This window comes from Ornithorhynchus anatinus, chromosome 10 (assembly GCF_004115215.2).
Source record: "Ornithorhynchus anatinus isolate Pmale09 chromosome 10, mOrnAna1.pri.v4, whole genome shotgun sequence".
In the NCBI taxonomy this organism is placed as follows: domain Eukaryota; kingdom Metazoa; phylum Chordata; class Mammalia; order Monotremata; family Ornithorhynchidae; genus Ornithorhynchus; species Ornithorhynchus anatinus.
Window position 1 is genome coordinate 50486060 of NC_041737.1, and position 284394 is coordinate 50770453.

At 50.6% G+C, this 284394-nt stretch overlaps 5 protein-coding genes, 1 long non-coding RNA gene and 1 pseudogene across 9 annotated transcripts; 4 read left to right on the forward strand and 3 right to left on the reverse strand.

The window, feature by feature from the left end:
• The first annotated feature begins 8583 nt into the window (after positions 1-8583).
• NUP205 (nucleoporin 205) lies at positions 8584-72834 on the forward strand. Of its 2 annotated transcripts, none has more exons than XM_029074259.1 (43): positions 8584-8689; positions 14564-14706; positions 16537-16708; positions 17721-17865; positions 19768-19927; positions 21238-21466; positions 22922-23086; positions 25060-25235; positions 26182-26298; positions 27066-27203; positions 28424-28574; positions 30193-30398; positions 31333-31515; positions 33023-33073; positions 34343-34552; positions 37149-37248; positions 37786-37923; positions 39584-39773; positions 40906-41026; positions 41554-41635; positions 42676-42840; positions 43890-44014; positions 45600-45714; positions 46203-46352; positions 47117-47188; positions 48263-48420; positions 49434-49514; positions 49850-50041; positions 51013-51280; positions 51386-51484; positions 55609-55757; positions 56487-56678; positions 57873-57994; positions 61433-61571; positions 62268-62394; positions 63189-63265; positions 65554-65682; positions 65869-65995; positions 66754-66920; positions 68640-68763; positions 69362-69490; positions 71260-71333; positions 72480-72834. In XM_029074259.1, exons 1-43 carry the CDS (start codon positions 8662-8664, stop codon positions 72630-72632), a joined length of 6039 nt encoding a protein of 2012 aa, XP_028930092.1. In that variant the 5' UTR covers positions 8584-8661; the 3' UTR covers positions 72633-72834. The 2 variants fall into 2 exon arrangements, with proteins under 2 accessions (XP_028930092.1, XP_028930093.1); XM_029074260.1 differs by having other exon boundaries at positions 25069-25235.
• Positions 72835-76332: 3498 nt separating this feature from the next.
• STMP1 (short transmembrane mitochondrial protein 1) lies at positions 76333-89834 on the forward strand. Its single transcript, XM_029074261.1, has 3 exons — positions 76333-76393; positions 87088-87141; positions 89284-89834. The coding sequence occupies exons 1-3, from the start codon at positions 76379-76381 to the stop codon at positions 89356-89358; spliced, it is 144 nt and encodes a 47-aa protein (XP_028930094.1). The 5' UTR covers positions 76333-76378; the 3' UTR covers positions 89359-89834.
• Positions 89835-96124: 6290 nt separating this feature from the next.
• Positions 96125-121000, reverse strand: SLC13A4 (solute carrier family 13 member 4). 3 transcript variants are annotated; one of them, XM_029072861.2, is made up of 15 exons: positions 120151-121000; positions 115918-116046; positions 115062-115198; positions 113083-113264; positions 112187-112241; positions 110504-110543; positions 109260-109426; positions 107410-107529; positions 106287-106388; positions 104725-104826; positions 103678-103772; positions 103365-103498; positions 101885-102046; positions 100516-100653; positions 96125-96838 (listed from the first exon to the last, which is right to left on the reverse strand). In XM_029072861.2, exons 1-15 carry the CDS (start codon positions 120247-120249, stop codon positions 96701-96703), a joined length of 1800 nt encoding a protein of 599 aa, XP_028928694.1. In that variant the 5' UTR covers positions 120250-121000; the 3' UTR covers positions 96125-96700. The 3 variants fall into 3 exon arrangements, with proteins under 3 accessions (XP_028928694.1, XP_028928693.1, XP_028928695.1); XM_029072860.2 differs by having other exon boundaries at positions 103678-103775; XM_029072862.1 differs by lacking the exon at positions 120151-121000 and having other exon boundaries at positions 103678-103775; positions 115062-115512; positions 115918-115996.
• Positions 121001-122439: 1439 nt separating this feature from the next.
• On the forward strand, positions 122440-122570 carry LOC114814944 (annotated as a pseudogene).
• Positions 122571-124310: 1740 nt separating this feature from the next.
• Positions 124311-132391, reverse strand: FAM180A (family with sequence similarity 180 member A). Its single transcript, XM_001512593.4, has 3 exons — positions 132044-132391; positions 125960-126060; positions 124311-124956 (listed from the first exon to the last, which is right to left on the reverse strand). The coding sequence occupies exons 1-3, from the start codon at positions 132117-132119 to the stop codon at positions 124612-124614; spliced, it is 522 nt and encodes a 173-aa protein (XP_001512643.1). The 5' UTR covers positions 132120-132391; the 3' UTR covers positions 124311-124611.
• Positions 132392-187603: 55212 nt separating this feature from the next.
• Positions 187604-241969, reverse strand: MTPN (myotrophin). The gene is made up of 4 exons (XM_029073016.2): positions 241772-241969; positions 209364-209477; positions 207595-207678; positions 187604-191244 (listed from the first exon to the last, which is right to left on the reverse strand). The coding sequence occupies exons 1-4, from the start codon at positions 241841-241843 to the stop codon at positions 191158-191160; spliced, it is 357 nt and encodes a 118-aa protein (XP_028928849.1). The 5' UTR covers positions 241844-241969; the 3' UTR covers positions 187604-191157.
• LOC114814589 lies at positions 229808-233587 on the forward strand. Its single transcript, XR_003762358.1, has 2 exons — positions 229808-230025; positions 233340-233587. It is a non-coding gene; the product is annotated as an uncharacterized LOC114814589 (long non-coding RNA).
• Positions 241970-284394: the final 42425 nt, after the last annotated feature.

Here is a 284394-nt window from a genome sequence, read left to right on the forward strand (position 1 = left end):
TGAATCCCTGCCCACAAGAAGCTCAAAGTTTGGGGGAGGTGAGGGAGAAAGATGTTAAAATAAACAATAGATAGGTGAAATGACAATAGCAGAAGGCTATGTATTCATTCATTCAATCGTATTTATTGAGCGCTTATTTTGTGAAGAGCACTGTTCCAAGCGCTTGGAATGTAAATGCTGTGGTTGGGACGGTGGGATGGGATGAGTATTAAATGGTTAAGGGGTACAGATCCAAGGGCATTGGTGATGCTGAAGGGAGGGCACCTCCAAAACATTATTACGGTCACCTTTTCCCCTAGAGACCTTCCCCCATTAAACTCTTTTCCCTGGTTCGCTCTCCCTTCTGCGTCATCTACGCACTTCTATCTGTGACTTTTGGACATTTCAACATCACCCCACCCCCAACCCCACAGACATGTACGTATCTTTAAAGTATATATTATAAATTACTTATTCATATTAACGTCTGCCTCCGCCTCTGGACTGTAAGCAGCGAACCCGTCTGTGAATTCTTTTGTTGTATACTCTCCCGAGTGCTCAGTGCTGGGATCTCTACACGGTAAGCACTCAATAAAAACCACTGACTGACTGACCGATTGACCGAGGGCCTAAATCGTTTAGGGAGGAGGGTGGTTTATTCTTTTTTTTACATTCCCTGCCCACCACGGGCTTAGGGTCTAGTGTCTAACATTTCTTCATAGACTTTATCACCAGTGAGTATGTTTTCTCGCTCTTCTCTGAACCTTTTCTCTGCATCCTTTCATAAAGCAATAACCCTGATGTTTTTTTATTTCCCAAGCGGAACGCACTCATACCTTGTTCCGGAATTTTTGGGTCCCGGCTCGGCTTTAGGGAAGGAAAACCTCCTTTCTTTCCTCTTTGAACCCCACGCATGTGCAAGGCACTGGAAATCCTCGGCTCTCACCGGCAGCTGGGTGGGTCAGGGGGCATTTCTCTCCTGGGGCGCCACTCGCCCATCCCCAGCTCTGCCCTCATGGTAAGGGTAGAGAGAGAGAGTCCTGGAGCCCGGATTGCGTTCCAGAGGTCTTCGGTCGGAGAATAAGCGCGGAGAAAACTGGATTCAGTTCTCCAAGATGGGTGTGACCAACACGGAGTATAATGGCCACGTTGTATTGCTTCCTTAGCTCTTGCGTGTCATGTTCCTATGAATGCAGCTCAGTGCTTTTCTTGGCTTTTTAAGGAACGGCACCATGTTGCTGACTCACTTTCGGCTTGTGTTCCACTCTGATCTAGGAAGAGCAGAATGGAGAAGCAGTGGCTTCGTGGACAGAGCACAGGCCTGGGAGTCAGAAGGACCTGGGTTCTAATCCCGGCCCCACCACATGTCTGCTGTGTGGCCTAGGGCAAATATCATAATAATGGTACTTGTTAAGTGCTTACTATGCGCCGACCACCGTTTTAAGCACTGGGATAGATAAAAGTTTATCAGGTTGGACACAGCCCATGTCCCGCACGGAGCGGACAGTCTTAATCACCATTTTACAGATGAGGTAACTTGAGCCCCAGGGAAGTGAAGTGACTTGCGCAAGGTCACACAGCAGACGAGTGGCGGAGCCGGGATTAAACCCAGGTCCTCTGGCTCTCAGGTCTGCGCTCTATCCACTAGACCACACTGCTTTTCAGGTGGATATTTGTCCAAGTTGGTCTAGTCATTTATTTACAAGGAGGCAAAAAGCTGTTCCAGATGCTCTTCTAAGGTCCCTTCCAACTCTCTGACTCTGTGATTTTATCAAAATCCGTGGTTCAGTCATCCAGAAGAACCTGTGTGTTGCCCGTTCTCTAGAAGCTCAGGCATGTAATCACAAAAAAACACTCAAATGATCACAGAGTGCTTTTAGAATTAACCCGAGCAAAGCTAATATCATTTACCTTTTGCCCAGCCCAACATTTTTCTCCGATGACTCGGAACGAAATACTGAGTTCTGCTACCTAGGCAGATGCATCGATAACAAAATCACATCAAGAAATCCAACAGAATTTTTTGATAGCGATGTGATGCCAGTATTCCTGCTAACCAAACTGAAGTTCTAGAGAACCGGAGGTCCAAGTTGGCTGTAAGACCTGGACCTCCCAGAGATGCTGCATCTAATTTCTGAAGTGGTTTCATCATCAAGGTCTCCGTGCCGTCCTTCACTTCAAATGGCAAGACGGGACCACAGACGATAAGGCTCTGGAATGTGGTCGGCCTACCTCCGTGTTCGTGGCAACTCACTTTGATTGGGTGGGTCAAATGAATGAACCTCAAATGAATGGACCAGATGTCCCCTGGTCATATGTTGGGCTGAAGTGGGGTGACTTGCAAGCAGGAAGGACAGAAAAAACATTTTAAAGACCGTGTCCCACAGTGAGACACCGCTGTGGATGTGGAACACGACGACACAACGCAAGGAGAAGCAGCGTGTCCTACAGGATAGAGCCAGGTCCTGAGAGTCGGAAGGACTTGGGTTCTAATTCCGTCTCCTCCACTTGTTTGCTGTGCCACCCTGGGCAAGTCACTCATGGCACTGGGCCTCAGTTACCTCATCTGAAAAATGACAATTAAGACTGTGAGCCCCATGTCGGGCAGGGGCTGTGTCCAACCCAATTTCCTGGTATCCATCCCAGCACTTGGTATAGTGTCTCATACACAGTAAGCACTTAACAAATACCAAAGTTATTATTATTAGCTGGGAACTAACTCAGTGCTTAGTACAGAGGCTGGCACATAGTAAGCACTTAATACCATTAAAACAAACGAACAAAAAAACTAACAACAGCAGACAATCCTATCTGGTATGATGATCAGAAATGGTCGGCCCTTCCTATCAGGGACTTTGGAAAGATCACGACACTAAGGGGTAGAATTGCAAAGCTCAGTGGAGAAAGGGCAATCAATCACGCACTGATTTCATCTGCTCACCTGATTAAGTTTAATTTTCAGTGCCATGTCTGCTATTTTTATCGTATGTTGCCAGGAGCCTATTAGAGTGCTCCGTGCAGGCAACAGGCACTCAATAAATGCTCGTTCGGCTACAGATGCTGCTGCTGCTGCTGATAATAAGAGTCAGGGATTATTATAGCTTTTCCAGGAAGCTGTCCATGTTACGAACTGGTCTATAATTTAAAGATGATCTAGTCATAAGTATGCTTGTCTAGCTACTATTGTCCCCATTGTCCCATTGTGAATCTCACATCACCAACGCTGAATCCTGGATCACCTCCATGGTACTTTTTTTATTTCTGGCACTTGTACTGCAGAGCTCTGTTGACCAAAAATCCAGTCCACTGCCGACATGTGCCATTACAATTTCGTCTTCACTTGCTCAGTCCTTTCTTCCTCTCAGGAACATTATCACTCAGTGGATCAAGTGCATTCATTATTGCTCTCTCCCTTATCACCCAGCACACCCCCACTCTTCATTCCTCCCTAACACATCTTCTTACCGTACCTCATTCTTGATTTTTTTCCATCTCCAACCTTTTTCTCGCACCCTCTTTTCATCCGTGGACTGCCCTCTCTCTTTAAACCAGTCAGAGCCCGGGTTTGAAATTCCACCTCCATCAGGAAGTCTTCCCAGGTTAATTATTTTTCTGCCCAGACTGTACCGCAGAGAAGCAGTGTGGCTTAGGGGAAAGAGCCCGGGTTTGGGAGTCAGAGGTTGTGGGTTCTAATCCTGACCCCGCCACTTGTCTGCTGTGTGATCTTGGGCAAGTCTCTTAACTTCTCTGTGCCTCAGTTACCTCATCTGAAAATGGTGATGAAGACTGTGAGCCCCTCGTGGGACAACCTGATTACCCTGTATCTACCCCAGCGCTTAGAACAGTGTTCTGCACATAGAAAGTGCTTACCGAATACTATAATTATTATTATTACCACTTTTACTACATTATACAATTATATCAATTTAAGCACTTAATGCAGTATTCGGGCCACAGTAAGTGCTCTGTAAATGCTACTGATTGATTGATTGGATGGGGTTGTCTTAAAAATCTGGATATTTCAAGATAATGTGTACTTTCAGGCCTGGATTATCCAGACACTTTTTTCTGAAGCTCTCATCTGAATCTGGCATTTATTGAGTGCTTGAAAAGCAGCATGGCCTAGTGGGTAGATCACGGGCCTGGGAGTCAGGAGGTCATGGGTTAATAATAATAATAATGTTGGTATTTGTTAAGCGCTTACTATGTGCAGAGCACTGTTCTAAGCGCTGGGGTGGACCCAGGGGAATCAGGTTGTCCCACGTGGGGCTCACAGTCTTAATCCCCATTTTGCAGATGAGGAAACTGAGGCCCAGAGAAGTTAAGTGACTTGCCCACAGTCACACAGCTGACAAGTGGCAGAGCTGGGATTCGAACTCATGACCTCTGACTCCAAAGCCCGTGCTCTTTCCACTGAGCCACGCTGCTTCTAATCCCAGCTCTAGCACATGTCTGCTGTGTGGCCCTGGGCAAGTCACTTCACCTTTATGTGCTTCGGTTACCTCATCCGTAAAATGCGGTTTGAGACTGTGAACACCACATGGGCCAGGGACCGTGTCCAACCCGATTTCCTTGTATACACCCCAGTGCTTAGTACAGTGCCTGGAACAGAGTAAGCATTTAATAATAATGTTGGTATTTAACAAATACCACAATAATTATTATTATTATTAGAGCACTGTACTAAGCACTTGGGAGAATACAACAGAGTTAGAAGTCATTTCTGAACAGTATACATTATTTATATTAATGCCTGTCTCCCTCTCTAGAGTGTAAGCTCATTGTGGACAGGGAATGTACCTGTTTATTGTTATATTGTACGGTCCAAGCACTTAGTACAGTGCTCTGCACACAGTAAGTGCTCAATAAATGCAATTAACTGACAATGTAAATTCTCTTGTACTGTACTCTCCCAAGTGCTTAGTACAGTGCTCTGCGTATAGTAAGCACTCAGTTAATACCATTGATTGATTTTTTTAAAAAAAGTGTATTTGTTAAGTGTATGTGTCTGTTCTAAGCGCTGGGGTAGGTAAAAGTTACTTAAGTTGGACACAGTCCCTGTTTCATATGGGGCTCACAGCCTAAGTAATAGTAACAATAGTATTTGTTAAGCGCTTACTATGTGTCAGGCACTGTACTGAGCACTGGGGTGGATACAGGCAAATGGTTGGACATAGTCACTGTCCCAGGTGGGACTCACAGTCTCGCTCCCCATTTTCCATATGAGCTACCTGAGGCCCCCAAGAAATTAATTGACTTGCCCAAGGTCACATAGTAGACAAGTGGCGGAGTCTGGATTAGAACCCATGACCTCCTGACTCCCAGGTCCTGACTCTGTCCAATATGCCTTGAGGAGGGAGAACTCCACTACACTGTAAGCTCGTTATGGCAAGGGACCGTGTCTGCTAATTCTGCTGTATTGTTCTCTCCCAATAATAATAATGATGATGATGATATTTGTTAAGCGCTTACTATGTGCCAAGCACTGTCCTAAGTGCTGGGGTAGAAACAAGGTAATCAGGTTGTCCCACGTGGGCTCACAGTCTTCATCCCCATTTTAGAGATGAGGGAACTGAGGCACAGAGAAGTGAAGTCACTTGCCCAAAGTCACACAGCTGTTAAGTGGCAGAGCTGGGATTAGAACCCACGACTTGTGACTCCCAAGCCTGTGCTCTTTCCACTGAGCCACGCTGCTTCCCAAGTGCCTACTCCATCTGTTCTCTCCTAAGTGCTTAGTACAGTGTTCTGCACCATTAATGGAGAACAGGTATTGAATTCCCATTTCACAGATGAGGAAACTGAGGCACGGAGAAGCTAAGTGACTTGCCCATGGTCACACAATAAGCAAGTGCCAGATCCGAATTAGAACCCGGGCCCTCTGACTCCCAGTCCCGTGCTCTTTCCACGAATAATAATATTTAAGGAATTAATTAAGCAGCAGTCACCGCTCCAAGAGCTGGAGTAGATACAGGGGGAATCAGACTGGCCACGGTCCAGGTCCCACATGGGGCTCATAGTTTTAATCCTCCTTTTACAGGTAAGGGAACTGAGGCACAGAGGAAGTGACACAACTCACCTAAGGTCACAAAGTAGACAAGTGGCAATGGAGGGATTAGAACCCAGGTCCTCTGACTCCCAGGCCCGTGCCCATTCCACTAATAATCATATTTGCGGGATTGATTTAGCACCAGTCACGGTTCCAAAAGCTGGAGTAAAGTAGAGGGGAGTCAGACTGGACACGATCCCTGTCCCACATGGGGCTCATAAATTTTAATCCTCATTTTACAGGTCAGGGAACTGAGGCACAGAAGAAGTGAGACAACTCGCCCCAGGCCACAGAGCAGACAAGTGGCAACGGAGGGATTAGAAGCCAGGTCCTCTGACTCCCAGGCCTGTGCTCTTTCCACGAATAATAATATTTAAGGAATTGATTAAGCAGCAGTCACTGCTCCAAGTGCTGGAGTAGACAGAGGGGGAATGAGAGTGGCCACAGTCCAGGTCCCACAGGGGACTCATATGTTTGAATCCTCCTTTTACAAGGTGAGGGAACTGAGGCAAGGAGGAAGTGAGATGACTCGTCCCAGGCCACAGGGCAGACAAATGGCAATGGAGGGATTAGAATCCAGGTCCTCTGACTCCCAGGCCCGAGCCCTTTCCACTAATATTTATGGGATTGATTAAGCAGCAGTCACTGCTCCATGCGCTGGAATAGACGCAGGGGGAATCAGACTGGCCACAGTCCAGGTCCCGTACAGGGCTCATATGTTTTAATCCTCTTTTTACAGATGAGGTTCCTGAGGCCCAGAGGACGTGACGCGACTCGCCCAAGGTCACACAACAGACAAGTGGCAGAGGCAAGTTTGGAACCCAGGTCCTCTGACTCCCAGGCCCATGCCCTTTCCACCAGTGTGGCTCAGTGGCAAGAGCCCGGGCTTGGGAGTCAGAGGTCATGGGTTCGAATCCCTGCTCTGCCACTTGTCAGCTGTGTGACTGTGGGCCAGTCACTTCACTCCTCTGTGCCTCAGTTCCCTCATCTGTAAAATGGGTATGAAGACTGTGAGCCTCACGTGGGACGACCTGATGACCCTGTATCTCTCCCAGTGCTTAGAACAGTGCTCTGCACATAGTAAGCACTTAACAAATACCAACATTATTATTATTATTAATATTTAAGGGATTGATTAAGCAGCAGTCACTGGTCCCAGCGCTGGAGTAGACACAGGGGGAATGGGACTGGCCACAGTCCAGGTCCCACAGGGGACTCATATGTTTTAATCCTCCTTTTACAGGTGAGGGAACTGAGGCACAGAGGAAGTTGACACGACTCGCCCCAGGCCACAGGGCAGACAAGTGGCAATGGAGGGATTAGAACCCAGGTCCTCTGACTCCCAGGCCCGAGCCCTTTCCACTAATATTTATGGGATTGATTAAGCAGCGGTCACTGCTCCCGGCGCTGGAGTAGACAGAGGGGGAATGAGAGTGGCCACAGTCCAGGTCCCACAGGGGGCTCATATGTTTGAATCCTCCTTTTACAGGTGAGGAAACTGAGGCACGGAGGAAGTGACGCGACTCGCCCAAGGCGACAAAGTAGACAAGTGGCAATGGAGGGATTAGAACCCAGGTCTTCTGACTCCCAGGCCCGTGCCCTTTCCACTAATATTTAAGGGATTGATTAAGCAGCAGTCACTGCTCCAAGCGTTGGACTAGAGGGGGAATGACACTGGCCACGGTCTAGGTCCCCCAGGGGGCTCAGGGTTTGAATCTTCCTTTTACAGATGAGGTTGGTGAGGCCCAGAGGGCAAGGGGGGCCAACGGTGGGGTCTCCTCAGAGGGCGAGGGGGGCACAATGGCGGGGTCTCCTAAGCAGAGGGCGAGGGGGGCACAATGGCGGGGTCTCCTAAGCAGAGGGCGAGGGGGGCACAATGGCGGGGTCTCCTAATCAGAGGGCGAGGGGGGCACAATGGCGGGGTCTCCTAAGCAGAGGGCGAGGGGGGCCAATGGCCGGGTCTCCTAATCAGAGGGAGAGGGGGGCCAGTGGCGGGGTGTCCTTCTCAGAGGGCGAGGGGGGCCAATGGCGGGGTCTCCTAATCAGAGGGCGAGGGGGGCACAATGGCGGGGTCTCCTAAGCAGAGGGCGAGGGGGGCCAATGGCGGGGTCTCCTAATCAGAGGGCGAGGGGGGGGCACAATGGCGGGGTCTCCTAAGCAGAGGGAGAGGGGGGCCAATGGCGGGGTGTCCTCAGAGGGCGAGGGGGGCCAATGGCGGGGTCTCCTAATCAGAGGGCGAGGGGGGGGCACAATGGCGGGGTCTCCTAAGCAGAGGGAGAGGGGGGCCAATGGCGGGGTGTCCTCAGAGGGCGAGGGGGGCCAATGGCGGGGTCTCCTCCTCAGAGGGCGGGGGACGGACAATGGCGGCGCCTGGTCCTCAGAGGGCGAGGACTCCATTTCCCAGCATGCAGCAGCACGGGGGGGGGGCGGTCCTGGCCTCCTTTCCGGCTTGGGCCTGGCCCTCTCTCTGGGCGCTCCGCCGCCCGCCTCTGATCGCCCCGACTTGGAAGAAGCGTTTGGGGTGTGGGGCCAGGGCGCGGGGAGGTTTTGGGGGGCGGGCGAGGAGGGCGAGGAAGGCGAGGAGGCGGCCCGAGGCCCCGCGGCCTCCCCTTCCGGTGCGGGCCCGGCCCGCCAACATGGCCACGCCGTTGGCGGTCAATTCAGGTAGGTTTGGGGCGGGCCGGTCCTCGGGGCTCCAGAGTCGCTGCCTCCCCCCCTTCGCTCCTCCGAGAAGCCCGCCTTCCCCGTCAGCCCTGCCGATGGAGCGGCCACCTCTCGCGGGGCGCCGGACCAAGCGGTCGGACGGGATCGTCCCAGACGATGGCGTTTGTCAAGCGCCCGCGGGTGCCAAGCCCCGGCCTAAGCGCTCGAGAGGATCCGGGGTCGTCAGCTTGGCCCACGTGGGACTCCGGTCTTCATCCCCTGTTTATCCGTTGCCGATGTGTCCATTCCAAGCGCTTAGGACAGTGCTCTGCACAAAGCAGCGTGGCTCAGTGGAAAGAGCATGGGCTTGGGAGTCAGAGGTCATGAGTTCGAATCCCAGCTCTGCCCCTTGTCAGCTGTGTGACTGCGGGCGAGTCACTTCACTTCTCCGGGCCTCAGTTACCTCATCTGTAAAAGGGGGATTAAGATTGTGAGCCCCACGTGGGACAACCTGATTCCCCCGTGTCTCCCCCAGCGCTTAGAACGGTGCTCGGCACATAGTAAGCGCTTAACAAATACCAACATTATTATTATTATTAAATACTATTGAATGAATCCCCATTTTCCTGATGAGGGAAGTGGCTTGTCACCCAGCAGGGGATGCGGGATTCGAACCCGCGATCTCTGACTCCCAAGCGCGGGCTCCTGCCACTGAGCCACGTGTGCAGAGCGCTGGACTAAGCGCTTGGATAGGTCAGTTCGGCCACAGATAAGAATGATGGCATTTGTGAAGCGCTCACTGTGTGCCAAGCACTGTTCTAAGCGCTGGAGTAGATACAGGGTCATCAAGTTGTCCTACGTGGGGCTCCCAGTCTTCATCCCCATTTTCCAGATGAGGGAATTGAGGCCCAGGGAAGTGACTTGCCCCACGTCACCCGGCTGACAAGTGGCGGGGTCGGGATTCGAACCCACGACCTCCGACTCCCAAGCCCGGGCTCTTGCCACTGAGCCACGTGTGCAGAGCGCTGGACTAAGCGCTTGGAAAGGACAATTCGGTCGCAGATAATGATCGCATTTGTGAAGCGCTCACTGTGTGCCAAGCACTGTTCGAAGCGCTGGACTAGATACAGGGTCGTCAAGTTGTCCCACGTGGGGGGCCCAGGCTTCATCCCCATTTTCCAGATGAGGGAACTAAAGCATAGAGAAGTGAAATGACTTGCCCCAGGTCACCCAGCTGACAAGTGGAGGGCTCGGGATTAGAACCCATGACCTCTGACTCCCAAGCCCGGGCTCTGTCCACTGAGTCCCGCTGCTTCTCTAGAGATAATCCTTACCCAACAACGGGTTCGCAGTCTAGAAGGGGGGAGACAGACAAAAAAACAAGTAGACAGGCGTCAACAGCATCAAAATACATTCATTCAGTCTTACTGAGCTCTTACTGTGTGCAGAGCACTGTATTAAACGCTTGGAAAGTACAATTCAGCCACAGATAGAGACCACCCCTGCCCAACGACGGGCTACCGGTCTAGATCCGACTAGAGAAGGGTGGAAACAGACAACAGAACAAGTAGGCATCAATAGCATCAAAATAAATTCATTCAATCGTATTTATTGAGCGCTTACTGTATGCAGAGCACTGTACTAAGCGCTTGGAAAGTACAATTCGGCAACAGAGACAATCCTACCCAACAATGAGCTCAAGGTCTAAAAGGAGGGAGACAGACAACAAAACAAACTCTTCTCTCTCTCCTGTACCGCTGATATTTGCTCCTTTATTCAGCCCCACAGCACATCTGTATTTATCTGTAATTAATGTATTTTTATCTATTTCTACTGATGTCTGTCTCTGCCTCTAGACTGCAAGCTCTCTGTGGGCGGTCATGGTATTATTATCCATCAGGTTGAGCGCTTACTGTGTGCAGCGCACCGTACAACGCGCCTGGTAAAGTTCAATGTAACAACACTTTCCCTGTCCACAACGAGCTCACGGGAATGTGTCTGTTGTTATATTGTCCTCTCCTAAGCGCTTAGTATGGTGCTTTGCACACAGTAAGCACTCAGTAAATAGCGATTGAATGAATGAGTGAATGAAAGAGGTCCAGCACTGGCGTCCGGATCCCGCCCCTCAGCCGAGTTTGAATGCGGCCGCCTATTTAGGGTATTTGTTAAGCGCTTACTATGTGCCGGTCTCTGTACTGAGCGCCCGGGTAGATTCAGGATAGAGTGAACACAGTCCCCGTCCCACGTGGGGCTCACGGGCTTAATCCCCGTTTTACATGGGGATGAGGGCGCGTGGGGCTTAGAGACGTGAAGTGACTTGCTTCCGGTGGCATTTGGTAGGCACCGTGTGCCAAACGCTGGGGGAGATACCACATAAGTCTCGCCTCTAGACTGTAAGCGCATCCTTGGCCGGTAACCTATCTGCCAACCGTGCTGTTTTATACTCTCCCAAGCGGTCTGCACAGTGCTCCGTACACAGTAAGCGCTCAGTAAATACCATTGAAGGTGACGATGGAAAGTCTCTGGCCCATCACAGTCCAAGAGGGAGGGAGAACTGTGTTTAATGTCCGTTTTACGAATTCATTCAGTCGGTCGTATTTATTGAGCACTTATTATGTGAAAAACACTGTACTAAGTCGTTGGGAGAGTACAATATAACAATAAACAGATACAGTCGCTGCCCACAATGAGCTTAGTGAGGAAGCTGAGGCGCAGAGAACCTGTGTTGTGCCCAAGGCCGCAGAGCAGCGATGAGAACGCAAGTCCCCCGACTCCCAGGCCCACACTTTTTCCACCGGGCTTTCCTTTCCCTCTGCTGGGCGGGTCTGATCTTTTCAAAAAGACAGGTTGGCGTGGGGTTTTGCGTGGATCCCGTATAATTTGTTAAGCCCCTACTATGTGCTTATTTGTATATATTATTTATGACCCTAGCGAAGCAGCGTGGCTCAGTGGAAAGAGCCCGGATTTGGAAGTCAGAGGTCATGGGTTCTAATCCCGGCTCTGCCGCTTGCCAGCTGTGTGACTGTGGGCAAGTCACTTAACTTCTCTGTGCCTCAGTTACCTCAACTGTAAAATGGGGATTAAAACTGTGAGCCCCACGTGGGGCAATCTGATCAGCTTGTATCTCCCCAGCGCTTAGAACGGTGCTTTCCACATAGCGCTTAAATACCACCATTATTATTTATTTTGTTAATGAGACGTATGACTCCGCGATTCTGTTTATCTTGATGATGTCTTGTTTTTGTTTCGTTCTGTTTCGCTTTGCTGTCTCCCCGGCTTAGTCTGCGAGCCCGTCATTGGGCAGGGATTGTCTCTATCTGTTGCCGAATTGTCCATTCCAAGTGCTTAGTACAGTGCTTTGCACATAGGAAGCGCTCAGCAAATTGAGAAGCAGTATGGCTCAGTGGAAGGAGCATGGGCTTGAGAGTCAGAGGTCGTGGGTTCGAATCCCGGAACTGCCACTTGTCAGCTGTGTGACTGTGGGCAAGTCACTTCACTTCTCTGTGCCTCAGTTACCTCATCTATAAAATGGGGTTTAGGACTGCAAGCCTAATGTGGGACAACCTGATTACCCAGTGTCTACTCCAGCGCTTAGAACAGTGCTCTGCACATAGTAAGCGCTTAACAAATGCCAACATTATTGTTATTATCAAATACTATTGAATGAATGTGCCAAACACTGTGCTAAATTCCAGGGTAGGTACAATTCCTTCCCTGACTAATCCCCACCTTTCTTCTTGTCCCACTCCCTTCTGTGTCACCCTGACTTCCTACTTTTGTTCTTTCCCCCTCTCAGCCCCTCAGCACTAAATGTACAGATCTGTAATACATTTATTTATGTTAACGTCTCCCTCCCTCCCTCCCTCCCTCAAACTAGTTGTGGGCAGAGAATGTGTCTGTTTATTGTTGTGTCGTACTCTTTCAAGCACTTAGTAGAGTGCTCTGCACCTAGCAAGCGCCCAGTAAATACGATTGAGTGAATTCGGTCAGATGAGACACGGTCCCCGGCCCCCATGGGGCTCCCAGTCCAAAGGAGAGGGACATCGGGTATTCGGTGCCCGTTTTACAGCTGAGGAAGCAGGCACGGAGACGTCGAGTCCTAAAACATTGGAACGGACTAACGGGGAAAGGGCAGATGGGAGAAGGGAGCTCTTAGGGTCATCGTCTTCGATGCTGCAGCCGTGTGCTTTGCAGGATCGGGCCATCAGGAGAAGGCAGGAATGATTAGCATTACCCAGGTGATATCTGGGTTATTTCGAACCCAAATCCAGCCCGTAGACTGTCTCCACCTGGACGCGGAGACTATATTGGTCTTACTGTTCACACTGTCTGCAGACACTCAGGGGAGAAAGACCATTCCCTAATTCCACCACTGCTGCTTAATCAAAACATGTGAAAACTGCGTTCTGGCAGAGCCCGATGGATTTGTACAGGGTGCTAATGAGGTGCCGACCCTGTTGTATTTTACTCTCAAGCTCTTAGTACGGGGCTCTGAAAATGGTAAGCACTCGATAAACGCCACTTGGCTTGACCTGAGCCCCCCAGAATAGGAACAGAGTGGATTTGAAGGTATCTTAGAGTATGACGAAAATTAAAGTCGAAGCGGTGAAGTGAAGTTAGGTCTGGTTGGTTCTTGTAGTCTATAAAATATATCAGAAGGAAAAATGGGGATTGTGTGAAGAAATATGTCTAAAGAATGGAGTCACAGCTAAACTCACACAGAGTAAAATTCATTCAGTAGTATTTATTGAGCGCTTACTATGTGCAGAGCACTGTACTAAGCACTTGGAATGTACAAATCGGTAACAGATAGAGACAGTCCCTGCCCTTTGACGGGCTTACAGTCTAATCTAATAATAATCTAATCTAATCTTACGTTAGGGTCGTACCCTCTGATACCCGTCCAAATGCTAATCCTCCCCACTGATCCTAATTTACCTGGTTACCAGATAGTTATTCTCCAGATGTTAAATATACAGGTTAGAGGACAAAAAGTGATTCTTAGCTATTGATAAAGCATTTTCCTTTACCTTCTGGCCAAGATCCTGGAAGTAGATGAAATCTGCTGTGCTTTCTTCACCCTCTGCAATACCAAATCACCCATTTTGTGAGCTCTCCCACTTTGCCAAGGTTGGGTCAGGTGGGCAGTGGCTGTCAGGCCCATGGCGAGGGGAGAGAAGGATGAATGGATCCAAAGTTGTTGAGGATGCCTCTCCCTTCACATCGCCTGCTTTTCCTCTGCTGATCTTATTAGTAGTAATGATAATAACTGTAGCATTTGTTAAGCGCTTACTGTGTGCCAGGCCGGAGTGGATCCGAGCAAATCGGGTTGGACACGGTCCCTGTCCCACGTGGGGCTCACAGTCTCGAACCCCATTTTATCGATGAGGTAACTGAAGCACAGGGAAGTCAAGTGACTTGCCCGAGGCCACACAGCAGATAAATGGTGGAGCCGGGATTAGAACCCATGACCTTCTGATTCCCAGACCCGAGCTCCATCCACTACGCCGTCATGCTTCTCACAAGCATTCTGGGAGAGCTGACATAACCTGGAGTTTTTGGCAAGTTCCAGCCCCGGGCAAATCTTGGGATTTCGGGATAGGTGGTTGAGATGGTATTTATTGACTATCCAAAGGCTGCGATAGATGGGGCTTGTATCTGTAGGGTTCGGGCCCTTTAGGTGCTGTGAAGAAATTGTAGAGTAGTGGTGTCAGAGGAAAAATAAAGCGGCTGGTATATTTCCATATCAACACTCATTGGCCTAAATATTTGCTTTTAATCGGCAGTAGAGCCCTCCGTCCCCAGTACAAACAGCTGTTTAGTAGTACCGAATACCGAGAAGGAACCGTGTTACGATAAGTGGAGATTTCAAACTTGATTTGATTTCTCTTTTAGCTGCTAGCCTGTGGGGGCCATACAAAGACATCTGGCAGTCGGTGGGAAACGCCATTTGGAAGCGGCAACCTGAAGCCGTCCACCTTGTTGATTTGATTTTGAAGAAACACAAGCCCGACTTTATCTCGTTGTTCAGAAATCCGGTAAGCCAGTCCTTTACTTTGTTGAATTTTGTTTTCGTCTGGAGAGAATTGATGGCTGGGTCCGCGTGTGGGCCGAGCGCGGGGCGATTTTGAGGGTGGGGGAAGAGTGGGGAGCGGGTGGGGAGGTGGAGGCTGGGCCCTGGGGTGGCGAGGGGAGGGAAGGAGAAGAAAAGAGAAGAAGAGGGGAGGGAAGGGAGGCCGTATGACCTGATGGGAAGAGCGTGGAACCGGGACTCAGGACATCTGGAACCTAGTACCAGTTTTGCCGTAGGCCTGTTGGGACTCAAGAGCCACATCTGTAAAATGGGGGTAGGATATCAGTTGTTCCTGCCTCTTCGGATGTGAGCCTCGTGTGGGATAGGGCCCGGATCCACTCTGATTATCCTCTACGTATGCCAGGGTTTAGCACATAGTAAACACGTAATTAAGTGCCGTGAATAATAAGAGGAGAGAGGAAGGAGGAGGGAAAGCCACTCCTGGTTACTTTCTATTCCTCCCTGCTGCTTCGGGATCCTCCCAGGATGCAGAGGATGTCCCGGGAAAGAGGCACGACTGTTGATCTGTTGTGCTGCTCTTCGGACGTGGGCTTTCCGTGGTGCCGGCCTCTGCCGTGTCGCCCTTGTCCCTGTTGGACTTCCTGCCCCTCTCATTCATTCAGTAGTATTTATTGAGCGTTTACTATGTGCAGAACACTGTACTAAGCGCTTGGAATGTACAACTGGGCAACAGATGGAGACATTCCCTGCCCAGTGACAGGCCCACAGTCTAACTGGGGGAGTCAGGCGGACAAAAACAAGACAACATAATCACGATAAATCCAATCAAGGGGCTTTCTTTCCCCTCTGCCCCTGCCCTGTCAGTCAGTTGTGTTTATTGAGTACTTACTCTGTGCAGAGCACTGTACTAAGTACTTGGGAGAGGACAGTAAAACAATATGACACATTCCCTGCCCACAATGAGCTTACAGTCTAGGGGGCACAAGGTGATGCCAAGGCGGAGCGCAAGGCGGTGACGCTCTCCAATTGATCTCCACCCCAGAGGCAGAGGGGGCAAGCTGCGTTTGGCTGCCAGTTGCCCCATCAGTCCTTTAAAGTTGATGCCGATGCCTATGTTGATTCTCAGATGATGCTCCAGGTTTTCATCTTTTACAAGAGAAAGTCTTCAGAGGAAAGGAAATTTGGCTAGTTTTACTGATGGAGACCAAGCTGATTACTTAACCAGCAGGCATTTCTTCATTTCTCTGTGAGATCCCTCTAGACTGTACGCTCATGGGCTGGGAACAGGTCTGCTAGTGCTGTTGTACTTTACTCTTCCAAGTGCTTAGTACAGTGCTCTAATCCCAGCAGATGCTCAATAAATATCACTGATCGATTTTACAGAGAAGTGAACGGACATGGCCACTTCCCTAAAGTAAATACCACCGATTGATTGATTTTGGCGTTTGAAAAGCAGCTAGAGACGGCGTAGGAATTCTTCATGGGTTTCAAGAACTTCTCTGCTGTTAACCATCAACAGTAAGGCTTTAAGAGCAATGTCAAAAGTACATAGGTGACCACATTTATCATGTCATTTCGTGAGTGTCCTCTCTGCTTTCAGTTTCCTTTTGCAGCTAACAACGTGTAGTAGCATAAGGATATTCTGAAAGCCATTTCAGTATAGAGTATATACTATATTCAGTATAGAGTATATATAAAGTATAGAGTTGCCATTTTTTACCATTCATAAACATTGAGACTTCAGGAGCGGTGTCAGAAGTATATAGGTGGCTGCATTGGTGGTGCCTTTTTATGAGCGCTCACTCTGATTTTTATTTTCAATTTCCTTTCGCAGCCGAAAAACGTTCAGCAGCATGAGAAGATTCAGAAAGCCAGCACGGAGGGAGTCGCCATCCAGGGACAGCAGGGAACGCGCCTTCTTCCAGAGCAGCTCATCAGAGAGGCTTTTATTCTCAGCGACCTCTTCGATATCGGGGAGCTGGCGGCAGTCGAACTGCTCTTGGCCGGTAGGTTGGCACCGAGCCCAAGTAAATCCAGCTTCTTCGGACCGTCGACGCACGTAGTCGGAATCCGAACTGGTCAAAGGACTCGGTCGCCATTTCAGCCGCGTCAGTTCTTCAGAGCGTTCTTGAGAGGCAGCGTGGTCCAGGGGATCAAGCGCAGCCTGGGAGTCAGGGAGACCTGGGTTCTAATCCTCGACTCCTCCACGTGTCTGCTGTGTGACTTTGGGGAAGTCGCTTCGCTCCTCTGGACCCCCGATACTTCATCGGGCATTGAGACCGTGGTTCCCGTGCGTGACGGATTGGATCCAACCCAATTAGCTTGGATCTATCCCAGTGCTTAGAACAGTGCCAGACGCACAGGAAGCCCTTAATATTATCGTAAAAACAACCAAAAAATCAAGTATAATTTGAAAGAATTGCCGGGCTTGAAGCTGCACAAATTGCAGCCTTGTGCCCTCGAGCCAACAGGTCTAAGGAAGACCCCTCGCTCTCCTTCCCATCCCCAGCCATTCCGATTTCTCGTTTTGATCCAGGTTTATTCCTGGATCTGGCAGAACATTCATTCAATCGGTCGTCTTTATTGAGCGCTCACTGTGTGCAAAGCGCTGTACTAAGCGCTCGGGACAGTACCGTATTATAGCAGACAGACACATTCTTGCCCACCGTGAGCTCATAGTCTAGAGGAGTTCAGCTTTGGCTCAAGCTTCGGGGGCCCCCAGCCACGCACCTGGTAGAAGTGATAGTTTTTATTGCGTGCTTCTCTGCGCAGACTCTACTAAGTGCGTGGGAGAGTCCAGTATAGTACACAGCAATACTCTCCCCCACTTCAGGTGCTCCCACAGGCATCCGACCACCGCGTGACACCATATCCGTCCAGGCGGAGGAGCGTCGTCAGTTCCCCAGGACCGCTGGTTTAGTCTCTCAGAATGCAGTGAAAACTCCTGTTGTGGCAGAACGGAGTGTATTTTGGAAGCAGGCATTTTGTTGCTCACTCTGTGTTTGCTTCCTCCCCCAGGAGAGCACCAGCAGCCACACTTCCCTGGGCTAACCAGGGGCTTAGTAGCTGTCCTTTTGTATTGGGATGGAAAGCGATGCGTCGCCAATTCCCTGAAAGCCCTGATTCAGTCTCGGCGGGGCAAGACGTGGACACTGGAACTCAGGTCAGTTTCTCGCTCTGAACCCCCTTATGTCTTAGAGTCCCTGAACCTCTTCTTTCTTTCTTTCTTTCTTTCTTTCTTTCTTTCTTTCTTTCTTTCTTTCTTTCTTTCTTTCTTTCTCTCTTTCTCTCTTCTCTCTTTCTCTCTTTCTCTTCTCTCTTTCTCTCTTTCTCTCTTTCTCTCTTTCTCTCTTTCTCTCTTTCTCTCTTTCTCTCTTTCTCTCTTCTCTCTTTCTCTCTTTCTCTCTTTCTCTCTTTCTCTTCTCTCTTTCTCTCTTTCTCTCTTTCTCTCTTTCTCTCTTCTCTCTTTCTCTCTTTCTCTCTCTCTCTCTCTTTCTTTCTCTCTCTCTCTCTCTCTCTCTCTTTCTCTCTCTTTCTCTCTCTCTCTCTTTCTCTCTCTCTTTCTCTCTTTCTCTCTCTTTCTCTCTTTCTCTCTTTCTCTCTCTTTCTCTCTTTCTCTCTCTTTCTCTCTCTCTCCTCTCCCCTCTCTCTTTGTCTCTCTTTGTCTCTCTTTCTCTCTTTCTCCTCTCCCTCTCCTTCCTTCCTTTTCTATTGAGCGCTTACTGTGGGCTTGGGAGAGTATAATACAACTCTAAACCGTCACATTCCCTGCCCACAATGAGCTTATAGTCTTCTCAGATACCGGGGAGGAACAAGATTTTTGGTAGTGTTCCCTTTTGCAGATAAGGGTTTCAGGAAAACTCACCACCCTCTCTCCAGTCAGTCTGTTTATTCCATTGTATCGTACTCCCCATTGTCCTAAGGGACAATGTTCTCCACATAGCAGGTGCTCGATAAATGCCATCGATGGAACGCTCACTGTGGGCAGAGCACTGTCCTGAGCACTTAGTGCTGAACTTGAGAGGCAGCACGGCCCAGTGGATGGAGCCCGGGCTGAGAGTCAGAAGGTCTTGGGTTCTAATCTCAGTTCCGCCACTTGTCTGCTCTGTGACCTTAGGCAAGTCACTTCACTTCTCTGTGCCTCAGTTACCTCATCTGTAAAACTGGGGATTGAGACTGTGAGCCCCACGTGGGGCAGGGACTGTTTCCAACCCGATTTGCTTATATCCACCCCAGTGCTTAGTACAGTGCCTGGCACACAGTAAGTGCTTAAAAAATGCCATTTTAGTATTAATATTATTGCTCCCTAGCTTCTGCTTGAGACGCAAGCGTGTGGCACAGAGGCATTGTAAGGAAAACGTGAATGTTCTAATAATTCAGCCGTGGTTTCTCCTAGGGTGCTAAAACTAGTAGCTTTTTGTTTTCAGTGTGTACTGTATTAATCCCTATTCTGAAATAATTAGATTGACCCGGGCAGCGGTTCTTTGACAGTGCGATGTCCCTGATGCGTTTTCCTCAGGGGCAGCTTCACCTTCAGTTTAGATCTGGATGAAAAGGGGTCTGATCGTTGCAGTGTGTTTTAAAAGCCGGGCTCTTCAAGGTGAAGTGTTCTGTTAATTGAGCTGTTGAGTTTCCAGCTTGTCCGTGAGGCCCAATGACTCTGAGTGGGCAGTGTTTTTTGAAATGGAGGGAACCTTTTTCAGAAAAGAACGTGGCGTTCCATTGTCTTGTCGTTCTCCATATTCAACGTGTTTTTTTGCGGCATCAGCTCTCACGTGTTGTTGATGATTCTGTCATTGTGGTCCTAGTATATCATCTGGCTAATTGGAAATTCAAGGGCCGATGAGGAACGGACCAAATTCACCGGTTTTAGTTCAGGCGGTACGGTTACTGAAGAAGAAAAGGAATCTCTTTCTCCGGGGAATAGGGTTGCTTCCACCTCTCCGGGATTTGAATAAACTGATAACAGTTAATCAATTTCAGCGCGTCTTTCTCCGTGATGAACAAGTCGGAAGCGGCATTATTTCCCGTTATAAAACTTCATTTGGTTTCTTTGTCATTACAGCCCTGAGCTGGTGTCCATGACAACCCGCTTTACAGATGAGCTGATGGAGCAGGGATTGACTCATAAGATCCTGACTCTCGTGTCACAGATTGATGTGAACAACGAGTTCGAGAAACTACAGCGGGAGCGAGGTTTGGGCAGTGAGAAGCATCGCAAAGAGGCAAGAGTCCTAACGTGATTTCAGAAATTTTTTCTTTTCTTTTTTTCCCCCCCTTTTTTTTTTTAAAGCTAGTCTAAAATGCATTCAAAGGCATTTTGGTTTAGTGGTAAGAGCCCGGGTTTGGGAGTCAGAGGTTGAGGGAAGCAGCTTGGCTTAGTGGAAAGTGCACGGGCTTGGGGAAGTCAGAGGACGTGGGTTCTAATCCCGGCTCCGCCACTTGTCTGCTGGGTGACCTTGGGCAAGCCACTTAACGTCTATGTGCCTCAGTTACCTCATCTGTAAAATGGGGATTAAGTCTGAGAGCCCCATGTGGGACAACCCGATGACCTTGTATCCACCCCAGCTCTCAGACAGTGTCTGGCACATAGTAAGCGCTTAACAACCATTATTATTTAAACTTGTACCTCTTCACAATAAGTAAAGTAGTATTGAGCGCTAACCGCGTGCAGAGCACTGGGCTAAGCACTTGGGAAAGAACAATGCGGCGAAGTCGGTAGACACTCCAAAAGGAGTTTACGGCTTACAGGGGATGGTAGACTGCTGAATGTTTAATCGGTCAGTAGTACTTGACTGTTTACTGAGCGCAGAGGAAAAACACAATACAAGGGAGTTGGTAGATGCGTGCTTTCCTTGCTCACAAGAGGCTTAGAGTCTGTTCCCAAGGAGTTTACAGACTACAGGGATTTGCCTGGAGTCGACTTGAGTGTATTCCAGCCTCACCCGGACGCATCGATTCTCCTCCGTTGCTGCCGTGTCCTTCTGAGTGAAGCTGAGACACGTGTACTATGAGTTGGGATTTTCAAGTATATATTCTCAGTTATCCGCAGTAAAGCAGAGAAAACAGAAACTGCTAGTAGCCTGGATGCACACATCCCCACAAACGCACATACAACACACAGCTGTTTAGTGTACCCCAGAATATAGGTGGGGATGAGAAGAAGAAGCACTCAAGTTTAATTAAAAAAAAAAAAAGGCTTGCTATTTCATGGCAAGTTGGAAGGAGATTGGGGGAAAATTCTTCCATACCAATTTGTGCTTCCCGAACACAGATAATACTGAGTTTACTCTCTAGACCATAAGCTCATTGTGGACAGGGAACGGGTCTCCCCGCACTGTTGTATTTATCTTTCCAAGCGCTTAGAACGGCCTCCTGCCCACAGCAGGCGTTCGGTAAGTAGCACTGATGTTACTCTCGGGAAAATGAAAAAGCGACTCTTGGGATCAAAGTGAAATTGAGACATTTTGGAATAATGAAAGGAAAGATTCCAACGTCCCGGGTTCTCGATGATAACCGCGCATTCGTTTCCTAGGTTTCGGATCTCATCAAGGAATGCCGGCAGTCTCTGGCAGAAAGCCTTTTTGCCTGGGCCTGCCAGTCCCCTTTGAGCAAAGATGACACCCTGCTTCTTATTGGCCACTTGGAAAGGGTGACCGTTGAAGCCGACGGCTCTTTGGACAGCGTGAACCTGGCTCTCGTCATGGCTCTCCTCTACTGCTTCGATATCAGTTTTATCGAGCAGGGTACTGAGGATCGAGAAGGTACTGATATCACCTCTCTACTAGAAATGCATTTTATAAAAGATGGATTGCAAATGAAGAGGTTAACACTTTGGAGGGGTAAATGATGGTAAAAGATTTTTTTTTTCATTTAAACTTCATTTAAACGCAGATAAAATGGGACACGTATTTACGAGGTTAACGTTGGAATTATCTGATTTGAATGTGTACAATTCATAATGTAGAAGTAGCTTCCCGTTGTTGATTTTTCTTTCCCAAATGAGAAATTTGGAGAGCTACATTTTATTCCCTCGCAGTTGGAGAATACTTAGGGATGAAGACTGGAATGATTTAGCAGCAGGCGGAGAATTCCCTACCTGGACCTATGTTCCATCTGCAAATCCATCTTCCAGTTTGTTGGCTTTCCTATTTAGAACCCGGAGCCCTGGTGACTTCCAAAAAAGATAAGGATTCTCTGGCGACTGTAAAGTTATTTGGCTGAAGTCTTTTTCATTTTCTGTCCTTCCCCTCTTGAGCCACAAGTACCTTGGTTTAATTTCAACAGTCCATCGTGGCTCACCAGGTCTCACCAAACTAGAAGTAGTTCTTATTTCTGAGATTCTGGGTTCAGGTTTAGCACTTGTCTCTAAGGGACTTCGGACAAGTCCCTTGACTTCTCAGAATATCCCTGTAACCGACTTGATAACATTACTGGGAGGAGAAGTAATCATGACTGTAAGTCGTTTTCCAAATTCAGGCTACTAAATTAATTCTGATCTGGGTCACTGGTAATAAACGGCTAATTTGGGATGGAATACAATTGATTATGAGTTTCGGGGCCGTGTAGTCAGAAACGTAACTTGTTTGTGTAGTTCTGGTCTGTCCTTGTCTCTTCTCTTTGGCTTGGACCCAACGAGAGACTGTTAAGTTTAGGATGATTTTAATTTCAAAAACGTTCCGTTTAATACACTAAACATCCAGAATCAGTCAATCAGTAGCATTTATTGAGCACTTACTGTGTGCAAAGCACTGGACTAAGGGCTTGTGAGAGAGCAGTACAACCGAGTTGGAAATCACGTTCCCTATCGGGAACCTATTGAATGTCCCTAGAGAGATATTAATATAAATAACAGATGTATACATAAGTGCCATGGAGAAAAAATTGAAGAAACTGACATGAATATGAGGGGAAAATGAACGGTTGATATGCGACATGTATTTGCAAAATCCCTGGAAACAGTGAATGAAAACCTTAAAAGGAAACCAAATTCTCAGTAGTCATTTCAATGTCACTCATAGTTGTGCAGTGAAAATATCAGTAATACGGTGAAGCAGGGAATGTAAATACTGAACATTCACTTTTTGTAAACTCTCTGACCCAAGAGAGCTAAGTTAACCCGTTTGACTTCCCCCTGTATTGTACTGTATCATACCTGAGAAATAAGGAGTCCATATTTCGGCATTTGTTTTTGATCCACTTTTTTTTTTCACCCCCAGATCTAATTCATCAGCTCCCCCTGTTAACAGAGAGACAGTACATTGGGTCAATCCATGCTCGCCTTCAAGACTCTCAACCTTGGAAACTCCCTGGTTTGCAGGCCACTGTTAGACTTGCCTGGGCCCTGGCACTGCGAGGGATCTCCCAGCTCTCGGAAGTGACCGGTAAATTTGCGGGAGGACCCAGTTCCTCCCGTCTCAGAGGTTTGCAGAAACAGCGTGGCCGATCGCAGCCTTCCAGCCGCTTGTCGGCCTCCGCCAAGCGGAGCGAGAGAGTTGAGAGATTCTCAATTAAATCTGGATCGGAACTTGGGAGTGTGTCTCGTAGGAGTGGGTTTACGGGGGGAAGGTGCAACATCAAATCTTACCTGGGTTCTCATCCCTGCTCTGCCCTTTGTCTGCCGGATGACCTTGGACAAGTCACTTCACTTCTCTGGGCCCAAGTTACCTCACCTGTAAAATGGGGATTAAGGCTGTGAGCCCTATGTGGGACAGGGACAGTTTTAACTTGATTTGCTTGTGTCTACTCCAGTGCTTGGTACTTAATAAGCACTTAAGTACCACAATTACCACCAGAAAGAAGCTTTTATGCGTAATTGGAGATTGTTCATTTTGTTTGCTGCGGACCTGCGGGTTCCTTTTTGAAACCGTCAAATGAGCTGCCCAGTTGTGATTGTTAGAGGGGTCGTCTTTCTCCTCATAGCACTTATCTCTCTTTTTTTAGTAATGGTATTTACTACTAATAATGGCATTTTGTTAAGCGCTTACTATGTGCACAGCACCGTTCTAAGCGCCGGGGAGGATACAAGGTGCTCGGGTTGCCCCACGTAGGGCTCACGGTCTTAATGCCCATTTTACAGATGAGGTAACTGAGGCACAGAGAAGTGAAGTGACTTGCCCAAAGTCACACAGCTGACAAGCGGCGGAACTCGAGTTAGAATCCGAGTCTTTCTGACTCCCAGGCCCGTGCTCTACCCACTAGGCCACGCTGCTTCCCTACATCCGGTAAAACAGCCACGCAGGCTCCTCAGAAAGCAAAACCTAGCCATTTGTTGATGATTGTTGAAATGAGGGAGGTCCTGTATATAATGATTGCATTCTACCTGATGGTCCTCCCCGCTGGTGAGCAGGTGTTCTTTATCGGCAACCTCGGATGTGGCAATTTTGTATTTAAGTGAGGCAGATAATATCTTGGGCTAGGTATTTGGGGAAATCATTTAAAATCTAGTCTCATGGATCTAAACCTAATGGCAGTCATGTTAACAACTCAGCCAAGACTGTCTGAGGATATTTCAATTCTGCATTGGTTGTATTAATAATAATAATGTTGGTATTTGTTAAGCGCTTACTATGTGCAGGGCACTGTTCTAAGCGCTGGGGGAGATACAAGGTAATCAGATTGTCCCACGTGAGGCTCACAGTTAATCCGCATTTTACAGATGAGGTAACTGAGGCACAGAGAAGTTAAGTGACTTGCCCACAGTCGCACAGCTGACAAGTGGCAGAGCTGGGATACGAACCCACGACCTCTGACTCCCAAGCCCGGCCTCTTCCCACTGAGCCACGCTGCTGTTGTATTTGTTAAGCTCTTACTACATGTCAAACACTGTTTGAAAGTGCTGCTGGGGTAGGTACAAGATAATCAGATGGACACAGTTCCGGCCTATCCGGGGATCACAGTGTAAGTAGGAGAGAGGACAGGCATTGAATCCCCATTTTGCGGATGAGGTAACTGAGGCACAGAGAAACGAAGCGACTTGCCCGAGGTCACCCAGCAGGCAAATGGTGGAACTGGAAATAGAACCCAGGTCTTCTGATTCCCAGGCCCGTGCTCTTTCCACTAGGCTACGCTGCTCATCACATGTGCTTTGTTGCGTGGAGAGAGAAGGGCTAACCAGAGGCAAGGGGAAGAGGGGGCGGGGCTCACAATCTAAGAACAGTCTCTCTACTATGAGCCTGAATAGTTCCATTTTTGCCAGAACAAGTTTAGGATGTTATCCAATTGGCCTCTCTCATTAGGAATCTTGAGCAGTGCAGACATTTTACGTGCGAGCTGAGGTAATTATTTTTCCCCTTCCTTTTCTCTTCCCATTTCCTCTCTCTCCCTCTCGGGCCCCCCCCCCCCCCATTTTCTTAAGCTCTTGCAGAATTCACGGAAGCGGATGAAGCAATAGCAGAGCTTGCAATTGCCGACAACGTCTTCCTTTTCCTCACGGAGTCCATAGTGGGATCAGAAAACTTCTACCAGGAGGAATTCTACATCCGGAAAATCCATAACCTCATCACCAACTTCCTTGCCCTTATGCCAATGAAGGTAAATTAGATGCATTAGGCGCATGGATTAGGAAGCGATGGATCCAGTACGTTTATCCGGCGGGAACGACTCTGCTATTTTGGAAACAGAACGACCCCTTTGATGTAGCCTGGGGTCTGGAGCCTTGTGTTTGTGTGCACTTTTTGACGAGATTAGGAAAAATGAGCTTTTTGGTGGGTAGGTTGGGGCCTCAAAATGGCATGAATACAGTTGGCCCTTTTTGTAGTGAGGAGAAGCTTTTTGAAAGAATGTATTTTTTGAAGGGAATGTATTCAGAAATCCAACTATCAGAAGTTTGAGAAACAAAGGGCATAGTGGAAGGATGCTTGCTCAAAGGACGATTAAGTCATCTCTGCTATAAAAAAATCTCTTTAGAACAAAAATTGTGCAAGAGAAGGGTGTTTTTAAAAAATCGTATTTATAAATTTTGATGCCATATTCAAACCTGGGTTTCTTCTTGTCTATAGATCAGGAAACATTAGTGTCCAACCCAATTTGTTTGTATCCACCCCACCGCTTAGTATAGTGCCTGGCGCATAGTAAGCGCTTAGCAAATACCATCATCATTATTAATTCGTACCTTTGGAGTCATTTCTAGAGATGGTTAATGGTCGGTTACGGATTAGCTCTGATTATTCTGTGGCACGTATGGCCAAGCGCATGGTGGACAACAGCTGTCGGGCTGATCTTGGGACCAAACCGTGAGTGCAGAAAATGAAATACTGGCCAGAATTTTTCACTTGCCTTGATCCCTCTGGGAAATGGTCTGACCTCATCAATAGGTGAGGGCACGTGCTTGGTTAACGCTGGGGTAGGTAGGGAGCATTTTAACCTGAAAATACAACATGAGTAGAAGGCACAGATTGAGAGAGGAAGCATTCCCCCTTTGGAAGTGCACCAGATCGGTAATTTTGCAGTCCCGTCCACCTTTGCTGAATTTTTAAAGGTGAAACAGCTGCGAAACCGAGCAGACGAAGATGCCCGTATGATTCACGTGAGCCTGCAGATGGGTAACGAGCCTCCTGTCACGCTGCGGAGGGACCTGGAACATCTCATGCTACTGGTGAGCCAGACTAGTTCATGTTTTCACATGTCAAGGGGTTTGGGTTTTTTTTTTTCCCTTCTGGTGATCTTTTCTCTGTCATCGTCTCCATCGTGATCATCTTTATTTATTGAGGACATGCTGTTTGCCGAGATACCTGAAATAATGCAGTCGAGGAATTAAGTGGAGAGGTGCTTACGTACGAGAGCTACTTATTTGGTGCCTTCTTCAGCCTCGTGTAAGGACCTACTCCTCAGTGCCTTGAGGAGAAATGCTTTGAAGATTGAAGAGATTTCAGGGCCGGTTAGGGGGAGGAGGGCAGAAAGAAGATGAGGGAAAGGAGGGCTTGTGTTGGGGACGAGAGGCGTGCTTTCCCAGACTTAGGCTCAGAAAGCGGTGGAGTCTGGGGTTCTTTATTTTTATATGATCTTTAAATTATATATTATGAACTATATTAATGTCCGTCTCCCCCTCTAGACTGTAAGTTCATTGCGGGCAGGGAACGTGCCTGTCAACTCTGTTGTATTCTCCCAAACGCTTAGTACAGCGTCCTGTACGTAGTAAGCGTTGGATAAATACCACTGGTGATTTTATGTCAGGAATAGGGTTGGTTGTGGAAGTAGCAGACAGGTTCCCTTGTGTGGATGCCTTCGCCACCGATAACTTTTATTAAATACCCAGAATTGTCTTTGCCCTCTTGACAAGTTTTTGAAAAAGAGGGGCCCTGTGTTGCTGAATGTTCTGTCGGGAAATGATTCGAAAGTTTGTCCCGAACCTCTGTCTTGCAGGTGGCGGAGCTGTACAAAAGGAATCCCTTTAATTTGGAGCTTGCTTTAGAATACTGGTGTCCGACCGAGCCTCTCCAGACTTCCACAATCATGGGGTCTTACCTGGGGGTAGCTCATCAACGACCTCCGCAACGCCAGGTCAGTGGGGTTCCAGATTGGCCGATGGGGAATCCAGTGCACGTCTGTGTGTAATTTCCTTAATTCACCGGACAGCTTGTGCTATCAGTATCATGTCGGTGGTCCCGTTGGTTGAATTGGTCTTGTCGCTCCTGCGAGAGGCTGTACAGCCAAAGGATATCTGCAGCGGTGTTTTTTGTTTGGTGACTGAATGTTCCTCTTTTTAGATCGGCCTTAGGAAATGTGGCAGCATTCTTTATATTGTCTTATGGTTATTATCGTTGTCGTTGTTTAACTGCTTACCACTGTGTCAAGCACTGTTCTGATCGCTGGAGTTGAGAAGCTTACCTTTCCATCCTCTCTGTTTTGTAGCGGGATCTATTTCCCGTCGTTTATTTCGAAAAACTGATTTGAGTAGTGGGAAACCTGCAAGAAAAATACAGATTTTTATACGTCTTTTACACCACTTTTGTGTCCCTCCCCTCCTCCTGTGAGGATGGTTTTGTATGTTATTGGGTGGGGATTCAGGAGTCTTGAGTTGAAATCCCAAATGTATCCTTGCCTTTGCCAGGTAGCTTTTGGTGAATCAGTCACATTTGCGCCTATGTTTGGTATCCTTAAGGTGCTGAAAACGGCGTCCATTAAGAACTTAGTGCTAAACACTGGGGTAGGCACCAAGTTGCCAAATGGGACGCAGTTCCTATTCCACACAGGGATGATAACGTTCTTCCTTACCCCCATTTTCCAAATGAGGAAGCCGAGCGCTGTAACATGCCCCGGGTCACACAGCAGGCCAGTTGCAGAGCTGGGACTTGAACTCCTGAATCCCTGTCTCATGCCCTCTCTAGTGAGCAATGCCGCCTCCGCGTAGCCAAAGCTTCCGGAAGAAAGGCACCTCCTGAACAAAGCCAAGGTTGGATTTTGCAAGCCAGTTGGCTTCATTCATTCAATCGGATTTATTGAGCACTAACTGTGTGCAGAGCGCAGTGCTAAGCGCTTAGGAGAGTAGACAGAACACAACAGACAGACACATTCCCTGCCCACGACGAGCTCACGGTCTTGGTATCCCCAGGTCGACCAGGCAGCGGATGTTTTCGGTGCCCGGGGGGCGGCCCGTTGACACCCACAACATTTTGCTGCTTCCAGCTGAGACGCGGGCCCCGGAACCCCGTTGGCTAGGGCACGTGACCCCCGAAGTTGCGCTCCGTCGGCTGTGACCCGTCCCCTCTCCTCCTTTTCAGGTTGTCCTGTCAAAGTTCGTCAGGCAAATGGGGGACCTCCTTCCGCCCACCATTTACATTCCATACCTGAAGATGCTGCAGGGCCTGGCGAGCGGACCGCAGTGCGCCCACTACTGCTTCAGCCTGCTCAAAGTTAACGGCAGCAGTCACGGTAAGAGAGGGCTTCAAGACGGAACTGATCTCCCACCTGCCCCCGCCTGCGTTTATCCCAGAAATCCCTGGTCACTGTTCGTTTTAGTCCGAGGGGAAGCCCGGAAAGAAATTTCTGTGAAATCGTAGGTGCCTAGAGAGAGTCCGAGGTCAAGGGAGATGGTTGGGTGTGACTTTTTTGCCGACCGACAGCGGTGTCTTCTGATTTTTTTTGGTTGACCCGGCACTTAAACGTCCAAAGTATTAAGTAAAAGCAGCAGGAAACCGTTTTGATGGTTGACCTTGAAGCAGCTTTTTGGGCGGCCGCTGCGTATCTGGCAGACGTTAGCGATAACCACCGGTTCCAGCTCTCTCCCCTCCCTTCCCCCACCGGATGCCTTGGGCCCCGCTGCACACTACCGGTTCCTGGAATCCCCGAGGGGTCGGGAAGCAGGGAATAGCACATACCGTGATGGTGGGTGCCGGCAAGTAGAGATCCCAACCCCAGGAGCCTCTGCCCGTTCGAACGACAGAGCGCGTGGAGGGAAACCTACAGGAGCAGCAGATCTGAGCCAGTGACGTTAACCGAGAGAACGGTTACGGTCAGCAGGGCTTTCCTCACCGCCCCTTTTCCTCCATCTCACTCAGCAGTTTGTTTTGGTCTGTTCTCCGCCTCGCTCTGCTTTTTCCCCCTGCCTTTCTTTGGGCTGGGGTTTCATTGTGGCATTGGTTAAGAGCTTCCAATGTGCCAAGCATTGGGTAGATGCCAAGCCAACTGGACACGGTCCTCGTCCCCCCCACCCGGCCTCACAGTGTCCGGGGGAAGGAGGACAGGTATTCAATCCCCGTTTTACAGATGAGGATACTGAACCACAGAAAGGTTAAGGGATTCATCCAAAGTTACACAGCAGGTACGAGGCCGAGCCGGGATTAGAACCAAGTCTCGACTCCCGGGCCCGTGCTCTTTCCACCAGGCCGTGCAGTTTCTGGGTTTCTTTCTCGAGTGTGGCGACTTTTTGAAAGACACCATCTTTTCACTCAGTTTCCAACCTTATCCTCTTTACTCCTTTCTCTTTCCTCCCTCACTTGACCTTACTTTCCCTCCCATTGCTACAACCTTTATAAGGAGTCAAAGGGAAGACTCATAAAAAAGACCAGCATGTAAACTTACTAAGTTTTTGTTTCTAATGTTTTGACAAAAACACCAATGCAGAGAAGCAGCGTGGCTTAATGGAAAGAGCACGGGCTTGGGACTTGGAGGTCATGAGTTCTAATCTTGGATCCACCACTCGTCAGGTCTATGACTCTGAGCAAGTCGCTTAACTTCTCTGTACCTCAATTAATTCATCTGTAAAATGGGGATTAAGATTGAGCCCCATGTGGGGAACAGCCTGACAACCTTGTATCTATCCCAGCGCTTAGAACAGTGCTTGGCGTATAGTAAGCGCTTAACAAATACCAGCAGTATTATTATTATTATTATGCAGGCAGAACCCAAGGGGAAGCATTTCTTTCCAAATGCGAGGAGGGCAAGGAGTTGGTTCTTGGAAGAAAAATCTCCTTCCCTTCTAGTTTCAAGCGAGCGACGGGGGGAAGAACGCGAGACCCCGAGCAGCGTGTTTTGTTTGTGTATTTTCCAGCGGAAAACATCCAAGGAGCCGGTGGCAGCCCCGTCTCCTGGGAGCACTTCTTCCACTCTCTGATGTTATATCACGAACACTTACGGAAGGACCTGCCTAGCGCAGATAGTGTCCAGTACCGTCACTTACCCCTCCGAGGCATCACTCAGAAGGAGCAGGATGGATTGATTGCCTTTTTGCAGCTCACAACCTCCATCATCACTTGGGTAGGCCTTCGGGAGGAAACTCTGAGCGGGGGGGCGGGTCTGGTGGGAGGTTAGGCACTCCCTTTATTATTACTACCGTTATCATTATAACATCATTATTCATATATCAATGATAGTTGTATTTAGAGAAGCAGCGTGGCTCAGTGGCAAGAGCCTGGGCTTCGGAGTCAGAGGTCATGAGTTCGACTCCCGGCTCTGCCACTTGGCAGCTGTGTGACTGTGGGCAAGTCACTTCACTTCTCTGTGCCTCAGTTCCCTCATCTGGAAAATGGCGATTAACTGTGAGCCTCACGTGGGACAACCTGATCACCCTGTATCTCCCCCAGCGCTTAGAACAGTCCTCTGCACATAGTAAGCGCTTAACAAATACCAACATTATAATTACAATGCAGTGGAGTAGGTAGACGTGATCCCTGCTTCCAGGCACCAGAGGGGGAGACAGACTTGAAAATAAATTCCAAATTGAGACACGTGTTAGTATTTATTCTACGTTCCTCTCTCCAGAAAGAATGTGGTCCTCTGGGTGGCTAAGTGGGTTGGCCGTCATGCTGGGGGACATCCTAGTTTTGAAACTGGGGCGTGGGTATCTGAACAAATCACTTCTGGACTTTGGTTTCCTAAATCTAGAAATGGAGGTAACTTACCTCAAAAAGGACCGTAGAAGTCACAAATCACTCTGTGCCTCCTGCTTGCTCTCCAGTCTTTCAGCCCGCGTTTAAGAGCCCAGTGTAACTGAGGAATCCTCGGCAGCCGGCGTGGCCAGAGTTTATTTTCCTCTGAAAGAAGGGCTCAGGGTGCCCACTGGGTTTGCATATTCATGTCCCGCCGGGCGCGTTTTCTTAAACCTGACTTATTTTCATGTCAAATACAAGCAGCAAAGCCAAATCTCAGAAGTGAAAAGCTCTGGTTTTACTGTCCCCGTTAAATCCTGCAGAGTGAAAATGCTCGTTTGGCCCTCTGCGAGCACCCTCAGTGGACGCCGGTGGTAGTAATTCTGGGCCTCCTGCAGTGTAGCATCCCTCCCATTTTGAAAGCCGAGCTGTTGAAGACACTTACCGCCTTTGGAAAATCTCCTGAAATAGCTGCTTCCCTCTGGCAGTCCTTGGAATACACCCAGGTAGAGAACTTTGAATTGTTGTCTGTTAAAAGTGCACTGGAAAGAATGCCCCCGCGGGGCACTTCTTGGTGGTTTCGCAGATTGCTTTTCTTTTTCAACTTGCGATTCTTTGTAAAGCATCAAACCAGTTTCACTGTTTCCATATTTGTCATCATCTCGGCTACCTATACCTCAGTTTACTGGACGCTACTAGATCGTAATGAGCCATGCGTACCTTGATTCTTGGTGAGGTTATTAGGCGGATCCATCATTCGGCAACTGAGTGGCCCCCGGGCAACGTACTAGGTCCTGAGGTATGTAAAAATGATCCATTTGACAATCCTTGACTTGGAGAAGTTGTCGTCTAAAGAGGGAGAAAAAAGATCCCATTTTATCTGGTGAATTTTCCAGGAGAGTGGAAAAGTTCTTTAGAGCAGAAGATCCGGGTGTTCTTTTCCACTCTCCTGGAAAATTCACCGTTACCCCTGGAAAACCTTAGAACTGTTCAACCATTTTTTTTTCTTTTTATGAAATGGGTAGGTGGTATTTTTTCCTTGTAAAATATAAGATCTCTGGGTGATGAACTGTTTGCTGTTTGCTGTCATTTTCGCTGTTTATTGCATATCTGACCTCTGTCAATCTATCAGTGGTATTTATTGAGTGCTGTGCACAGAGCGCTGTGCTAAGCGCTTGGGAGAGTGAGACACGCAATATAACAGACACGTTCCCTGCCTCCAAGGAGCTTCCAGTTTAGGCCGGAATCCAGACGCCGGACAGTAGTGGAATCATAATTAGAGCACTGAAATACCTTCAGGAAAGCGAGCTAGGAAAAAAGCGAACCCAAGAAATTTTGCAGAGAACCTTTTTCAGACACAGCAAGCTACACACATTTTTCATTTCATCCAAGGGAGGTTTTGCAATCCCTGATTTGAGGCAAATGAATTGTAGTCATGATAATTGTGGTATTTGCTAAGTGCTTACTACTAAGCACCAGGGCAGCTACAAGACAATCAGATCTTCCCATCCCAATATAATGAGGAAACATCAGGAATGTTTGTTGATGGTGAACAAATGCAGGTTTTTGTACTTTTTTCCTGCTCTTAACATCAAGTGGAAGGCTTATTCCTAATTAGCCAGGAGACTTAATTCTGTTTGATTCCCGCAAACACGAGTGTTCTTTCTTTTGGCTCTTAGTGCTAATTAGAAAAATAATTTTGCATTGAAGTTCAGATCCTGTTTTTGTCCAAAGGAGAGCACTGAAACAATGTCAGGATCCTCTTAGCTTTTTAATGAATAGAATTGGCATAACGGAGTCCCTGAATTATAATTACATTGGGTTTGTGCAGATTCTTGTATCAGACGTGACCGAAGGCTTAGGGAACGGAGAACTTTAGGTTAGTGTTAGTGGACGCAACTATAAAATCTACTAGATATGATAGGAGTTTAGCAATGCCTAAATGTCGTGCCGCAAAGCTCTTCTTTACAAACTCAAAACAGTTTCATAATTTGTCTCTCTTTATTTTCCAAGATATTGCAGACCGTACGGGTCCCAAGCCAGAGGCAAGCAATTGGCATTGAGGTAAAGTGTTCCTGTCTTTCTTATCTACATCTAGAAGATGATTTTTTTAAAAAAATGGGATTTGTTAAGTGCTTACCGTGTATCAAGCACTGCTGGGTAGGTACAGGTTAATCAGGCCAGATATAGACCTATCCCATGTGGGACTCACAGTCAAGCAGGAGGGAGAACGGGTATTAAATCTCCACTTTACGCTTCTAGAAACTGAGGCCCGGAGAAATCAAATGACTTGTCCCAGGTCACAGAGCAGGCAAGTGGTGGAGCTGGGATGAGAACCCAGTTCCCCTGAATCCCTTGCCTGGGCTCTATCCACTAGGCCATCCGGTTTCTCAAGGAAAGCCACATTTTGCCTATAACTGTTTTGGTAAACTTTCTGTTATTTTCCAATTTTAATTAAGTCCTTTGAGTCGTCCAAGTTCTGTCATGCTCTTCCAATTAAGATTGAAGTGGTTTCCAAAAACCGAAACTGAGACTTCGGGCCTGAGTCAAGGCTGCCAAAGTGTCCTCGTACACAGAGTCCCGTACACCGGAGCTTCAGAATGGATAGAATGTTCCCGTAATTCTTAGAGAGAGGACAGTGAAAGCAGATGACTTGGGTCATCCTTGACAGGATGTCAGTGCTGTAGTTATTTAATAGTTTAACTAAAATCCAGAAATATTTAAGGCTTTTTGTTTTCCCTGAGGCATGTCAGGTCCTTTCATTTCAGTAGCCCTCGGGCTATAAAGAGCCACAACGTGGACCATTAGAAAAAAGTGGAGAATTTCAGGTTCTCTTCCAGTTGTGGATGTTTGTTTGACATGCCTCTGATGGAATGTTTTTCATCTCCTCAATTTGAAAAAGGGAATATTTTAAATTTGCTAATTTTCTGGGAGAGTGTGGTGAAAAATAACTCCATGTCTGTTTATTGCTTTGAGCTCCTCAGATGACGGGTACCGAGGCAAATCCAAATGAGAAGCAGCATGGCCTTGTGGATAGAGCTCGGGCCCGGGAGTCAGAAGGACCTGGGTTCTGATCCCGGCTCCGCCACTTGTCTCCTGTGGGACCTTGGGCAAGTCATTTAACTTCTCTGTGCCTGTTACCTCCTGTGTAAAATGGAGATTAAGGCTATGAGCCCTATGTGGGGCAGGGACGGTGTCCCAACTGATTAACTTGCATCTACCCCAGTATTTAGGACAGTGCCTGGCACAGAGTGTTTAACAAATTCTGTAAAAGCAAACAATTGTTATTTTTCTTCCATGCCAAGCTCTGATGTTCTTTTTTCCCTGGATTAGGTGGAGTTGAATGAAATAGAGTCCAGGTGTGAGGAGTACCCTTTGACCCGCGCCTTTTGCCAGCTTATCAGCACCCTGGTGGAGAGTTCCTTTCCTTCTAACTTGGGGGCGGGACTGCGCCCGCCCGGCTTCGATCCCTACTTGCAGTTCCTCAGAGATTCCGTGTTCCTCCGATTCCGCACCAGAGCTTACCGGAGAGCAGCCGAAAAGGTGATCTTTCAGGGGAAGCTGGCGGCCTTGGGACGCTCGATATCTCCCCCTTTTCCTGCGCCCGTAGGACTAGGGGCCTCAGGGTCATCTTAGCCGGAAGCATTTAAAAAATGCGGGGCGTGCTTGCTGATTGATAGCGGGAACAGTGGCATTTACCGTGTGCAGTAAGTGTGCTTATCGTGTTCAGAGCATTAAGCGCGTGGAAGAGGACAGTACAACAGAGTCGGCAGACACATTCCCAGCCCACAGTGGCTCTGCTTCCAAAATATGAAATGCAGCTTTGAAACTTTGGGCTGACCAAGTTGTGAGATAATTATACACCAGCTGGAGATTAGTTAAAGACAAGAAGATGTCAGGGTACTAAAGGTTAAGTGACTGAGGGGGGTAAAAACCAGCTATCTGCCATAGAGCTATTTTGGAACCATATTTCTTTGGCGAAGTGGAGTTTGTTTTTAAAAATGTTTCTCGGCTAACTTTACGGAAAGAGCATCTATCACTTCATTTCTCTTCAGGAAGTCCATCCCAAGAATTCTCAACACAGTAGTTGGTCAAAAGTAACCGAAGCTTCTATATTGATCTCTTTTCAATTCTGCCTATTGGTGTTGCTCAGTTGAGGAGAGTTTCCAGACTGAGCAGCCGAATGAAATGTGGAAAAGATAGGAAAAGAACAGAAAACACTTGCCCCAGTCACATTTCAACATGGTACTCTCTCAAGCGCTTAGTACAGTGCTTTGCACACAGTCAGCGCTCAATAAATATGAATGAATGAATACTTTCCCTGTCCTCCTCCTGTTGAGGCCCAGCTCTGAATTCATTCTGATCAGGGGCCAGATATCCCCTGCCAGCTCTTAGTACCGGCCTAGATAAACGAGGACAGGAGTGACAAATGGAACTGTTGTAGCCTCTCGTCTCCCTCATTTATTGGTCCGCCTCAAAATCACTTTTTTAAAAAAAATGGTATTTGTTAAGCACTTACTATGTGCCAGGCACTATTCTAAGCGTTGGGGTAGATACGGGTTAGACCCAGTCCCCGTCCCACGTAGGACTCACAGTCTTAATCTCCGTTTTACAACTGAGGTAACTGAGGCACAGAGCATTCAATCATTCAGTCCTATTTATTGAGCGCTTACCATATGCAAACCACGGTACTTAAGCGCCTGGGAGAGTACACTGTAACAACAAATAGACACATTCCTGCTCATAACGAGCTCACGGTCTCGGGGGAGACAGACATTAATATAAATTAAAGAAACTACAGATATACACAGATATGCTCATATGTGCTGTGGGGATGGGAGGGAGGACAAATTTTGGAGCAAGTAAGAGCGGCACAGCAGGGAGTGGGAGGAGAGGAGAGCTTAGGGAAGGCTTCTTGGAGGAGTTGTGCCTTCAATATAGTTTTGAAGTCGGGGAGAGCAATTATCGGTCTGCTATGAGGAGGGGAGGGCGTTCCAAGCCAGAGGTAGGTGGTGGCGGTTAAGTTGACGACAAAACAGACGAGAGCGAGGTACAGTGAGAAGGTTAGCGTTAGAGAAGTTAAGTGACTTTCCCAAGGTCCCACAGAAGACAAGTGGCAGAGCCGGGATTAGAACCCAGAGTCTCTTCTGTCTCCCAGGCCCTCTCCACTGGGCCACGCTCCTCCTCTTTTCTTCAAGGCAGGAACGTAGTTCTTCATCTCTGCCAACTCTGTTGTGGTTGAGCATTTAGTACAGTGCTCTGCACACAGTAAGTGCTCGAATACCACTGATGGATTGATTACGGTTATATACCTTCCTGCGTATGCCCTATCCTAGAATCGTAGGGCTGAAAATGTGGTTGGCAGTCCATCTCCCAATTTTAAAGCTCTGAAACCATCCCATCTGAAACTGAAAAGAAACTCTTTATCTTTAAAGGCCCCAGATGAAGCCAAAGCACTCTCCCTCAGGATCCCGTTCCATTCCCCCCCCCCCCCCCCCGTGTCGGGAAATTCTTTCCTATACTGAAAGTAAAACCCTCCTTTTGCAGCTCACTCTTGTTCCTTCTTGTTCCGTCTGCAGTGAAGAGAGAGGTCTTAAAATATGGGATTTGGTTTCCTATTGGGAGTTGGATGCATTTGCAGCCGCCTTTGAGTTATTCTTCAGTTTCAATAGCCTCCCGAGAATTCCGACTGAAGTTAGCGTCACTCCTACATAGAGTGGGCCACTAGCTCATCATCCTTGAAATGGTCCTGTTTTTCTCCTCGAAACCTTTTATGAGTGGAAGTGAACACTCTAGAGCAGTCTTGTCAATGAGGATAAAATATGGCTGGATCGTTTTTATAAGAGTCTGAAGATAAGAAATCACTATTTCTTTTGTGTTTTTATTATGCTTGGCATGCAAACTTGTTTTTGTGGTCTAGTGGCTCTTTTCAGGGCGGACTTGGGAAAAGATTGTAACAGTCGAAAAGTGGATCGGAGTGCTCGTGGAAAGTATTTGTACTCTTTGAAATATCTCAAAAGCACCAGACTCCGAGTTGGAAAACTGTTTGTCCCAGTTCATAATGGGTTTTTTTGGGGTTTTTTTTGTGCGGGTTTTTTTTTGTGTGTGTGTGTGTTGTGTGTGTGTGATTTTTCTCTAGTGGGAAGTTGCAGAGGTGGTTCTGGAGGTGTTTTATAAACTGCTGAGAGACTATGAACCTCAACTTGAAGATTTTGTGGACCAGTTTGTGGAATTGCAAGGTATTTCTGTTCTCTTTCACATCAGGCTAATTTTTAGCTGCCATTGAATAGACATTAGTTAGCATTTTGGACTTTTTGGTATCACCCCACGGCCCCAGGGCACAATTAAAAAAAAAAACTAAGCTTTGAGTGAAGAGCAAAGATCCCAAGACCCTTTTGTTAGTTCCTTTTGTACTCGTTCAGCTTTGCAGGTTACCGTTTCCCAAGGGGAACTTGCCTTAGAGTATTATGCGTGGTGTGCGTCTGCAGATACACGTCACAGAGTCTTCTACATTCCAGCTTTCGGGGCTCCATCCCGCTCCGCTCCAGAAGTTGGGGCTGCATCGACTGTAGCCTGGACTAGTGGAATGGAATAAGCTGAACTAATTTGGCATTCTGTCCTGATGAGAGTTGGTTTCCTCGATGAAGAGATTTTGATTTTGAACATTTAATGGTCGTTTTGGGTTTTTTTGGGTTATGCTCTCCATTACCTTTTCGATTTCTTCTCCTGCCTGGAAAAGATAGTCAAACCCTGCTGATGTGTTGTTTAATTCTTAGGAGAAGAAATCATAGCTTACAAGCCACCTGGTTTCAATCTGATGTATCATCTTCTAAATGAATCGCCAATGTTGGAGCTCTCCCTTAGTTTATTGGAGGAAGGGGTTAAGCAGTTGGACACTTATGCACCGTTTCCGGGTAAGTTTTTTTCTTTAATGATACTAGTTCATTCTTCATTCAGTCGTATTTAGTTACGCACTTACTATGTGCCAGACACTCTGTTGAGTGCCGGGGTAGATACAAATCGATGAGGTTGGACACACTTCCTGTCCCACATCAGGCTCATAATAATAATGATGATTATGGTATTCAAGCGCTTACTATTTGCCAAGCACGGTTCTAAGCTCTGGGGTAATAATAATAATAATGCTGGTATTTGTTCACCGCTTACTATGTGCCAAGCACTATTGTAAGCACTGGGGTAGATAATCAGGTGGTCCCAAGTGGAGCCCCCAGTCTTCACCCCCATTTTCCAGTTGAGGTAAGTGAGGCAAAGAGAAGTGAAATTATTTGCCCAAGGTCACGCCACAAACAAGTGGCAGACCCAGGATTCGAACCCAGGTCATTCTGACTCCCAGGCCCGTGGTCTTTCCAAATGAGTCATTTCTGATAGGAGTCTGGGCAAGGTTTCAGGAAATCTCATTGATGGTGAATTGAATTCTGTTCAGTCTTTGATTTGATTAGATTTCTATCACTACTACTTGAGGGACACTAATTAAATTTTCCCCAAAGCCATGTAGCTCTATTCAGAATCATCGACGATGATCATGTCCCCTGGCTCTCTGGCACAGTACTGCTCACCAGGGGTCCCGAAAGGGAGAGGGCTAGAAATTTCTAGGGAGTTCTAACAGCGACTGAGGACCTTTCTGCCTTTTAGCTCTGAGTTGCCCACTACTGTGCCATGGTACTTGCATACGTGGAATTCTGTGGACAATCATTGCCTTCCTAGCTCAGGAAGGGGACAGTCGAGTAGGAAAAGATTCCGGGTAGGATAACCTAGACGATCAGGGGAGTGGAGAAGCTTCTGGGTGAAGACAGAGGGAAGAAAAGCAACATGGCCTAGAGGGAAGAGCCCGGGCCTTGGAGTCAGGTTCTAATCCTGGCTTTGGCCCTTGTCTACTGTGTGGTCTTGGGCAAGTCGCTTAATTTCTCTGTGCCTCAGTTTCCTCTTCCGTAAAATGGGAATTCAGTACCTGTTCTCCTGCTTAGATTCTGAACCCGATGAAGAACAGGTCGGACTTTGTCCGACCTGGTTAACATGTATATCTTCCCAGAGTTTAGAACGGTGCTTGCCACATAGTAAGCACATAACAAATAGGATTATTATTTTTATTGCTGTCATTAAGAGATTTGGGCTTTTCAGTCTGGAAAGACGAAAGCAGAGGGAGGCATGGTCGAAGTCTATTTAAAACGAAAACGGTGAGAACAGGGCAAAAATGGAATTGTTGTTCACCAGTTCTCGGTCCAACAGGACGAGGAGGTTTGCCCATCGAAACCTCGGGGCGGCAGGATCAAGAAAAGAAGCACGTCTTCATTAAGCATACGGAATTTGCCACCCCAAGAAATTGGAAGTCGTGGCCCTGGACCCAATGCTAAAGAGTTGCCCCTTCTGCATATCAGTTCTTCCTTTTCACCAGCCTTTAAGACTGAGAGCTTGTCACGACAGGAACCTGTGGGTTTTTTTGCAGCGATCTCTCCCCCTGGTCCGGAAAGGCATAGTGAATAACCGGGGCTCCCTGGCGGGTACTAGATATCTCAAAAGTTGGTTAACCAGCCTATTTGACTTTGCCCATTGTAGGGAAGAAGCATTTGGAGAAAGCAGTGCAGCACTGCCTGGCGCTTCTTAACCTCACTCTGCAGAAAGAGAATCTGTTCACGGACCTTCTGCGAGAAAGCCAGCTGGCTCTCATAGTCACGCCGCTCGAGCAGTTGCTGCAGGGCATCAACCCCCGGACCAAAAAGGCAGACAACGTCGTCAACATCGCTCGGTACGTGGCGGCCGGTCCAGCGGAGGCATCTGTGGAGCACTTTGCTGGGGGTAGAGCACTGTACGAGGGCAGTTCCTGGAAACGGGGTCGAATGAAAATAAATCCCCGGGACGCTGTCTCCTCGGCCCCTTTACGGGCCTGTTCTGGCGACATCACCTGTGGCGAAGTTGATCACCGTCAGCGGTGTCGATTGAGCGCTTACTGAGGGCAGAGCACTGTACTAAGCGTTTGGAAGAGTATAGTACGACAGAGCCGGTAGACGTGCTCCCCGCCCAAATTGCATAATGAGTGTAAAGTCTAGAGGGGGAGACAGACATAAGTATGGATTATATTATTTATCTATATAAATCTTTAAAGCCAAACCTCTCTCTGGGCCGTGACTGTTTGAGTTTTGGGTGGCTGCATTTTGGTTCATTCATTAATACCTGACGACTTGCTCCCTTGGCTCTCCCCCTACCCTCAGTCAGCCCCGCAGCACTTACATACGTACCTCTGATTTTTTTATTGGTACTGAAGTCTGACCTCCTCTAGACGGTAAGCTCGTTGTGTGCAAGGAATGTGTCCGTTTATTGTTAAACTCTCCCAAGCGCTTAGAACAGTGCTCTGCACCCTCTAAGCGTACAATAAATAAGCTCGAATGAATGCACGACTGTTTTTCAGTGGTAGAATTTCATCCACTTTTGAAAGAATCCGTTTACCCACCTACAGTCTTTTAGATGTCTCCCTTTAATGTCTTATTGCCATCTGAGGTCAGTGAACGTTCAGTCATATTTATTGAGCGCTTACCGTGTGCAGAGCACTGTACTAAACGCTTGGAAAGTGCAAAACAGCAATAGAGACAATCCCTGTCCACAACAAGCTCACAGTCCGAAGGGGGAGAGACCGACATTCGATTCAAGATTTTTTTTTGCATCGGTCATCTCCAGTTGAGAGACTCCAAGATATGAATACCAACAGGAAAAAAGGTTTCTGTCTCTACTGCTTTATTTCTTAGTTTTAGATTTTGACCAACCGGTGATATCTGTCATTCTTTTTAATATATGCCTGGGCATCAGGCAACGAGAGCTCTTAAAAGGCCAGGAATGTTTTCCCAATATTTATCCTTTTTTCCCCTCTCCATCTCTTTTGATAGGTATCTTTACCACGGCAATAGCAATCCGGAATTGGCCTTCGAAAGTGCCAAGATCCTCTGCTGTATCTCTTGCAACTCAAACATTCAGATAAAGTTAGTGGGCGACTTCACACACGATCAGGTAACTGCTTTTCTCTGTGAACGTTAGGCGTAAACGAATCGGCGGTCTTAAGCGGCACCGTGTTTTCGTTTGGGAAAAGCTACAAGAGGGTTACAAAAGCATAAACGGGGAATGTTACATTACAAAATGTTTCGCCTACGGAGAAGGTGGGAATTTCACTCTGTACCTTAATGAAGCCAGACCACTTATTTATGGTTTTGAATTTTTAGGTCATCCAACTAAAGATGGAGGACAATTTTGTCTTCCTTTATCATCGGTGATGTGAATCTCTTTAAACGGATAACGGCAGTGTATTTTAAATGCATGAACAATTCAGAGTATCCCTACATTGGGATTGCCTTGAGGTCCCTTTAAAACGTTGGCTAAATTGTAACAGCTTGATCGAACGGGCCGAAGCCCAGTTATTGAGTTTGTTGCACAAGCGCAATCTTCTTCCCCCCCCCCCCCCCCATAGAAGTATCCGAGGAGCCTGTCGCAGTTACCATATGTCCTCTCTAATTCATTTAATCTTCATTAAATTGCTTCAGATAATAAGCCAGAAACTTATGGCTGGATTTGTGGAGTGTTTGGACAGTGAAGATGCAGAGGAATTCATTGATCCTGAAGACGGTATGATATTTGGGATCTAGAGTTCTTGGTGCCCGGTGGGGATTTAAATCTGGGTGTTAGAAGGAAAGTTGATAAAGCTAGGACATGCCCAGATATTGGAGTCGGAAATCAGAGGACCCCTTATTGGAGTCAGTTTTGTACGGTAAGGAAAACTCACTTTTTTTATTCTGTCACTGCGCACAAGTGCGCTCTTGTTTCTTCCGATGCCGTGGCCCGTTCTGTCTAGAAGGATGTGCTCTGGTGGAAGACTGTTCTGTAATTCTGCCATCCCATTCTAGTCAAAACATGAAGTGAAAGCACCTGTTATGGCAGAGAAGCAGCCTGCCATAGTGGGAGGATCACAGGCCTGGGACTCAGAAGACCTGAGTTCCAATCCCAGTTCTGACAGTTGCTTACTGCGTGACCTTGGGCAAATCCTTTAACTTCCCTGTGCCTCCGTTCCCTCAACTGGAAAATGGGAATTAAATACCTGTGTTCTCTCCTTGACAATGAGCCCCATGTGGAACAGGGGTTGTGTCCAACCTAATTAACTTATACCTACCCCAGCACTTTGAATGGTTTGGCACATAGCGCTTTACAAATACCATTAAAAAAAAAAGAAGTGACTGTACCCCCACTTCTGTGCTGCCGGGGTTACATTCTTGCAGAACCCCACATTCTAGTTCTCATCTTATGTCTGACAATAATGAACCCATGGACACAACTATTGAGACACTGCAGTGAGCTATCCCCACACTGTTGTGTATCACTGGAAGAACGTTCCTCAATTCTGCCATCTGTCTTGGCCAAAACGTCTAGCGAAAACATTCCTTACGGCGGAACTGAACGTATCGAAGTTGCTGTGTTCTTGTAGAGCGGAGGGGGGTAATCAGAATGTACAAAGAAAATTGTGAATTCAACTTGGATAAATGAATTCAATTTAAACATTCTTTGAGTAGTGTGAAAATTTCCCTGCGGTCTCGACGTGTGCTCTTTCAAAAGTGGTTTTTCCCTTCATTACTTATATGTTCTGGGTCGGGGGGCTTCGTTTCTTCATTAAGAGTCAGAACCTGAAAAGAAGCTAGCTCGAATCCGCCATGACACGAGAATCCACATCTTGAATCTTCTCATTACTTCTCTGGAGCGTAACCCACCCAACCTTGCTCTTTATCTTCTGGGCTTTGAACTGAAGAAACCTGTCAGCACCACAAACCTGCAAGACCCAGGTATAGGGGAAGAACTCCAGACACCCGACACGTATTACTCACGTCCTCTACCACAGAGAGGCTTGGTACCCGGGCTGATGTTTCTCTCAGCAAAATTTTCCAGTACAGGTTCCCCTTACCCAGTTGGTTTTTTGAGTAGCCGCTCTTAATTTCGTTGGTAGTCCATGTTGTTTCCCGTAGTTTACAGCTGTTGAGAAAGAAGGGCTTAGATCTCACTCCCTTCTGTGTTTTGTGATGTGGTTCAATGAGCCATTCCTTTGCATCATGTAAGGAGCTTTAGGTCAATGCCCTGTTACAATTAGTCCTGCTAATGAGCTGTCGATAAGTAACAGCAGGCAGTAAAATGCGATTGGAATACTAGGTCTATAAACACTGAAATTTTGGTAATAGTGAACTTTATTATTCTGGTGTACGCGAGTCACATTAATATGATTTTTTTTCTTGTAATCTGAACAACTTTAGTTTGGATTATGTTTGGTTATTTTGGACCCAGTTTTCTTTAATTTCACCTAGGGTACCACAAGCCGGAAAATCCCGTTTGCCCTATAAGCCTTTCTTTTTCCCAACTCTTGTTATCCCAACCGCGGGTGGCTTCGCGAACCTAATACTGCAGCTGGGGAGGGAAAGCTTTTAATTGATGACATACCCCATAGGGAGAATCATACCGAAAAAGTTGAACCAACTTGTCCGAGCCAGTTGGACTTTTTCCGTGTCTTCGGCTATAAATCAGCGTTTGTTCCACTTAGCTGATTTTTAAAAATTGCTTACAGTCGGTAGACAGCATTTAACTCTCGCAGCGCCCGCCCTGATAAAACCGGTAGTAAAGTTAATTCCGAAAGATTCGTGTGTAGGGTTTACGTGACAATAATTGTTAGTCTTACTCTGCCCATTTCTGTCGCCAAACTAAGATCTTGTTAATTCCTGTCACCTGAATGTACGGAAGCGTGTGCTAAACAAGGCCGGGAGTTAACCTGGACTTGTTAATGAATCTGAGAGGAAAAGCCGAGCTTGCAGATGATCGCTTTTTTTTTTTTTTTCTTTGTTCTCAGGCGTTTTGGGTTGCCCCCGGACTTGCCTTCACGCTATCCTGAATATCCTGGAGAAGGGCACCGAAGGGAGAACCGGTCCCGTGGCAGTGAAAGAATCTCCCCAGCTTGCAGAGCTGTGCTACCAGGTCCGCGGGCTTCTCTGACTGGCATTCCCAGCCAGGGCTGAAGCGGGGTCCCCCTCGACATGGTTACGGTGGTAACCCGAGCATCCTCTGAGCGTGGCACTTCCGACCCGAGGTTGAGGAGACCGGGCGCTGGGAGAAGCGACAAAGACATCATGCGGATGTCTTTCACCTTCCCTGGGCCTCAGTCTGTTTGTAAAGTGGGGATAGTCATTCATTCTTGCAGTCGTATTTATTGTGCGCTTACTGTGTGCCGAGCACTGCGCTATCCGCTTGGGAAAAGACAATGCAACAATAAAGAGTGACATTCCCTGCCCACAGCAAGCTCACAGACATCGATAGAAATAAACAAAATGGCAGATGCCTGCAACAGTGCAGTGGGGCTAGGGGTCGGCGGGAGAGCAAAGGGAACAAATCAGGCCGACGCAGAAGGGAGTGGGAGATGAGGAAAAGTGGGGCTTAGTCTGAGAAGGCCTCTTGGAGGAGACGGGCCTTAAATAAGGCTTTGAAGGCGGGGAGAGTCATTGTCGGATATGAGGAGGGAGAGCGTTCCGGGCTAGAGGCAGGACGTGGACCGAGGGTCGGGGACAAGCCCGGAGGGATAGTGTTGGTCTTGCTTTTTTGCCCTCGTGTGGTGACAGGACTGATGGAAAATGTATTGTGTTTTCTAGTCAACGCTTGGTAAATATCAACATCACCTTTTGGTTGGCAGAAATGAATGTAATTTCACAGTGTCAGTAACCGGCTGCTACGATTTAATGTCTACTTTAGAATAGGCAGCTGCTTGTGGTATTCAGGCACTTAGTGTATGCCAATCAGTCATATTTGTTGAGTGCTTACGCGTACAGAGCACTGTACTAAGTGCTTGGGAGAGTACCATATAACAGAGTCGGTAGACACGTTCCCTGCCCACACCTAGCTTAGAGTGAAGAGGGGCGGTAATAAGGACTGGGGTCGATACGAGGTAATCCGATCGGACAGAGTTCCTCTCTTAGGCTTGGCCGGGTGGAAAGCACGGTGGCCTGGCGGGAGGTGGTCAAAGGACCTGGGTTCTAATCCCAGCTCTGGCACTGTCTGCTGTATGACCTTGGGCAAGTCACTTCACTCCTAGGTGCCTCGGTTTTCTCACCTTGTCCAACTGTGAGACTCACTGTGTCCCACCTTGATTGTCTTCTGTCTACCCCGGCGCTCAGTTCAGTGCTCGGCATATAGTAAGCACCTAATAAATATCATTATTACTATTAGAAACACTTTGCTGCAAAGGGGGCTTCAGGTGGAGCCGATTTCATCTTGTCTTGCTCTTTGTGAGTCCGGTAAAATCTGCTTCCTGTCACTTATGCACTATTCCTTTTATAGACTTGACAGCTATTAAAGGTAGAGAGGTGTCTCTTTGTTATGACAGCCATTAAGTTTTAGCCATGAAAACATTGAGTCATCTTCCGTGATTACATTTCACGGTGAAACATTTGAAATCCATTGAGATTTCAGTAGTTATTGTAATTAGAATGTGTAATGTGTTCCTTCCCCAGATTTGTAATTGGTGGGAAAAAGCTTCACATGTCAGCAGCTCCTTGTTTGAATTTTGTAGGTGATATACCAGCTGTGTGCGTGCTCAGATACATCTGGCCCAACTATGAGATACTTGAGAACCAGCCAAGATTTCTTATTTTCTCAATTGCAGCATTTGCCATTTTCCAACAGAGGTACGGCGTTTCCCCTCTCGTTTATTCCAAGAAAAATGTATATAAATCCAGGGTTTTTGCTTTTTATTGTTCACCTGGAGGGCAGCCGGAGCGTATGATTTTTTCCTCATCCGTTCAGGCTCTCTTGTAATGGTCAGCTCATTTAGCCGCTTGGGCCGATGGTTGCGACATTCGGTCAGAAGGAAGATCTTGAATTAATCAATCAGCAGTATTTTTTTGAGTACTTTTTGCATGCATAGCACTTTGTATACTTTTTACTTGTCTGCCATGTGACATTGGCCAAGTCATTTCACTTCCCCGGGGCTCAGTTACCCAATGTGTAAAAATGGGGATTAAGACTGTGAGCCCTAGGGGGGACGGGGACCGTGTCCATCCTGATTAGCCGGCATCTACCCCAGCGCTCAGCAGAGTGCCTGGTACAGAGTGAGCCCTTGACGAAGGCCGCTAAAACAAAAATTCTGTCCACGCCCACGGTGGGTATTTTTCAGAATATGAAATATCCATGCTGAGCCAGATGTCGTGGCTTATGAAGACCGCCTCGATCGAGCTGCGGGTGACTTCGCTCAACCGTCAACGCTCCCACACGCAGCGGCTCCTTCACTTGTTGTTGGATGACATGCCCGTCAAACCGTACTTGGGTAAGTGGATTCGTCTTTGAACTTCATTCCCGCGGCTCGTTAACGTAGCTTGAAACCCATACTGCGATCTCCGCGGACCTGTGGCCCAACCCCGTCTGGCGTGAAGGCCACCTTCGAGCCAGACGCGTTGCAAAATGGGGATTTGCGTAAGTAATAACGAATGAAGAAATGAGCCATAAACGCATCACGCCCACCACCACGCTCTGAAACCAAGCAACTTCAATAAAACCACATCGAGATATTTACCGAATCTGAGGACGAGGAGCCTTTTTTTGATGGGAAATTGAGAAATGTCGTCATGGGGAACAGCTAAAATTTCGCACGGTCCAGTTATGCGAACTTTACAAATGGCAATTTCGTGAGGATTTTAAATGACGATAAAGTATCCGTAAACCTCAATAAAAGACCTTTAATCCCTTTCATGGTTAGTTTTAGCTTTTTTTTTTTTTTAGGTTCTGTTTTCATTTTTAACGTTAAGGGGAACTGATAGGCGTATGGGAGATGAGCTCCCTCTTGGACAAATCCCCCAGCTTAGTGTTGTGATTTTCCATTTAGTTAGGCTTTTTCTTTACTTTGAAAACTCCTAACTTGGTGGTTATTTGCTTTGAACTGAATTGCCACCATCTGCCGCTTTTCCAGTTCTTAACTGAAGCGAAAGACTCCCTGTCAAATCGTTAGCCGTGCTTCTGACTAGAGCCATTTGAGGTGTGATTTTTGAAGAATGTTTTGCTTCTCATTTCCTAACACCCCTTGTTTTTCCACAGATGGTGAAGGGGGAATAGAAGAGGAGAGTAGGTCTGTTAGTGGATTTCTTCATTTTGACACTGCCACAAAAGGTAAAGTCTTGGATGTGTCTTGTATCCACCCCAGGGCTTAGTGAACTATCTGGCATACAATAAGCGCTCAACAGATACCATTAAAAGTTAGAAATTTCTTTGCTAGAGTAGCACTTCCCCAAAAATATTTTTGTAGTGGCCACCAAGCATTTTAAAAGCTGGGCCTCGAATAACAGCAGGTTATGATGGTGGAAAATAAAAGCGCGTACAAAGCAATAGAAACATAAAGCGCAAGAAAAAATGGAATTTTCAATAGCAGTTCTTTATCACTGTTGGGTGATTTCCACAAGGTTATCGGTGGCTTTATGTGTCCCTCAAAACTACTCAAATCACTTGCCTAGAAATAAAAATAATGAGAGCATTAAGTACTGACTACCTGCCAAGGTCGGTGCTAAGCATTGAGGTAGAAACTAGGTAATGAGATCTCGATGGCACCCCCGGGCCAGAGAGGGGTCACAATCAGAATAACTATTTTATCTCTATTGTCCAGATTGATAGAGTAGGACATCACTTCAGTCTCTCTACATCACCTTGCAGCAGTAACGGCAGTGTCTGAAACAGGCCTAGGTAATCGATCATTCGTATTTATTGAGCGCTTACTGTGTGCAGAGCACTGTACTAAGCGCTTGGGACAGTGCAATAGAGTAGAGTTGGCAGACACGTTCCCTTGCCCGCAACGAGCTTACAGGCTTGAGGCTATTGAGAAATGTTTGGTTTTCCACTATATCCAGAAAAGGAAGAGGGTGTGAGTGAAAGTTTAATTGAGGATTATACGAGCAGTCGACACAGGGGAGACGTTTGTTCAGGTTGCCGCCTGGAGCTCCCAGCCTCGTGGGCTCGCAGGGTAGGTATGAATCTAGCCCCCAGAAGAAAGCTCTTGGTAACTACGTCATCAAACAAGAGATGACTCTCTTTAGTTTAGTTTTTGAAATCCCCTCACTGTTCTTCTTAAAAGCCCTCCCAGAATAAAGATTTGGGCCCAGCAGATCCGGCCCGGGGGTGGGGATAGGAGGTAGGAATGCTTTTAGTTTTGTGTTTTGCCTCTTTAACTTGTTTTGTGCTTCTCTCCCTCAGTCCGCCGAAAGATCCTGAGCATCTTGGACTCGATTGACTTCAGCCAGGAGATCCCCGAGCCTTTGCAATTAGATTTCTTTGATCGGGCTCAGATCGAGCAGGTCATTGCCAACTGTGAGCACAAGAATCTGCGGGGTCAGACGGTCTGCAATGTCAAGGTGCGTGCCTCTTGGAGTTTGGGTTTTTTTTTTTTTAACTAAACAAATCCAACCCATTTGCCTTCCCGAAACAGAAAATCTGAGTCCCTTTCCATCATTGACTTCAACGTAAGTTTGATTCTGGGTGTCAGAGTGTGCCCTGGTAATTTGTTTGCCACCAGATTTTGATTATCCACGCACCAAGGGACGGAGAAGCACCACCCACACGCTCACTTTCTCTGATTCTCTCGCTCGCGCTTTCTCTCTTTTGCTGTCTCACACACATTCACTCAGTCCGTAACGTCCTCAGTACCCGACTTGGCTTGCAGCCCCCTACCTCGTTCAACCCCAAGTCATTCTGTCATTTTGTTAAATCAGCCCATGGATAGGCCAGCCTTCTTTTTTCAAGTTTTGTATCTTAAAAAACACCTACAGCAGTACCGATTTTAGTTTTACCTGACAGATAGCCATCAACTTCTCGAACGGGAACCGGTGTTGAGTTTTGCCAGGAATGGAACCCCTTCGATGACGCCTTTGGTTTTTCAGAGGGCTGACAGTACCACTGTCAGGGACTGCAGACGCCGCTCCCAAACATTAAAATAGCTCACAGTCAAGCCGTTTTACCCTTCATCCCCAAGACTTCCCCCCCACCCCTCAGGCAAAATTCTCAACTCATTATCCAAACGGCATAAGCGTAGCACGGGACAGTCGGGAGCCGATGGAGGGCAGGTAGAGACCTAAGCCGAGAAGAGGTGGGTGGGGGGAAATTGCCGAAAAATACCGGGACTCCTTTTTGCACTTTCAGAAGCAGTACTGCTGGTAAATCACTCCCGCATGTGAGCGTCATGTTCTCCCAGATTTTAACTGCCTTTCCGTAGCGTTTGATTTAAAAACACTCAAGTGGCTCGCGGGGCCGGGTTAGTCCGACGGTTTTTTTTCGGTGGTATGACAGCTAAGACCAGTCTTGCTCTGTTGCAGAGATGTCCAGACAGTGATCAGATTTCTCTCTTCTTTCTCCATCTTCAATTGTCCAGCTCCTTCACAGAGTCCTTGTGGCCGAAGTGAATGCCCTTCAGGGTATGGCGGCCATAGGCCAGAGACCTTTACTCATGGAGGTAAGCCTGTTGTGGGCAGGGAACGTGTCCATCAACTCTATTGTATCGTGCTCTCCCAAGTGCTTAGTTCAGTGCTCCACACCCAGAAAGCGCTCAATAAATACCATCGATTGAGCTAAGCCCCATTAAGCAACGTAACCTCAGGTGGGTCATCATCTAACCTTAGGGTGTCCCGTAAATAACGAGGATGCATCGCAACTTCCTTAAGTCGAAATGGCAGACTTTAATGTTTTTTTCTAAATATCTGAACCACACACAAAAAAGAAGAGTGCTCCGATCCAACTGGTTGATTCTGCCTGCTTGTTAATTTTCTTTCTTCATTTCTTCACCGGCAGGAAATCAGCACAATTCTCCAGTACGTGGTGGAACGGAACAAGCTCTTGCAGTGCCTTCATGCGAAGCGGCACACGTTGGAGTCGTGGAGGCAGTTGGTGGAGATCATCTTGACCGCCTGCCCCCAGGATCTCATCCAGGCGGAAGACAGGCAGCTGATCATCCGGGACCTTCTGCAGGATTTGCACGATAAAGTCAGTCTCGCCGACTCGGCCCCTCGTCTTTCTCCCTCTCTCCCCGGCGTTTGTGTAGCTAGAGTGAAACAGTGCGTCTTGCGCTCTTCATATCACGTCATAATCTCCTCCAGGGAGCTTCCCCAAGGCGGATGTTTTCCCCCACCCTCTTCAACCCTCCCTTCTGGATCACACACGTGCATCCATAAAATGGAAAGATTAAATCCCCGTTCTCCCTCGTAGACTCTGGACCCCATACAGACTCTATATTCATTCGTTCAATAGTATTTATTGAGCGCTTACGATGTGCAGAGCACTGTACCAAGCGCTTGGAATGTACAAATCGGCAACAGATAGAGACAGTCCCTGCCCTTTGATTTACAATCTAATCGGGGGAGACGGGCAGTCAAGAACAATGGCAATAAATAGAGTCAGGGCTGTATCTGATTCTATCGTGTGCACCCCCAGTGCTTAGCACATAGTAAGTGATGAACAAATACCTTCATTCAATCGTATTTATTGAGTGCTTACTGAGTGCGAAGCACCGTACTAAGTGCCTGATTGTAATCACTATCATCCTTCTCTCCTTATACATCTTCCTGGACTAGGATTAACTTCCCTCTAGACTGTAAGCCTCTTGTGGGCAGGGGAATGTGACTGCCAGCTCTTGCGGATCGTACTCTCCCGCGGGCTCAGTACGGTGCTCGACGCACACTAAGCGCTCATTAAATATCGACTGATGGCCAATGCCCGAGCTGTCCCTTATTTTTATGTCCGTCTCCCTCTCTTGACTGTAAACCCCTTACGGGCTAGGATCGCGCTTACCAATTCTATTCTACCGTCCTCTCTCAGACGCTTAGTACAGCTCCCTGCACGTAGTAGGCGCTGATTGATCGATCGAATGAGCCCGAAGGAGAACGAACGAGCGGACCGGGAAATATCTAACCCGGCCCCGGCGGACCTAACCTCGGTCTCTCTCTCTTCCCCTTCAGATACTGGACGAGGACGCGGCCCAAGAGTTAATGCCGGTGGTGGCGGGGGCCGTGTTCACCCTGACCGCCCACCTGAGTCAGTCGGTCCGCACCGAGCAGAAGCAGCCGCTGGCCATCTCGGGCCCCGGAGAGTCCCAATACGTGCTCATGCTGGAGAGTTCTTTCGGCCCCGCCGCCTCGGAGCCCACGCCCGTGGGGTTTGCTTCCATCGGCGATTCATCACTCCACATCATACTGAAGAAACTTTTAGACTTCATTTTGAAAACAGGTGAGTCGTCTCCGTCTCCCCCTCACCAATTTTCTCCAGCTTGTATTTGAGGTGGGCTTTCGGTTTGGATTAAACAGAGCCCCCTCTTTTGTTCCATCCGTCCAGGAGGCGGGTTCCAGCGAGTGAGGACTCACCTGTACGGCTCGCTGCTCTACTATTTGCAGATCGCCCAGAGACCAGATGAGCCGGACACCCTAGAAGCAGGTAGGGAGGAGATGGATTTCCGGTCTCTCTTTTTTTCTTTTTAGCATTCCAGTCTCTTAAGCTACGTCCAGGTCTCTCTTATCGTTGCGTGGAAAGTCACTGCAAATTCCCAACTTGGCTTTGAAGTGAGTGTCGTCGTCCTAGACCGGGGTGGGCAGTTAGCGCGGTCAGGAGGGCCTTCTACCTGATGTCATGTGGCGGGTGGAGGGCCATACCCAGACTCCTCCTTATGCCAGGCTGACATTCCAGAGATGGAAACCCTGTGTGTTTTTCTCTTAAGTATCTCTGAGCCTCCCTCAGCTGCTGAAATCAGCAGCTCACATCGATCACACGTCGATCGGTGAGCCGTATTTTGCCCATCCCGGTCCTACGGCCCGTGACCTCCAAAAATTATTCAAGTCCAAAGGCAAATTTATCTCAGTCATGGACCAAGACAAAGGTCTAAATTCCCGGGACTGCACGGAGTGACATCTTCTTGCGAGGTAAAAAACGCAGTACACTGAGAGAATTCGTTTGGTGCTCACGTGCGTCTCTGGGTTCTCTTTTATACCAGCCTGTCTGGCGTTGGGCATTCAGTCAGGCGAAAGGATGGGAATCCCCAACATTGAGACATTGCGCCTAAACCTGGTGCTCTGGGAAATGGAAAACCCACTGTCGTGCTTTGAGTATGAGCTTTATTCTCGCGGGACATTATTGGTAATTCCTGGGGCCACAAGTTAGCTGAGTGATGTTGAATGCACCAGTCGGGGAATTCATAAGTCCCAGCCCAGGGGAACGATCACAGACCTGGGAGTCAGGGAACCTGGGTTCTAATCCTGACTCTCCCCTTTCCTGCTGGGCGACTTCGGGCAGTCATTTAACTTCTCTGGTCCTCAGTTTCCTCATCCGTAAACTGGGGATTTCAATCATGTCCGTTCTGTTTGCCCCCCTCCAAGGCTCCGAGCCCTGAGTGAGACGGGCACCGACTCCGATCTGATTATCTTTTGTCTACCCCAGTGCTAAGTTCATCACTTGGCACGAAGAAAACCCTTACCAAAAGCCACAGGTATTATTTTTGTGCCACTAAGAATTAAAAAAAGTGAAGAATAAAAGCAATGCCGTGAGACCAAGCTGCATGTATTTTTCTGTTAGGATTTTGGGCAAGGTATTATTTAAAAAAAATCCAAACCCAGACCACCACTATTTACACTTTAATAGAAATGTTAGTGTCCACAGATTGGTGCCTTTCTGTAGGGGGCATTTTTTTTTTTTTGGCCGGGGGCATCCCCTGTAACATTTTCTCTCGTTTGTGGGTTGAAGAGACACAGTGATCCTCTCACCACTAGATGGTACCCAGCAACCGGTGAAGGGACATCCCTGAAGATCCGGCGACGTCGTTCAGCTCGGCGGGAACCCGAGGCCTGTGAAAGAGCCGTTGTCGGCCTTTCCCAACCCTGCCGTCCTTCGAGGAGGCCTCCCAGCCCTCTTCAGGAAGCATTCGTTCTCCCTCTGTAGGATTTGGAAAATCTCGAGCCATCTCTACCTGAAGGAGGGAGCATTCTTTTGAGACCTGACCCCTGAGGCCTCCCCGCACTGCGCAGCCTCCATTTCTGTCCTGGTTAACTCCAGAACGACAGCCTCCTTACTCTGTTTTTCAGCTAACTAGCCCCGGTTTAATGACGTTGGGCCCTCTGATGCTCCGTGTAGCGCGCCCCCCCGTCCAGTTTGTGAAGGGAATAAAATCTGGAGGTCGTTGGCTATACGAGAACTATCAGTTATCCATTTCAGTCGATCGTATTTAATGAGCACTTACTCTGTGCAGGGCACTGTACTGGGCGCTTGGCAGAGCACAGAATAACAGAGTTGGTAGACACGTTTCCTGCCCACAGTGAGCTTACGGTTTAGAGTTTTTTTGTCTGTTGACTTGGAAATACGTCTTTGGGTTTTTTTTTCAAAGAGTTCTTTGTTAAGCGGCTACTTTGTGGCAGGCACTCTACTAAGCACTGGGGTAGATACAAGGTCAGACGCGAGCCATGTCCCACACGGGGCTCACACTCTTGATCCCCATTTTACAGGTGAGGGAACCGAGGCACAGAGAATTAAAGTGACTTGCCTAAGGTCACACAGCAGATAAGTGGTGGAGCCAGCGTTAGAACCCAGGTCCTCTGACTCCAAGGCCCGCGATCTTTCCTCTAGACCACACTGGCTCTTCCTATAAAAGACACCCTCCTGATGAAGTCTTGGTAGAGCCCTGAAACCTTCTCTTGGCCTTCTGCTTCCCTCCACCCCCGCCAGAATAAAAATGTCTGAACTTAGAAGCCATGCCTGAGTGGTTAATATTCCCTTTGCATTCCTTCCACCTTAGGGTTACAGTTCTTTTCATGCCTTTGTCATTTTTATTTCTTTGTAACACTTGGAGTTCCCTGGATCTTAGAGTAAGTGGTAAATCATAAATTGCATTGAGATTGGAGGCTGAAAAAAAATTACCTTTGAATCAGGCTTAAAAATCACCGACTTTGATTGGGAACTATTTATAAGCCCAACTGATGAAAATACTTCAGGGTTCTGTCTCAAAACATGGGTTAGAACCGAAGTTTGTCTTTTGTCTGCCCCAAATGAGCTTCCTTTGGCACAGCAGATTAGTTTTGCTTCAGTGCTTTCTCGTAAGCCCATTAAAATTGAAGTTTGCCAAACGTAGACTCATTATAATGCTGTGTTGGAGGCATTGAGGTTGAGCCCGAGTTTTGTCCTTTCCATCATTAAACCCTTATTTTCCAAGAGCTTATCACCCACCCTTTGATTCATATCAGATTGAAACTTAGCGTACACTCCGTCAGCCTGAATGCAGAGATTTTTTTTCTTTAATTATAAAAAGCTTAAAGTATTAGTTTCCGTTTAGATCAGCCGCCTCGAAACTTGTTTCTGGTTGGGTTTTTCCTTAGTCCTCAATTTTTATGAACAGAAAACACGGCAGTGAGCCATTTGTTCGGTCGGTCTTATTTACTGAGCGCTTACTGTGTGCTGTACTAAGCGCTTGGGAGAGTACAACAGTAAACAGACAATCCCCCAGCTCACCCACTACGAGCTTGCAGTCTAGAGGTGAATGTTTGTCCCTTATCATTTTACTTCAGTGGAACATCGTCCTGTGGTTGCAATGTTTCGGTGATGTCCTGAAAGCGTCTCTGAGGAAATACAGAGCTTCTCAGATTCACACTTCCCGGGTGGAACCAGAACTAAAAGAGGAAACTGGCAAGGGACCCTTTTCAGTGCTAGTCACCACCGCTTCCCAAATGTCTGTTGCGGCCACTGAATCGCCCTTGGACTGCTGACTGGGTTGCCTCAGGCAGTCCGTTCCTCCCTCCTCCCCACTCCCGGCCTTCTATTAACAAAGACCTGTCCAACGGCAACTTGTAGCTAATTCGGCAATTTGTAGCTAATTCGCGCTTGGGATCCCTTTCTTCTGGAGTTTCCAAGAGGCGTTGCTTATCCGGGAATGAAGATGATAGGCATGTCATTTCTAGGATCAGCTTTGTTCCCTTCTAAAGAGGGAGCTCCCTTAGCTTCTTCCGTTCCTCGGGCACCCCGTTTGCCCCCGCAGAAGTCAGCCGAGACGATAGCCGATAGGAGCTCCGAGGGCTTGAATTAATTCTGTGTGCTGCCCAGGCTGTGAATTGGTAGGGCCTAGGATTTTAATTGAAAGTCCTGGGCTTAATCCTTTCCGTTCTCCGCTGGCGAGGGCAAGATGAGTGCTGCGCAAGAACATTTAAACTCTGTTTGAATCCCGGAACATGTTGTGGCTCTTTGCATCTCGCGTATTTTCTCTGACACGGTTGGACCTCTGTACGTGGGTAGGGGTTTTTATTTTGAAATTATACAAGGTTTTCTGAGACGAGCTCCGAGTTAATTTTGATATCCAAGATTGATTTCATAGGGTTGATTTTCACAGGGTTTGTGTGTGTGTAGATTTTTTTTTTCCCATCCAGTAACTTTACAGCTTTTGCTTACCATGTGCAAATACCACAGTTTTGCTTAACAAATACCGCAGTTATTATTATTTTGCTCATACTAAGTGATCCCAATAGGGTAATCACTGGTCCGCCCGCCTCTTGGGTATCTTTTCAAATCCGTTTTCTACCACTTCTTAGCCAAGAAGACCATGTGGGAACGCCTGACAGCTCCCGAAGACGCCTTCAGTAAATTGCAGCGAGAAAACATCGCTATCATTGAGGGGTACGGAGCCGCCCTCATGGAGGTGGTGTGTCGAGATGCCTGTGATGGTCACGAGATTGGCCGGGTAATGCTCACTCTCAATTCCTTGTCGTCCTGAAATTTAGAGTTGACCTCTGGCTGAGCCTTTTAGGTGGTCATAATTAAAAAATGTGAGCGCCTGAAGTATATTTTTTACTGAAGGGAAAGTATCTCACTGGCTTCTTTAAAACCCAGCGATCGTATCTAGTCACGGCATGAAATTTGGATGGGTGGTTTTTCCCCGGCAGTGTTCCCGGCAGCAAAGTTGACCAGGTACTTCCAGCGTTTGGCTTGGGGTGCCTCTGGGAATACCGGGCAATTCTCATCAACTTTCCAATTCTAGCTGTTAAGCAGAGAGGAATTCATTTTCTAAAGTCCTCAGCACTAAATCCCCCTCCCTTAAGAGCAGGTTGGCTCTACCGGAGTTGTCTTTGTCTTAAACACGAGAGTGCCCCAGAGGCGGCTCGGACTTGGAACGTCCGTTATTTTGTACGGCAAACACGCCTACAATTATTTGTGATTCCCAGAAACACCAGAAAACTCCTAAGCCTAAAATTCCTAACCCCATCCCATTCGTCGCCCTTTGCTTACTGGAAGCAGGTTACTGGTAGCGGCCTAAGTAGAACCGGTGAGTCCGAATCCTATCGAGGATTGTAGTTCAGACTTCCATTTTTAAGTTCAGCCTACTTGAAAGAAAGTCGTCTTTCAGGTTTTTTGTTTTGTTTTTTTCTGGCCCTGGCCATTGGTTGTGGAACTCGATTCTTTCTTTCCTCAGATGTTGGCACTGGCTTTGCTCGATCGGATTGTCTCGGTGGATAAACAGCAGCAGTGGCTCCTGTACCTGTCCAACAGCGGCTATTTGAAGGTTCTCGTGGACAGTTTAGCGGAAGACGATCTCACGCTGCAAACCTTGCTTACCCCTCAGCCACCCCTTTTGAAAGCCCTTTACACGTACGAATCCAAAATGGTAAGACCTAATGAACGCGGCCGTGGCCCACGGCCGGCGGAAATCCCCATCCGCTCAGTCATTTTTGCAGCGCCGGGAACTGCGTCACAGAAGGTTAGGATTTTACAGTCCAAAGTTAGGCCGTAATGGTTGGGACGGTAATGGGAGTCGACATGGGTAAGGGCAGAGAACTATTCACTTAGGGAATCTTGAAGCATTTGTTGTACGCGAGGGTAAAGACAAGAATGATACTTTTTCAGAGACTTAGTTGCCCACAGTTACCTACCCCGCTCTATCGGTATCAACAACCGGCTGAACCTGATTATCTTGTATGTGCCCCAACTCTCAACTTACGGTAGCCACTTACAAATGCCACCATTCATTACCATTGTGCACCTACTGGCTGAGAAGCAGCCTGGCTTAGTGGAAAGAGCCTGGGCTTGGGACTCAGTGGTCGTGGGTTCTAATTCCGGCTCGGCCACTTGTCGTCTGTGTGACTTTGAGGCACGGGGAAGTGAGGTGACTTGGCCAGTTACCTCATCCGTAAAATGGGGATTAAGATTGTGAGCCCCACGTGGGACAACCTGGTTACCTTGTGTTTACCCCAGTGCTTAGAACAGCGTTTGGCATGTAGTAAGCGCTTAACAAATGTCGTCATTATTATTACTGGGACAGAGTACTGTGCTTGGAGAACATGTTGACTCTTGTCAGTTGTCTAACCAATGACCAGTGTCCTGATGAAATCTACCGTTGCCCGGGCATGTACACAAAAGCAACGAAGTTTCAGTTCACAATCAATCAGTGGTATTTATTGAGCGCTTACTATACCGAGCACTGTACTGAGGCTTGGGAGAGTCCGGTATACTAGAGTTGGCAGACACCTGCATCGCGTGATGCCGGGAACTCGGGAAAAAGGCCTCGTCCCCAGGCCCCTCCCACCAACCAGGTGAGAATTTCCATCGGTCAGGCGGTCGATCCTATTTATCGAGCCCCTGCCGTGTGCAGAGCACTGCACTAAGCGCTTGGGAGGGGACAGTTTAGCAGAGCTGGTAGACGTGTTCCCTGCCCACAGGGAGCTAACAGGTTAGAGCGGGAGAATAGGCGGGCACTTAGAGATTTTAGCGATAATGACGCGGGTATGATTTTCATACAAGGAGAGCCCTCCCGTGACTCGAGTAATTCTGCTTCGCTTCACCCCAATCTTTATCAATTTAGGCATTCCTCACGAGAGTGGCGAAGATACAGCAAGGAGCTCTGGAGCTGTTGAGGTCCGGTGTGATAGTGAGATTGGCACAGTGCCAAGTGTACGACATGCGCCCAGAGACGGACCATCAAGGGTAAGGGTCAACCAAGTGAATGCCAACATGGTGGATCGTCCAGCCACCGATTCTGGGCCCACTCTTTCTCCAACCCTGCCGGGCTCTGCTCACAACTGACAGAAAAGCGTAGCCGTCGTGGTTTTTTCGGCTGGGGACAGAGCAGAGACGAAGTACCTCAGGGGCCTTGATTTTTGTCCCCCATCCCCAGTGATGTCCACTTTTCCCGGGCAGGGGAGGGAGGGGCCTCGTCTCTTCCCGATCGCCATTTTCCCCAAATGGCCGTGCACTGGTGATTTGCCGTAGCGTGGTGTAGTGGAGAGAGCGTGGCCTGGGAGTCCAGACCTGGTGTGTGATCCTGGCTCCTCCAGTTGTCTGCTTTGTGACCTTGAGCAAGTCTCACTTCACTTCTCTGGGCCGGAGTTACCTCATCCATAAATTGGCGATTGAGACTTTCCCCATGTGTCATGGGGTCTGAGTCCAACCAAATTATCTTGTATCTACCCCAGCGTTCAGTACAGTGCCTGACACATAGTAAGTGCTTATCGAATACCACAATTATTTTTTAATTATTAATAACATAATGATTATAATCACCTTTTTCCTTCTGCCCGCTTCCACCCCAGCAGCCCCACCTAATCTGGGTCATTTTCATGTTATTCATAGCCCGGGGTGGAGTGGTTGGGGAGAGGATGGGTTGGGGGCAGAATCTGGCTTACCCATAACTACCGTTTCACCAAAGGTCTAGAGATTCAAGTCAGTCCGTAAACTAACTCATCCAAGTTATTGCAGCGTGCAGTAGTCGCTTTCTCTTACTGTTCTCTTTGTCTCACGTGATTCCTCCGTACATATTGTCAGCGAAATACCGCTCTATCGGAGACAGCCATCCTTACTCTCAGAGACAACCATCCTTACTCTCAGAGACACAAGATTTAAGGCTGGGAAAAATCTGCCACATTTTGGAAGCCGATTCCAGTCACTCTGTCGTTAGTCTTCAGGGTCTTTGAGTTGTTGAACTGAACAACCTGACCTGTAACTAAATTAGAATTTGGTATGGGGGCTGGGGGGTGTCTCCAAATTGGACCCTTAGAATTCGGCTCAACCCCCGCCGCCCCCTAGTCTAACAAGTCACCTTGTGCCTGTTGGTTTGAACTCCTCTGCAGGACTCCATGTTTCTTAGGACCCAGGCAGCCTTCCCCCTAGATGACTACAATTTCGACTGCCAAGCTGCCCGAGCTGTTTTTTCATCGTTCCTCTGAGGTTTAGCAGATTAGCGTTTCCAGCCAGCGGCACCACGCTGAGTGTACAATTTGCTTAAAAGGGTCAAGATGCCAAGTTTATGGAGTTTCAATTTTTCTCCCCAACCAAGTATTCCACCTCAGAGAAATGCGTCAGTGCTTTTCTCCCTAGCAAGATTTTTTTTTAAAAAAAAAAACCCAACAGGATTTGAGGTTTATAATAATAATGATGGTATTTAAGTTAAGCGCTCACTGTGTTTTTTAATGCCTGCCTCCTCCTCTAGACTTCTAAAGTCCTTGTGGATTGATCGATCGATTTGAAGTAAATCTTAATCCCGAAGGTAAAGGAAAGGTATCCTAGCTAAGCGCTCACTTGCCTGTTTTGGTCGAAGTTAACGGTATCGAGTCTAAGGTTTAGCCTAGACGTCTCCTACTTAGGTGAAGAGGTGCGAATGTAGTTTAGAGAATGGGAAAGAGAGAAAAGAAAAACAGTCAAAAGAAAAAAATGATCTAGGCCGCGTTAGCTACGGTCACCGAATGACAGATCAGGAAGGGACCCTGAGGAGCTTCGGTGAATGAATGACAACACTCTTGCGACTCTATAAAACCATGGAAGGCCAGAGCTGGAATATAACGAGTAGCTCCGGACGCTGCATTTTAGGGGCCGGGAAAGGTACGGTTAAGCTTGGTGCGGGAAGTGGAACAGATTTTGTATTGGGATAGACTGAAACTGTCAGTCAGTGGTATTTGAGTACTTGCTGTGGAGTCAGTAGGCAAGATCCTTGTCCATAAGGAGAGAAGCTGGGTGCCCTAGTGGCTAGGGCCCGGGCCCGTGGATCAAAAGGACCTCGGTTCTAACCCCGGCTCCCCCACTGGGCTGCATTGTGACCGTGGGCAAGTCGCTTCACTTCTCTGTGCCTCAGCTACCTCATCTGTAAAGTGGGGAATAGTACTGTGAGCCCCCTGTGGGACATGCACTTTTCTAACCTGATTAGCTTTTATCTACCACAGTGCTTAGTACAGGGCCTGGCACACGTTGAAAGCTTAACCGATAGCTTTTATTAAAAAAAAAAAAAAGGACCATAGAGTCTACAGGGGAAACAGGCCTGTCTGCTGTAGAGAGGTGAAGGCTGAGAGGGGTGATGATTGTACTCTTAGCAAAGCACGAGAGGGGCAGTCAGGACAAATGGAGAGTGGCTGCCCAATGCCCCAGCAGCTCGAGGGGGTCCCCATTGGAGTTTCAAGGTTGCAGGTTAGAAGCAAAAGGCAGAAACCATTTTTTAACCCAGCGGGGCGGGAAGCCAGTGGAATTCCATTGCCTAGGAAGTTGTACAGGTTGAAAATATCAATGAACTCCCGGGTGGGATTTGGATAGACCACAGTAGGTGATCGAAGGGAAAGAGAGAGAGAGGCAAAAGATGGGGTTGGTAGGCGCTGTGTCTTAAACCACATAGTTGCCTGACTGGTGGGGCCAGCTGTCATATCGTCTCTCTGAGCAGCCGGGGCTGATACCAGTAGAGAAAGACACTGGACGTGGGTGGGTGATGGGTTAGATCGAGACTTGGCCTTTTTGGATGGTCTTAAGAAATAGGAAAACATGCAGGTGAACTTTCTAAGAAGCATTCAGCATTCTGATCATTTCCGGATGTGCTTTAGTCTTAATACTGAAGTTGAGGGTTGTTTTTTCCTTTTTTACGGTACTCTGAAGCACATACTACATGCCAGGCACCGCCCTAAGCGCTGGGGCAGGTACAAGCTAATCAGGTTGGACGCAGTCCGTGTCCCGCAAGAGGCTCACAGTCTTAATTTTGCAGTCTGAGGCACAGAGAAGTGAAGTGACTTGTGGGAGGTCACACAGCAGGCAAGTGGTAGAGTCAGGAGAATCCGGGTCTTTCTGACTCCCAGGCCCGCGCTCTGTCCATTACGCCAAGCTGCTTCTCACTAAGCCACACTGGTTCTTGAGGAGAAGCCACGTTTCTGCCCAGGCTTTTGCTCTGGAGCACTCTTTCTGTGCACCGTGTTGGAGGTGTCCTTATCCTGTACTTACCGATGCTTCTGTCCTACTGCACAGTGTTGGAATGAAAGCGCGGAAATGTTCCAGGGTTGGCAAAGCGAGGGCATTAGGTCGCACGCGCTCAGTTCCGACACATCGCGACTTTAGAGAGTAGATTGATTTTCTTGCGTCGTTTCTCTGTCTCCGTTTTGTTGGAACCGAATGAAGACTGTTCGGCCTGAGAGAACCTCCCGTTTTCATCCCCGCTCCCGTGGATCGGTATCGTCAGATTCTCCTCCCAGCCCTCCAGTTGTGTCAGGTCATCCTCACGTCCAGCATGGCCCAACACCTGCAGGCCGCGGGACAGGTGAGCCGACCGAAAGGCCCGGGTCTGGTTTCGTGACCGACTTTTGTAGCGTGGATGAAGTAGTGCGGAGTGGTGGACAGAGGCAAGCGCTCGGGACAGTGTTCTGCACATAATAAGCGCTCAGTACACGCCACTGATAAAAGAGTGTTGTTAAAAGAGCAGCTCCCAGACTCTCGATTTCTCCATCTTCCAAACGGGGGCCGGTTCCTCTCCAGGGATGCCGTGAATGATTATGAATTATCTCGCTGGTACCCATAAAGCAGTCTCTTTGGCAGAAAGAGTTTAGAAAATCCAAATAATCAGTCATTTTTATTGAGCGCTTACCGTGTGCAGAACATTGTACTAAGCGCTTGGGAGAGTACAATAGAAGAATAAACAGGCACATTCCTTGTCAGGAGTGAATTTACAGTCTAATGGGGGAGACGGTCATTAATATAAACAAATAAATTACAGATATGTGCCTAAGTGCCTTGGGCCTGGGAAGGGGGATGAATGAAGGGAGCAAGTCGAGGCGACGCAGAAGGGGGTGGGAGGAGAGAAAAGGAGGGCTTAGGGAGAACCTGGATTTTGGACTGAGTATTTCACTTTATTGAGACACCCGTGACTTAGGTGACCCCGACAGTCTCCTGAAATGCTTTAGCCAGATAAGTCCTTACGTGACTTTCTTGCTTTGTCTTCCGGTCTCCCGTCACGAAGGTGTTGCAGTTTCTCATAGCGCACTCCGACACCATCCAGGCCATCCTCCGCTGTCAGGATATCAGCGCGGGCTCACTGCAGGAGTTGGCCCTGCTCACGGGAATCATCAGCAAAGCAGCCCTGCCCGGTGGGTCAAATATGTGGAGTTTTCAGTCCGGCCCTTGCCGACTGCGCACTGGCCGGGTGAAACGAACGTTCCTTCCCGTGCCAGCCCGTGTGTTGCAGTGGTGCATCCCTGGTAGCGTTCATTGTCTTTGGTCTGTAATGAGCAGATCCCAGTTTGGGCACCCTCGGTTTATCCCCTGCCAATGGGGGCTGCCAACGGGGCTGGCGTTTCTCGGAAATGAAATGTCCCCGTGTCACTGGGCCCCAAAGAAAGGAGCAACTGAGAACAGAAAGTTGCCTTTTGAAATTGTTAAAAGACCCTCCGGGAGTTGAATCACGAAGAGTTCACGTTTAGCGACAAGATGATCGGGAAATAGACTTGTGGTCCTGGGTCGGATGTGGAGAGGGGATGAGGCGGCATGGCCTGTCATTAAGTCTCGACTCTTCTGCCGCGTTGGCTGTTAGATTAATTTTTATGGTTATGACTATTTTATGCCTCCCTCATTAAAAACAAAAGCTATCTTTTGGATTCATTGACCGTACATCTCTGAAGATGTGCTTTGAGTATCTTATGCGATGAACGTGACTCTCTCATCACGTCTGCTGAATCTGGTGCTTCGTGGTGATTGACGCTTCCTCCTGTGGCCATTTCACTCCCCACTGGACAATTTCCTTTTGCTCAATGCCACCTAAAAATGCATGCTTTGCCAACGAACGGCTAAACTTGCACGTCGAAGGCGAACACTGTTCGGGAAGAATGTATCTCTCCTTTAAGGTGAAAATGTTATTTGGTGTGACCGGGCGTCCATTTTATAGGTGTCCTCAGTGAACTCGATCCTCACGTAAATGATGGATCTCTGATGGAGCTGCAGGGTCACATAGGACGATTCCAGGTAACTGGTTTTCTTTTTGTTGCTTAAATTCCCCAGTTCTCTTCGAGGTTGCACATAACCTGTGTCGCGTGTACCCGACTGGATTGTCTCAAGCGCTTAGTGCAGTGCTCCGCACACAGTAAGCGCTCAGTAAATACGATTGAATGAATTAGAAAGATTTTGTCAATGACTGTCAGGAAATAGAGTGAAAGTTTGTGTGGAGTTGCTTGCTCTAAATCTAAACTAATCCCTGTTCTGCCACTTGTCAGCTGGGTGACTTTGAACAAGTCGCTTAACTTCTCTGTGCCTCAGTTACCTCATCTGTAAAATGGAGATGAAGACCGTGAGCCCCATGTGGGACAACCTGATGACCTTGTATCTACCCCAGCGCTTAAGACAGAGCTTGGCACATAGTAAGCGCTTAACAAATGCCATTATTATTGTTATCATTAATAAACTAAGGGCAGCGTCTCATTTGACGTTATTTGATTGTTATTGTATCACCGCTTATAAACACAGGTGGCCAAGGAAGCTGGGATTTTTATTTTATTTTATTTTTACGGTCCTTGTTAAGCGCGTACTATGCACTAAGCACTGGGGAAGATATAAGCTAATCGGGTTGGAGACAAGCAAGGGCCGCTCCATCGAGGCTGGCAGTGATCCCGTGGAGCCGCACGGGTGAGTGACACTTGCTAGCTTCCGGGGAAGCAACCTGGCCTAGGGGAAAGAGCAGGGGCCTGGGAATCAGAAGATTTGGCTTCTCATCCCGGCTCTGCCACTTTCCTGCCGTGAGACCTCGGACAGGGGACTTCCCGGTGCCTCAGTTTCCTCATCTTTAAAGTGGAGATTAAACGTCTGTCCTCTCCTACTTAGACTGCGAGCCCTATGCGGGACGGGAAAAGTCCATCTTGTATCTTCTCTGGCGTTTAGATCGGTGTCTGGCATGCAGTAAGCTCTTCAGAAAGGCAACCACTATTTCATTCAACAGTATTTATTGAGCGCTTACTATGTGCAGAGCACTGTACTAAGCGCTGATGGCGCATCTGCAGATCTCACAGGGAAAATGGCACTGCCAGTTAGAGGGACCAGGACTCTGTCCACGGGCATAAGGCCCCGTTTATTTAGTAGTTTAAATTATGCACCGCTCTTTTATCTTGCAATTCAGAAGTGGAACATTAAAAAATGCTCTTTCTCCGCTCTAGTGCAGTTTGGCCCAGTGCTCAGTTTCAACTATGTAGGGCAAGTGTTGAGAAGAGGCTCTTATGTGAATGAAATGGATTTTTAGTGGGTCATCAAGCAACCAGCCTGAGAAGCGATGATGATTATTTCCTAGAAGCAGGAATTTCTTTGAAATGTAGATGGCACCCAATTCGCGATTATTAAGTAGAACCAAGGTTATTAATTTTTGTGGTATTTAAGTGCTTACTCTGTGCCAGCACCTGTACTGAATGCTGGGGTAGATACAAGATAATCAAGTTGGACACAGTCCCTGCCCCACAGAGGGCTCACAGTCTCAAACCCCATTTTTCAGATGAGGTAACCGAGGCACAGAGAAGTTAAGCGGCTTTTCTGAGGTCACAGAGCAGACAAGTGGCAGAGCTGGGATTAGAACCCAGGTCCTTCTGAGTCCCAGGCCTGTGCTCCGTCTGCTTGGTCACACTGTTTCCCAAGATTAGGTACAAAACGATGTTGGAAAGGCCAGATGTAGTTTAACAGATTGGACCAAAAATATTTGGTAAAACAAGTGCATTTTAAGATTTAGGTGAGTTCTCAGGTACTAATTTAGCTAGCCAGGTTCATTCCACGAGGTTTAAAATCTGTTATGCTGCTATTGCTTTGGCCACAGTAGAACAGGTGGGCAAATAACCACGATTCGGGGTAGGATACCGATTACCTTGTATGATAATTATGTTATTTGTTAAGCGCTTACTGTGTGCCAAGCACTGTTCTAAGCCCTGGGGTAGATACGAGGTCATCAGGTTGTCCCACGTGGGGCTCACGGTCTTAATCCCCATTTAACAGATGAGGTAACTGCGGCACAGAGAAGTTCAGCGACGCGCCCAAACTCACGCAGCCGATAAGTGGGGGAGCCGGGATTAGAACCCACGACCCCTGGCTCCCAAGCCGGGCTCTTTCCACTAAGCCAATACTGCTTCTCCGGATTGTATCTAATCCAGCGCTTAGTAGAGTGCCTGGCACAAAGTAAGAGCTACAAATAAAAAAAAAAAATGAAAAAAGGATCAAAGAGATGTCACCTGTTCCAGTGTGTCAGCGTAGACGCTGATGGGGATGTCTCATTCCTTCGACAGCGTCAGTGTTTAGGGCTCTTAAGTCGTTTTGGTGGTTCTGACCGACTGCGACAGTTCAAACTCCAGGACGATAACGTGGAAGGGGACCGAGTGAGCAAGAGGGATGAGATTGAACTGGCTATGCAGCAGGTAAGGAGAAGGAGGTGGAGAACTGCTCTGGGGCTGTGGTAGCTAAGCTCTCTCCGTCAGAGGCTGTCTGGGGATCGCGCGGTACGAGGGGACGGTCATTCTCGAACTGGGCGCGATCTTCCCCGGAGCCTCAATTTGGCTCGTGGGGATTTTGGAGTGGGTACTAAGCTACTTTCTCCCATCTAGATCTGTGCCAACGTCATGGAATATTGCCAGTCGCTCATGTTGCAGAGCTCCCCGACCTTCCAGCATGCGGTGTGCCTTTTCACCCCCAGTCTGTCAGAAACCACCAACAGAGACGGACCCCGGCAAGGTGGGGACTGTCGGTTTCTTTCAGATCCCGCCGCCCGTGGCCCGGATCAATCCGCCGCCGTCGTGGCGTAGTGTCTTATCGGCTAGAAACAGGAGGCATTTCTGTCCTGGGGGCAGCAGGCTCCTTTATTCTAACAAACCTCCTTTCCAGCAGTGTGGCCTAGTGGGTAGCGCACGGGCCTGGGAGTCAGAGGACCCGGGTTCTCATCCCGGCTCTGCCACTGGCCTGCTGTGAGACCTTGGGCAAATCACTTCACTTCCGTGGATCCCGGTTTCCTCTTCTGTAAAATGGGGATTCATTTCCCGATCTCCATTCCCCGAGACTGTGAGCTCCGTGTGGGACGGGGGACCTTCTGCCCAATTTTCTTGTTTCTACCCCAGACCCTTAGTGCGGTTCTTGATCCGTAATAAGCACTTAATGACCGCCATTATCACCATCAGTGTGGCAGGGAATGTGTCCATTTATCGTTGTACCGTACTCTCCCAAGGGCTTAGTACAGTGCTTTGCACACAGTAAGGGTCCAATAAATACGGTTGAATGCCGAATCGAGACCCTCACAGATTTTGCGAGAGGAACGCGTCTCCATTTGTAATCCCGCACCGAGACCGTTGGTGACGAGAGACTCCCGAGTTGGTGGGCAGTCACCAGCCGTCCTCTCGTCGGTATCTAAAGTGGTAGCCGGTGAATTCCGGGAGGGTTTTTTCCAGCGTGCCACGCAGGCCCAGCCGTCGACGTGACCGCGGTTATCTCTCTACTAGATTCTCAAGCTCCCGTGGTGCCCTATTGGCGCCTGCCCGGCTTGGGCATCATCGTCTACCTGCTGAAGCAGAGCGCCAACGACTTCTTCAGCTACTACGACAGTCACCGGCAGAGCGTCAGCAAGCTCCAGAATGTGGAACAGCTCCCCCCGGATGAGATCAAAGAGGTATGGGCTGAACCGGCTTACGGAGAAGGGAAGGGTTCCTCTCTCCCCGGCCGTCAAACAGACATCTTTAATTCTCCCCTTTTTTGGAAGGATGGGATAGTTTGACTCTGAGGGATTGCTCGGCGACGATCATCGCTGGGTTCTAAGTTCACCTCTTGGCCCCACACAAACCCACGTACCACAGCTAACAAACCTCCATAATGTGGGAGAATTGAACTCAAGCGATCAACCGATCAATCCATGGTATTTGTTGAGCGCTTACCGTGTACTAAATGCTTGGGAGAGTACAGTATTAACAGACACATTCCCTGTCCCCGGCTAGAGAGGGACGGACATTAATGTAAATAAATTGTGGCTGAAATAATTGTCCTCTTTGGGCATGACTGTTTACTGACTGTGTGTCCCAGTACAACGCTCTTTGTCTAACATCAGTGTTTGGTTATACAGCTTTTAGCTTCTAACTCCTCAAATCGTACATGTCTGAAGAAGCTGCAGAAGGAACTAAATGATGAATGACATTAATTCATGACTTGAAGTCTCTCCCCCTTCTTCCTCTCCCACCCTTCTTCTCTTCCTCTCTCCCCGTCTCTTCCTCGCTGCTCCTTCTCTGTTTTCAACATTTTCACCTTTTCAAAATTTAAAGTGCTCTCCTCCCCACATCTTCTCCGAGATCACAGCCCAGCCCCCACACAACCCGTGAAAAGAGCCTCAGGCGGATTCTTCAAGTCTCCTTTAGTCAGGCTAGACACCAACCCACCCCCAGGCCCAGAGAATGTGTTTCTGGTTTCAGGCATCCGGAATCAATCAGTGGTACTTTTTCAGTGCTTACCGTGTGCAGAGCACTGTTCCGAGCATTTGGGAGAGTACAGCGGAGTTGGCAGACACATTCCGTGCCCACAAGGAGCTTCCAGTCTAGAGAGAAGGATGCTCCAGGCTCGTGGGGGTGCCCCGATCCCATAGCTGGCCGCTCCTTCCAGCTGAACCAAACCAAGCCGAGCACCAACTCTTGGCAAAGGGCTGGAAGAAGTCTGGAATCACAAGGGGATAGCTCCTGGCCACTGGGTCCAGGCAGGGCCCCCCCTACAAACTGCCGGGTCGCATAGAAAAACCAGAGTGTTTTCTTCCCCCAAATAGCCAACGGAATGACATTTTAATGGCCGGAAACAGCAATAACATCAGAAGAATAATTACGGTATTTGTTAAGCACTTACTATGTGACAAGCACAGTTGTAAGCGCTGGAGTAGAGACAGATTAATCACCCAGGAGGCTCACAGTCTAAGTAGACTGACTCCCCATTTTACAGATGAGGTAACAGGTCCAGAGAAGTTAAGGAACTTACCCGAAGCCACACAGCAGACACCCGGTAGAGCCGGGATTAGAGCCCAAGTCCTCTGACCACCAGGCCCGTGCTCTTTTTCCACCAGGCCAACACTGCTTCTCCAGCTCGACTCTATTGTTCAGTCCCAGGCGTCTAGAACAGCATTTGAAACACAATAGGTGCTCAAAAAATACCACTGAGAGTCATTTATTAGTCTGTCGGGGACCTAGGCTTTTGGCTTTAAATGCACCCACTCATTATCGACCTCTTTTCTCCACATTGCTCCCTATTTAAACAAGGAACCGAAACGTTTTATGAAGCCTCCCTCTCATCCGTGTCATCATTTTGCTGCGGGCTGAATCCGTGCGAATGCCAACGCGGGCGTTTTTTCTCGTTTTAGTTATGCCAGTCGGTGATGCCGGCCGGCGTGGATAAAATCTCGACCGCCCAGAAATACGTCTTGGCAAGGCGACGTTTGGTGAAGTTGATCAACAATCGAGCAAAATTACTCTCCCTCTGTTCCTGTATCCTTCTGTGTGTTTTCTTCCATGTCATCTTTAAGATCCCATAGGAGTTTGACCTCTTTTCCAATATGGGCCCCAAGCTATACCCATGTGTTGCCCTGCTGGGTTTTTAAAATTATTATTCGGGTACATAAAGCTAAGGGTTGTAAAGTCCGCAAAATGGCTAAAGGCCCTTTGCCAAAGGGTACCGCGTTACCCCTTGACAGCTCTTTCCCGGGTTCAAATTGTGCCCGTCGCCAACCCAACTTTGAGCGTGGTTCAGTCCCCCCCCCCCCCCCCCCATAGCCTGATGATAATCGATCGTATTTATTGAGCACCGACTGCGCGGAGCAGTGTACTAAGCGCTTGGCCGGGTACAAGTCAGCAGAATTAGCAGACACGGTCTCTGCCCACAGATTTACAGTCTAGAGGGGACGACAGGCCTTAATGATATCAATGATGGTAAGGTGAAAGCCTCCTCCCCGAAGAAACTGAGAGCAGAAGTGACCATCCGGCTGTTAAGGTGATTTCTACCCTAATGTGAGCGGGGCCAGAACCTGCTTTTTAAAACCCAAAAGCCGGCAAACTTTTAAGTCCTTGACGGAGGGAATCGGCGCAGATATCATAGAAACCTGCCTCTTCCTCCTGTGGCGTCATCTGGAGTACTACCTCTTACACTGTACCCCCACCGACTCCCAAGATTCGCTCCTCGCCCCCAGGACTTCCTTTAAAAGCAGAAGGCTGCAAGGTAAGGAAAAAGCAACCCTTGATTTCGCTGCCTTGGGTGAGACCGCGAGCCCGATGCCGAAACGAATGCTCTGTTGTTGAAAAGACTTTCGTCTGACTCTTTCGCTTTCTTTCATTCAGTAGTATTTATTGAGCGCTTACTATGTGCAGAGCACCGTACTAAGCTCTTGGAATGGACAACTGGGCAACAGATAGAGACAGTCCCTGCCCGATGACGGGCCCACAGGCTAAACGGGGGGAGACGGATAGCGAAGCAGAACAGAACGAAAACAAGACGACGTCATCAAGATAAATAGAATTGTGGAGCTATGCACCTCATCAACAAAATAAATAGGGTGATAAATAATCTATACAAATGAGCACAGTGCTCAGGGGAGAGGAAGGGGGAAGAGCAGAGGGAAAGGGGGGCTCAGTCTGGGAAGGCCTCCTGGAGGAGGTGAGTTCTCATTAGGGCTTTGAAGAAGGGAAGAGAGCTTTCTTCCGGAGAGCTGGCAGTGGAATGCAGAGCCGGTCATGACGTGGAAGCCTTGCGTCAGTCAGAAGCTCCCTGTGCTCCTTTCTTTTGTTTTGTGCTTGTTGAATATTGGCAGTTATTCCGGGGGGCCCTGATTTCAAAAAAAAAAATTGAGCCGGCTCTAAAGGAACTCAGGTTTTAGCCAATCCCCAAAGGCCGCTTGGAGCCCGTCCGGGGCCACCGTGGATGTAGACTCGTTCCAGATGTCAGCAGGGGTTCGAGCCACTGCCTCTAGGCCCGGATCGGACCCGCTGACGAAGCTTCTGATCCCTGCTCTGCCCCTGGTCTGCTGTGTGACCTTGGGCTAGGCACTTCACTTCTCTGGGCCTCAGTTCCCTCATCTGGAAAATGGGGATTGAGACCGTGAGAGAGGGATCGTGTCCGAACTGAGGATCTTGTATCTACCCCGGCACTTAGGACGGTGCCTGGCACATAGTAAGCGCTCAACGGATGCCATAAATAAAAGGCTCATGGATTGTAAAGGGTGGAGAGGGCCGCCAGCCTGCGAACGTGGGTCAGCCCCGTCCTGGCCAGCCCCGGAGCCCTGGATTCAAACGGCTCTCGGGGGTCAGAAGAGACCGGTGGGCCCCGCTCCCAGTGCATTGCATTTCCCTTGGAGATGGAGGACAGGATCGTGTGGAGGGGGCTAAGCGGTGGAACTGGCCCTGGGCGGCTCCAGGGGCTCTGGGGCGGAAGCCAGGGAGCCTCAGGGAGCGCAAGCCGGAGAGGAAGGTGCGGCTTGGAAAGGCGGCGTCTCGCGGGCCTCGGGGATACGAGGTTAAAGGCTGGGATCGGACTCTGTGGTCCAGTGACACGCATCGCACCCCCGGCGCCACCTGAATCCACCGGGCTGCTTTGACTTCAGGCACGAAGCTGAAATGGAGGAATGTTTTCGGGGCAGACGTAAGAGGAGCGGCGTCGCGTGAGAAGCGGCAGGGTCTTAGTGGAAAGAGCTCAGACCTGGGAATCAGAGGGCCCGGGTTCTAGTCCCAGCTCAGCCGCCCGTCTGCTCTGTGACCTGTGTAACCTTGGACAAGTCACTTAACTTCTCTGTTCCCTCATCTGCAAAAGCGGTACCCGTTCTCCCTCCTGCCTAGACCGTGAGCCCCATTTGGGACCCGATTATCGCGAATCTAACCCAGTGCCGGAGACACCGCAAGCGTTAAACAAATGCCATAATTACGATGATGCTGATTGCGCCTGATGAAGTTCTGAGCAACACATTTTACCCTCTGTGGGCTTTTTCTTTTCCCTAGATGCCTTCACATCAGAATCTAACCTGGATTTCAGAAGCGGCATGACCAGAGTGAGCCAGCACGACATAGACCAGGTAAGGACAGCATTTCCCTTCAAATTAACAGGAGGCCTACTTCTTTATCCTCAGACTTTACCTTTGAGAAGATGAGCATCGGCGAGCTATTGAAGTGAAGGCTGATTCTTCCTCAGGCTCGTCGTGGGCGGGGAACGCGTCTGTCGTATCGCACGCTCCCAATGGCTCAGTACGGTGCCCCGCGCCCAGCGAGCGCTCAATAAATACCGTCGATGATCAGGCCAAGGAGGGAAGGGTAGGGCCGCCGGAAGCCCCCGGTTCGGCGAGGACGGGTGTGTTTTGGGGTCTTTTGTCCCGAGGCTCTCAGAAACGTTCTTGTAGAATCGTAGGCTGTTAGAGGTGGAAGGATCTTCAAAAAAATCCACCGGAGTGTAACGCAAATCAGGCAGAAAAAGTGGTGTCTATTTTTGTTTATTCAGCGCTGTGGAGATGGAGATGCCCTGTCTGCCTCGGTCTTCCATCGTTTTATCACTGAGAAGCAGCGTAGCTTAGCGGAAAGAGCCCGGGCTTGGGAGTCAGAGGACGTGGGTTCTAATCCCGGTTCTGCCACTTGCCTGCTCCGTGACCTTGGGCAAGCCACTTCACTTCTCTGGGTCTCAATTACCTCATCGGTAAAACGGGGATTAAGACTGCGAACCCCACGAGGGACAACCTGATTACCTTGTATCCTTCCCAGCGCTTAGAACAGTGCTTGGCACGTAGTCCAGAAATTATCATCTCTACAGTTAAGAAATTCTTCCCTTGTATCCATCCCCAAATCTTCTCTACTTGCATTTAAACCCGCTGTATTATGTGGTCTCCATGGGGAGTAGAATCGTCCCACCAAAATCCTTCAGAAACTTGAATAATCAATCTTATTTATCAAGCACTCTGTGCAGGGCACTGTACTAAGCAATTGGGAGAGTACAATATAGCAGTTGGTATACACATTCCCGGCCCACGAGGAGGTTAAGTAACTCACCCACCCAGTAGAGATCCCCCCAAAGCTCTTAAAAGGCAATTTCAGAATTAGAGTTTTAAGTGAATGTGTATTGTAAGGGAAAGGGCAAAATCAGTTAGGAAAGTTTCAGACTGGGGTACGAGGATTCCACGCAAATCAAGAATTTGGCATTTTCCATTTTAAAAATGTCACCTTTCCCTTTTCAGCTTCAGATCGAAGCCATCAACACGTTTGGAGAGTCGCTGCAGAAGAAGCTCCTGGATATCGAAGGGCTGTATTCGAAAGTCCGGTCCCGTTACAGTTTCATCCAAGCGCTCGTCAGACGCATCCGTGGCTTATTAAGGATATCCCGAGGCTGAGGGGTTCCGCTTGTCATGCGGCCTTTTCCTGGGGAAAAGGACCTCGGTGCCGATTTTATATACCAGATCATTTCTAAATTATGGCCCAAAGACTATTTTGCTATTTTTTTCTTACATCACTAAACTGTCAGGTGTTCGCTTCCCTCTCCTGTCAGACAGCCCCACTACAAAGAATAAAGATTTCCCTTTTTTTTACATAAAAGCCAGGATCTTGCTTTTTTTGGAAAAAGGTACCCCTTTTTGCGCTCATAACTGGGAATTTAGCAAGCGAGAATTTCTCTGTGAACGTTTGTATGCCAAGTAAACTAAAGCCTATGTTATGGAATTTCCCTTTCCCCGTTTTATAGGTGAGGAGACCGAGGCCCAGAGGAGTTAAGTGACTTGCCCAAGGTCACCCAGCAGGCAAGTGGCAGAGCCGGAATTAGAGTCCAGGTCGGCGCTCTTTCCACTGGGCCACGCCACTTCTAGTCCACGGTCCACTAACTGACGATCGCCAGGGAATTCTGCCTGGGGCACAGAATTCCGAAGTAGTCAGGGCTAGAGATGGTGGATTCTTTAGTAATTCCACTTATCCGGTTCATTCCCAGAGGGGAAGGGCTCCATCAGCTGACCTGTAGTGAATTATTTGCTCTGGGGCAGATCAATCAATGGCCTCTATGGAACGATTACCGTACGCTAAGCGCTTGGGAGAGCCGGTCGACTCCCTGCCCACCAGGAGCTCACGCTCTCGGCTCCGATTCATCCTTCCGTGTTATCTCGGCATGTTCGACCTCCCGTTTGATCCTTGTTCTGCTGCTCCCGCTGTTTCTCTGGATAGTTTTGTCTGTTGTAACGGTAGGGATACCGCTTATTGAGCGCCCGGTTGGTGCCCTCTACTAGGCCCTCGGGAAGTACGGAATAAGGCAGTGGCCCGTAGCCTTCCCACCAGAAGCTTACTCTAGCAGGGGAGACAGGTCAACTGAGCAGACAGATATACACAAGCGCAGGCCCTCCCCTGTTCGATTCCGTGCTCCTTGTGGGCAGGGCCCAATATACTTTGCAGAGCGCTTTTAGTCCGCTGTGATATTTGGGTGCTCACCGTTTGCGAGCCACTGTATTGAACCCTTGGGAAGAGAGTACCGTAAGATAGAGTAGGTAGACACGTTCCTTGCCCGTGACAAGCTTATGATCCAGAGGGGATATTAAAATAAACAATTTACAGTCTCCAAAGGCGGGAAGCATTAGGCTTGCGGCAGACTGGCCGAACCAGGCCCCGAATCTGGATTTAGAGACGACCCGGGGGCCTTCCGCAGGTCAAGGTGAAGGAGCGGAGCCTGGGGAGATGAGGGTGGGAGGGGGGTTGTCCTACCAAGCTGCATCGGTGACGAGATTTTTGTGCCGTCACCTCCTGCAGCTTGAAGAATGGAAGACGGGTGCGCGAACGGAACGATTCAATAACTCCGGCAGACAAAAGCCAGGAAATGAAAAGCCTGGGCTGACAATCATGAATTTCCTGGCTTTTGTCTTGTCAATCACCTTGGCATTCCGGATTTGAGCTGCTCTGCATTTTAATTAGGAGAGCCTGGCCCATGGTGATCGACTGGGCGGGGCACACCAGGCACCTGTCACTGGCTTGATTTATGACTCAAATGCTTGCCTTCTGACAGCGGGCCGTCGCTGGTGTTCGCTTGATGGCAGAGCCTCCCTTTTTCCCTCCGGATCGGTTCCGCTCCACTTCTCCAGCCAGCGGCGAGGCCGCTCCCTTCGGCACCTCAGGTACCAGACACGGGGCTGCAAAGGGACTTGAAGGTCCGCGTTGACCGACGACCGTAACCAAAGTCGGCCGGGAGGCGAAGGAGCCCGGGGGTCCGTCTCTCCTCTTAGGGGATTTACCAAAGGAGGGAAACGAGCGTCAAGATCTCGGTTTTCTTGCATAGGTTTTGGGAGGGGTGTATTTTTTTTTTTTGCCTTTGTTTTTCCTGTGGGTATAGAGTAAGGGATAGTGCCCTTTTAATTATTGAGCCAACTGGGCAATCGTTCAGGGTTCAAAGGGGTTCTCCATAAGTATCAAAATCGTACTTCCCCTCTCCCTCCTCCACCCTGCTACCTCCCAGAGGTCGTGGACTGGCATGTGACCACTTGACCACTACTGTGGTGGTCCACCACGATATGCCAGACCGCCACACTTTCCTGGGGAAGGAAAAGGTGTAAAAACTTGATGGGGCTGACTCGTTTGGGAAGGACTCCCAAGACCCAATAGGCCCTAAACTGATCCTGGAGGATATGTTGGTTGGATTTGATTTGGAAGAGGTGGAATGCCACACCTGACCTAATAAGGGAAGACTCCGGAGGAGAGGAACTTGAAAAGAAAACAGCGTGGGAAGTATTTGACTCTAGGCTTTAACCTCCTTGTGGGCAGGGATCATGTCCAGTGACTATTGTATCTGATTGAACACAGTCCCTATCCCACATGAGGTCCACAGTCCAAGTAGGAGGAGGAACAGGTATTTCATATCCATTTTACAGATGAGGCCCAGGGATGTCAAATGACTCGCCCAAGCTCATACAGCAGGCAGGGGTTAGAACCCAAATCCTCTGTATCTCAGGCCCGTGCTCCTTCCACCATCCATTCAGTTGAATTTCATTCATTCAGTTGTATTTATTGAGCACTTATTTTGTGCAGAGCACTGGACTGAACACTTGGAATAGGCAACTGATGCCTGATTACTTGCTTTGTTTTGCTGCCTGTCTCCCCCCTTCAGACTGCGAGCCCGTTGTTGGGCAGGGATGGTCTCTCTCTGTTGCCAAATTGTACTTTCCAAGCATTCAGTCCAGTGCTCCGCACACAGGAAGTGGTCAATCAGTATGATTGAAGGAGTGGAAGGAATAAATGAATGGATGAAGGAAGGAAGGAAAGAATGAACAAATGAAGGAATGGATGAAGGAATGAAAATGCAGGAATGAATGGATGAAGAAAGGAATGAATGCAGGAAGGAAGGAATGAACCAATGAACGATTGGATGGATGAAGGAAGGAATGAACGAATGGATGAAGGAAGGAAGGAAGGAATGAACGAATGGATGAATGAAGTAAGGAGGCAGTGAACGAATGGATGAATGAAGTAAGGAAGCAATGAACGAATGGATGAATGAAGGGAGGAATGAATGAACGAACCAATGAACGAAGGAAGGAGGGAATGGATGAAGGAAGGATGGATGGATGGATGAGTGGATGAATGAGGTAAGGCAGGAATGAATGGATGAAGGAAGGAATGGATGGATGGATGAATCGGTGAATGAGGTAAGGAAGGAAGAACGAACGGATGAAGGAAGGAAGGAATGGATGAATGAAGGAAGGAAGGAAGGAATGGATGGATGAATGAATGAGGTAAGGAAGGAATGAACGAATGGATGAAGCCAGGAAGGAATGAATGAATGGATGAATGAAGGAAGGAAGGAATGGATGGATGAATGAGGTAAGGAAGGAATGAACGAATGGATGAAGGAAGGAACGAAGGAACGAATGGACGGATGGATGGATGAAGGCGGCGGGGTCGGAAGCGGCGCCGCCGCCTCTCGCCAGCAGGGGGCGGCGGGCGGCTCGGCGGCCGGAAGTGGAGCGCAGACGGCCGACCCCTGACCCGGAAGTGGATCCTCCTGCTCCTCGGCCTTCGCCGCCACCGCCCCTCCCCCCCGCCCCGCCCCGCCCCTCAGGGAGGGAGGGAGGGAGGGCAGAGGGAGGGGAAACGGCAGCGGGTCGCGGACGCCATGATTCAGTTTCTGGTAAGGGGGCCGGGCGGCGGGCGGCGGGGCAGGGCCCCGTCTTCTCGCCTCTCCTCCCAGGGCGGGGGGCCGGGGCCGAGCAGAGCCCTCAGTTTCCCCCCTCGCCCCCCGGGGGCCGCGGGCGGGGCTGCGAGGGGACGGGCAGGCTCCTGAGGGGGCCCGAGTAAGAATAACGATGACCTTTGTGAAGCGCCGACCGCGTGGGGCAAGCGCTGTTCTAAGCGCTGTTCTAAGCGCTGGGGCGGGGCGGGAATCCAAGGTCTTCGTTTTGTCCCAGCTGGGGCTTGACGGGCTTCGGCCCCTTTGGACGGCGGAGGAGCGGAACCGAAGCCCCGCTCACCGCCGGGCCGGGACGGGACGGGACGGGACGGGTCGGGCCGGGACCGGCGGGATTAGAAGCCGCCGCCTGACGCTCCCGGGCCCACACTCCGCACCCCGACCATCCCTGCTGCCGGGAGCGCGAGGGGGGGACATAACGGCACATGGGGGGGGGGGGGGGCAGGAGGGAGACATGGAGGCGCGGCCGAGGGACTGAAGGGATGTGGGGGGACCTAGGGGGGTGAAGGGATGTGGGGGACATGGACATGGGTGAAGGGACATGGAGGCACGTGAGAGGGTCTCAAGGGACATGAGGGGAATGGGGGGGGGGGCATGACGGGGTGTGAAGGGACCTGAGGGGGTGTGAGGGAGTGTGGGGGACATGAGGGGATGAAGGGACGTGAAGGGGCCGTGAGAGGGTCAGAAGAGACGTGAGGCTGTGGGGGGACGTGAGGGGGATGCGAAGGGACGTGAAGGGGGTGTGTAGGGACACGAGGGGTTGTGAGTGGGACGTGAGAGGGTGTGAGGGCCTCGTGAAGGAAGGGCCTTGAGGGTCGTTGAGGAGTCGTCCGGCCGCCCGGTCCGTCCGTCCCGCCGCCGCCGGGCCTTCCCGGGATCGCCCTGCCGTCCCGCCCCGCCCCGACCCACCCCTTTCCCGCCCCGGGTCGTCGCCCTCCTTCTCCATGGCGACGCACAAGTCCCCCCGGCCCCGGGTTCTAATCCAGTGCTCCCGCTCACCTCACTGCCCCGGGCCTCAGTTCCCTCAGCTGGAAAATGGGCATGGAGACCGTCAGCCCCCCGGGGGACGGGGACCGGGCCCAACCCCGTTGGCCTGTCTCCACCCCAGCGCTCAGGTCGGAGCCTGGCGCGTCGGAGCGTTTAACACGTAGCGGAAAGAGTGATGGCACGTATTGCTGGTATCCACCCCAGCGCTTAGTACGGAGTCCGGACTAGCGTGAGCGCTTAAGAAGAACCGTAACAAATGATTACCTATAAAAAAGCAGCGTGACCTAACAGAGAGAGCATAGGCCTACGAGTCAGAGGACCCGGGTTCTGATCCCGTTCTTCCTCTCACCTGCGAGGGCCCTCGGGCAACTCGCTTCGCTGCTCTGGGCCTCAGTCACCTCAGCTGGAAAATGGGCATGAAGACCGTGAGGCCCATGTGGGACAGGGACTGGGTCCAACCCCTCCTCCCAGCACTGTGCTCATTCGCTCATTTGTATGTATCTTTATTACCCTGTTTATTCTGTTAATGAGGTGTACATGCCCCGATTCTATTTATTGCTTTTGTTCTCGTCCGTCCGTCTCCCCCGATTAGACTGTGAGCCCGTCGGTGGGCAGGGATTGTCTCTGTCTGTTGCCGAATTGTCCATTCCGAGCGCTTAGTACAGTGCTGTGCGCAGAGTAAGCGCTCAATAAATACTATTGAATGAATGAATGATTTCCTGGTGTCCACCCCAGCACTTAGTACAGAGTCTGGCACATCTTAAGCCTTTAACAAATACCATAAAAAATAATAATATGTAAAAGAAGGGTGACCTAGTGATAGAGCACAGGTCTAGGAGTCAGAAGACTGGCTTTGCCATTTGCCTGCTGAGTGGCCTTGGACAAGTCACTTCACTCCTCGAGCCTCAGTTTCTTCATCTGTAAAATGGGAGTTATAGATCGGTGCTCCCTCCGCTTTAGGCCGTGAGCCCCGTTTGGGGCAGGGACTGTTTTCGACCTGATGATCTTGTACTTACTCCAGCGCGCTGTACGGTGTCTGCCCCCAAAGTAAGAGCTTAATAAATGCCACAGTGATAATCATCAGTTGATCCAATGTCTTGAATCCCGTGATAGGCATTCAGAATCATCTTGTTTATTGTCAGACCCCCGCCCTCCCTACCAGGCCTTTTTTAAAAAAAACTCCAAATCCAACTCCCAGTCATTCATTCCCCTGCCACCTCAGTGCTTCTGCTCAGAGGATATATTTGGGGGAACGTTGGTATTTTCGCACTCGCCTTCAGGTTGTACGATTGTGTTTCTGGCTCCGCCGTGGATCCCCAGCAGAGGGTAAATCTGTTGCGGGACGGGGACCCGGTGGAGACAGTGTCATATTCTTTTTTGATTCCCTTCGTCACGGAGTTAGTTAACACTCCAAAAACGTAGCCCCGCAATAAATACCGTCGATAGTGGTAACGGTGAGAACAGCTAGCCGAAAGAGAGCATTGTGGTGCGGCGTCTTGAGAGTCCACACCGGATCCAGAAATAAATATAGAGGGGACTTCACTGGAAAAGATCCTTTGCCACGTGATGAAGGATTACAGAGGACTCTGTGGATTATTTATAGTTTCCAACCTTCGAACGATGCCTCGGTTGGGCTAGGCGAGCGACTCTTCGGTTGCTCTCAAGTTTTCCAAAATGGGGAAAATGAGGCCCTCCGTAGACCATACGATGTGTTTATTTGAAAGGCAAGGCCCTGCCTGCTCTTGGCAAAGAAACTTAGAATGTATTCATTCGCGTAAAGTGGCCTTTATAAGCAGGAGAGATGGAGATTGCACAGAGGCGATTTGTCGGGAGTTTCCATCTGAGAGCCTTTTTATTGCATTTTAGTTGGCAGTTCGAAAGCATAGGTTGCGCTGCCTCAGACGACTCCATCGAGCCGTAGTTCGTACACTCTGTCCTGCGGCGAGCTGTGTGTTTAATATGCGTTTTGGCCGGAGGGGCATTAAGAGACCACCCAGCTGACAAAACCAGCCGGTGCCGTGTCACCGAACAGACCGCTTATGCTCTCGCTGTGCACAGGCACGGCGTTGGAACAGGTGAGTTCTTCAGCCAGAATTTTCTTCATGAGAAGGCTCACGAGTTTGCATCTGTCTCAGTAGAGGAGAACTGAGGGTCATTTGTTCAGGTGATTAATTGAAGCCAAGCCATATGAAATAACCAGGTTTGTTTCCGGAATGCAGATCACTTAGGCCCCATCCCCTGAACACCAGTTTTAGGTAATGGGATAAAGAATCGCCCCTCTTGCTTTATTTGCTGTAGAACTCATCATTATTTACAGGCATGAAGGGTATAGGACACAGTCGAAAATCAACCCCGTTAACCTTCGAGTGGAAAATTCTATCATCGGCCCATTGGACACAAATTTGACGCACTGGTGAGGTGGGAGAAAATGTATCCAATTATGAGGGGTTGGGGGAGTTGCGCGTTTGCCTTTTAAACAATTTCGATTTTTTTCTGTGGGGGCTGGACAAGCTTCCTGGCGGTTCTGGGACGGTGATCTTCAGAGCGATAACTCTGCGTAGCAGGAGAAGTCCCGTGGCCTAGTGGAAAGACTATGGGACTGGGAGTTCATTCATCCATTCAGTCATATTAATTGAGCGCTTACTGTGTGCAGAGCACTGTACTAAGCCCTCGGAAAGTAAAATCCGGCAACAGATAGAGACAATCCCCACCCAGCAACGGGCTTGAAACCGGGGCTCTAGTCCCGGCTCCACGATTTGCTTAGCGCGTAAATTTGGGCAAATCTCTTAATTTCTCCGGACCTCAGTTTCCTCATCTGCCGAATGGGGGGAATTCATTTATTGAGGACTTCCTGTGTACCTGTTTCTCCTTTTCCTCCTCCTTCCTCCCACCTCCCCTTCACCCTCCTGCTTAGACTGTGCGCCCCATGTGGGAGGGGAACCGTATATGTACCCCAGCGCTTACCACAGTGCTTAATAAATAGCCTGATCAGTGAGTCAGGATAGGGACCTCGAGTTCCCGGGGTTGGTACGGTCTGGGGAGCGGGCAGGCGGTGGGGGAGGTAGAGAAGGGACAGGCAGTCAATTGATGCTATTTATTGAGCGCTTACTGTGTGAAGAGCACTGTACCAACCGTTTGGGAGAGTACAATAGAACAGACACATTCCCTGCCCACAGTGGGCTTACGGTCTAGAGGGGGAAAGTTGCCCCTTCACCCTCCTTGACCCAGACGGGCCTCGGGAAGCCGGGGGTGGGTCCCCAACCTGGATCAGGGCCAGATAGTCGCCTGGACCTTCCCGGCCTCCAGCGGGTTGAGCCATTCGATCAATCAGTCGGTGGTATTGATTGAGCGCTTACCGGGGGCGGAGCACTGGACTGAGCGCTTGGGAGAGGACAGTACAGCAGAGTTGGTATCCATCGATGGCTGTGACTGTTCCGTAATTTGCCCAGTGATCTTTTTAGGGTTAAATCAGGTGGCCGTCGAATCGAGGCTGTCCGTCAAATCGAACGGCATCTTTAATGTGTCTCCCTGCCAGACCTTTCATTCATTCATTCAATAGTATTTATTGAGCGCTTACTATGTGCAGAGCACTGTACTAAGCGCTTGGGATGAACAAGTCGGCAACAGATAGAGACGGTCCCTGCCGTTTGACGGGCTTACGGTCTAATCGGGGGAGACGGACAGACAAGAACGATGGCACTAAACAGCGTCAAGGGGAAGAACATCTCGTAAAAACCGATGGCAACTAAATAGAATCGAGGCGATGTACAATTCATTAACAAAATAAATAGGGTAACGAAAATATATACAGTCGAGCGGACGAGTACGGTGCTGTGGGGATGGGAAGGGAGAGGTGGAGGAGCAGAGGGAAAAGGGGAAAATGAGGCTTTAGCTGCGGAGAGGTAAAGGGGGGATGGCAGAGGGAGTAGAGGGGGACGAGGAGCTCAGTCTGGGAACGCCTCTTGGAGGAGGTGATTTTTAAGTAAGGTTTTGAAGAGGGAAAGAGAATCGGTTTGGCGGAGGTGAGGAGGGAGGGCGTTCCGGGACCGCGGGAGGACACGATCCGGGGGTCGACGGCGGGACGGGCGAGACCGAGGGACGGCGAGGAGGCGGGCGGCGGAGGAGCGGAGCGTGCGGGGTGGGCGGTAGAAAGAGAGAAGGGAGGAGAGGTAGGAAGGGGCGAGGTGACGGAGAGCCTCGAAGCCTAGAGTGAGGAGTTTTTGTTTGGAGCGGAGGTCGACGGGCAACCACTGGAGTTGTTTAAGAAGGGGAGTGACATGCCCAGATCGTTTCTGCAGGAAGGTGAGCCGGGCAGCGGAGTGAAGAATAGACCGGAGCGGGGCGAGAGAGGAGGAAGGGAGGTCAGAGAGAAGGCCGACACAGTAGTCTAGCCGGGATATAACGAGAGCCCGTAATAGTAAGGTAGCCGTTTGGGTGGAGAGGAAAGGGCGGATCTTGGCGATATTGTAGAGGTGAAACCGGCAGGTCTTGGTAACGCCCAGACGGTCGTCCGACTGTTCACTCGCCTACCGGAGTCACCCTCCTCTAGAAGAGCGCCAACCACAGCCTGGGGAATCCACGCTCCTCTTTCCTTAATATTACTATCGGGCCATCTCGTCTTGGGCCGTGAGGTCTTTCTAAACCTTCCACAGTTGATTTTCCTCTCCCACGTTGCCTCGGACAACCCGTTAACTGGACGCTCACCCAATACTCTGTTGACATTTAGCGGCCCGTCTATTTCTAGCCGCCCCTTTTGTTCGGCAGCACGCGGTGGTGTCCAGTTGCCGGCCTCTGCCTTTTCAGGGCGTCTTTTCTGTAATGAAAACGATCCCCCCGGAGGCGTCTGCAGCCGACCCGTGAGAAGGTAGTGGACATGGATTCCCAGCTCCAGTAGATTGCATTTTGCAGCTTCAAGAAGCAACGGCCCCCGAGGTCTTCCCGTGGTGTTGCTCTTCAGGTGGCTGGAAATACTTCCCGTATATTGCGGGGGGGGGGGGGGATCATTAACATTAGATTTATATAGCACCTTCTTTCCCTTCCTAATTTTTTTTATGGTATCTGTTAAGGGCTTACTATGTGTCGAACACCGTTCCAAGCACTGAGGTAGTTACAAGTTAGGTGGAACACAGTCCCTGTCCCGCTTGCGGCTCACGGTCTATTTCAGTTTCATATACAATAGAAGTAATTTCCTTTTTGGTAGCTAGTTCCAGTTACAACTCAGTACAGTGCTCTGCACATAGTAAGCTCTCAATAAATACGATTGAATGACTGTACGCTTTTATAGTCCCCGGTTCTGAGCCTTTAGCTCTAGCGTAATCGGGCAGGACAGATTCTCAAGCCGCGTAAGAATAGAGATTGCTTATTTGAAGTACCAAGCATAGGGATTTGGAGGACAAAATGCACTCTGAGTCTGCAGAAGGTAGCCCCCTTGCTTCCCACCTTGCAATCCAAACCTTCCCAGAACCTAAAAAGCCCTTTCCTCCCCCCCCCCCAGCCAGGTGGTTTTTGTTTCGGAGACTCTGCCCATTTGGTTTTCTTACGGCGCCTGGCGCGGAGGAAGCGCTTAACAAATACCACCATCGTATCATCGTTACCTCACAAATAGATTTCTGAGATCTTTTCCCTTTGCTGTCTTTCCCCTCTCTCTTTTCGTAGAGTGAGGTATTGGGAGTCATTTTGAATTTGCGTGCCTCTCGTGTATCCGGACAACAGAGGCGGTAGTTCATCCACCCGATTTCCACAGCAGATTTTACTCTCCCATCCTGATTCTGAATTTCGGTGTTGTTCCAAGGCCCTGTTATACACGTCTGATAAAATTTGTCCTTTAATTAAGGCTTTTCAAATTAGCGTCCGAAGAAGAGAAAAGGGAGACCAGGAGGACGGCACGTTATCTTGTTTTTCCACTTCTCTTTTGCTTCTCTAGCCGTGGCTGTAAGTGGGAGATAAAGGGATAATCTAAAAAAAAAAAAGTAGCCTTCTTAGGCGGTTAAGAAACTGTTTGTAATTTTGTTTCACGTGATCGTGAACCCTAAGCGGTGCCTGGAATCCGTCGGAAATCTGCCCCTTAATCGGCGTGGAAATTTGATCGGAGGTCACTTTGGGGATAATGGGGTGGTAGAAAATGAACATTAAAAAAGGGTACACGCCATTTCCAGGGAATTTTTTCGGGTGAACTTGCTGGAGGCAGATGATCAGCCGGCCTTCGCGGTCCAAGCGTGCATATTGCTCTAACAGAAATTCTACCCGAGAATCTGACGGACTGTGAGACGACAGACCGAGCTGCTACGTCAGCTCCCGCGGGGCTCCTCCGAATCAGCCCTCTGTTTTGGACTCACGATGGAAAGGTCTCCTTGTGCACATCTCCACAGTTTTTCAGCCTCCGCAAAATCGACCTTTGACCAGTTTCAGCCCTCGATGGGGGGAGGTTATCCATTGAGCGTGAGGTCCGACGTGATGTGGTTTAGAGCACCCTTTCGCATCCAAATCGATTTTAACCCTGGCTCAAAGTGTAGTAAAGGAGGAAGGGCGTTGGCTCGGTCCAGCCTTCCGCCTCCAGGCAGGCGGCGATCCTGCCAGCCCCAAAGCCCTTACGTAGACATCATATGTACGTGAAAGAAACAGCGAGGCCTAGTGGAAAGAGAACTCACCCGGAAGTCAGAGGGCTTGGGTCTAATCCCGGGCCTCTCACGTGTCTGCTGCGTGACCTTGAGCAAGTCACTTCGCTTCTCTGGGCCTCAGTCCCCTCATCTGGAAAATGGGGATTAAGAGCGTGTGCCCCATATGGGACAGGAACTGTGTCCGACCTGATCTTCCTCAGTGCTCAGAACAGTGCTTGGCACATAATAGTTGTGGTATTTTTTAAGTGCTTACTATGTGCAAGGCACTGTTCTAAGCGCTGGGAGGGGATACAAGGTGATCAGGTTGTCCCAAGTCGGGCTCACAGTCTTCATCCCCATTTTACAGATGAGGTCACTGAGGCACAGAGAAGTGAAGTGACTTGCCCAGAGCCCCCCAGCTGACAAGCGGCGGAGCTGGGATTAGAACCCATGATCTCTGACTCCCAAGCCTGGGCCCTTTCCACTGAGCCACGCTGCTTAAGTACCGCAGTTATTATCGTTATTATCTTTAAGTGATTTATTATCAATTATTTAGTTCAGTTATATTAATGTCCGTGACACCGTCTAGACCGGAAGCTCGTTACGGGCGGGGGACGTGTGTCTCTCCACCCTGTTCCGTTGGACTCTCCCGAGTGCTTAGTACAGTGCCGTGCACACCGTAAGGGCTCAATAAATGCCACCGACTGATTGATTGGATGCGAGTTGGGCGCCACCCTCACCTTAGAACCGGCTGCCAGCGGAGTTTCCGCAGCTCCTCCTTGGTGCCTAGTGTGGTCTTGTAGCCTCAGGCGCCATCCGGTCCCGGATGGGAGTATCCCAGCTGCCATCTTGCCTGGAACCCGTGACTCCCGGACTCTTCCGTACAACTGGACAGCTCCGTTCAGCTAATTATTGGGGGTTCGCCACCGTTTCGGAATGAGTGTCGTTTGGGTTCCCGGTTGAGCCCAGTTAAGAATGGAAATGCAAACCGTCCACTCCTGATCTGCATCGTCGTGATGACTGTAGTATTCGCTAAGTGCTTGCTAAGGGGCAAGCGTTGTTGCAAGCGCCGGGGAAGGGCAAAGATGATCACGGTCCCCGTCCCACATGGGGCTCACGGACTTAATCCCCAGTTTACAGATGAGGGAACTGAGGCACGGGGAAGTTAAGTGGCTTGCCCCAAGGTCACGTAGCAGGCATATAGAAGAGCCGGGATTGGAACCCAGGTGTGTGCTCTTTCCACTAGAGCACGCTGCTCCTTGTAGTGGTTCAAAAATGAATGGAAAATGGATGATATGCACGGAATTGACGGATCACAAAGGAAGGCGGTGTGTAGAAGCAAACGAAAACAGCCGTGACTTTGTCACCGATTTAAATCCACAGGATATGTAGGCTCAAGGAAGTTTGCAAATGAGTGAGGAAAGCTACTGGGAAATTGGGGTTTTGTTAGAGATGGTGTAAGAATAATAACTGTACTTTAAGCGTTTACTGTGTGCTATGCACTGTTCTAAGCCCTGGGGAGAGCCAAGTTGTCAGATTGGACACAGTCCACATCTACGTAATGGTAGTAGGATTAAATCCCCATTTTACAGATGAGGAAACCGTGGCAGGAGAAGTGAAGTGACTTACCCAAGGCCACACAGCAGACAAGTGGCGGAGCAGGGATTGAAACCCAGGTCCTCTGACTCCCGGGCCCGGGCTCTTTCCGTTGGACCGCCCTGCTTCCCTGCCATAACTTCTCTTTGGATTTAGTCACGCTTCCTCAGTTTACCAACACAACCAAGTTGAGCTGGGGCCCAAAACGCTCCATCAGTAGAACGCTAGAAATCAATGCTGCAGTCCATCCCGCCTTAGGCACCTGCAACCTTGTCAGCCAGGCAGAAATATTTATAAACCTCCATCCGTACACAGTCAGTTTCCATCTTTAATCATGAGTGCTCCGGGAGCCAAGGAGGGAGAGCAATCTATGGGGTTTTTTGTTTTGTTTTGTTTTGTAATTATAGATACCAGTTTGAGTTAATGGAACAGGGAGATAGGCCAGTTGAATTTTTATATTTTTTGGCTTTTGTGCCGCTCATCAATAAAAAGGGAACTCTAAAATTGCTTTTAAAAAGCTGACACGCACTTTCCAAAAGAGGTCTTTTAGCTCTTCTGTAGTAATGAGAGTTCACTCAGTTCTTCTCTGCTGCTTCCCCTGTGATTTAGTACAGTGTCCGTCTCCCCCTCTAGACTGTGAGCTCCTCGGCCCCGGCGAGTATCACGTCTTCCAGCTCGATTGTATTATACTGTCCCGAGGGCTTAGTACGGTGCTCAGCACAGGGCAGGTGCTCAATCGATGCCGTTGAACGATTGCGAGTGGTAGTTTAGTAATAGTAATAATAATAATAATGTTGGCATTTGTTAAGCGCTCACTATGTGCCAAGCACCGTTGTGAGCGCTGGGGTAGATACAAGGTGATCAGGTTGTCCCACGTGGGGCTCGCAGACTTCAGTTCCCATTTTGCAGATGAGCTAACTGAGGCACAGAGAAGTGACTTGGCCAAAGTCACCCAGCTGATAAGCGGCCGAGCCGGGTTTGCCCTACCCATTTTAGAGAGAAGAAAACTGAGGCCCAGAGCTTGTGTCAGCAGTTTCCCGGGAGTCGGGCTCCTGGGGCCGTGGTCAGCGCCTTGCCCCAAACTAGAGTCGGGTCACGTTGCTCGGTTTCCCCACCTGACAACCAGGGGACTGGGGAGCGGCGGTGGCCGGCGCCTGCGGTCGCGTATCTTCTGGGGTGTGGTGGTGGGGAACCTGGCTGCCGGCGTGACCCTTCGTCGTGTCCGTAAGTAATAAAAAGAAGAAGAAGAACGGTACCGGTTAAGCGTTTAATGATCGGGTCTGGTGCCGGAGCGGGTATTTCTCGAGATCTCCCAACAAAGCCGTGACTGGCCGCATTTGACTCCTGAGGTCCGTGTGGTCGGTCGCTCAGTTACTGAGCCCCCCAAAGAAAAACCGCCACCACCCCCCAACTCCCGGCCCTGGGTCACTCACGCTCTTCCTTCTCGCTCTCTTTTAGCTCGGCTTTTCGCTCGGCAACCTGGTTGGGATGTACCTGGCTCAGAACTACGACGTAAGTGGCCCCCGTCCAAATCCCTTTATCTCAGCTCACAGCCCGTGCCCGCGGCTCAGAGTCTCCTCCGCCCGTCCTCCGGGGGAATCGAGTCCCGGCCGAGGTGCCGACCCAGCTTAAGAAACGCGGCCCCCGGCTGTTCGGGTTGGGACGGTTGGGATCCGCGCCTCTCGCGGCGGGAGACGCGTGCTCTGAGACCGCCGCTCTTCTCTGGAGTTTTTACTGCGGCTGCCCGGAGGGGCCCACCCGGGGGTGCCCGGTCATTGGTTTTGGTGGCTTCCCGTTAAGGCTTTACATTCCTGGGACAGATCGGGTGCTCGTTTACTTAAAACCCGTCCGCAGATCCCTCAGTGGAAAGAGCCTGGGCTTGGAAGTCAGCGGTCATGGGTTCGAATGCCGGCTCTGCCACTTGTCAGCCGTGTGACTGTGGGCAAGTCACTCAACTTCTCGGTGCCTCAGTTCCCTCATCTGTAAAATGGGGATTAAGATTGTGAGCCTCACATGGGACAAGGTGATTACCCGGTATCTACCCCAGCGCTTAGAACAGTGCTCTGCACATAGTAAGCGCTTAACGAATACCAACATTATTAATAAGTGAGAACTTGAAAACCGATGCCCGGCTCGTTTTTCCTTCGTTCCCGAGGCCCGGAGAAAGGCCCGATAGGCATTTTCCGATTTCTGTCTGGACGTCCGTCCCTGCCTTGCCCCTCTCTCTCTCTCTCTCTCTGAGGGGGTCTGCCCTCGTCAGGTTTTGCCTCCTTGTCGATCAGTCAGTCAGAGGTATCTGTTGAGTCCTCGCTATCCACGAGGACTGTGCTGGGCGCTCAGGAGAGTGCCGTACAACAGAATCGGTAGATTCGTTCCCTACCCATAGTGAGCTGACAGTAATCATCAGAGGACGGGAGAGGAATCCTTCCTCGGCCTCGCTTTTCCGATGGATCCGCTGGCGGAGTCCCCGCTTCGGGCCGTGCCCACCGACTCCGTCGTCGTGTCCTCTCCCCAGCGCTTAGTACGGTACTCTGCACACAGTAAGTGCTCCGGAGATTGCGTCGATGGATTAATATTTGCCACCTTCCTAAAGTGGGACGCTACGTTTCAGACCCCTAGGAAGACGGTTTCTTCAAGTAAGGTCAAGGCAGAAGGCCGAGCGGAACAGTCCCGCAAGGCCCGCCCCGGGGACCCTCTGGAAGGGACGATTTCCAAGCGTCCCTTGCGTCAGCTGCTGGGCATTGGAGCCGGGCTTCCTTGATTGGGTCATCTCTTCCTTGCCCGGCCTGGCCCCGTCAGCACCGATAATGATAATAATAATCCGGTATTTATTAAGTGCTTACTGTGTGCCAGACACTATATTAAGTACTGGGGTAGATAGGTACTAATCAGGTGGGACGCAGTCCCCGTCCCACATAGGACTCACGGTCTCAATCCCTATTTTAGAGATGAGAAAACAGAGACTTAGAGAAGTGAAGTGACTTGATTAAGGTCACACAGCAGACAAATGGCAGGGTCAGGATTAGAACCCAGGTACTTCTGAATCCCAGGCCCGGGCTCTTTCCACCAGGCCACTCTGTAGGGCACTCAACTTCTCCGTGCCTCAGTTACCTCATCCGTAAAGTGGGGATTGAGACTGTGAACCCCGTGCGGGGCGTGCTCTGTGTTCCACTTGATTTGCATGTATCTACCTCAGCGCTCAGTACAGTGCCTGACACACAGTAAAAGTCTAACAAATACCATTTAAAAAAAAGACACGATCCCGGGCATTGATCGGTGTGGTGATGCAGCGGTTCTTTCCGACAGCGCTTCACCGAACGGGTGTGGGCCTTAGCGTGGCGTAGTGGATCGAGCACAGGCCCGGGAGTCAGAAGGTCATGGCTTCTGATCCTGGCTCCGCCACTTGTCTGCCGGGAGACCTTTGGAAAGTCACTTCACTTCTCTGGGCCTCATCTGTAAAATGGGGATTGAGACTGGGAGCCCACTGTGGGACGGGGACTCTGTTCAACCCGTTTTGCTTGACTCCACCCCAGCGCTTAGTACAGTGCCCGGCACGTAGTGAGCGCTTGACAGATGCCGTCGTTATTACTCTCATTATCGTCCGTCCACCGGGCTGGAGGGAAAGGACAACAGAGTGTCATTTTCTCATTAAAGATTCCCAACCTGGCCAAGAAGATCGAAGACTTTAAAAAGGATGTCGATGCCAAAAAGAAGCCCCCCAGCGCCTGATGCCCAACCCGGCGACCCCGTGCGACGCTCCGGTTCCGACCCGAGGATGGCCCCGTCCTTTCGAGCCCAAAGTGCCAGCTCTCACCCGGGGTCTGTGGGGGTTCCCGCCGCCGCCGGCGCGCCCGGATGCCCTCGGGCTAAAATGCCGCCATAACCAGGGGCACCAGCTAGACTCTCCCCGGCCCCTCCGTCTCCTCCCTTCCTTCCCCGCAACCCCAAGCTGTTTGGCAGATTCGGAGACTGGAACTGTGGTGCTAGACTGGCAAACGATCATTTCAATCAGTGTTCTCCACCTTCCCCTCCTCTTTCTTTTGGGGTCCTAGGACTTTGTAAACGGAAAAGTTCCTTTTTTTATGGCTGAACAGATGTGCAATGCCGATTCTGTGTAATTACGTTTACCATCCTGGATGCTTGACAGAGTCTTTGATGCCAAACCCTGTTCCTCCAATCTAATTAAAGCCCAGAGCCAGAATCGATTTTCAGTTCTCTCCCTTTTATTCCGTGCCACAGATGAGCGGCGGCTGCCCGGGCACATACCTCTGTCGTTACCCTTTGCCCCGATTTTGTCCCCAGGGGGATCCTAGGCGGGAGGAGATCAGTCGGTCCTTTGAAAATTAATAAGATTTTATCGGAAGACTGGAAGCTCACGGTGGGCAGGGAACGGGTCTGTCGGCTCTGTTCTGTTGTACCTCCCAAGCATTTAGTACTGTGGTCTGCCCACAGTAAGTCCTCGGAGAAAAAGGATCGACTGATTGGAAGAAGGTCTCTGGGGAACATCCAGGATGAGGAGCGAATTATCTCCGTTTGGAAAATAGCTTCTCGGGCACCGCTCTTTGAAGTGGCATTTGAGCCCACGGTCACTTTGGGGAACATCCTTAGCCCAAGGTGGGTCAGGAAGGATTTGTAGCCCCGAGGATCGCTGTAAAGTACTCCCTCTAGACGCTGGAGGCCCTGGCCGGGAAGGGGACTGGGGAGGAGGGGCTCATGGAGGGCCATCCCCCTTACACCTCATGGAGGCCAACTGTGTAATGGTGTGGGTCAGTGAGATGCGTGTTGTGTTAATCGATCATATTTATTGAGCACCTGCCGTGCGCGGAGCCCTTGGCAAGGCCCTGCCGGGCTGGCCCAGAAGAACCTGTTTGGGGGGAGGTTCAAGGGGAAAGGATCTGATGGAAACAGGGCCGTTTTGCAGGCTGGAGGGCCCCAAGCCCCAGCCCTAAGGCGGGTATCCTGCCCGGACTCTCGAACGGAGGTTCCCCAGTTCCTCAGCCACTGTCGGGGGGCTTCTTCCTGGGAAGTCCCAGCCAACTCTGGATGGGGCAGGGTTGGAGGAGGACTTCTGCAACTGCTTTGCTCCGACTCGAGTCCCAGGGAGCCCCCTGGTTTGCGGGGAGTGACCCCTCCACACAGTGGGAGGGGATGTCGGGGGGAGCACGGCCTGCTAGGCTAGGGGAGAGACCTAGGGGATGGAAGCACGGAGGCTAGAGTTTCTCATCACAACTTAGTTTAGGGCTTCTAAGTTGCACACCCAGGGCTGCACCCCATCGCCTGGGTTCTTTGCCCACAGACACCCCAGCGAGGCCGTCCTCTGAGAGCCTTTATATCAGAGGAACCCAAACCTTAATAATAATAATAATAATAATAATGTTGGTATTTGTTAAGCGCTTACTATGTGCGGAGCACTGTTCTAAGCGCCGGGGTAGATACAGGGCAATCAGGTTGTCCCACGCGAGGCTCACACTTAATCCCCGTTTTACAGATGAGGGAACTGAGGCACAGAGAAGTGAAGTGACTTGCCCACAGTCACACAGCTGCCAAGTGGCAGAGCCGGGAGTCGAACCCATGACCTCTGACTCCCAAGCCCGGACTCTTTCCAGTGAGCCACGCTGCTTCTCTACCTTGAGGTTGGAAAAAAAATGGGAGGCCCGCGATGAGCAGGAAAGAGATGCCCCACTGTTGCGGAAAACTTAGTTGGTGTGCGATCGTTTAGAGACCCTGTGGCTTTTTGTCCAAACCCCCCTGTGGAAGGACGGTATGGAAAAGAGCCGTAAATGAGAAGAAATGGATAGCTTCGAGCGCTGGGACTCGTGGTTCTGGGTCCCGGCTAAGCTCAGTGGGCTCCGGAGTCTGACTCTGGGCCCTTGAGGAGCAGCGTGGCCTAGCGGCTAGGCCCCGGGCCTGGGAGTCAGAAGGATCTGGGTTCTAATCCTCACTCTGCCACTTGTCTCCTGTGTGACCTCGAGCAAGTCACCTCACTTCTCTGGGCCTCAGTTCCTTCATCTGTGAAACGAGGATTAAGGCCGTGAGACGGGGGCTGTGTCCGACCCAATCTGCTGGTATCTACCCCGGTGCTCAGTACGGTGCCTGGCGCGTAGTAAGCATTTAACAAATACCATAACCGTTATTACTATCATTTTTATTATTACCGTGTCTTCTCCCTTGCATCCTTCCTGGGAGGAATCCAAGGCAGGTGAGAGCTGGCGGCCCTCTAAAGAGACACCTTGCCCCACGGGAGTTACGGCGACTTGATTCGGCACTCGGGTCACCCACAGAGACCCCAGAGTCGCCTCCGACTCTCGGTTGGGTCTCTGAGTCTCTGAGGGGCTGTGACCGGACGCCCAAACTCGAAAGGAGGGCTTCCTTCCGGCCTCAGGATGCTTCCTTCTTCGGTGTGGCGTCTGCTGCCTCGTGAAGCATTGTGGCCCAGTGGATAGAGCAGAAGGAGACAGAAGGACCTGGGTTCTAATCCTGGCTCCGCCACTTGTCTGCTGCGAGACCTCGGGCAAGTCCCTTCTGAGGGTCTCAGTTACCTCGTCGATAAAATAGGTTTAAGACTGTGAACTTGGTGTGGGACAAGGACCGTGTCGATCCCAATTATCTTGTATCTACAGCAGCACTTAGAACAGTGCCTGGCATATAATAAGTGCTTAAAAAATACCACAATTACTATTATTATTCTGCCCAGCTAAGCATTTATTCCTAGCTTCCTATCCCTGTGTAGGCACAGCATTTACGTACGTATCCGTTATTTATTTATATGAATACCTGCCTCCCCCTCTAGACTCTAAGCTCACTGTGGGCAGGGAACGTGTCTTTCAACTGTCACATTATATTTTCCCAAGCGCTTAGTATAGTGCTGTGCACACAATAGTCAATAGATACCATTCATTGATTAATTGATATATAGGTATTCAGAACTAGTGATGACATCAAATACCTGCACTGATGGTTTTGGACTCTCAATAAATACTTGCTGACTTACTGACTGTCCTCTCTTAACTCTTCCAATTAATTAACACTGGCAGCATCGTCCTTGGGTGACTTTATGGCATTTTACAGAGATCTCAGCCTCTGGTTGAGCAATAGAATTCACATCTTCAGACTCTCCAAACTCGTACTGGGTCCGGCAGATCCCACCGTTCCAGATACTGGGAAACAACGGGATCATTACCGGGCCGGGGAAGAAATCAGAGATTGAGGCCTCTTCCTGACGCTCCCTTCCCCACCCCTTGCAAGTCCACCGACAGCGGTTGGACGATGGTGTTGTCTCTACCCCGGCGTCTAGTTCGGCGCTCGGCACCTAGAAAGCGTTTAACAGACCACGATTATTGTGGCTGTTATTAGCACAGGTTAACTGAGTTTTCCCTAGCGGTTCGCGATCACCACAGCCACACACTCTTGCCTAAATCCTAATGACCCGGTGGTTATTTTGAACGCACCGTAAGCTGTGAAATTAGATTCCCACCCGGGGAGGGTTCAGACTTTAAAATGGATCGGACAGTGGTATTTACTGAACATTTGCAGTGTGCGGAGCACTGCACTGACCGTTTGGGAGAGTACGATACGGTAGAGTTGGTAAAATCCCGAATGGCCGTTTAGAGACTTAGTGAGAGCTTTGAAATGTGTGCAAGACGGATGTTCTTGAATACTTTAGAACAGGGTCCCCCCCCAAAATCTTTTCAAGGCCCATGTCGGATTTCCAACTTGGTGTTCCACATATTCCTGGTCTAAACAGCCCCGTCCTTCTCACTGAGTTTAAGCCGCTGAGGTAAAGGAGCCATTTTACTGCCGCCGATCCGTTCCGCCTTGCTGGTTGACTCCTCTCCAAATTCTATTTGCGGGAGTCCAGGCGACATAAATCCACGCCCGCCTAAAGCAGCCTATAGCTATTAGTAGATGAATAAGGGTGAATGTACTCAAACAGTATGTACAGTCATGATTCGTCATGTGTAATGTTTTCATTTCCACCCTTCCAGACCTCGCCCTCCAGACCCCATGCCAGTGTTGGTTTTTCCTTTGCGGTCGGGCTACTGCCCCTTTTTCCTGCTTTCCCCGCTGAAAGAACGCTGTATTACTCTGGAAGGAAATGAGGCTCAATTTGCACGTAGCCTTTCTCGCCGTCCCCCTCCTGGATTCCCCCCGGGCCCAGGGCTTTTTCGGGAAAGGGAAAAGGAACTCCGACGGAGTCGCGGCCTGTCCTAGAGAAAAAGCTCGCGTGCTAGACCGCGGGACCCCTTTTCTAGGTGAGAGGATTGAGCCCGGCCTGGTGGGAACGCAGGGGTCTGGACGTCGAGAGGGACGGGTTCTAGGCCCGGCTTCGCTGCTGGCCTGCCGTGTGACCTCTCCGGGCTCCGTTTCCTCATCTGTTCACTGAGGGTCAGATTTCTGCCTCTTGCTACCTCTTAGATTGTGAGCCCCATCTGGGATGGGAGACTGTGGTCCTTCTGATTATCCTGAGCCTTCCGGGTATATATAAAATGTCACAATGGTGGTGGTTATCTTTATTATCCGACCCGTCTACACTCCCGCTCCAGCCCGGGTATATTAAAATGTCACAATGGTGGTTGTTATCTTTATTATCCGACGCGTCTACACTCCCGCTCCAGCCCGTTGGTGCCTCACACGTTGCATTGTAAACACGGGGCTGAAAAGAAAGATGGCCACGAGGAATCTGCTTTTGCGGTCTTCGAAATTTCAAGTGGAAAGACCACGGTGATGCCAGCCGAAGGAAAGAAGCTCTGGTGAGTTGGGAGCTTCAGGGTCATGAAGTTACCGGGACTCCCAGCCTGCCTTCGCCGGGGAGCCTTCTGCATAATAATAATGATTGTGGTATTTGTTAAGTGCTTACTATGTGTAAAGCACTGTACTAAGTATTGGGGAAGATACGACGTAAGCGGATCAGATACAGTTCCCGTCTCACACACGGTGTTCACAATCTAAATAGGAGGAGACAGGTATTGAATCTCCGTTTCTTTACAGAAGCTTCTCCTTTAGAGAAACAGCGTGGCTCAGTGGTAAGAGCCCGGGCTTGGGAGTCGAAGGTCATGAGTTTGAATCCCGGCTCTGCCACTTGTCAGCTGTGTGACTGTGGGCGAGTCACTTAACTTCTCTGTGCCTCAGTGACCTCATCTGTAAAATGGGGATTAACTGTGAGCCTCACGTGGGACAACCCGATTACCCTGTATCTTCCCCGGCGCTTAGAACAGTGCTCGGCACATGGTAAGCGCTTTACAAATACCAACATTATTATTACAGATGAGGTAACTAAAGCGTAGAAAAATGAAACAACTTGCCCAGGGTCACAGAGCGGGCACGTGGCAGAGCCGGGATTAAAACCCCGGCCCCCCGACTACCGGGCCCGTGGTCTTTACACTAGGCCGTGCTGCTCCTCAGCACCCAAATTGGTCGAAGGCCCGGATTAGCGGCTGCCAGAACGGAAACGCCCTGTAGATGAGCCGTGTGGAGTGCCTGTTTTGGTAAAGCACCAGGAGATCCGACCTATCTCGACCCTTTTCGGACTAGTGAGGAGCGCCAGCCTCCAGCTCGTCCGCACCCTTTCCCTGGGTGGACACGTGAGGAGCTGAATCGGTCATTTTATCGACTAACATTTCACGCAGCGGGGGATCCGCACCCGCGCCAGCAGCCGGTCCACTCAAAGCCAGACAGAGCAGGCGACTCCCATCCCCTAAGACGAGAACGAGCGACGGCTCTGACTTTAGCGGCTGGAAGTGCTGGCCGCGACCTGCCGTAGGCAGAGGCCCGGCGCTAGGAGTAGGAATCGTATTTGTTGAGCCCTTTGTGCGGAGCACTGTACTAAACGCTGGGAGAGAGTACCCAGGTCAGAATTCGATACGGTCCCTGGTCCTTGGGGGGCTCACGATCTGAGAGGGGAGTCTAAGTGGGGAGGACCCGAGGCAGGTTGTAGCCGATGTCGTTCTCTGAGTCCGTTGGGCTGTGGCCCGTCCCTACCTCTTTCGTGTGACTCGTGGTCTGGACTACGGGAGGGGGGCTCCGATAACAATGAATTCCTTCCCTACCCCCTGACAGATCCTGGAATGGCTCCCAGAGCCATTCCACACATCCTTGCCCACACATCCTTCCACACATCCTTGCCCCTTGAGAGCGGGGAGGATTCTGAGGGAATAGACCCGGCGCAGGGGGAGGTGGCGAAGAGGGCGCGTGTGGATACCATCTTCCTCCAAAGCCAACCAGCGGCCTGAAGATCGGCGTCCTTTGCACCGTAAGCGCGTTACGGCCGGGGGACGTGTCTGCTAATTCTATTGAACTGGACTCTCCCAGGTGCTTAGTAGAGTGTTCCGCACCTCGTAAGCACTCAGTAAATACCCTTAGAGAAGCAGCGGGGCATAGCGGAAAGAGCACAGGCTTGGGAGGGAGGGGTCATGGGTTCTAATTCTGGCTCCCCCACTTGTCAGCTGGGTGACTTTGGGCAAGTCACCTAACTTCTCTGTGCTTCAGTTACCTCATCTCTAAAATGGGGATTAAGACTGTGAGCCCCACGTGGGACAACTTGATTTGCTTGGCACATTATTATTATTATTGATCGGAGAACCCAAAGTTGCACTTTAGGCGCCGGGTCGGGCGCGGCAGGGATTCTCTGCTTAAAGGGACGCTTCGCCCGCTGCAGATCGAGGACGTCTGGGGTTTCCGGCTGCAGACCGGCTGCTCCGCGAATGGTTCAGCCCCTTTGGTGGCCGGGGTGATCGGGGACGGGGTCCCGCCGCCTCGCTGGGCTTGGGAGAGTCTCAGGGCAAAGGGGTAAAGCGCTGGCCGAAGCGGGAAGATCCGGGAGACGAGAACTCGAAGGCGGCGTCTGGGTCGTGGCTGTGACGGCGGGAGAAAGCGGCAGCCGGAAATGCACAGCTCAGTCTCTCCGTGGCGGCGGGACTCCCCGTTCCCCTTCGGGGGCTGGAGGAGAAAGAGGCTCCCGAGACGGGGGGCTCGGGGCCGGGCTTTCCGACGGCAGACCCTTGGGTCCCGGTGGCGGCTCGGCCAGCTGGAGGGCCGGACCGCTGCCGCGGCCAGGCGCGCTCCACCCGGGGCGTCAGGCCCGGTCGGTGACGTTGCCGGCCTCGGCCCAGCCGGGGAAGACGTCCAAGTGGAAGAGCCTGACTCCCCAGGTGTTGATGGCCACCATCACTACCACCAGCCCGATCACGTTGACTCCCAAGCCGGCTTTCACCTGTGAGAAAACCACCTCAGTTTGGGAGCGGTCGATGCGAAAGGGGCCAGACCCCCCTCCCCCCCGCTAGCCCTGGCACTCTACTGCTCTAATTCCATCTAATTCACCTCCTCCAGGAGGCCTTCCCAGACTGAGCCCTCCCTTTCCCTCTGCTCCTCCTCCCCATCACCCCTTCTCTCTCCCTCTGCTCTACCCCCTTCCCCTCCCCACAGCACTTGTGCATATTTATTGCTCTATTTTATTAATGCTGCGTATATATCTATGGTCCTATTTATCTATTTTGAGGGTATTGATGCCTACTTGTTTTGTCGTCTCCCCCGCCCCCCGACTGTGAGCCGTCGTCGGGTAGGGATCGTCTCTATCCGTTGCCGAATAGTAATAAAAATGTTGGTATTTGTTAAGCGCTTACTATGTGCGGAGCACTGTTCTAAGCGCTAGGGTAGACACGGGGTGAGCAGGTTGTCCCACGTGGGGCTCACAGTCTTGATCCCCATTTTACAGATGAGCGAACTGAGGCTCAGAGAAGTGAAGTGACTCGCCCACAGTCACACAGCTGACGAGTGGCAGAGTCGGGATTCAAACCCATGACCTCTGACTTCCAAGCCCGGGCTGTTTCCACTGAGCCACGCTGCTTCTCTATTTTACATTCCAAGCACTTGGTAGAGTGCTCTGCACACAGTAAGCGCTCAGTAAACACGATTGAATGAAGGAATCCCGCATTCTCCATCACCACTCCATCCCCTGATGGATCCCTCTAGTACTTACTGAGCACATAGTAAGCGCTCACTGAACACCGCCGATCGACCGGGTGGACAGGGTGAGGGTGGTGCGCAAATCCGGTTCCTTTCCCCCCTTCTCTCCCTCCAGTTCACGATAATAATAACGATGGCCTTTGCTAAGCGCTTACTATGTGCAAAGCACTGTTCTAAGCGCGGAGTCCTGGCCAATCAGGGCTCTGGCCTCCGTCGCCTCCTCCGCTGGGCTGAAAGTTGGGGAGGGGGCCGGTAGGACCCAGGGAGGGGGCTCCTCTTCCCTGGTCGCAGCATTGTAACCAGCCCCATTTTTATCCCCCCGCTCGCTCTTCGAAGCCATCGAAAAGTCTGCCGACTGGTACCGAGAAGCGGCGTGGCTCAGTGGCAGGAGCCCGGGCTTGGGAGTCCGAGGTCATGGGTTCGAATCCCCGCTCTGCCACTTGTCAGCTGTGCCACTGCGGGCAAGTCACTTCTCTGCGCCTCCGTTACCTCATCTGTAAAATGGGGATGGAGACTGGGAGCCTCACGTGGGACAACCTGATTACCCTGTACCAACCCCAGCGCTTAGAACAGTGCTCTGCACATAGTAAGCGCTTAAATACCAACTTTATTATTATTACGTGCGTGGTATTTGTGTGTGTGTGTGTGTGTGTGTACAGACCTATGGGCCAGGAGCAGCAGGGCGGAGGTATCCGGGGAACGGGACGAGATGGAACCGGTTGCGTTGGCAGTGAGGCTGTAGCCGCCCCCGGGGGGGTTACCGAGCGCCGGACTCCGCGTCAAGGCATAACAAACCCTCCCCTCTGCCACCTCTTCGGGCAAAGTTACGAGGGGAAAATGTAGTCGAGGAAATTCCACCCCGGGCCTCAGCTCCGCCGGGCGAAGCCTCGCCCTCCCGCGCCCTGGCCCAGGCCGGCGGGCGGGTGGTTAGTCATCCGGCCCGCGCCGCCTCTGCTCGGGAAGCCCTGCTCTCCTGGGTCCCGGGAGCGAGAGGCTCTGGAGAAGCACCGTGGGCCCGGGAGAGCGAAGGGGCCTCCACGTGCTTCTCCTCAGGGCTGGGTGACGATAAGAGCGGGGCAAGCCCCGGGGTGGGGAGCCAGGAGACCCGCATTCTGGTTCCGGCTCTGCCCTTGCCCTGCCGTGTGACCGTGGGCAAGGTGCTTAACCTCTCTGGGCCTCGGTTTCCTCGCCTGAAAAGTGAGGATGAAACCCACTTTCCCTCTTAGTTCGAAAGCCCCGTGCAGGACAGGGGCTGGGGCTAAGCTCAACGTCTGGCATCTATCCTTGCTCTCACAGTGCTTGGCACACAGCACTCAACAAATACCGTCTTGATCGGGTTAAATACATTCGGAGTCCTTTAATTGGGATTAGCGTTTTAACCTACAGCCGTCAAAGCCGCCCGTCCACGAATGACAGTAATAGAAGCAGCGTGGCTTCGTGGAAAGAGCACGGGCTCGGGAGTCAGAGGTCGTGGGTTCTAATCCCGGCTCCGCCACTTGGTCAGCCGTGTGACTTTGGGCGGGTCACTTCACTTCTCTGTGCCTCAGTTACCTCATCTCTAAAATGGGGATTAAGACCGTGAGCCCCACGTGGGCGACCTGATCGCCTTGTATCTCTCCCAGCGCTCAGAACAGTGCTTGGCACGTAGTAAGCACTTAACAAATGCCATCATCATCATTATTCATGATAATAACAATAATACTTGTTAATCAATTACAATGTTCTAAGCACTGGGGTACATAGAGCACTTAACTTCTCTGTGCCTCAGTTACCTCATCTGTAAAATGGGGATGAAGACTGTGAGCCCCACGGGGGACTACCTGATTCCCCTGTGTCTACCCCAGCGCTTAGAACAGCGCTCGGCACATAGTAAGCGCTTAACAAATACCAACATTATTATTATTATAGAGGTCAGTCAGGTTGGACACAGTCCTTGGCCCACATGCGGCTCTCAGTCTAAATGGGAGCGACCGGTATTGATTCCCGATTGTACGGATGAGGAAACGGAGGCACTGAGAAGTGAAGTGACTTAGCCAAGGTCACACAGCCGGCACACGGCAGAACGGGGATTCGGACCCAGATCGTCTGACTCGTAGGCCCGTGTTCTTTCGTAGGCCCATGCTGCTTCACCCCAGTTGGTGGAAAGCCCCAGGGCTGTAGTCCCCCTGGCTACTTTTCCTTCCCTCTCGTGGCTGTGGGTGACCCCCACTGAGGCCAAACCTGGTTGGCCCAGGATCCGGCGCTCCCCTCACGCTCCTCCTCGACCCTGACTCCGGAATGCCCCGGGAGCCCAGACGCAGCCCCGTCTGAGTATCACCATCCATCCACCCCCACTGGACCGAAGGAGAAACCGAGACCCACGGAGGGGATACGACACCGCTCAGGACTCCCCTTCTCCCCCCTGCTCCCCCGCCCGGGTTTTTACAAAAGCCCGGTCTCGGTCGCAGCTTTTTGGCCCATTTGGCCAATTAGGGGATGAGGCGGGGTGGGTGACCAGCCTTCCTGCCCACCCCACACCCCGGCGGAGTGGGGACACCGGCCTCGGGGCGGAGTGGGTGGCCCAAGCACTGGCCACTCTGGGGGACCTGGGGGAGGAGGAGAAGCAGCGTGGCTCAGTGGAAAGAGCACGGGCTTTGGAGTCAGAGGTCATGGGTTCGAATCCCGGCTCGGCCACTCGTCAGCTGTGTGACTTTTGGGCGAGTCACTTCGCTTCTCGGTGCCTCAGTTCCCTCATCTGTAAAACGGGGATGAAGACCGTGAGCCCCACGTGGGACGACCCGATTCCCCTGTGTCTACCCCAGCGCTTAGAACGGTGCTCGGCCCATAGTAAGCGCTTAACAAATACCAACGTTATTATCGTCCCCCCTGCCTGAGGGCGGCACCGGCTCAGGAGGGCGGTGGGGACCGCGGGCCCCCGGGACTCACCATGTCTTTGATCTGGCAGTGGCCGTAGCTGAAGACGATGGCGTTGGGCGGGTTGCCCACGGGCAGCATGACCGCGAAGGAGATGCACACGGTGACGGGAATCAGCGTGTAGAGCGGATTGATGCGGAGGGTTTCCGACTGGCAGAGGAGAGGGTCTGTGGGAGCGCCGGTCCCCCCGCCCACTCCACCCCGCCGTCCCCCCGCCTGGTCCCCCGCCCCATCATCGCTATTATTCTTGCTTGTATTAACCGTCCTGTTGACACCGCAGAGCCTCTAGCCCGGGCAGAGGCCGGGCTAGAGGGGCTTAGGGGAAGGGGAGCGGGGCTTGGGAAGCCACTTGTCTGCTGTGTGACCTCGGGCAAGTGCCTTCACTTCTCTGTGCCTCAGTTCCCTCACCTGTAAAATGGGAATTAAGACTGTGAACCCCCATGCGGGACAGGGACCGTGTCCAATGTGATAATCTTATATTTAACTCAGCTCTTAGTACGGTACCTGGAATATAAAAAGCGCCTAACAGATACCATAAAAATGGTGGAGGGGAATGGAGAGCAGAGAGAGCTGTCTGGGTGAAAGGAAGAGAGAGATGGGGCTGGAAGTTGTAGTGGGTTTCGTGCCTTTGTTTCGCTCGGTGATGGCCCCGGTGGATTAGGAGTTGTTCGGGGCCTCTCCTCCTCCGGGCCTGGCTTCTTTTCCCATCATTTCATCTTCTTGGCTTTTAACGCTGTGCCCCATTTCCCCTTCCTAGGGCTTGGGGCTGTGGGAGGGCACTGGGGAGTTGAGCTGGGAGGGCGTTGGTGAGCCTCAGGCCGTCCGCAGTTGTCAGACCTGGAAAAGGCTCTCCGTACCCTCCCTGAGCCAGTTGTCCTTGAGACTGACTCCCCTCAGTCAGGACGAGGGAAGCGGCATGGCATAGTGGATAGAACGTGGGCCTGGGTTCTAAACCCAGCTCCTCCACTTGTCTTCTGTGAGACCTTGGGGAAGTCATTTCACTTCTCTGAGCCTCATCTGTAAAATGGGGATTGAGACTGGGAGCCCCATGTGGGACAGGGACTGTGTCCAACCTGATTAACTTATATCTACCCCAGATACATAGTAAGCACTTAAGGTCTGAAATTATTATTATTATTATTGTTGTTATGACATTCACTTTGGTGAACTGGTCCTGAATCCTCCCAATGGGGATTTCAGTGCTGAGCCTCCCACAGGTGGATACAGGCTGAGGTCCCTGACAGTTATGATCTTTGACCGTGACTCTGTTTCCCCACCTCCCTCTCCAGGCTCCCGCTCTTCTGAGGTCCTTGGTGGGCAGCAGGAGACCATGGGGGTGGGGTGGGGGTGACCCCCAAAGCCTCGCCCTGCTATGACTTACCAGACTGCACAGGATCGGCAGGAAAATGGTGATGGTGGCTGGGTTGCTCACAAACTCCGTTACCACGGAGACCAGGATGCATGCCAGCAGGGTGACCGCCCAAGGCGGGAGACTGCTCAAGGACAACATCTGGCGCCCGATCCACAGGGAGAGGCCGGAGGTCTAAGGGCAGAGGTCAGACGGGGCTAGGAGTGAGGGGAGGCTCAAGTTGAGATGGATGGGTATCATGTACTCCCAGGGTGTGAAGATACTGCCAGAGGTCATCTTGTCCATCCCTCTGCCTCCAGGTCTGATAGCCTGGATAGCAAGGGTGTCTCCCTTTCCAGGAAGGAGATTCTGCTCCGCCGGAAGCAGACTTGGGAGTCCAGCCCTGAGTTCCACGGTCCTCCCCGTTGAGTCTTTCCCGACGTCTAGGCTCTTTCTATCCCTCAAACATTTCGATCACTATCTCTTGTCCTGACTTCAGAGCCAGGCTCAGGTTTCAGAGGAAACCGGGAGGCTACTCCCCCCCACCGCGGACCAGAGTTCACCTCCACCATCAGACGCCCCAATTGGGCCCGCACACCCCTTCTCCCTAGACTTGCTTCCTTCCCCAGCCCTGCTACGGAGCCGTGTTGGAGTCAAACAGCGCCCACGGAAGGGTTAAGAGCACAGAAGAGGAGAGAGGTTCCACATCCCTTTAACCTCGGTCTACCCCGTCCTCACTCCCGGGTCCCGGCCCCTCGCACGTGATGGGTTGGGGGAGATGGAAGGGGGGCCTTGGGGGTCCATCTCGAGGGTTGGGGCAGCCATCTCAACCCAGCCATTGTGGACATTAGAACTGACAACAGACCCCAAAGGGTGGCGGCAATGGGAACGGATGTTGGGCCTCGGCGGACGGCGTGGTTTTGGCGGTTTACGCCAGTGCCTGGTCCACCTAGGCCCCATCCGTTCAGTTCTTCCGTCGTGAGCAGGACCGTCGAAACCGGCCCAGCCACCTTCCTCTTTCTCTTCTCTCCCCTCCAAATACCCACCATCTTCCAGGCTCCTTTCGTCTGGGAATACTGAAGTGTGCGTCCCCCTCACACCTCCTGTCTCCCACTGTGTTCCTGACGCCTCAGAAAAGGCCCTGGAGTCCATTCTGAGAGACTTTAAGTCTTCTCTTTGGGACTGAGGAACGCCACTATGGCCCTGATTAATTAAAAAGAAAAAAGGCCAAAGCTCTATCTGCCATGACGTCCGTTTGGCAGTTTCTCCACCTCCTTGGAAGGGAAAACTGTGGCCCTTGGGGTTTGGCCACCAAACACAATCCGAGACGGATCTGTTGGTCTTGCTGTGTGACCTCGAGCAGGTCGCTTAACCTCCCTGGACTTCGGGTTCCCCGCCTGTAAAACGGCAGGGGTGGCGGTGGTCCCCGACCGACCTACTTCACGGGACCGTGGTGGCTAGTGGCTGGGAAATGAAACAGCCGGGATAGCGCAGAGCCGAAAGCGAAAACTACCTTGCTTCCAGCAGCCAAAGCGTAGCCGCCTCCGACCAGAACCACGATCTCCCACGGCATTGTCTTCTGGAAGTCCTTCCAGGTGAGTATGGGCTCCACCGAGCTCCCGTTTGGAGTGCTTTCTCCATTCTCCCCTGAGTGGGTGACCAGAGCTGGGGTTAAATCCAGTGGGGCGCGACCAAAGTGACCGGCCGGCCAACCGTAGCCTCCTCCGCTGCTCGGCGGCGGCAGCTCTAAATGACCCCTCCTGCCCGAGGCCGGTAGTGGTCCCTCCCGGGAGCCAGAACCCCTCCCCCGGGGTGGCGACGCTCACCTTTCTCTTTGCCCAAGCGGGGCATCTTGGCCGGGATGAGGAAGAGGAGGAAGCCGAGGAAGACAGAGACGGTGGCGTCGGTGCGGTAGCCTTTCCTGCTGAGGAGACAGTGAGGGAAAGGCGGGAGAAGCGGGAATCTCCTCCTCCCGGGGAGGAAAGGCCAGCGCATTCAATCTGTCCAGGGCATTTATCGAGCGCTTACTGTGAGCAGAGCACTCTACTCAGTGCTGGGAGAGAGTACACAGGTGGAGATTATGCCTAGACCCTGTCCCCTGAGGGGAAACAATCAAACACTACCACAGCATAAAAGGAAAGGACAGATACACAATATATACAGAATGGCAAATCAGTCAGCAAGGCTCTTCGAGGCACAGGTGCCAGGGCTCTCTGGCCATCGTCGAGAGGTCAGGAACTCAGTCCAGGACTGCCTAAGGTCAGCGTCGCGGCGGGTCGGAAACGCTGCGCAGAACCTACTTGTTTGGCCATTCTCCCGGAGGCCTATGGGTAAACTTGGCTCTGTGTGCTTCTCTGGAGGTGGGAGTGGGTGGAGGAACCCTGGCCTGACTTTAACCCTGCTCCACTGTCTCCCAATAATAAGGGTAATAATAACTGTGGTATTTACTAAGTGCTTACAATGTGCCAAGCACTGTTCTAAGCGCTGGAGGAGGTACGAGGTAATCAGATCGGACACAGTCCCTGTCCCACATGAGACTCCCGGTCTCAGTCCAGATTTTACATGTGAGGTAAGAGAGACTCAGAGAAGTTAAGCGACTTGCCCAAGGACACACAACAGATGTGGCAGAGCCAGGATTAAACCCACATCCTCTGACCCTCTGAGAGTCCTACTTCTTAGCCTGGCATCCGAGGACTGGTCCTAAGTCTCCTGGGTGGAGGAAGTCCAATTTGGCCTCGGGTCTGGCGGGAGCACAGAATCGGCCCGGGACGAGCAGGACGGTTACCGGCAAAGGGAGAGTCCGGGGCTCCCCAATCAGCCAACCCGGAGAAGCCCCCTGAGGAAACAGGGGGCCCACCTCCCTCGTGACTTACTTTTCAAAGAAAGAATCCCAGCCGGGCACAAAGCCCGGCTCCCGGGTAAACCAGAGCAGGGTCATCAGGATGAAGAAAAAACCAGTCACCATCTCAGGGTAGCTAGGAAACAAGAAGGGCAATGGGAATCAGGCCCAGCCACGGGATGATTATCCACAGTGCAGCTGGAGAAGCAGTGGGTTCCTCCGGGAGAGCCCTGTTTGGCTCTGGGGTGGACTCCCAGACTGGCCCAATCCCATTTCTTCCTTTGGGGGTGGTGGGGAGACTGGTAGGTACTCTCTCTCCTTTTTGTTTTGGTATTTATTAAGTGCTTACTATGTGCCAGGACCTGTATTAAGTACTGGAGTAGATACAAGCTAATCAGATTGGACACAGTCTTTATCTCTCATGGGGTTCACGGTCTTAATCCCCGTTTCACAGACGAAGAAACTGAGGCCCAGAGAAGTGAATCGACTGGCCCAAGGTCACAAAACAGAAAGTGGCAGAGCCAGGATTAGAACCCAGGTCCTTCTGACTTTCAGGCCTGGGCTGTATCCGCTAGGCCATGCTGCTTCTCCTCTCCCTATGGGTGGGGAGATCCTGGATGGGTGGGGCGGAGCAGAGCTCCGGGAACTTTCCCACCTCTCCCAGCCCTGTTGCCTTGCAGCTGCAGCCCCCCAAGGTGCCCCTGAAAGCCCACTGCCCGGGCCTCCAGGAAACCAAAGCTCGGGCCTCAGGAAGCCGGAGGCTTGGCTTTGAGGAAGCCGAAGCCTGGGCCATCGCGGCCTTGATCTACCGGGTCAGGAGTTGAGCCAGTTCTTGGGGATGACCAGCTGCCCCTTTGGGAGTTCGTTCATTCATTCAATTGTATTTATTGAGCCCTTACTATGTGCAAAACACTATACTAAGCACCTGGGGAGAATACAGTGTAACAGTAAACAGACACATTGCCTGTCCACAACGAAGCTTTCGGTCTCGAGGGGGAAGCTGAGAGTATGACAAATAGTGGGGATGGTAAAGGGCTCTGGGTGGCATGGATGGGTTACGTCCTGCCCCCCTTAACCGTTCCTCTAATTTTCTCCTCCTTATGGAGCGAGGGCGTCTGGGACCCCGCCCGCTTCCAGCTTCATCACCAGGAAGAGGAGGACCGTTTCCTTCAGCTGGGCCAGGGCCCAGACCCATTCCAGCACCCTGGGCACCATCCCAGCCTGCAGAACTCTTCCTAAACCCAACAGCCACCCCCAGCCCAACACCCCCACATTGCCCCCAGCCACCCGAGACCCCTTCCCCCTTCAATGTAACAATAATAATAATAATAATTATGGTACTGAAGTGCTTACTATGTGCCAGGCACTGCACTAAGAGTTGGGCTGGATACAAGCAAATCAGGTTGGACACAGTCACCGTCCCATGTGGGGCTCACAGTGTCGATCCCCGTTTCGCAGTTGAGATAACTGAGGCCCAGAGAAGTGAAGCGACTTGCCCAAGGTCACACAGCAGACAAGTGGCAGAGCCGGGATTCGACCCAGCGACCTTCTGACCCCCAAGCCCGTGCTCTATCCGCTACACCGTCATGCCTTTACCTGATGGGTCCCATCTTTTCATATTCTTCTCGGATCCTCCTCTCTGACAGCTCTTCACTCTTGGTCTTCTTTTTCTTGCTCAGAGAGCAGGTCTCCTTGAAACTGAAAGGGAGAGGAAGAGAAGGTGGGCAGAGAACGTATCTCGGTGATACTGTAATATTGTACTCTCCCAAGTGCTTAGTACAGTGCTCTGCATGCAGTAAGTGCTCAATAAATACCATTGATTGATTGATTGATTGAAATCCTGATGGAGGCCGGGCATTAAGAGATGTTCTGGTCCCAATCGAGTCTCCATTGGCTTCAAGGTTCTCAACCAGCTCTCCCCGGCTCACATATCAACTCTGCTCACCCACTGTTCCCCAGCTCGCACTCATCGTTCCTCTCAGGCTCACCTTCCAACCACACCTCCCTCTCGACTCCCCCGTCTCTGACCCCTCACTCACACTATTTCCCCAGGCCCGGAGCTCCCTCTCTCTCTAAATCCGCAAGACCCCACTTCTAAAAAGCCCCCCTAGAATGCCACCTCCTTCAGGAAGCTTTCCCTGAATAATTCCCAACATCCCGGTTACTTCAAGACAGCATCATTCTTAGAACAAATTTTATTTCTAGCCTCAGCACTTACGTATAGGGGAATATAGGGGGGCATTCATCTCATTTCTGTAACCCTCTCGCTACCATTTAGCTCAGTGCTTTGAACTCAGCGGGTGCTCAATCAATGCCGATCAACCGATCGATGATTGGGATCCTCCCTGCTTGTTGCTTCGAAGAGGAAGCCGAAAATGCTTTTATCAATCAATCACCTGGGGATACTTGTGTCCGAGAAGGCCGTTTGGGAATTCTAGGCTGTAAACTCGTTGTGGGCAGGGAATGTGCCTCTCTATTGTTATACGCGGAGTAAACAACGAGTGCTTAGTACAGTGCTCTGCACACAGTATGCTCTCCGTAGGTACGATCCACTGACCGTCCCTCCCGGTTTGTCGCAGAGAAAAGGGAGCTGACGGCATCTTTATCGATGAATCAATCAATCCAAGCTTGGCGCTGGGGTCAGCTGGGCCCAAGGGGGCCGGACGCACCTCCAGCTGTGGCGCCCCCCCCCCCCCGGCCCCCGGCCCCCTCCACTCACTTGCACCCCAGGAACAGGCAGTGCAGCCACAGCCAGCTCAGGGCCAACAGGACGAGGGAGATGGGGAAGCTGAAGAGGAACCAGGTGCCGAAGTTGACCACCTCCGAGGCTGGGTACTGGCTGGAGGAGAGGACAAACGGGCTGAGTCCGGGGTCCCCGAGGTTGGCGGTGACCGGCGGGAGGCGGGTGGGGGACGAGCCGGGGGAGGGATCGACCTGAGCTGAACCCTGGGACTCTTACATCCCCCGCTTCCTCCCAGCAAGAGGATGAGGCTCAGGACTCTTTTTTTTCAATGCTATTTTTTAAGTGCTTACTTCCCCAGTACTTTACTACTACTACTACTAATGGCATTTGTAAAGCGCAACTGTGTGCCAGGCACTGTACTAAGCACTGGGGTGGATACAAGCAAATCAGGTTGGACACAGTCCCCGTCCCATGTGGGGCTCACAGTCCCAATCCCCATTTTACAGATGAGGTCACTGAGGCACAGAGAAGCAAAGCGACTTGCCCAAGGTCACACAACAGACAGGTGGCAGAGCCGGGATTAGAACCCATGACCTTCTGACTCCCAGGCCCGTGCTCTATCCACTACACCATGCTGCTTCTACCTTTACACAGAAAGGCCATTTTCCTAGCAGGAGTCAAGAGGGTCGACCAGGCGAGCGGACCACCGGGGAGACACAAAGGCAGAGAGTGTAGCTCATGGGCCACAGAGCCATCACAGCAGAGGGAGAGGCCCAGCCACCGGCCCCCATTACGCACCAGAGCAGCGGTGGAGGTGGAAAAAGATTCAGGCTTTCTGGATTCTAATCCAGTGATGCCAAAGGGTTCCTTTCCAGCAAAGCAAGGTCAAATGGGATTAGTTGGAATCCAAGGACCGTGTCCGGAACGGATCCCTTCGGGAGAAACAGTGTGGCTTAGTGGATAGAGCACAGGCCTGGGAGCCAGGAGGCCCGGGTCCTGATCCTGGCTCCACCGCTCGACTGCCGTATGACCTCGGGAAAGTCATTTCACTTCTCTGTGTCGTCGTTTCCTCCTCTGTAAAGATGGGGATAGGATATCTTTCCTCCCTCCATCTTAGAGTGGGAGCCTCACGAGGGGACAAGGGCTGTGTCTGATCTGCTGATATTCTAATGTTGGTATTTGTTAAGCGCTTACTATGTGCCGAGCACTGTTCTAAGCGCTGGGGTAGACGTAGGGGAATCAGGTTGTCCCACATGGGGCTCACAGTCTTAATCCCCATTTTACAGATGAGGGTACTGAGGCACAGAGAAGTTAAGTGACTTGCCCACAGTCACACAGCCGACGAGTGGCAGAGCTGGGATTCGAACTCATGAACCCTGACTCCAAAGACCGTGCTCTTTCCACTGAGCCACGATTCTACCCTCCCCAGTGCTTAGTACAGTAATTGGCACTTAGTAAGCACTTATAAAATACCACAATTATTAACAGAGTCCCGCTCCTCCTGCTTTCCAACCTCCCTACCAGTAAATTTATTTCAGGGCCACTAGAGCAACTGGGACTTGGTCACATGGACCAGCCCACCCCACTTGAGGAAGTTAGAGCCCACAGTGGCACAATGTGACCCGCTCCAAGCAGCGAATCAGAAATGGAGTCAGAAATAGAACTCACAGTCCTGCCCCATCGGCTAGAGTTTTGTCTGGCAACCGGGTGGCTCGCAGCGAGGCTGGTGATGGCAAGAGTGAAGGCAAAGGCCAGGGCAAGGGTGGGCCATGGGGGAGGTGGAGTCCAGGTGAGCCACGAGGGGAGAGATGGAGGTGCTGGAAAGACCATGGGGGAAGCAGGGGCTGAGCAGGGTGTAGAGGACGGAGCCCTGGCCACACGCTCACTTGTTGAAGTGCTCCAGGAAGATGAGGCTGGTGGAGGTCCCGATGATGGTGGTCAGCCCGCCGATGGTGGCCGCGTAGGAGATGCTCAAGGACAGGCACTTGCAGACCATGTGGTCCTTCTGCGATCTGTACTTCCTGCCCAGCGGGGACAGGACGACCAGCTGGGCCTGCAGAAGGAAGGAGACTGTCCCCTCGGGTCCGGCCCCGGTCCCAGCCACTGTCTGGGGCCCCGCCGGAGCCGGGGGGCTCGGGGGTGAGGCCCGCAGCCGTCCCCAGGGAGGGCTAGGGGAGGCTGACGCTTGGGAGGAGGAGGTGGCCTCCCTCACGGAGAATAGGGGAATGGATGACTAAGTGTCCATCTCGGATAGCTGGGGCGTCTGACTCCCGCTCCTCTGGCCTAGATGGAGTCCACACTCCGTCAGTAGGCATGAGGCTTTAGAACCCGGACAAAAGAAAATGTGGGAGTCAACCAGTCTCTCGGGGTTTGGGGGAGATAAGGGGCAGAGGGAGCCAATTCCTAGTTAGCAGGGATAGAGGAGCAGCGTGGCCTAGTGGGTAGAGCACGGTCCTGAAAGTCAGAAGGACCTGCTTTCTAATCCCAGCTCCGCCACTTATCCGCTGAAGACCACGGGCAATTCACTTCACTTCTCTGCGCCTCGGTCACCTCATCTGTAAAATGGGGATTAAGACCGTGAGCCCCATGGAGGATAGGAACCGTGTCCAACCCAGAGCTTAGTACAGTGCCTGGCACACAGCGAGCACTTTAAAAAGTACCACTATTAGCTAGCCTTGCCTCTGGTGGGGAGCCAGGGAGGGAGGATGGGTACCGTCGCTGGGAGGAGGAGATACGAGTTGGTCCCGAGAGGCTGCTGTTCTCCTCCTCTGGAGACAAGCCAACAGTCTAGATTTCCCCATTGGCCACAGGGCAGCTTGGGGCGCGTGTCTTGGGAGCTCTGGAGAGGCCCAGTTTGGGCAGCTCGCCCTGCAGCTCTTCTCTGGGTTCTCTCGGTGGCCACAAGAGCAGGCCGGACGTGGAGCCTGGCCAGAGCCACGCTCTGCCTGAACGCGGAGGGCGGGGCTGATTGTAGCGAACGCCATCCGCCCTTTCCTACCTGGGAAAGGCTGACTTTCCCTCCAGGTCTGAGGCCTGGAATCCTGGCCTTGCTTCCCCACCGGGCCCCTCTCCCCATCCCGCTCCCCGCTGGGCTGAGGAGGAGCCAGCCCAGGGAGACACAGCGGTTTACCTTGTTCTTCACCAGAGAAGGGAAGCCTGCGGCCGACGAGCTGGGAATAAAAGCGAAGAAGGATGAGGGAGTGTGAGTCTGGGAGGACCACTGGGGACAGAGGCTGTGTTCCGTCGAACGCCCCTACATCTTCTACCCCAGCTCCTCGGGCAGTGCTCGGCACAAGGTATGCACTTAGAAAATACCACAACTGTTATTTTTGTTGTGGTTGTGTGAGAGCGAGTGTCGGATTGGACCTATTCCTGCCTCTGAGTTGGTTTGACCATTGCGTTATAGGGACTACGAGCTGAATGCCAAACAGGCACAAGAGACACTGGGGTTCTCCAGAGGCAATAGAGAAGCAGCATAACTAGGGGTTAGAGCTCGGGCCTGGGAGTCAGAGGGACACAGGTTCTAATCCCGGCTCCGACAGGTGTCTGCTTTATGACCTTGGGCAAGTCACTTCACTCTCTGTGCCTCCGTGACCTCATCTAAAGGTGGGGAGTGAGAGTGTGAGCCCCAAGTAGGACATGGAATGCTTCCAACCTGAATTTGCTTGTATCTACCTCAGTGGTAAGTACACTGCTTGGCCTATAATATGCGCTTAACAAATGCCATTAAAAAAACCCCAAAACCCAACAGACTCCAGGGTCTGGACTGTCACACCAGCCTGGCTAGTTCAAGGGGTCCTCAGGAATTTGGTCACCGTTCCACCCAGGTAGAGCCAGAATGACCCAGGTCTAACCAAACTTCCAATCCAATCTGAACAAATACCACAATTATTATTAACATTAATATAAGTAAGCAGCGTGGCTCAGTGGAAAGAGCCCGGGCTTGGGAGTCAGAGGTCATGGGTTCGAATCCCGGCTCTGCCACATGTCGGCTGTGTGACCTTGGGCAAGTCACTTAACTTCTCTGTGCCTCAGTTACCTCATCTGTAAAATGGGGATTAACTGTGAGCCCCATGTGGGACAACCCGATTACCCTGTATCTACCCCAGCGCTTAGAACAGTGCTCTGCACATAGTAAGCGCTTAACAAATACCAACATTATTATTATTATTATTATATTCACATTTATATTGCCAAGTTTTATTATTAATAATAATCCCACTCAATGGCTACTTGGGCTTCTGAGGCGGGCAGGCCCGACCCACCTTCTCTGAGGTACTGGATTCTAGGTCTGGGGGAATCTCTATCCACTCAAGCTGACCCTCTGGAGTGCAGGAGAAACCAGTCCAGCCCCGGGTGGTAAACCTGGCACGCAACCAAAAGCGACTCACTGCTCCCTGGGGGACCTGGGTGGGGAAGGCTTGGAGAGCCTCAGGGAGAGGGGTCTCTCCTTTCCTCCCCTCCAGATTTCCTCCTCCGTGACCAATTCCTCTGGGCCTATAAGCCCTCCCTAAGCCCCTGCATCCCCAGGGCCAGAGAGGGGATCCAGAACCCTCCCCAGCAGTCTGAACCTGCCCAGTGCTTCCTCCTGGCAGGATAAATCTGGCAGCACGTGATATCCTGCCAAGGGCTATACAGTTTTCCCTCCCTACTCCACCCGGGCCATGGGCGCGGGGAGGGTCCAGGGGAGCCCAGGAATCCATTTAGCACAGTCGTAGGTCAGGGAACCGCATGGTAGAATGGGGATCCCCAGAAACTTCCAAGCTTGTGAGGGGAGAATGGTCCCCGTTCCAGAGGGGAAAGCCACACTTACTCTTCATTGACAAAAATCAGCTCCAGAGATGGCTGGCCATTCTTCTCACTCAGACCTACAGAAGGGGAAAGTGAAGGGCAGAGATGGAGAGAGAAATGGGGGGAGGAAGGGAAAGACAGAGAAGACAGAGAGAGAGAAAGAGAGAAAGGGCCAGAGAGAAAAACAGAGACCAAGAAAGAAACAGAGATAAAGAGGAACAGACACAGAGATTCAGAAAGAAAAAGCCAGACACAGAGACCAAAAAGGAAAGTGATAAACAGAGAGGTCAAGAGAAGTCAAGAGAGGAAGAGAGGCTGAGATAGAAGTAGAGAAGGCCGAGAGAGGAGCAGAGAGGCCGAGAGAGGAGCAGATAGTTTTAGAGAGAAACAGAGACCAAGAGAGATGGAATCTGAAGCAAAAAGTGGAGGCAGTTAAGGAAGTGGCTGTTCTCTGGGTCTTGAGGTGTGGGGAATGGTTATGGGTCTGGGGTCTGGGATATGGTTACAATCCCAGGAAAGGGGCAGTCAAGTGAACAAGTGCCTTCCCAGCCAGTTTGGCTAGCCGGACGACTTAGCCGATCCTCGCAGCCCCATGGAGGCCGCCGGAGGCCCGAGTGATTATGCGAGCAGGGTGGGGGCGAGGCCCGTCTGAGCTACAGCTCACAGGGATATGGCGGAAGGAGGAATAGCAGGACTAGTCCCGGGGACGGGAGATGGAGCAGAGGGCAAGGAAAAAGTGAGGAGAGAGGGCCAAAAACCCACCGTGAAGAACGGGAAAGAGTGTGCCCGGAGAAAAGAGCAGAGCTTAAGGGGGCCGAGGTTGGGAGGGTCGCAGAGTGAGGAAGGGAAGAGACCTCAAAGCGGAGATGGACGAGTGCAGGGGGAGGTCCGGGAGAGTTGTCCCCGAGCAAGCCATACCCTTGGGTTCCACGTCTTCGCTGAGAGGGGGGCCCGAAGGGCCCTGGGCCCCTGGCTCTTCGTCAGCATTGAACAACTCCTGCAGCACGGCCTCAGCGATGGGCATCACCATGGCGGTGGTGGAGGTGTTGGACAGCCAGGACGACAGGAGGGCAGTGCAGCCCATGAAACACAGCAGCAGCCTGTGCGGCGGCGGGGACAACCAGGTGATCACGGGGACTCCCAAGGTGATCGGGGCGTGGGCCGGCTCCCTCGGGGCAAGAGACGGGCTCGGGCTTCCACGAACTGGGAGGGGACAAGGCTGAACTTTACAGAATTGAGCTGGGGGGGCGGGTCGTGATGGAAAACAAGAGGTGGGGTGGTCTTCCCCCAAATCCCAACCCAGGGAATAGGCATCCCCCCTCCCCGTTGACCCTCGATCGATCAGAACAAAGGGAGACATGTCTTCACCCGGCGGCTGGGGTAGGGAATTTGGTGCCCCGGGAAATCGAACCTGCCGAAACTATGGATAGGTAAAAGTCAGCTCTCATATCTGCGGGTCTTAGTTACTTAAAGATTGATTCTCCCAATCAGTAATTTGTTCAGCCTGACGGGTTTGTGGTGCTTCCTATATCACTTCCTTCTTCTTCCTGCTATCACTCTCTCTGCATACCTGTTGTCCATCTTCCTCATTAAGTTGCGAGCTTCTTGATTGCAAGGAAGGTTACTCTTGCTACTCCCAAAGGCTTAGTTCGGTGCTTACCACTCAGATAATAGTAAAAATAATAACAGCTTGTTAAACCCTTATGTACCCAGCACTGAATTAAGCCCTAGGGTAGATGCAATCAGGGAGGACACAGTCCCTGTCTCACTAGGGGCTCACAGTTTAAGTAGGAGGGAAAAGATGAGGAAACTGAGGCATAGAAAAGTGACTCGTACACAGCAGGCAAGGGGGAGCTGGGCTTAGAATCCCAAGCCCTTTCCACTAAGTCACACTGCTTCTCAGTACCATTAGATGATGGATTGACACGGTCAGGGAGGGGTTTGGATAAATTGGGGGGCAAGAGGCCTATGATGGGATCATTCAAGATGGAGACCAAGATAAGATTCCTTGTAGCACTGGTTGGCCCCATTGGAGAAGAGTCAGGGATGAAAGGATGGAAAAAGAGCTTCGCATGGTCCTTGCCTCACATGGGGAATCTGCAAATTCTTAGAGGGAGGGGATGATGAATCAATTGATCTATTGATCCCTGGTGGGTATTTATTGAACACTTATGGTGTGCAGTGAAAGTCAGGATCATATCTACCTACTATCTTGCACCCTAACAAGCACTCAGTAACGTGCTTGGCATAAAGTGCTCAGTAAATGCTATTGATAGATGACTGAGGGTTTGGGAGGGTAGAAGCAGTGTGGCCCAGTAGAAGGAACCTGGGCTTGGGAGTCAGAGGACTTGCATTCTAATCCCGCTCTGCCCCTTGACTGCTGTTTGACCTTGGCCAAGTCACTTCATGTCTCAGTGTCTCAGTTTCCTCAGCTCTAAAATCGGGATCCAATGCCCGTTCTCCCTCCGACTTAGACTGTGAGCCCCATGTGGGACAGGGACTGTGTCCAATCTGATTGATTTACATCTACCCCAGCACTTAGAAGAGTGCTGGACATATAATAAGCACTTAAATATAATAATAATAATAATAATCGTAGTGTTTGTTAAGCCCTAATTTTGTGTCGGGCACTGTATTAAGCACTGGCGTAATTGGGTCTCACATGGGGCTCACAGTCCTAATCCCCATTAAGGTAATCGAGGCACAGAGAAGAAAATGACTTGCCCAAGGTCATACAGCAGACAAGTGTCCAGACCTGGGATTAGAACCCAGATCCTTAAAACTGAAGTAAGAGTCCCCGTCCCCGACTTCCAGGAACTTATCACCGGATGTTTTCCGTAGGCCCCATCCTGGCAGTCGGCTGCCCCTCCGCCCGTCGAGAAGGGGGTGCCACTCACATGCCAGGCTTGGCCCCAGCCAGGATGACCATGCGCAGAGCCAGCCGTTTGTGCAAGTTCCACTTCTCCACTGCGGCAGCCACACAGATGACCCCGACCAGGAGCAGGGTCGTGTTCTTGAAATACTCGGCGGCCACCTGCAGGGAAGGTAAGCGTGGAGGGGATCTGCGAGTAGGGAGCTCCTGGGAGTGGACTGAGGGCCCTCAGCCGGGCTGGGCCCCAAGTGGCATCCGGGATTCCGTCCCGGAATCCGAGGCAAGGCCGCAACGCGAGTCCATCCGTGGGGTGGGTGAAGGAGGTCGCCAATAGGATCCACTCTGCTCTCTGATCGCCTCAGAGCCAGGTGTGAGGGCCCAGCCTCTCCGCTGCCTTCCTCAGAGCCCTGGGAAGGACTGAGATAAAGGGGAAGGAAAGGCTAGGAGAGGGAGAAATAAAGATTGCTGAGAGCAGCCTTAGGCAGGGAGAGGAAGAGAAGGAGGAAGAAATAAAGGGTGGGAAAGAGGAAGAGAGGGAGGAAGAAAGAGAGAGAAAAGGAAGGAGGGAGTAGGGAGAGATAAGGAAGCAGGAAGGGAGAGAAGGAAGAAATGGAGGAAGGGAGAGAAGGAAGAAATGGAGGAAGGGAAAGAGCAAACCCTGGGATCAGAAGAAATGAATAGGGCCTCTTGGTAGGGGTCAGAAGCCAGACCAACCTGCCTAGGCCCCCTATTCTGGGCCCAAATTACAGAGACGATCTCCCTCTGGGGAGGAGTGAGAGGTTTGGCTTGGAAAGAGCTCTTTGCTGCTCCTTGGGGCAGGTCAGAGGGGGTGTGGAACAGGTCCCCCCAACCCGCCGCCCCCCGCCCCTCCGGCGCCTCACCTCGCTGGATCTGAGGACTCCGAAGAGCGGGTAGAGGAAGGCCGGGACGAGGGCCGCGGCCCCGAGCGGGACGGCCTCCGACACCCAGTACACGGCCGTGACGATCAGCACGTAGGCGCACGCGGCCTCCTGTGGGGGAAATGGGGGGGAAGAGTTTAGGTCCCGGGGCAGGGGGCGGTTAGGCCTGTGGCTCCTGCTGGTCGGGCAGGCTCAGGAGTGGATCTCTGGCCATTGGCAGCGAGGTTGGGCTCCCCATCACCGCTCCCGCTACGGGCAGGTGATCTGGGGGATGGTGGCGGCAGTATCAGGACGGAGTGTGGTGTGATTTGAGGGTTTGCCTTCCTGAAGTTTTCTCCTTGAAATCAGCCAGGAAGAGGGTCAGGTGCAGAGTCTGGGGTTATCGGACAGTATATCCTTTATCACCCCCTTCCCCACCCCCCTCAACACGTATGTACATATCTGTGATTTATTTATATTAACATCTATCTCCGCCTCTCGACTATACAGCGGGCAGAGAAAGTGTCTACCACCTCTGTTAGATTATATTCTCCCAGACCCTTAGTAATAATAATAATAATAATAATGTTGGTATTTGTTAAGCGCTTACTATGTGCAGAGCACTGTTCTAAGCCCCAGGGGAGATAGAGGGTAATCAGGTTGTCCCACGTGAGGCTCACAGTCTTAATCCCCATTTTCATTCATTCAATTCATTCAATAGTATTTGTTGAGCACTTACTATGTGCAGAGCACTGTACTAAGCGCTTGGAATGTACAGATGAGGTAACTGAGGCACAGAGAAGTGAAGTGACTTGCCCACAGTCACACAGCTGACAAGTGGCAGAGCAAGGTTTCGAACCCATGACCTCTGACTCCCAAACCTGTGCTCTTTCCACTGAGCCATGCTGCTTCTCATAGTGCAGTGTTCTACACAAAGTAAGGGCTCAATAAATACAACTGATTGACTTAAACAATGGAAATGACTGAGCCTGGTCTTCAGGCCTCTATTCAATCACTGGTATTTATCGAGCCCTTACTATGTGCAGAGCACTGAACTAAGCATTGGGAGAGTACAACAGAGTGAGTAGATACATTCACTGCCCCCAAGGAGCTTAAAGAGACTTGCCCATCCGCAGCACGGCTCAGTGGAAAGAGCCTGGGCTTCAGAGTCAGAGGTCATGGGTTCGACTCCGGGCTCTGCCACTTGTCAGCTGTGTGACTGTGGGCGAGTCACTTCACTTCTCTGTGCCTCAGTGACCTCATCTGTAAAATGGAGATGAACTGTGAGCCTCACGTGGGACAACCTGATTACCCTCTATCTCCCCCAGCGCTTAGAACAGTGCTCTGCACATAGTAAGCGCTTAACAAATACCAACATTATTATTATTATCTTTCTGCACCAAACTCGCCTCTGTGGACACTCAGCTTCCGACCTCTCTAGACTATAAACTCGTTGTGGTCAGGGAATGTGTCTGTTTATGGTTGTATTGTACTCTGCCAAGCGCTTAGTACAGTGCTCTGCATAGAGTAAGTGCTCAATAAATACGATTAACTGACTTCTCCCAGCCGTGCCCATGACACAGCTGCCTGAAGATATAGAGAGTTCTCGGGTCAGACGCACCTGTCCCTTCTCCAACCGGCTTCTATCAGCTGCTGACAGGCGGAATAGAAAATAAAACCACAATGCAATAAAGCAGAAAACCTGCAAGTTTTGGGGAGGGATTGGGGATTTGTGGGGGTGGGGGATGCTTGGAAAAAGTGTCAGCAACAATCAGTTGCCAGTTAATCTCAGCTCAACCTAAATCGGCTTCCCTCGCTCGCTCTGGGGTATTTATTTAGCGGAGAGATTAAAGCCAGCTGGTTTCTAAGAGGGACCATCTTAATCCCTGCTATTTAACTCTCCTTCCCCGCCTCACCCTCCCACCATCCCTCACCCCCTGCCATTTCCACTCCAACCCCGTAACCAAGTTTCTCAGTAGCTAAAAGAGTTTAAAATGTGTTTTTTCTTTGCACAAACAGTGTTAACCTCTTCCCAGACCATTTCCTGTCTTCTCCTTCAGGTTGAAGGCCAGAGATCCCAGATGAGAAGTAGAGAGGCCTAGCGGGAAGTGCAGCGGCCTAGGAGCTGGACGATCTGGGTTCTCAACCCAGTTCCGCTACTTACCTACTGTGTGAACTTGGTCAAGTCACTTAACTTCTCTGTGCCTCATTTCCCTCAACTGCAGAAGGGGGATTCGATATCTGTTCTCCCTCCTACTTGGACTTAAAACCCTATGTGGGCCCTGAATATCTTGTATCTACCCCTGTGCTTAAATCAGTGCCTGACACATAGTAAACACTTAACAAATACCACAATTATTATTATTATTACTCTGTGCTCTTACCGGGCCATAACCACAGTGGGTGGAAAGCTTGTTTTGGGGATAGAGGCAAGGGATGAGTTTGGGTAGGAATGCAGAGCCCTGGATCAACTCTGAGTCCCATCCTGGTTCTGACTGATCTGCTTCCATGAACCCTGCTGAAGGTCAGAGCCACCAGCTAAGGGTTGGAAGCGATTGTTATTTTTTATGAGTCATCTGTTGAGCAAAATATTTCAATTCTTTTACTTCTGAAAGCCCAGCGGGCAGACCCCAGAGAGCAAAAATAACAGGAACATGTAGAGTGGGTCTGGTCAACAGATTGCTTTCAGAGTTCATTTTGGAATTTATCGGCGGGTGGGTGGATGGGTGAGGGTGGCGGGGAGTGGCCGGCATTCCAAATCCTGACCCCTGGTTGGGGTTCTCGATGGGCTGCTTGGTATTATCCCTAACCTTCATTACTTAGCATCACGGGGGGCCTGTCTCACGTTTCACTAGAGGCCTTCCCAATGGGGGCCTTTTTCCGTGACCTGGCCCCTCAGAAACAAGATGGCGGCTTACTGTTGTTCAACATCCCCAAATCCTCCGTTGGCACTTTCTCCTCACCGAGGAGCCGGAGTTCCCTAGATCCCACGGATGCAGTAACAATCGCAAAGCTCCAGTACTTCGGCGGGGCCTGAACTCAGGGCATTTTTGATTCGCTCTCTCTTCAAACCAGGCCTAGACACCATTTGAGAGGGGCTGGAGGAGACCCGGATCGGAGGGGAATTCTGCCTGGGAGGGGCAGAGGAATGACTTGTTTCTGAGTCTTCCCTGTGGAGGAGTACTGCCGGGAACAGTCTGGTATCTTGTTTCGTTTTAACCCCGGGAACAGACGTTAAGTGAAAGGCAGACAGCTCAGGTGGCTGTGGAGTGGTTGGAGGTCCTGAGACAAATCTCAGTCTCGGAAATAATAATAACGGTGGTATTTTTTAAGCACTTGCTATGTGCCTGGCACTTTACTAAGGCCTGGGTTGGATATAAGAAAATGGGGTTGGATACGGTCCCTGTCCCATGTGGGGCTCACAGTCTTAATCCCTATTTTACAAATGAGGTAACTGAGGCAGAGAGAAGTGAAGTGACTTGCCCAAGATTTCAGAGAAGACACGTGGCGGAACAAGGATTAGAATTCAGGTCCTTCTGACCCACAGGCCTGTGCTCTATCTGCTAAGCCCATGCTGCTTCCCTGCCAAATGGGAGCCCTGTGCCCGGAAGCCAGAAGCCCAGGACAGTGTTTGAGTGCCTCAGACCACTCACTCCTTGTCCTGACCCCTGGCTCCGTTTCAGTGTCCGAGGAGCTGAGGATCACGGCTCCCCAGGATCCCCAAGGAAGACTCTCATGGAAACCCTGTTTCCCAGCTGTCTACTCTCCCTTTTTTTTGACCCAGCCCCGCCGGCCGCCTCAACGCCGTGGCCTGGACTGGAGTCTCCACGTCCTGCTGACACAGCAGTTCAAGCCCCCTCCCCGACAACCCTGCCCCCGATCACCGGTCCCGACCTTGGTTTCTGTCCATTTGACCCAAAACCTACGAAGGAGAAGCAGCGTGCGTGGACAAAGCACTAGGAGCCAGAGGGCCTGGGTTCTAATCTCTGCTCCTCCACTTGTCTGCTTTGTGACCTCGGGCAACTCACGGCATTTCTCTGTGCCTCAGTTCCCTCATTGGTAAAATGGGAATTAAGACTATAGTCCTATGTGGGACAGAGACTTGTGTGCAGCCCAGTTTGAGTATCCACCCCAGTGCTTAGTACAGTGCCTGACATATAGTAAGCATTAGCAAATGCCATTTAAAAAAAACCCACAAAATTAAACAAAAACCAGAGGAAATAGAGACGTACTTACACTGTTAGGATAGAGGAGCGGCAGAGGCAGGAGCAGGAGTGGGACGAGGACAACTAGAAGCAGATTCCGGGCTCTGACAAGTTCCTTCAGCAAGGCCATAGCGTCCCCCGTCCCTGAGTGAGCCACCTCACCTCTCACTCTGTCCTTGTCCCCGCTGACCCTCCTTCTGCCCCTCTATCTGGACCACTAGCCCGCCCTAGGGTAGCTCACTGTGCTCAGAGATTTTCCTTTCCGTTCTTATCCCGCGTTGTGAGGGCCTGAATAGAGCAGTTGCTCAGTGCTCTTCTAAAGTGGCAAGGAAAGGATGCCGAAGGCGCTGATCTGTTCTGGGAGGTTAGGTGGGATTGATGAGGATGGGAGTATGACCGTGAGAATGGAGCCAGCCCGGGATTATACAGTGGGGCATAGTGGACACTTTAGTGTTTCTGGTTGGCTCAGTTTAGCATTGGTCACTCTACAGGGTGACTTTCTGGCCCAGGGGCTTTACCCAAGTCCTCCCTTTTCCCCGAGTCGGTTGGACTCTTGACCGAGTCCAAAGCCGGCTTTGGGGAGGCCCCTTAAAAGTCGTTAAAAGTCAAAAGTGAACCTCTGTGGGATTTTTGACTTTCCTTCCTGTGCCAAGTCAATCTTGGCTCATTTTGGCTCACTCCTTCAACTTCAGATTCCCACCGGAACTTTCCCCCCCGATCCCAGTCTATTCCCACTTTCCTGTTCCGAGGCCCCCAGGGGAGGGAGACGGGGGCTTCAGGCGGAGTGGCTTCAGCTCTCCTTCTTTCCAATCCTGTTGGTCTCCACTTGGCAGATTCCTTTTCCTCCGGCCTGAGCCTCCCAGAGCGGAGAAACCCCTGAAGGCATTCTTCAGGACGGGGGATAAAAATTCCCTGGAAACCCGCCTCAAACTCTAATCCACCTGTGGGAAGTCAGGAAAGGGACACTAAACCCACCCACTCTCTATAGGCCAATTAAAGTTCTTGAGAGGATAAGGCCTTTAGTGACTGGCCACTGCAGAACCCAGCACCTGCTGAGTTTGAAAAACAACAGCAACTTGCAGCACTTAATTGTTCGAATGCTTTAGCTGTACATTCCCAGGGCTGAAATAATAATAACGATAACTACCATCGTCATCATAGTTTCATCTCTCTAGGGGGACAGGTGTTCTTTGCCTCACTGGGGGACCCAAGCAAGAGCTTGCGGGTCCTTAGTCAAATGCCGCTGGAATGAAGTAGAGGGTCTTCTTCATTCAATTGTATTTATTGAGCACTTATCGTGTGGAATAAGCTCCTTTGTAGACTGGCCTCCTGGACCGCTTTACTTGCCCTTGAGGAGAACCTGAAGACATGGGCTAGTGGAAAGAGCGCGGCCCCGGGAGTCAGAAGACCTGGGTTCTAATTCTGCCTTTGTCGTCTGTCTGCCGTATGAGGTCAAAAAGTCACTTAACTTCTATGGGCCTCAGTTACAACATCTGTAAAATGGGAATTAATACATGGAGCCCCACGAGGGACATGGACTGTGTCCAACCTGATTAACTTGCATCTACCCCATTGCTTAGTACAGTACCTGGCACATAGTAATTACTTAACAAAGTCCATTTTTGAAAAAGGGGACCTGGGCCTTTTCCAATTAATTCATCGATCACTCAGTGTTATTTTTAGGGCACACAGTACCAAGCAAGGGCTTGGGAGAGTGCAATATTGCTACATGACTCCTGCCTTGAAGGAGTTTACCGTCTGGTGGGGGAACCAGACCGTAGGAGTATATAGAAGCAGTAGACCATCATTTAATGCTACTGAGGTGGGGAGGTGCTGAGATGATACAGAAGGGCCCAAGTGGCAGTTGGGTTGGGGGTATAGGATAGGGATATGAGCGATTAAGAGGTAAAACCCCTTGAAAAAGAGGAAGGCAAGGGGTAGGACTTAGGTTGGATGAGGGGGAGTGGGCCGGTCTTTTCCCACTGAGACACTTGCACAACCAGAATTTCTCTGTGATTCAGTTCTCCTGTCGGCCCTCCTGTTTAGACTGTAAGCCTCATGTTGGAGAGGGACTGTGTCCAACCTGATTATCTTTTAGCTTCCTCAAGCACCTAGAACAGTGCCTGGCACATAGTAAGTGCTTAACAAATACCCCAATTATTGAGTTTGGGTGTTAAGAGGACTCTGCTAAGGAGACATACACATATACACAACTTTTTTTTATATTAATGTCTGTCTCTCCCTATAGACCGTAAGCTCATTATGGGCAGGGATCCGGTCTACCACCTCTGCTGTATTGAACTTTCCCAAGAGCTTAGTTCCCCTCTCAGAGTCGCACCTGGAGAGTTTCTAGTATTCTACCAGACTCGACTACGGGAGGGAGAGTCAAGCAGAGGCCTACCCATTCCATTCCTAGCTTGGCTAGCGAGTGGAAGGCAATCTGCCACAAATCAAAACTCCCCTGTGCTGGGCAGCAGTGGCACGGGAGAGAGCTGAGAGCGGAGACGGAAGGAGTGGTAAACCACTTCTGGATTTTTACCAAGAAAACTCTATGGATCCACTACCAGAACGATTGCAGATGGAGGTGGGGTGTTCTGGGAGAGATGCATCCGTGGCGTCGCTATGGGTCAGAGATTGCATAAGACGAGACAAGAGCTTAGTGCAGCGTTCTGCATACAGAAAGTGCTCAATAAATGCCATCGATCGACTGATTAATTGAGGCAAGACTTGTCGGTTACTAGTTGGTGGGTGGCCAGCGGGAGGAACTGTGTGAAACATGATTGAAATACTGAAACAAGACAGATCGGACTTAGGAGAGGCACTGAAATTCTTTATGGATCTTTTTTTTCCCCTTCCAAGGTCCCACCTGGATGACAGGTGTTGACTCTGCTTTTAGGGAAGTGTGACACCTTAGGGAGCTTAATCTCAAGTAATCTCTATTGTGTTTACTTGCTACATCATATTTTCTGCCCATTTTTCAAGCTCAAAATGGGGCAGCCATTCAGTGTTTAAATGTATACGTTTGGCAGAAGGAACAGGAAAAGTTCCCTTTGTCATGAGCTGAAATCTAAATTGTGCTGCTGCTGAGGTCAGATGTTTTTGCCTCTAGAAATCCTTTAGTAGTCCGTCATGAAATGACTGGATCGATAAAAGAACCAAACGAGAAGATTAGCAAATTGAGAGAGCACCATATAATATCTTTATTGCACCTAAAATGCTTTTTTTTGTTAAATAAACCCAGGAAATGGGGAAGACGGGGTGATAGTCATTCTCTCGGGAAGGTAGCCACTTTAAAATTGAGACATGGTATGGCTTAATCAGTTAGAGCATGGGCTGTGTTCTATCCCAGCTCCTCCACTTGTCTGCTTTATGACCTTGGGAAAATCTCTTAACTTCTCTGTGCCTCTAGTTTACTCAACTATAAAATGGGGATTCAATACCTGTTCTTCCTCCTACTTAGACTGTGAGCCTCATGGGGGGCAGAGACTGTGTCCGACCTGATTAACTTGTATCTACCCCCGCACTTAGAACAGTGGTTGTCACATAGTAGATGCTTAAAATATACCATAAAAAAAATACCCAGTGGACATTAGACATGGTTCCCTTCCAACGGGGGGCTCACCTAACTTGTGACTCCCATATGTGAGCTCCCTCATTCCTGGAGAAGTCTGGGAGACTCCAGGACAGCACCCAGGGATAACCCTTGTGATGTGAAATGGCCCACTCTGGGCAGGGAACGTGTCCACTAACTCTGTTGCAGTGTATTCTCCCAAGCGTTTAGCCAGTGCTCTGCACACAGTAAGCACTTAATAAATACCACTGGGGAATGTGTCTACCAAATCCGTCATATTGTGATAACTATGGCATTTGTTAAGCGCTTACTATGTGCCAAGCACTGTACTATGCACTGGGGTGGATACAAGCAAATCGGGTTGTCCAGTCCTTGTCCCACGTGGGGCTCACATCCTCCATCCCTATTTTACAGATGAGATAACTGAGGCACAGGGAAGTGAAGCGATTTTCCTAAAGTCACACCGCAGACGTGGCAGAGCCGAGATTAGAATCCAAGACCTTCTGGCTCCCAGGCCCATGCTCCGTCCACTACGTTCATTTGATCATATTTATTGAGCACTTACTGTGTGCAGAGCACTGTACTAAGCGCTTGACCACGCTATACTCTCCTAAGGGCTTAGTACAGTGTCCTGCACACATTAAGCACTCGATAAATACCGCTGATCGATCGATTAATGATGATGATGGCGTGGCGCGGGTTTAGGGAGGCGAGAGGGTGGCTTTTCTAGTTTTCTCTTCATCTTCCCAGTGTGACCAGTTTCAACACCGCATCACCACTAGGCAGAGAATAAAGGATTTCCGGTGCCCAAGGGCACCCCGAGGGCTAAAGGTGGGGGTGGGGGCGAAGCTGGGGGCTCACGTGACCGGAACCCCTCCCCCAAAAGTGGTTGGCTGAGTTCCCTGGGTGGGAGGGCATCCTTCAGTGAGAGGATTTGGGGCTGAGAGAGAGCATCAAGTCATGCTTCAAGGCCTGGAAAAGGCCGAGGAGGGAATGGGCCCACACATCCTTCTGGTGCCCGTGGGCTCCGGCGGTGCGGTAAGCCGCGTAGGCCAAAGTCAGCACCGTCCGTTCAAAGTCTTCCTTCCTGAGGACGCCGGTGTATCGGGAGAGCCGGGCGCTCAGCCGGCGGATGTCCGGGACGCCCTTGGGGATGACGTGGTTGCAGACGGTGCTGAAGTCGGCCGCCTTGCGCAGGGAGGAGAGCTCCTCGTCCTTGATGGAGATCCTCAGGTCTTTGCCGATCTCCAGCTCTGCTAAAAGAAACTGGCGAGAGCCCAGGACGCCCAGAGTCAGACGGTCAGTCGGTCAGAGAATGCCTGGAGTCAGTGGGTCAGTCAGAGAAGCGGGGCATTTAAGTGCCGAGCATTGTACTGGAGTAGATACAAGACGATCAGGTCTCACAGTCTAAGTAGGAGGGCGAACGGGTTTTGAATCCCCTCATTTTGCAGATGAGGGAACTGAGGCCCAGAGAAGTGAAGTGACTTGCCTAAGGTCACCCAGCGGACAACTGGTGGAGCCGAATTTTAGAACCCAGGACCTCTGACTACCAGGCTTGTGCTCTTTCCACCAGGCCATGCTGCTTCTCACACCGTTTTTTCTTTAACAGGAAGAACTAATCAGAGTTAGGGCCAACCGGGACCTGGTTTCTAATCCTGGGTCGGCCACTGGACCGCTGCCTGACCTTGGGCAAATCACTTCACTTCACTTCTCTGGACCTCTGTTTCCTCATCGTAAAATGGGAATCAAATACCCGTTCTGCCTCCCACTTAGGCTGTGGTCCCCATGTGGAACGGGGTATGTGTCTGATCTGCTTAAATTCTATCTACCCCAGTGCTTAGCACAGTGCTTTTCATGTAGTAAGTGCATAAACAAATACAATTGCAAATGCTGGGAAGAAGCAGCGTGGCCTAGTGGAAGACCACAGGCCCGGAAGTCGGACGTTTCTAATCCTGGCTCCGTCACGTGTCTGCTGTGTGACCTTGGGCAAGTCACTTCACTTCTCTGGGCCTCAGTTCCTTCATCTGTAAATTGAGGATTAAGAACCCTGAGCCCCATGTCGGACATAGACTGTCCAAACATGTATCTACCCCAGGACTCGGAGCAGTGCCAGGTACATAATAGGTGCTTAACAAGTATCACTAAAAAAAAAAATGAATGCCAGGCTCCCACGGGTCTGAGTCGGTAGAAAGAAAGGGTGATGTGGGATCCCGGTGGACGCGGAGGGAGGGCGGCGGAGGGGGGATGGAGGGACCGTCGTCAGGTTTACCTCATAGAGCAGGTCCACTTCCTCCAGCGAGGTCTGCAGCACGGGGTTGAGGGGGGCCGACGAGGATCGCTTGGGCCGGCTGGCGGCGGGGAAGAGTGGCGCTGAAAGCAGAACCGCAGACGGGGATGGTTCAGAGAGAGGGTGCCGCGGGCCAGAGGCCTGCCTTAGCCCATCTGCCTCCTTCATTTTGGGGTCTTCTCCCCCTGAGACCGTCAGCTCCTTGTGGGCGGCGGTCACGGCTACCCACTCTGTTGTGTTGCACCCTCCCAAGCCCTCAGTTCAGTGCTCTGCACACAGTAAGTGCTCGATAAACCCCACTGAATGATTGATTGATTGCTCAAGGGGCAGGCCAGAGTTGGAGCCTGCCTGAGGGTGGAGGGCTCTGGACTGCCCGCCTCGTCCCAGAAAGTTGTGGCTCTGGGATGGAGGTGGCTCAGGGCTGCTGGACCAGCTTTGGGGGTTTCTGAATCCCTGCCTTTTCTACTCCTGCCTTGACTTCTGAGAGGAAAGCGGAAGGCTGGAAACTCCTCAAGGGCAGGAGTACAGTGCTCTATATGGCCTAGTGGAATGAGAACGGGCTTGGAAGTCAGGAGATCTGGGTTCTAATCCCAGCTCTGCCACTTGTCTGCTGAGCGACCTGGAGCAAGTTACTTAACTTCTCTGGGCCTCAGTTTCCTCATCTGTAAAAGCGGGATACAATACTTGTTTTCCCACCTACTTAGCCAGTGAGACCCATGTGGGAGAGGGACTGTGTCCAACCCAATTTGCTTTTATCCACCCCAGAGCTTAGTGTGGCGCCTGGCACCTAGAAAGCACTTTACAAATACCAATATTATTATTATTATTACGGTGTCTTTGGGGTGAGTATGCTCTCCCCACAGCTTTTGAAACATCGTACGAGCTGCATCCCCCTCCCCTGCTCTCTGCCCCTTCTTCTCAGCCTCCCATGGCCAGCTGAACAGGTACCCTCCAAGATTCCTCCCACAGGAGGTGCTGACGAACAGGGCCTCACCGGACCAGGAAACACATTTCCACGTGCACGTGAAGATGAATGTGTCAGGCGCGGAGCGAATTCAAGGAGCTGAATTCTTCAGCCAGGACCTGAGCCAGAACTGTCAGTTTTGAGTCGCGCGTGCATGTGTGAAAATATTCATTTACCCATCACTCCTATTCGCACATATCTTGGCTGAGAGCGGGAAGGTGCCCGTGCTTAGAAACTCTCGAGAAAAGAAAGCCGAATGGGGCTTCCCGGAGTTGGAGACAAGGAGGCGATGGATAACATCCCGTGGATTATCTGCTTTTGGGGAGCAGAGGGAGAGGGAGGGCAGGACCAGAAACAGGTGGAATTTGGCACTTGTGTGGATCAGCTGTTCCCCTGGGTTGGGGAAGAAAGGGAGAGAAACCCAAGTGGTGGGGGGGAGGGCAGACTTCACACGCTTGGCCTTATCATGGACCAGAGGCACGAGATAGGGTCAGCAGTTTGGGGTTGGGAGGAATGCAATTATTCAGGTACTTTATGCAAAAATGCACTTTTGTCTCCATTATCTAGAGAATTCCAGTGAAAGAACTTTTTCAACCACCATTAACCAGAAAACAATTCCTTGAACAAGGGAAGGAAGAGTTGCGTTTTCTCCCTATTGGCGACTAGCACGTGCCCAAAACACCTGCTGATAAATGAACCAAACTGGGGTGACGATTTAAAGCTGTTTCTGGGGCTATACCCAACATACTTTTGAATGAATCAAGTGAAGCCACTCCCTGGAAAGGAGAGAGAGAGGGGCGGTGGTGGAGGCAGCTGCATTTTACAAAGAAGCTTTTCGCAGGTCTTCAGTGATGTCACTTCCTCTGGCCATGATCCACTGCCTTGGGGACTGTTGGGAGCCCAGCCCGACTTGTGTAATGACGGAAGGACTCTCTTCGAGCCAACTTCTTTCGGTCAGTGCCCCTGGACTCTAAAATGAGCCCACACCAAATTACTACGAAAGGAAAATCCTAGAGAGCTGGAGGTGAGGCGATCGGCTCAGCTGGGTGGAACAGGACGCAGTGGGAGTGGGTGCGGAAGGCACGTCTCCTTGTGTGGTTTCAATATTTCTTCATCCATGGAGAATCCCCCATGGACTGTTTTTCACGGGGTCGGCCAGGGAGGAGGGTTGTCCCTCTGGCTGTGTCTACACCGGCTAACTCAAGCTGCGGATTGGGAAATCGGAGTAATCTATCTGGCTTTAATCCGTGCAACTGTTCTGGCTTTTAACATTTTAACCTTGTGGAAGATTCGCCTCTGCAAGTCAGACTGAGTAGATGTTCAAAGGCTTCTGTTGCCCGTACTTCTTATAGGCCAAGATGTTCTTTTCATTTAAGTTGTATGTACTTTTATCTGTGAACTGTGAGTCCCTGGAAGTCAGGGACTGTGACTCTGCAACTCGCCAATCAAGAGTAGGTACTGAGCGCTTGCATAACACTGTACTAAGCATCTGGGAGAGTACACTATAATATGCACATTCTCTGTGGGTAGGGAATGTCCGATGTACTCTCTCAAGTGCTTAGTGTGGTGCTCTGCACCCAGTAAGCGCTCAATAAATAGGATTGAATGAATTGAATGCCCAAAATGCACCTCGGGTGTAGAGGGAAGACTGTCCCCAGCAGCACAGTGTGATGCTTTGCTCACAGAGAACTGATGGACTGGTCCCTGGGTGTTGTCAATTCCCATGCTTTCTGGCGCTTATGGGAATTGAGAGTAGCTACCTCTCCCAGCCCTCTCCAGAGAGATGAGATTCATTCAGTTGGACTTATTGAGCGCTTATTGTGTGCAGAGCACTGTCCTAAGCATTTGAGAGAGTACAGTATCACAATAAACAGACACATTGCTCACAAGGGGCTTACAGCGTGGCTCAGTGGAAAGAGCACGGGCTTTGGAGTCAGAGGTCATGGGTTCAAATCCCGGCTCGGCCGCTTGTCAGCTGTGTGACTTTGGGCAAGTCACTTAACTTCTCGGCGCCTCAGTTACCTCATCTGTAAAATGGGGATTAAGACTGTGAGCCCCACGTGGGACAACCTGATTCCCCTGCGTCTACCCCAGCGCTTAGAACGGTGCTCGGCACATAGTAAGCGCTTAACAAATACCAACATTATTTATTATTACCTGTGTCACTCTCCCTTAAGAGAACATCTGCCCGACCCGTAGAATCCTGTAGCCCCGCGGGACCGCCTCCCCGCTAGTAGTGGGGCATGTGAAGAGAGAGCTCTGTGCACTAAGCGCTCAATAAATGCTCCCTCTATTCAGCCCTTCCTCCCACCCCCACAGCATGTGTATACATATCTGTTATTTCTATTAATGTCTGTGTCCCCCTTTAGACCGTAAGCTCAGGTGGGCAGGGAGCGTCCGTTGTTACATTGTACTCTCCCAAGCGCTTAGTACAGTGTTCTGCACACAGTAAGTGCTCAAATAGCTGGCTGGAGCCAGCCGAATCAGCTAGGGTGGGCTCTGAGCTGCTGACACCTGTCTGCTCTCTCTCTGGTGGGTGGCGTGCCAACCTGACAGGCTCTTCAGAGGAGAAGAAACAAGGCCAGTTTGAAAGGGGTGATTGCCTACTATTTATAATAACTGTGCTATCTGATCAATCAGTGATATTTATTGAGCACTTATTGGTGCAGAGCTCTGTATTAAGCGCTTGGGAGAGAACTGTACTCATAAGTACTTGGGAAAAGTACAACAGAGTTATTAGGCACATTCCTGGCCCCCAAGGAGCTTACTGTGTGCTCAGCTTGGGGTCAATGAAGTACAGACAAATCAGAAACAGTCCCCGTCTCTCAAGGGTGCTTATAGTCTGAGGAGGGAGAACAGGCACCGAGTCTCCATTTTACAGATGAGAAAACTGAGGCACAGGGAAATGAAGTGAGTTGCACAAAGTCACACAGCAGAGTGGCAGATTTCCTAGCTCCCAACCCTGTGCTCTTTTTACTAGCTGACCCTACTTCCAGCCAGAGAACGACCTTCCTTTTAAACCTTTCTCTACCACAGACGATCCTGCAGCCCTCGTGAGTTTTGGAAAAGCCACACGCTCAGCTGTGGGTGTGTGGCATGGGCGAGCCCGTGTTTGTGTGAGTGTGTGTGACCAGAGAAACAAATCCCTCCCCGTGCTGCAAAAGTGATTTCCCAGCTCAGCTGGGGACAGATTTGCTAGCCCAAACCTCCGGTGTACACAGGAGGGGATTAAAGGTAATTAGTGCCGGAAAGAGGGAAAAAAAAGAAAGGTCCAAATTGCTTTTATCCTGCTATTTTGGTTTTGCCTCCTGGAGAAGCAGCTACCATAAAAGAATGTGTAGTCTGGCTCCCTGCTCCTTACCTCCTGGGCCTCAGAGGGAGATAGTGGCAAGCCCGTGACTGGTTTATATTCTGGGGGTGTAAATACATATATAGTAAAAATGATGGCATTTGTTAAGCGCTTACTATGTGCAAAGCACTGTTCTAAGCGCTGGGGAGGATACAAGGTGATCAGGTTGTCCTACGGGGGCTCACAGTCTTAACCCCATTTTACAGATGAGGTAACTGAGGCACAGAGAAGTTAAGTGACTTGCCCAAAGTCACCCAGCTGAAAAGGGGCGGAGCTGGGATTAGAACCCATGACCTCTGACTCCCAAGCCCAGGCTCTTTCCACTGAACCCCGTGGGGAGGGTGGTTCCCATCAAACTCTCCATCCAGCTAGATTTGATTCCCTTCCTCTGTCGGTCACCTCTGCTAAGGGGACGTGGGGGAGAGGGCAGTCCACAGAGGCCACTTGGAGCCTGCCCGGGTGACTTTCTCATGCCTCTTTTTCTTAGCGATAAGTGAATTCCACCAGGCTTTGCTCAAAAGAGTCTGTGGATTTAGGTTTGGTTCCAAGCCTTCCAGGGGGAGTTTTAGCCTCTTCCAGCTCTCTCCTCCCAGGAGGCCAGATTCTGGGGGAGAGGCTGGAGCAGAAGCCCGTGTCTGGGACCCGGGTCAGAAGCAGCGGGGGCCAGCGGACGGAAGATGAGGCTGGGGGTCGGGGACCCCGAGTTCTAAACGTTTCCCCTCTCCCTTAGACTCCGAGCCCCAGGTGGGAGAGGGAAGAGTGTCCTTGAGCAAATTACATACCTTCTCTGGGCCTCAGTTTCCTCATCCATAAGATGGAGGTATGCTCCATTCCCCCTTAGCTAGCGAGCCCCTGAGCCCCTCGGCAGAGAGGAACTGGCTGACCTGATGGTGTTAAATCTACCCCGGGGTTAGCACAGCATCAACTTGCATAACAAGTGCTTTAAACAAATACCAGGCTATTGCTAACTTTACTATGAGTCAAATGCTGGGATAGATAAAAGATAATCAGGTCCCACCTGAGGCTCCCAGTCCAAATAGGAGGGAGAAGCAGGTGTTGAAGTTTGCAAATGAGTAAACTGCTCAATGATGCGACTTGCCCAAGATCCCACAGCAGGTAAATGGCAGAGGTGAGATCAGAACTCAGGTCCTCCTAGGCCCAGGCCCTTTCCACTAAACCACGTTGCTTCTGGAAGGAAGGAAAGAGGCCTGTGGACAGGCTGTAGCTGCTGCTTGCCTCCGTAGTGCCCTTAGCCTGTCTCCTGCCAAGGAGTCACCAGGTGGCCATGTGCCACCTGGGCCAAGTCCCCAGTCTTGGTTCTCCGGAGAGCCGAACCCTGGCCGGGGCCTAATCCGTGGGCCACCCGGTGCCTGCGCTCCCCGGTGGGGTTGGCTTTCCCCGTGGAGCTCCCGGACTAGCTCCCAGATGCAGCTAAGGGACCACAGGGCTGGCCGTGCTGCCGGTCACCGCCACTGGCCCAGGTTGCCTGGAGAGCCGACATTTCCCCAGGAAGGATTCCCACCCTCAGTCAGGCGAGAGAGGGAAAGAAAGAATGAACACATGGAACACTTTCTCCCCCGCCACCCACCCTCCACTCCTCCTCCTCCTGACCCCCTGCTGACAGGTGGGATACCCGGCTCAGGTCCTGAGGGGGTCCAAGGTTCAGGTTCCGGGTCATGGTAGATCTGAGCCTGTCTGAATTTCATACCACATATATACTTTTTTCCTGTGAGGCAGAAAAAAGAAATCTTACCTCTATTCCACCTGGGAGTCACTGTGGCTTGAGCATCATAATACAGCAGCAGGAGTAGCAAAGTCTTCCAACACATTTTTCACGCTAATATATATATATATATATATATATATATGTGTGTGTGTGTATATTATGGATATTTTCTCACTCTTATCTCTATCTCTATATATCTCTATAGATATAGCTGTATATCTAACAGATGGAATGGATATATCCTTCCCCTTCTGGGAGTTGTGAGCTGTCTTCACTTCTTCCCTGAAGTATCCTCCCGCTGGCTAGAGCGAGACTGAATTCAGCGCCTCGCTTAATCCAGTTCTCCTTGGGATCGGGGGACTTCGCTTTCACAGACGGACTTTGTTTTCCGGCACATCTGGAGTGACTCATGGTGCATGTGAGCTCCCTGGCAGCGGTGTGGATAAATATCGTTACATTTTTGTACTCGAGTTCCATGTGTTGGACGGGAGCACTGGAATTTTTCTCTGACGGACGGGGAGAACTCCGTCCGGGAGGCTGGCGGGAGAACCGGCCTCGTCCTCCAACCGGGGGTTGTGAGACGGTAGCGGGGAGCCTAGGGGAAGGAGCCGGAGATCTCAGAGGCGTCGCGTTCTTGGAAGAGATGGACGCACAGAGTCGCTCTCAGGACGATGAGGCGTTTTCGTGCCCGTGGCCTAGTGGAAAGAGCATGGGCCTGGGGGGCTCGGAGGACCTGGATTCAAATCCTGGCTCCTCTACTTGCCTGCTGTGAGACTATGGGTAAGTCACTTAACTTCTCTAGGCCTCGGTCTCCTCATCTGTAAAATGGGGATGAAATATGGATCCTCCCTCCTCCATAATCTGGGAGCCCCCTGTGGGATAGGGCCTGTATTTGATCCAATTACCCTTTATATATACAATCAATAAATGGTATTTATTGATGCTGACTGCAGAACAGTGTACTAACTGCTTGGGAGAGTTCAATAAACAGAGTCGGTAGTCTCATTCCCTGATCACAGTGAGTTTACAGTCTAGAGGGTAATATTTGGAATGGTGCTTGGCTCATAAGAGCACTATTATTGTTATTAATAAGCAGGATGCTGATTTGGAACCCTTTCCCCTCAACCAAATGACCCTACCCATGGCCCCGCAACCCACTCCCCAGAAAAACCTTCCTCACTGAGCTACAACACATTAAATCGATTCCTCCATCTGCCTTCTAAGGAGCTGATGACAAAAACTAAATCAGTCCTATTGTCCACAAGCATCTCCATGAGGAGGGGAGAGAGCAGGTAGTATTCTGACCCATTTTACAGAAGAGGATACAGGCTGAGGCAAATGACTGAGGTCACACAGTTAGGTAGGGATGGAGTTGGGATTAGATCTCAGGTCTCTGGGCTCCTGCGGTTCTCGGGCCCCAAAGACAGGCTGGGGTCACTGTTTGGACATGGTTTCTCCATTGGTATTCACCCTTTGTTTGTTCTCAATGGTATTTAAGTGTTTACTATGGGTAAAACACTGTTCTAAGCACTGGGGAAGGAAAGTTGGACACAGTCCTTGTCTCGCACGAGGCTCACAGTGATTTAATCCCCATTTTACAGTTGAGGACACTGAGGCACAGAGAAGTTAAAGGACTTGCCCAAAGCCACACAACAGATAAGTGGTAGAACTGGGATTAGAACCCAGGTCCTCTGACTCTCAGGCCCGTGCTCTTTCCAGTAGACCTCGTTGCTTCTTGATTTTTTGATCCCCATTTGCCAACACTTTCCGATGGCCATTTCCTCCTTCCCGTCCCACCCCTCTTATCCATCTCCTTGTTCGGTGATGCACCTGGGAAATCTGAAGAAGGATCTCATGGTAATTTCCTGCTGCCTCAACCTGCCCGACTCCTCTCCTGGGCATGGCTGGGGTCCCTCGGTTGTACCCCTCCTCTTGGAACTTTGTGCCCTTACTCTGAAACCGGGCCAGAGAGAGGGTGGAGGAGGATTTAGTTTCCTACTGAGTCAAGGTTGTGACTATGAGCCTAGCCTCAAACTCCTCCCATTTGGCATTGCAGCTGGGTTCCTCTGAGGTGCCCCCACCCACCTCTCTGCAGCACCTTCAGGCTCTATTCTATTTTAGGTCTGTAATAGGAGGTGATTTACTACCGCCATGGAAACGTGTCAACTGTGACCAAGGGGAGCCTCCAGATGACAAGGAAAATCCCTTCCTCTTTGAAAACTGCCTAGGGGAATGAGTCTCAAACTGAGCTCGAAGCCCCTGATGGCCTCTCTTTCTGAAGGGGTGACCCTCTTCTTTTGCACATGGACCACATTCAAGTATCACTGGGGCTCCCAGAATCCTTTGGGCTCCTCTCTCGGGAAGGACATTTTGATTCCTGGTCAAGATGCCTCCATCCCTCCGGATAGAATTATAGATTAAACCGATATTATTTGGAGACTTCCCATTGCCGGAGAGGGACGCTTATAGGTCACTTCCGTCTGGACCAGACCAGTGAAATGAAGTACTAAACTCCCAGGTTTCTCTGATTCCCTTGGGGGGTGACTCTCAAACAAGGATTTTTCCAGAGACCCTTGAATGGGGCACTGTGGTAGGGAGTGGTGGGAGCAAGAGAGATCTTTCATTTCCCCCGAACTCTGAAACGACTCACCTTTGCTACCACAGGCCCATTTTTCTTAGTTCTCCGTTCTGTGTCATCTATACATTTACATCCATATCTTTATGCTCTGCTGCTTTCCCCACCTATACTTAGTTTCATATTTGTCTCCTAGACTGTAAGCTACTTAAAGGCAGAGTTAGTGTACTCTCCCAGATAGGGTTCTAGTTCTGATTCTGCCACTTGTCTGCTGCGTGAACTTGGGCAAGTTACCTCATCTGTAAAATGGGTATTAAGACTGTGAGCCCCATATGGGAAATGGACTGTGTCCCACCTCATTAACTTGTACCTACCCCATTGCTTAGTACGGTTCCTGTCAAAGAGTAAGTGCTTAAAAAATACCATTTAAAAAAAAACCCCAAAAGCAAACAAAAATTAAAAATTTAGTACAGTATTACTCTACTACTATATAGTAATAGTATTTATTAAGCCCACCATAGATATTGTAGCTTGATTGGAATCAGTTGAGTCCAATCAGAAGATGGTGCTGTGTGATTCTGGGGATAAGCAAATTCATTCAGTAGTATTTATTGAGCGCTTACTATGTGCAGAGCACTGTACTAAGCGCTTGGAATGGACAAATCGGTAACAGATACAGTCCCTGCCCTTTGATGGGCTTACAGTCTAATCACGGGCTTACGAGCTGAGAGTTTTACTTCTTCACCTGGCTCACATCTACTAGAGTCCGAAATTTGCCTCCTCCATTCCCTTGTGTGGGAGCCCTTAACCCCTCTGTGCCTCAGTATTCTCATCTGCAAAGTGGGGCTGAGGGGTCACCCCTTCTCCCAGACTCTTTTAAAGACAGAGTCATTGAGAATGAGAAGAAAATATTTGGCACCAACGACATGCTTGCTCTTCCTAAGAGACTGGTGGTGGAGAGGCTGGGCTCCAGCTAGGCAGTAGTGGGCTGTTCATTCCTTCGGAATCTTTCTTAAACCTGAGATTCCTTTCCAAAAGCCATTCACCCCCTAGAAAGAAGTTAATAGCAACAAGTCCACGTAAACAGGGAGGTGGTAACTAATTCGCCCTAAGCAGGGAGGAAGTGGAAGGAGCCAGCGACTTGGCAACAGAAGGGAAAGAGGCATGAAGCTAGATAATTGCAAATGTTAGGGCGCTCAGCTATTTGGGGAATGTCCTGCCTTCTCAGTCCAGAACGCTGATAACCACAGCTTGGAAATTTCACCTCCGACCGCCTCCTGATGAAGTTTTCAGAGCAGCCTCAAAGCTCTCCGAGGCCCGATCTCCAACTGCACAGCCAAATCTGGGCCTAAAGCCAGACTACCGGCTCTCTGGGCTTCCGTAGAGGCCACTGACCAATTTATTCAATCGGTGGTATTTACTGAGAGCTCGGTTTGTGCAGAGCACTGTACTGTGCTCTTGGGAGAGGACGAAAGAACAGAGTTGGGAGACGTGTTCCCTTCCCACAATGTACCCTCAGTGGCATCACTATGGAGCAGAATTCTTACTGATTTTTCTTCTCTTGCTAGAAACCCCGAGGCCAGTTTTTTTTAAGAATCTGTTGGAAGGGCAGGAAGTGGATGGGAAGAGTGAGGAAGGCAAAGCCCTTCGGTTCTGGAATGACCCTATCAGGGATGGTGAAGTTAGGCCCTGGGACCTGTGCTGACTGCCAGGTGAGGAGTGGGAGATGGATAATGAATGAACCTGCCTGGATGTGATTGTATCTGGGGCCTTATTCAGAGGGTCAGGAAGGTAAGGGGACTTGAGGGAAAATAGTAGAGAGAAAGCTTTAGGGAACAAGCCCCTATCCAGCCTATCAGGTTCGATCGGAGAGACCTGGCTTTGGTGATACGTGGGTCTGAGAGTCAGACGGCCTGGGTTCTGATCCCAGCTCTGCCACGTGTCTGCTGGGTGACCTGGGGCAAGTCATTTCACTCCTTTGGGCCTCAGTTTCCTCATCTGTGAAATGTTCTCCCTTCTGACTGGAAGCACCCTTGAAGGACAGGGACTGTAAAATGAGGATAAGGTACCTGTTCTTCCTTCCCCATGTGGGACAGGGACTGTATCTGATCTGACTGTAATGTATCTATCCCAGTATTTAGTATCCCAGGCATCGGGAGGCTAGAAAGAGGGAGAGGGGTGTGGACTGGGTTATTTTTTCCCCCTTCTTGTGCTCCCGACTCAAATCTGGGCTGAACAGAGATGGAGAGGAAGCCGGAGGGAGGGCCAAGCCACGGCAAACATCTGGACCCAGGTTCTAATCCAGGCTCTGCCACTTGCCTGCTGTGTGACCTTGGACAAGTCCCTTATCTTCTCCAGTCCTCAGTTCTGTCATCTGTAATATGAGGATTAGAGCCTATTCCAACATACTGAGAGCCCTGTGTTAAATTTGTTGTGGGCCTACCACTCTGTTGTAAGTGCTTAGTGCAGTGCTCTGTACACAGTAAATACTCAGTAAATGCTATTGATGTGGAACAGAGACTGTGTCCAACCCGATTATCTTATATCTACCCCGGCATTTAGTACAGTGTTAGGCACATAGTAAGTGTTTAACAAGTACCATAATTATTATGAGGGTTACTTCAGACTGTTGCATTTTCATTTGTTCTTTCAATCAATAGTATGTATGGAGTGCTTCCTCTGTGCAGATCACTGTACTAAGCGCTTATTTTCTGTCATTCATGCTCACAGTTTTTAGTGTGTATTCTGCCTCAATTGAATCCCGAACCCCTTTAGGGGCGGGGACTGTGCATTAATTGATGATCTTGATGATCTTGTATTTATGCCAGGGCTAGACACATATAAGTATCTAATAAATGTTAGTCATAAAAATTTATTGGAGTGACATGTTTTATTTCATCTCCTTTTGTGCTTCACTTATGTTGCTTCATTTGGGAAGCAATACAGCCTAGTGGAAAGAGCATGGGCCTGGGAGTTAAAGGACCTGGGTTCTAATCCTAGCTCTGCCACATACCCACTGTGAGACCTTGAACAAGTCACTTCACTAAGCCTCAGTTCCCTCATCTGCAAAATGGGGATTCAAAACCTGTTCTCTCTCCAACTTATACTGAGCCTCACGTGGGATTGCATTGTCTTGTATCTATCCCAGTGCTCAGTACAGCGCTTGGCACATAGCTTGGCTTGGCACATAGCTTGGCTTGGCACTTAAATACAACTATTATTGTTATCATTATTATTACCTTGAGAGTCAGAGTGGTTTCTGGATTCAGACACACTGTGTCTCAGCTCCCCTCCAGCTTCCCAAACCTCAAATCACCTTTCCCCTCTCTGGAAGTCTGCTTTAATAATGTCAGTATTAAGAAATTACTACTTGCCCACCTGAACCTTTTCAGGACCCTGTAACTTTCCCCAGAGAACTGCCTTCCATAATGTCCCCCTCTTCCACGTACCCAGCTGGTTCCCCGACCCCAACCAGAATGGCAGTGGGTGTGGGCCCATCCTAGAATCCTCTATGGGGTGATGGGCTGGATCCAGATGTTTGCTGTGGCTTGGCCCTCCCTCCAGCTTCCTCTCCATCTCTGTTCAGCCCAGATTTGAGTCGGGAGCACAAGAAGGGGGAAAAAATAACCCAGTCCACACCCCTCTCTCTCTTTTTAGCCTCCCGATGCCTCTGGTTGTGAGCTCAGCAGCAATGAAAAGGACTCTTTTCATCTGGGACCAGGCAGGAGGGAGTCTCTTTTTTCCATCTCTGTCCTCTTCCGTCCTGCCGTCTGGTCTCCTGGCCCTCTCTCTGTCTCTCCTTGGGGCCGATGCCACGTGGAAAGACTCAGACAGTCGTCTGAGCGCCGTACGTCTCTCACCCAGCTCCGGCTCCTCGGCCAAGGATTTTGAGGAGAGATTCCCCGACGGCGGCCCTGGGTGACCCGGATTTAAAGCGATGCCCTAAGGGGACAGCCCATCCTGAGGGACGGAGCTGGCCAGGCCAAGTCACATTCCCTTCCAAGTAGTGAGGTGGAGTTCTTGGATCGGACCGTGGCCTTCATAATGGGATCCGCGCTGTGGAACACGGAGACCGAGATGCTTCACCGCTTGTATTTTAAGAACGGAGCAGGCTCCCTGGGAGAGCAGGGAATGTGTCTACCAACTCTGTTATATTGTACTCTCCCAAGCGCTCAGTATAGTCCTCTGTACACAGTAGGCACGCAAATACCACATTGAATGATTTGAATGCCTTCAGGATGGCTTTGCCTGGTTGTCCCACTGACACCTCAAGCGAAACGTGTCCAGAAGAGAAGCAGTGTGGGCCAAGTGGAAAGAGCACTGGCCTGATGAGTCAGAAGATCTAGGTTCTAATCCTGGCTCTGTCATATGCCTGCTGTGTGACCTTGGGCAAGGCACCTAACTTCTCCTTGCCTCAGGTCCCTCATCTACAAAATGGGGATTCAAAATCTGTTCTCCTTCCTATTGTGAGTCACCTGTGGAACCTGGTTAGCATGCACATAGTAAGCGCTTAACAAATACCACTATTTATTATTATCTTATCTTCACACCCAAATCCTGCCCTCCCTCTGTCTTTCCCATCACTGTAGAAGGAACCACTATCCTCCCCCAAGTCCATAACCTGGGCGTCATCCTCATCTCCTCTCTCTCATTCGATCTGGCACCTGTTGGTTCTAGCTTCACAATATCACTGAGGTCTGCCCTTTCCTCTCCATCCAAAGCGCTCCCACGCTGATCCAAGCGCTTATCCCATCCCTCCTTGACTAGCGCGTCTGCCTCCTCCACATCTACGTGAGCCGTACCCACATATTTCAGGCCAATCCCAAAAGACTGCGGTAAAATGTAGTCTGCCAAACCCTTCCCGGTTGGAGTGAAAAAGGAATGGAATTCAGTGGGCACAGTCAACAACATCCCCATCCACATCTCGGAGAAGTTGGGACGTGCCCAAGATCGCCCAGAAGCTGTGTTTGTTTCCTTACCTGTAAAATGGGGAGTTAATCCCTGTTTTCCCTTGCCATTAGATCATGAGTTCCATAGGGGACAGGGATTATATGTGACCTGATTACCTTCTATCTACTCCAGCGCTTAGTATAGTGCCAGACACATAGCATTTAACAAACACTGTTGTTATCAATGCTTTCATTGAGTACCCAGAGCATTGGGTTGATACCAAGTATGAGATTTGCCTGGGACAAACGCTGTCACCAGGGAGACAGATCACCCCGCCCGGGAGTCAGGAGGGGATGCTCTTAGCCTGGAATTCACAGCCTCTCCCTCCCAGCCCACTCTGTCACCCCCTCCTCCCTCTCCCTTCTCTCTGCCCCAAACCTCGTTAACTAATCATTCTTGGGCTAGGCCGTCTGGACCACAGAATTTTGCTAAATGGAGGCACATAAACAGTCCCAACAGGGCCTGTGGATCATGGAGGTGGGTGGCCGGGGTACATTTGGTATAGACTCATATCTTTGTGATCTCGGCCCCACCCTCTTCACTATCCCACGCCCAGGCAAGAGAAGAGGCTCAGATGGCTTCCGCCAAATTCAAGAAGCTTTCCTTTTTTGGGAAGCAGTATGACCTACTGGAAAGATCCACAGGCCAGGGAACCAGAGGACCCGCTTCCAATCCTGGCTCCTCCACTTGACTGCTGTATAACCTCGGGCGAGTCACTTAATTTCTCCAGCCCTCATTTTCCCCATCTGTGAAATGGGGGTTAAAGATACCTGTTCTCCTTCCTATTTAGATTGTGAGTCCCATGTGAGAGGGGGACTGTGTCTGATCTGCATATACTGTCTCTACCCAGGTGCCTACCAGTGGACTTTTTTAGTGGTATTTACGTGCTTACTATGCACCAGGCACTGTACTAAGCGCTGGGGTAGATACAAGCTAGTTAGGTTGGATACGGCCCATGTCCCATATGGGGTTCGCAGTCTTAATTCTCATTTTCCAGATAACTGAGGCACGAAGAAGCCAAGTGACTTTTCCTTCTGACTCCCAGGTCTGTGCTTGGAGCATAGCAAGCGCTTAAATATCACTATTCTTTCGTACTCTCCCAAACATTTAGTATAGTGCTCTGCACACAGGAAACGGCCAATAAGTGCCATTGATAGTATTGTTGTAATTCCCATGGGATTTCGAGAAGGCCCATGAAAGTGGTGGTAGTCTGCTCCGAGGCTCTAGGGAAGGTAAATTCGAACCCCTCCCCCTACCCTCACAGAGGGCCACTGGCGGAACATTATGAGGACCCATTTGTTTATTTTTTTATGCTATTCGTTAAGCACTTATTGTGTGCCAGGCACTGTGCTAAGTACTGGAGTAGATACAAGCTAATCAGATTGGACCAGTCTGTGGGGCTCACAAGCCTTATTTTACAGATGAGGTAACTGAGGCACAGAGAAGTGAAATTCACACAACGGACAAGTGGAAGAACGAGCATTAGAGCGCTTAGTACAGTGCTCTGCACAGTTAGCGCTCACTAAATACGTTTGAATGAACCCGGGTCCTTCAGATTCCCAGGCCTGTGCTCTACCCATTAGACCGCACTGCTTCTCTGAGGAGTAGGCCGTGCTGCTTTTTCATTATCTGATGGAAACAGTCTGTAAAGACTGACCTCCGTAGGCTCCTTCCAACCCACAATCCTGTGAATTCAGGGGCAGATGACCAAGTCAGGGGCAGACTGGGTTTCAAGTTCAGACTTCAAGACTCCTAGACTTGTGATGGAACCTCAGAAGAGTCCTGAGCTTATCTCCTTTTTAAGAGGCACCCCCTACCCTGCGCCTAATTGCAGGCTGCTTCCCTACTTAAATCGGCAACCAAAACACCCGGGACTGACAAAAAAAGATAAAACTCAGCCAGGATGGAGCCAGTATTCCGGAACAGAAGGCCTGGACATTCCATACAGCTCAGTTAGTTGGCCCAAAGCCTTGTCGTGAATGTATTGAAGGGTATGGGAGATTACTGGCTGGACGGATTCCAAGGAAAATCAAATATCTCCTCATCCTGGATCGTCCTCTGACTCTCTGGGAGTCTTTGGGCAAGTCACTCAACCCTCTGAGCCCAGCAGAAAAGTGGAGATATCTGCTTTTCCGTGACACGATATCCGGGATAAGACATGCTTTTAGCTTCTTTAAAAGAGTATAGGTTTCTTGAGAGTAGGGATTGTGTCTTCCAACCTTACTACTCGATCAAGCGCTTAACTTAGTATAGTGCTCTGCAAGTAGTAAATGCCATTGATTTATTGATAGGCCTTGGAGAAATGAGAAATACTATATTATCCCACAATTGTTTCTTTTCCTTCCTTCCCCAATTTGTTTGGGGAGGTCTCTTGGTGTTAACTCCTTTTCTTCCAGCTTTAGAAGTGGCCCATTTCTGTCTGTTGCTTTCCGAACTTTCCTACCCATGGAGTCAGGGAAGTAGATGAGCCTGAGGAAGAATCCTTGAAAAATACACAAAATGCCAGCGGGGGGGTTAATTTTCTTTTCAGTGGTGGTCACTGGCCTCCCTCAGAGAAAAATGCAAGGCCCGGCGAAATCATAACTTCATCTCTTAAAAGACACATAGGAAGAGATTTATTGTTTCAGTTGAAGTACGAGCATGAGAGAGAGTGGGGGGAGATGGAAAGAGAAGGCCAGCCAGAGAGAAGCTGAGTGAGAGGGAATGAGGAGTGGCTAGAAAAGGAAGGAGAGAGATTAGGAGAGAGCACTGGGGGAAGAGAATGGATGGAGAAGGCAGGCGAGGGGATGAAACTGGATCCCAAGGCAGACAAGAGACAATGTCAAGAGGAGATTCAAAGTGACTATTTGCCTAAAGCCGAGGCAAAAAAAAAACAACCCAAGAAAATTGAACATAATCCCTTTTGGCCTCAGAAAATAAAGACAAGTGATGCTGCTCTCTTTTCTCCCCCTCTGGTACCCTCCATCCTTTGCTCTAGGCCTTTGACTGGAAAGCATCAACAGCCTCTGTTTGGAAAACATCAATAGTCAGTCCCAGCTTTGAGGGCCCTTGTTAGCGCGAGGGGAAGAAAGAAGGCCTTGGCGGATTTCTCAGGTCCTGATGTCTCTGGCCAAGCTTCCAGCTTTTCGTCCTCTCGTTTTAACTGTACATGCTTCGTCTTTAAGGGTCGATAGCCAGGGAGAGGCGGCAGATAAAGCCAGTGCATACCGTAGCTTGTGTCCCGGGGAGATGATAGCTCTGAAGCTTCTCTAATGCAGCAAGTCTCCTCACATAAATAGTTTGCTTTGTTATTGGAAAAAACAACATCGAAGCACCAGTTGGAGTTCGGTCCCCTCCTCTGTTACTGGCAGCCGGATTGCAAGATTCGGATTCCAGGGGCGAGGCAGTGGATTGTTGGGATGTGGCAGCGGGGAGGAGGAGAGGGTTGGGGTGGGTCGGGTTGGAGGAAGGCAGTCACCCCGTGATGGCAGCGTGGCCTAGTGGTAAGAGCACGGGCTTGAGAGTCAGAGGACATGGGCTCTAATCCCTGCTGTGTGACCTTGGGCAACTCACTTTGCTTCTCTGTGCCTCAGTTCCCTCATCTGTAAAATGGAGATTAATATTAAGACTGAGCCCCATGTGGGACAACCTGATTACCCTGTAACTCCCCCAGCGCTTAGAACAGTGCTTGGCACATAGCACTTAACAAATACCATAATTATTATTTTTATGTCAAGCTCTCCCCATCCCCGCTTACCTGAAAATCCCTCCCCCTTCACGTCTGGCAGGCCACCATTCTCCCCATCTTCAAAGGCCTCCAAGGAGGCCTTCTTCGATTGCTTTCTAATCTCTCCATCTTGCTCAATGTGGGCAGGGAATGTGCCTGTTTATTGTATTCCAAGCGCTTAGTACAGTGCTCTGCACACAGTAAGCACTCGATAAATACGATTACATACATGAATGAATAAACCATCTCGTCAGCCCTTTTATCCCATCTGAGCTACTCGTAACCCCATCAAGCAATCGTATTTATCGAGTGCTTACTGGGCGCCAACTGCTGTACTAAGCACTTGGGCCACAGCACTTTATGCACAGATCTTTTTACTCTGCTGCTTTTGCCTATGTCATTTTTCTAATGGTATGATCTTTGGCTGAAGGTTAGAAAGTTTGGACTTTTGCCAGACTATCCCACTGCACTTTTCCCCTGAAAACCGGTGTCGGTAAGAAGAAGAAATTACAGATGGTCCCGAGGTGTCCAGGAACTTCCTGTCGTCATGGGGTGGTGGAGAGTTAACTGCCACCTCACGCCGGCTCTCGTGTCTTAAATACAGAGAATTTCAAAGTGCAGAATAAGTGATACTCAATATTATTTAATAATAATAATAATAATGTTGGTATTTGTTAAGCGCTTACTATGTGCCGAGCACTGTTCTAAGCGCTGGGGTAGACAAAGGGGAATCGGGTTGTCCCACGTGGGGCTCACAGTCTTAATCCCCGTTTTACAGATGAGGTAACAGGCACCGAGAAGTGAAGTGACTCGCCCAAAGTCACACCGCTGACAAGTGGCGGAGCGGGGATTCGAACCCATGACCTCTGACTCCAAAGCCCGTGCTCTTTCCACAGAGCCATGCTGCTTCTCTTTATTATTTGAATGCTTACCATGTGCAAAGCACTGTACCAAGCACTTGGGAAAGTATAAAACAACAGTTGGGAGGTACATTCCCTGCCCATAACGAGCTCACAATCTACAGGGGAAGACAGATATTAAAATAGATTAGGGATAGGAGAAATAGAGTATAAGAATATTAACATAAGAACTGTGGGGCTGTGGTGAGTACCAAAGTGATGATAATAATGATAATGATGATAATAGTGGTATTTGTTAAGCATATACTATTTGCCAAACACTGAGGGGAGGTACAGGATAATCAGCCCGGACACATTTCCCGATCCACATGGGGCTCACAGTCTGAGGAGGGAGGACAGGTGTTGAATCCCCATTTTCAAAGGAGGAAACTGAAGTACAGAGAAGTGAAGCGACTTAGCCAGTCCTTCCCAGCAAGCAGATGGCTGAGACAGGATTAGAAACCAGCTCCTCTGACTCTCAGGCTGTGCTCTTTCCACTGGGCCACACTGCTTCTCGATGTGCAACGAGACACATTTCCTGGCTACAGGGAGCTTATATTTTAATAGGGGAAATGGACTACAGTCCCAAGTAAAGATGGGGAGGAGCCAGATTCTAAGCCCAGCTCTGCCCCTGGACTGCTGTGTGACCCAGGGCAAGTCCCGTAACCTTTCTGGACCCGTTTCCCCATCTGCAAAATGGGGAGAAGTTACTTTTCATTCATTCAATCATATTTATTGAGCGCTTACTGTGTGCAGAGCACTGTACTATACCTGCCTCCCAGGGATGTTATGAGGGCAAATGGGGGATAAAGAACGAAAACCTTTGGAACAATCAAAGTGCTATAGAAAGATCAGGGTATTTTTATTATATTGTTGGATTCAAACCTGAACAAATGACTCTTTAACACCCCAAATTCACAAATACCAAGAAGAATTTTACCCAAACAAAATTTCAAACACACAGTAAATAGAAACAAAACCTAACGGGGAACTTTTGGCAGCTGGGTATTTTGTGAACATCAACTGCCTTAGAGCAGAGTGACTGGATGAGGCTTCTGCTCTTGCCTCTCTTTGCCTAGAAAAGCCGGCTCAAAGAATGGGGGTGAAACATGAACCCACCAAACAAGGAGGTGCTGCTCCTACTGGGATGTGCGGGTTTCCAGGAGATGACTTCTTTGGCTTTTCATTACAGTCCAGTATTGAGTTTTGGCAGTCAGCACTCCTACAAAAGAGCACTGGGTGCTGTAAAAACATGTATTAACTGTGTGTGTGTGTAAAATTGGAAGTGAGATTAGAACCCAAGTCTCCTGACTCCGGCCTGTGCTCTTTCCACTAGATGACCCTGCTAAGTTTTCCTTAAAGCAGAGGTTTGCAAGACAGCAAACCCCTTATTCTAAGACAACTGGAGTAACTCGCAGAGTTAATATATGTATTTTTCTGCTGCCCCGTACTCTTTTCTAGAAGTCCTGAATGCCAATACACAGTACTGGACTCTAACGGAAAGCCAAAGTTGTCTCGTGGAAACCCAAACCTTCCAGTAATGTCCAGAGGCTTTTTAAAAGGGTAAATGCACAAACCTGGACCCCTTCTACTCACAATCTGCCTTTTCTCTGAATCCAGACTAGTGTGATCAGCATTCCTTTGATTCATCTGCTCAGCAGCTCATGGCAAACATCATCCTCTCTTTTCCTCCCCAGGTGGGAAGAGGAAGTTGAGGGTTTAAAGTGATTTTATTTCTCCTAGCAGTTTTTATGTTTATCCAATGGGAATAAACCACATTCCCCCCATTCCCAAATGGTCATGCATGTGTTGCCATACCAGCAGTGATAATAATAATAAAGGAATTTAAGTCAAGCACTATGGGCCAAGCACCTTGCTCAGATCTTGAGTAGATACGAGATAATCTGTTTGGACACGATCTCTGGCTCACATGGAGCTCAGAGTGGGAGGGGGAGGGAGAACAGATATTTTGTTGCCATTTGACAGCTAAGGAAACTGAAGCTCAGAGAAGTCAAATGACGTGCCTCAGGTCACTCCATCCCTGTTCCACATGGAAGGTACCGTGTAAAGGGGAGAGAGACCAAGTATCTTACTGATATTTTACAGAGGAGGGAACTGAGGCACTAACAAGTGAAGTGGCTTGTCCAAGGTCACCCAGCAGGCAGGGGCAGAGCTGGAATTAAAACCCTGGTCTCCTGACTCCCTGGCCTGTGCTCTTTCCAACTAGACTACTCTGCTTGTGCACTTTCCTTAAAGCAGAGTTTTGCAAGAATGCAAACCCCTTATTATGGGAGAACTGGAGTAACTCAAATTTCCATATTAACGAACATAAATCATCTCCCCCGCCACCCCCCCGGCCCCCGCCCTACCACTCCCTTAGTTCAAAAGAGAATTAACTGTTAGTAGCCTAGTGGCCTAAAAGAGAAGAGTTTTGCTTTGCAAATTCCACAGAGTCCAAGAAAACAGCAATAAAGGATTGCAGCTGCCACCAGGAGATTATTTACTTGAAACCTAATAAACAAAGTTAATGAGCAGATTTGGTCAAGGACGAAGCCAGCAGCTGGTAAATTTCCCTTCCCTATGACTTTGTAGGTAGCTGCAGGGACCCTTTTATGGCTGCAAAAGAGATGACATTTGGTTTTAAGAACTGCCTGCCGGAAAGGGGGGAGAAAAAGCCCTATAAGATTGTGGCTTGGGGCTTATTTGTCTGTGGGGAGCCAAATATGAATTTCTGTGGCTTTGTTTCTTTTCCCCACTGTTTTCCTTCTGTTTCTCATTTTTTTTCCTCAAATAGAGATTAATAAAATGAAAACTCCCAGCTTCCTGACACCCGCATTTCCCAACGGAGCTTAGCTTCTTGAGTTGCTCCCAGAAGTCTAGGGTCTTGGGCATCAGAGGGTCTTGAGTAAGAAAGTAATAAGGACGACAGAGAAGCAGCATGGCCCAGTGGAAAAAGCAAGCGCCTGGGAGTCGCAGGACCTGGTTTCTAATCCTGCCTCTGTCAATTGCTTGCTGGGTCACTTCACTTCTCTGTGCCTCAGTTCCCTCAACTGTAAAATGGGGATTAAACCCATTTCTCCCTCCTTTTTAGACTCTCAGCCCTCTACAGGAGAGGGACTGGGCCCAACCTGTTTAACTTGTACCCACCCCAGTGTTTAGAATGGTGTTTGGCACACAGTTAAGATTTAACAAATACCGTACAAAAATAAAATGAAAATTTCGAGGTTGTCCAGGATGAGGTGAAGGCCGACGGAAAGGCAGCTTCCGCCATCAAGGAGTTCTCCCTCAGGCTGAAACCAGACAGATCCACCCAGTTGGGATCCTCCTAGTCGGAAAGAGAGCATGTAGGAACATCTTGTCTTGTCTGTGTTCGTCAATCAGGTTCTGCTGCCTCTGGGAGGAGAAAGTGCTGGGCTATGACCCAGTGTTCACCCCCAAAGCCGCTGGGAAGCTCCAGCTAACATTCGCAGAGGCAGTGGAAGCTGTTGGCTTCGAGGTGCCCCCGATTACCTTCTATCTACCCCAGTGCTTAGAACAGTGCCTGGCACCTAGTAAGCACTTAACGAATACCATCATTATTATTATTATTATCAACTCATTTTAATATCCGTCTTCCCCACCAGACTGTAAGCCCCTTCAGGGCAGGGATCATGTCTGCCAAATATATTGCACCACTGCCGAGCACCTAGAGCAGTGCTCTGAACATGGTTAGGGCTCAGTAACTTTTATTAATTGCTCCCTTGACCACCCCAACCTTACTGAGCTTCCAGGGTTCAACGTTCCAGCCGGGTCTAGGGTAGGCACAAGTAGGTCGAGGGAGGAAAGGCTCCCAGACTCTTCTGGGACTTCCTGACTGACCTGGGACTGGGGCGGTGACGTGAACGTTGAGCGGCTTTCATTCTCAATCGTATTTATTGAGCGCTTACTGTGTGCAGAGCACTGTACTAAGCATTTGGAAAGTACAATTCGACAACAGATAGAGACAGTCCCTACCCAACAACAGGCTCCCGGTCTAGAAGGGGGAGACAGACAACAAAACAAAAGAAGTAGACAGGCTTCCTCATTCCCAATTTCTGCCCCGTGATCCTTTCTCTCATCCCCCTTCCCAGTAGCCCCGGATATGGTGACCCAAAAGATTTGGCCTCAGTAGTCTGTCGGAAAAACTAATACAACAGGATAGAACCTTCCAGAGCCTCGGCTCCCCCTTTTGTGAAATGGTCTCCAACCCCATGCCCCTGGCCAGTGCCTGGAAGGGAGGGTGACCGTGCTATTATAATAATGTTGGTATTTGTTAAGCGCTTACTATGTGCCGAGCACTGTTCTAAGCGCTGGGGTAGACACAGGGGAATCAGGTTGTCCCACGTGGGGCTCACAGTCTTAATCCCCATTTGACAGATGAGGGAACTGAGGCGCAGAGAAGTGAAGTGACTTGCCCACAGTCACACAGCCGACAAGTGGCAGAGCTGGGATTCGAACTCATGAGCCCTGACTCCAAAGCCCGTGCTCTTTCCACTGAGCCACGCTGAGGTGAAGGAAGAGAAGCGTGGCCTAGTAGATAGAGGATGGGCCTGGGAGTCAGAAGGACCTGATTTCTAATCCTGGCTCCACCATTTTTCTGCTGTATGACCTTGGCAAGTCAGTTCACTTCTCTGGGCCTCAGTTTCCTCATCTATAAAATGGGGATTAAGATGGTGAGCACCCGTGAGCCATGGATATCATTAGCTCGTACCTAGCCCAGGGCCTAATAAAGTGCCTGGCACATAGTAAGCACTTAACCAATGCCATAAAAAAGGAAAGAGGCTCAGACTCTGAAGAGCTTCCTTCCCAGAGAAGGATAAGAGATGGAGCTTTTCCTGAGATCCTGGGGCCCAGTAGTTCATTCATCCAGTCATATTTATTGAGCCCTTACTGTGGGCAAGGCACTGTACTAAGTGTTTGGGAGAGTTCAATACAGTAAACACAGTCCCTGTCCTCAACGAGATCATAGTCTAGTGGGAAAGACAGACATTAGTAAAAATGAATAGTAAGTAAATAAATTAGTAGTCATCGCCACCTCGGGAAGACTAGGGTCCTCAGAGCCCTGTGGGGGTCGGCGGGGGCTTCTTTCCCCGCCGTCGATCTGTCCGGCCTCGATTTGAATCTTGTCTGTGGAATCTGGGACCACGGTTCCTCCGGAGGCTCTCCTCAGCGGACCCTAGACCCGCTGGCCCCGGGCCCTGGGCAAAACAACACAAGAACAGCCTTTCCCGGGGCGTTTTGGGCCGCCGCGTGTTGGTCGTGGCCTGGAATCAAACGTGCGGGCTCCCCCCCTCTCCCTCTGCAAACCGCGGAAATTGTCCCGTTCCACATGGCTTCGGTCCTCAGAGGAGGGGCCGGTTTGACAGCAGGAGAGTCTTCGTCTTTTCGGAAGGGGCAATTCCAGAGATGGAGGAAAAGGCCTCGTTGTCTTCTCCCACCTCTGGACCACTGCTCAGAGGGAAATCTGGGAGGTCACAGAGATGCCAGGTTGTGTGTGTGTGTGTGTGAGGCGATAATAATAATTGTGGTATATTTTAAGTGCTCACTCTATGCCAGGCACTGCATTTTGCAAGCAAATCGTTTGGACACAGTACCTGTCTCTCGTGGGCTCACAGTTCCAACCTTTCTTTTACCCTGATTTTACAAATGAGGAAATAGAAGCTCAGAGAAGTTAAGTGACTGCCCCAAAGTCACACCGTCAAGTGGTAGAGCTGCCATTAGAGCCAGGGTCTTCTGACTCCCAATCCCGTGAGCTTTCTGCTTGGCCTTTGTGCTTCTTGGATCAGGAGCCTCGTGTGGAATCGAGGCTGCGTCTAACCTGATTGTCTTGTGTTCTTCCCAGTGCCTAGCACATCGTCAGGGCTCGATAAAGGTCATCACATTAATTCAATCAATGGTATTTATTGAGTACTAACAAGGGTGCAGTCACTGTACTGAACGCTTGGGAAAGTTCAGTAATAACACAGTCGGAAGTCACGTTCCCCGCCCGTGGTGAGCTTGATCTGGGGCTGAGAGAGGGGCGAACAGAGGGAGCGAATCCTTGTGCTACCAGATTGCATCAGAAGACCTGAAGAATCAGAAAAGGAAGGCGGTGCTACCTGGTGGAAAGAGCACAGGATTAGGAGACAGGAGATGTGGCTTCTAATTCCCAATTTGCCACTTGTCTGCTGTGTGACCTCAGGCAAGACGCTTTACCTCTCTGTGCCTCAGTTTCCTTATCTGTAAAAAGGGGATAAAAGTAGCCATCCTCCCTCCTTTTTAGATGGTGAGACTGAAGCCGGACGGAGGCCGTGGCCGACTTGATTGTCTTGCATCTGCCCTGGCTCTTGGCACAGTGCTTGGCACTAAATAAATGCCATCCTCATCAGTAAGGGCTACCCAGCTGCCATCCTTAACCATTTCTTCTCCTCCTCCAAATCTCCGGAGAACTGCGCCAGCCATCTTCTCCCCCCTCTTCGTGGAACAGTTGTTCGACCCGCCGCTGTAGCTCGTGGAAGCGGGGAAGCAACCCCAGCAAACCTCTAGACCTCTCGGGGGTCTGGAAATGTGGAAGGGACCCCTCAGATTTGCAAAATAAGCTGGAAAAAACCCCCCCAGACGTGACACTCCGTTACAGACTCCGCAGGCCGCGACAAAAAGTTGTGTTGTTGTGGTGCCAGGGGTGAGCCTCCCCTCCACCAAAGCCCAGCTCACCTCAGGCCTTAATTAGAAGCAGCCGTAGTTGTCCTCTGCAGCCTGCTGATCTCCCAATTCGATGAGTTGGCACAAAAGAGCTGAGATTTCAAATCTGGCCTTTTTATTTATTTCCCCGGTTTTCCAACAGACTGGTCACAAAGGGCTCATTTGGGAATCCCGGCTGGGTGTCACTTGCCTGCCTGGAGGTGCTTTTTAAAAAAGGATTTTATTAGGCCAGACGATGGAGAGCGGTGGAACTTTTTCTGTAGGCACAAGCCGCTCAGCCCTCTCTGGATGGAATTCTCCTGGCAGGAAAGGCTCCTCTCCTGGCGTTGAACAAACTCTTCCTGATTCAGGCCGAGGGAGCGAGCGCTTTTTTGGCGAGGAGCTCAGGGATTTTTATAGACATTAGGGGAAGAATCTTTGCAGTGCCCTCCGAGGTAGGTGGGGGGGCAACTGAGCCTCTGGGGCAGCGGGAAGCGTGAGTGTGGAGCAGAGGATGGAGGGATTAAAAAGAATTAAGTAGGGTCGTTTTTCTTCCTCTGAGGGCAGGGAACACGTCCCCTCTTTATTCCGTACTACCCTAGTTCAGAGCACGGCACCAAGTGGACGCTCAGTAAATGCCACCGCTTCTCCAGCCCCTACTTCACTCTGCTGCCCGGATCATTTTTCTACAAAAATGTCGAGGCTTTATTTCCCTTCTCCTTAAGAAACTCCAGCGGTTGTCCACCCGCCTCCTCATGAAACAGAAACTCCTCACGGTTGGCACTGAACCACTCAATCACCTTGCCCCGGCGTACAGTCCTACTACAACCCAGTAGAGAGGTGTACTCTCTTACTACAATTCAGCCCACAGACTTTGCTTCTCTACTGCCAAACTCCTCACTGTATCCTGATCTCCTCTTATCTCGCTGCTGATGTCTCACCCACATCCTGCCCCTGGCCTGGGGCACCCTCCCTCCCTCCTTATATCTGACAGACAATAATAATAATAATGTGGGTATTTGTTAAGCGCTTACTATGTGCAGAGCACTGTTCTAAGTGCTGGGGGAGATACAGGGTAAAGACCATGACTCTCCCCCTACATCAAAGTCTTATTGAAGGCCCAACTCCTCCAAGAGGCCTTCCCTGTCTAAGCCCTCCTTTCCTCTTCTCCCACTCCCTTCTGCATCACCTTGACTCTCTCCCTTTAATAATAATAATAATAATAATGTTGGTATTTGTTAAGCGCTTACTATGTGCAGAGCACTGTTCTAAGCGCTGGGGGAGATACGGGGTCATCAGGTTGCTCCACGTGAGGCTCACAGTTAATCCCCATTTGACAGATGAGGTCACTGAGGCACAGAGAAGTTAAGTGACTCGCCCACAGTCACACTGCTGACAAGCGGCAGAGCCGGGAGTCGAACCCATGACCTCTGACTCCGAAGCCCAGGCTCTTTCCACTGAGCCTCGCTGCTTTATTCATCCCTCCTCCCAGCCCCACTGCACTTATGTACACATCTGTAATTTATTTATAGTGATGTCAGCCTCCCGACTGTGAGCTCGTTGTGGGCAGGGAATGTGTCTGTTTATTGTTATATTGTACCCTCCCAAGCGCTTAGTACAGTGCTCTGCCCACAGTAAGCGCTCAATAAATAAGATTGACTCTCACCTGATGATCTCAGAGCACTTTACATGTAGAGTCTTATGGGGCCGGACTCCCTGACCAACCAAGTTCCCTCCCATGACCGGTGACGAATCTCTCTGCTCAGCTCCGAGTCTCAAGCCCAGAGCATCAGGCTGTCAGTTGCTAGTTCTTATTGAGCAATTTTTTTATAATAGTATCTGTTGCACTTAGACTCGCACCCTTTATTTACTCCACCCTCAGCCTCACGATACTTATGTACCTATCTGTAATGCATTATTACTATTAATGATAATAATAACTGTGGTATTCGTTAAGTGCATACTATGTGCCAGGCACTGTACTAAGTGCTAGGGTAGATACAAGACAATCAGATTGGACACAGTCCCTGTACCTCATGGTGCTAGCAGTCTTACTTCCCATTTTACAGATGAGGAAAATGAGCCACAGAGAAGTGAAGTGATTTGCCCATCGTCGCCTAGCAGACAAGTGGCTAGAACAGCACCTGGCACATAGCATTTAATAAATGCCACTCCCCTGTCCCCGTGTGAAAAAAAAAAGTGGCAGAGTCAGGATTAGAATCCAGGTTCTCTGATTCCCAGGGCCTCACTGTTTCTACTAGGCCATTCTTATTTATTTACAATAATGTCTGTCTCCCCCTTTAGACTAAAGCTCCTGTGGGCAGAGAATATGTCTATCAACTGTATTATAGTGTACTCTCCCAAGTGCTCTGCACATAGTAAGTGCTCAATAAGTGCTTATTGAGGTTGATGGATTGAGCTCTTACTCTGTGCAAAGTGCCATAGTGACTCAAGCCAGTCAAAGGACAAGGGACCAGGAAAGATACACTGCAGAACTGCACTTTCAAGGATAAAGTGTGCAGGGAATCTCTCTGACACGCACACTCTGCATTCTCCCCATCATCTTAGAACCGAGAAGCAGCACGGCCTCGTAGACGAAGCACGGAGCTGGGAACCCTGAGGATCTGGGTTCTGATCCCGGCCCCGCCACTTGCCTGCAATGAGACCGTGGGCGAGCCACTTCACTTCTCTGTGCCTCGGTTCCCTCAACTGCAGCTATGGGGATTCAATACCTGTTCTCTCTCCTACTTAGACCGGTGAGCCTCATGTAGGACTGTAATAATCTTGGTATTTGTTAAGCTCTTACTATGTGCCGAGCACTGTTCTAAGCACTGTGGGAGATGCAGCGCAATCAGGTTGTCCCACGTGAGGCTCACAGTCTTAATCCCCATTTTACAGATGTGGTAACTGAGGCACAGAGAAGTTAAGTGACTTGCCCACAGTCACACAGCTAAGTGGAAGAGGCGGAATTCGAACTCATGACCTCTGACTCCCAAGCCCGTGGTCTTTCCACTGAGCCACGCTATCCACCCTGATTAATTTGTATCTACCCTACTGCTTAGAACAGTACTTGGCACATAATAACCGCTTCACAAATACCACAAAAACAAACAAATGCGAAGGACAACTCTCAAAGAAAGTGTGTTTTGTAACCGTTGACAGGATGAAAATGCTTCAGTTTTGGCTTTGGGAATTCTGTCCCTAAAGGGGCCCTATTTTTTCTTATCACCTTAGTGAGAGCAGTTGAATTTAGGACCAAAAAACTCCTGAATTTCTATCTTCCTGCACAAGATGGCACACTCATACTAGAAGCAAGGTCTTAGAAGTTGTGACAAAGCCTAATCACCAGAGAAGTGGGGGCTAGTCTTTTGCGGGCCTACAGTCTTCTACAAAGGTAAGACCAAGGCTATTATCAATAATGATGGCATTTGAGCGCTTACTATGTGCCGAGCACTGTTCTAAGAAAGCTGTAAGCCTGTAGGCTGCTTCAAGACCAGCAACGTGTCCTCTTTTCCAAAGTTCAACATATATCCTGCCCAGCCTTCCTTGATCCTAGGTATTTTGTTTTTCTTTCTGCAGCGAGGCTGTTTCGTTTGCCTGGGTTCCACGGGTGTGTGTGTTTGTTTCAAGGCACAGGGCGGGAATCAGGGCTTAGGCGTCCCGAGCCTCACAAACGCTGAGCTGGGAAGAGGAGCCGCTACCGGATTCTCCGAAGTCCCCGCCCCTGGAGGTCCAGATGACACTCAGGGCAGCGGAGAGGGGCTGGGGGTGGTGAGAGCTGGGATTCTGGCTGAATTCAGAAGTCCCTATAACTCGTGATTCTTCTCTGTCCTTCCATCACTCCATCCTTCCCTGCAGACAGACGGAAGCAGTCTCCTCTCCACCATTTTGGGCACGGACGGCTACGGTGGCTACAGCTCATCTCAGAAGTCAGGGCAGAAAAGCCGGCTCCCTTGGCTCTCAATAGGGACCGCTCGCTGCTCGGGCCTAGGCCTAGCACGGGCCTAGGAATCAGAGATCCTGGATTCTAATCCAGCTCCACCACTGTCTGCTGTGTGATCTTGGGCAAGTCACTTCACTTCTCTGGGCCTCAGTTCCCTCATCCGCAAAATGGAGATTCAATCCCTGTTCTCCCTCCTATGGGGAGCCCCAAGGGGGATCTGCTTATCTTGTATTCATTCGTTCAATCATATTTATTGAGCGCTTACTGTGTGCAGAGCACTGTACTAAGCGCTTGGAAAGTACAATTCAGCAATAGAGACGACCCCTGACCGCAATGGGCTTACAGGCTAGAGGGGGAAGAATTACTGTGCTATATTGTTAAGTTTTTACTCTGAGTCAAGCACCGTTCTAAGCGCTGGGGTAGATACAAGGTAATCGGGTTGTTCCAGGTGAAGCTCATCTATCCCAAGGTTTAGTGCAGAGCTTGGCACATGGTAAGCGCTTAACAAATGCCGCAATTATTAGGCAGCGCCCAGAGACCAGGCCAGGACCCAGCATCCAGCTCTTCCGTGAGAAGACGGTCTGAGGAAAAGAATCAGTGGCGCTGGGGTCTTGCAGGCTCGTACTTCCTGCAAGAGGAGCCTGCCGGTTTCTAACTTGCTCGAGGCCCTGCCTTCTCTCTAGAGCCAAAAATACTTATGGGATGGACAGTTAGGGTAACAGACCAGTCAGCCAAGCCCCTGTGTCTGGAGTTTTCTCCTTTGCAGAGAAAATCTGAGGTCTTTTGTCCCCGTTGACCCGTGGCTCTCCCTTCTCCCAACATCTCTTTGCCGGCATCAGCAGAGACGACTCTGGACGGTGGTTTCTGTCTCGTGGTTTTTGTTCCGTGGTTTTCGCTTCCTTTCCCCGAGGTGCGTTCCCTGCTGGTACTACAGAGAGAACCGTAGGAAGGGGCCTTTACCACTCACAGAGGTTGTCGCGTGCAGATCGCTGCAGGGGACTGTGGGTAGGCAGGGCAGGCCCCTTAATAATAATAATTTTGGTATTTGTTAAGCGCTTGCTATGTGCAGAGCACTGTTCTAAGCACGAGGGTAGATACAGAGTAATCAGGTTGTCCCACGTGAGGCTCACAGTCTTAATCCCCATTTTACAGATGAGGTAACTGAGGCATAGAGAAATGAAGTGACTTGCCCACAGTCACCCAGCTGACAAGCGGCAGAGCGGGGATTCGAACCCATGACCTCTAACTCCCAAGCCCGGGCTCTTGTCACTGAGCCTCGCTGCTTTTCCTTAGCCTCTCCCTAATCAACTGCTGCCTCCTTCTCAACCAGAAATAAAATCAGGCAGAGTTTATATACGCCGAGGGGGATAAATAAGTAGTCCTGGACCAGGGAAATTCCAAGGGGGATTTTGGTCAGTTTGGGAATGGAAATCTGTAGACGGCACCACCATCCTTTCCGTCTCTCAAACCTTGGTGTTATCGGTGACTCTTCTCTCTCATTCAACTCATCTTCTCTCTCATTCAACTCACCTGTTCAGTCTCTCACTGAATCCTGGGGGCTCAACCTTCACAATGTGGCTCAAATCTGCCCTTTCCTCTCTAACCAAACTGCTACGACATTAACCCAAGCGCTTATCCCAACCCGCCTCGATTACTCTATCGGCCTCTTGGCTGACCTCCCTGCGTCCCGTCTTGCCCCACTCCGGCCTGGATTTCACTCTGCTGCCCAATCACCTTCCCTCGCCGTTCCATTACAACCCAGCCCTCACACTTCGCTCCTCTGCTGCCTAGAAAGGCAGCGTGGCTCGGTGGAAAGAGCCCGGGCTTAGGAGTCGGAGGTCATGGGTTCTAATCCCGGCTCCGCCACCTGTCAGCTGTGTGACTTTGGGCAAGTCACTTCACTTCTCGGTGCCTCAGTTCCCTCATCTGTCAGATGGGGATGAAGACTGTGAGCCTCATGTGGGACAACCTGATGACCCTGTATCTCCCCCAGCGCTTAGAACAGTGCCCGGCACATAGTAAACGCTTAACAAATACCAACATTATTATTATTATTATTATTACCTACTCACTGTACCTCCATCTCGCCCATCTCTCCGCCGACCTCTCACCCGCGCCCTGCCTCTGGCCTGGATCGCCCTCCCTCCTTATATTCATTACTCTTTCCACTTTCAAAGCCTAATTGAAGGTACATCTTCTCCAAGAGGCCTTCCCTGGCCAAGCCCTCCTTTCCCCTCTTTCTCCCCTCGCTTTTAGTACAGTGCTCGTCTAGTACAGTGCTCTGCACACAGCAAGCGCTCAATAAATACGATTGCTCGGTTGACTGATTGGCCGCCTGGCTCCCAGCCCCTCTTGATCTCTATCTCTTCGCTCTCTTTCCTCAGCTCAGGCCTTCTCCCTCCTTCTCTGGCAAGCCCAGCATATAATGAGCGTTGAACAAATGCCATAAGGAAAAGAAAAACTGGGCTTGCATCCAATTTCTCCAAACCATCCGCCGCAGACGGGACGTGAGGATGCTCGATAGCCGAGCGCCCCTTGGTGGTGTGTCTGTGCAATACCCATCCGCCAGGCTCCGCTCAAGGTTTAGCACCTTTGTCCCCAGGGCTCTTCCAAGTCTCCGGGGAAGGCTTCCCTCGGCGGGACAGTGGAGGCAGGTGGAGGGGAAGGGAGGAGGAGGAAAAGGCCAGTCCTGGACCGCGCATGAAAGAACAGAACAAGGTCTCCGCCTTCCCTCTCTCCTCCTCAGCTGTGTGACTTTGGGCAACTCATTTAACTTCTCTGTGCCTCAGTTACCTCAGCTGTAAAATGAGCATGAAGACTGTGAGCCCCGTGTGGGACAAACTGATCACCTTGTATCCTCCCCAGTGCTTAGAACAGTGCTTGGCACATGGTAAGTGCTTAACGAAGCAGCGTGGCTCAGTGGAAAGAGCACGGGCTTTGGAGTCAGGGCTCATGAGTTCGAATCCCAGCTCTGCCACTTGTCGGCTGTGTGACTGTGGGCAAGTCACTTCACTTCTCTGCGCCTCAGTTCCCTCATCTGTAAAATGGGGATTAAGACTGTGAGCCCCACGTGGGACAACCTGATTCCCCTATGTCTACCCCAGCGCTTAGAACAGTGCTCGGCACATAGTAAGCGCTTAACAAATACCAACATTATTATTATTATTATTAATGCCATTATTATTATTATCTCTTCCCACCTCTCCCCTTTTCCTTCCTGCTCCTTCCCTTTCCCTCCCTTCTCCCTCCACTTTCCCTCCCCTCTCCCACATTTCCCCTTCTCCTTCCATTCTTCCTCCTCTTCCCTCCCTTTTCCCTCTCCTTCCCCTGGATGGCCGCTGGGGAAGAGCCCGGGCTTGGGAGTCAGAGGACGTGGGTTTTAATCCCGGCTCCACCACTTGTCTGTTGTGTGACCTTGGTCGAGTCACTTAACTTCTCTGTGCCTCAGTTCCCTCGTCTGGAAAATGGGGGTTGAGATTGTGAGCCTCACCGGGGACAACCTGATCATCTTGTATCCCCAGCGCTCAGAATGGTGCTTGGTTCATAGTAAGAACTTAAAAAATAGCATAATTATTATTCCCCCTCTAGACTGTAAGCCCGCTGTGGGCAGGGGTTGTCTCTCTTTATTGCTGAATTGTACTTTCCAAGTGCTTAGTACAGTGCTCTGCACACAGTAAGTGCTCAATGAATATGATTGAATGAATGACTTTTCCCCTTCCCCTCTCCCTTCCCTCTTCTCCTGTCCCTTTCCTCTTCGCATAGCCAAGTCTGGTTTTTAGAAAGAAAACTCTTTGAAGAATGATGTTGTTGCAGGTAGGGAACTTGTCTACCAACTCTGATGAATTGTACTCTTCCAAGTGCTTAGTAGAGTGCTAGGTAAGCACAGTAAGTGCTCAGTAAATATCACTGATAGATTGGTGCTGTCCAAACTACCCCAGTGCTTAGAACAGTGCTTGGCACATGGTAAGCGCTTAACTAGTTCCGCATTTATTATTCAGGCTTCTTCCTGTCCCCTCCCACCTCCGAAGTGAGAGCTATGCTGGGGCTCTCCATTGCCCAGCTCTATTGGTTCCACTTGGAACTAGCACAGTAATTAGGGTATTTATTTAGGTATCTTCTCGGACCCAAGCTCTGAGCTAGGTAAAAAAAGAATAAGATCAGACCCAGCCCGTGGCCCTCATGAGGCTTACAATCTAGCATTAGCAGGATGAGGAAACAATAATAATAATAATAATGATAACTGTGGTATTTGTTTAAGTGGCTTACTACGAGCCAAGCACTGTTCTAAGCACTGGGGTCGATATGAGGTAATCGGGTCGGACACAGCCTTAATCCCCAGATGAGGGAACTGAGGCACAGAGAGGTGCGGTGATTTGCTCAAGGTCACAGAGCCGGCCGGCGGCAGAGCCGGGATCAGAACCCAGGTCTCCAGACCTCCCTTTCCTGTGCTCTTTCCACTAGGCCCCACTGCCAGCCAAGAGTTAGAGCAGGATTGTTGGAGGACTTGGAATTGAAAAGCCACGTGACCAGGCCATGCCAAATTGTCAGAGCCCTGCTTTGAGCTTCCAAAATGGATGCAAGAACGAGGAAGGTTTTGGAAGGGCATCTGGCCCCTTTTCCAAGAAGGATCGGGCTTGGTTCCCATGTGGCTCCGCCCATTGGACCAAATGGCCAGAGCTGGGCATGAAATAAATTCTACCTCTCTCGAGGATGATTCAGCAGAACAGAGCAAAGGCTTTTCCAGGCCTGGAATCCATTCTCTTCCCTCCCAGTAAATGCTGGAGCCGTGCCTCGGGGTAATAATGATATTAATAATTGTCGCATTTGTTAAGCTCTTACTGTGTGCCAGGCACTCTTCTAAGCGCTGGGGTAGATACAAGCTAATTGGGTTGGACACGGTCCCTGTCCCACACAGGGCTCACAGTCTTAATCCTCATTCTACCGATGAGGGAACTGAGGCCCAGAAAAGTGAAGTGACTTGCCCGAGGTCACCCAGCAAACAAGTAGCATAGCTGGGTTTAGAACCGAGGTCCTTCTGCCTCCCAGGCCTGTGATTTATCCACAGGGCCGTGCTGAATAGTACTCTCCAAGCGCTTAGTAAAGTGCTCTGCACACAGTAAGCGCTCAATAAATACAATCGAATGAATGAATGAATGCTCCTCTGTTCTGCTGCTGCCCATCCTGGCCCAGCATGGTGGTCATAAATACCCGGTGCCCGTCGCCCATCCCAGGAGGCCCAGCCTGCCTCCAGCGACACTCCTTCTCCGGCCCTCTCGGTCAAACAATGGTTTTCATTGACTGCTCATTTGTGCAGAGCATTGTACTAAACGCTTGGGAGAGAACAATGATAGTAGACACATTCCCTGCCCCCTCTCCTGGAGAGGGCAGCCCAGGATGCAATGGACAGAGGCTCTCTGGGGCCACTAGATAACTTAATGCCCTCCGATGGCCACAGATTCTTTCTGTTTTCTTCCCTCCTCTGCCGCGGCCCTGGAATTCCAGCTCGTGGTTGCTGGGCGTGGAGGAAGAAGAGTAGTGGGCTGGCTCTGGCCAGTTCTTTCCTTCATTCGATCATATTTACTGAGCGCTTATTGTGTGCAGAGCACTGTACTAAACTCTTGGAAAGTACAATTCAGCAAAAAGAGAGACAATCCCTGCCCACAAAGGGCTCGCAGTCCAGAAGCGGGGAGACAGACATCAGTAGCATCAATATAAGCATATAGAATTAGAGATATACACACATCAAAACAAGTAAACAGGCATCAATATAAATGAATAGAATTATAGATATGTACATATAAATACACAAGTGCCGGAGGTGGGGAGTGGGAGTAGGACAAAGGGAGCAGGTAGAGGCAATGGGGGGGAACTGAGGAAAAGGAGGGCTTAGTCTGGGAAGGTCTCTTGGAGGAGGTGAGCCTTCAGTAGGGCTTTGAAGGGGGGAAGTGCGATTGGCGGATTTGAGGAGGGAGGGCGTTCCAGGCCAGAGGTGGGATGTGGCCCAGGGGTCGACGGCGGGACGGGCGAGAACGAGGTACAGTGAGGAGGTTAGTGGCACCAGAGGAGTGGAGTGTGCGGGCTCTGATGGAGAAGGAGAGAAGGGAGATGAGGTAGGAGGGGGCAAAGGGTTGGAGAGCTTTGAAGCCAATAATGAGGAGTTTTTGCTTGATATGGAAATTGATAGACAACCACAGGAGATTTTTTGAGGAAGGGAGGTGACATGCCCAGAACGTTTCTGTAGAAAGATAATCCGGGCAGCGGAGTGAAGAATAGACTGAAGTGGGGAGAGACAGGAGGTCGGAGGGTCAGAAAGGAGGCTGATGCAGTAATCCAGTCGGGATAGGATGAGTGACTCTTAGTAAGCTAAACTTTAGTAAGTTTAACTTTAACAAAAGCTAAAGTTTAGCTTTCAGCCGTTGACTTAAAATGCTTGAATTTGAATAAACAGACGATGGCCCTCTCAGGTCCTGGCCACAGTAGCCGGCTTGCTGCCGTTGCATATCCTGGCCACTCTGGACCACGTTCCAGTCCTGGGGAGAGAGAGAGAGAGAGAGAGAGAGAGAGAGAGAGCTAATGTGGCTGCAATAATGCGTCTCTCGCCTGGGTGATTGAGTGGAAAATCTCTGGATCAGGGGAGCTATTATTAATATTAATAGGGGGAGGGCAAAGGGCCAGGGAAGATTTCTTTCCCCTCATGTGGTTTCCGGGAAACAGGATAAATTTTTTTAAAAAAAGATCTTGGCTCTTCTCGCAACCTTCTTGCAACTGCAAGAAGCAGTGTCGCCTTGTGGCTAGAGCACTGGCCTGGGAGCCAGAGGACCTGGGTTCTTATCCCAGCTTCCCTACAAGTCAGCTGTGTGACCTTGGCCAGGTCACTTCACTTCTCTGGGCCTCAGTTACCTCATCCTTAAAATGGGGATTAAGACCGGGACCCCCAAGTGGGGGACATGGACTGGGTCCAGCCTGGGTAGCTTGAATCTACTCCAGTGCTCAGTACGGTGCCTTAATCCCCATTTTATGGATGAGGTAACTGAGGCAAAGAGAAGCGAAGTGACTTGCCCAAGGTCACAAAGAAGACATGGGGCAGAACTGGATTAGAACCCAGGTCCTCTGACTTCCAGGCCCATATTCTTTCCACTCTTTCCATGCTGCTTCTCTACACAGTAAGCACTCAGTCAATACAACTGACTGATTGATCGAAATAGAGACATTCCAGTCAGTCAGTGGTATTTATTGAGCCCTTACTGTGTGCCAAGCACTGTACTAAGCACTTGGGAGAGTACAGTATAACAATAAACAGACACATTCCCTGCCCACAATGAGCTTACAGTCTAGAGAGGGAGACGGACATTAATATAAGAAGATATAAGAAAATCAGACCCCGGTTCCTGCCTTTGGGGACCTTATCATCTACTGGGGGGAGAATAAGTAACAGATGAGTTTTAAGTCAACAGGTGATCGGAATAAATCCGCACAGAGGAGATATAATCCAAGCGGTGGGATCACCTCCTCTCAGAGTTTCCAGTACTCTACCTGTCTCGGCTGCGGGAAGGAGAGTCAAGCAGAGGCCTACCCTTTCCATTCCTAGCTTGGGCAGTGGCTAGCGAGCGGAAGGCCATCTGCTACAAGACAAAACTCCCCCGTGCTCGGCAGCGGCGGCGCGGGAGAGAGTTGAGGGTAGAGACTTGAGTTTACTGCGTGGAAGACGGCCATGGTAAACCACTTCCGTATTTTTACCAAGAAAAGTCTACGGATACACTACCGGAACGATTGCAGATGGAGAGCGGGGCGTTCTGGGGGAGAGGTGTCCATGGTGTCGCTATGGGTCAGAGACGACTCAACGGCGTAAGACAAGAGAGTGGGAACACAGTGTTTGGATCAGAAGCCTGATTACCGGGTGAGGCCTGGGATGTGGAGTTAATCGGGGAAGGCTTCAAGGAGGAAGTGAGGTTTTAGAAGAACTTTGAAGGAGGCAAGTGGATGCAGCCGAAGGAATAATAATAATAACAATAATAATAATGTTGGTATTTGTTAAGCGCTTACTATGTGCCGAGCACTGTTCTAAGCGCTGGGGTAGACATAGGGGAATCAGGTTGTCCCACGTGGGGCTCACAGTCTTAATCCCCATTTTACAGATGAGGGAACTGAGGCACAGAGAAGTTAAGTGACTTGCCCACAGTCACACAGCCAACAAGTGGCAGAGCTGGGATTCGAACTCATGAGCCCTGACTCCAAAGCCCGTGCTCTTTCCACTGAGCCACGCTGCTTCTCCAAAGAGGCTTATCTGGGGAAAGAGTCGGGTGGGCAGACACATCCAGGTGGGATGGTAGGGAGCGGGATGGGATGGGACCGTCTTGCCAGGATGGCTAAAGTGGGCCAGTCTGGGAGGCTAGAGAACAGTGCCTGGGTGAATCCAGAAGGGAAAGAAAGGAAGACCCACTCTCCGACCACCTATGGACTCTGCCGGGACAGCTCCAGACAAGGCCACGTAACCCCAGCGGCTTTAATTATTTCACCACTTTATGGTGAGAAGCCGAGGGAGGAGAAGGGAAGCACTCGAGGGTTTAAAAAAAAAATGAAACCTTCTGCCGTGGAAAACAGCAGACAAAATCACTTAAGAAACCGAATTCTAAAACCGGCTACCCATAACTGCTTTCAACCTTTGACCTGTCCCTGCTTCCCGGGGGTCGGAAGCCCAAAGAGGTGATCTTGGAGATTGAGGACCAGCGGGGGTTTCACACGGCTATGAAATGCACATCCTGTTCCACTTGTAATGTGTTCTGCCCACTCCGCCTCTGCCCGTCTTGCTTAAATTACTCATGGCAATAAAATTGACCCCAGGGCCAGGCTTCTGGGAAAGGCCCGGAAGAGATTTGGTGCTGAATTTGTAGCACGGCGGACCGGGCCGGCACCCTTCCTGATCAATTTTGCCTCTCTGTGGACTCTCTTTCTTCTCGCTCCTTCTCTGACCCGCTCCTTGACCTCTCTCTCTCCCCCTTTCTCTCTCCTCCCCCTTCCCTACTCCCTCTCCTACTTTCTCCCCCTTAACAGGAACTACTATTATTACAGAAGTTGTAGTCTTAATAGAAAACATTTCTCTCGTATTATATCTATACCGGTTCTTAGGCCAGAGTCAGCACTTAAGTGCTGTTATTATTATTTTCCTTATTTTAGCGAGTCCTAATCCCTGCGTATCCAGTGCCCAGGAGAGTGCTCAATAAATGTTAATTCAGTCAACGAAATTATTATTATTATTGCTCTATTTGTTAAGCGCTTACTATATCCCAAGCTCAGTTTTAAGAGCAGGGGTAGATACAAGCTAATCGGATGGGACACAGTCCCCGGTCCCTCAGTGGGCTCACGGTCTAGGTAGGAGAAAGTAGGGTTTAATCCCCATTTTACCCAGATGAGGAAACCGAGGCCCAGAGAAGTGAAGTGATTTGCCTGAGGCCTCACAGCAGACAAGTGGCGGAGCCAGGATTAGAACCCAGGTCCTTTGACTCCCAGGCCTGTGCTTTTTCCTCTAGGCCACACAGTTTCCCGGGTCAAGGTACGAACCAGCGCAGACTGTAATTCCTGGAGAAGTAAGACTGGTATGGCCCAGTCACCTCTTCCGTTCTCCTCCACGGAACTGACTCCCTGGCATTCCTCTCGCTCAACGGGCTCAACCATTATTTTTAATTGCCCAGCAAACTCGAGCCGATTCGGGTGCTTTCCTCAGTTGATTTACATTGGGCAATTGTGCCTTTTCTCATTAGTTTAAGAAAAATGGGAGCCAAGCCCAAAGAACTTCCCTCTGCAGATGAATTTGTGGCCTCAAGCCTATGTCATTTAAGAAGCCAGATGCTGAAGGAAAGGGGAGCAAGGGAAGAAAAGAGGAAAAAATAATAGCCCGGAAAGGAAAAGGAGATGATGGGAGGCACCTGATAATAGTACTTGTCAAATGTTTACTGGGCCAAGCACTATACTGAACACTGGGGTGGAGACAAGATAACTAGGATGGTCACGGTCCCTATCCCACAGGGGGCTCATGGTCTACGAAGGAGAGGGAACAGGAATTTGAACCCCACACATTACAGTTAATCAGTGGTATTTATTGAGCGCTTACTATGTGCAGAGCACTGTACTAAACCCTTGGGAGAGTACAACAGAATTAGCAGACCCGTTCCCCGCCCATAACGAGCTTACAGATGAGGAAACAGGCACAGAGAAGTGAAGTGACTCACCTAAGGTCACAAAGCAGTCAAATGGCAGAGCCAGGTCTAGAACCTGGCCTTCTGACACCCAGACCCATGCTCAATCCACTAGGCTGCGTGATCTGGAGATGAAGATGAAAGGAGAAAGTGCTTGGTCGGGCAAGTGGCTTATCCCCAGACCTTCCCCCTGAAGAGAAGACAGATCCCAGTTAGGAGCAATCTGGGCTCATTAAAAATAATTTGCTCCTAGCCCTGGCTGCTTCCCCGCCCTGCCCGAGGATGTGAGCGGCAGATTGATTGTCAGCGGGAAGAGTGAGCAGATCCAAAGAGGTGGAAAACGGCTTCAATTAACTGAAAAAGGAAACTGGTTTCTGAGGAGGCAAAGGAAGGGAAGGGAGGAGGCTAAGGCGGGTTGGGGTTACAGGTCAACCTGATCTCCTCCCTTCCCCTCGCCACTGAGTGTCCCCATTAAGTCCTTCCTTGCGGGAATCTGTTGCTCAAAATATCCAGCCTTCCCTAATGACCTCGAGTGCGGACAATCCCGAGAGGAAGAGATGGGGGTGACTGCCGGGCTGCGGTGCTCGAACAGGGGCTCTTGCCATGGGGGTGGAGGTCTCCGCTCCTTCCTCCCTTTCCCCCTCTCCCCTTAAATTGGGAGAATTAAAAAAAAAAATCAGATTGGACACAGTTCCCATTTCACACAGAGCTCACAGTATGAGAGGGAGGGAGAACAGATATTTGAAGCCCATTTTACAGATGAAGAACACTGGGAAGTGTTCAGATAAGCAGCATGGCCTAGTGGAAAGAGCAGGGGCCTAGAAGTCAGTGATTTCTAATCCTCTTTTTGCCACGTGCCTACTGTGTGACCTTGGGCAAGTCACTTCACTTTTCTAGGCCTCAGTTCCTCATCTGTAAAATGGGGATTAAAATATTATTTATTTCCCTATTTATCTTGTTAATGAGGTGTATATCTCCTTGATCCTATTTATCGTGATGATGTTGTCTTGTTTTGTTCTGTTCTGCTTTGCTGTCTGTCTCCCCCGTTTAGACTGCGAGCCGGTCATTGGGCAGAGATTGTCTCTATCTGTTGACGAATTGTCCGTTCCAAGCGCTTAGTACAGTGCTCTGCACATAGTAAGCGCTCAAAAAATACTATTGAATGAATGAATACCTGCTCTCCCTCTCCCTGAAACCGAGAGCCCCATGTGGAACGGGGACTATGCCAGATCTAATAATCTCTTATCTACCTCAACACTTAGTACAGTGCTTGGCACATAATAAGTGCTCAGCAAATACCACTATTATTATTTGGGCTGGAATTCTGTGAGGCAGAGAGATGGGGGCATCTGACTTTCTATCTGACCTTTCAGAGGGGGGAACGGGCTCACCCATCAGGTTCACGTGGGGTCTAGTATCTGCCCAACTATGAGCCTTTCTGTTTTTCACCGAGATCCTGGATTTCTCTGCCTCGAGCCCCTCCTAGACAGGACCCCAGGCCTTCAGTGAATTTGGGGGTGTGGAAGAGAGATCTCTCAGCGAACTCATGCAGACTGACGAGCCCCTTCTGTCCAAAAGCAAAGACAGCCACTTCCCACTGGATATTTCCCTTGGCTTTTCCCAACCCCCTCTTTTCTTGCCACCGCTCGCTTGAGTGGGAGAAGTTGGAGAAGCAACAGAGTTATCTTTCCCAGCTTCCCACTTGGAGAATGAAAAACATCCAGGGGTGTGAGTGAGCTCATTGTGGGTCCGGGGGGTGAATTCAAGGCCGCCGCCTTGGTCTCTAAGGAATGTGTCCTCGCTGAGGGAGTTTGTCAGATTCTTATGGCCGGGGCGGATTCCTTTTATTTGCTTCGTTGCTTTCCGCAGTTCTGGACAAGGACAAGTGTCCTTTGGATGCTTGATATTCGCCCCACCCCCAACCCGACAGGACTTACGTACATATCTTTAACTTATATATTCTAAATTATTTATTAATATTAATGTCTGTCTCCCCCTCTAGACTGCAAGCTCGATATGGGCAAGGAACGTGTGTGCTAATTCTGTTGTGTTTAACTTTCCCAAGTGCTTAGTACAGTGCTCTGCACGTAGTAAGCGCTCAATAAATACGATTGGTTCTGGAACCGCCTTCTTCTGGGCTGGTTGGGGGAGGGGGTGGTCAGAGGAGGTGATGGAAACTTAATAAGGCTTTGAAGGTGAGGAGAATGGTGGTCTCTCAGAAATGGGGGTGCGAGGGGGTTGGTGGTGAGATAGACGAGATCGAGGCACAGTGAACAAGCTGATGCTAGAGGAGTTGAGTGCGCGGGCTGGGCAGTCGTAGGAGATGAGTGAGGTAGAGTAGGAGAGCCGACTGAGTGCTCTAATGCTGATGGTAAGGAGTTTCCTTTTGAAACTCAAAGTGAATATGTAGATATAAGGGCTGAGGAAGGGCATAAATAAATAAATTCATAAGGGCAAGAGCTGGTCGATAAGGATCGTGTTATCGATAAATTACCCAGGGAAGGCTGGTTGGAGGAGATGGGATTTTAGGAGGACTTTGAAAATGAGGAGGACTGAAGTGGCCTAATAGATAGATCATGGGCCTGGGAGTCAGAAGAGCCTGGAGTCAGAAGAGCCTGGGTTCTCATCCCAGCTCCGTCACTTGTCTGCTGTGTGACCTTGGGCAAGTCATTTCCCTTCCTCCGTGCTTCAGTTCCCTCATCTGGAAAATGGGGTTTAAGACCGCGAGCCCCATGTGAGACATGGACCGTGTTCAACCTGATTACCTTGGATCTACCCCAGCTCTTAATACAGTGCCTGACTCTTAGTAGGTGCTTAACAAATACCTTAAAAAAATTTTTAATTTCGTTGATCTTTGACCTCAAGTCCCAGTTGCATTCCCCTGCCTCCCCCCGACCCAACCTCCCGATTCCAAAGAAGCTCCTCAGCCACCTCCTGCAGCTTGGTGACGGTTTCCAAGGGCACAGCTGGTAGGAATCATTCTGGCTTGATGCATCCTGCCTTCCGAGTCTGATCTTCCTATTTCTGAAACCGGCTGAGGAGCTCCTGAGACCCGGGCCTTCTTCTTGTCACCCTCCTCCGCCAGCTCTGGAGAGGTAATGAGCTCGTTAAGGTATGGGGTCTGGCCTGCTTCTGCTTTTCCACTTGAGCTTCAGTCGAATAATGTGGCATTTGTTAAGTGTCGATGACTTGCCGAACCCTGTAATAAACGATGGGGAAGATATGAGATGATCAGGCCAGGCACGGTCACTGTTCCACAGGGGCTCACAGTGTAAGGAGGAGGGAGAACAGGAATTGAATCCCCACTTTACGGATGAGGAAACCAGGGCCCAGAGAAGTCAGGTGACTTGCCCGAGGTCACCCAGGAGGCAAGCTGGAAGCCTCGGGATGGTTCAGAGCCCAGGGACGGTCTTGGAGATGTGGCCTCGGAGTTCCTGTTCCTCTCTCCCATCTCCAGCGAGGCCCGGTTCAGGCTGCCTCTGGCAGCAGTCCCCCTCCCCGCTTCCCCGCATCCTGGGTCGCTCTGACTTGGGTTTTCGTCTCCGCCACACGGCCCGTCCGGTAGTTCTCTCTGGGATTCGACGGGGACACTGGACAGGAGGCTGCATCCGGAGTGACCCTACGGAAAGGGACCCGCCCGCCCTGGTGGACGAGGGCCCCCACCCTTGCCAGCGGCCCCAACACTGCCTTCCCAGCCGGCCGTCCCCCACCTCTAGGAGGGGGCCGGGTTCGAGAGCCAAATCGCCGAAGAATCGACCTGATCCTCTGCCCTGGGCAAGCAGTCAGGGGGCTACGTCTCCGGCTGAATCAACAGCCTAGCTTGCAAGTCAGACAAAGCCAAAGCGGTGTATTTATTTTAATGCCTGGCTGCTCCTCTAGACTGTCAGCTTGAAGTGGATATTCATCCATTCAATTTGTACTTATCGAGTGCTTACTGCGTGCAAAGCACTGTACTGAGCACTTGGGAAAGTACAGTATAACAATAGACACATTCGCTGCCGACAGGGAATGAGTCTACCGACTGCTATATTGTACTCTCCCAAGTGCTTAGTTGGACACTCGGCACATGGTAAGTCCTTGATAAATGTCATCGATTGATTGATTGATCGACTGAATTAACTTTGGCTCCTTCTGACTCTGGAGGGTGGAACTCTCTCCTCTTCCCCCCACCTTCCACACTCTCACATCCACACACACATGCACACCCACCCTCTCACCCTCCACTCTCTCTCACACCCATAAACGTACCTCTCACCCACCACCCACCTTCCCACACCACCCACTCACACACAGACACACCCCTCACACATCCTCCCCTCCCCCCAACAAACCCACAAGAAGCCTCAACCCCCTGCCGCACAACACGTCTGAACAAAGGAAACCTGATGCTTTAGACTTCTCTTTTGACAACCCGAATGTTTTTATGAGGAAAAACTGTCACTCACAACTCCAGACCCTCAGGGTAGAAGACATAAAAAAACCAAACAACATCCTTTCTTTAAATGAGGTCAGACTCGAAAGTTCCTACCTTATTAACAGCTTCCAAAAACATCTCAACAAGTTTTAATACAATCAAAAACTATATCAAGGACATCATATCTCTCCTCTCTCCCTAAAAAAAAGTCTCAAAACACATTCTTCTCTCTTTCTTTGATTCCATCCTTCCGGAAGCTCTCCAACGGGCAGGGATTATTAAAGGTCCCATTGTACGGGGATCAGAGGAGAGAAACAGACACAGAGAGGAAAAGAGAATTGCCCAAAGTCACACAGTGACGTGGGTTCTGGACCCGGCACTCTCCTCTGAACCACACTGCCTCTCTGGAGAGGGGCAGGACCTTTGCCCTTCCGAGACCAGACACCTAAAATCCTTCTAGGCCCACGATAAAAGAACTGGGGATAGCTTGGCTTTCTTCACCTCACTGCTGGCTTTTGTATTTTTCTGCCTGACCCAGATGGTGTTTAGGGAAGCAAATTGTCCAGATTGTTGAGGTTCCCCAGTATGGTTTGGCCTGAATTATTTGGCTGTTTTTGGCAGGGCTTAAAATATCTTCTAGATTCTATCTACATTCCCTGCCTCTTGGATTGTGACTCCCATGTGAGACAGGGACTGTCCAATCTGAATTCCCCCGAATAGACTCTAAAATCCTTGTGGGCAGGGAACTTGTTACCAACTCTATTATATTGTATTCCACCAATGCAGAGCACAGACAGAAAGTACTCAATAAATATTACTGATTGAACGATCTAGATGTAAGTGCTCTGCAAATACTAAGCTTGCAATAAATATCATTGTTGATGATGCTGATGATAATGGAGGTTAAATAACTGCTTGGTTCATCCAAGACCCCTGGTAGGGTTAACCACCATTTCTAGGGCAATGTTCACGGGACAGACGGGTAGAGATTTTTTGTTGTTTTTTTTTAAATGGCATTTGTTAAATACCTTCAGATGACAGTGACTCTAGTTCCACACTCAGTTTCCAGGCAGCTTTCGACTGAAGCACAGAGAATGTCGAGGCTGAGCCAGAGAGTCTCTGATGTGTGAGTTTGGCTAAAGGGTTGGGTGCCCCCGACCATCTTGGAGAATCCCGTAGCGGCTTCGTTCCCGGCCGGACTGTCCCAGGCCGACAATGCCATCTGTGGATTCCGCACGTTACGCCAGCTTTAATGGAAATCCACAGAACCTAGAGTTTGTTGTCGGGGGAGGTGGATTTCTGCCCCTGACCAATGTCTATAGAGGGCCAGCACCTTATCTAAACTGACAGGAGGCTGGGCAGTGAAACTGGCCAGTATAAAACTGGACAAATCAATTAACGATATTTCCACAGTGCTTAAAGATTTGTTTTATTTTTATTAAGTGCTTACTACGTGTCAGACATGGTACTAATCACTGGGGTAGATATGATAGGTTGGACACAGTCCATGTCCCACAAGGAGTTCACAGTCTTCATCCCCATTTTGCAGATGAGGTCACTGAGGCACGGAGGGGTGAAGTGGCTTGCCCAAGGTCACACAGCAGACAAGTGGTGGAAGTGGGATTGGAATCAGGTCCTTCTGACTCCCAGGCCCGTGCTCTATCCACTAGACCACACTGCTTTTCAGTGGGTGCAGGGTACTGTACTGGGCACTTGGGAGAGTCCACAGTACATCAGAGTTGGTAGACACGACCCCTGCCTTCAAAGAATTTACAATCTAGTGGCACCAACCTCTGGGCTTATAACCTTCCTGCTGCTCCGAGGAAGAGGAAGCCATTTTGTGTCCTATCCTGAGCCTCTAAGGAACAGATCCGGCATTTCTCTCCCAAAGAAAACCTCAATTCCCCTTCCCCACAGCCAGACTATTTTAATCTTGTAAATGATAATGATGTGTGTGGGAAACAATTTTGTTGTTTACTGAAGCAGTTGAAGGATAATTGCAGGGAGGAGAGAGAGAGACAGAGAGAGAGAGAGAGAGAGAGAGGAAGACATCTCCCACGTCCTGTACTTCACGCTGTCACCCTCTGGGTTAACGGGGCTCGGAATGTTACGTCTCAGGAATGGAGATGACCGGCAGAAAGTGATCACCGTAGGGAGCGAAGGACGTTACGGTCCAATGGTGCAAAAAAAGCAGGGGGGGGGCACGGACTCCCACCTTCTTAGCTTCGGCCCCCCTCTGCAAGACGATTAAAGACGCATTGGAGAATCGCACAGCTTGTTGGATCGTCCAAGACCCCTGGCAGTGTTAACAATAATTTCTAAAACAATGCTTGCAGGGCAGACAGATAGCTTGTCAGATAATCTCAATAATGAAGCAGAGCCCCTAGTTCTAACAATAACAGTGGTATTTGTTAAATGTTATCATATACCAAACTCTTTTATACACTGTGGTAGATACAATATCATCAGGTCAGACCCAGGGCTCGCAATCGAAGTAGGAGGGAGAACAGGTGTTTAAACCCATTTTCACAGAGGAGGAAACTGAGGTCCTGAGAAGTTAAGTGACTTGTCCAAGGATACACAGCAGGTGAGTGGCAGGGCCAGGATGAATCAATCACATTTATTGAGCACTTACTATGTGCAGAGAACTCTATTAAGCACCCGGGAGAGTATAATATAGCAGAGTTGGTAGACAAATTCCCTGCCCAAAGTGAGTTTACAGTCTAGAGGGGGAGACAGACATTAATGCAAAGCAATAAATTATGGTTATGTACATAGGTGCTGTGGGGCTGAGGGAGGGGTGAATAAAGGCTCCACAGTGATGTAAAAGGAAGTGGGAGAGGAAGGTCTAGTCAGGGAAGACCTCTTGGAGGAAATGTGCCTTCAGTAAGGCTTTGAAGGTGGAAAGAGTGATAGAATTAGAACCCAGGGCCTCTTGCTCTTAATTCTGTGCTCTTTCCACTAGGCCACACTGCTTCTCTTAAGCCTAGTGTACAAAATCTCCAAATGTCCTTTACTCCATACAAGCCAAGGATATAAATTCTAACTCAAATGACTTGAAGGAAAAAAAAAATCAAAAGCCGCTAATTTTTTACCCTCCGTTTTATGGTACGAAAGAAGCCCCCAGTCTTTGGAATGTCTTCAGCAAAAGTCTTCCCTCAGAACCATTTCTGCCACAAAAGCCCATCCACTTACAGACAATTTGTCTTTCAAAGTCCTGAACCAGAAAAAGCGGTCCAGCCCCAAACCAGAAAACTAACCATTTCTTCCCCACTGCCTCAGAAGAAGGGATCTTCTCCTCCGAATTCTGGAGTGAGTTTAAAAGCAATTTCCAGGGATAAAAACCCATAGTTCCGCTCACTTGTTTAAGGGGGTCGGTCTTTATCGGCTGCTGATACAGCCCAGTTGAAGCTGATCTCTGCAGTGCTCAATCAATTGTATTTATGGAGCACTTAATGTGTAGTGCTTTGGAGATTACAATATAAATGCTTCTCCAGGCTGTAAGCTCCCTGTGGGAAGGGAAGGTGTCTACCATCTATGTTATATCGGGTTCTCCCAAGCATTTAGTACAGTGCTCTGAAGACAGTAAGTGCATAATATCACTGATTGATGGATTAACTCATGGAGCCCAACTGCTGGAAAATTTGACTTCAGGGAAAGAACGGTAGCCTCTGCAGCTATATTGACTCTCAGCAACTGATAGCTCTGTCCTCCTGGCCTGTTCCATTGTTATGAGCAGAATTATTTTCCCCTGAGGGTCATCTATGATATCCATCCAGTACCTCTCTACTGGGATTGTGGACTGATGGAAAAAAATCATGATGGTGGTATTTGTTAAGTGTTAATTAAGAGGTAAGTTCTGTACTAAGTGCCGAGGAAGGTCCAAGGTAGATACAGTGTGGCCCAATGGAAAGAGCCGGAACTTGGGAGTCAGAGGACCTAGGTCCTCAGTCACATCATCTGTAAAATGGAGATGAAATCCTCCTCCATTCATTCATTCAATAGTATTTATTGAGCGCTTACTATGTACAGAGCACTGTACTTAGACTGTGAGCCACAGTGGAACAGGAACTGTGCCCAACCTCCTATCTTGAATGTACTCCAGTATTTAGTACAGTGCCTGGCACCTAATAATAATAATAACAATGGTATTTGTTAAGCACTTACTATGTGCAGAGCACTGTTCTAAGAGCTGGGGTAGATACAGGGTAATCAGGTTGTCCCACGTGAGGCTCACAGTTAATCCCCATTTTACAGATGAGGTAACTGAGGCCCAGAGAAATTAAGTGACTTGCCCACAGTCACACTGCTGACAAGTGGCAGAGCCCGGAGTCGAACCCATGACCTCTGACTCCGAAGCCCAGGCTCCTTCCACTGAGCCACGCTGCTTCCCCACCTAGTAAGCACTTAATGAATACCATTTTTTTAAAAAAAGAGACAGTCACTTCCGTTGAGGACTAAAGATCAACAGATCTTTTTCCAGCCTGATTCAAATTTTCCCACATTTAACCCAGCTCCCCGGACAGTCCTCAATCCTCCTGCAGTCTTAAAGGCTAACGAAGACTCAGATTTAGATTCCAGGGAGAAGATTCTGACATCTGAGAGCCTTCTGGGAGCTTGCTGCATTTTCATGGTTCGAACTCTCTCAAACCACCATACAGGCTATTGCTTATCTCAATCTACACCTAAAACACCTGCCTACTGATACTTGATTATGTGTTTGGAGTTTGATGTTTGAATGTGTAACACCTGGCTGATGAACCAGCCTGTTTGATCATGTTTCTAAATGTGATTTTAACTACGTAATGCTTTAGTGGGCCGGGTCCGTGCCATGGTGCACTCAGTGGAGTTGGAGCTTGCAAACCGTTTCCTTAATAATTGATCCATCAGTGCTATTTATTGAGCCCTTACTGTGTGCAGAGCGCTGTACTAAGCACTTGGGAGAGTGCAATATGACAATAAACAGAAGCGTTCCCTGCCCGCAATGAGCTTACTGTCTAGAGGGGAAGACAGACATTAATATAAATAAATTTCAGATATGTATGGAAGTACTGTGGGGCTGGGAAGGGAGACAGGTGGTGGAGCAGGGCTAGAACCCACATCTTTCTGTCTCCCTGGCCCGTGCTCTATCCCCTAAACCCGACTGCTTCCCTCTCTCCGGTGAATCGGGAACGGTGCGAAATCTTGTACGGTCTAATTTCTTTCCTCCTCTTGTAAGGGCCCTCGACTTCATGTCCACTGGCCGCAGTCACTTCCTGCTCGTTTTCCCCTTCTTCTTTCTTCCTGCTCAGTCAGCTCATTAGTCTTAATTGTCTTCCAAATGGTCTCCAGCTGTCATTCCTTCCCCGGAGGAGGTTGTCTGCCTGGAACCTGCAGCGTTCCAGATTTCTCTGCCAGGGAAGAGGGTAGCTGGAGTGGAGAAGAGAGGGATCTGACCCACTCCACCATCCCCTGCCTCCTGGTGACCTGGAAGTGATTCACCAGAGCAGGGGAGAAACTGCTTTGACGTTGGGCCGTGTGGATGCCATGATGTGGAGAGGTGAGGTAAGAAGGGTAGAGAGCTGCCCTTTCCCTTATCTCTTATCCAGGAAGATGCGCCTGGTTGGGAGAGTCCAGTGCCAGAGAGCACCTGCGGGTAGGGCTGCGCTGGGGAAGGCCGGAGAGCCGGGGAGGAAGTGGAAGTAGATGCGGGGAAGGTGGGATCGTGTTTTTTTTTGGGGGGGGCCTGACGCTGTCTGAGAGGAGGCCCAGATGGGTCACCCAACAGCCCTGCTGAGTGGGCAAGGTGTCCTGACCCTCCATTTGCCCCCAAGTCACACAACAATTAGTTGACCCGACAGGTGAAGTAATGTGGCCTTGTGGAAAAAGCCCGGACCCGGGAGTCAGAGGACCCAGTTCCTAATTCTGGTTCTGCCACTCTCTTGCTAGGTGACCTTGGACAGATCACTTAACTTCTCAGGGCCACAGTTTTCCCCAGAATATATATCCTCTCTCTTGCTGTTTAGGATTCTTCTTCTGGACAATTTATGGACCTTCTCAGAGGTAGGGCCTAGGCAGCTGATAAAGTGCTCAGATTCCCTCAAGATGAGGTGAGCGGCTGGAATTCTAAACAGACACAGATCTAAGCTTTGGAAGACAAATGGCTTTTTCTTTTAAACTAATGGAAGTGTCAAGAGAGTCCGGTGGGATGAAAACGATAGATCAAGGAAGAGTAAATATATTTTGGGGGAAACGTGCCTACCAACTCTGGTGTATTTTCTTCCCGAGTGCTCAGTTCAGTGCTCTGCTCAGTAAGTGCTCAGTAAATACCACCGATAGATTGGGAGAATCAATTCCTTCAGAGCAGGGAAAACGGAGCTGACGCCGACAGGCTGAGAAGCAGCCGTGCCTAGTGGATACAGCGTGGGCCCGGGAGTCAGAAAGACCTGGTTTTTAATCCTAGCTCTGCCACTTGTCTGTGTGACTTTGGGTAAGTCACTTAAGTTCTCTGTGCCTCAGTTACCTCACCTGTAAAATGGGGATTAAGACTGTGAGCCCAATGTGGGATACGGACTGTGTCCAAAGTGAATAGCCTGTTATCTGCCCCAGAGCTTAGAACAGCTTAGAAGGTAAGCGCTTAAATACCATAAAAAAACAAAACAAAAAAACCCCAAAACTGAGGTGACTAGGCGTTACTGTGAGCAGCACGTGGGATAGGGACAGTGTTTGACCTGACTAACTGGTATCTTCCCTACAGCTTAGTATGGTGCCTGGCACATAGTAAGTGCTTAACAAATACCACAATTATTATTATTCTTATTATTACTATAGTAAGCGCTTAATAAATACCATTAATTGGGGTTGATGTAGGATAATCAGGTCCCACAGGGAGCTCACAGTCTAAGTTGGAGTGGTGAGAGGGGAGGGGAGGTTATCTTCTAGGTTGAAGCCGGCTGGGCAAGAGGTGCTTACTTCGTTCCGTACCCACCTGCTGAGCGGGCCCCGGGTGGCGGAGGGCAAAGCCAGGAGAGCAAAAGTCGGCCAAGGTCGGGCCCCGAGGAGCCTGGGTGACCCCAGCGGGCATCGAGCTCAGTCTCGCCCCGTTTCCTCTGGCCTAATTTTTCCGTTGGAGGCCGCCCGTGCTCCTTCCCTTTCCTCCGCATGCGTAGGAGGGGAGACCTTTGGGAAATACTCAGGTTTACTGGACCAGCCTGTGAAATCCACACCAGGTCAGGGAGAACGGGCTTGGTCCATCTCAGCGAATGCCCGAACGCGTCAGCGACCTCGGCCGTTTCCCCGCCACAGTTGGCCAGGGGTCCAGCAGTGCCCATTCTCCCCCTCGCCCTCCCCCGGCCCCTGACTGGAGAAGATGGGCCCCCACCCTCCCTGCCCCTTCTTTAGGTGATGTAGTTGCTGGAGAGAGACGGGAAAGGAGTCTCCCACCTTTCAGAATACCCGGGAGGAGGGGCTGGGCAGGTCCGGGAATTCTGAAAGGTGGGAGCGCGGCGGGCAGCTGGATGTCCTACGGTGCAGCACGGTCACCGCTGACATCCGCTGGAGATCAGACCAACAGTGGTATTTATTGAGCACTTACGGGGTGCGCACCGGTGTACTAAGCGCTTGGGAGAGTACCGGAGGACAGAGCCGACAGACACATTCCCTGTCTACAGCGAGCTTACAGTCTAGGGCGGGGAGGCGAATGTTAATATGAATAAATTACAGAACCGGACTTGAGCGCTGTGGGGTTGGGAATGGAGGATGAACAAAGGAAGCAAGTCAGGGCGACGCAGAAGGGAGGGGGAGCCGAGGAGAGGAGGGCCTGGTCGGGGAAGGCCTCTCGGAGGACTTCAGTAAGGCTTTGAAGAAGGGGGAGAGTGACGGTCTGTCGGATAAGAAGGCCGGGGGCGGGTTGGGGGCGAGATGGATGAGACTGAGGTGCAGTGAGTGAATTAAATACTCGTGCCCCGCCACCCACCCCATCATGGCAACGTCTGGACCAAACGCAACTGAGCTACCCCCCTTCCTCAGCTCCCGCCGTTGTCCCTGCAGCCGATGGGAAGCCGTTGGCTACTGAACGCCAGCAGATGGCCCTCCCATCTTAGCTACCTGTAGGGCTTCTCTCCTCGGCCTACAGGCAAGGCCCAGGGAAGCCAGACTTCCACTCTCAGCACGTTCGTTCTTCCACTTATATTTACTGAGCGCTTACTGCGCGCAGATCGCATCCGTCAGTCCGTGCGGGAAAGGATTCCTTCATTCGATAGTATTTATCGAGCGCTTACTACGTGCAGAGCACTGTACTAAGCGCTTGGAATGGACAAATGGGTAACAGAGACGGTCCCCGCCCTCCGACGGGCTCACGGTCTAATCGGGGGAGACGGACGGACGAGAACAGTAGCGATAAATAGAATCGAGGGGACGGACATATTAAAAGCAATGGCAGATAAATAGAATTAAGGCGATGTACGTTTCATTAACAAAATCCCGACACTCTGCGCGCACCCACAGGTAGCCCCAGGGTGAGAGGTCCCTGGAAAGAGCGCGGCTCCCACACTGTGGACGTGAAAGGGTCACCCTCCGCTGTGGCCTTCACTATTACCAGGACTCAGTGTTTTCCTTTCTGTCCCTTGGTTTCCCACTCTTTTTTTTTTTTTTAAATGGTACTCGTTAAGCGCTTACTACGTGCCAGGCACTTGGCTGGGGTAGATATCGGTCGGACACGGTCCCTGTCCCACGTGGGGCTCACGGTCTCCATTCCCATTTGACGCGTGAGGTGACTGAGGCGCAGAGTAGGGACGTGACCTGCCGAAGGTCACCCAGCGGACAAGTGGTGGAGTCGGGACTAGAACCTAGGTCCTTCTGACTCCCAGGCCCGTGCTCTGTCTACTAGGCCACGCTACTTTCAAGGGATTCTAATCCTGTAGGACCTGGGTTCTAATCCTCCCTCTCCCACTTGTCCGCTGTGTGGCCTTGAGCAAATCACTTCACTTCTCTGCGCTTCAGTTCCCTCATCTGCAAACTGGGGATTCAATCCCTGTTCTCCCGCCTACTTGGACGGTGAACCTCATGTGGGACCTGATGATCTTGTATCTGGGGAGCAAAAAGAGCCCGGGCTTGGGAGTCAGAGGTCGTGGGTTCTGATCCCAGCTCTGCCACTTGCCAGCTGTGTGACTTGGCGCAAGTCACTTTGCTTCTCTGTGCCTCAGTTACCTCATCTGTAAAATGGGATTAAAATTGCGAGCCCCACGTGGGACAACCTGATCACCTCGTATCCCCCAGCGCTTAGAACAGTGCTTTGCCCATAGTAAGCGCTTAACAAATGCCACCATTATTATTATTATTATTACCCAAGCGCTTAGCACAGAACGTGGCGTATAGTAAAACTTAACAAGTACCCCAATTATCATATTATTCTTGTTGAATTGGTTCACAAGAGAAAAATAATCTGAATTTGAAACCAACAGCCCTCCAAGACATCTCACAATATAATATAGTCACTGGAGACAGAGTCGTCAGGCAGTAGACTACGTTAGTTCCTCAAAATCTTCTCACGTCTCGGTAACAACAGGTTAGAGAGAACCGAACGGCTCATATTGGAGCAGAGAACTCCCTCCAGGTGCGATGCGTCCCGCTGAACCTTCGTAGATTTATGCGTGTGCCTTCTCTGAGCCATGTCCTTTCATTTTAATTAAAGCCATTAAACGCGCTTGCAGCAACTCAATTCAGTTTTAGGTAGTTTGGAGGAGAGGCGTTTGGGAGCGAATTTCTGGCATTCCATAATGTGATTTTTTTTTTTTATGCATCGATAAGCTGCAAGTACATCGGGATAATTAATGACGGTCGTCTTTGTTAAGCACTCACTAGGTGCCAAGCACTGTACTATACGCTGGAGTAGATACAAGCTAATCAGGTTGGTCGCAGTCCCCATTCCACGTGGGCTTCATGGCCGAAGGGGGAATAATAATAATAATAATGATGTTGGTATTTGTTAAGCGCTTACTATGTGCAGAGCACTGTTCTAAGCGCTGGGGTAGACACAGGGGAATCAGGTAGTTCCACGTGGGGCTCACAGTCTTCATCCCCATTTTCCAGATGAGGTCACTGATGCCCAGAGAAGCGAAGTGACTCGCCCACAGTCACACAGCTGCCAGGTGGCAGAGCCGGGATTCGAACTCGTGACCTCTGACTCCGAAGCCCGGGCTCTTTCCACTGAGCCACGCCGCTTCTCTACTATGCTAGTGGGAGAGAACTACACAACGATAGACAAGTTCTCTGCTCACGGCGAGCTTACGTCTAGAGGGGGAGACAGACATTAATGTAAATAAATTACAGATATGGCCATAAGAGTTACAGATATCTACATAATTAGGACAGTAGTGTCGCATTTTTAAATATCCCTCCTTGCCCGTGGGGACCGAGCCCCCGGAGTCTTTGGGCTCTGCCATTCTCCAGGAGGGATGGGGTCCCCCTTGGGGAGCAGAAGCTGGGGAGTGGCCCCAGTGAGCAGCACGGGGCTGGCTCAGTGGAAAGAGCACGGGCTTCGGAGTCAGAGGTCATGGGTTCGAATCCCGGCTCTGCCACTCGTCAGCTGTGTGACTGTGGGCGAGTCACTGAACCTCTCTGGGCCTCAGTGACCTCATCTGCAAAATGGGGATGAAGACTGTGAGCCCCACATGGGACAGCCCGATTCCCCTGTGTCTACCCCAGCGCTTAGAACAGTGCTCTGCACCTAGTAAGCGCTTAACAAATACCAACATTATTATCGATTGTGGGTTGACAATCCCACAACGACCCGCTGGCTCGTGATGGTTCCGGAAAGGGACGACACCGTGCCAGGTTGCCGGACCCGGAGAGGACCCGGAAGGGCTAAAACGGGGCGAGTCTTCTCTCTGCCTCCACACCCGGGGAATCGAGCACGCGCCTGGGAATCACTGGATCGTGGCTTCTCATCCTGGCTCCACCACTTGTCTGCTGTATGACCTTGCGCAAGTCACTTGATTTCTCTGGGCCTCAGGTACCACAGCTGGAAAATGAGCATTAATAATAATGATGTTGGCATTTGTTAAGCGCTTACTCTCTGCAAAACATTGTTCTAAGCGCTGGGGGAGGGATACAAGGTGATCAGGTTGTCCCACGTGGGACAACAGTCTTCATCCCCATTTTACAGAGGAGGGAACCGAGGCCCAGAGAAGTTGTGACTTGCCCAGAGTCACACAGCTGACAAGCGGCAGAGCGGGGATTAGAACCCATGACCTCTGCCCCCCAAACCCGTGCTCTTTCCACCGAGCCACACGGCTTCTTTAAGATGGCTCTAAGATATCTAAGCTAAGATTGAGATTGTGCGCCCCGCGTTGGGACGGGGACTCGGTCCCGCCCGATTTGCTTTTACCCATCCCACCGCTTAGTACAGTGCCTGGTACGGAGCAAGTGCTGAACAAATGCCGTTATTCTCCTAATCCCCTCCCGGCAATTTTTCATCCCCGTGGCATCCCAGCGGGGCAGAGGAGAAGAGGACTGTACTCCCGGCCCCCCGGGGAGGAGAGAAGTTTTCCACTCTCCTCGGCTGCCGCTCGCCCCAAGTCATTTGTCTTCCTTTCCGGGCTGCGCTGCGGGGGGAATTGCATTAAGCTCGGGCCGGAGCGCTCCCGGGGCCAAGATATTGGCAAATGAATGTTGGCAGATGACGTCAGTTTGGAGAAAGCTCGGGGGAGATGGGGAGATGGCTCGGCTCACGTGTGTTTTCGGGATGTCGTCCCCGGGCCGAGGCAGTGGGATCGAATCCCAAAGCAGCTGCCGCCAACGAGGGTTCCCGTAGGTCGCTGCGGGCAGGGAATGTGTCTACCGACCCCGTCGGGTCGGGCTTGCCCCTAGCGCTTAGTACAGCGCTCTGCGCACAGCAAGCACTCGGTGGGGAGAGGCAGCGTGGCTCGGTGGTACGAGCCCGGGCTCCGGGGTCAGAGGTCGTGGCTTCTAATCCCGGCTCCGCCACTTGTCCGCTGTGTGACTGTGGACAAGACAGTTCACTTCTCTGCGCCTCAGTTACCTCATCTGTAAAATGGGGATTAAGACTGTGAGCCCCAAGTGGGACAACCCAGTGCTTGGCACATAGTAAGAGCTTAAGCAATACCATCATCATCATCATCATCCCCTGTGTCTACCCCAGCGCTTAGAACAGTGCTCTGCACATAGTAAGCGCCTAACAAATACCAACATTATTATCATTATATCGTTCTCTGGTACTCTACCAAGAGTCTAGCACAGTGCTCTGCACTCAGTATGTAATAATAAGCATCATAACGTTGGTATTTGTTAAGCGCTTACTATGTGCCGAGCACCGTTCTAAGCGCCGGGGCAGACGCGGGGGAATCAGGTCGTCCCACGTGGGGCTCACGGTCTTAATCCCCATTTTACAGACGAGGGAACTGAGGCACCGAGAAGTGAAGTGACTCGGCCAAGGTCACACAGCTGAGTCAGTAAATATGACTGAGGGGTCCCCTCGCTCTTGGAATGGCGTCTCTTGAAGTTACTCTTCTTCCTGCTCCACCAGTGAGGGACGAGACGTAGAAATGAACCCTCCCACGGTGGTCCAGAGAACCCAGGGCCCTGGCTTTCCAGCCTGGCCACGGGGAAGGTGACTATCGCTGCCCGGATTGTGCTGGTGATATTCTATATCCGTCTCTATCCCCCGGGAGACCGTTGCTTGCGGGCAGGTGGGTTATGCGCTTCCGATGAACTTCCCCGAAAGGGCAGCGAGTGTTAAAGATGCCACTCGGCCCAAGAAGAGGAGGCTGAGTCAGGGAGGGGAAGGGACACGGAATCTGCTGGCTTGCTACGCGACGGAGTCATCTTCCGTCAGATGGGAGGTCGCGTTAAGAGCCGATATTATTTACCCGCCGCAGTCTCCCAAGCAGAATCCCGTCGGCATCGCGTTACCGTTCGATTTATCATTAACGGACTCTTTGCTTACAACCCTCATCCTGGCCCTCGCTCAGTCTTCCCTCATTACCCTCAAAGAGCAATTTACCGGGTGTCCAGATCATGATGATGATGATATTCGTTAAGCACTTACTGTGTACCAGCCACCGTATTGAGCGCCGGGGTGGACACGGTCCCTGTCCCCGGTGGGGACGCGCGGTCTCGATCCCCGTTTTAAAGACGAGGTATACTTGAGGCACGGAGGAGCCAAGTGACTTGCCCAAGGTCTCACAGAAACGTGGCGGAGATGAGATTAGAACCCATGACCTCCTGATTCCCGGGCCCGCGCCCTAACTCTCTCGCCACGCCGCTTCTCCGAATGCCTCTGACCCAATCTAGGGCCCGATTCGGATTGAGCGGAAAGTGGTAGAGAAGCAGCGTGGATCAGTAGAAAGAGCCCGGGCTTGGGAGGCGGAGTTCATGGGTTCGAATCCCGGCTCTGCCACTTGGCAGCTGGGTGACTGTGGGCGAGTCACTTCACTTCTCTGCGCTTCGGTTCCCTCGTCTGTAAAATGGGGATTAAGACCGTGAGCCCCACGTGGGACGACCTGATGTCCCTGTATCTATCCCAGCGCTTAGAACAGTGCTCTGCACATAGTAAGCGCTTAAATACCAACATTATTATTATTATTATTATTATTATTATTATTATTTTTACCCGGCTTTGGTGGTTTGGGGGCCTGGCTCTAACGGACGATAACGTGTACGGTAGCAGACCCCCAACGCGCATTACTAACGATAAGAGAAGCAGCGTGGCTCAATGGAAAGAGCCCGGGCTTGGGGGTCAGAGGTCACGGGTTCGAATCCCGGCTCTGCCACCTGTCAGCTGTGGGACTGTGGGCGAGTCACTTCACTTCTCTGTGCCTCAGTTATCTCATCTGTCAAATGGCGATTAACTGTGAGCCTCACGTGGGACGACCTGATGACCCTGTATCTACCCCAGCGCTTAGAACAGTGCTCTGCACATAGTAAGCGCTTAACAAATACCAACTCGTTAAACGCTTCCCACGCGCCCAGCTCTGTACTAAGCGCTGGGGTAGATACGGGAACATCGGGTCCCACGCCGGGGCTCCCGGCCCAAGTAGGAGGCGGAACAGGTATCCCCTCTTTCGCAGCTGAGGAAACCGAAGGGAAACGACTTGTCTGAGGTCACGCGGCGGGCCGGGATCGGAACCCGGGTCCTCCGATTCCCAGGCCGGCGCTCTTTCCTCTCTCGCTGCTTCCCCGGGACGGTTGATCTGTTCGGGAGAATCCGCTGGCCGCCACCGCCGCTCCGCGTGGTTTGGCGGCAGCGCGGGTGAGGCGGGCCGGGGAGTGTGTCGGAAGCGGGAGACGTCGCCTGCTTTTTTTCCCACGGGCGAACGTAGCCGGGAGGCGGGGGGGGTGGTGAGGTGGAGGGGGGAGGGCGGGCGAGCCCCCGGAAGTGTCCGGTCCCCCTGGTGATTTTCCCGTCCTCCTCTGCTGGCGGCGTTGAGGCCTGAGCCACACCGCAAGTCAGAAGCCCCGTCTCTCTGTGCGAAGAAATGGGGAAGGAAGTGGTGGGTGGAGGGAGGGGTCGGCGTCAGAGGAAGCTCAACTCCTGCCTTCTGTCCGAGGCCTCCTCAAAGTGCTTCTGACTGGGACGAAGTTCAGTCCGCCCGCCGGCCTTTCCCACAAGATGGTGGTAATAATGTTGGTATTTGTTAAGCGCTGTGTTCTAAGCGCTGGGGCAGATCCAGGGTCATCAGGTCGTCCCACGTGAGGCTCGCGGTTAATCCCCGTTTTACAGATGAGGTAACCGAGGCACAGAGAAGTGACTCGCCCACGGCCACACGGCTGACGAGTGGCAGAGCCGGGAGTCGAACGCATGACCCCTGACTCCGAAGCCCGGGCTCTTTCCGCCGAGCCGCGCCGCTTCCCTACGATGGTAGGCTTGAGGGGCGTCCTGGGATGTTTTCCGGATGCTTCCAGAAGCCAAGTGGTGGAGGAGAAGCAGCGTGGCCTAGTAGAGCCTGGGCCTGGGAGGCGGAAGGAGCTGGGTTCTAGTCCCGGCTCCGCCACTTGTCTGCCGCGTGACCTCGGGCGAGTGACTTCTCTGGGCCTCAGTTCCCTCATCTGGAAAACGGAGGTTAAGACTGTGAGCCCCATGTGGGACAGTGACTGGGTCCCATCTCATTACCTTGTATTCACCCCAGAGCACAGAACAGTGCCTGGACCATACTAAGTGCTTCCCAAATACCATTTTTTAAAAAAGATGCGCCGTAAACCCTCACGGTGATGACGATGATGATGATCAGAAGGGCAGAAGTTCCCGAAGACACCTAGATGGGGTCAGTTTCCCCCCAAAAATACAAAGGGGGGGGAAAACGAATCCACTCTGCTCGAGCGTGATGGAAGCATACAGGCAGCCGGTGAGGGAGCGGGGCTTGAGAGCCTGCAGACTTGAGTTCGGGTTCTGTTCTGCCACTGCCGGGTGGTCTGGAGTAGGTCGCCGAACCATTGCATGCCTCACTTTCCTCATCTTTAATAAAATGGGGCAACTGACATTTCCCTACTTCACATGGCTGATGGGGGGAACAAAACGAGGAGGTTAATGCGAAAAGGGCTTTGGAAAGTTAAGAGCCTGGCAAACTGGAGGAATTCCGGTGCTTGCCGTCGGACACCCGCCAGGATTTCACCTTGTGTCTGGGGAAGGGAGGATCGGCCACACCGCCGTGGTAAAACCTGAACTTCGGAGGCTGGGGATGGGAAGGGGCTCGGGGAAGAGGTCTTAGGGGCGAGGGGCTGGGAGTCCAGGGCCGGGCGGAGGGTTTTAGTCCCGTTTGGATTCGGAGAAATATGGTGGAGTTGGAAGACAGGTAGAAGCAGTGGATGCTGCGTGGCATCGGCGGACAGTCGTTCATTCAGTGGTATTTATCGAGCGCTTACCGTGGGCAGAGCACTGTACTACTAAGCGCTTGGGAGAGTACAACAATAAACAGACGCATTCCCCGCACACAATGAGTTTACAGACTGTAAGCCTGTTGTGGGCAGTGATTCTCTGTTGCTGAATTGTACTTCCAATTTGACCTTCTGTTAATAATAAAAATGTTGGGATTTGTCAAGCGCCTACTATGCGCAGAGCACTGTCCTAAGCGCTGGGGTAGATAGGTCAGGTTGTCCCATGTGAGGCTCAAAGTCTTAATCCCCATTTTCCAGATGAGGTTACTGAGGCACAGAGAAGTGAAGTGACTCGCCCACAGTCACACAGCTGCCAAGTAGCAGAGCTGGGATTCGAACCCCTGACCTCCGACTCCCAAGCCCGGGCTCTTTCCACTGAGCCACGCTGCTTCTCTTGATGGAAGGACAATTCTATAATATGTGTGTATTTTTTACCCCATTAATGTTTTCTAAAGGAATTTGTTAGCAGTTTTAACTAAATTTTGACAATCGGTTGTGGAAAGCTGGGGGAACTGGATAATTAGATGTATAATATAGACATTCAATTACCGAAATCTTGGTAGCAATCTAGAGAATTGAACGTTAAATCTTACCAACACGGCGGAATACGCGCTAGGAGACTGTAAAGCCTTAAGTACCGTAGATTACAATTTTAAGCAAAATCCTCCCTGTGCTCTAAGCATATCATGGCTGTTGTAATTATGATTTCATACCTTGAATTCCACAAAACATTTTGAGTGTCAAGAAACTTTATTTGCAAAATTAATTTAAACGGGCTTAGCTACAAGCCCAGACTGACTCAGAGTAGCCTGAAAGGCCGGAGGCAGAAGTTGACAAATGGCAGTCCGTAAGCCGAGGCCTAACGGAAAGAGCGCGGGGACTCGGGGGCGGAGACCCGGGTTCTAATTCTGCCCCAGAACTTGGAGGACGTTGGCCGAGTCTTAATTTTCTGTGGCCAGGTTAAGTAACGGCTCCCCCTTCCCCTTAAACTGCAAGCCCTATGTGGGACGGGGATTGGGTCTGATCCGCTTACTCTGAATCTACTGTAGGCTTAGTAATAATAATAATTGTGGTATTTAAGTGCTTGCTATGTGCCAGACACTGTACTAAACCCTGGGGTGGATACAAGCAAATTGGGTTACTGTACACAGACTTCGAGTCCATCATTGGGCAGAGATTGTCTCTGTTGCCGAATTGTACATCCCAAGCGCTTAGTACAGTGCTCTGCAAGTAGAAAGCGCTCAATAAATACTATTGGATAGTGAGCACTTAACAAATGCCCTAATTATTATGGGATATTTTCATTACCAGGTAGAGAGCGGATCTAAAATGTAATAGGGAGACTGAGTGAGCTGTTGGTTTGCATTTATTTTGCAGCGGGCTAAGATGCCAAATCAATCAATCAGTGGCACTATCTAATAATAAAGGGATTTATTAAGCGCTTACTACGGGCAAAGCACTGTTCCAGTTCTTGAGCACACACTTGGGTTGGGCAGTGTACTAAGCGTTTGGAAGAGTACAACGGAAGTGGCAGACGCGGTCACTGCCCGTAACCAGTTTACAGTCCTAGAGGGATTGGTATTAATAATAAATCATAATTGTGGAATTTAAGCTCTTATGATGTGCCCATTAGCGTACTAAGTGCCGGGGCAGACACCGTCCCTTCTCCTATGTAGGGCTCAGAATCTAAGGGGGAGAGAGAGAACAGGTATTTTCATTTTACAGATGAAGGAACAGAGGCACAGAGCAATTACGCGACTTGCCCAGTGACGTCGGACACATTCTGCCCGGTGAGAAAAGCAGCAAGGTCTAGTGGATAGAGCACGGGCCCGGGAGTCAGAAGGACCCGGGTTCTAATCTCAATTCAAAACACGTCTGCTGTGGGTCCTTGGGCAGGTCGCTTCACTTCACCGGGTCTCCGTTCCCTCATCTGTAAAAGGGGGACAAAGTCCCCACGTGGGACAGGGACTGCGTCCAACCTGATCATCTAGTATGTGCCCCAGTGTTGAGCATACAAAGTAAGCGCTTAAGAGATACCATTAAGGAAAAAGTCCGTTTTATGCAGAAAAGGGTGGAATCGGGTAGGAGAGTGGTGGATTCGGGGCCCCCTCAGGGGCCGAGGCCACTTGACCCAGTGTCCTTAAACTACCCAGGCAGTTTCTCCTAAAGGCTTTGTTCGGTTGGGTGGTTTGGGGGGAGCTAATGCCGCAGGTCACCGTGTGGGTTAAGTCGAGCGTTCCCGGCGACAAAACCAAAAGGAGACGGCCACTCCAAAATAACTCCTCCTTTCTCAGCTAAGGGACCGGGCCTGCGGGGTTGTGGGCGGGCGGGTGGAAAGAATGCCACGGATGCCCCCGGCTGTAGCACAATTCAAGTTTATTCCATTTGTTCTTGCAACACAAAACTTGAACACAGTATTATTTAGCATTGGGATGTCCATGAACTAGGGTAGTATGAGAAATCCAACCGTTTCAAAGGAATTACCATGTCGTGGGGGAGAGGGGGAGCAAGAAACCGAACTCAAATCTATCAAAATGCACAAAGCGCTAGTTTCCTCCCTTACCGCTTAGAAAGATAGGATGCTCATTTCTCCATGTACAAAATAGATTTCGGACAGTTTTCGTTTTAAAACTCTGCATGCAAGACACGGCAACCGCTTACGCTGAGGCCCCTCACCGGCCTCGGTTACAGACAGAATCATGCGCGTACTACTGCACGGGAGGAGACGAGAGCAGCTCGATTTAAGTTTCGACGCAACTTAGGCTGAGGGGGATGGGGGAGAGACGGGGGAGCAGAAGGTGGAGAACTCAAAAGGCGGCAGTCGGAGCTAGCCACGACAGGAGAGAACGATGGTGGCCAATCAGCCCGACCTCAGCCCCTACCCTTTCCGCCCGCACGCTCCTCCGCCTCAGCGTGGATCCAGAGGCCGCGCGTGGGGGAGCCGGCTCCAGGGGCCGGGAACGTTCGCTTCCGGCCTAAATCTCGTCTTCCTTTGGACGGTTCGGGCTTCCTATCTGTTGCGCGTCGGGGGCGCCGGTCTGAAGCCCGCGGAGCCCCCCGTGCCTCGCCTTGAAATAACAGATAGGAAGTCAAGAGACCACAGCAAAAACCACAGGTGGTTTTTTTTCTTTTTTGAGCTGTTTAATTTTTCTTCACCGGAGCGCAAAAATGTGAAGTTGACCTTTCATTTGATGCCCGTTGTGCAAAGAAGCGGCCGAGTTTTCAGCTTAACCAGAAAGGAACAAAACCAACGCTAAATGTTGTCTCAGCTCTTCCACCGGAGTGGCGCGGAGGTTTGTTATAAATAACCGCGTTAGTAAAAAGGAAGTCTACACGGGTCTCGGTCGTTACAGTCGGCTGGGTCTCAGTCCTGTTCTCCTCAAGCGATCGGCTCGGGGGTTGACGAGAAGGCAGGAAGGGGCGGGAGAGGTGAGAGAACCTCTACTGCGTTGGGGGGGACACCGGCCTAACCTCTGCAGTCGGTCGAAAGGGTCTTGAACCTGAAAGGATGACTGAGGGAGGAAAAGACGCTGGGGAGGAAGGGAGGGGCGGAGGCCGCAGCAGCCAACCTCACTGGAAGCCCCAGAAGGTAGGGGTCCAAGTGAAAAATAAATGTCAAGATACACTAGTCCAGAAAATTACACTCGTGAATTGCCTTTTTAATAGCACGAAAAGAAGCGGAACACTAGTCTTATGCCAGCAGGAGGGGCGGTGGCGGGGGGGGGGGGGGAGGAAGGGGAGAGGGGAGAAAAACCGAAATAATCCATACGCACGGCCCTAGCTGAACTGAGGTAAACTACAGCTCTAAACCGAATGGGGGTGACCCCTGCGACAATGACCCTCTCCTTATCAGAGCCCACGATGTGTCCCGGCGCTGGTGGCTGAGGTGAAGTAAAAAAAAGAGCTGTATTAAGACAGCAGAAGGAGCCAAATACGCTCAAATCCTTTTCACCCCACAGTTCGGGTTTGGCTTCTCGGGGTAGGAGAAATTCCAGGATCGGATGGGGACGAGAGGGAAAGGGGGAAAAAAACCAAAAACAAAACGCATATACAAACTCAATCCCAACCTGTCAGGATTTGCTCCTTGTGATTTGTTAGAGGCCAGGCCGATTGTATTCCCGGTAAGAATTCAACTCTCCTGCAGGACACTGCGCTACGTAGAAAAGTCTTCACTCGATGTTGCTGCCAAGTCACGCTCTCCAAGGTGACGGCTTTCGTGGCCGAGGTTCCGTTCGACAGCGTGGGGGATTTGGTCAGGAAACCCTAACTCTTCCTCAGGAGGTTGATTTAAGTGACAAACCCGAAAGCTCGCTCTCTAGAGCCTGCCCTCCTTCTGGGTCTCCGCTTCAAGCACAGGAGACACTGAAATAAGAGATCTGGGTTTGGATTAGCCCTCCCCGCTCAGGAAACCGGACTGCGTCTTGTACGGAAATTTTGGAAGGATGAGTGAACACCACAGTGTGGCTTTGTTCTTGGATCCTCAGGGTTACAGGGTACATTTGAAAGTGTCTCCCCGACCAGCCCGGGCGATTTCACGGACGAGAATTACGGATCCGCTATTTTCAGGAGGTTGAGCTCGTATCTGGCAGAAATTAGGGGGAGAAGCTCACTGATTTCGACAATGGGGGCAGAGGGGTGTTAGAATTTTGTCCAGATCGGGTGCTAGTGCAAATAAGTAGTCTGATTCGAGACTTTAAAAAAGACAAGAGACAAAAAAATTGAAACCCTTAGAGAGCGCGGAGAGGAGGATACGAGAAAAGGCTCCTGCGCGCTCTAAACAAAACCGAAGCCAATTAAAAAATGCCATTTAGGCAACCACTATAGAATCGGAAGAGGAAAATCCTCATTTTCTACTTGAGCCCATTTCTCTTACCTTTGATGCCGGGGCCCATTTCCAGTCAGGATTCTACTTTTTAAGTTCCCCTTCCCTGCCAGCAGGGCTTGGAAGCATTTCCCAGGTGATTTGAGGAGGATTTGAGAACTTGATTTTTGTGTTGGAGCGGGCTGAAACGGTCAGTCCTTCTCTGTCCCCTTGCCCTTCCTTGCTCATTGTGGGCAGCCAGATACACCTCCCCTGGGCTTTCCCCCTCCAACCCGGGATAATTTTCTTCTTTGGAAATTCCAAGTGCTACCATCGAGAGAAACACCGGAATGCTATTTCTCCTCCACCCCTCCAACCTAGAGACTCGGCCCGATCTAGTCTAGGACCCGTGAAACCCGAGTGGAAGGGGAGAGGAAATTGAAAGTTCAACCAACGGATTTTGGGGGGGAGGGGGAGGGGAGAAAGGGTGCCTACCCGGCCACCTGGTTTGAGCTCTCCCCCGGGGTGAGTCAAAGCCGTGGAGGAAAGGTTCGGTCACCGACCGGACGGTGAGAAGGCCGCTCCCTAGGCTTCTTTAGACCCAGAAATCCTCCTTTCAGTGCATCCTTAAGGCAGAGGGCTAGAGCTAATTGTATAATTGTATGTCTCAGCACCTTAATTTTACATTCTAGCAGCCAATACCACTCCCTAGGGTCAGGGCTGCCTCGGGAAGCCTTCGTCGAATCGGCGCTTCCCGCCCCTGACCAAGTCTAGGGAGCTTCACGCGTCAATTGGATAAAAAAGAGAGTTTGTTTCTTGCCCTCGCGTGGGCACGAGTTGAATCTGACTACAGATGGAGGGGAGGGGCGGCCCCCGTATCGGGTCCCCAGATGGGGTCGAATCAATGGATCGTCCCCCCCCTCCCCGAGTTGGAGCTTTTCTGATCGTCTGAATTATCGTTTTTGTTTTCTTTTTCTCCCCTCTCTCTCCCCTATCCCCCTTTAAAGTATCTAGCTGAAGAAGCTGGCAGATAGAGTGAGACAGACAGACAGACAGGCAGCAGTGTGAGGCCACAGGAGAGGCATTCGAATAGGTATCAGTCCGTCCGTCCATCACTGAAGAAGAGTCTTGATTGCCTGGTTGTCAGTGGCTTCCAAGGCAGTTAATCCATCGGGGCCTTTCACGGCCTTATCCGCTCCCTGAAAAACACAGAGAAACAACTTTTACGATTCGGGGGCCAGAAGGACGGCAGTTCCTGCGGAGAGGAAGAGGGAGGTGCGGCTTCGGCCCCAATAACTGGGGCAGATGAAAGGTCCCATTATCAATGGCATTCACTGAGCGTTTACTCTGTGCGGAGCGCTGTACGAAGCACTCGGGAGAGTAGAGAGTTGGTAAAGGCGTTCTCGGCCCATGGCGAACTTGCGGTCTACAGTCCTTCAACAACCCCGTCAACTAAGCCATGGCAAATCTGTAAAATTATGCCTAAGAATGATTTCTGAAATGGAAGAGACGAAACCACTAAGCTAATAGCGCGGCCAGGTACATAGATCACGGCCCTGGAGTCAGAAGGATCTGAGTGCTAATCCTGGCTCTGCCACTTGTCTATTACGACCTTGAGGGGAGCAGCGTGGCTCAGTGGAAAGAGCCCGGGCTTGGGAGGCAGAAGTCATGAGTTCGAATCCCGGCTCTGCCACTTGTCAGCTGTGGGACTGTGGGCAGGTCACTTCACTGTGCCTCAGTTACCTCATCTGTAAAATGGGGATTAACTGTGAGCCTCACGTGGGACAACCTGATGACCCTGTACCTCCGCCAGCGCTCAGAACAGTGCTCTGCCCATAGTAAGCGCTTGACAGATACCAACATTATTATTATTAACTTCTCTGTGCCTCAGTCACCATATCTGCAAAACTGCGGTTAAGACTGTGAGCCCCATGTGGGACACGGACTGTGTCCAACCTGATTATCTTACACCTCCTCCAATGCTTAATACATAGTAAGTGCTCAGAAAATACGACTGATTGAGAAACTATGGGCTAAGAGGGAGGAAGTCACTGTCCACCTGGGAGTCTGGCGGTCCAAGCCGCAGCCATCGATGAGAGCTAGCACTCGGCGTAATAGGGGCAGGGGTTCATCCGTTTATTCCACCGTATTTATTGTGTGCTTACTGGGTGCACGGCCCTGAACCTGGGGAGAGTCCAATACAACACTAAACAGACACATTCCCTGCCCACATTTTAGAGGGAGTTCTGACTCAAAGCCCTTTCCCCTTTATTTCTGCTCTTCTCTTGTATCTGATGATTCAGAGCCAGGAGAAAAGAAGGGGATTCACTTATAACAACACTAATTGTGATCATCACTGTGGTATTTGTTAAGTGCCTGCTATATCTCAAGCACTGTACTAGAGTGCTGGGGGTAGATACAAAATAATCAGGCCCCACCTGGGGCTCAAAGTCTATACAGGAGGGAGAACAGAACTATTATTATTATTATGAACAGGCAGTGTGGCCTTGTGGATAGAGCATGGGCTTGAGTCTGAAGGGCCTGGGTTCTGATCTCAGCTCCGCCACTTGTCAGCTGTGTGACTTTGGGCCAGTTGCTTCACTTCTCTGGGCCTCAGTCACGTCATCTGTAAAACGAATCCCGGCTCTGCCCCTTGTCAGTTGCGTGACTGTGGGCAAGTCACTTCACTTCTCGGTGCCTCAGTTACCTCATCTGTAAAATGGGGACTAACTGGGAGCCTCACGTGGGACAACCTGATTACCCTGTATCTACCGCAGCGCTCAGAACAGCGCTCTGCACATAGTAAGCGCTAAACAAATGCCAACATTATTATTATTAAAATGGGGATTAAGACTGCAAGCCCCATGTGGGTCACGGGCTGCGTCCAACCTGATCAGCTTGTATCTACCCCAGCGCTTAGTACAGTGCCTGGCACATAGCAAATGCTTAACGAACACCATAAAACCCACGCTCAAAGCAAAAAGCAACCAGGCACTGAAGCCCCGTTTTGCAGATGAGGGGACTGAGGCATGGAGAAGTTAATTGACTTGCCCAAGGGTACGTAGCATAAAGGAGGAAGAGAGCAATTAGAGAAGGGCCTATCGCCGGAGAGTGAGGCAGTGAGCCCACGCCTTAAGCTGAAGCGTAAATATCGGGAGCCGGCCTACGACTCTCAAACTCTGGGCCAAAGCATTCCCCATATCCACGGTGGCCTTTTTCATTTCAAGGTCCACCGTTCTAGCCTCTGAGGTGCCGCTGATACACGTCTCAACCGGGACTCCTGGCTATTTGGAGAGGGTCTAGTTGGTGTTTCGGTACTGAAATAAAATTACTTCTGAGGCCGAGGGTTTAAATGGGCTATTTTCTCATTGCTTCACCTCCGCGATTCAAAGAACGTGTGAGCCGCTAGAGGAGTCGGGGGGGGGGGGGGGTCTGAGATTGCATGCGAACAATAATAATAATAATAATAATAATTGTGTATTTGGTAAGCACTTACTATGTGCCAGGCAGTGTTCTAAGTGCCGGGGTAGATACAAGCTAACAGGTTTGGTTACAGTCCCTGTCCTACATAGGGTTCACAGTCTTAATCCACATGTTTACAGATACAGAACTGAGAAGTGAAACGACTCGCCCAAGGTCACAAGGCAGACAAGCGGTCAAGCCGGAATAGGCACCCAGATTCTTCTGACTCCCAGGCCCGTGCTCTATCTACTAAGCCACCAGGCTTCCCTACCAGTGCCCTCCCACCCCCCCACCAAAAAATAAAATAAATAAAAAATCACGGCAACCCAGCCCTAGGAATATTCCAGCAACACCGAGGAGAAGGCCAGTCACCGGCACGTCCAGCATCTTGCATTTTCAAGACACGCTCAGGGTAACGAAGGAATACATCACTACAGGCCGGGCCCCATTCCGTTTTTTTAGAGCGGCTAGGTTGCGGCAAACGAGCTGAAACTTTAACGGTAGAAAATAAAGGAGAAATATAGCAGGCGAGCTCAACCGGTACCTGATAATGAATGTGAATGGTTTAGGAAACCAGCTGGGGTGAATAAAAATGCCACGCAGTTTATGACAAGAATATTTAACTTCCCATCTTACCCAAATGCATTTTAGGTACCAACTAGAATGCTAAGCAAACTGGCTCTCCATTGCTAAAATGCGAAGAAAACGGCCCTCAGACTGTCAGCCCTGGGCCATTTGCTTTTATAGATAGTTGTACCCGCTCCTAGATCACACATTTCCTGAAAATGGCCTAACAAGTTTCTTTAACCAGGCCACTAGTTTCGGGGAACTTGAAAATTTCTGAGAAAGTTAAGAGCCGAAACCATTTCCAACATCAGCACCGGACGCGACAGACTCTTATCTGGGCTACGGAGAAGGGGGGGGGGGGGGGGGGGAATCAAAGCTGTAGCCTAATTACCTGCAAAACACCTTAAATGGTTCAGATCTTTTTAAATCTCGGGCTTTCCTGGAAGAGTCTACAGTGTGGTTCTTTGATAGGAGATCGATTAAAGGCCCCCGAGGGAGAAGGGCAGCCGGACCGCAACAAGGATGTGTCTACCTGGTAATTCAACAAATAAGTTTACCGAGAAAGTTGCCAAATTTATACAGTGCAATTTCTCGTTTGTTTGAAAGCGGGGCTGAGTGATAACTAGCGTTTGAAACCTTTAATCTTAATTTACACTCACTCCAGGCCGGAGGGAGGCCAGGATTTTTCGACAGGTGGTGTTTCTGGAGGAGTACGTAAGAAGGGAGGGGTAAGGAAGAAGGGAGAGGAAGTACTTACGTGCCCATTTACAAATTACATAGTACAGATTATTTATCGATAGTCTAGTCGGTCTCCCCCTCTAGACTGTAAGCCCGTTGTGGGCAGGGTACTTTGCCATCTCTGATGTACTGTCTCTCCCTGTAATTATTATTATTAGGATGGCTTTCCGGGTTTGGGCACAAGCATTCCTTTGGAGCATGAAGCAGGACCGAACCCTGAATTCCCACAAGGCCTTTTAAAGACGGTCCATCTGAGGCCTTCGCTCTTATCCCGGGTCTCACGGCCGAGGGCAGATCGCAAAATTATACCGGGAAAACACCCGTCGCTGCTTTCTCAGCAATGGGGACTTAAAGTATTCATTTGTTCAATTGTATTTATTATTACTGTTATCATTATTTCTACCACATAGTAGGCTGAAATCTTGCTGTTGCCAACCGCTCGACAGCCCTTCGTCTTTTTTTTAGAGGCGGCTTAATTGTATATATTGCCAATACAGGAGGTCTGTGGAACAGGTTGAAATGATTTAATTTGAAGCTTGATTTGACACCTGCTCCTCCTCAAAGCAGTAATTTAATCTCCTGTTAGTACGCACATGCCTCAGGTACGGTATTAAAAATAAATGATAATTTAAGCCCGAAATGTGTTTAAATTTGTCCTTTTAGTCATTTCATTTCAGAGCCTCTCTGCATATTATGCATCCAGCTTTCCCCGTTTTTCCCAGTCCCGAAAAGAACATTAACAAAATTTAACAGGTGTGATTTTGCAGCTTTCTGGCCAATTTATCTTGCACTCTCCCCTCAAGACCGTAGAGCAGTCTGGTTCCTTAAGGGGCAAACTCTGTATCTCCCCCCCCCCCCAACGCAATACGTTCTCTACACCGCATACATCGAATCCTGCCTTCGGCGGGGTTCTCTCTCCTACTCTCTGCAAGGTTAGGTAGTCCAGGAAACATCCAAACCTCCATCTGGGGAACAAAACTCGAAAAAAGCCTGGTCCAACTGTGAGCCGGCCTCGGTTACCGGGCCCCCACAAGTTGAAGCAGAATTAACTTAATGGGGGAAACCTAGATTTAAAAACTACTTATGAGGTGCTAAAAATACTGCCCGGCACAAGCTGCGATGGGTGGCTATGTTGCCGTTTTCGGTTCCCGGGAGGGCTATAAAAGCACCGAATTTCCGGGCCTCCCTCCGAGTACTCGGAAACGTCCTTGGGTGACAAGTGATCAAGACAAAACGAGGGGCGAGAGATGTCGGGAAGGACTGCCAACCGGAGAGTTTCCGAGAGCCTCTTTCTCCACGGCATAGGCGTCTTTCCTCATCTGGAAAATGGGGATTAAGACTATGAGCCCCACGTGGGACAACCTGATTACCCTGTATCTACCCCAGTGCTTAGAACAGTGCTCGGCATATAGTAGGTCTTAACAAACACCATAACTATTATTATTATTTAAAATGATTGCCAATCGGTCATCGGTCGGTCAGTCGTATTTATTGAGCGCTGACTGTGTGCAAGAGCACTGTACGAAGCGAGGAGGGAGAGTACAATGTAACGGACACGTTCCCTGCCGACAACGAGCTTACGGTCTAGAGGGGGTGACCGACATCACTCCAAATAAATAAATTACAGATATGGAGAGTCGTTCTCTGTCAGATATGAGGAGGGAGGATGTTTTAGGCCTAGCTGTCCTACCCCCACCTCCAACACACCACACTGCGACAGAATTCCTCCTCTCTCTTTCTGTCTTCCAACTTAACTTCCCTCTCAGACCCCAGCCTACCTGCCCTCCAGTTCAAAATCCCGACTACTCTTTGACGCCGCCGCGCCTTTTGTCCCTAACATCTATTTTTTTTTAACGGTATTTGTTAAACACTTGCTAGGTGCCAGGCACTGCGCTGGGGTAGAGACGAGCTGATCAGGATGGACCCAGTGCACATCCTACCTGGGGTTCAGTCTTCATCTCCATTTTACAGATGAGACAACTGAGGCGCAGACCAGTGAGGTGACTTGCCCAAGGTCCCACAGAAGAAAAACGAGACGGAGCTGGGATTAGAACCCAGGTCCTTCACTAGACCACGCTGCTTCTCTTTCAGATGGCAGAAGTTTCATTAAGGTAGTGTGCAATTCTAAATACGGGGCCGGGAAAAATAAAAGGACCTCTCGTCCTGGAGACTTCTTGAGCTCTCAACAGATCAGTCAGTCAAGCGTACTTATTGAGCGCTTACCGCGTGCACAGCACGGTACTAGCACTTGGGAGAGTATAATAATAACCTCAGAACATACACATTCCCTGCCCACAAAGAGCAGTAGCATATTTTTTTACCTATAATTATCACTCCCCCCCAATAAATGCTACTTTATTACCTTGCAAAATCCAATTTCGGGCTGAACGCTTTTCCCGACACTTAGTTTGAAGTCTAGGTGTTGGAATTTTTATCCACAAGCAAAAGTGAGAGCAGTGGAACGGTACCTCTTGTTAGCACATCTCTCTCCTCCCAGAAAACGGACCCGGGAGGAATCGGGGTCAATGTCGGTACACCCGGCGGGCGAATGATTTGGTTCGGGAGGGACCGTCGTCGTCCGCGGGTCCGTTTTAAAGATAACGACACGTACGAGAGGTCTCTCGAAAGTACGAAGGACAAATCTAGTATAGCTACCTCATCCGGGTGCCCCCGGTTCACTTTCCTTAAATGCAAAGCCAGAATAAAAGGACAACGTAACGGGTCAAAGATCTGGAACCAGCCAATTAGGGAATGGTTTAAGAGAGCACGTAGACTGCTGCCACGAAACTCAAATTGCCACTCGTTATGGGGGAAGCTGGATTACCACAAACCTATAATCGGCGGGGCCTGACTGTACTTAATTGCTTCCGCTGAAAGAGACGCAGAAACATTCATTTTATTTCATAACTAGGCGCGACCCGTCGAAATTGAGGGGATGCCCGGCGGAGCGGAGGTAATGGAAGCGAAGGAACGGGGGGAGGGAGCCGAACACGGGAAAATCTCCGTTGAGCGGGGTAGGGAAATCGGGTTCGAGTGGGTGGAGGGAGATGGGGTGGAAGAGAGTGAGCCGGGGACGCGGGTACCCTAACCTGGGTTATCCTCCAATTTAGCAACATCCCTTCAGTTCCGTCTCCTTGGGGCCAGCCGTTCAACACGGCTGTCCTCCGGCTGGATATCCCGGCCAAAGCGAGCCCCTTCACCTGGGAGTCGAGCGGCAGCGCGAGAAAAATTCCTTGCGTCTCTTCTTCCCCGGGACTGGCCGGGCTCCAGCCGACATCACCGGCAGGCGGGCAGACGGACGCCCCGCCGAGTCCGCCGCCCGTAGCCCGTCTCCTGGGGTAGGACGGCGGCACCGTCCCCTCGCTGGAGGGCAGACAGCTCCACCTCTGCGGGGCCAAGTCCCAGCCTGACCCTTAGCAATCGCCACGGCGTGCCACTTTAGCTCCCTCATCTACTGCACGCGGAGAAGCAGCGTGGTCTAGTGGAGAGAGCACGGGCCCGGGACGCAGAAGGACCTGGGTTCTCCGCCGTTTTCCCGCTGCCTGACCTCGGACACGGCGTTTCACTTCTCTGGGCCTCAGTTACCTCATCTATAAAATGGAGATGAAGGCCGTGAGCCGGGACAGGGACGGTGTCCAGGTGTCCAACCTGATTTGCTGGTATCCACCCCAGGGGTTAGTACGGTTGCCTGGGGCACAGTAAGCGCTTAACAAAGGCCACAATGATTATTATTATCATTGAAGTAATTCCCCCTCCTTCATCCACCAATCAATGGCATTTATGAAGCACTTACTGGGTGCATTAAGTGCTTGGGAGAGCAAGGACAATTAGCAGACAACGCGCAGAGCGTTCCCTGCCCGTACTGAGTTTACAATCTACAAGACCCGGGTTGGGTTTAGTCGCCACCCTTCCGGAGGCATAAATCTCAAAATAAACCAAATAAACGCAATCACAGTCATTCTGCTACATTACTCAGAATGCTAGAGAATTCAGGGTGGGGGGAGGAGGGAGAGGGAGGGGTGTCTGTCCTCAATTCACCATCTCATCTACGTTTTTGGCTTCCACCGACACGGGTGGACGGGGATTAGCCGGATCTGTTCGGTGAGTCGGATCAGATCCCGGGATTCAAACGGCCCAGGCTAGAATAAAAATAAATGGACGTTTTTATCGGCGGGGGTGTTTGGAATCTGGCAGGACGCCAGAGGGAAGTGTTAGGTTGGTCTTTAAAAATCAGCACCGCAAAACTAGCGGGTCTGAGAAGGATGGATGACTAATAAAAGGGAACGTAAGGCACTTGGCAAATCTAACGCGTTAAATAAACCCATAACCGTTATTGCCCGGCCTGAAAGCGACTGCAGAATTAAAAGCGTGCTTGATAGAACTGCACAGTGGAGACATAATCTACAATGGCTAAAAAGAGTTAAAGGAAAAATTAACTCAATTTCCTTGATTTTGTGGAACGTGCCGAATACCGAAATTTGAAGGGAAAACATAGCCTACGCAATCTTGAGGATTTTAGAGTATCAAGATGCAGAAAACGGAAGCAGCGTGGCCTGATGTAAAGGGAACAGGCCCGGGAGTCAGAGGACCTGGGTTCTTACCCCGCTTCCACCACCCGTCTGCTGTGTCACCTTGGGCAAATCACTTCACGGTGCCTCAGTTACCTCCTCTGGATTAAGACTAAGAGCCCCATGTGGGACAGGGACTGGGTACAACCTGATTATCCTGTAGCTAACCCAGTGTTTAGTACGGTGCCTGGTACATCGCAAGCACTTAAACACCGTTAAATTATAATAAAAACAAAAATAATCCCCCTGCATTCCTATAGATATACTATCCGGGGACTAAAGAAATACCACCAGCGTGGCTCGGCGGAAAGAGCATGGGCTTTGGAGTCAGAGGTCTTGGGTTTGAATCCCGGCTCTGCCACTTGTCAGCTGGGTGACCGTGGGCAAGTCACTTCACTTCTCTGGGCCTCAGTTACCTCATCTGTAAAATGGGGATGAAGACTGTGAGCCCCACGTGGGACAACCTGATTCCCCTGTGTCTACCCCAGCGCTTAGAACGGTGCTCTGCACATAGTAAGCGCTTAACAAATACCAACATTGTTATTGTTATTATTAACCTCCCCGCGTCCCAACCGAAAAACAGGGAGAGGCACCGGCATATTTTTTAAAGAGCCCACATCTATTCTTTTGGACCACTTTATAAAAAGGATATTTGTTAAACACTTACTATGTGTCAAAACACCGTTTTAAGTGCTGAGGTAAGTATAGGTCAGTTAGGTCGGACACAGTCCCTATCCCGCCTGGGGCTCACAATCCAAGTAGGAAGGAGAACAGGTAATGAACCCTCATTTTACAGTTGAAGAAACGGGCACAGAGAAGTTCAAATGACTTACTCAAGGTCACACGGCAATCGGGCGGCAGAGTCGGGATTAGAACCCAGTCCTTCTGACTCAGGCCCACGCTCTTTCCCCTAGGCCACACTGCTTCTTCACCATTTGTGGCGGTTGAGTTAGTGACGCAATTAACAGGTTTATATAAGCTTCTGAAATAAATATACCTGAACATACGTCTCTGATATTTATTTAGGTTTGGGAGTAAGTGAGAAATCTCTATTTATGGTGTCGGGCATCGTTCTTATTCTCTATGTAGGCCAATCTCTCGGGGACAGTTCTCAATAGGTATTTATGAATGGGAAAGTAATATTTAAAAGCCGTAACTGCTCTCGATCACACCGTCCCAGTACCATTTAACGCTTCCGAGGCAGCTCATAGCCGCTTAATCTAACCGGAGAATTGGGCGGGCAGTTTGGCGGGGGGGGGGGGGCGGAGAAAGACGCTCCGTTTACTTGTCTGCTGTACGACCTTGGGCAAGTCAGTCCCCTCATCTGGTAAAATGGGGATTAAGACCGTGAGCCCCACGTGGGACCAGGGCGGTTTTCCAACCCGATTAGGTCGAATCTACCCCGGTTCCTCGTTCGGTGGCTGGCACGTAGTAAGCGCTTAAATACCGTATGAAAAAAAAAAAAAAGGGAAAGGAAAGCGCCCCGGGTTTCCTATATGTGGCGCACCCTACCCGATCCGTTGTGCGCGTTTACGATGCGTTTCCCCCCAACTTTTGGTATTTCAAGTTCTTTGGCTGGAGTGCTTGGCAATACAAATGACTGTCAGCCCCAAGCAGTCAGATCTCTGCCCTGAGGCAATCTTATTCCAGTCTGTTTTGGTGGAAATCATGTTTTCCTTTCATTAGCGGGCGCTCATACTGAGTTTCTAAATTCCTGCTCATTACTTTGCCTTTTCTTCTACGATAATGATCTGGCTGCCTGATCTCCATTAGAAGTGGCATCTATTCTAGGCCGCTTCTTTTTCCCCAAGTACTTTTAATGAATTCATGAATAATCCATGGGAATGCAACCCCCTAGGAGCAGAGTAGCCCACGCCCAGCCATTTGCTACTCGTCAGACGCTGCCTTCTTACAATTCATCCGACAATTCAAACCCGGGAACGCGCTGGAGCGATCCGTATTTCAGCAATTGAGAGTTTTTATGAAGGGTATAATCAATTCCTCGGTTACCTGGCTACCTCTGTATTTCCAACTGCCTCTGGGGAGGGGGGCGGAGGGGAACGGATTCTTAAGCAAGTTAATCTTCGAAATCATTCTGTCTGTGAGAAAGCTGAACCCAATTTTGCCTTGGTATTTAGGGAAAGGTCCAAGTAAACCTACGCGCATATCGGAAATGAACCGCTCTTACGTATCTGTGACTAGCGATCGGCGGGGCAAGCTCGGCATCACCTCTGAACGCCAAGGCACAATCTTTGATACGGGAAAATGAGGGAAAAAAGGATAGAAAATTCAAGGCGGAAAGGCCGCCGGAGACATGATGTCGAATGGCCTAATTCATTCATTCATTCAATAGTATTTATTGAGCGCTTACTATGTGCAGAGCCCTGTACTAAGCGCTTGGAATGGACAATTCGGCAACAGATAGAGACAATCCCTGTCCTAATCGGAGGAGACAGACGGACAAAAACAAGACAACTTAATCACGGTAAATAGAATCAAGGGGCTGTACACCTCATTAACAAAATAAATAGGGTAATAATGGATAGAGCACAAGCCTGGGAGTCAGAAGGACCTGGGTTCTAATCCTAGCTCTGCCACTTGTCTGCTGTGTGACCCTGGGCAAATCACTTCACTTCTCTAGGCCTTAGTTACCTCATCTGCAAAATGGGGATTGAGACTGTGTCCAATCTGATTAGCTTGTACTTACCCCAGCACCTAGAACAACGTCCGACACACAGTAAGCACTTAACAAATACCATCATCACCATCAAGTGGTGAAAAGGCGCAAACTGGGAGAGGCTCCCTCCTCCTTCCAGCAGCTGAGATAAAGCACAAGCATCTAAATCCATTCTCGAGGCTGCGCGTTATGAGATTCCTAAGTGGCACATCCTGGTGGTCCCCAAAATATCTTGGGAGTCCCTTAGGGGCCCCGCAGCACTTATCTGTATCTAATATATTAGAAATTACTTATATACATGTCTGTCTCTCCCTCTAGACTATAAGCTCCTCGTGGGCAGGGAACGTGTCTGCCTACTTTGTTGTGCTGAATTTTCCCAGGGGCTCGGTACGGTGTTCTGCACATAGTAAGTGCTCAATGAATACCGACGACGTTGAAATAAGTGCCGGGAGGCGACGGGAGGAGGGATTTGCCGGGATCAGGGAGCACGCTTGGTCTCTGGCCATCCACCCCACGACTCTGGCACTGAGTTGACGAATCTGAACACCCTGGGGTGTTCCTGAAATTGAGCTGGTGTGTCCACTGTGGACTAGAAGACGCAGGTACCCCTTCTCCTGGAAATGTGAAACTCTTGGTAGAGCAGTGTTTGCCCAGAATCCTCTTGAAATCCAGACGGTCTAGCAGGAATGCTGAAAGCCATGTGCTTCATATGGGCTATTGCTCTTGTCTGTCCGTCACCCCGATTAGACCGTAAGCCCGTCAAAGGGCAGGGACTGTCTCTATCTGTTGCCCATTTGTACATTCCAAGCGCTTAGTACAGTGCTCTGCACCTAGTAAGCGCTCAATAAATGCGACTGAATGAATGAATGGGCGAACCCCATGCCTTTCAGACCAACCCTACCTGTTCCAAAACCAGAGAGGAGGATGAAAGCATGGCAGGTGGGAAAATCCACCAAAATGGCAGCCTCCCATATCAATCTGCCCCAGGATTTTTAAGAAGTTAGTAATGATCTCGGTTGAGTCGCAGTAATCACGGAACGTACACCTGGCAACCAGATGAACCTAATCCACTTTCTAAAGGGAGAGCAATATTCAGAGAGAAGGCGATACAGCATTCTAGATCAGTGCCCCAAACACGGGGAATTAAAAAAAACCAACTTCCAGCAAATTTATCTGTTAGTAAGAAATGATAAAACTGAGTTCCTGATTGGTTTTTTTTAAAAAATTAATATTTTCGGCTGCATGAGCAAATTTAAAGGCCTGCCCAAGGGAGGTCAAATCTGAAGACTGCAGGCTGACTGGAGAAATATGCTTCTACCTCTCCAGAACGAGGAAGCACGGCAGCAACAGCCTAGGAACTTGGAGCTTCCGATTTTCCTGCTCACTTCACGTCTCTCGACTTATCACATCCCTTCTCAGGCAATGCACTCTTAAGTTTGGGTCTCCATTTCTCCCACCTGCGGAACTGGCCACACGGAGAAGCAGAGTGGCCCAGTGGATAGAGTACGGGCCTGAGAGTCAGAAGGACCCGCGTTCTAATTCCGGGCTCTGCCTCTTGTCTGCTGTGCAACCTTGGGCAAGTCAATTCACTTCTCTGTGGCCCAGTTACCTCAACGGTAAAATGGGGAGACTGTGAGCCCTATGTGGGACAGGGACGGTGACAAATCGATTACCTCGGATCTAACCCAGCACTTGGGACATAGTAAGTGCTTAACAAATACAGTAAAAGAGAAAAAAAAAAAAGAACAAACTGACATGTTGGCAAACTTCTTTCCCATCAGCAGAGCTGGGAGGATTTCTACGAGTTAATATTTGCAAAAGTGACCATGCGAAAGAAGAGTGCCCATTTGCTTTAATTTTATAAGATACCAGAGAGGAACAGAAATAGACTTTAGTCTTTCTGGGGAAACTGGGCAGGTTCAGGTGTTATCATCACAGCTTTCCAATTACAAAAATCGCTCAAATAATTTTCTTCTATAAACGGAGATATAATATACACACAGCCAACAAAAAGAAAGAGCTAAAATCGTTTCTAGACTGTAAGCTCGTTGTGGGCTGGGAATGTGCGTACCAACTCTGTAAGGTCCACGTCGGCAGGGAATGCCTTTGTCTACTGTTATCGTGTACCCTTCCAAGCACTTAGTACAGTGCTTTGCACAGAGTAAGCACTCAATCAATATAACTGAATGAATGTCGTATTGAACTCCCCCGGGCGCTCAGTACAGTCTGCTAGATACAGTAAACGCTCACCAAATATGGCCCACCGGTCGCTTAAATTCAGATGACAAGCTTCTGCAAGGACTTCACCGTAATCCCGTCGTTTGCTCTGCCCTCCCCGTCCCCGCCTCCCCCCTCCCCCCGCCCACCTCGGGACTCCCCAGGATAGTCCTGACTTTTCGGTCCCGGGATCTTTGATCTTGGACTGCCGTTACCGGACCCGGCTCTCATTCGCTGATAACAAAAAAGACTCCCGGAGGACCCAGCGAGACACTCTACAGCGGGTCCAAATCTGTGCCTATCTAGCTAAAACTCCAACATTCTCACACTGTACAGGCCCCAGAGGATCGGGGATTTTCAAGGTTTAAAGGTCCTTACGACCAATTTACGAAGTGTCGGCTTTAGTCACACGTCTCCCCATCCCTGTGAGTGGGGTTTTTTCTTCAGTCGCTGTTAACACCTGAACCACAGCTGTCCACAGCACCTTGCTTCCTGAGATTGCCTTAATCGTGTGTAAATGAAGAACGGCTTGGAAGGTTTCAAACTCTTCCAGCCTTCATACCGTCCTATTATGTCCCATAATAATAACTCATGAACTTTGTGAAAAACTTCACCCCCGAGTTTCATGCGGGGGCTTCCTTTTTCACCCAAGGGAGCTTGGAATGAAATCCGGCCATCGAATCGCTGGCATCTAATAATGATAATGTTGGTATCTGTTAAGCACTTTACTATGTGCAGAGCACTGTTCTAAGCGCTGGGGTAGATACCGAGTCATCAGGTTGTTCCACGTGAGGCTCACAGTTAATCCCCATTTGACAGATGAGGTCACTGAGGCACCGAGAAGGTGACTTGCCCACAGTCACGCAGCTGACAAGTGGCGGAGCCGGGAGCCTGGGCTCTTTCCACTGAGCCACGCTGCTTCTCTGTCTCCTGAACACTTACTATATTCAGGGCACTTGGCCCAATACAACGGAGTCGGAAGACACGTTCCCTGCCCACAAAGGGTTTACAGCCCAGACGGGGAGACGGATATTAATATCAACCTCGGATCTGTACGCCAGTGCTGTGGGTGAATGAAGGGCGAAAACCCTAGGGCAAGGGTGCTGCAGAAGGGAGAAGGAGAAGAGGAAGTGAGGGCTTGGGAAGGGCAGGCCTGGTGGAGGAGATGTGCCTTCGGTAAAGCACATCTGAAGGTGGGGAGAGTCACTGTCTGTCGGATATGAAGAGGGAGGGCATTCCGGGTCAGAGGCAGGACCCGGGCGAGAGGTCGTCAGAGGCGGAAGAATTCGAGGTACAGTGAGCAGGTTGGCGTTAGAGGAGCCCATAAAAGACACAGACTTCCTTGTAGCCAGATAGCGACGCGCCCCATCTAAATTTAGCTCTCAAAACACCACCGGCCTAAACCTGCTAGAGCTCAGGGAACGGACACCTATCTGCACACTCACCGCCTTGAATCACATTTCATCCCACGCAGAATTCAAATCCCTAAGCATAATACACCTTTTTATATCTGCTAGGCGATTTGGAGAGAATTCTACAATTTGCAGGCTGTCAGGGAAACGCGAGGCAGAAGAACGGATTATTTCTATTCATTCCGTTAGGAGGACCTCCTCAGCGACGTTTCGTGCGGTGGGTCGAGGTTCCGGTAAGCTCCTCGGACTTCGGTTGGTTGGAGGCTTTGATGATGGCAAATGGCCCTACAGAAAACGGGGGGAGATATCGCGTCCCAAGAGATTCAACCGGCAAAGCCTGACTGGGATTTTTCTAATCTGTGGACGGTGACGGAAAGATGGTCCTCGGGAATGAATGCTGCTTTTTTAAAAATGGTATTTGTTTGGCACTTATGTGCCAGGCACTGTTCTGAGCGCTCGGGTAGATACAAACTAATCAGGTTGGACACAATCCCTGTCCCACGGGGGCTCAGAGTCTTAATCCCCATTTTACAGATGAGGGAACTGAGGCCCCAAGAAGTGAAGTGACTTGCCGAAGGTCTCGCGACAGGCAAACGGCAGAGCCGGGATTAGAACACAGGTCTTTCTGACTGCCAGGCCCGTGCTCTACCCACTAGAGTTTCCTTTTCCTTCTTAAACATCAAAGACGAGAGATCGAATGATCTTTAGAGCCCGAGAAGGGATGGATCCGAGAGCGGTCCGATGCTAGCTGAGTAAACCTGGGCTTTCTTTTCGACGTCCACTTTACAAAAATTCAGGCATCAGTGAGATAAACCTTTGTCATCGACACAGATGCGTTTCAGCAACCAGTCAGTGGCTACTACATTTCTGTTTATTAATTTATTTGTTTATATTCATGTCGGTCTCCCCTCTAGAATATAAGCTCACTGTGGGAAGGGAATGGGTCTACCAACTCCGTTGTATTGTAGTCTTGCGAATACGGTGCTCTGTACACGTTAAGCACTCAATAAAGATGACTGAATGATACCTATTCACCTCCTAATTAGAACGGGAGCCCAGGTGTCACAGGGACTGTGTCTGACATCTTGTATTTCCTCCAGTGTTCAGAACGAAGCTTGGCTCGCAGTCTTAAATACCACAATTACCATGATCTCAGCCGTGTACTTTCCCGGCATTTAGTACAGTGGTTTGCACACGGAAGGTGCTTAATAAGTACGATTACTTGGAACGGCCATCAAAAGGACAACGTTAGGAAAAAAAAAAAAAAAAAAGTCGGCCGGAGCAATGTTGGATGCCGAGAAATGTTAAGTCCGGCATTGTGAGATCCCAATTTCAAACTTTTCTTCCCTCAAATTCCTAGTCTTATGATTACAGAAACAGGGCGGGAGATGGAAAGAGAAAGGGAAAGGTGATGGGATAGGAAGAAGGATTGGGGGGAGGGGAGGAGGGAGTCGCTTGGGGAAAATCAGGGAAACAAGAAACAAGTTTCAACTAACTCCCGAGGGAAGATAGAAACCATAGAAACCGAAGTGAAGAGTTAAGAGAGGATATATTTGGTGCTAGAGGTCTCTGGCCTGGGGGCAGGGTAGAGGAAATGGTGTCTTCTTTCACTTTGGTCAATTTAAACAGAAAAACGAGGCGGGGCGGGGCGGGGGGGGGGGAGGGGGAAGGAGACCGGATCACGATTCTCCTCCTCCAGAGAGCGTGACCAAAGCTACGGGACGCTCGTCTGAACAGCACCCACGTTTCGAGACCTTAATCCTCCAGGAGGGCAAAGAGAATCAGTAAGGGTGGACGGTCAGTCCCTCTTAATGTCAATATTAACCGTGTGATCCTTCCAACAGATATTATCCGTGAATGGCAGTTTAGCATTAAGAGATGCAGGGAAAACCAATAACGGGAGCTCACCTTTGAGAGAAGCAATTTCACACAGGAAACATGACCCTCGTAGACAGCAGATAGGAGAGGGGTGATGTGATGTTTATCTGGAGCCTGTAAAATGAGAAATTAAAAAATAAATAAATAAGGCAACCCTTCCACCAGGGGCAGGGTTCGCCAAGTTATCGCAAACGCTCTTATTGATGTCAAAGCTTGGAGAAATGTGATTTTTATTCGTACCGATTCGTAGATAAAATGGTTGTAACAGCGACATCTCTCTTTTACTGCATTTGTCAGGCCCTTGCTATGTAATAACAATACTGATTATGGTGGAATTTGTTAATTAATTCCGTATTACTTATTGTTAGGCACTTACTACGTGCCAGGCACTGTACTAAACGCCCGGACAGAAGTAAGGTCATCGGGTTGGACCCTGTCCCACTCAGAGCTCAGTCTTCACCCCCATTTGATGGATGAGGTAACTGAGGCCAACGGAAGTGTCATGACTTGCCCAAGATCACGCGGCAGCAAAGTGGCGGACCTGGGATTAGAACCCAGGTCCCCAGACTCCCGGACCCGAGTTCTTCCCACTAGGCCGCGGTGCTTCTCGATCTGACCGGACCCGACTTGGGGAAAGGAAAGGGAATCATCCTCCGTTCAGTTTCGCGGATTAACATTCCCTCTTCTTCATGTTCCCCTGCACTTTCATCTACCTGACCGAGAGTATCCCTGCGCGCCTGCCCAGCGGCGAGAGCAAGGACCTGGGAGTCGGAGGTCGTGGGTTCTAATCCCGGCTCTGCCACACGTCTGCTGGGTGACCTTGGGCAAGTCACTCCACTTCTCTGTGCCTGTTACCTCATCTCTAAAAATGGGGATCAGGACTGTAAGCCCCAAGAGGGACACGGACTAAGTCCAACCTGATTATACCTTGTGTCTACCCCAACGCTGAGAACAGTGTTTGGCACATAGTAAGCGCTTACCAAATGCCACCGTTATTACTGTTCAATAGTAACACAGAGAACATGACCGGTTTAATGCTTCGGGGATCCATATTCACGCCGACACCCTCACCAAAGTCCTTGGGCCACGGAAGCGGGTTTCCACGTCTCCCCTACTAGACCGTGAGCTCCTTGTGGGCAGGTGATGCGTCTACCAACTCTGTGGAATTATACTCTCCCAAGCGCTTAGTACAGTGCTTCGCACCCAGTAAGCTCTCAATAAATGCCACCGATTGATTGACTGAGAAGGTCGAGGCAGAACCCGCAGTTTTCTAGAAGAGCCTGGCTATTTTCCGAGCGCCTCCTGGGTCCCGTTCTACATATCTGGGAGCATCCAAAAGGTTCGGGGTCCCACGTTCTCGATGAGATTATCTAATGAGATTTGAGATCCGGGTGGAGGGGGGAAAAATCACAGCTATGGAAATAAAATGCTTTTTTAGGTGCATTCACTTCATCTCCCAAAATTGGAGAGCGAGGCTGGTTGTGAGCAGGGAGTGTGCGTTCGCCGTTACACTGTACTCTCCCAAGCGCTCAGTACAGTGCTTTGCACACCGTAAGCGCCCAATAAATAACGACTGAACGAAGGCCAACGCTTTCAATTTTCGACTTCAAAGGCGATTTATTCTAAGACTTCCGAGGGGCTATTTCCCAATGAAAGGAAAGGACCCTATTTAATTGCAAACAATCCTCTCTCCTCTCATTCATGATGAGGTCCTTGTAAAAATGTCTTTAGAAGGCTACACAAGCTAATTAAACACACAACAGGGTCGGTATAAGGACGACCCAGTTTTCTTTACGTACGTTAATATCCGCTCCTTTTAGTAGCAGAAATTCCAGGATTTCCAGCTGTCCACAGTCTGCTGCATAATGAAGCGGCTTCCTGCCACCTTCCAGGGTCCGGTTGACATCTTCGCCCTTAGAGGAGGAGGACAAAATAAGCACAAGAGGAAGAGCGAGGCATTGGCGGAGGGAGGGAAGTACAGGGGACCGTATTATTTACTGTTTCCTAAAGTCACCGGCCTTTGAAGCAGCAGCCAAAGATGCACCGAGGTCGGAAAACAACGGCGTTCTACGTGAAGCTAAAGGGGTTTACAGTTTTGGCAGGACCACAGCGGGGTGGAGAGTTCATTTTTTCAGAGGGCGGAAGGGGTGAAAAACAGAGTTGAACAGAAAGTCGGCGTAATTCCCCCGTCCAGTGGGACTTCGGCTAAATCCAAGCTGAACCGTTCTCCCAGTCGCCACGGCTCAGAGTTCCGTGGCCGAGCCCGGTCAAGGTGGACGGGACAGATGAGTCAGAGTGGACTGGGAATTGGACGCGCGGCCTAATGGAAAGAGCACGGGGCTGGGAGTCAGGTCCTTTGACCTGGGTTCTGATTTTGGTTCTCCCTCTTGTCTGCCGGATGACCTGAGGCAGGTCACTTCACTCCCCTGGGCCTCAGTTACCTCAGCTCGTTGTGGGCGGGGCAACGTGCCCGTTATGCTGTAATAATGTTGGTATTTGTTAAGCGCTTACTAAGTGCAGAGCACCGTACTAAGCGCCAGGGTGATACAGGGACATCAGGTTGTCTCACATGAGGCTCACGGTCTTCATCCCCATTTGACAGATGTGGCAACTGAGGCCCAGAGAAGTGAAGTGACTTGCCCACAGTCACACAGCTGCCAAGTGGCAGAGCCGGGATTCGAACCCATGACCTCCGACTTCCACCCTACCAAGTGCTTCACACAGTGATCTGCACAGTTAGTACCCAATAAATACGACCGACTGACCAGGCGGGGATAAAGACTGAGCCCCAAGTGGGACACGGACTGGGTCCGAATTGATTACCTTATATCTACCCAGTGCTTCGCAGAATGCCCGGCTCAGAGTAAGCGCTTAAATACGATTCTTGACAAATACCATCAAAGAGAGATCGAGGTCTTTATTATCCAAGGTGATAAAAGGGTCAGAGTAAGAGGGAATTAACAGCTCTAAATTTACCCTGTACCCTGAGAGCGCCTTGTGGGCAGTGGTGGGAGATACTGTACTTTGCCAAGCGCTCAGTACAGTGCCCTGCACAAAATAAACCCTTCTAGACTGCCAGATCGTTTTGGGCAGGGAACGTGACTGCCGACTCTGCTGTACTGCACTCTCCCAAGCGCTTAGTGCCGCTCTCTGCACATAGTAAGCGCTCAAATACGACTGATGGCGGATCGACGGCGCTTACCGATCGACCTACTCTACACTTGAGAACGTGCATTCACATCTCATCACGTTACCGGCCGCATTCGGCAGCAAGTCAATACGGGGCGATCCAGTTGCAGACCGTGAGAGGGCAAGCTCCGAAGCCCTTAGCAAAAAGAGAGCGGTGGGCACTGCTCATGGCAAGCCGTTGGCTTAAATGAGCCCCGAGGCGCTTCTCAAACTAGAACTGACATTTTAGGTTGTCAGAGGGAGTTTCTGGCCACGTGGTCAATTTCAGTTTGCAAAGGATTCCCTACATAATTGAAGCACTGCCTCCGTCTCCGCTCTCGACTCTCTCCCGTGCCGCCGCTGCCCTCGACGGGGGAGTCTTTCATTCATTTATTCATTCAGTAGTATTTATTGAGCGCTTACTGTGTGCACGGCACCGTACTAAGCGCTTGGAATGGACCATTCGGCAACAGATAGAGACGATCCCTGCCCACCGGGGAGTCTTTACCTGTAGCAGACTACCTTCCACTCGCTAGCCGCTGGCCAAGCTAGGAATGGGATGGGTCTGTCTCTGCTTGACCCTCCCTCCCGTCGTCGAGAGCGGCGGAGAACTGGAAACTCTCCAGGTGCGGCCCTGAGAGGGGGCTGCGGTCTTACTCCTACAGAAATTAGGGCAGGGCGAACGCATCAGGGAGAAAAAGCTAGCTCGTTTTTTTAAAAAAAAGTCCATTAAAAACTATTAAAAAAAGTCCATTCCAAAACAAGCACTCTTTACGTCCCCCAAGAAGATGATGCAGTGTATCCAGATTCTACGAATTCTTCAATTAGTCCATGCCTAACCCATGCGATCATTTTCATTAGTTCCTTAACTTAGATACTAACTGTTCCACCTTCACCGTCTGGCACCAAGCCCGGCTTGCCAAGACACTCTTTCTTCCCGTCACGGACTCAGAAGTTGGGAGGGAACTAGAGAGAGAATCTAGTTAGCGTCGCGAGGAAAAAAAAAAACTGAGAAAAGATGTCGTTAAAATGGCCTTCCCAAAATACACCGCTTCAGCGTAGGAAAGTGATTTCAGGGCAGTGCGGAACGAAGGTTTATCGTCTACAGAACTCAATCTGGGTATTGTTTCTGGAGGAATATCAGTGACAGGTGAGCTTGGCTTTTATAGCAGACTGCATTAGGGAAGCCGAAAGCGAGGAGGCCAGAGGACCCAGGGAGACAAAGCTGCGTCGCCTCTGAAGGCTGGAAGTCGACTGTCACGGGGAAACCAGCAGGGCATACAGCAGGCAGGAAAGGAATGGTTACGTTAGAGCGGAGGCCCCGAAAGGATCGGGAAACACGGAAGCGGAAGCAACAGCAGGTGCCGCAAGGAACGGACACAACTAAGCTCGCGCCGTGGGCAGGGACCGTGTCTACCCGACTCCGTTGGAGGATACGCTCCCAAATGCTTCGTACGGGGCTCTGCACGCAGTGAGCACCCAAAGTTTATAAGTACTCAAAATACCACCGGTTGATGAGAATGCTACAAGGGTCGCCCTCGGTGGATGCTCACGGTGGCTAGAACTTGGGGTCTCACAGCGGCCTCTGCGATCGCACGCGCCACCGCCGTCGGTTGAATTTCGCCGTCAGCGGTGACGTCTTCGAGGGCGACGGACCTCTGTACGGATGTACGTACACGAGGAAGCTTAATCTCGGCACCGGAACAGATCCGGGGCTTTAAGGAATAGGTTGCCTTTCCAAGGATCGGCTCTCCTTTGGGTTCTCGCGGATGAGCAGAGAGGCACCCCGTGCTTAAATGACGACTTTGTAGGGAAGGGTCCGTGCTGGATCCGACTGGGTGGAATCTACCCCAGAGCTTAGCACGCGGTAAGCGCCGAGCGAATTCCGCCACCCTCCTCATTAGAAGCAGAACTCTGCGGTGAAAGCTGGAAACGGAAGGGGGAAGATCCCTTCCCCTCTGCCGTGAAGACGCGGACACGGGCCATTCCTGACCGACTCAGCAGGCGGGATCCCAAATGACTGAAACTAGGGCGCTGTTCTCCGTACCGCGATTCATGTCTCCCGCTGTTGACTGTAACCTCACTGTAGGCAGGGACCGGTGTATTCGGTTATACTGTGGCCTCCCAAGCTCTTAGTGTGGTGCTCTGCTCAGGGCGAGCACTTAATAAACACCGTTTGTCGATCGACCGGTGCTGTTTCGGTCCCGCATTAACCCTCGCGGTTTCTGCGGTCCTGCCGGAGTCCCTGCGGCAAAGTGGCAAGTTGCCCGGCTGTCCGTTTCCTCTGATGTTGATAATGGCATTTGTTACGCGCGTACTGTGCGCCGAGCACTGTTCTAAGCGCTGAAACTTGGCTAGGCCCCTGTCCCCTCCCTCACAACCCCCGCTAGGACTAGCACGGTGACCGAGACGGGCTGCCGTTACCGTCTCACCTATCTATGCAGGTCTAGGCTGGATTTCATATAAATCGTCCCAGAAAGCAAGCTTCTGCTTTTTGACGTATTTAATTTCAAAATAAGAACCATATAAACACGGAGCCCACTGGTTAGCAAAATGCAGAAGTGAATATACAGAATGCCTCCCGGAGGAGAGGGATTTTTTAGACCGTTCTGTGGCGCGGTTTGTTGTAATTTATTTATATCCACGTCTGCCTCCCCCTCTATGTGGGCAGAGGACCTGTCTACCGATTCCGTTACACCGAACTCTGGTTTTTGTAATTTATCTATATCCACGTCTGTCTTCCCCTATAGACTGTGAGCTCACTGTGGGCAGGGAACCTGCCTACCGACTCCCTTATACTGAACTCTCCCAGGAGTTTAGTACAGTGCTGTGCACATAGTAGGTGCTCAGTAAGAAAGACCAATTGATCTAGGAGGGCGATAGATGCGAGGGCCCGGTGAGCTTCGAAGAAACGAAGAATGGGAGGGCGTGGGGCAAAAGCTAAGAAGCAGAGAGCCGTCAGCGGACCTAAGCAGCGTGGCTCAGTGGAAAGAGCACGGGCTCTGGGGTCGGAGGTCGTGGGTTCGAATCCCGGCTCGGCCACTCGTCAGCCGTGTGACTTTGGGCGAGTCACTTCACTTCTCGGTGCCTCAGTTACCTCATCTGTAAAATGGGGATGAAGACTGTGAGCCCCGCGGGGGACAACCTGATTCCCCTGTATCTACCCCGGCGCTTAGAACGGTGCTCGGCACGTAGTAAGCGCTTAACAAATACCAACGTTATTATTGAAAGCCAGTGGTCAGGAGTTCCGCTTAACGTGAGAGCCCCCGGCTCTCTTGGAGGAGGGAAGTCAGAAGTTGTTTGAAGGAGATGATCCGAGCAACTGGGAGGAAGGGAGACTGAAACGATCAACGCCGTCCGAGAGCTTACCGTGTGCAGAGCCCCAACTAAACGCTGTGGAGAATCCTTGGACTGTGAGGCCCACGAGCGATGAGGGACCGGGGCCCGAAACCCAGCGCTTAGTAGGTTGGTTGGCTCAGAGTAAGGGCTGAGCAAATACGATTATTAGTGCAACACAACAGAGTGGGTAGGCACGTTCCTTACCCACCAGGAGCGTAAAATTCAGAGGGGGAGCTGTAGGAGGCAGAGAGACCTGCTGGCTCAGTCATTTATACCGACAGGGGCACTGAAAAATGAAATACTCCTGCACGCGCGGGACCTGGAGTTCCACAGATATACACGCCGACAAACCTCGCCTTGCACTCAATTTCAAAGTGAGCTGGAACTCTGAGGAGAGAATCTCGACCCTTAGAAAGGTTAGACCAAATGATACCAAATGATCAAATCTTTGTGCAGTCTCCTGGAGGATCTACACTGTTCCTGTTCGATGTTACTGCAATCACTTGTTTGCTGCAACTCTGAGGGGAAAATCTTTTGTTTTTTAAATTGTATCTGTTGCCGGGCTGGGGTACTTACAAGCTAATCAGGTTGGACCCTCTCCAGGTTAGGCCCACAGTCTTAATCCCCATTTTACAGATGAGGTAACTGGGCACAGAGAAGGGAAACGACTTGCCCAAGGCCACCCAGCAGACCCGTGCCAGAGCTGGGATTTAGAACCCAGGGCCTCTGACTCATAGGCTCACGTTCTTTCCGCTAGGCCACGCTGCTTCCTGATGAACGTTTACCAGATTACCAATGAAGAGAAGCTGCGTGGCTCAGTGGAAAGAGCACGGGCTTTGGAGTCGGAGGTCATGAGTTCGAATCCCAGCTCGGCCACTCGTCAGCTGTGTGACTGTGGGCAAGTCACTTAACTTCTCTGGGCCTCAGTTACCTCATCTGTAAAATGGGGATTAAGACTGTGAGCCCCATGTGGGACAACCTGATTCCCCTATGTCTACCCCAGCGCTTAGAACGGTGCTCTGCACATAGTAAGCGCTTAACAAATACCAACATTATTATTATTATTCTTGCAGGCACCTTCCCCTTCATCCTCTATTACTTCGATCGGTGGTATTTATTGAGCATTACGTGCAGACCACTGTACTAAGCACTTGGGAGAGTACAATACTTCCCCCAACAAGCTTTTTATGCTTTAGTGTCTGTCCCTCCCTCTAAACTGTAAGCTCCCTGAGGGCCGGTATCACGCCCGCCAGCTCTAATGTACTTCCCAAAGGACTCCGTATAGTGCTCCGAAGACAGTAGGTGCTCAATAAATAGTACCGAATGGCTATTTTTATTAGGTGTGCAAAACTCTGCTTCCACCCCTCAGGGTTTAGGGCCAGCAAAACGGGAAGACACGCTAAACCCCTTCACTCTCCAAGTTCCTCGCTGTGGCTCCCTCATCGTGGAGGGAAAGAGAAGAATAACATTCCAACAGCAAACCCACATTCCATTTACTTCTCCGCTACTGGCTTATTCATTTAGCATCCATTTCTGGACCCGCTCCCAAAACGTCTCCGGTATGATTCGATTTTCAAATACGGTCGTACGCATTTAGGAGACCCATTTTAATGTAATGTATTTTTTTTTTATATCACCAGCGTTAGAACTCTTTCACCCCTCTTTCTCATTATCGATTTTAATTCGGAGGGGTGAGCCCACTAAGTTTCCCCTCATTTAAACCTCAGGGAGAACGATTGCGCTGGTAATGGTTCACCAGCTTCCATGGTTAATAATTACAAATTTGCCAGTGGTTGAAGCTGCGTCATCCGAGAAGCCAGACTCTAAGCCTGGCTCTTCAGAGAAAGTTAAAACTGAAAAAGAAAACATGAGTATCTGTGTGTTTTCCTTTAAAAATGGTATTTGTTAAGCTCTTACTATGTGCCAGGTACTGTTTCAAGTGCTGAGTGCATCGGGCGGACGCAGTCCGTGTCCCACGGTGGGCTCACGGTCGTAATCCCCATTTTACAGACGAGGTAACCGAAGTCCAGAGAAGTGAAACGACTTGCCCCGGGGTCACACGGCTGACAAGTGGTGGAGCCAGGACCTGTGCTCTATCCACATAACCGCTAGACCCGCTGCTTCTGTCTGTGGCAGGTAACATCTACCAACTCGGTTGTACCGTATTCCCTCGAACGCTTAGCAGACCGCTCGGCACACAGTAAGCGCTCAATAAATACCACTGATCGAGGGACTGAACAATACAAACATCCCGATGCAGTGGGGAGGAAACGGGACCCTACACAGGCGGTCCTCGACTGAAAAAAGTCTTGTCCTCTAAACCGTAAACTCGTTGTGGGCAGGGAACATGCCTACCAACTCTATTAGATTGTACTCTCCCAAGTGTTTAGTAGAGTGATCTACACCCGCTAAGCCCCCAGTAAATACGATTAATTTTGTAATTTACTTGTAAATTGACTCTGAGCTTTGCAATATACTGGTTTTAACTTTACAACGTTAACCTACTCTGTGGTACTGGGTCTGGGGGGGGGGGGAGGGGTAAGGTGGGGAACACCAGGTAGAGGTGCTAGGGAGATCCTATACGTCCGACGAAGTTTGCTATCCTATCATGGAACCTCTTTTGACAATATAAATTCAGTAATGTGACTTGTCTATATTTGACAATTGTGGGTAATTTGGGTAGAAACCGACTGACTTGGGGGAATCTGGTACTCAAGTTAATTTCTAATATTAAACATCTTCCTTGGCCGACTGACTACTTGAAAAGGAAAGAGGGGGAGGAAAATGGATCGGTTTCAAACAGCCTCTGGCCCAACCCACACATAGTTCACTTTTTATATTTATAAACCAGCCGAACTCTGGAAAAGCCTCTTCAGATCTCAACAAGCAGCACCTGGGCAGCAAGCAAGATCATTTCGGAAAGAATTTCCTGAATTCTGGCCAAATTCTTGGGGAGCGGTGACTTGAATACAAGTGGGTCCCAGGGACACACAGAGCCATGGGTCACCGCTTTTGTCAGGTTAAATTCTTGGGGATTTTTTCTTTCCAAATGACTGCCACGGGAAAACCCGGAGGATAACCCAGAGAATTAACATCACTTTCCCCCAAGTTAAACCAAATGAATTTAAAAGACACTTAAAAACTCCAGTGGAGAGCCACTACTAGGTTGTAAGCTCCTTGAGGGCTGGGATCGCGTTGACGACCTCCAAAGCAGCGTATGCTCCCGAGGGCTTAGGACAGTGCTCTAAACACAGTGTGGATTCAATAAAGACGGATCTATCGATACATCTTCGAGTCTGTTGCTGGGGCAGGACAGATGAGCTCCAGGTTGGTGCTCCTTGGGAGACCTGGAGCCCCGGCGATTACTCACAAGGCCCAGCGGAACCCAAAGCCAACTGGCAATACGGTGTCAGAACCTTCTTCTGATTCCTGAAGAACAAGGGGGGGATTCTTCTAAGGCTCGGTTCTACTTTCCCAAAGCCCCCAGAGAGAAGAATTTCCAGGGACGACTCTTGCTTTTCTCTAATGGAGAGAACAGAGCTCACTGCACTGTTCTTCCTGGAGCCTGGGGCCGAGAAGTGGGGAGAAGCGGGAGACCGCAGTTCCTGTTTTCCTCTCGCAGTTTTAGAAAGTGATAGTGAAGTAGAGATAACTGAAAGATGACACTCATAGACCCACAAAAATCACCGTCACCAACCAAAGCACAGTCGAGCATTCAAAGGGATAGGCGGGCACGTACGGTAAACATACTTTCTGCACACGAGGCTCAAGTATTTGCCGGTTTTCTTCATTATAACTGAAATCGGACACAAGGATCCCCTGTTTTCCACTGACAAGCTTGTAATGTTGTTTCGCATCACAGGGCATTTTCCGAGAACACAGCTGGAGCGCTATCTGAGATTTGAAAATAATCATTATTTTCTAATGAAAGAGTATTGGTTAAAACCGGGACTTCCAAATAAAACTGGGAATTCCTGGGGTGACTAAAGAAATGCTGCCTAAGACATAAGTGCTGTTTTCTGAAGTCGTTTCAATCAGACTGATTATTTCTCTAAGTTTTTCACGCCTCCAGTGGCTTATGTCTGTTAATCGCTGCTCCTTAGTTGATTATTTTTATAATTAAAACTCCTATTACTCAAAATATTTTTTATAGTGCGTCGATTTTGTGAGCTTATTTATAAATTGGCAGAGCACAAATCTTCCCTTCTCTGAGCAAAGAACTCGACGACTTGGGGGACAATTCTGATGCTTCCCCCCCGCCTTCTCTACTCCTTTTTTTCTCTAGATACTTCTTGGATGAAAAATTCCTTCTTTTCCTCATTTAAATGAGTCCACCCTCCGTCTTGGCCCCCTCAAAGTTGCGATCCCCAAAGGTGTCCCATGCGCTGATCTCTTCTGAGCTTTGTATGTGGGGGGAGGGGAAAGGGAAAGAACACTGGTTTTGCTTTCTCACCCTTGTACTGAATTCCGTGATACGGTGGTATGGTCGGCAAACACACAGTGATGTTGTTTTCAACCATCCCTTGCAAAAGATCAGGCCGCTTGATAGACCACAAACTAATTTCATGTATCTTCAGAGAAAATAAAGTGTGTTTTCAAACAGAACTGAATAGAAAGGGGAAATATATATACATATATATATATATATATATATATACACTTATATATATATATATATTTCAGCCCAAGGCAAAACTGGGTTTTGCTGACAAGATCAAGCTTTTGGAGACCTTTCCAGCTCATGCCAGGAATCCCAAGCACTTCGGTCTCATCGAGAGAGCATTCTATGAGCCCATCACTGGGCAGGGATTGTCTCTATCTGTTGCCGAATTGTACGTTCCAAGTGCTTAGTACAGTGCTCTGCACATAGTAAGCACTCAATAAATACCATCGAATGAATGAATTCCGTCACTTCCTTTCCACAGACCCTCCTCCTTCCCTATCGTTTTCACCAATCTCCATCAGTCAGGCAGTCCAACTTATTAAGCGCTTACCGGGTGCAGAGCACTGTACTAAGTGCTTGGGAGAGTACCCAGCGCTCAGAACGGTGCTTGCCACATAGTAAGCGCTTAAATACCATCATTATTAGACTATAACAATAAACAGACACATTCCCCGCCCACAACGAGCTTACGGTCTAGAGGGGGGGGCCAAACATGAATAGAAATAAAAATACAGATATGTACTTACGTGCTGTGGAGGGGAATAAAGGGAGCAGGTCAGGGTGATTCAGAAGGGATTTGGAAGAGGAAAGGAGGGCTCAGTCAGGCCTCTTGGAGGAGATGTGCCTTCAGTAAGGCACTGAAGGGGTGGAGAAAGAGTCAGTGTCTGTTGGATATGAGGAGAGCTTCGCTGGTTGCAATTCCTACAGTTCTGGGCCGGCTGGCAGAACTCTCCGCACCCCTAAATGGGAGGACGCCCCGACCAATTACCAGGCTGGCACAACATCGTCGCCATTACCAAATTACTTCCCCTTATCTACTCTGCGCAGGACACTCTCCTAGGCTCTTGGGGCACCTACAAACTCCTCTGTCTGCAGGACACTGCCCAAGCCTACGTGCTGGATTACACACGCTAGCTAGCAGGCCTCGTACTGTTAACACCGTTAAGGCACAAGAGATTTTTTTTTTTTTTTAACGGCGCTTGTTAAACGCTTACCGTGTGCCGTGTGCGCACCCCGCGCCGGGGAAGAGCCGAGATAAATCCGGTTGGACACGGTCCCCGCCCCACGTGGGGCTCACGGTCTTAGGGAGGGAGTAGGATTTAACCCCTGTGTTATAGTTGAGGAAACAAAGGCACAGAGAAGTGACTTGGTACAGTGCTCTGCACATAGCGAGCGCTCAATAAATACTATTGAATGAACTCGTCCAAGGTGTCCCAGGAAACAAGCGGCAGAGCTGGGACGCGAACCTAGGTCCTCTGACCCCCCCAGGCGCTGACCTCTTTCCACCAGGCCACGCTGCTTCTTCTTTCCATTCCGACTCGCCACCAGGTCACGTACAGTCGCGTACCGTGCCCTGACTTTATCGGCAACGGAATCACTATTTCCACTACAGGTCACGTTTCCCCAGGTGACATTCGGGTTCAGTTAGTAAGATGGTGGAATGTTTTTCCACGGCCGACTGGCATCAAGCGATAACCGGTTCCAACGAGGCCGTGCTTACGACTAAGCCTCGAGAACCGGCTATCCTTGGGACCCGAGACCTCCGTCACACTTCTCACCTGCCCGATCGCTCCTCCGGGCAGGCAGTACACTCGGACAGAGGAATCAGAGCGACAACTCCAGAATTCCCAAGGAAGAGTGAAAAGTGTTGATTGTTACGGAGACCAAGGGAGTCAGACTTCACTTCCGATGCCTCTCACGAAGGCTCCTCGATAAACCGCGGCCGTAAGTCTTGAAGAACTGCTTCTGCCTCGGAACAGAATAAACCCTCGGGAAGAAACTGGCCTCCGGTGACTTGCCGTTCAGTTTCTGGGCTAACTTCTTAAGAACTCATTTGGTTTGTGAGTGTTTATGGCTTTGCTGAAATTGCCCTTGATCTCCCCAAAATGCCAAAAAAGAAATAAAATCACCTAAATTCATCTGAATCCTCCTGAGGAGTTCACTTTTGCCCTTCGGGGCCTTAAATTACTCAATTATTGCCTGCGAGCCAAACATCAATGTAAGTGCCTTTCACGAGAGAGGAGGGGGAGGACTGAGGAGGAGGAGATGGGTTGTAGCAAAATTCCCCAGGAATGTCACGTGCAAGACAGCCCCAAACAGGGGATGGTCAGTATATCGCCAGCCACTACTTGAAGTCTTAGCTTGCCTCTGAAGGGGTTGAAGATCACCTCAAGTCAGGAGGGAATCCTGAGGAGATGATAAATTGTATTTCTCAAGTGCTTACTTTATGCCGAACACCATATTAAATGCCTGGCCCCGCCACTTGTCTGCTGTGTGACCTTGGTTAAGTCACTTCCCTTCTCAGGGCCTCAGTTACCTCATCTGTAAAATGGGGGTTAAGACTGTGGGGACACGGGAAAAGAACAGATGGCAGCAGGATATTCCAAAGAGCTACTTGCCTTGTGGCCTGGGGCGAGTCACTTCTCCGTGCCTACATTGCCTCATCTGTAAAATGGGGATTCGATACCTGTTCTTCCTCCCCTTCCACGGTGAGGTTTGTGTGTGCCGGGGACTGTGTCTGCCCTGGATGTATTGGATCTACTTGCTATTATTATTATTACGAGTCACCAGATGGGTGATCGAATAGGGGATGGAGGAAACATTCGGGACAGAGAAGAGCAGAGCCTCAGACAAGCCGGCGGCGCAACGCTTTGCTGGAAGACAACCGGCAGGCAGACCAACTGGCATGGAGTCCGCCATCGGGAAAGGAATGCTTCCTTGAGAGGATTGAGAGACGAATGATAAGAGTGAAAACAATGAGCAGCAGCTCGGTCTGGGTGACCCTGAGCAAGTCACTTCACTCCTCTGGGCCTCAGTTGCCTCATCTGTCAAATGGGGATTAAAAGTGTGAGCCCTACATGGGACAACCTGATGACCCTGGCTCTACCCCGCTGCTTAGAACAGTGCTTGGTTTAACAAATACCATTATTATTATTATTACTGTTATTATTATTAATGGGAAAACCATGGGACTGGGAATCAGAGGACCCGGATTCTAACCCTGGCTCTGCCGACTGCCTGCCGTGGGATCTTAGGAAAATCGCTTGATCTCTTGGGGCCTCGGCTGCCTCATCTGTAAAATGGGGATTAACAGTAATAACGTTGGCATTTGTTACGCGCTTACTATGTGCAGAGCACTGTTCTAAGCCCGGGGGTGGATACAGGGTCATCAGGTTGTCCCACGTGAGGCTCACAGTCTTCAACCCCATTTTACAGATAAGGTAACTGAGGCACAGAGAAGTGAAGTGACTTGCCCACAGTCACCCGGCTGACAAGTGGCAGAGCCGGGATTCGAACCGATGACCCCTGACTCCCGAGCCCGGGCTCTTTCCACTGAGCGACAGGATTAGATATCTGCTCTCCCTATTTGCACTGTGACACAGGGACTGGATCTGACCTGATTAACCTGTATCTACCCCATGTTAGATACAGAGCACATGCCTTTATTTAAAAAAAAAAAGAGAGAGAGAGAAAAAAGGCCAGATGCTACAAACAAACGTGACAGCAAAACATAGGTCAGTCTTTCGGTATGCACGACTGCCAGTCCTGCATTGACATCTTCGGTCCTCGCTCTTTTAAACAGTACCCTCCCAAGCATTTAGTACAGTGTTTTGCACCCAGTAAGCGCTCAATAAATACGACTGAGCATCTTCTCTGAGTAGGAAGGACCACTGTCTCCATAAACATACTCACGTACGACTACACACGTAAAAAACATCCTCTAGACTCTACGCTCGCCCTCTACACGGCAAGTTGTGGGCAGGGAAAGTGTCCGCCGACTCTGTTGTATTGTACTCTCCCAAGCTCAGTACTGTGTCCTGTACACAGCAAGCACTCAATAAATGCCATCAAATGATACAATCACCTACTGTTTTGAAATGGGAAGCTTGCTACGAGAAACCCTACTAGGGGTTGCCTCTTTAGTTAATTCGAGTTTCTTGTGAGCTCTACGCAGAGTTTGAAAAAAGAGCCCTATTCGGTAAATAGATTCAAGTGCTATGGATGGAAGATAAAAGATCCTTCAGCCAGCAAAACTTGTGAAAAACAAAAGCATTCAGTTCAGAGGGGCAAAAAAGCAAAAAAAGAGCACAGATTCATTGGTTAGAATCCAAGTTAAGGCCTTCAAAATAAAAATGAAAGAAGTGTGTGTGTGTGTGTGGGCTCCCTAAAAGAAAATTTTAAATTAGTCTTAAAAAATGAATTCTATATAAACTTTCACTTTCTCAAAAACTATATTGAGAAGACATAGTACTGACCAACTTGAAAGGACAGTACGTGGACAATGTCAAGCAGGGGAGCACATGGAACAGACAACCACAACAAAATAAGGAAGAGATATTATTCCTCCTCCCCAAACTGATTAAGATTTTTTATCATCACCTGTGAGCCACACTGCCAAGCGCATGCCTGGAAATCAAAATGATTTGCACTTTCATCCGGCTGTTACTCAGAAACCAGATTAAAACTACTTCCTTGGGATAACTTCCAGAGCTAAAACATGGTATTTTCTGTTTTCCTTCTAAAAGAGGAAACGGTATTGAAAGCTTAACTAATTGGAGAGACTTTGACTCTTCATGGCATCAATTTGAGAAGGACTTAGTCATCTTATTATTTCAGGATGGTGTAACGCAGTCGAGGAGATTTCTTTCAAAGCTGGTAATATTTGGCCATGACAAAACTCACCTCTAGTTTGCCTTTTTGTTTTTCTTCCCGTATTCTTCCTCACGATACCCAGCGGTTAGGTGGGGGACGGCCCAAGGGGCGGGGCTAGGATGGGTCTTAGGTAATATTTCCGTCGGGATTTGGAAATGGGAGTGGGAACCAGCCTCTCTCAAGTTCCAATTTGGCTCCAAGCTCTTTCAGGCGCTGAGACGCCATGCTAAAGGCAGAGCTCAGAAATCTGAGTGGGAAGGAAAGTGGCTTCTTTGTTTTTTTTTATGGTACCTGTTAAGACGCTGTACTTTGTGCTGAGGTAGGCAACAGGGTAGTCAGTCTTGACACAGTCCCTGTCCCACACGGGGCTCGCCGTCTTGAGATTGTGAGCTTATGTGGTGTGCAGAATGCTTTACTAAGCGCTTGGGGAGAGTACGATAAAACAGAGTTGGCAGACAAGTTGTCCATCCGTAAGCAGCTCACAGCTCCGGAATAGGAATGTTAAATTTAAAAGTCATATTCACTCTTACGATTTTAGTCCTTCTGGCGTTCTGCCTCTACCTCCGAATTCAAGGTGCTTCCTTTGCAGAAAACAATTACTTAGCCCATCTAAACACCTTCACTCCTATTTTCACCTCGATGAGTTATGGGGCCGCTCTGTGTGAATGATAAATGTGGCATTTATTAAGTGCCTGCTATGTGTCAAACACTATACTAGGCACTGGGGTTGGACACAGCCCCGTCCCTCATGGGGCTCACAGGCTTAACGAGGAGGGAGAACCGGTTTTGAATCTTCATTTTACAGATGGGAAAACTGAGGCACAGAGAAGCTACCTGACTTGCCTCAGGTCACAGTGGGCAAGTGGCAGAGTCAGGATTAGAACCCAGGTCCCCTGACTCCCGGGCCCATGCTCGTCCCACTAGGCCAAGCCGCTTCTTATTGATCACTGAGAGCAGTTGCTAATATCACCAATCCTACTTTTCAGTTTCTCCAATCTTGTTCAATTATTCCCGCTCATTTTCCTCCTTCTGGTCGGATGGCCTGCAGTACCCACCTGTATGTGTTGTTTAAGTACGTAATTTCATTCATTCATTCAATAGTATTTATTGAGCGCTTACTATGTGCAGAGCACTGGACTAAGCGCTTGGGATGAACAAGCCGGCAACAGATAGAGACGGTCCCTGCCGTTTGACGGGCTTACGGTCTAAACGGGGGAGACGGACAGACGAGAACGATGGCACTAAACAGCGTCAAGGGGAAGAACATCTCGTAAAAACCGATGGCAACTAAATAGAATCGAGGCGATGTACAATTCATTAACAAAATAAATAGGGTAACGAAAATATATACAGTCGAGCGGACGAGTACGGCGCTGTGGGGATGGGAAGGGAGAGGTGGAGGAGCAGAGGGAAAAGGGGAAAATGAGGCTTTAGCTGCGGAGAGGTAAAGGGGGGATGGCAGAGGGAGTAGAGGGGGAAGAGGAGCTCAGTCTGGGAATGCCTCTCGGAGGAGGTGATTTTTAAGTAAGGTTTTGAAGAGGGAAAGAGAATCGGTTTGGCGGAGGTGAAGGGGGAGGGCGTTCCGGGACCGCGGGAGGACGTGACCCGGGGGTCGACGGCGGGACGGGCGAGACCGAGGGACGGCGAGGAGGCGGGCGGCGGAGGAGCGGAGCGTGCGGGGTGGGCGGTAGAAAGAGAGAAGGGAGGAGAGGTAGGAAGGGGCGAGGTGACGGAGAGCCTCGAAGCCTAGAGTGAGGAGTTTTTGTTTGGAGCGGAGGTCGATAGGCAACCACTGGAGTTGTTTAAGAAGGGGAGTGACATGCCCAGATCGTTTCTGCAGGAAGATGAGCAGGAAGATAATTTCCTCCTGGGGGACGGGGAGGTGGGGGAAATCAATCAAACAATGATATTTACTGACCGCTCACTGGGTGCAGAGCACCGGACTAAGCATTTGGGAGCGTGCAATACATCAGACTTTGTAGACACCGACCCCGCCCACGAGTTCTCGTTCTGGAAGGAGACTCGGAGGTTAAGATTATTTTACCTTACAGCGTTTCTCTTGAATGTCACTCATTAACAACTCATCTCTGCCCATTCTGGCCTTCCCTCTACAAAAATTCCACCCCGGAGCTCGATGAAATGCTGCTGCTGAGGTCGGCACCACATCCCATTGTTTCGTCTCTCCATCGAGCTCCAGAGGAGCTTTAAAGACTTTGGTAGAACCCGTTTCTCCAGGCCAACACAAAAAAGCCCAACTGTTGTTACGGTGTGTTCATTCTGAATAATTTCATTGAGAGATGAATCGTGTCTAAGCTTTATTAAAAAGAAATGCAGTCAGAGGCACTTACTCTCTGAATTTTGCACAGAAGCTAAAATGTATTCTTTAATACAGAGAGCTACTTTTCCACTTGTGACTTTTGAAATGGAAAAGGCTTCATTCAATGCCACTCTCAATTCACAGCGATTAAACCGTGGTCCGTGACTACAGATTTCTCTTTCATTAATTCTAGTCTATTGTACAGATTCTTTCGTTTATAAACGCAGCCTTAAAAGGTGCAACAAAAGAGAATCTTCGACTGAACCAGCCAATCAATGGTATTTATTGAGCGCTTTCTACGTGCAGAGTGGTGCACTTAAGAGCAGACGGACTCCAGTTCTGCCCACATTCACGGTCCCTCCAAGACTGCATCTTCTCCGGGAAAGCTTTCTTCTGCGTGGCTTAGTGGAAAGAGCCCGGGCTTGGGAGTCAGAGGTCGTGGGTTCTAATTCCGGCTCCTTCACTTGTCAGCTGGGTGACTTTGGGCAAGTCACTTAACTTCTCTGTGCCTGTTACCTCGCCTCTACAATGGGGATTAAGACTGTGGTAATCAGATACCTGATTACCCTGTATCTCCCCCAGTGCTTACAACATAGTAAGCGCTTAAATACCATCATCATTTTATTATTTTTCTTCAAACTCCCCACCTGGGGGTCCCCCAAGCCCCCCTTACATTGACACAGCCTCCCTTAGCACATGTCCACATCTTACCTGCTCTTTTACTCCCTCGAGCTGTACTTTGTGCGACTCCCCTGCTTGACTGTAAGCTCTTTGAAAAAAGAGACCACTTCTTCCTCACACACTCTCAAGAGCTGAATACGCAGCAGGCATTTAATAGACGCCGCTGATCGAAAACACCGTCCTCGTACGCCGGTGGCATTTAGCGAGTCCATCAGGGGTAGAGGACACTAAAGGCTTGAAAGAAAACTATCTCCCCGGGACCCTCCCACCTTCTCTGAGGGTAGAGACGACGGTCTTTTTCCATCGACGGCTATTTCGTGACTGAACGTTCACTGGCCCAGTCGGAGGGGCTTCTGTCTTTTAAAGAGGCTACGGGAGATGGGTCTGAGGAATGTGGCAGAATCTTGTAGGAGGTGGGAGGGGAAGAAGAGTGAGGGAAAGAGGGTACTCAGTACGGTGCTCTGAGCTCGATGAATGCCACTGGTATTAAACTAAAATAATAATCATACTATTTGTTAAGTCTGTGTGCCAAGCACTGTTTTAAGCGCTGGTACATTCCGGAGAAGCTGAGAAATATAGAGCAGAGGCGTAGAGGATGGAAATCTGGAGTAGTTTGGCCTGGGGGGGTTTGCTCTGGGGCAAATTTCAGAGAGAATCCCTGTGAGAATACAAGAATCAGAAGTAAGGAAGATTTAATTGCCTGGGACCAAGGACTAGAGTCCTCTCTCAGGGTCCCACCCGGAGAGTTCCCAGTACTGTGCCGGTCTCGACTGCGGGAAGGGAGAATCAAGCGGAGGCATACCCATTCCGTTCCTAGCTTGGCCAGTGGCTCGCGAGTGGCGGGCAACCGGCTACAAGTCAAGACTCCCCCGTACTGGGCAGCAGCGCCACGGGAGAGAGTCGAGGGCGGGGACTCAAGCTGACTGCGCGGAAGAAGGCAATGGTAAACCGCTTCCCGATTTTTGTCAAGAAAACTATGGATCCGCTACCAGAACGACTGCAGATGGAGGTGGGGCGTTCTGGGAGAGATGCGTCTACGGCGTCCTTGTGGGTCGGAGGCGACTCGACGGCTTAAAACAAGACAAGGACCAGAGTAGGGTATAAAGGTTACAGAGTGAGGGGATCAGGGAGACTCCAACCAAGGCCTGAGAAGAGATGCACAGTACCCCAGAGAGAGGGAACATCGGAGCGCAGGGGGGAGTTCCAGGGCCTAGGAGTCAGAAGGACCTGGATTCTAATCCCGACTCTGCCACTTGTCTGCTGTGTGACCTTGAGCAAGCCACTTCACTTCTCTGCGCCTCAGTTACCTCCGCTGTAAAACGGGGAATTACGACTGAGCTCACTCTCAGGGACTGTGACTGTTATATTGTTAAACTGTATTCTCCCATGCGCTCAGTACAGTGCTTTGCCCATGATAAGTGCTCAATAAATATGACCGACATGAATTGTGTCCAACCTGATTAGCTTGTATCTACCCCAGTGCAGGGCTTGACACCTATTAAGCACTCAGCAAATATCATTATTATGATGTAACTACTATATAGCGGACCACGCTGCTTCAACCCCGACGGCACAAAGAGCTAAACAGAAGGACCAGGCGGAACGAGAAATAGCAAGAAACAGCACCTACTGACCCGACTCCATCAGCATTATGATACCAAACGCCTGAGGTTCCAGCGTTGAGCTTTTGTAGAGAGCTGCTAATAATAAGTGAAAGCTACTATTACACATTTAGTCCTTCGGTAAACACACCGTCTTGGTATAGCCACAATTTACAAAGCTGCTGTAAGTTTTCTTAATACCGTTTGAGATTAGACTTTTAAGAAGAGGTCCCACTTTAAAAGTCAAAGAAAGAGAGAAACACTTGAAATATGGTTTTAGTGCTATTAATTTTACAGGAAAAACCAAAATGGTATACAACCATCCAGCATTAGACTGTGAGTGCCAGAGAGCTTAATGGAAAAAGACGATGCAGGTCTGTGCTTCCGACTGGCATCACTCCTCAAAATAAAACTGCAGTAGGATTCCTCCCCACTTCGTGGTGTGTTTTTTTTTTAAAAAGAATTCCATAAACTGCAAAAGAACCCAAGACACTATTTTTCCTTCTTCAACCACCTAGTTATTACTCTCCCACTTCTGCAGCTGATCTCCACCGCAAACACACATACTGTACTGTCACAAGAGATCGGTGCCCCCAAAATCTATTTCACTAATGTGGGCCAAACTACGAGATATAGGTCACCGTTCTACAGCGGAACACAAAATTGATACCGGTCTCCTGATGGCTCGTCCGTGCAGACGGCACCGAATTCACCAGTTTCTTTTCCACTCAACTATCAGTGCCATCCCTCAGGAATTCAGTTCACTGCTGCACTGTGAAGATCTTGTATTTTCCCTACTCACACTTCAGAAACATGTCCTAGGTCAAAGCTTAACAACTGTCGGAGAGATATCACACCTTTTGTTCATGGTTCTCAGTGGAGGCCCAGGTGACGTGTGAAGGAACCAGGACAGAGAGCACAGTCACATTATTCAGGGTCAAGCAGTGTGTAGGGAGTCTATTGCTGCAAGCAAAGCGGAAAAAGGAAACCAGGTATTTTTTTTTTGGGGGGGGTTCATGGAAGCAGAGACAGAGGGAGAGACCCCGACATGATACTCAACCTTTGTTATCTATCATTCATTCATTCAGTTGTATTAATTGAGCGCTTCCTGTGTGCAGAGCACTGTATTAAGCGCTTGGAAAGTACAATTCAGCACCAAACAGGGACAATCCCTACCCAACAACGGGCTCGCTATCCAATAGTATTTATTGAGCACTTACTGTGTGCAGAGCACTGTACTACGCACTTGGGAGAGTATGACAGAATTGCAAGATGTGTTCCCTGCCCACAATGAGATTACAGTCTAGAGGAAGAAACAGACATTAATAGAAATGACAGATTCTTAAACTGTGAGCTCCATGTGGGACAGGGACTGTGTCTGACCTAATTAGCTAAAACCTACCCCAGCTCTGAGAACAGTGTTGGACACATACTAAGCACTTAAACACCATAAAAAGTGTTGTGGGGCTGGGGGGGGGGGGGGGGGAGGGCGGGTGAATAGCAGGTGTAAATCAAGTGCATGGGTGACAGAGAAGGGAGTGGGAGAAGAGGAAATGAGGGAATTAGTTGGGGAAGGCCTCTTGCTTTGTTAGAAAATACTTCCCCGAATGGATCAAGAACACCGCCATTGTTTGCTGCTGGTGTTTCTTTAGGGAGCAGAGTAACGTCTCAGTAAATTTGAGTTTGAGGAAGGCCAAAAGGTGGTGTGCTTAAAAGACTGGTCAGCTCAAGTGACTGGAAACAGGATACGGTTTCTCACAGCAGCTCATTAAATATCCACACTGGGTTCCATTTGGAGAGGGTCACCGTCATCCCCCTCCAACGGCCGTTCAACGGATGGCCCGCTGAAAACTGTGGTGACCTCCTCCTGTCCAGTGGGGACCTTTCTTTCTCAACGATGGGCTACTACAACTCACGTCTTTTGGCAGCCTTGGGAAAAGATGAGGCCAAGAAATGAGTCAGTAGAGAGCAAAAAACCCAAAATGTTCAGACCATCCTCGGAGACGCCATTTAGGACAAGAAGTCCGAGTCACTTACGAGTAAGGATTTCCTTTTTCTGTTATTGTTAATTTACCTTCTCAGTCGAAAGAGAGACAGTAACGGAGAAACCGTCCTAATGTTTGAAAGCTATTTCATCTTTAATGGTATTCACTGAGCACTTACTACGTACAGAGCACGGTATTAAGGCTTGGGAGAGTACAACGGAGTTGGTAGATACATTCCCTGCTCACACATTCAATGGTACAGGGTCTTATCTAATGCAAAAGGGTCCTTTACAACAACCAGAAGCTTGGTTCAAAGTAATTTTACTCAATTTGATTTTAATTTCCCCATTTTGTTTTCAGATGTTTAGCAAGGTATCGTTGAAAACTTTGCAGGCTTTATTACGGGAGCAGTCACCGGTGCCGTTGACAGATGTGTGATTCACACTAATTAATTACTGCTCTCAGATTACATACATGTTGCACACTAAAATTCTAATTCTACACTTGGGAGTGTTAAGGATATGAAGACAGAGGATCAAATTAAAAGCCTACTCAGGCAGGGAATGTGTCTGTTTACTATTATATTGTACTCTCCTAAGTGATTAGTACAATGCTTTGCACACAGTAAGCGCCCAATAAATACGACAGAATTGAGCCAACGCCTCTGATGACAGCACCGCGCCTTCGTTTAGGAACATGACAATCTGTATCACACGTGGAGTCTCATTTACTATGACATTAAATTTGTTTCTGTAATTCCTTCCTAAACACCACGTAATCCTGCATATTGTATTCAGGCAGTGATTTTTCTGGGCTCCACGGGCTATTTTTAAAAAGTGATTGGCTAGTTACAGCTTTAAACTGACTAGGCAGATGGTTCCCATCGTTAGGCAAACAATTTAACCAAGTTTCAGGATCTGGCAACGGATAGGAGGGTAAAAATAGGCTCACAGGCTAAGGTAGTGCAATTTGGTGGCTTCTGCTTAGAGGTGTGAAATTGGATCAACGGCAGATTTTGCAGTAGGAAACCTGGCAAATCACTTAAAAAGCTTGCGAAATTTTCATTTCCCCATCTGTAAAATGTGGATAAACACAGTTTTGTGTGCCATCAGGCAAGTGAAAATTGAAGAATTGGAGACTCCTTTAGAGGTTGGGAAGAATGATGAAGTCTGAGCCCTTGGGCTTCTTCCTCGCCTACTTTCATATCGATTCCGGCTCGACGACATGTGTACTTTCCCTCTAGACTGTAAGCTCTAGGTTGGGAAGAATGATGAAGTTTGAGCCCTTTGGCTTCTTCACCTACTTTCCTATCGATTCCAGCTCGACGACACGCGTATTTTCCCTCTAGACTGTACGCTCGTCGTGGGCACGGAATGTGTCTGTAAATGGACTCTCCCAAACGCTTAATACTCTGCTCCGCACACGGTAAGGACTCAATAAATTCGATCGACTGAGTGGGGAGAAGCAAGAGAGGTGGAGTTAGCTGAACTGAAGAAATAGGAGGGAAGGGGAAGAGGAGCAAAGAGGCCTTTGAGGAGAAAGTAAATGAGTATTCACGAGGGTAGGAGGGAACTGGAATTTCAGACAACTGTAAAAGAGAAGAGGTGTTATGTAATTTCCTGGCTGTTTTACCTTAGAGGAATGTCTACAATTTTCAGCCAAGTTCTCCCTTTCAGATTTCACTGAATTTCTTAACTTTCTCTCATCTGTTTCCCCTTCCCCCAGTGATTCACATTATCAATCTAGAGAGGCAGCGTGGCTACTGGATGGGGCCCGGGCCCGGGAGTCGGGACTTGGGGTCTGATCCTGGCTCCACCCCCTGTCGGTCGGGTGACCTTGGGCAAATCACTTCATTTCTCGGTGCCTCAGTTACCTCATCTACAAAATGGAGATTAAGACTGTGAGCCCCATGTGGGACATGAACTGTGTTCAGGTGGATTAAGTTGGATCTTCCCCCAGTGCTTAGTACAGTGCCTGGCATATATTAAGTGCTTACCAAATCCACATTTTCTTGCTTTCCTTTTCCCCAAATGACCAGAAGGATCATCTCTCTTGTCTTACAAACACAATTCCCTTCCACGTTGTGTCCTAGGGAACCATCAATAAGCCCAGTCCAAAGAAGAACAGCAAAGGACCGGGATATACCACAGGATCTAGCCTCAGTGCCAAATGGCAAGAAATCTTTGGAGAACTTGGGCTAACGAAGTGGGGCATCCAAAGTTGGGGGTTTCAATATTCAAGAAAAAGGCACCAGCTTCAAAAACTTAGCGCCGATGACCTAGAGCAGGGCGGGATCTGGGGGCTCCCCCAAACCCACCCACCTCTATTCTCTTCATGGTCATGGCACTGTTGACTATGTTGCAAACCAGTTTCCAGGGTCTTTACCTGTCTACCCCCACCAAGACTGTGAGCCCCACGTGGAAAGGGCCTGTGGCTGATCTGCTGAGTTGGTGTCTTTCCCAATACTTAACATACATAAAACAAATTCCAGAACTAAGAGGTGAAAGTCGTGCTGGGGAAATCAACATTTTGAGAGAGCCAGCCCGGAGTTTTAAAACATACATTTTAAAAGGCGGACAGGATGCAATGAAGAACGCGACGGCAAGCCCATAGGAGGGGCAGGAAAAGAGCATTGTGGTTTTTTGTTTTTAATGTAAGTTTGAATGAGCTGTTTTTAAATGAAAGCATTAAAAAGAAACAAAATCTTCTCTTTCGGGCAGCATCTTCTGGGCCTGAAGAGCATCACGTGGAAAATTCTCAGACTATATTGAGGGAATGCTGCTTTAGACAGTAAAGTCGATGAGGGCGGGGTCCGTGTTTTCCACCCCTATTGTACTTTCCCAAGACCTTAGGACAACACTCTGCACAGAAGGCAAGCTCCATGAATACAGTTAACTAATTTCAGGTCAGGATATTAAAAAAAATACTGAACCCCTGAGGAGAGAATACCGGTCACCTGCCCAATTAATAGTGACTAATATCTGTTTCTGCACCCCATTCGAGATCCACAGAAGAAAGCCTCTACATAAATACAAGGTATTATGAGGATAAATATCTGAAGGCTTTTATTGACTCAAGCACCACCCATAAAAACTTGAACAGTATAATTTTTTGTAGTGTGCTCAGTTTGCAGCTAGATGGTTGTTTTCCCTTTTATTGGTTTGGTGATTAAAATGTTTTGATGCTATGAGTTGAACACCATTAAAACTGAGTTTTAATGTACATTCATTAACATCAGTGAAAGATGGATAGAAAAAAATCAGAATTTCCTTCAAGACAGAAGATTTAAGGGAAAAAAAAGTAAGAATGCTCCTCTAGGGCAGCTTCAGACCACCTGCAGTATTATTTACTTGTTCTTTCATTCACAGAAGGTTGGTTAGCAAAAGTACAGGAATTTTTCAGACACTGCCAAACTGCCTGAAATAACTAATCCTCGATCGCCTCAACATCATGACGGTTCGGGGGTCTTGGAGATCCAAACAACACTTCACTGTCCAGAACAGCTCTTAGGTGCACCAAGAATGGAATGTCCACTCACAGCGACGCCATGAATACCCAGTATGCCCAGTGACTATCGAATCTGATGCTGACTGATGAAAATGGCTTTTCCCGATTACGCTTTCGTCTCTCCTGTGTGGCCTTTGCCCTGGAAGCACTTGAAGCAGGGAAGCAGTGAGGCCTAGTTGAAAGACCAAGGGCCCGGGAGTCAGAGGGCCCGGGTTCTAATACTGGTTCGGCCATTGGTGTGCTGGGTGACCTTGGGTAAGTCACTTTACTGCCCTGTGCCTCAGTTCCTCATCTGTAAAATGGGGGTTAAATCCTACTCCCTCTTCTTAGACAGTGAGCCCCATATGGGACAGGGATTTAGTCCAATCTGAATAGGTTGTAGCTGCCCCAGTGCTCAGTAAAGTGCTTGGCACAGAGTAGGCACTCAGTTCTAATCCCGGCTCCGCCACTTGTCAGCTATGTGACTTTGGACATCTCAACTTCTCTGAGCCTCAGTTACCTCATCTGTAAACTGGGGATTAAGACTGTGAGCCCCACGTGGGACAACCCGATCACCTCGTATCCCCGCCAGCGCTTAGAACAGTGCTCTGCACATAGTAAGCGCTTAACAAGTACCAAAATTTAATTTTTTTAAAATTTTAACCAATACCACAGTCGTCGTTATTTTAAGGTCTGCCGCTCTAGATTGCAAGCTCCTTGTGGGCAGGGACCATGCCTACCAACTTTGCTGTACTCTACCAAGTGCTTATGAGAGTGCCCTGCACAGGAAACGTTCAGTAAATACCATTAATCGATTGAATCTACTCAGGACCTAAAAAATCTACTTAAGCTGTAAGCCCCGCGTGTAAGCAACGGTGTCCCACCTGATTATCTTGTACCTATCCCAGTGCTTAAAACGGTGCTTGGTACCTAGAAAGCGCTTAGCAAACACTATAATAATTATTATTATTGATTGAATGGAAGCATAATGTATTTTGGATTGGGTGACACCTGGATTTCAAAGTGGAGGGATCTGTGGCAGGGTTTCCAACTTAGCGACCTTTTTGTTATTGCATCAGTTTCATTTCATTGCTGCAACAGTTAACACGGAACTGTTTCATTTCAGGAAAAGCATGACCTGGGTTATTTTCAAAGTTGTGAGACGGAGGGGGAAAAACGCTTAAGAGTCCATTAATACCCTTCTTTTAAACTCTGGCTAGAAGCAGTCAGAACCAACGGAGTTAATGATTAAATGGAAACAGATTAATGTGGTTACTTAAAACATTTGTAGAAAGCAGCAGGTACGTAATTATACAGCACAAATGATTTCCTGGTCTATGGAACCGGTTTCATTTACTGTTAGGCTTAATTACTTGAGATAAACTCATGTGGTTCAAGGTAAGCCGCCCTTTATTTTACAAACATAGTACAAAAAAAGCAGAGTTTGATTGGTTTGGCCCTTACTAGGCTAGTGATTCCAGTTTCGACTCCTCATTTTAGGAGCAAATGGAACATCCAGAGAGGAGCTATAGAAATTACCGGAGAGGGAAAATAGGTTTTGCGGCGGGATTAACGGAACTGGGATCGTGGCAACCGGAGAGTAGAACTCAGGAGTGACATAACTGCTTTCGAGAAGATTTCAAATGGGGAATGCGGATCTGTTTTCTGGGTGGCCCCTGAAGAAATGGGTTTAAATTTCAGCCAGAGAGAGAGAGAGAGAGAGAGTTGGTTTGAACATAAGGAAGAACTGTCTGGTTGATAAAACACTGGGCTAGGCTGTCAAAGGGATCTGTGGCGTCTGACTCTGGAAGTCTTTAAAGGAGTCACGACGACCGACATTCTCCTGCACGCAGGGGACCACCTGGAATGGACTTCCCAAATTAAGCCCTCTTTCCCCCCACTTCCACCCCCGACTCCCTCTCCCTTCTGCATTTAGATCTGTACCCATTGGGCACGTGATAGTCACCCCATCCTCAGGCCCACAGCACTTATACACTTATCTTTAATATATTAGTATCGATCTCTCTCTTCCCCTCCATACCGTAAGCTCGTGGCGGCAAGGGAAGCAATGCAGAGTGAGAGGGCCCAGGCCTATGAGTCAGAAAGTCTTGGGTTCTAATTCCGACCCCACCACCTGTCTGCTGTGTGACCCTGGGCAAGTATCTTCGCTTCTCTGTGCCTCAGTTACCTCATCTGTAAAGCGGGGAATCTGAGTCCCGTGGATATGGACTGGGTCCAACCTATTAGCTGGTCTCTCCCCCAGCACTTAGTACAGGGTCTGGCACGTGATCAGCGCTTAAATACCATTAAAAAAACGGTCCTACCAAATCTGTTGTATTGTACTCTGCCAGGCGCTTAGTACAGAGCTCTGCACACAGTAAGGGCTCAAACCTTCCGTCTGACTGAAGTACAGGCTCTTCCCAAATCTCTTCCAGTTCCCTGGTACGTCAGTCAGTAGATTGGCCATAACTAATCAGAACGGTGCTTGGCACGTAGTAAGCGCTTAATACCATAATTATTATTAACAAATCCCAGTAACCGAGTCATCCGGTCTTCATCAGGGGCTTGCCCCTAGTCTGCTCCAAAACAAGGTCTCATGCTCCTCTAGGACTGGAGAGTGATATGGCCCACTTCAAGGCAAACGTGACTTCCTGAATCCATTAAATTGAACGAGGCCCGTAGCAAGAGCTGCTTCGGACTGGCCGTGTAATAGAAAATAAAAGTGAAAGGACAGGTTGGAACTTTTCAAATTTAAAAAGAAAACGGTGAACGTTTAGTCAACTCTTCCAGGCGACAGAGCGATCCCACACTGTCACGTCTGCTCTGAGGCTTGTAAACGCGTGGGGAGGGGAGGGTGGAAGAGGAGAGACAACCCCTTGGAAGAGGGTAGGGAGAAAAAGGGAACCATCTAGAAAGAGAAGTTAAGAGTCATGAGTGAACTATTTCACAGCCAGTGAGACGGAGCACAAGAAAACGGCGGACTGTGACTCTCAAACGATGCAGATTATTGGCCTACTTGTTCGATTGTTCTCGAACTCTGATTCATTGTGCTTGAACTCTGGATACATTCCCTCAGAGGAAAGTACACCGCTATACTTCATGGCCAAAAATGAACGCACTGTGTCTAAATATCTAGCACTATAATTTTAAACTTCTTACCCGTTTAACTCGGAGCCATTTTCTGTTACTTTTAAGTCACGTCGTAACACACATAAAATGTCCCGTCGACAAAGCCGGGTCACGATCTAACCTACTGCTGGTTTTAAAAGGCTAATCTTAATTATGGCTACACTTGGGCTCAGTCAAAAGGGAAGGGAGAACAGGGACTTAGCCCCATTTTTTCAGATAAGGGAACCGAGGCACGGAGAAGTTAGGAGACTTGTCCGAGGTCAACCAGCCCCCATGAAGAGGGGCTTAGATTAGAACTCAGTTCCCCTGACTACTAGGCCCAAACTCTTTCCACTACAGCCAACAAACTCCTGGTAGGCTGGCACAGTTTATACTAACTCTGTTGCACTGGGGTCCCCCAAGGGCTTAGGAGGACAGTAAGCCCTCAATAAATACCCCTGACTGATCTGTGACATCGTCCCTACTGCGCTCCGCTTCTTCCCCAGACGCCTACAGCCGATAAATATTTACTAAACACTTCCAAGGTGCAAAATGTCACATTAGTAATAAAACAATGCTCAAAAGCTAATTCACAGATGGCTCCTGACCTCTGGAGGACCCACCATCTTTTCTGCGACACATTCTGAGTTGAAAATGGGTGGGTGAAGACTCTTCTTCATTCCTCAAACAAACCCCCTTTGATTACGGGCAGGGAATTGGAGAAGAATTTTCCGTCCGCTCCAGGGGGGTGTACACAAATGAAATACATCATCATCAAAATGTGTTCTTCCCGAAGGGATGAAGCCCTCGAGGTTCTAATGGTGTTCATTTGGGAATCAGGTTTTCACAACAGCTTTTGAGGCTATCCTCCAAACTAGTTTTCTGGGTCATCTTTTCCTTTCCTGCTTATTGCGGAAGATCCCCTCCGCGACGTACCAGATCGTCACGGCGATCCGAGAGCAAGGCCCGATCGTCGCCCCTCGGCACTGCAACTCGGAACCGGCACAGAACAGACTTGGTTTGCCTCGCCCACCCCAAGAGTCCTCAAATGGAACTTCTCCCTAAAATAATTTAGGTTTGGCTCCCGTATTTCAGGAGAATGAAAAAAGGGAATTTAGACGGTGGGCGAATCTAAAGTCTACCGACCCGGAGTTCGGTCCCCACATTCCTTTGCCCTTTCTTTCGTGACCTCCTCTTGGGTATTTTAGGTATGTACACGTGGTGTTATCACTAAACAGCACCTCCACGAACACTGCTTTATTCTATTTTACGAAGCGACTGAACTAGGTCACCCACAGAAACCTAGGTAAGCCAGTCAGAGAGGAGACTCTTTCCTTTGTGCCATTTAAGATTAAGTTTCACACTTTTGCTATTGGTTTTTAATCGGATTGGATTCGGTCACAGTTTTACCCCTAAAGGTACTTTCGTCATTGTGGAATATCGAAGATTCCAGAAGTAATCAACCGGAAGATGGAATAGCCAACCACTGCCAGCTTGCTTACTGTGGTACTATCAAGATACTTTAAATGAGAAGCGGCACGTCCCGGTGAATGGACCGCGGGGCCTGGGAGTCGGAAGGACGTGGGTTCTAATCCTGGCTCCGTCACTTGTCTGCAGTGTCACCTTGGTCAAGTCACTTCGCTGGGCCTCAGCGACCTCATCTGTAAAATGGGGATTTTTTTTCCTGTGAGCCTCACGCGGGGCAGGGACCGTGTCCAACTTGATCACCTTGTATCTACCTCCACGCTAGTACACTTAAATACCACCATTATTTGTATTATTAATACCCTTCTTTATCACGTACTAAAAATTAATCTTTCTGTTTCATGCAAAAGTTTGTCGACGGTAACGATTACGCTATATGTTCAGTCCTTACTATGTGCTAAGCACTGCGGTAGATACAAGATAATTAGGATGGACGCAGTCCCTGTCCCACACGAGGCCCGTAGTCTAAGAGGGAAGTCTATGGAAGAGTAGACTGGAGGCGCAGAAAAGCAGAACAGAGTGTACTCTGCCCACGCTAAGTGCTCAACAAATACGACCGAACGAACGAAGAGTATATGGAAAAGTGTAACGGCACCCACAATATATTTTTGGATTTTCACTACTGGGGCATTTTCGAAATATCTTTCTGGACAGCGAATCCTGTTTTCCTTGGATACTGTGCATTTCAAGAACTCATGGTAGTTGGACAATTTAAAGGGGAGAGATACTCTAGTCCAAATCGCCGAAATAACGTTTTTGGAACAACAACAACAACAGGGGTATCTATTTAGCCCTTTGCACCGTATCTACCCCAAAACTCAGCAATCGGACTGGACGCGCTCCTTGCCCCACTTGGGCTCACGGTTAAAAAGGAGAGCGAACCGGCACCTAATCCTCATTTGACAGGTGAAGCCACGGAAACGAAGCCACGTGACCGAGGACCCACGGCCCGCAGGTAGCGGAGCCGGGATCAGAACCCGGGACCCCTGAATCCCTGTCCTGTGCTTCTTCTGTTGGGTCAGGTTGGCTATCACGAGTGTACAAGTTCTGACACTCGGGAGAATATCTGAGAGCAGAAGCCAGAGGATTATGGAGCGACCCAGGGAACCAGGTCAACGGGAGACCTTCAAAACAAACCAGTAACTGACTGTCCTCCCGCATCTGATCTGGAAACTCCTCGAGGGCGGTGATCGCCCCTCCCGACTTTATTGCGTCGTACTCTCTTAAGTGCTCAGTACAGTACACACAGCGCTCAATCCCACTGATTACTCGTAGTACTTTCCCTGGTGTTCAGTACGCTGCTCTTCACTGGAAGCGCTCAATACATACTGCGGGTGACTGAGAGTAACACCCTCTTGGGGAAGGGAGAGCAAAGAGTGGGAAATGGGATTCCTGAGGCGAGGGCGCCGTCCGGATGGACGAGAGCACTCCGGGCCCCACACTGTACTCCTGAGCCACTCAGCGATCGATCCTATTTAGTGGGCACTTAGAGGGTGCAGAGCACTGTGTTAAGCGCTTGGGAGAGTACGGTGTCACAGGGCCGGGAGTTTCCCAGGCCACAGTGAGCTTAAAGTCTAGAGGACGTGACTCAACCGCCGTTGGTATTTCCTGGGCACTTACTGTGTACACAGAGGACAACAGAGCAGAGTCGGCAGTCGGGTTTCCCGCCCACATCGAGCTTACAGTCTAGACGACATGACTCGACCATCACTGGTATTTGCTGGGCACTTACTATATGCAGAGCACTGTAGTAAGTGCCTGGGAGAGGACAGCGGAACGGAACGAGCAGATTCCCTGCCCACAGTGAGCTTCCAGTCCAGTCCGGAGGTCATCGCTCAACCATCATTGGTATCTACTGGGCGCTTAGCGTGTACCGAGCACTTGGGAGAGACAACAGAGCAGGGACCGGGGCAGTCAGGCCCCCGGTCCACAATGGAGGGCATCACTCAACCAGAGTTGGTATTTATTGGGCGCTTACTGTGTATACAGCAGTGTAGTACGTGTTTGGGAGAGGACAAGACAGCAGAGTGGGCAGTCAGATTCCTTGCCCACAACGAGCTTTCTGTCTGGAGGGCATCACTCAACCAACACTGGTATTTACTGGGCAGAAAGCACCGTAGTAGGCGGTTGGGAGAGGACAAAGGAACAGAGCGGGCAGTCAGATTCCTGCCCACGCTAGCTCCCGGTCTGGAGGACATCACTCTACCAACGTGGGTATTGATTTGGCATTTACTGCGTAGACAGCACTGTAGCAGGCGGTTGGGAGAGGACAACGGAACGGAGTGGGCATTTTGGTTCCCCGCCCACTACAACCTTCTGGTCTGGAGGGCATCATTCATTCAATTGTATTTCTTGAGCGCTTACCATGTACAGAGTTACTGGGCGCTTACTGGGTAGAAAGGCACCGTAACAGGCGGTTGGGGGAGGACACCAGAGCAGAGCGGGCAGGGCGGTTACCTGCCCACAACGAGCTTCCGATCCGGAGGACGACACTCAACCAACACTGGTGTTAATGGGGCGCTTACTGTGTAGACAGCACCCAAGTAGGCGGTAGGGACGACAGGGCAGAGTGGGCGGTCAGATTCCCTGCCCACAACGGGCTTCCGGTCTGGAAGGCATCACTCAACCAACACTGGTGTTAATTGGGTGCTTAGTGTGTAGAGAGCAGTGTAGTGGGCGGTTGGGGGAAGACAACAGAAGAGCATGGGCAGTCGGATTGCCCGCCCACAACGCGCTTCCCGTCTGGAGGCATCACTGGTGTTAACTGGGCGCTTAGTGTGTAGAGAGCACTGTAGTAGGCGGCTGGGAGAGGACAAAAGAGCAGAGTGGGCAGTGCGGTAGCCTCCCCACAACGGGCTTCCGGTCTGGAGGGCATCGTTCCACCAACACTGGGGTTAACTGGGCGCTTACTGTGTAGAGAGCAGCGTAGTAGGCGCTTGGTAGGGGACACAAGAGCAGAGTGGGCAGTCACACCGCCTGCCCACAACGAGCTTCCGGTCTGGAGGGCATCATAAGTATTAACTGGGCGTTCAGTGTGCAGAGAGCAGTGTAGTAGGCGGTTGGGAGAGGACGACAGAGCAGAGTGGGCAGTCACACCGCCTGCCCACAACGGGCTTCCGGTCTGGAGGGCATCGCTCAGCCAACGCTGGTGTTAACTGGGCGCTTAGGGTGTAGGGAGCAGTGTAGTAGACGGCTGGGAGAGGACAATAGAAGAGAATGGGCGGTCACATTGCCCGCCCACAACGATCTCCCGGTCTGGAGGGCATCACCGGCGTTAATCAGGCGCTTAGTATGTAGAGAGCAGGGTAGTAGGCGGTTGGGAGAGGCCAACGGGGCAGAGGGGGCAGTCACACTGCCCGCCCACAACGAGCTGTCGGCCTGGAGGGCATCACTAGCGTTAATTAGGCGCTTAGCATGTAGAGAGCAGTGTAGTAGGCGGTTGGGGGAGGCCAACGGGGCAGAGTGGGCAGTCACACTGCCCGCCCACAACGGGCTTCCTTCCGGTCTGGAGGGCATCGCTCAGCCAACGCCGGTGTTAAGTGGGCGCTTAGGGTGTAGAGAGCAGTGTAGTAGGCGGTTGGGAGAGGACAATGGAGCGAGGAGGAGGAGGAGGAGGAGGAGGAAGAGGAGGGGCCCGGGCGTCGCGTCCCGTCCCGTCCCGTCCCGTCCCGGGGCGTCCCCCGCCCTCGCCGGCCGCGCGTCTCCCGCAGCCCCCGCCTACCTTGGCCACATAGTCCTTCACCTCGTCCAGGTCTCCGTTCTTCAGGGCCCACATCAACTCCTTGTCGCACATCCCGGCGGCGGGGCGGGAGGCCGCGGGCGCCCAAACACCACACCCACTCACAGACACACACACACACACACACGGACTGACCGGACGACGGAGGGAGGGAGCGAGCGGGGGAGCGAGGGGAACCAGGGAGGCCGCCGCAGCGCGCGGGCGCTGAGGGAAGGGAGGAGGCCGCGAGCGCGCGCGCGCGCGCGCGCGGGGGGGGGAGGGGGGGCGCTGAGGGAGGCCGCGCGCGCCGGCGCGAGGGGGAACGGAGGAGGCCGCGGGCGCTGAGGGGCGCTGAGGGACGGACGGAGGCCCGACGAGGAGCAAGAGGAGGAGGAAGAGGAGGCCGCGGACGTCGAGCAGGGAGCGGGCGGCGGGGGGGGGGGGGGAGGAAGAAGAGGTCCGGCCGCACCGAAGGGGCCCCGCCCAGCTGCAGCGCACCGCTTCTACTTCCGGGTCACGCTCTGTCAGTGACCGCCCCCCCCCCCCGAGGCCACGCCCCCGCCCCCTCCCGACCCGCCTCGCGCATGCGCGGGACCTGACCCCTCTCCCCCCTCCCCCCCGCCCAGGGGCCTGAGGTGGGCTTAATAACGGTGATGATGATAATAATAATATTAGTACTTGTTAAGCGCTTACTGTGGGCAGAGCACCGTTCTAAGCGCTGGGGGAGACACAGGGTCATCAGGTGGTCCCCCGTGGGGCTCACAGTCTTCATCCCCATTTGACAGATGAGGGAACTGAGGCCCAGAGAAGCGAAGTGACTTGCCCACAGTCACCCAGCTGACAAGGGGCAGAGCTGGGGTTCGAACCCATGACCTCGGACTCTCAAACACCCGGGCTCTTTCCCCTGAGCCACGCTGCTTCTCTTAATAATCACCATAACGGTCCAGCCTGGCTCAGGGGAAAGAGCCCGGGTGTTTGAGAGTCACCTGTAGGACTTGGGGCCAGTCACTTCACTTCTCTGGGCCTCAGTGACCTCGTCTGGCGAATGGAAGGCTATTAAGGTTAAGCCCAGACCCTGCCCTATGCGGGGTGTGCAGACGAAGAGGGAGGGAGGGCGGGTAATTTATTCCCATTGTACAAATGGGAAAACTGAGGCCCACGGGATGATGATGGTGCTCTTCATTAAGTGATTACTCAGCGCGATGCCCAGGACTAAATGTTGGGGTAGAAACAAATTAATCCGATAAAAACCAGTCCCCGTTTCACACTGGGCTCCCAGGATAAGGGAGGGGGTGTATTCTCCAGCACCCCCCGGTTTAGACACACAGAGAATCAGCCCCGATTAGTTTATAATTCTCAGTCAGAGCTCGCTCTTCAATGCCACCCACCAAGCAAGTGTCCCAAGATACAACACTGAAGAAACACAGGCACTCCCATGCCCATCTCCTAAATCAATCAGTCAAATGGTATTTATTGAGCGCTTACTCCCCGCAGAACACTGTACTAATCGCTTCTGTACAGTATGACAGAACTAGGGAAATGTTCATTGCCCAAAATGAGCTTACAGCCCAGGGGGAGAGACAGACATCGATATAAATAATTCGTAGTATATAATTTACAGATACGGACCGAAGTGCCGAGGGGTGAGGTGAATATCAAATACCCAGCGGTCACTGTCGTTCATTCGCTCCTTCGATCGTGTTTATCGAGCGCTCACTGTGTACAGAGCACTGTACTGAACGCTTGGGAGAGTCGAGTACGGCCAAGGTCGTAGACGGTGCCTCATGGAACGTGTTCTCACGTGGCCCTCAGAGGCAGGCTTCCTGAGAAGAAAGCTTCAAACCTCCGCTCCGCAGCTTCAAACCGGCGATTAGCGTTTATACGGGACTTGGCCATTTTGTAAAACGCTTTACGGTGATTTTTATGAGCGCTTCCGGCGACTCTGGAAGGGGTTTACTGTCGCGCTCCCTGCTTGACCAATTGGCGGAGGGCCAAGTGGCGTGCTTTCTATTGTCATGCGTGCACCGAATGAAAATTCGTAGGCCAGTTAGGGATATTGGTGGAAAAGCACACTTACCATTGGAGTGAGTTGGATGAATAAATCACCCTGAAGGTTAGCTCGGTTTGAGCAATCTATTTTTGGAAGGAGAGGTTTGGAGAAGAGTTAAATCTATTCAAATATTGTTTGTGATTAAAGATCACAGGAGTAAAGGGAGGGAGGTTAGAGAGTCCAGGTAACAATCCAACGATTTAGTTGAACACAAGATTCAGCTAAAAATCTTAATGGAAGAAATTTATTGGGTAACGAAACCTTATTAAAGCAGTAAAACTTTTGCAGTCCTGAGGTCTGTGTTCTAGTGTTGGCTTTTATATCTCCTGTAAGCTCCCCGTAGACGGTAAACTCATTACGGGAAGGGAACGTGTCTGCTAATTCTGTTGGTTTAATAATAATAATAATAATGTTGGTATTTGTTAAGCGCTTACTATGTGCAGAGCACTGTTCTAAGCGCCGGGGTAGATACAGGGTAATCGGGTTGTCCCACGTGAGGCTCACAGTTAATCCCCATTTTCCAGATGAGATAACTGAGGCACAGAGAAGTTAAGTGACTCGCCCACCATCACACAGCTGGCAAACGGCAGAGCCGGGATTCGAACTCATGACCTCTGACTCCCAAGCCCGGGCTCTTTCCACCGAGCCGTGCTGCTTCTATGGTTTGTATTCATTCATTCAATAGCATTTATCGAATGCTTACTAGGTGCAGAGCACTGTACTAAGCGCTTGGAACGGACAACTGGGCAACAGATAGAGACCATGTGACGGGCTCACAGTCTAATCGGGGGAGACAGACGGACTAAAACAAGACAACATCATGATCACGATAAATAGAATCAAGGGCGTCTCATTGACAAAGCAAATCGGGTAATAAAAATATATCTACAAATGAGCACAGTGCAGAGGGGGAGGGGGAGGAGCAGAGGGAAAGGGGGCTTAGCTGAGGGGAGGTGAAGGGGGGAAGGGGGAAGAGCAGAGGGCGGAGGGAAAAGGGGAAGCTCAGTCTGGGAAGGCCTCCTGGAGGAGGTGAGCTCTCAGTAGGGCTTTGAAGAGAGTTAGTTTGGCGGAGGTGAGGAGGGAGGGCATTCCAGGCCAGCGGGAGGACCTGCTCTCCCAAGCACTTAGCACCGCGCTCTTTGCGTAGTAGATTTGCAATAAATACCATTGATTGATTGATAGAGTGGCAGGATGTAAGGAGGCAGTCATATCTACTGTGTCCTTGGGCTAACTGGAGGCCACTCCTCCGTTCCTCAGTTCCCTCCTCTGTAGAACGGGGATTAAGACTGTGACCCCCATGCGGGACAGGGACGGTCTCCAACCTGATCAGCTTGTATCTACCCCAGCGCTTCGTTCAGTGACCGGCACATAGTAAGCGCTTACAAATACCGTTAAAGAAATCATCAGTCGATGGTATTTATGACGCACAGGTGACGTACTAAAAGTGTTCGGGGGAGTACAGCGCAAAGCCGAATCAGCGGACACGTTCCCCGCCCTTAACGAGCTTAAGCACGGGCTTCGGAGTCAGGGCTCATGAGTTCGAATCCCAGCTCTGCCACTCGTCGGCTGGGTGGCTGTGGGCGAGTCACTTCACTTCTCTGGGCCTCAGTTCCCTCATCTGTAAAATGGGGATTAAGACCGCGAGCCCCGCGTGGGACGACCTGATTCCCCTATGTCTAGCCCGGCGCTTAGAACGGTGCTCGGCACGTAGTGAGCGCTTGACGAATACCAACGTTGTTATCACAGTCTCTTCGTCAACTTCTCCCTCTCTGCTGATCTCTCTCCCCACCCTCCCGGACATCCTCACACCGCGGCCCCTCAGCCTCGGCCGCCGTAACCTCACACGTCAGCTTTTTTAACACGTGGTAAAGGAGCGGAATTTGCAAATTCATATATAAATGCACCCGGCATCTGGGTTTAAACTCCACCTCTCCTGTGACAAGGAGGCAGACCCACGCTAATACGAGTAATAAAATGCTATTTGTTAAAGCAGCACGACATAGTGGACAGAGCAGGGGCCTGGGAGTCAGAAGGTCCTGGGTTCTGATTCCGGCTCCGCCGCGACCGCTGTGTAAACTTGGTCAAGCCACTTCGCTTCTTTGGGCCTCAGTTCCCTCATCTGTAAAATGGGGATTGAGACCGTGAGCCCTACTTGGGACAGGGACTGTATCCAACCCAATTTGCTCGGGTCCACCCTAGTGCTTAGTACAGTGCTTGGCACGTAGTAGGCGCTTAACAAATGCCACAGTGATCATTATTATGTGCCAAACAGTGGGAAATACGCACCATAAAAGGATCGGAAACGGTCCCCGCCCCGGAGGGGCCTCGCCGTCTGAGGTGGAGGGAGAACAAGCATTTAGTTCCCATTTTACGGTTGAGGAAACCGAGGTAGAGCAAATGAAATGACTTGCTTAATACCGTAAGCTCATTCCGGGCCGGGAATGTGACCGCTAATTCCGTTGTACTCTCCCAGTTGCTTAGTACGGCGCCCTGCCCGTAATGAGCGCTCAGTAAAGGCTACTGATTGATTGATTGGGCCGAGCCGGGATTAGAACTCACGCCTCCTGACCCCCAGGCCCAGGCTCTTCCCACTAGACGCTGCTGAAGGCCGAGCTCTCGTGAAACAATGTCAGGCCTTGCTCCTATCCCTCCTGCTTTTTCGGAGTTCCCCGTAACTTGAGGTGAGCGGGCGACTAGAAAGTGGGAGCCGATAGGCGAATGGGTCCATACGCGTGTCTCCTTCTTCATCTCTAAATTAGTGCTTAGGTAGGTCTACTTGTTTCATCTCCTTTACGGTTCTGACATCTTTCTGAACGTCCAGGAAACTTATTTAAACCACCAGGTTATCAATCAGTCGATGATTGTGAGCATTTCTTTTAGGGCATCAGTTAAGCGGGGGTTACGTACCGAGCACCGTTCTAAGCAGTGGGGTAGATAAGTATGAATCAGGCCAAATGTAGTCCCTGTCCCGCGCGGCGGGGCTCACAGTCTGTGGAGCAGGGAGAACAGGCGTCGAACCCCTATTTTGCAGTTGGGGAAACCGAGGCACCGAGAAGTGAAGTGACTTGGCCAAGGTGACGTAGCAGGCCTTGGCAGAGTTGGGCTTAGGACCCAGATCCTCTGGCTCCCGGGCCTGCGCTCGGTCCACTAGGCCAGGCTGCTTCTCCGAAGCCTCCTCCAGGAAGCCTTCCCAGACTAAGCCGCCCTTTCTCCTCAGCTCCCCACCGCCCCACCTCGCTTCCCTCTGCTCTACCCCCTGTCCCCGCCGCACTTGTATATATATTTCCGTATCTATGATTCTATTTATTTATATTAATACCTGTTTACTTGTTTTGATGTGTATATATCTATAATTCTATTTATTTATATCGATGCCATGGATGCCTGTTTACCTGTTTTGCTGTCCGTCTCCCCCCTTCTAGACGACGAGCCTGTTGTGGGCAGGGCTTGTCTCTCTTTGTTGCCGAATGGTACTTTCCAAGCGCTTAGGACAGTGCTCTGCACACAGTAAGCGCTCAATAAATACGACCGAGCGAATGAATGGAAGCCCTTGAGATAATCAACCAGGGGCCGCTCTCCGCCGACGAAGCGGTGCGGGTTAATGGTTAGAGCCCGGGCCTCGGTGTCAAGAGGACCTGGGTTCTGATTCCGGCTCCACCACCGGTCTGCTGTGTGACCTTGGACAAGTCACTCCACTCTTCTGTGCCTCAGATAGCTCACCTGTAAAACGGGGATTAAGATTGTGAGCCCCACGTGGGACAGGGACTGTGTCCAACCTGCTTAGCTTGTATCTACCCCAGCGCTTAGAACAGTGCTTGGCAATAGTAAGCGCTTAATAAGTACCATAATTATTATTATTGTGAAATTGAATTATGGGGGCGTGTGTGTGATTGATAAGGCCCCACGGCGCTGACCTCACTGCTTACACACAAGCACCGTCCCTGGCTTAAGGGTGTTTGTCGTGAGACGGCAAACACGAAACACGATAACGCGAGCACCGGCCCTGGCTTCGTGTTATCGTGTTTCATGTTTGTCGCCTCACGATCCTTAGGAAGCTTCTGCTCGACAAGAGCCACTCGTTTCACGATCGCCTGGTGCCACGTCGGCCTTCCTCGGGCGGTTGACTCACATTTTTCAGGCGGGATGCGGCGATTTCTTTATCCTTTCAACATTCCCTCTGGTCTTCTGACCGTCAGTTTCCCATTTTCAGGTCGCCAGGCAGCAACCGTTTGGATGTCCTGCTGCCGTCGTTTTTCCTCGGTCGTCTCTCCCGGCGGAGCCGAGTGGAGGTGAGCGGGGCCATCGGTGGACGGCAAATTGCGACGATCCTTCGACGAACGTCCGGGTAGAGCATCGCGTGTTAAACTCACGTGGTTGTTGGACCCAGCCCTTTTCCTATATGGGGCTCGTAATCTTAATCCCCGTTTTACAGACGAGGAAACTGAGGCAGAGAAAAGTGAAGCGTGGCCAGGATTAGAACCCAGGCAATAATAGTGAGGATGGTATTTGTTAAGCGCTTACTGTGAGCCAGGAACTCTACTAATGTTGGTATCTGTTAAGCGCTTACTCTGTGCAGAGCGCCGTTCTAAGCGCTGGGGGAGATACAGGGTCATCAGGTTGTCCCACGTGAGGCTCACAGTTAATCCCCATTTTACAGATGAGGTAACTGAGGCCCAGAGAAGTGAAGAGCCTTGCCCACAGTCACCCAGCTGACAAGTGGCAGAGCACGGGATTCGAACCCGTGACCTCTGACTCCCAAGCCCGGGCTCTTGCCACTGAGCCACGCTGCTTCTCTAAGCTTCTCTACTAAGCACTGGAGTGGATACAGAAAATCGAATTGGACACAGTCCCCGTCCCACATGATGATGATGGTATTTGTTAAGCGACTACTATGTGCCAAGCACTGTTCTAAGCGGTGGGGGGTGATACAAGGCCATTAGGTTGTCCCCACGTGGGGCTCACAGTCTTCATCCCCGTTTTCCACATGAGGTAACTGAGGCACAGAGAAGTGAGGTGACTTACCCAAGGTCACCCAGCTGACAAGTGGCGGAGCCGGGATTAGAACCCGTGACCGCTGACTCCCCGGCCCGGCCTCTTTCCACTGAGCCGCGCTGCTTCTCTTCACATGGGACTGACAGTCTCAATCCCCATTTTACAGATGAGGGAACTGAGGGCCCGAGAAGTGAAGCGACTTGCCCTAGGTCACGCAGCTGAAAAGTGGCGGGGCCGGGATCAGAACCCGTGACCTTCTGCCTCCCAGGCCCGTGCTCTGTCCACTACGCCATGCTGCTTCTGTGCACTTTCCCGCCCCTTCTCAAGTATATTGCTTGAATATGATAATAATAATGTTGGTATCCGTTAAGCGCTTCCTACGTGCAGAGCACCGTTCTAAGCGCTGAGGTAGACACAGGGGAATCAGGTTGTCCCACGTGGGGCTCACAGTCTTCATCCCCATTTTATAGATGAGGTAACTGGGGCACAGAGGAAGTGAAGTGACTCGCCCAAAGTCACACAGCTGACAGGTGGCCGAGCCGGGATTCGAACCCATGGTCCCTGACTCCCAAGCCCGGGCTCTTTCCACTGAGCCACGCTGCTTCTCGCTGTATTAACTGATTCCAAAACTTCAGCCTTTCAGAAACAGTGTTTTTATGACACCCTTAAGATTCTGTTAATAGAATCTACGAGGATTCGCAAGTCACCATCTCCCACAGACTGGTGAAATTATCCGTATATATTGGATTCGCGGATTTATTATCCGTGTTTTGTCTCTTCTACACGGGGTGCAGAAGAGGGTCATGCCAAAGAAAGGTAGAAAAAGATGAAGCAAACAACAGAAAACTTGCCAAACTAAGATAATCAGGAAAAGGAGAAAATCGCGTTAATAATGTCGGTATTTGTTAAGCGCTTACTACGTGCAGAGCACTGTTCTAAGCGCTGGGGGAGATACAGGGGAATGAAGTTGTCCCGCGTGAGGCTCCCAGTCTTCATCCCCATTTTCCAGATGAGGGAACTGAGGCACAAGAAGTGAAGTGACGACCTGATGACCCCGTATCTCCCCCAGCGCTTAGAACGGTGCTCTGCACATAGTAAGCGCTTAACAAATGCCAACGTTATTATTATTATTAATCGGGGGAGACGGACGGACAAGAACAATAGCAACAAATAGAATCGAGGGGATGAACCTCTCATCAAAACACCGGAAACCTCCTGCGATAATGTGTTTGCTTCAGGCTTTGGAAATCAAAATGTGAACATTTCGGAGAATCTCTTGGCACTCCCTTTTTTTTTTTAAAGGTGATGGCTTACTGGGTGCCAGGCACTGAACTAAGCGTTGGACACCCCTATCCCGCACGGGGCTCACGGTCTCAATCCCCATTTTACAGGTGGGGTAACTGAGGCACAGAGGAGTTGAGTGACTTGCCCATGGGCACACGAGGATCCCCAGAGGATCGCCCATCTCATCACGCAGACTGGATTCCCCAGACCCGTAGGGGAGGCGTGAGCGATATCGCCCCGATATTTTTCTGCTTCAGCTTCTGATCAGCTTCTAGTTCTGCTTCTGAGGAGGAGCAGTGGGAGATTCTGAAGTGTCGGGTCCAGCCACTTCTCCACATCCCCAAACTGTGATCATCCATACCGGTGAAGCTTCGACGTAATAGTTTAAATCCCACGGCACAGGCCTGGACCCCTCTGAGAGCCACCTCTGTGTATAAAGGCAGAAAGGAAGTAATTGCCTCCTTTTCTAATGGGATTCGTGCCAGCCGCTGTGCTGAGCTAATCCAGTTGGACGCGGTCCCCGCCCCACATCAATCCCCATTTTACAGATGAGGGAACTGAGGCCCGGGGACGTAAATTGAGTTGCCCGAGGTCACGCGGCAGGCAGGTGGCAGAGCTGGGATCAGAACCCGCGTCAGCAGCTCTCCCTCCTTCCCTTCCTTCTCTATTTCGTTGCCTCCCCCCCGCTCCTGGCGGAACCGTCGCCTCCTCGATTCTGTTGATGGCTACTGTTCTCGTCCGTCCGTCTCCCCCGATTAGACCGTGAGCCCGTCGGAGGGCGGGGACCGTCTCTATCTGTTACCCATTTGTCCGTTCCAAGCGCTTAGTACGGTGCTCTGCACGTAGTAAGCGCTCAATAAATACTATTGAATGAATGAGCGAATGAACCTCCAGTCACCAGACATTCCCTTTCCTCTGCCGTAATTTCTCATCTTCCATCTCTAGGTCTCAGTAGAACTACCGCCTTTCCTGTCCCCCAAATCCTCCATTACACCGCTCCTCTTTTTAGGGCCGTTCAGAGGTAGGGCTGTTGAATTTTATTGCCAATATTACCGCCGCTCTCTCAATTCCGAGGATAAAGTTACCCGGTTTACCTTAAACACTTCTTTTCACCTCCCTTTGCGGGATCCTGATCGACGTGACGAGAGCCGATTTCCAATTTAGCATAATGCCATTTCTAATCTGTTAGCACAAAATGAATTTTTGCAGAATACGATGAGAAAAACACTCTCAAAATGAAATCCCGTTTTTAGGGCTACGTAGGAAAAAAATCTAACTCGAAACCTCTCGTTAGCGGTAGACGTTTATACCGTTCTTTGATCGTAAAACTCTAATGTGTTTCAAGCGGGTCGAAAATATATCTATATGCCTTTAGCCAATTTTTGTGATCTTGGGATGCCTTAATGCTCTCCACGTGTTTTCCCGTGGGGAATTACAGTTGGTTTAGCGCTCTTCCGCTTAACACTGTGTTTTCAAGGAACCAGTTAAAAGTGCTAATCGGGATAGAGAAGCCTACGTTCTCTTAGCCTCTCCCAAGCACTTACTACCGCGCTCTGTGACGCCGTACGGAGAAGCAGCGTGCCTTCGTGGAAAGAGCCCCGGCTGGGGAGTCAGAGGTCGCGGATTCTCGTCCCGGCTCTGCCGTTTCTCAGCTGTGTGACTTTGGGCAGGTCGCTCTACTGCTGTGTGCCTCAGTTACCTCATCTGTAAAAGTCTGCGAGCCCCGTGTGGGACAACCCGATTATCTTGTATCTACCCCGGTGCTTAGAAGAGTGCTCGGCACATAGTAAGCGCTTCACAAATCCCATCGTCGTCATCGCGTTTCGGTTTGTTTTTACCACTTGCGCTTATTGGGATTTGACGCTCATTAGATTATAGACCCGGCAGTATGTCGAGATACTGCCTGTAGCTCCAACGTCTTCGCAAAATCTCCCCCTTCCACCCGCGCCTCTGACCCGATCCCTTCGCACCTTAAATAAGCACCTGTCCCCTCTTCTTCCCTTCCTGACCACCATCTTCAACCATCCGCTCTCCGAAGGTTCCTTCCCCACTGCTTTCAAACACGCTCATGTCTCCCCTATCCTAAAAAACCCCTCCCTTGGCTCCCACAGCGACCTCCAGTTACCACCCCATCTCCCTCCTACCATTCCTCTCCCACATCCTTGAGCGAGTTATTTATACCCGCTGCTTCCGGGGCACCGCCGGCGCAGGCGGCCTCCTCATTCATTCGTTCAATGGTGTTTATTGAGCGTTTTCTGTGTGCAGAGCGCTGCGATAATAATAATGATAGTGTTGGTATTTGTTAAGCGCTTACTACGTGCAGAGCACCGTCCTAGGCGCTGGGGGAGATACAGAGGAATCAGGTTGTCCCGCCTGAGGCTCACAGTTTATCCCCATTTTACAGATGAGGGGACTGAGGCACAGAGAAGTGAAGTGACTTGCCCACAGTCACACAGCTGACAAATGGCAGAGCTGTACTAAGCACTTGGGCGAGTACAGCAGAACAATAAGCAGACACCTTCCCTCCCCGGAACGATTTACAATAAGCGACTCGACTGACGCCACACAGTAAGCAAGGACCCAAGACCGTGTCAGCTCTTCAGCAATTTCAGCTCTAGAATTTATCAGAAAGCCTGTTTCAATTTTAGAGGGAACTAACCTCTAATGAGACAGTGAACGGAGGATTCGGGCATCTCGGCCATTGGTAAGTCTGTTTAATTTAAGGACTAATTCTTACCTCAGGCTTCATTTTCAATCTCACTTCTTGGGCGAAATCGCGTTCTTTGTTCCTGTAGTGGTTTATTTCAGCAATAACAGAATGGCTACAGTGAGCTGCCCCTCCAAAACTTTGTGGGAAACATTTCCAGGAAACACAAAGAAGCTTAGTTCTGATCGTAGCTCGCACCTCAAGTGTCTGAACAAGGGGTTCCGAGGCCCTCCGGGCCTCCAGGCGGTGCGGGTCAATTCAGATCAGGAAATCAGTTGCGATGGCGAGAAGTAACGTGGCCCCCGTGGTTAGCGCATGGGCCTGGGAGTCGGGAGGATCTGCGTTCAAATCCCGGCTCCACCTGCCTGCCGAGTGATCTTGGGCAAGTCGCTTCACTTCTCTCTGCCTCAGCGACCTCATCTGTAAAATGAGGATTAAGATCGTGAGCCCCGGGTGGGACACGGACTTTGTGTCCAACCTGATTAGCTTGTATCGGGGTGGCGGGGTAAAAAGTTTCGAGCCTGATGATCAAGCATTCCTGCAGTCCTTCCCAACTGCGTATTTGGGATTGTCCTTTGGGAGGAGGCTTCAGCATCCTGACTGCTTTGGATTTTTTATTTACTGGTGGCCCGTGCGTACTTTTTCACTGACATTCTCTCTCTCATCCTCTCCCTCTCGTCTCCCCTTCTCTCTTCTGAGCGTCAATGAGTCAATCAATCACTGCTATTCACTGAGCATTTACCATGTCCAGAGCTCTGTATTAAGTGCTTGGGAGGGTCCGATACAACAGAATTCCAGACAGCGAGCCAGCTGTGGGCAGAGACTGGCTCTGTTGCTGAATTGGACTTCTCGAGCACTTAGTACAGTGCTCTGCACACAGTAAGCGCTCAATAAATACAATGAATGAATGGACAGAAACGTTTCCTGTGCACAATGAGCTTAGAGTCTAGAGGGAAAGGCAGCAGTCTGTAGCTCTCTCCTCTTTCTCTCCTTCCCTTACCTTTCCGTGCCTTCTCTTTCTCACGCCCTCTCTTCTATCTTCCCCTCCCTTACTTGTTTTTTCTTTCATTTCCACTTGTCTCTATCTCTTCTCTTCTTTGCCACTTCTCCCTCTTCCTCTCTCTCTTCTGTCTTCACCTCCTCTCTCCCTCTCCTCTTTTTTCTTCTCCACTCATCCCTCTTCCTCTCTCTCATCTCCCTCTCCTCTCTCCCTCTCCTCTTTTTTCTCTCTCACTTCCACTCATCTCTCTCTCTCTCTTTATCTCTTCTCTGCCACTTCTCTCTCTCCCTCCCTCCTCTTTTTAGCTCCTTTTTGGCTTTCTTTTTCACTTCATCTCTCATCTTCTCCCTCTCTCCCCCTTCTTTTTCTCCCCCTACTTCATTCCCTCTCTCCCTTCCCCCCCCAAAGGGGAGCGATTACTTTCTCAGACTTATCTGTGCCCACCTGGCTCTTTTTAAAATCGAGACAGGCAATTCTTGGCTGTGAGTCTGGCAGACTTAGTGTGGAGGTGAGCACTTTCCATTAAAATCACTCAAAGCTTTTCATTTTGGTGCCTCGGTTTCGCATTCCAGCAGATTGACCCTTTTTTCACTAGGAAAGAGAAGATTGAGTCTCGCAGTCTGTGATTATCCCGCCGTGTTTATTTGGAACAATCTCTTTCTGGTTTGGAAAGAGTAGGCCCGGTAAGTCATGCTTCTGTATGACATCTTTTCGGTTGTCGGTAAAATCACCTCAAGAATGCCTTGCGTTCCCCTAACGCGCACCCAATCCACAGATGGATTTTCTAGCCCTTGGCTCCGTCCCTGTCCCTCCCGGTGCCCTGTGGAAGCTCATGGGAGCTCCGGGAAGACTGGCAGAGGGGGAAAGGGGAGGACGGCAGAGTCTCCAGCACTCCCGGGCAGCGGCTGTCAATCAGATGAGGCCAAGCCAACGGGGACACGTGGACCACAGCACCCGAACGCCGGCCCCGGATCCGCATCTGTAAAGTCAAGCCCAGCTGGCTCTCAGATGACCCCGAAATATTAAGGCAGAATTCAGTATTTGGCATCCCCTAAAACTAGGCCCAGGGGTCCCATTAAGAAGCAGATGGGAAGATTTTTCTTTTAAAATGGAATTTAGTAATAATCACGTTGGTATTTGTTAAGCGCTTACTATGTGCAGAGCACTGTTCTAAGCGCTGGGGTGGATACAGGGTGATCAGGTCGTCCCACGTGAGGCTCACGGGGTCTTAATCCCCATTTGACAGATGAGGTCACTGAGGCCCAGAGAAGTGAAGTGACTTGCCCAAAGTCACACAGCTGACAAGTGGCAGAGCTGGGATTCGAGCCCGTGTTCCTTCCACTGAGCCACGCACTGGGTGAGACTCATGCTAATCAAGTAGGACCCAGTCCCTGTTCCACGTGGGGCTCGGTCTCCATCCCCACTGTACACGTGAGGTAACTGAGGCCCAGGGAAGTCGTGTGACTTGCCCAAGGTCACACAGCGGACAAGTGACAGAGCGGGGATCGGAACCCAGGTCCTTCCGACTTCCAGGCCCGTGCTCTGCCCACTAGGCCGTGACGCTTCTCTGCTGGCGAACGAGCACCGTTCTGCCCTGGGCTCACTAAGACAGAGCGTCGGCTTCCCCATCGGTAAGGGAGTCAGGATGCTCTTCCTTAGTTTCCCGCAGACCTCGGATAATTATGTAAACACTGTGCCCTGCACATCGTAAGCGCTCAGTAGATAGGACAGTGAATGAAAGAGCGAACGTATAACCTTTCCCGAGCCGAGTATTTCTTCAGCACTGTAGGGAGCACCTGAGATAAGCACGGCTCCGGTTGAATTTCGACGGACAGCTTTTGATGATGATGATAATAATGTTGGTATTGGTTAAGCGCTTACTTCGTGCAGACCACCGCTCTAAGCGCTGAGGCAGATACAGAGAAGCAGCGTGGCTCAGTGGGAAGAGCCCGGGCTCTGGAGTCAGAGGTCATGAGTTCGAATCCCGGCTCCGCCACTCGTCAGCTGGGTGACCGCGGGCGAGTCGCTTCACTTCTCTGGGCCTCAGTGACCTCATCTGCAAAATGGGGATTAACTGTGAGCCTCACGTGGGACGACCTGATGACCCCCCGGCGCTTAGAACAGTGCCCGGCACACAGTTGCCGACATAATAATCGACAGAGTGTTTGTCGCGTGCTTATTGTGGGCCAAACGCTGTGATAAGCACTAGGGCAAATTCAAGATAATCGGATCAGATAGTCCCCGTCCATCTCCAGGACTGTCCCCCTCCCCTGTCCCCCACAGACCCCCCCCCCCCAGCCCCAGGACTGTCCCCCTCCCCATCACTGTCCCCCACAGATCCCCCCCATCCCCACCTGGCTGAGAGAGGAACACATTAACTCCATTTTCCGGACCTGGCCCGGAGCTAGACCGGGTTGCAAAGAGAGACGGGCGTTGGGCCCAAGACGCTATCCGGGTCACGGGCCGAGGGCGGATAGGGAGAGGAAGCGGGCCGATAAGAGCGCGCGGAAACCGTTTTAAAAAGAGGTGCCGGGGCAGGGTTTCGGAAGAAGCGTTCGATCCTAGCGTGAAAGGTTTTCACCAAGGGAGAAAGACCCTGTGATCATTTGACTGTCCTGGAAAGATATCACCAGATTGAAACTCCAGATCATTCCTATTCTTTTGGTTAAGTGGGGGCAGTGGGTTTCAGTGGGAAACCTCCAAGGCGGAAGACTGGGAATTCACTGTAGAATCAGGACTCCCTGAAATGAGCTGGAATTTCAGGATCGCTCCTCGGTGCTATTTCTGAAGGTCGTTCGATACGGGTAATAATCATCACCATCATGCTATTTCGAGAAGCAGCGTGGCTCAGTGGAAAGAGCACGGGCTTCGGAGTCAGGGCTCATGAGTTCGAATCCCAGCTCTGCCGCTCGTCGGCTGGGTGACTGTGGGCGAGTCACTTCACTTCTCTGGGCCTCAGTTCCCTCATCAGTAAAATGGGGATTAAGACCGTGAGCCCCGCGTGGGATGACCTGATTCCCCTATGTCTAGCCCAGCGCTTAGAACGGTGCTCGGCACATAGTGAGCGCTTAACCAATACCAACATTATTATTATTGTTATTATTATTATGTGCCAGGCACCGTATTAAGCGTTGGAGTGGATACAAGCAGATCGGGTCGGACACGGTCCTCGTCCCACGTGGGGCTCACGGTCTCAATCCCCGTTTTACAGACGGGGTAACCGAGGCCCAGAGAAGTTAAGCGACTTGCCTAAGGTCACCCAGCCGGCAAGTGTCGGAGGCGGGATCAGAACCCGTGACCTTCCGACTCCCAGGCCCGTGCTCCGTCCACTACACCGGGCCGCTTCTGACTCAACGGGTACGTGCGTGTGAGAGCATGTCTGCTCAGGGATCTGTTTGCCGTGAACCTAGGTAGGAGGTAGAGAGTTTATTGGTTGCTATGACATTTGCTTCCCTGGGAATGAAATTTCTCTTCTAACATATTCCCAGCCCAGGTGTGGGTTAGGGGAGCAGGTGTCAGATTTTAATAATCGGCATTTGTCTGCTTCGTGCGGCACAGTAGCTATTTTGCTCCTCCTGCCGTCTTTTTCTTTCTTTTCCGATTTCTCTCACCTCTCCCCGCTTGGCTTCTTGTTGCGTTGTGCGGGAAGGCCGAGGAAAAGCCTCGTTTAACATCCTCTGTCTCGGCCATTTCCCTCACGCGGGCAAAAATCGAGAGTGTGAGGCGGGGGAGAGGGAATAACTTCAGGAGGCAGATGTCCTCTCTCCCTTTGCCGGACCGTAAGATCCTTACGAGGGCCGGGATCGTGTTTTCGGTCGTACTCTGCGAAACCCTGATCAGTCGATCGAGCAGTGGTACTAACTGAGCGCTTACCGGGTGCAGAGCAATCCATCGATCGATCAATCGCATTTATTGAGCGTTTACTGTGTGCAGACCACTAGTAAGCGTCTAGGAGAGTACGACACGACAACATGACAGAGACGTTCCCCGCCCACAGTGAGCTTACGATCGAGAGGATTAGACAGACTCTAATCTAAGTAAATAGATTTGTTAATGAATTAAAGGACAGATTTATCTATCTATATACCTAAATAGATATAAACCCGTTATGGATAGAAACCCTCTTCTCCCCCCTTTCCCTCTCCTCCTCCCCCTCTCCCGTCCCGCCCCCTCAGCCCCGTACCCGTCCGCTCGACTGTATCTATCTTCATCACCCTCTTTATTTTGTTTAATGAGACGTGCGTCACCCTGATTCTAGTTGTCGGCCATCGTTTTTACGAGACGTTCTTCCCCTCGACTCTGTTGATCGCCACCGTTCTCGTCCGCCCGTCTCCCCCGATTAGACCGCGAGCCCGTCAGAGGGCGGGGACCGTCTCTATCCGCGCCCATTTGTCCATTCCAAGCGCTTAGTACAGCGCTCTGCACCTAGTAAGCGCTCAATAGATATTATGGAACGAATGAACGAATAAGCACCGGGGGAGATGCCAGATCAACAGAACAGAAGCAGCCCCCGTCTCTCCTGAGGCTCGCGGTCTAATAATAATGATGATGGTATTTGTTAGGCGCTCACTACGCGCCCAGCCCTGTTCTAAGCGTTTGGAGTAGATACAAGGTAATCATCTTGTCCCCCGTGGGGCTCGCGGTCCCCATTTTCCGGACGAGGTAAACCGAAGCACCGAAAAGGGGAGTGAGTCGCCCCGAGTCACACAGCAGACGAGCGGCGGAGCCGGGATTGGAACCCACGTCCTCCCAAGCCCGAGGTCTGGCCGCTGGGCCGTCATCGGCAGCGAGGGAGGATGACAGTGGAGTCCTCCTTCGAGAAGGACCGTCTAGTCCCGGGGTCGGGGAATGCACACGAAGGAATCGATCCCTAGTGGCAGTGGGCTTTTTCCGCGGCATCTGTCCGCTGGCTACCTCGGCCCGGGGTCCCCGTCCCCGCCGGGACGAGATTTTGCGGGTCTCCGTCGTCCCATCCCGCCTGCCGCTCGCCAACCCCCGGCGCGGAAGGCACCCGGAGGGGCGGCCCACTTTCAGCGGCGGAGACCGAGGCCCCGGACCTCCCCAAGGCGGGGCCCGGGTATCTCCAACTACTCATCAGAGCCGCGGCGGGGCCTAGTGGCGAGGGCACGGGTCGGGGCGTCCGAGGTCGTGGGTTCAGCCGTGTGACTTCGGTCGAGTCACTTCACTTCTCCGTGCCCCAGTTCCCTCATCTGTAAACTGGGGATTAAGACTGGGAGCCCCCCCGCGGGACAACCCGATCACCTCGTATCTACCCCGGACCTTAGAACAGTGCTTGGCACGTAGTAAGCGCTTAACGAGTACCATCGTTATTATTTAGTGAGCACTCACGTGGGGCAGAACTCTCTAGTAGGCTTCGGGAATAATAATCACCACCATCGTCATCGTGGTGTTTGTTAAACGGGCAGAGGTCCCGGGTTCGAATCCCAGCTCCGCCACTTCTCAGCTGTGTGACCGTGGGCAAGTCACTTCACTTCTCTGTGCCCCGGTGACCTCATCGGTTAAAACGGGGATTGACTGTGAGCCTCACGTGGGACGACCCGATGACCCCGTATCTCCCCCGGCGGCTTCGAACGGTGCTCTGCCCATAGTAAGCGCCCAACAGATACCAACATTATCGTCACTACCGTGTGCTAAGCACTGGGGCAGATACGGATAATCAGATCGGACACAGTCCCTGTCCCATCCGGGACACGCGGTCTAAGCGGGAGGGAGAGCGGATATTTTAATCCCCGTTCACGGATGAAGAAACCGAGGCCCAGGAGCGTTAAGCGACTCTATTCAGTGGCATCTGTCGGACGCTTATCCTGTGCAGAGCACTGGACTAAGCGCTTGGGAGGAGTTGCCAAGAGAAGTGACACATTCCCTGCCCTCAAGGAATTTATGCTCTGAACGTCAACAGTTCAGCTCCCGATCAAACTCACCAAGCATTCGGGATGACAAAGCCATTCTTCTCTCCGGAGGGGTCTTTTAATAATAATAATAATAATAACGTTGGTATTTATTAAGCGCTTACTATGTGCAGAGCACTGTTCTAAGCGCTGGGATATACAGGGTAATCGGGTTGTCCCACATGAGGCTCACAGCCTTAATCCCCATTTTACAGATGACAAATGGTAGTATTTTCATTCGGTAGTATTTATTGAGCGCTTACTATGTGCAGAGCTCCGTACTAAGCGCTTGGAATGTACCGATCAGCAACGGACAGAGACGGTCCCTGCCCACTGACGGGCTTACAGTCTTTTGGCAACCGTGAGGGAATCTAGAGAGACCCAAACCATCCCGAGGAAATAATAGTGTAATAAAGATGAAGGCCGCATCTCATATGAAAAATGTTGACGTGCTTCTTGGCCACGATAAATTATTTTGTCTCTGCTGACCCACCTTTAATCTCCACAGGGAGACGTAGCACTTTTATATTTAGAGCTGCTTCTCGCCGCTCCTCGCCATAATTTCTAGTGATCTGTTTCCCTCATTTCTGATGGCGCTTACATCATCGCGTTCCCACACCGACGAGAAGGAATCACGATTCCTCTTCCAGATTTATAGTACACCCGAGGCAAGTCGCTGCGAACCTCCCGTTTAAATTTCATCTTTTAAAAAAAAAAAAATATCCAATGTGGTTTGGAGGTCAAAATTACACATTAAATACGGTCTCCCCCAAAGCGGCGGCGTTAACCCTTTTCTCCTCCAGCTACTCAGAGCAAGTCGGGAAGGTTCGGGAACCGGTTTTAGCGGCCGATGAGAAGTCATTTATTCATCGTTCTGCTGGAATGGAAAGCTTCTTCGTGTGGGTGTATTCGTGCATATTTCTAGCATACGATCCCCCTCGTCCCTTTCCCTCCTCAGCTTTTCTCGTCTATCGGGAAGAGTGCGATTCTCCCGGGGATGTGAAGTTCTCTTTTCCTCTCCTCAGACGGGTCACTTGGCGATCCGTATCAATCCGCTCGGTCGGTCGATTAATCAACCGTGTCCGGGAGAGCGGTCGTCGACAGCGTGGCCTGGCGGATAGAGCCCGGACCCGGACCTGCCTTCTAATCCCAGCTTGTCTGTCGTGTGACCTTGAGCAAGTCATTTCACTTCTCGGTGCCTCAGTTCCCTCGTCGGTAAAATAACGGTAATGATAACGTCGGTATTTGTTAAGCGCTTACTAGGCGCGGAACAGTGTTCCAAGCACGGGGGTGATAATGGTAATGTTGGTATCCGTTCAGCGCTTACTATGTGCAGAGCACCGTTCTAAGCGCTGGGGGAGATACGGGGCGATCAGGTTGTCCCACGTGAGGCTCCCGGTCGATCCCCATTTTCCAGATGAGGTGACTGAGGCCCAGAGAAGTGAAGCGACCTGCCCACAGTCACACAGCTGACAGGTGGCAGAGCCCGGGAGTGGAACCCATGACCTCTGACTCCCAAGCCCAGGCTCTTTTCCACTCAGCCATACAGGGTCATCAGGTTGTCCCACGTGAGGCTCCCGGTCTTCGTCCCCAGTTTCCAGATGAGGTCACTGAGGCCCAGAGAAGTGAAGTGACTCGCCCGCCGTCACCCAGCTGCCAAGTGGCGGAGCCGGCATTCCAACCCGTCACCTCGGACTCCCAAGCCCGGGCTCTTGCCACGGAGCCACGCCGCTGCTTCTCTTTAGAGATTTGTTCTCGCTCCCGTGCTACGTCTCAATTGACAGTGCCCCAGCTGTAGCCTCGGAAGACGGATGCGATGGCGGGCACTAAGCGCTCTTCTGGCTAGAAGGCGAATTAATCCGTCGGAATAATGAACCTACCGAGGAGAATGACCGAGCCCAGGAGAACGGGAGAAACATTCGTCCCGTCTGCCGTCACTTATCTGAGCGTAATGTGGCTATATAAATCTTGTGAAAGACCCGGGTGGGGTCGGGGGAGGTTCTCAAAATCCAGAACGGGTTCCCTCCTCCCAAATCTTACGGGATCGATTAATAATAATACCGATGGTGGTAAAGGCTCTGCCGCTTGTCAGCCGTGTGACCGCGGGCAGGGCGCTTCCCTTCTCTGGGCCTCCGTTCCCTCATCTGTAAAATGGGGATGAAGACCGGGAGCCCCACGTGGGACGACCTGATTTCCCCCGCGTCTGCCCCGGCGCTTAGGACCTAGTAAGCGCTTAACAGCTACCGACATTATCATTTATTGAGCGCTTATTATGTTCCAGGCGCTCTACTAAGTGTTGGGTTGGACACAAGCCTATAATAATGATGGCGTTTGTTAAGCGCTTACTACGGGCAAAGCGCTGTTCTAAGCGCCGGGGGGGAATTCAAGGCGATCAGGTTGTCCCGCGTGGGGCTCACGGTCGTCATCCCCGTTTTACAGACGAGGTCGCTGAGGCACAGACGGGTGAAGTGACTTGCCCAAAGTCACCCGGCTGACCAGCGGCGGAGCCGGCATTCGAACCCACGACCTCCGACTCCCAAGCCCGGGCTCTTTCCACGGAGCCACGCTGCTTCTCCCATCCGGTCGGACACAGTCCCCGTCCCACGTGGGGCTCGCGGTCTTCATCCCCATTTTACAGATGAGGTGACTGAGGCACAGAGAAGTGAAATGACTTGCCCAAGGTCTCCCAACAGGCCACTGGGAGTAGAACCCAGGTCCTCTGCCACCCGGGCCCATCTTTCTGTCCACTAGGCCACGCTGCCTCTCCTTAAGGGCGGTTAGCATGTCAACCTACTCTACTGTTGGAGTCTCCCAGAGCCCCGAATCCCCTGCCTAATAAGTGCCATGAATTAATTGATTAATTGGTTGATTGATCCGCGATGTCTGGAGCGTCCCGGTGGGATTAAAGAAAGAAGTGAGTTTATTAAATGGCCGGTGCCCTCTGGTGTTCAGGAGGTGTCCCTCCCTCCTTCTCTGCGTTGCTAAAGTTGCTGACCCCGGGACAGGGTGAGACTCCCGTGATCCCGTTTTTGTAATAATGATAGCAATAACAGGATCGAGAACCGTGATATTTGTTAAGAGCTTTGTACGTCAAGTGCTTAGTCACTTCACTTCTCCGTGCCTCAGTTCCCTCATCTGTCAAATGGGAATTAACTGTGAGCCTCACGGGGGACCACCTCATGACCCCGTATCTCCCCCGGCGCTTAGAACGGTGCTCTGCACGTAGTAAGCGCTTAACAGGTACCGACATTATTATTACTATTACTGTGGGCCAAGAGCCTAGTTCAGCGTTCTGCCCGCGGTAAGTGCTCCGGAAATGCCCCCGATCGATCGGCCGATCGATCGACCGACCGGTCAGCGCCCGGAGCGCTCCAGATAATTATAATAATGTTGGTGTTTGCTAAGCGCTTACTACGTGCAGAGCACCGTTCTAAGCGCCGGGGGAGATCCAGGGGCATCGGGTCGTCCCACGTGAGGCTCCCGGTCGTCATCCCCGTTTTCCAGATGAGGCCGCTGAGGCCCAGAGAAGTGAAGTGACTCGCCCACAGTCACCCGGCTGACGAGTGGCAGAGCGGGGATTCGAACCCATGACCTCCGACTCCCAAGCCCGGGCTCTTCCCACTGAGCCACGCTGCTTCAATGTGGTAATTGGGGTATTTGTTGAGAGTTTACTGTACGCCAAGCGCCGTACAAAGTCCTAGGGCGGTTACAGAATCATCCAGTCCCACGAGGGACTCGAGGTCTGAGTAAGAGGGAGAACGGGGGTTGAATTCCCATTTTGCAGATGAGGAAACTGAGGCACGGAAAAGGGAAGCCCGAGATCACCCAGCAGGCAAGAGGAAGAGATAGGATCAGAACCCAGATTCTCTGCCTTCCGGGTCTGGGCTCTTAATAATAATAATGTCGGTGTCTGTTAAGCGCTTACTACGTGCAGAGCACCGTTCTAAGCGCTGGGGGTGGGGGGGGATACAGGGTCATCGGGTGGTCCCACGTGGGGCTCACATTTTTTAATCCCCATTTTTACCGATGAGGTCACTGAGGTACAGCGAGGTTAAGTGACTCGTCCAAGGTCACACAGCAGACAAGTGGCGGAGCCGAGATTCGGACCCACGACCTCTGACTCCCAAGCCCCGGGCTCTTGCCACCAGGCCACGTTGCTTAATAATAATTGCCGTGTTTGTCAAGCGTTTACTAGGTGCCGAGGACGGTGTTAAGCTCCGGGGCAGGTACAAGACAGTAAGGTCCCACGGGAGGTTCGCAGTCTAAGTAGGAGGGGCGCAGGCACAGAGACGGGAAGTGACTTGCCCCAGGTCACCCAGCAGACAGGTAGCGGGCCCCTATCCCTAACTAGAGAAGCAGCGTGGCTCTAGCGGAAAGAGCCCGGGCTCGGGAGTCAGAGGCCAGGGGTTCGAATCCCGGCTCTGCCACTCGTCAGCCGGGTGACTGCGGGCGAGTCACTTCGCTTTTCTGCGCCTCAGCGACCCCATCTGGAAAATGGGGATTAACCGGGAGCCTCACGTGGGACAACCCGATGACCAGCGTGGCTCAGTGGAAAGAGCATGGGCTTGGGAGTCAGAGGTCATGGGTTCGTAATCCCGGCTCGGTCGCTCGGCAGCTGCCTGACCGTGGGCGAGTCACTTCGCTTCTCTGTGCCTCAGTTCCCGCACCTGTCAAATGGGGATTAACTGTGAGCCTCACGTGGGGCGACCCGATGACCCCGGATCTCCCCCAGCGCTCAGGACGGTGCTCTGCACGTAGTAAAGCGCTTCACGGATGCCAACATTCTTCTTCTTCTTCTTCTTCCTAGCTGTATCGAACAATCAGCGGCCACCGATGGCTCTTGAAGAAAGGAGACCCGTGAGCAGGGATGATTTTAATCGACCGACCGGAGGCGTTTAAAGCTTAGTCCAGCGTTCTGCACGCAGGAAGTGCTCGGCGAACGCCCCCGACGGATCGACTGATCGGTCGATCGATCGGTCAGCACTCAGAGCGCTCTAGAGCTTCGCTTGGCTCTGGAGATGATGACCCGGCTACCCCCACGCTTCTTTAGGGGTCCGCCATCTTGCTTGGCTTTCATACTCCCTTCTCTATTTAGTGGTATTTACTGAGTGCTTACCGTGTGTAGAGCGCCGTGCTGAGCACTTGGGAGAGTCCAATAGAGCAATAAACGGACACATTCCCGGTCCCAAATCCAGGAGTATGCCCGGTGCTACTGATTCATCTGAAAGGGGCCTTGATTCTGCGACGGCTCTTGGTTCTGCCGCAGGGTTTGACTCTGGAAGAACGAGAATAATGACAATAGGGATCGTATTTATTAGGCACTTACTATGTGCCAGCCACTGTACTGAGCCCTGGGGTGGAACGAGCAAATCGGGTTGAACACGGCGTGGGGCTCCCGGTCTCCATCCCCATTTTACAGATGAGGGAACCGAGGGCCAGAGCAGTGAAGTGACTGGTCCAAGGTCCCGGAGCAGATGGGGGGCGGAGCCGGGATTAGAACTCAGGACTTTCTGATTTCGGGCCCACGCTCTACCGACTAGACCACGCTGCTTCTCCCGGAAAGCTAGTTCTATTTTTGAAAGCACAGAGATAAATGCACCAGCAGGGTTTAGGGAAGACACATCTCCTTCAGGAGGCCTTCCCCGGAGAAGCTCGTCTTTCCTCTTCTCCCACTCCTTTCTGCGTCATCCTCGCTTTCTTCGTCCCCCCGACCCAGCCCCCAAACCCTTTATCGGTGATTGTATTTATTTCTCTCAATGTCCGACTCCCCCTCTAGACTGGCAGGCCGCTGCGGGCGGGGAATGTGTCTGTCCTGTGGTTACCCCGCACTCTCCCAAGCGCTTAGTGCAGTGCTCAGTGCTCGATAAATACGACCGACCGACCGACCGGCCCTCACAGTCCAATCTCGCCCGGGCCTCGGCTTTCCACAGCGGCGAAGGGGGGGGGGGGGGGGTCGAGATCTTGTGTGTTTTTTTTGAAATGGTATTTGTTAAGCGCTTCCTGTGTGCCAGGCACTGTTCTAAGCGCTGGGTTAGATTCGTGGTCATCCGACTGGATGGCCTGCCCCACATGGGGCTCTCAGTCTCCATCCCCATTTTACAGATGAGGTCACTGAGGCCCAGAGAAGTGGAGGGACTTGACCGAGGTCACGCAGCAGGCAAGTGGCGGAGGGGGGATTAGAACCCAGGTCCTTCGGACGCCGCTTCTCACGTCACCATTTCCTTAATGGTTTTCCACAGGCCATCTGACTTCCCCCTCCAATCCCCGGCTTTTCCCGTTATGGACCTCTTGCCCATTAATTTATCCGAACTTGTCTTTAAACCATTTATCTTTTCTCCCTGCCCATCTTTCCGGCGTAATGAATTTCTCCTGCCGAGTGAGGGAACGTTTCCTTTTCGCCCGGTTTGACCTCCTTCAAGCTTCGATGGCTGCCTCCTCAGCGTGGCTCCGCGGAAAGAGCCCGGACCTGGGAGTCAGAGGTCGTGCGTTCGAATCCCCGCCTCTGCCCCTTGTCAGCTGGGTGACTGTGGGCGAGTCACTTCACTTCTCTGGGCCTCGGCGACCCCCATCTGGAAAATGGGGAGGAAGACCGGGAGCCTCACGTGGGACAACCCGATGACCCTGGATCTACCCCGGCGCTGAGAACGGTGCTCTGCCCGTAGTAAGCGCTTAACAGATACCGACATTATTATTATTACTTGGCGTGGGATCTGCTGAATAACTCTGTATTTGCTCTAAATGTTTCAGGGACTGTATCGAACAACTCTGTTCCGCCGGCCTCTCCCGAGCGCTTAGTACACTTCCGTGTGGAGTAGGTACTCAATAAGTGCTGTGATTGACGTTTGTAAGCTTGGTCACTCGTTCAATAGTATTTATTGAGCGCTTACTATGTGCAGGGCACTGTACTGAGCGCTTGGAACGTACAGATCGGTAACAGAGAGAGACGGTCCCCGCCCTCGGACGGGCTCACGGTCTGATCGGGGGAGACGGGCGGTCGAGAACAATAGCGGTCGATAGAATCGAGGGGATGAACATCTCATTAAGACAATAGCAAATAATAGCAAGTAAATAGAATGAAGGTGATGTACATCTCATTAACAAAATAAATAGGGTAATGAAAATATATCTGGTCTCATCTTTCAGTTCCCCCTCTGGGCTGTACGCTCTTTGTGGGCAGGGAATGAGTCTGTAAATTCTGTTGCATTCTACTCTCCCAGGCACTTAGGTCAGTGCTTAGCACTCAAGACGCACTCAGTAATAATAATGATGTTGGTCCCTGTTAAGCGCTTACTCTGTGCAGAGCACCGTTCTAAGCGCTGGGGGAGATACGGGGTCATCAGGTGGTCCCACGGGAGGCTCGCAGTCTTCATCCCCATTTTTTACAGATGAGGTCACTGTGCGGCCCAGAGGAGTGAAGCGACTTGCCCACAGTCACACAGCTGACAAGTGGCAGATCTGGGACTCAGTGAGAAGGAGCGTGGCCTACTGGCTAGGACTCCAGCCTGGAAGGCAGAAGGACCTGGGTTCTCATCCTACTTCTGCCCCTTGTCTATCCCGCGACCGTGAGCGACTCATTAACCGCTCCGGGCCTCAGTCGCCTCATCTGTAAAATGGGATTAAGCTGGTAAACCCACGGTGGGACGTGGACCGTGTCCAAGCTGAATAACGTTCCTCTCCCCCAGGCATGTAGCAAGCACTTAACAAATACCATCAAGAAATTAAAAGACGTGCCACCGATCGTTTGATTTTCGAAAGTGAAGAGTCCTAAATCCTCACACAGAGGCTCTCTCGTGTCCATCCGAAAATCCACCCACCATTTCCCTTTCAAATTTCCAGCTTCAACTTGCTTGCATTTTGGACAAAAGAAAAAAACCCAACCGATTTTCCGTAATGTTTACGGTGTCCATTAGACTGTGAGGTCTTTGAAAGCAGGGACATCCTTTAGTCGAATTCTGTACGTAATTTGGTCTGACATCTTGCACGGAGGAGCTTAATAAGTAATAAATACGAATATAAAAATCCATTAATCGATTCTATCCGGCCGGGTGGTTTCAGAATTCCTCCTTGAACTTTTTTTGCAAACCAACTTTCGGAAGCAGACGTTCACCCGGCTCGCAGATGATTCCTAAATCTCTGTTCTTGCTTATTTATCTTCTCCTCCTTTTATGAGCGCTATAGGGTATGAAATGTCCTTCCTGAAAATTAAGGTGAGTGATTATGACCTCGTGTCTTCTTGAACAAAAAATGGCTTGCTTTCACTTGGAACCGGCAATTACTGAAATGTTTTCCTTCTACTGAATTCCACGCTTGAAATTCATTAGCCTTGTCTTGGAGGAGAGGGCAGCTAAGCTTAAAATGGCCCCCTGGATCATGGTAACATCTCCTAATGGAGCCATTAAAGAGAATGGGAGCCATTTTTTTTCAGAGTTGATTCTGGTTCTGTCAGTGACGCGATTTCATTTTTACTATTGAGCAAATTGCAATAACTGTATAGAAAGCTTCCGAAAGGACAAACCCTTTTCCTGGATTTCTTTGGCCTTTTGCCTGCCCAATCTCGATCTCAACTCCGGTGCCGCCGTCGGAGATCAAAATTACTCTAGGCTTCCCACCCCGCCCCCCCCCAAGCCTTCTTTCCATGTGACCTGACTGTTTTTCAGGGTGAGAAAACCCAGACAGGGAATAAGTACGAGATAAACAGTTCAGAAACGCCGTCCCCGTCTCTCATGGGGTTCACAGTCTAAGGGGGAAGGAGGACGAGTATTTATTCCCCATTTTACAGATGAAGAAACCGAGGCATAGAGAGGTTCAGTGACGTGCCTGAGGTCACACACCACGCAAGCGGCCGGGGCCGAGATCAGAACTCAGGTCCCCTGACTCCAAGTAGGCCGTGCGACTCCTCGTAGGTGTCTCACCGGAGGCAGTTCAGAGAAGGGGGAGGTATATATACCCAGGTATCAAAAACACCTCATCCCGAGGCAATTCTACATTTTATGGAAATCGGCGGACCGTCTTCCAAGCTGATGAGCGTGCAAGGGAAAACAGCGAACGGACGGCCGCTCTGTCGGACTAGAACGCATCAGCCGTGCCCGGACCAATACCAATTCAACTTCAATTCCTTCCCGTCCTTTAGCACTTTATCAAAACTCCTGCCCCCTCCCTCTTCCTTCCTCGATCACCATCTTCAGCTGTTGGCTCTCCGGGGGCTTCTTCCCCACCGCTCTCAAAGACGCTCGTGTCTCCCCCATTCTAAAAAAGCTCCTCCCTTGACCCCACGGCTCCCTCCAGTCACCACGCCACCTCCCTCCTACCGTTCCTCTCCAGATTCCTCAAGCGAGTTGTCCACACCGGCAGTCTTAAGTTCCTCTGCTCCAATTCTCTCCTCGTCCCGCTCTGATCGGGCTCCCGTCCCCTTCGCTCCCCGGAAACCACGCTCTCGAAGGTCACATGTGATCTCCTTCCTGCCAAATCCATAGGGCTCTACTCCGTCTTAATCCTCCTTGACCTCCCAGCTGCCTTGGACTCTGTCAACCACCCTCCTCTCCTGGAGACGTCGTCCACCCTCCGCTCCACTGACACCGTCCTCTCCTGGTTCTTTTCCTATCTCTCTGACGGCTCCTTCTCAATCTCTTTTTCTGCCTCCTTCTCTGCCTCCCACCTCCTCACCGTGAGGGTCCCTCAAGGTTCAGTTCTGGGTCCCCTTCTATTCTCCGTCTGCCCCCACTCCCTTGGAGATCTCAGTCACTCCCAAAGCTTCGACTCCCACCCCCGTGCAGATGATTCCCAAATCTACGTCTCCAGTCCCGATCTCTCGCCTTCTCACATTTCCTCCTGCCTTCAAGATGTCACTCCTCGGATGTCCCGTCGCCACCTCAAACGTAAATTGGCCTTAACAGGTCCACACCAGAACTCCGCGTCTCCCCACCCTAACCTCGCCCTTCCCCTGACTTTCCCATCGCCGTGGACGGCACCACCATCCTTCCCGTCTCACAAGCTCGTCGGTCCGTGTTATTCTTGACTCTCCTCTCTGGTTCAGCCCACGTAATCTATCACTAAATCCTTCGTAAAAATCACAACGTTGCTAAAGTCGTCCTCTCCTCTCCATCCAAACTGCTAGCACGTCGATCCGATCGCTTCTCCTATCCCGCCTCGATTACCGTACCTTGCCGGCCTCCCAGCCTCCAGTCTCTCCCCACTCCAATCCATACTTCACTCTGCCGCCCGGATCGTTTTTCGACACAGACGTTCAGGACGTGCCTCCTCACTCCTCAAGAAACTCCAGGGGTTGCCCGTCCACCTTTACGTCGGATAAAAACTCTTCCCCGTTGGCTTTAGAGCACTCCGCCATCTCGGCCCTCCCAACCTCACCTCGCTACTCCCCTGCTACATCCCAGGCCGCACACTTTGCTCCTCTAATTCTAACCTTCTCGCTGCACCTCAGTCTCGTCTATCTCACCGCTGACCCCTCACCCACGTCCTGCCTCGGTCCCGGAACGCCCGCCCTCCTCAAATCCGACAGACAATTACTCTCCCCTCCTTCAAACCCTTATGGGAGGCACATCTCCTCCAAGGGGTCTTCCATTCATTCATTCAATAGCATTTACTGAGCGCTTACTATGTGCAGAGCACTGTACTAAGCGCTTGGAATGAACAAGTCGGGCTTCCCTGACTAAGCCCTCATTTCCTCTTTTCCCTCTCCCTTCTGCTCCATCCCGACGTGTTCCCTTTATTCACCCCCGTCGCCCCGTTCCAAGGCACTTACGTACACATCCGTAATTTGTTTGTATTGACGTCCGTCTCCCCCTCTAGACCGTGAGCCTCTTGTGGGCAGGGAGAGTTTCTGTTGCACTGCTGCATGCTACTCTCCTGAGAGCTTAGTACGGTGCCCTGAATACAGTAAGCGCTCAGTAAATACGATCCCTCGACTCAGTCCAAAAGCAGCAGGCTACTTTGGGGGGGGGGGGAGGTCTGGAAATGGTGGCCATCTCTGAGGGGTCTGGGAGCGGGAGCCATCTTTGGGATGTCTGGAAGTGGTGGCCATCTCTGGGAGGTCTGAAAGCGATGGGCGTATATTTGGTGGCTTCGGAAACGGCGGCCATCTCCGGGGGTTCAGAAGTGGTAGCCGTCTTAGGGAAGGACAGCACTGCCCAGAGAGAGTTGCGGCGTGGCCGCCTCCCCGCTGCATGGGGCCGTCGGGAGATGTCTTCTTTCAATCATTCATTCAGTAGTATTTATTGAGCGCTGACTAGGTGCAGAGCACCGTACTGAGCGCTTGGAATGGACAGATCGGTAGCAGGTGGAGACGGTCCCCGCCCTCGGACGGGCTCACGGTCTAATCGGGGGAGACGGACGGACGGGAACGGCGGCGATAAATAGAATCGAGGGGATGAACGGCTCATTAAAACAGTAGCAAACAAATAGAGCCAAAGTGATGTCCATCTCATTAACAAAATAATCGAATCAAGGTGATGTACACCTCATTAACAAAATAAGTAGGGTAAAGAAAACATATACAGTCGAGCGGACGAGTACGGCGCCGAGGGGAGGGGAAGGGAGAGGGGGAGGAGCGGAGGGAGACGGGGGAGAAGAGGGTTTAGCTGCGGAGGGGTGAAGGCGGGGGCAGAGGGAGCGGAGGGAAAGGGGGGGAGCTCAGTGTGGGGAGGCCTCTCGGAGGAGGTGAGCTCTAAGTAGGGTTTTGAAGAGGGGAAGAGAATTAGTCTTCTCTCGCTTTACCATCTGAAGCTGAGCCTACTTATTCCCCATCCTTAGCACTTCGGGGTATTTTTATTTAAGCTAATTTACATACATTTTTCCATTTCCCCTGCCAAACTCCAGTTCTCAACAGTGGTGATGCACAAGTCATTTGTGTGTCTGCGCCTCCCCCCGAGACCGAATACTCCTTAAAGTCGGAGACCGCGTCTGCTGCTTCTCCCGGACCCTGCCGCGGGCTTAGCGCAGCGTGGTGCCCCCGAATGGTCGACTGGTACCGGGCGTTGGCCGCGTCTACCTCGTGGCCCTAAACCTGAACCCACCCTGGTCAAATCTGCAAGTTGCAGAAATTCGCACCGGAACGGAACGACGAGGCCAAGGAGAAAGACTCCAGTGGAATTGATGTCACCAAAACATCCAGCCTTTGTTTAAATGAATCATTTATATTACCCCGCTTAAACCCCAAATGCTGCACTATTAAATAATTATGTACAGCATGTGTGTATTTCTGGGAAAATATCCTTCCTTTGTTCTGGTAGTTTTACAGCTGCAGGGAGCCCCAGGTGCTGTTTTCAGAGGAGATTAAGGTACTGCATCATGAAGACTCCATTTCTAATCAACCGAATCCATTGTGGCCGGGGAATTCAATTTAAATATCATTATATGTTTCGGAGAGAGGTGGCGATGGGGGAGGAGGAGGAGAGTAAAAGCCGCAGGGATGCAGACGGGGGACCAGGGTCTTCGAGTGAGCGCCGCCCTTAGCTTGTTTCTGGCCTGAGATGCCCCGTCGCTCCGTGGGGGGCGTTCAGAACGTCGTCCGGCGTGTTGGCGACATCCCAGTGTTCAACCAATCCTTTCTCCTCCCTGGGGCAGTGTGTTCTCTGTCATGTATTAGTGAGACAAATTTGAAGCGGGTGGAACATTAATTGAAGAAAATTAGGCTCAAGTGAGAAAGGGGATGAAAAAGGACCAATTTGTGTTCATATCTTAGCTCGGTGACAGAGGTGCTCTTGAAACGATGCAGGCGAGGAGTATTTGTTTTTTCCATCTCATCCGGCGGGTGGAAAATAATTCCACCCGGCCCGAAGAACTTCGTAGGGGTATAAGAAACTAGGAGTTGTTTTTTTTAATTTCAAGAAGCATTATAATCTAGAAGCAGCCGAAGGCCAACGCTGGGATAAACGCACGCTGCTTTGACTTGGGGAAGAATTTAAGAGATGATGAATGCAAAAGTACCGAGAGTCTGGTGGATAGTGGTGCGGTTTTATAGCGGATGGATTCACCGACTTACGTACTGGTCTCTAGGGAAGAGAATTAGGTCAGCGGACTTGAATACAGATCAGACAAGTAAAAGAAGCGCACCCCCGATAGGTAGAGTCAGTCTGTTATATTTCTTGAATACTTACTGCGTGCAGAGCTCTGTATCGAGCGCTTGGGAGAGTACAATTTAGCGGACGCATTTCCCTGCCCACAGCGAGCTTATGATCTAGAGTGGGAATAAAAGTCGCCCTAAGGATGTTGACGTTAACTAGATTCGCAGTCCGTTGCCCCTCTCAGCCTCGCATCTGCAGAGTTTCCAGTCTCAACTAGGGGAGGGAGAGGCAAGCGGAGGCCCGTCCGTCCCATTCCTAGCTTGGGCAGAGGCTGGCGAGCGGAAGGCGATCGGGCCGAAACTCACCTGCGCTGCTGGGCAGCAGCGGCCCGGGAGAGGGTCGAGGGCGGACACTCAGATTTACCGCGCGGAAGGAGGCGACGGTAAACCCCTTCTGGATTTTTACCATGGAGACTCTACGGATCCACTACCGGAACGATCGCGGATGGAGGTGGGGCGTCCTGGGGGAGATAAGTCCACGGCGTCGCTATGGATCCGAGACGACTCGACGGCGTAAGGCCAGACGACCGGTGAGACTGAAAACTTAAAGGCAGGGATCACGGCTACCAACTCTTTCTTACCCGCCCCAATGCTTAGTTCAGCGGTCTGCACGTAAGCATTCTTTAAATACCCCTGATTGATTACTCGATCGATCGATGGATTGACCAGAAGGGACCCTCCTAGACAGTGAGGTTCTCCCGGCTGGAGATGCTGTAACTTTAGCAGGTGGGATCCTCCGAGTGGGACGATTCCCATCTGACCCCGAGCTCCCGGAAAACGGGAAGGATGGATGCCCACGCGACCCGATTGAGGCGGTCGGGGACCCACCGCTGGAGGAGATTTCCTGCATCGGTGCTCTCCGAGCCGGTGCTCACTAGACGAGAGTTCGCGCGATAGTAGCCCAGATCCTGAACTTTCAGGAGCATCCCTTCTTTCAGCCACTGCCCTAAGTCAGATGAAACAAAATATTGTAATCGGTGGCGGGGCGGAAAACCTGTTCCGTGCTCCTGTTTCTCATCGCACCGGTGAAGGGGGTGAGATTCCTGCGGTGGGCAGGGAACGTCGACCGACTAATAATAACGTCGGTATTTGTTAAGCGCTCACTATGGGCAGAGCACTGTTCTAAGCGCTGGCGTAGACACAGGGGAATCAGGTCGTCCCACGTGGGGCTCACAGTGTCAATCCCCGTTTGACAGGTGAGGGAACTGAGGCACAGAGAAGTGAAGTGACTTGCCCACCGTCACACGGCTGACAGGTGGCGGAGCCGGGATTCGAACCCATGACCCCGGACTCCAAAGCCACGCTGCTTCATCTCTGATATACCCTACTCTCCCAAGTGCTTCGTACAGTCCTCCGCACGCGGTAAGTGCTCAGTAATTACGTATCTGTAATTTATGTACGTATCTAGACTCTGGACTGTAAACTCACTGTGGGCAGGGAATGTGCTACATCGTATTGTTCTATTGAACTCACCCAAGCGTTTAGTACGGTGCTCGCTGCCCAGTAAACCCTCAAAAATTACGTTCTCTAATTTATATACACATCTGTAATTCATTTATTTTAATGCCCGACTCCCCCTCTAGACTGTAAGCTTGTTACGGACAGGGAATGCGTCTGCTATATCGCTATATTGTCCTTTCCGTCGTTCGATCGTATTTGTTGAGTGCTTTCCGTGCGCGAATCACCGTGCTAAGCGCTCGGATTGTCTGTAACGATAGAACAGACCCCTTCCCTGCCCACGACGAGCTTGCAGTCTAGAGGGAGAGACGGGCGTGAGTTTAAATAAATATTGTACTCTCCCCAGAGCTCAGTACAGCGTTCTGCACACCGTAAGTGCTCGGGAAATACAGCTGACTGGCCATAAACGGGACCGGTTGAGGGACGTTCTCGGAGCTGCGTAAATAATAATAACCGTGGTACTCGTCGAGCGCTTACTACGTAGCCAAGCACTCTCCTAAGCCCCGGTCTCCCCTCTGGATCTGCCGGCCACCGAGATCTGCAAGACCCCGAATCCTTTAGCGAGTTCCCCGCCGAACTGGCCGAAGACGCTCCAGAGCCCAGTGGGAGCGAGCGGCGGAGTCTTTCCACCGGGCCTCAGAGCTACCGCTGTTCTCCCGAAAAAATTCCCAGAATTGAATCCCCCTGCCAACAGCCGCTCTTGCCAAAAGGGAAAAAACAGACAATATTTACCGCATCAAGTCCGTCCCGTTGTCTCCGTTGCCCGCTAATTATGAATGTGCCAAAATATAGCCTTTTCCCTCCGAGGAAGGGCTACTGTCGAAAGGAATTATCATTTAGCCTAGTGGTCACCTCCAGGAAGAAGAGAACGTTTTATTCCTTCGGCGGTCCCGCGGCGCTGTGCCTTATAAGGAATGCTGTCCTGTGGAAAGCCCCTCTCTGGACATACGCTTTCGCATAGGCCGGATGCGTTACGTGAATTATTTTTTTAATCTATTCGATGTCATTACGATTAGCTGCGTTCCCACCGTCGCAAGGAAAATGGTAGGGAGGAATATTTTGCTTTAATATTTTAATCGACCGGAGACTTCCCCGTCGGCTGTTTAACGGGGGAGTTGAAAATCTGCATTTAGATTGTGATTCTGATAGCCCAGGCCCCCGAGAGCATCTCTCTCAGAAACGCGGCATGGAGAGAACGTGGGCCTCTTGCTTAACTTCTATTATGATAGAGTAGCCGGCTGGGAGGTGGAGGTTCAGCAAAATGGCAAGACAGGCGGGAGAAATGATTAACGATCAGATGCGTCAATTCATCCTGGCCGGAGACGGATCCCCCTTCTAGACCGTGAGCTCGATGTGGGCAGGGAACCTGTCTGTTCATCACGCTGAACTTTTCCAAGTGTTGAAGTACGGTGCTTTTCACACAGTGACGTGTTCAATAAATATTATTGAATGTGGATTGATCTTATAAAGTTACAGGAGGACCCAGAGGAAAAGAACTTGGGAGCGGGAAGCAGGAGATGTGGATTTTAATCCCAGCTCCCCCACTTGTCTGCCGTGTGACCTTGGCCGGTTCCTTGTTGCCTCGGTTTCCTCACCCGTGCAGTGCGGATTAAACACCCGGTCTCCCTCCCTCAGACCGTGAGGCTAACGTGGGACTCCGATTTGCTCGTACCCGGAGGCTTATAATAAGTGCTTAACATATATTCATTCAATAGTATTTATCAATAATAATAATAATGTCGGTATTTGTTAAGCGCTTACTATGTGCCGAGCACTGTTCTAGGCGCTGGGGTAGACACGGGGGGATCAGGTCGTCCCCCGTGGGGCTCACAGTCTTCATCCCCATTTCACAGATGAGGTCACTGAGGCACCGAGAAGTGAAGTGACTCGCCCACAGTCACCCAGCCGACGAGTGGCCGGGCCGGGATTCGAACCCATGAACTCTGACTCCAGAGCCCGTGCTCTTTCCGCCGAGCCACGCTGCTTCCATTTATTGAGCGCTTACTAGGTGCAGAGCACTGTATTAAGCGCTTGGAATGGACAAATGGGTAACAGATAGAGACGGTCCCCGCCCTCTGACGGGCTCGCGGTCTAATCGGGGGAGGCGGACGGACGAGGACGGTAGCAATAAATATTGTTTTTATTATTGTTCTTTCTCCTCCTTTTCCTCCCGAGTTGTACCACGGTGCCGTGACTCTGTGGATTTCCATCTTACCCCACGGGCAGGCTGAGATCACAAGAAGAATCTTTCACTGGGAAAACCCTCCCATCGTCATGCCCGCCGTCCCAACTGAGCATTTCCAATTTACCCCGCACAAGCGAATAATGACAGTAATGATGGTATTTGTTGAGGGCTTACTCTGGACCAAACACCGTTCTAAGCGCTGGGGCAGATACAAGGTCATCAGGTTGTCCCAAGTGGGGCTCACAGTCTTCATCCCCCGTTTTCCAGATGAGGCCGCTGAGGCACGGAGAAGTGAAGTGACTCGCCCAAAGTCACACAGCTGACCAGAGGCGGAGCCGGGATTCGAACCCCCGCCCTGTGACTCCCAAGCCCGGGCTCTTTCCACCGAGCCACGCAGGGACTTTACTACCAGGATTGTGATCGAGGGAAACAGGGCAGCCCAAAGCTCTTGGTTAAAGGCGTGAGATCCGTGGACGCATTCCACCGTGCCATCTCCAGTCGATCCATCGGCTGTATTTATTGAGCACTCGCCGCGTGCAGGGCTCTGTGATAATGTCGGTGTTTGTTAAGCGCTCACTATGTGCGGAGCACCGTTCTAAGCCCTGGGTACTAAGCGCTCGGGCGAGTACCTCACAGGTAGACACATTCGTGGCCCACGGTGATCTTACACCCGTCAGCTGCGGGACTGTGGGCAAGTCACTCCTCTGCGCCTCAGTTCCCTCATCTGTAAAATGGGGATGAAGACTGTGAGCCTCACGTGGGAGAGCCCGATGACCCCGTATCTCCCCCAGCGCTTAGAACGGCGCTCTGCACACAGTAAGCGCTTGACGGATACCGACGTTATTATTTTTGCAATCCAGAGGGTCTTCTCTATTCTCGTCTCTAGTCTCCTCTCCCTCCCCCCACCCTCCTAAGGAAATCGTGGACAACGTTTTCTGGCTCTCCACACGTGAAACCCACATTAATAATAATAATAATAATAATAATAATAACGGCGGTATCTGTTAAGCGCTCCCTGTGTGCAGAGCACCGTTCTAAGCGCTGGGGGAGATGCAGGGTCATCGGGTCGTCCCACGTGAGGCTCACGGTCCTCATCCCCCTTTGACAGAGGAGGTCACCGAGGCGCAGAGAAGTGAAGTGACTTGCCCACAGTCACACAGCTGACGGGTGGTTAGACTCTGAGCCCCATGTGGGACTGGGACTGTCCGACCCGATTATCTTGCATCCAGCCCAGCACTGAGTAGAGAACTCGGCACCCAGTAAGCGCCTCCCAAATACCGCCATTTTTGTTATTAATTGGGCGCGCTGCGATCCTCGGTTCGACTGAAAGCCTTGCGTTGCCTTTGCCGGGATCGGGCCTGTGGATCTGAACGGCGCTCTGCACATAGTAAGCGCCGAACAGATACCGACATTATTATTAGTGTGATGGGGCCGCCGGGAAGTCATACCGGGCGCCATCTTGAATGCCCGTTTTCAACCTTGGGCTCTTTTCGTTCTACGGTTTTTCCCATCAGGTTCCCGGCTCGGGTTTCGCCCTCGCGACTAGGACCCCCACGGCCCCGTCCCTTCCGGCTCCGCGCCTTCCCCCTCCCGACTCCGCGTCTGCCACTCCGGTTGAGGTGATCGGCGCTTCGGTCCGGGTGATCCCCCTCCTCCCGGGGGGGTTTCGGACGCCCTTCCCTTAGACGCTCGCGGCAACGGCTCCCAGTTGCGCAGCCGTTGCCTGGCTTCCCGGTTAAACTCCGGCGACCTCCTCTTTTGCCATCTTGTTCTGCTAGAATTAAAATAATTTCCCAGAAGTTGACTCCGGTCACTATCCCTGATTAATTCCGCGCAGCGGCCCCGTTCGGCTCTGATCACCGCATGCCAAAGCACGGAACTGAACGATTTACACCCAAAACCGGATGCCGGAAAATTGGCTTCCGCCGCCGCCGTCCGAGATGATTTCTCTGGGGGTCCAGGTGGGGAGAACGTGACTCTCTCTCCCGAGAGGGGTGGTGTCGTCGGAGTTTCGGAAGATGGGACGAGGGGGCTGGTGGGGAGAGGCATCTTCGGGCGGTCTCGGATCGTTCCGTCGATCGGTCGTATTTACTGAGCGCCGACTGGGTGCAGAGCACTGTACTAAGCGCTGTGGGCTTCGCCTTTGACCTTTATATGTCGTCTGGTTTTTCTGAATTGGCAGCCGATTAAATCCGAGGAGTTGTTGATTCAAATGTTCCCCGGGATCTAGGGGTTGCTTTCTTAGGAGGATTTGGGAGCTCTGTATGCCAGTAAACTACGATCCACTCGTAGAAATGACATCAGAGTAATGCCTATGCTACAGAAATGGTCCTCCATTTTGGACAAAGGACCCATTCTTTTTTCAGGAAATGGCATTCATTAAGCGCTTACTGGGTAGGTACAAGGCGATGGGGTCGGACGCAGTCCACGTCCCACATGGCGGTCGCAATCTTAATCCCCATTTTACGGATGAGGTAGCCGAGGCCCAGAGGAGTGAAGCGACTCGCCCGAGATCGCCCGGCGGACCGGTCGCGGAGCCGGGATTAGAATCCAGGTCCTTCTGACTCCCAGGCCCGTGCTCTATCCAACTCCACAGGGCGGGCTCGGATTTTAACGCTGCGACGGTCCGGTCGATTCAACGGCCCGTTTCTCGCTCCGGCTTTCCCCTTCGGCTGGTTTCGAAGTCAGTGAGCCGAAGCCTTTGTCTCTCCTATTGGTATTTGTGTCGAGGAACCGTGCCCGTAAGGGTAATTATACAGTCCGAACCCTTTTTTTTTACCGGGGAGGGAACTAATCCGTTCTGGGGCCGGGGGGGGGGGGGGGGGGGGGGTGTCAGCGAGGCGTCGGGGAACGGCTTTCGTCGGGGAAGGGTTCGGGCTCCTCCGCTTCGGCACGGAGAGTATCTCTCCGTCGTCCCTGGGGTAATTAGTCGTCTCGATCGCGTCTTGGGGATATGTCAGGATTGAGGGATGGAGCTAATCAGTTTGAGCGCGGGCTCCTGGACGTGCTCTGTATGTGTGGATTTGAGGATGCCTGAGCCCGTTGGCTAAATGAACGGCGACGGAGGCTTTCGTTCTTTAGTTAAGGGGCGAGAGGCGGGGGGAAGGGGTCGGGGAAGCGATTCTTTCAAATACGCCGACTCCCTTCGAGAAGCAGACTGACCTAATGGAAAGAGCGCGGGCCCGGGAGTCGGAGGAACAGGGTTCAGATCCCGGCTCTGCCGGTTGGCCGCTCTGTGGTCTCGGCCACGTCGCCTCCCGTCTCTGGGCTTCGGCTTCCTCGTCTGTACAGTGGGGTTTCGACGATAATCATAATAATAGTAGCGTCGGTATTTGTTAAGCGCTTACTATGTGCCGAGCACCGTTCTAAGCGCTGGGGGCAGATCCGGGGTCGTCGGGTCGTCCCACGTGAGGCTCCCGGTTAATCCCCATTTTCCAGATGAGGGAACTGAGGCCCGGAGAAGCGAAGCGACCCGCCCACGGTCACACGGCTGACAGGTGGCGGAGCCGGAGATCGAACCCACGACCCCTGACTCCGAAGCCCGGGCCCTTTCCGCTGAGCCAGGCCAAATACCATCGTCGTCATGATTATTAACAGATAAACTCCCGGTGGGCGGGGGATGTGTCCGCTTACTGTTATATTGTTATATTATACAAGAGAAGCAGCGCGGCTCAGTGGAAAGAGCCCGGGCTCGGGAGTCAGAGGCCGGGAGTTCTAATCCCGACTCCGCCACCTGTCAGCCGTGTGACCGTGGGCAAGTCGCTTCACTTCTCTGGGCCTCAGTTCCCTCATCTGGAAAATGGGGATGAAGACTGGGAGCCCCACGGGGGACGACCTGATTCCCCTGTGTCTACCCCAGCGCTCAGAACAGTGCTGGGCACATAGTAAGCGCTTAACAAATCCCAACATGATTATATCGTACTTTCCTGAGCGTGCTTCGCGCAGAGTAGCTGCTCAGTACCGAGACTGAACGAATGAATACAACGAGCGCAGAGTGAGCACGTTGACTGGCAAAGGACGGACGGGTGCGGGGCACCGGGACTCACCCTGCAGCGCCCACTTCTCGCTTGTCTTTCGATTTCTGCACCCACCACCCTAGTCTACTGGAACGAAAAGCGCCGTCGATAACGGTCGACTGCTCCCCGGCACCCCGCGGTCAGAGGCAGAGTGAAGAAGCTTACGGATCTGTGTCGGCGGCGTTTTCGTTAGCGTGGCTCAGTGGAAGGAGCCCGGGCTCCGGAGTCAGAGGTCATGGGTTCGAATCCCGGCTCTGCCGCCTGTCGGCCGGGTGACCGCGGGCAAGTCGCTTCACTCCTCTGGGCCTCAGTTCCCTCACCTGTAAAATGGGGACGAAGACTGTGAGCCCCGCGTGGGACGACCCGATTCCCCTGTGTCTACCCCGGCGCTTGGAACGGTGCTCTGCACATAGTAAGCGTTTAACAAATACCAACACCGGGAAAAATTCTTCAATAGTATCTACTGAGCGCTTACTATGTGCAGAGCGCTGCACTAAGCGCTTGGAATGGACAAATCGGCCGCAGGTAGAGAGGGTCCCCGCCCTCTGACGGGCTCGCGGTCTAATCGGGGGAGACGGGCGGACGAGAACGGTGGCGATCAACAGAGTCGAGGGGAAGAACCTCTCGTAAAAACGATGGCCGACAACTAGAATCAGGGTGACGTACATCTCATTAAACAAAATAAAGAGGGTGATGAAGATAGATACAGTCGAGCGGACGGGTACGGGGCTGAGGGGGTGGGACGGGGGAGGGGGAGAATTACCGACGAGAGCAGCCGTCGGACACCCAAATTTCCGAGCGCTCACTCCAGTGCTCGGCACCCAGTGAGAGCTCAGTGACTAGGATTGATTTATTGATTGAAAATGGGCAGTGGAAGGAAGGGGAGGTGTATCCGCGTAACCTGAGTGAGGGCAGGGGGATGGACTGGATGACCCCTCGGGGACTTTCCCAGCTCTGTCCTTAAGGCCTCTTTTTGTAAAGAACCTAGAACCGTTTTGCCAGTTTTCAGAAAAAGCTAATGCATCCTGCATCTATTATCCATGCTAACCGGGATTGGATTAGCATCTGGCTGGCTAATGGAAATGCCCGCGTAATCCCCGGATCCCCTAACTAGGAGAAAATCGACCGGCTTGTGTTCTGCTTCTCTTCCCCGTCCTTACCCATCACGAGGAGAAATGCCAGTGGGCAGCGTGATGGCCAAAAGATAGGAGAGAGGAGGGAGGGAGAGGCAGGGAGCTTAATCCGCGAGAAAAAGAAGACGTTCTCAAATAATGAAATGTCGGTTGCATCTGCTCGGTCTTTAGCTCGGGCCATTTTCATCCTGCTTACCTAGTGATTCCTCTGGGGAAAAGGGGGGATTCCTTGGCCGTAGGAGACGGTATCGCATCCATCCGTCTTCACGGGATTGTTTCAGAGTTTGATCCAACGGGAAGGACAGCGTATGTTACAGCTTGCATTTTCCTGGATAACAGTGAAGACCCTTCAGCTTTGATCTCAAAGGATCGCTCTCCACTACATTCCGTGGATCCCGTTCTCTCTCCTTCCACACTCGTGCCCACTTGCGATCCCTTGCGCACTCGACTTCCTCGGTAAAAAGCAGGGAAGAGGCACCCGGAATCTTGAAGGGCTCCCGTTAAAATCCGCCCCGGTGAGATCCTAGTGGGGGTCTCTCTCCCAAGCGCTTAGTACGGTCCTTTGCACACGGTAAGCGCTCAGTAAATACCACCGGATGGATGTCCTCTTAGCTGTTGGTTACGCTAGGCTCTGTCTCCCTCTGTAGATGGTAAACTCCCTGAGGCCGAGGACTGTGCCCTGTTGTACTTTTCCGAGTGCCCAGCCTACTTTAAGCTCACCGAGGGCAGGCAACTCTGTACTGTATTCGTCCTAAGCGCGCAGTACAGCGCTCCGCGTAAAGTAGACGCTCAAAAAATACACCTGATGGATCAGCACGGCGCTCTGTACCTGGTAGGCTCTCAATTCTATGGATTAATTGAGAACGGATTCTTTCCGAGGCAGTTTACTGTCCCTGAGATAGGGGTGCGTCCTTTTTTTAAAAATGGTACCTGTTTAAGCACCTACTACGAGCTAGGCACTGTACTTTTTTTAAGCACCGGGGTCTCTACAGGATAATCGGGTCGGACACGGTCCGTGCCCCACGTGGGGCTTACGTCTCAACGTTCATCTTCCATCTGAGGGAACCGAGGCACAGAAAAGCGGGAAGCGGCGCGGCTCAGCGGAGAGAGCCCGGGCTTGGCAGTCAGAGGTCACGGGTCCGACTCCCGGCTGTGTCGGCTGTGTGACCGTGGGCGAGTCGCTTCGCTTCTCTGGGCCTCGGCGACCTCGTCTGGAAAATGGGGATGAAGACCGGGAGCCCCACGTGGGACGACCCGATGACCCCGTATCTCCCCCGGCGCTTAGAACGGCGCTCTGCACGTAGTCAGCGCTTAACAGATACCGACATTATTAAAAGTGAAGCGACTCGCCAAATCCTTTGCTTCCCGGCAGAGGACAGCTCGTCCGTCTTAGAAGTCTTGTTCCTTAAATACGAGGGGATGGAAAGTTTTCCCACCTCTCATGTCTGGAAAGGAAGGACGACAATCGACGGCAGACTTTCTGGGGTCCGCGAGAGAACCCCCTCCCGGTGAGAGACCACTGGACGTCTCCTTTTCCTAGAGGATTGTCCCGCTGGTTTTCGTTTCTCTTGCCCGTGCAGAGAAGCAGCGCGGCTCAGTGGAAAGGACGCGACCTTAGGAGTCAGAGGGGGTGGGTTCTAATCCCGGCTCCGCCACCCGTCAGCTGTGTGACTTTGGGCAAGTCACCTGTCTTCTCGGTGCCTCAGTTACCTCATCTGATGGGGCTTAAGACTCCGAGCCCCAAGCGGGACAACCTGATGACCCTGTCTCTACCCCAGCGCTTAGAACGGCCGACGTTAATAATAATGCCAACGTTATCAGTATTAGAGGATGATGTTTTACGGGACTCCGCAGGGATCCGCCAGCGGCCGCGGAAAGCAGGAGGGGGGAATGACGGAAAGCCTTCCACGGCAGAATTATGGCGAATGAATCTTGGTCGCGTCGAGCCGCAGAAACCGCACTCCCGGGTTCGGATCAGCATATAGACTTCTCGGGGAAGTTGGGCCCTGCCGGAGAGACCGACCAAGGGCCGGGAGGCGGTAGTCTGGAGACAGCTCGTCTTTCTTATCGGGAGAGGTAAGACGGATGGATTTTTGCCGAGAGCTCTCTGTTGCGCCGTCTCTTCTCGGAGGGCTGGCGCGTCATCCCGCATGGAGAGATCAGCCCTGATGCTTTAGAAACGGCGAGAAACGGGCCTCTTCCCCTCCCGCCCGCTCCAGAAGGTCTATGAAGATGTTACGTCGCATCTCGAATGCTCAGTGGCCCCCTGATGAGGAATATCAACATTTTGCACGGAGGCCGCTCCGGCTTCGAACGAAGCCCTTCCCCTCCATCGATCAAAGCCAACCTGGCCGAATCGGCCCCGTCGGAACGTAGAGGCGACTTTTCCGGCGATGTCTGACGCCAACCGAAATCTACCGGCCGTCCCCCACCCCCTTTTTTTTTTTTAATGGTGCTTTTTAAGGGCTCGCTGTGTTCCGGGCACCGTTCTAGGCGCTGGGGTAGATTCGTTCATTCATTCAGTCGCATTTATTGAGCGCTCACCGTGTGCAGAGCGCTTGGCAAGTCCGATTCGGTAACAGATAGACACAATCCCTCCCCAGCGACGGGCCCACAGGCTAGAAGGTGCAAGCTTAGGAAGGTGGTACACGGTACGTGTCCCCCACGGGGCACACGGTCTTAATCTCCATTTTACAGATGAGGCAGCCGAGGTCCAGAGAAGTGACGTGGCCTGCCCAAGGTCACACGGCAGACAGGTGGAAGAGTCAGGATTAGAACCCAGGTCCTTCTGACTCCCAGGCCTGTGCTCTTAGC

Bases quoted from the DNA above. Each gene is read 5' to 3' on its own strand.
- FAM180A (XM_001512593.4), bottom strand. From the start codon at position 132,119: ATGTGTTGGAAGACTTTGCTACTCCTGCTGCTGTATTATGATGCTCAA. The intron at 126,061-132,043 runs GTAAGATTTCTT...TTCTGCTTTCAG, and splicing joins GACTCCCAGGTGGAATAGAG to CGCCACTCTTCCCCGCCGCC. The intron at 124,957-125,959 runs GTAAACCTGACG...GGCTCTCGCCAG, and splicing joins AAGTGGACCTGCTCTATGAG to TTTCTTTTAGCAGAGCTGGA.
- NUP205 (XM_029074259.1), top strand. From the start codon at position 8,662: ATGGCCACGCCGTTGGCGGTCAATTCAG. The intron at 23,087-25,059 runs GTAAATTTGCGG...CATTTTCTTAAG, and splicing joins CCAGCTCTCGGAAGTGACCG to CTCTTGCAGAATTCACGGAA. The intron at 48,421-49,433 runs GTGCGTGCCTCT...TCAATTGTCCAG, and splicing joins AGACGGTCTGCAATGTCAAG to CTCCTTCACAGAGTCCTTGT.
- SLC13A4 (XM_029072860.2), bottom strand. From the start codon at position 120,249: ATGGCCTTGCTGAAGGAACTTGTCAGAGCCCGGAATCTGCTTCTAGTT. The intron at 103,499-103,677 runs GTGAGCGTCGCC...TCACCCACTCAG, and splicing joins CCGCTTGGGCAAAGAGAAAG to GGGAGAATGGAGAAAGCACT. The intron at 96,839-100,515 runs GTGAGTCCCGGG...GTTTTCTCACAG, and splicing joins ACTGCCAGATCAAAGACATG to GTGAAAGCCGGCTTGGGAGT.
- MTPN (XM_029073016.2), bottom strand. From the start codon at position 241,843: ATGTGCGACAAGGAGTTGATGTGGGCCCTGAAGAACGGAGACCTGGAC. The intron at 207,679-209,363 runs GTACGTAAAGAA...CTCATTTTACAG, and splicing joins TAAAAGGAGCGGATATTAAC to GCTCCAGATAAACATCACAT. The intron at 191,245-207,594 runs GTGAGCTCCCGT...TGTGTTTTTCAG, and splicing joins TGAAATTGCTTCTCTCAAAG to GGAGCGGATAAGGCCGTGAA.
- STMP1 (XM_029074261.1), top strand. The intron at 87,142-89,283 runs GTAAGTGGCCCC...TTCTCATTAAAG, and splicing joins ACCTGGCTCAGAACTACGAC to ATTCCCAACCTGGCCAAGAA.